Source organism: Monodelphis domestica, chromosome 2 (assembly GCF_027887165.1).
Source record: "Monodelphis domestica isolate mMonDom1 chromosome 2, mMonDom1.pri, whole genome shotgun sequence".
Lineage (NCBI taxonomy): Eukaryota > Metazoa > Chordata > Mammalia > Didelphimorphia > Didelphidae > Monodelphis > Monodelphis domestica.
Window position 1 is genome coordinate 234714790 of NC_077228.1, and position 288358 is coordinate 235003147.

General features: G+C 38.3%; 4 protein-coding genes across 6 annotated transcripts; 2 read left to right on the forward strand and 2 right to left on the reverse strand.

The window, feature by feature from the left end:
* Nucleotides 1-42545: 42545 nt before the first annotated feature.
* SLC26A11 (solute carrier family 26 member 11) lies at nt 42546-108227 on the reverse strand. Of its 2 annotated transcripts, none has more exons than XM_007482901.3 (17): nt 108081-108227; nt 105505-105734; nt 103604-103796; nt 100884-100969; nt 99309-99388; nt 98154-98296; nt 88469-88644; nt 86893-86965; nt 85716-85766; nt 82960-83020; nt 81074-81129; nt 73194-73334; nt 71051-71178; nt 52269-52371; nt 51480-51613; nt 46933-47005; nt 42546-45877 (listed from the first exon to the last, which is right to left on the reverse strand). In XM_007482901.3, the coding sequence occupies exons 2-17, from the start codon at nt 105685-105687 to the stop codon at nt 45855-45857; spliced, it is 1704 nt and encodes a 567-aa protein (XP_007482963.2). In that variant the 5' UTR covers nt 105688-105734; nt 108081-108227; the 3' UTR covers nt 42546-45854. The 2 variants fall into 2 exon arrangements, with proteins under 2 accessions (XP_007482963.2, XP_007482962.2); XM_007482900.3 differs by lacking the exon at nt 108081-108227 and adding an exon at nt 107035-107180.
* Nucleotides 107193-117747, forward strand: SGSH (N-sulfoglucosamine sulfohydrolase). 2 transcript variants are annotated; one of them, XM_001380183.4, is made up of 8 exons: nt 107193-107417; nt 109207-109367; nt 109955-110060; nt 111840-111990; nt 112867-113023; nt 113488-113569; nt 115288-115491; nt 116567-117747. In XM_001380183.4, exons 1-8 carry the CDS (start codon nt 107321-107323, stop codon nt 117124-117126), a joined length of 1518 nt encoding a protein of 505 aa, XP_001380220.1. In that variant the 5' UTR covers nt 107193-107320; the 3' UTR covers nt 117127-117747. The 2 variants fall into 2 exon arrangements, with proteins under 2 accessions (XP_001380220.1, XP_056673351.1); XM_056817373.1 differs by having other exon boundaries at nt 116845-117747.
* Nucleotides 117748-119323: 1576 nt separating this feature from the next.
* Nucleotides 119324-235209, reverse strand: CARD14 (caspase recruitment domain family member 14). The gene is made up of 21 exons (XM_056817372.1): nt 235110-235209; nt 190475-190694; nt 184564-184701; nt 164843-165168; nt 161703-161870; nt 160197-160316; nt 159593-159718; nt 158801-158950; nt 157344-157454; nt 156427-156563; nt 155726-155820; nt 152180-152243; nt 151717-151909; nt 149870-149996; nt 149170-149407; nt 142705-142768; nt 141597-141708; nt 141158-141331; nt 125206-125327; nt 124411-124526; nt 119324-122356 (listed from the first exon to the last, which is right to left on the reverse strand). The coding sequence occupies exons 2-21, from the start codon at nt 190683-190685 to the stop codon at nt 122149-122151; spliced, it is 3000 nt and encodes a 999-aa protein (XP_056673350.1). The 5' UTR covers nt 190686-190694; nt 235110-235209; the 3' UTR covers nt 119324-122148.
* An 11962-nt stretch (nt 235210-247171) lies between these two features.
* Nucleotides 247172-269506, forward strand: EIF4A3 (eukaryotic translation initiation factor 4A3). The gene is made up of 12 exons (XM_007482904.3): nt 247172-247581; nt 255533-255605; nt 256549-256615; nt 256982-257044; nt 260045-260177; nt 262587-262667; nt 264825-264966; nt 266408-266546; nt 267240-267355; nt 268737-268844; nt 268944-269071; nt 269243-269506. The coding sequence occupies exons 1-12, from the start codon at nt 247413-247415 to the stop codon at nt 269257-269259; spliced, it is 1236 nt and encodes a 411-aa protein (XP_007482966.1). The 5' UTR covers nt 247172-247412; the 3' UTR covers nt 269260-269506.
* The last annotated feature ends 18852 nt before the right edge of the window (nt 269507-288358 follow it).

Sequence of the window (288358 nt, forward strand, 5' to 3'; positions counted from 1 at the left end):
AAATAAGTTGAGATACTTAGCAATCTTAAATTTTCCAAAGGTTGTGATAGCAATTGTAACCAGTTCTGAAGTCCATCTATCCTCTATGTGACAATTTACAAAGGAAAAATAGAAAGGCTGTTTTTTTACATATGGGCTTATTCAATAATATTTGTTCAGCACAGTTATAGGGGTAAACAACAGAATATAACAGTAGTTAACTGTTATATATAACAAAATTAACCCAGTACATTAAAATGATTCAGTGTAACAGAATAATATTGAATGCAGTAATATATGAATTTAAAATCACAAAGTTATATCTTAAACAAAACAATCAGGAAAATGCAATCGAAATACAGAGATTTTTTTTTATGGAGTCTGAAATGCCTTAAAATATATAACCTTCAGTCTTTAAAGTTCCTTAGGTGTGTTTTTTAAAATTAATTATCCATGTAAATGTCTGTTGTCCAAAGGCAGAGTGGTAAGGGCTAGGCAATGGGGGTTAAGGGACCCATCCAGGGACCCACAGCTGGGGAATATCTGGGGCCAGATTTTAACCCAGGACCGCATGTCTTTAGGCCTGGCTCTCAGTTTGCTGAGCCACCCATTTACCCCTTCAAAGTTAGTTGAATCATCTCCCTGACACACAGGTGAAGTCAATAAAATTACTAGAACAATCAAAAGATATCCTTTTAAATACCCCATTGCTTTTAAGTTCCTGTTTGGAAAAGTCTGTTTCTTCTCTCTCCCTTTTCTCTCTCCCCTGCTATGATCCCTCCATCCCCCCCCTTCCCCCCCGTGGTCAATACACCCATCCACATGGAGGCTTAGCCTAAGGGAAAATTGGAAAATTACCTGTTCTTCTTTCCCTCTTGTCTCTCCTCTCCGCCCACGTGGCCAATACTGTTACCAGCTGGTAGAAATGAGTCCCGAGCGATCTGCTCCAAGGATCTGGGTGATGAGCCGGTTGGGTCGGAGGCCAGTTTTGGTGGACTGGGATCGGCTGGGCCAGCTGGGCGAGAGACCACTGGGGTGGGTCGGGGCAGGAACGCAGGACCGGGAGCCAGAGCAACAGGTGAAGACGGAGAGAGGTCAGGATCGGGGCTCCAGGCAGGAAGCGGTCGAGCCAGTGGGAGGGAAGAGCTCAAGAAGTCTCAATTGAATGGCTGCTGGCAGGAGCTGATCAAGATGGTTTTCTAAAAAAGCATCTTAGAGAAATGTGGCTTAAAAAAATTCTAGGCACTAGCTATTAAAGCTGAACTAAAGATCAGAAAAGAATCAGAAGATTGAGAGTCTTTTCTCCCATTAGGTTGCCAACTGTAAAGATTAAAATTTTAGGAGATACTGAGGCAGGTAGAAATTGGTTTCTCTCTGCAAGGAGTATTATATTTTTAGAGGTTTATTGAAGATTAAGGATTAAAGAATATACAAGTAAGAAAAGCACTGTGCAGTCGTGTGGCTCACAGATCTGTGTTGAGGCCTACTATTGCATTGAACCCTTTTCCCTAGATTAAAGAATGATTTTTGACTAATAGTTCTGTGTTTTTCTAAGTCAACATCTTCATCAATTTTTTACTGGGAATATCATATGCAGGATGTTTGAGTGTTTTTTTGGGGGGGAGGAAGGGTCTATTATGGCCAAATAAAGTGCATCAATAATCTAAACTATACTAAGAAGAATTTTTTTTTTCTAAAACCCTTACCTTCTATATTAGAATCAATACTGTGTATTGGTTTCTAGGCAGAGGAGTGTTGAGAGCTAGACATTGGGTGTCAAGTGACTTGCCCAGGGTCAACAACTAGGAGGTCTCTGAGGTAAGATTTGAATCTATGACCTCCTTGTTTCTAGGCCTATCTCTCAATCCACTGAGCTACCCAGCTGCCCCCTCCATTTTTTTAAAAGACCGACATCTGTCTCCTGTCAACTTGAAATCTGGAGACCCCAAATTTGTCCCTTCTCATGAGAATGCACCCCAAGGGAGTTACAGACTGCCAGTTTCAGATTGAAGAATAGACCTTAACTTGATAATCCCAGTTTAGGTGGGGCTAGCAGACTTAATCAAATGTTAAGTATCCTTTTGTTTTAGTAGTTTGTCCCATTGTACCCAAGTCTTCTCCCAGGAAGCCCAACCCTTGACTGGACCCTTCCCTTTTGTATCCATTGTAAAGCATCAGCCTCTCCCTGATAATCCTGTCTTTTACTTCTCATTTCCTTATAACCATGGTAATGTCAGTCAATCTTATTACCCTGTCTTTAGTTCTCCAAATAGCATATAAGTTCCCCAAATTCTATTGCTCTTCAGATGTAAAGATTAAAATTTAGGGAAACTGAGGCAGGTAGAAATTAGTTTTTTCTCTGCAAGGAGTATTATATTTTTATGAGGTTTATTAAAGGTCAAGGATTAAAGAAAATACTGGATAAGAAAACACGTGTCTAGGCCAGAGAGAGGCCTAGACACAACCTCACCTACATTATGAAAAGAGCCATGTCTGCTTGCAAACAAAATACAGGGAAGAAAAGAGAGCCCCGCCTATGGGGAAGACCCTTTAAATAAAATTTTGCTCTCGTCCCAGGTGAGAATTCAGTGAGATTAGAGGGCATTCTGGGAGCTAGCAAGGACTCCTGGGGAATGAAGTCCAGAGTTCAAATCTCAATTTTACACAGAGAAATCATCTAGCTTGATGCATTTTCCCAGGGATATATTCCCAGAGTCCCCAGGGTGTAGGCCCTGTAAAGTTCTTGGCACTGGTCTCTGTGATAGAGGCTGAATATTAGACCTAACCCTTTCCTGATTAAAGACTTGGTTTATCTGACTACTTTAGTAGTCAGAGATTTAAGAAATTTTTTAAAAGTTTGCTGGAAGAATAATGTTAGGTTCTCTCTAAAAATTTATCTTGGGGGAGCTGGGTGGCTCAGTGGATTGAGAGTCAGATCCAGAGATGAGAGGTCCTGGGTTCAAATGTGGCCTCAGACACTTCCTAGCTATGTGACCCTAGGCAAGTCACTTAATCCCTATTGCCTAGCCCTTACCACTCTTCTGCTTTGGAACCAATACATAGTATTGAGTCCAAGATGGAAGGTGAAAGTTTAAAAAAAAAAGATTTATCTTAACATACATGTGAATATGGTTTAACTCTAGCTATACCAACCCTCACAAGGAGGTCAGGCAATTTAGAGTATGTCCTTAAAGAGGTTTGGGAGAGAGGGGCCAAGGCTCTCTGAAAATGGCTCCAGCCCCAACTGATGGTATTCCCCTAAATGTAGGAGGTGATCCCCTGCACCCTAATTCTATTTAACCACTGACAGTCACATTAGCTTTTAAAAATGTATATTTACCTCAAAAGGTATAATAAACCACAGATAAAAAAAAAAAACCCAGTACCTAGAAGACATAATCCTCCTCTTCTCCCTGTACCACCTATCTTTGGAGAGGGAAAGTGGATGAGTTCATTAATTAACCCAATTCTCAGTACTCTTAGTTATCATCATTATTTTCAATTCATATATCATAGAATGTCAGAGCTGAAAGAGGCCTGAGAGGTCATCTCCTCTAACTCATAATATTATTACAAATAAGGAAATTAAGCTCCAGAGAAATTAACCTATTATAAGAATTATGAAATACATTCTTTATTCCTCATAGGAAGGGGGGAAAGCATTCTCTGCTTTTCTGTTAGTCTTCCCCTTTCTAAGGGAACTTAGAATATGCATGAGTTGATTATCTGCAAGCTGACATTTCAGGAACTGGCATTTCAGGAATCTTCCAGCTAGAAAAACAGCTTTCTCATAACAGCCCAAGAACAAAGAAAGCTGCTGTATGCTCTTGGCAAGCTTCATAAAATTTTCTCCTAGACCTTGTGAATTCACATGCTCCCTGCATCCTCACAGCAGTTAGCTGATTTTTCTTGTCTGATTACCTTTCTCTCCTTTGGGGGAGGGAAGGGTTTAATTGTTTATTCCTTTCTGAATTCTTAATTCTCATTCCCAGTAAAAGATGTCAGGATATCCCATCTCTCCATCTAGCAGCTAGGACCCTGAGGAAGAAGCAAAGGGAAGCATTATCTGGCATAAACGTAGCTATAGAGCTGGCCTATAGAAGGAACAGGCCATTGACGTGGGCACTGTACCTCAGAAACGCAGACGGACTATTATCAGGGAAACTCCCTCACTCCCTTCCATCTTCATGACTCTGAACCTGGAAGCACCCAATGACACCCCCCCCCCCCAGGGTCTTGAGATGACTATCTGTCCTTGAATATCCTCGAGACTTAAGATGGACAAAGAGATGAATTTTTATGCTTCCAGGCAGACCCCAGTCAGATGACCACCTCACTCCACCAAATGCCTGAGGGCTTACCACTCTAAGTATGCCCACCAGGGCATAGAATATGTTGTAAAAAGGTATAAAAACCTCAGAACTGATGTCATTGGGGGAGGGCTGGGGAACAGCCTTTCCTTTCATGCTGTCTTCCCAAGGAATTGCTCCCCATCTTGCTGTTCCACATTGCTATCCTCCTCTCAACATTACTTTCTAAATTAATAAATCTCTTTTTTGTTTTTAAGCTAAGTTTTGGAGTCTTGCATTCTTGCAAAAGGTATCCTTCCTGAACCCCAGGGGTATCCTTCCAGCCAATAACATTTTGATGCCCAACGTTTTTGGCTCTCCTGAAAGCTACTCCTATACTCCAGATTGTCCAGGAGGACACAGCTTCTCAGGTAGGAAGGAGCCTTTTCTTTGACTCCTTAAACTCCCATCTTTTGGGTGATATCTTTGTTGGAACTCTTTTATACTCTCTCCCATTGGCCCCAGATCAGTCTGGCCGCTGGAGTTTGGGGTCTATCTGTCGGCTTCCCCTTATACTGGAAGACATTTTGGTGTGTGGGAAGTCTTGCCACCTCAGTGTTTAACTGAGTGCTCACCTCAGTGTTAAAACTGAGTGCTCTTGGTCGGGCAACCTCTGTGGACACACAGTTGTTGACCCTTCAGTGTAGAATTGGCCATTCTGCATCTAAATGGGACAGAGACAGAGCATACCCTGAGATTCCCCTTTGGGGAGTATACTTAAAAATTGACACTAAACAGCTTAAAGAAAAAGCAATTAATTTCTTTTTGTAATGTTGATTGGCCACGTTCCATCCTTGAGGATCAAGAGACATGGCCTATCCATGGTACTCTAAATTATAACACCATCAGACAATTGGATTTGTTCTGCACAAGAGAAGGGAAATGGACAGCCATTCCCTACATTTCCGCTTTCACTAAACTCAGCCAGAATCCTGAGCTAAGATGATTATGTCAATTATGTCGCATGTGCCTTGCCACCTCTGTACTGACCCCTTCTGGGGAAAGTCCCCAACAGGATGTTCTGGATGACTTAGCTCTCCCAGGCAATTTAGCTTCTGTGAGGGGTAGGGAGATAACATCTCCTACACTGGCTGCAGAGCAGTCAAGGCCTTCCCCTCCCCCAAAACTAACTTCTACTACAGAATCCCCTCCAGATCCTCCTGGTTCCTTTCCCCAACCCTCAGCTCCAAAACCTCTGCCTTATTCTCGGGGTTCAGAGCCTGAGACCACTCCTCTCTCTACTCCCAACTGTAATATCCTTTTGTACCTGTCACTGCCTAAGGATAATGTTACCTCGCCCATTCCTCAACCAAGCCCACTCATAACCAGAGCGGACTGAGCTATGGTGACAGGGCTCCCCTCATCCCTATGAGAGAGGTACCCTCGACAGATGGGCTGGCTCAGGTACATGTTCCCTTTTCTATGGCTGATCTAGCCCAGATGAAGGAGAAATTGGGGCGCTACTCAGAGAACCAGACCAAATTTATTGAGGGTTTTAAATCCCTTACCCTGCAGTTTGACTTGTCCTGGGCAGATCTGCATATTATTATCTCCACCTGTTGCACCCCAGATGAGGAAAAATGGATCTGGGATTTGGCTGTAGAAATAGGTGATGAGAAGGCCCTAGCTGGCACATGGGCAGGAGTTCCTAGTGCCACCCCAGTCCCAGGGCAAGATCCTGAATGGGACTATATGAATGAAAGGGGCAGAATTAGGAGAGACCATATGATAGATTGTATCCTTGAGGCCCTGAAGAAAGGGATTAGAAAGCAAGTGAGTTATAATAAGCTCAAAGAAATCACTCAGGGAAAGGAAGAGAATCCAGCCCTCTTCCTGTCATGATTAGTGGAAACCATGAAGCAATATACCAACGTCCACCCAGACACTGATGAGGGGGCACTTATCTTAAGGCTCCACTTTATAGGGCAGTCTGCCCCAGACATCAGGCGAAAACTACAAAAGCTGGATCTGGGACCTCAGACTCCAATTAACCAATCAATGCATGCTGCTTTTAAGTTTTTTCACAACAGGGACCTAGTCGAGACAGGAGGACAGAGACGTGAGGAACTTCTCACGGCAGCCCCTACCTCTCTGACCTATGGGCAGAGGCCAAGGGGCTCTTGCTACACCTGCGGATGGAATGGGCACTGGTCAAAGGACTGTCCTTTGAAGGGAAGACTGCCCACGACTCCGTGTCCAGCCTGTGGCCAACAGGGACACTGGAAACGGCAATTCCCCACCAACCAGAGACCCCAGCAACCCTAGAGGCACATTCCTGACCTCCAGTCTCCTGAGGACTCAGAATAGGGCTGCCCTAGGGTTTGATCACTCCGTTTCCATCACCATGGCCGAACCCAGGGTTACTCTCAAAGTTGAAGGTAAGAAGAAATTACCTTCCTAATTGATACGGGAGCTACATATTCTGTTCTCCAAACTCACAATGGTCCTACATTCCATTCTCAGCATAAGGTAATTGGAGTTGGGGGAAAGACACTTAGCTGTAGAGAAATGGCACCACTAACTTGTGCCCATGAAGATAAATTATTCCAACATATATTCCTGGTTATTCCTTCCTCCCCATGTCCTCTACTGGGCAGGGACATTATGAAGAAATTAGGCTCACAATTTTCGCTTATCTCAGTTCTAAATTTTCCAAACAGTGCTTTGCATAAGCCTGCAACAATCTCTTCAGAAATCTGGGAGAAAGTGCCTTCCATTGTCTGGGATCAAGGCATACCTGGAAGAGCCCTTCAGGTGGATCCCATAATGATAAGCCTCAAGCCTTATTCCCTCTACCCACACAGGAAGCAATATCCCATTTCCCCAGAGGCCAGAGGAGGATTACAACCTCTCATAGATAAATTCCTAGCCTATGGCCTCTTAGAAGAGTGCTCTTCACCTTGCAATTCTCCCCTCCTGCCAGTGAAAAAGCCAAATGATAGCTGGTGTATGCTTCAAGATCTCAGGCATGTTAATGAAGCAATAATTTCTGTTCACCCCTTGTCCCAAATCCGTAAACAATCCTAACTAAGATACCAGGGAACTCTCAGTGGTTCTCTGTTATTGACTTGAAAGATGCCTTATTTTGCATATCCTTGCACCCAAAATGCAGATTCCTCTTTGCCTTTGAGTTGGTTTTTCCCTCAGACCCCCACCCCATAAGTCATGTGGTGCGTGTTCCCACAAGGATTAAGGGACAGCCCCCACTACTTTGGGGCTGCCCTCAACAAAGATCTCAGAGCCCTGAGACTCACGAGCAGCTCAATCTTGCACTATGTCAATGACATTTTAATATCTAGTCCATCTGAGGCTGCCTGTATCACAGACACCATTTCTACCCTAACTTTTCTAGGAGAAAGGGGTTACAAGGTTTCTGCTTCTAAAGCCCAACTTGTCTCCCAGTCTGTAACTTATTTGGGACACACCCTAACCCCAAATTCGCGATCCCTGATCACAGACAGGAAACAGGCCATACTGTCCATTCCTGTCCCCTCTACCAAAAGAGAGCTCCGAACTTTTCTGGGTATGGCAGGGTTTTGCCGTATTTGGATACCTAATTTCGGGATCGTTGCAAAACCTCTCTATTGAAGCCACTAAGGAGCCTGATTCAGAACCCCTAGATTGGAGGGGAGAACAGGAACTAGCCTTTTCACTTTAAAAAACCCAGATTTCTTCTGCCCCCGCCCTAGGGATTCCAGGCCTTGAAAAGCCGTTTTTCTTGTTTACTGATGAGAGAAAGCAGTTTGCCCTAGGTATTCTAGCACAGTACCTAGGACCTGACCTCTGTCCCATTGCTTACTTCTCCAAGCAACTCAACTCAGTTAGCAGAGGATGGCCACCATGCTTGAGGACAGTCTCTACCATGGTCCTCATGGCAGAAGAGGCACTTAAACTAACTCTGGGTCAACCCCTAGAAATCTTGACTCCCCATCGGGTTCTCAGCAATCTGGAAGCTAGAGGTCATAGATGGCTCTCTGGGGGCCATCTCACTAAGTACCAGGCTCTTTTACTGGACACACTCAGCCTTACCCTAAAGGTATGCAGGACATTGAATCCAGCTACCCTCCTCCCTCTTCCTGGAGACCCCACCTCCCATGACTGTGAGGAATTGATAGACCACACTTTCTCCAGCCGACCAGACCTCAAAGATTCTCCTCTCCCTGAGGCAGAGATCAGCTGGTATACAGATGGGTCCTCCTTTATGGAGAATGGGGTAAGGAAAGCGGGGTACTCTATAGTCTCTCAGACAGCCACCATTGAGGCAAAGGGACTCCCCCCAGGGACTTCAGCACAAAAAGCAGAGCTGATCGCCCTCACAAGAGCATTGCAGCTTGCTGAAGGGAAAAAGGCCAAATAGCTGTCATCCACTGCAGAGGACATCAGGGTCTAGATTCCAACATAGCCTGAGGGAATCATAAGGCAGACCTAGCCACCAAAGAGGCTGCAAGAGCCACTTCTTTGACTGCTCTGACCCTAACTGCACGACACCCCACAATACCAAAGGGCATTTCTCCCTCGTACACTAAGGAGGAAATTGCACAGGCAGAACTTCAGGGATTCACCCTTGAAGACAGTGGGTGGTGGCATTCTCCCTCTGGACTTCTGCTCCTCCTAATAACCTAATGTGGAAGCTGGTTATGGGATTACATAACTTCACACACTTGGGCAGGGAAGCACTAACCACTGATAAAGCCACTTTTCACAGGCAAAGGCATTTCCAAAACCATTTGGGAAATTTGCAGATCCTGTGCCCAAACCAACAGCACTGGAGCTCTTGGGCCACTTCCCCTCCTTAAGCATGTCCAAAGGAGAGGGGAATCACCTGGTGATTTTTGGCAGATAGATTTCACCCATTTTCCACCTTGCAAGTGGTACAAGATCCTTTTAGTCTTTGTAGACACCTTCACAGGCTGCCCTGAAGCATTTCCCTCCAGATCAGAGAAAGCACAAGATGTCACAAAGGCCTTACTCAATGAAATCATCCCTAGGTTTGGCCTTCCAAAAACCCTTCAGAGTAATAATGGTCCTGCTTTTATTTCACAGATCACTCAGATGGTTTCTAAGGCTTTGGGCATTACTTACCATTTACGCTCAGCCTGGCATCCCCAATCTTCAGGGAAAACAGAACGTATGAATCAGACCCTAAAAAGAGCTCTCACCAAACTCTGTGAGGACGCTAGAATTGATTGGATCCAAGCTCTCCCAGTTGCCCTAACCAGAATCAGATTTGCTCCCTGGGCAAAGTTAGGGCTGAGTCCATTTGAACTGCTCTATGGAAGACCCTTTCTAACCTCTGATGTTCTTTTAGATACAGAAATACACAGCCTTGTTTGGTTCTCTAAACAACTTGGCCCAATCCACCAGGTTCTGAGAGAATACGCTAATCAGATCCTCCCCAAATCCTCAACAGAGAATACAGAGGAATCTCTCCACCCAGTCCAAACAGGAGACTTGGTATATCTGAAGACATGGAGTGGATCAAACCACCTAACACCCCGATGGGAGGGCCCCCATAGGATTATTTTGTCCACTCCTAAAGCTATAAAATTAGAGGGGCAGAATACATGGACTCATGTCTCTCATATTAAACCCTTTATCCCTCCAGAAACAGGTGGTGAAGAGGAAACAGAAGCCACTTATTCCTGTGAGCCACTGGAAGATCTCAAATTCCTCTTCCACAGAAAGACCCAACCTAAGGACATTTTGGAATAAGTAGCTCCATCCCCTCCTCCTTGTTATCTTAAATCTCTCTTGCTCTAGCCATGACTATCTCTTTCCTTATATTCTTTGTCCTTTTTGGTATTTTAAATCGTGCATATCAAGTCAGCTGGAAAGATAATTCTCTGGTTCCACTTGGGGAAGCCATGGCCAAAGTGGGTCCCTCTAACTGTTGAGTTTGTATGAAGCACCCCCAAAGTGGAGAGAACCCCAGGCCTCTAGCCCGAGGTCTCAGTACCTTTGAGGCATATCCAAAACCTGAGGTTTTAAGGAAATATGCAACCACTCCAGTTTTAGCTACCCCCCCCATGGGATACCTTGAAGGATGCCCCCTGTTTTCTCACAGGGCAGCCTTTCATTTTTTATGAATATATCCAAGCCCAGCACACCGGGTTGACACTCATTAAGGATGGGTGGGCCAGCATAGAACCCTTCTAGTATAAGTGCATTGATAAGGGATGGGGTATTGACCCTTTTCCTTTTAACACAACTCATGCACTATGTAAGACTTGCTCTGAGGAGCCAGTCACCTTTGCTGAGGCAGGTGTAACGATGTTTTCCTCAACATGTACATACTGGTATCCTAATGTAACCATCCAAACTCCTGGGGAAGGCTTCAAGAAGTTCTCCTCCCTAACACCTCCTCTTCACCCCCCACACTCGTGGTCTGTGCTGAAAACTTTACATGAGACTGGCCTTAGACCTGGAAAGTTAGTCTCCTGCAATAGTTCCTCTGAATGGGGAATTAATGCTTCCCAAATGCTAAAATCTGGAGACAGATCTCTTTGTGCCCCCACAGGATATAGATTCATCTGTGGCTATCACATGGCACCTCTAGCCTCTCAGGCCAGTGCCCCATTTGATGTCCCAGGGTGGTCACCTAAAGAGTCTTTTGAGTCAGTAGTTCTAACTACATCCTGCCTTAGCCCCTACATCAACTATGGGGGATGTACTTTAGGGCTCCTGGACCCCCAAGTATATTTATACCAGAATCCCCTGACTCCTTCTCCCACTGAAGTACAGAGGGTAAAGAGGAGCTCTTGGGATAATTTCCTCTGGTGGGTGGAGAAGTTTGCATCACTGACAGTTCCCTGGGTAGGGTAGTTAAGCCAAGAGGCTATGCTTAGCAAACTGACCTTGGCTCTTGAAAGAATTTCCAATGTGACAGCTATGGGCTTTGATGATCTTCAGGAATCTTTGGATTCCCTAGCAAATGTGGTGATGGACAATAGAATTGCCTTAGACTATCTGCTGGCAGCAGAAGGCAGAGTTTGTATGGTTCAGAACACTTCCTGCTGTGTCTATATCAATAATTCCCACAAAGTGGAAATACAAGTTCAAGAGTTACATGAGGTGTCCACTTGGATGGCTGATGCCCGTAGAAAGCTGTTTCCTGGCTCATCCTATTGGAAATCCTAGCTATATGCCCTCTTTGCCCCTTTTATCCCTATCATCTTGATAATTGGGGGTATCTTGATATGTGGACCTTGTATTTGTAACCTTGTCACCTCTCTAGTTGTTTCTAGGGTGAAAGCATTCATGGGAGTCACAGAGATGCCATTGCAATCTCTGCAACTGTCCCAGCCTGACACTCTGGACATGGCCTATAGTCAATATCTCTCTCTCCTAAGGGATAGGCAGCGACATCTCTACGCCCATTCTCAGCACTGAAGAAGTTACAGAAGACAGACCACCGCCCTTTTTTCCCTTACATATTTAGGAGAGGAGGGAGATGACATGGGCACTGTACCCCAGAAATGCAGGAGGACTATTATCAGGGAAACTCCCTTGCTCCCTTCCATCTTCATGACTCTGAACCTGGAAACACTGATGACCCCCCCCCCCCAGGGTCTTGAGATGACTATCTACCCTTGAACATCCTGGAGACTTAAGATGGACAAAGAGATGAATCTTTATGCCTCCAGGCAGATCCCAGTCAGATGACCACCCCACCCCACCAAATGCCTGAGGGCTTACCACTCTAAGTCATGTCCCCACCAGGGCATAGAATCTGTTGTAAAAAGGCATAAAAACCTCAGAACTGATGTCATGGGGGGGGGGGCGGGACAGCCTTTCTTTTCATGCTGTCCTCCCGAGGAACTGCTCCCCATCTTGCTGTTCCACCTTGCTATCCTCCTGGCCACTCTCAACATTACTTTCTAAATTAATAAATCTCTTTTTTGTTTTTAAGCTAAGTTTTGGAGTCTTGCATTCTTGCAAAAGGTATCCTTCCCGAACCCCAAGGGTATCCTTCTCGCCCATAACAGCCATCACTTCAAAAGAATTTTTTACTACAGTATATGTTTCTTAGCATACAAATAATGTTGATTTTAAATCTTGTCCATGGAACATTCTTTTTTTTTTTCAACAAATACTTCCCAGGCATTCTCAATAACAGTCCTATTTTAAAGGCAGGAGATTTCAATCCTTTTGGAGGCTAGAGGGGGTGGGGTAGAAAATGATGCAGTGTTTTAATCATTTCATTTTGGTGATGTGGTTTAGTACCTGAGTTTTAAATCAGAAACAATAAATGCTAGCATAAATATCCTTTTTTAAAAAAGATTTTTATTTTTTTATAAAAATTAATCTGTTCTTCCCACTATCACCCCTTTTTCCACTGAGCAAATAAAAGTAATTTTTAAACAACTCAAAATCAATACATTGCTGCACAGACCAGCAAAACAAATTTCATATAAAAAATATATCACTGCATTTTTAGTTCATCACCTTTCCAATGTGAAAAAGGTGCGTAATATTGATGGAAAGGTTTGTAGATTTGTTATATCAGGGTTTAATGCACCACTGAGATTGTAGGCTGACAGGGCCTATGTAGATTCTTTGACCACAGTTAAAAAAATGATCAGATCATGATAGGTTTTATTATTATCCAAAGAAAAAATGTTATGGGGTTCAGATTGAGGGAGGCGGGAAAATGGCCAAACTTGAGAAAACAGGAAGGCCTAACAAGCTGACCTGTCAGAACCGTAAATATGCCAAATCCTAGCAGGAAGGCCTAATGAGCTGGTCAGCCTTGAGAAACTTGTCAGAACCATAAATATGCCAAACCGCCAGCTGCAGTAGGTACCAGATAAAGGCCAGGAAGACCCCAATAATATAGAATTGTCAAAGTTCCAAGAATAATAGGAAGCAGATAAGAACCATACATGTAGGCAAAATTCCAAGGGTGGTATGTTAAGGTGGTATGTTAAGGTATGATAAGGTGGCTAGAAAATCGTGCCTACAGAAAAGTATAAAAAGCCCAGCCTGTCAGAAGCAACTCAGAACTACTGATACGCGTATCAGTTCAATAAATGGCCTTTCTCTGCCTGTTTGTATTGTTCGTGGACTTCCATGGTGGTGGGTGAAATCCCGGACCTTAACAAGATGTGTACCTCTGGGGTTTGGGAAGGATACCTTTTGCAAGAATGTAAGACTCCAAAAACAGCTTAAAACAAAAAGAGAAATTTATTAATTTAGGAAAATAATGTTGAGAATGGCCAGGAGGATAACAAGGTGGAACAGCAAGATGGAAGGCTGCTCCCAGAACTCATCAATTCTGGGGATTTTATACTCTTGCAACAAATGCTGTGTTATGATGTGTGGATGTGACTCCAGAGTGGTCATCACTCAGTTATTCGGTGGGGTGGGGTGGTCATCTGACTGAGGTCTGCCTGGAGACATAGGGAATGACCCTTATAAAGATTCCTTAGTTTTAGGGAACAGACAGGTGTCTGAGATGTAGCCTGATAAGATCGAGGTGTAGCCTGGAGGTTCATCTCTCTGTCCATCTTAAATCTAAAGGAAGATAGAAGAAGGACAATCATGTCAGGGTCCTATAGGGGTCACTAGACGTTTTAGGCTAAGAGTCATGAGGATGGAAGGGAGCAAAGGAATTTCCCTGATAATAGTTCACCTGGGTTTCTGGGGTACAGTGCCCATGTCAGAAGGACAGGAGGATTTGAAACAAAGGTATCCCTACCTCTAAAAATACTGGGTACTCCTCCCCCTCCCATCTATGGGTTTTGCATAGAACTGTCTTTAACATCTTCCAGCTCCCTACTTCTATTCTCTCTGTCTAGGATCCCAAATATATCTCTCTGATCTAAGAAATTCTCCCAAATAATGTTTGGATAAGTTACCGTTCCTCAGAGTAGAAAGGGTTTGGACTCTTGATGAGTTCAGTCTCTTAGGCCTAGTCCCAAGAAGGCTGCAGGCCTTTTCCTCACAGATAGGTTTACTGGGCTGCCAGCAGTTCTTTCCACAGGCTTCAGGAAACCCAATCAGGACTCAGGAACTCAAGTAGATGATGAAATTAGGAGACAGTTGGTAGGATCTCACACCAGGAAATCAGCATCACAGGACAGGTCAGTTTGGCTCCCAAAGGGAAGAGGTCAGCAAACTCCCACTTGGCTCAGACAGAACCAGCCCAGGAAGTTGCCTCTCCCAGTACAGGAACCTATGGCTCTCTACTGTCTCCCTGTGTCAGTTCTTATCTCTTCCCCAAATTCTAGAATAGAGACTATAAAGTTCTGTGACTTGCCACAAAATCCCTCTTTGCAAACTCGTGCATTTACTCTCTTTTGCAAAGTCTTTCTTTCTCTCTCACAATTGGGAGGTGACTGGGGTGTCTCATCTGCATTCTTTTGGATTTGTGGTTGAATATCATATTGATCAGAGTTATAAAACCTTTCAAAGTTGTTTTTCTCTATGATGTTCTATATAAATTGTTCTACCAATTCTGCTCACTTCATTCTGCATCAATTCACAGAAATCTTCCTAGTTTCCTCTTAAACTATGCATTTTGTTATTTCTTATGGCAATAAAATTCCTTTATATTCAGATACCATTCCATGTTCAATCATTCCCTGATTGGAAGACATGCTCTAGTTTCCAGTTTGGGGCTACCATGAAAAGAGCTATCATAAATATTGTTTTCCTTTTTCTTTGATCTCTTTGAGTTACAAAAATAGTATGGAGATCAGTGGATGAAAGAGTATGCATGGCTTAATAGCTTCCCAGGAATAGTTCCAGGTTACTTTTGAAGTGGGGCACTTCATAAAGTGAGTCTAATCACCCAAAAATTCAATTATTGGAACTATTATTTATTGATTAAAAAAGACTCTACCAGCTGGGACAGACTTCCCTAATGGAAGCTGCATCAGACTGACATTACAGGATAGCTTATATAGGTTACAAGATAAAAAGTTATTTCCTTTCACATACAGGTTCTTATTTGACAATCAAACAAGCCTTATCACAAACACAGGTATGTGAGGTCAGTGGTGAGTGGACAATCCTCAGGTTATTCAGGAGTTGTTTACTTTCACATGTACTTAATTCACTTATCCCTAGTTAGTTAGTGTTACCTTGCATTCTATCCTGACCTCTTTGATATTCCTGATGTTCCTTTGTTTCCTGACCTTCCTAATTCTCATCCTTAGGTTAATTAGAGTCTAGTCTGCAGCCTGTATAAGCTGCTTGACCTCCTGAGGGGGATGGGTCTGTTTCCTAAAAAATGCAGGAAGGGATTGATCTGCTTTATCTACTTCAATTTTATTATCTTCTCTTATTGGGACTACTTCACATTCCAGAATGACTAAACTAACTCCACTAATAGTGCTTACCATGCCTATTTTCCCACAGCCTATCCATCATTCACCACTTTTCTCTTTTGTCATCTTTTCCATTCAGATAGGTATGAAACTGTGAATCTTAAAACTGCTCAGACTCTACCTTAAAAGATTTGGTTAAGGCTATTCCCTTATTGTAACAAATGGAGGTACTTAGTCAGGAATGTCTTGGGAATTTTAACATCACTCCTCCCATATTTAGGCATACTTTAGGGGAAGATAAAGTTGTAAATTTCCTTTCTGAACAATGAAAAGTCCCCAACTCATACTTATAGTGAAGCTAAACCCTTAAGCTAGGTCTATTTTTAGACCTAATACAAAAGGGTGCTAAGTACCTATAAAGGTTAAATTAATCACTAAAAGGTCAAACAACTTACAAAAGGCAAACTTAACAAAAGAGGTGTGAAGTTTTAGTCTACTCAGAGAAGGTGATAACAAAAGAAGATGTGAACTAAGAATGGCCAGTCCTGGGGAAACCTTCTACTGTGATTGGTAGATGTGAAAATTTAGGGGAGGTGACATAAGAGAAATTTCTCTTTAAAAGGAGCTGGCTCTCTGAACTTAGGGGGGAGTTCAGACTGGTTGGAGTTTGGAGTTAGTTGGAGGAGCTGGGTCTCTGAAACTCAGTTCAGGAAGTTCGCCATGGAGGTTGGAGTTTGGAGTTTTGTTTGTGACAAATCTTGTGGTGAGTGGATAAAAGACTGACTAGTCTCTCCTAAAGCTCAGGCCTAGGCCATTTGGCCTAGGCCTTTTCCTACTATCTCCTCTTACTCTGTCTCTCTCCCTTACTTAATTCCTTCATTTGTATTAATTAAAATCTCCATAAAACCCAGCTGACTTGGGCATTTTCATATTTGGGAATTTTTCCCATGGTGATCACTTATTTTTGATTTAATTCAAGACACTAAAATTATCTTTACAGTTTTGGCAATTCACAGTCTTGAAACTCACATTTTTGCAGCTACAAAAAGAACCCCAAAATTTCTTTAATGTTCATTTCTCTAATTATTATTGACTTGGAACATTTTTTCATAGAATTATCAATAGTCTGAGTTTCTTCCTTTGAAAACCATTTGTTCATATTGCAAAAATTAAATTATGTCTCTAATAATAAAAATATTATATTTTATGAGGTTTATTAAGGATCATTAAAAGTCAAGGAAATAAGAAGATACAAAATAAAAAACCACGTGCCCCTAGCTGAATAGCCCATTTAAAATCCCTTTACTTAGCTTACCACTATACTCACTACATCATTGCAAGGAAGGAGAAGCGTGCGTGGGAGACTTTACTGCCAGTTAAATACCAATTGTGATCTCGCCAATATGAACTCAGGAGAGATTATAGGGAATTGTGGGAAATACCAAGGACTTCTGGGGAATGAAGTCTAGGATTCAAAATCTCCATTTTTACATTCCTCCCTGAGGGCCAGGGAAGACTAGTCTCTCCAATGGGTCTTGTAAAGATACCAACTTTGAAATTATAATAATTTGAGGATAAAAGGAAAAGAGAACAAAACCAATAATTGCTAGGCGCATTGACAAAAAGCCAGTTAGGGGGAAGTCCCCTTTGGCATAAGAGTATGCATACAGAACAAATGCATTCAAACCCCACACAGCTCAAATCACCACAACTCATAGTTCGCTCTGGATGGTGCAGCTTGTGGTCTGCAGAGGCAACTTCATGGTGTCTTCTCCAAACAGTTCACTTTCTAGATTCGGAGAGATAGCATGTTTCTTAACCTAAAATTACTGTCAAAAGAAATTTAAACTTTGCAAATTTAAAATTATAGTAATTTATACATACCCCCCTGAAGAGGGCGATTAAAAAACACAGGGATCACTTAGGGATGCATGACTGAGGTATGAGGTATATGAATCAATTGGCAAGAAAAATAAAAAACATAAAAAAAATCAAAATTAAGAAAAGATAATTTCTGGATGAAATATAAACTAGCAAAAGTCTTATGTGTAAAAATTCTAAGTAAAGGAAAAATAAATCCATAACAGGTCCTTGAATCTGGACCCAATTAAAATGACATAATCAATCACCCAATCAGTAGCCAGGGCTACAGAAAGTTGCCACATTATGAAAGACAGAAAAGGGACTAGATTATAGGAGCCAGGTAGGAGCCAAATTTGAGATTTGTAAGAATGTGGAACAAGGAAGACCTTACTTTAACACATGTTAAACAGCCACAACCTAAACCCCCAAATATGTCCAAGTCCTCTTGTCATGGCTCAATGCAGTGAACCTTTCATGACCTCATGGGAATAGAGTTCCTCTTCCCAGGTGTTTGTGACATACCATTCCTGCTGAGTACACCAAAACAAAGAAATCTCAGTTCAAGGCTGCATAAACAGTTCCAAGAAATCCTGACAACGGGTTAACTCCCCTGTTCACAGTCTGGGGAGGATTGGGGAGGATAGATTGTTTCTCTCGAGAAGAGCTTAAAATCTTGTGTGCTGCAAAAAATAAACGTTCATTATCCTTTCTTTGATAACGTGCCAGTCTTTCTTTCTTGCGACTCCTTAGTCCCTTATTTTGACTCTGTAGATGTCCCTGGCAAGTCGCTCCCGGAACAGGGACACTCTCCGGTTCTTCCATGAACCCCCCCTCGGTTCTTTTTGGACAACCCCCGACTTCTGAAGTTCTTCCATGAACCCCTCCCAGTTTTTTTTGGTGAACTCCCTTGGTTCTCTTTGGAGAACCCCTAACTTGTCCAATTCTTTTGAGAACCCCCAACACAGTGTGCTGATCATGCAGAGTTTTGACGTTACAGAGATCCCCTTGGTGGTGAGTATATGAGATACTCTAAGGGTGAGAGGGAAATTAAGTTTCAGTTCTTCTCATTTGTATTTTAATAGGAATAGGTATTGGTATTTTGCTAGTATTATTTTTGTTGTTGTTGATGTTTCCCCCCGATAATTGCATTTGTTTGGTATAAATAAGATGGGTAATATCCCGGTATTCATCTCAGATGAAGATCAGGTTGCAGGAAAGCTACTGAGAATAGTCCTAGGGTTACATGGAGTTAAAGTAAAAAGGAGGCAGTTAAAAGATTTTGTCCAGTATGTCTGGAGATTAGCCCCATGGTTTCTGGATCAAAATAGAGTAACTTTAGAAGATTGGGAACAGACTGGATCCAAATTTAGTGGAAATGAAGAACCACAGCCTGAATTTGCATTAATTTACAATGTTGTTAAGTTATGTTTGGAGGATAAGGAGGCAGAAAAGAAAATTCTGTTGATAGGAGGGGATTTAAAAGTTCCTTGAGAAATCTAGTCAGCCTCATGAACAGCTCATCTCCAACCCCAATTGGGAGCAGATAGTAGTTTTGTCCAGATACTACAAGAGCATTTTGTTAGAAATCATAAGTCAAAAGACAGAAAATTTAGATAGATCAGCATGTAGAGTTCAGGGAAAGTTAGGGAACCAGAAAGTCAGCTCAGCCACTCAGATAGCTAATCTCAGTAACTTAGTTCATCACAGCTTCCTCAGTTAAAGGAGCAGTACACTGAAACTGTTTCAATGATTTTTCTCCCTGCAAATATTTCTTCTTAAGAATGGATCTTAAAACACTAATTTTTTTCCTTTCAAAGCACGCTTGTAGACTTCCAGGTAAACATGGTTGCAATCTAGACATGAATTGCTTCCTCTCCCCAGCACCTAATGAAATATTGACTACCTTAAAAAAGAACATAAAAACCATCTTCGGAAAAACGGAGGGACTCTACAGTAGGGCACAGCACTGAACTTACGTGTGGGTTGAGCATCTCCACACTATAAGAAGGAGAAAAAGCTCACACCCAACTGTGAACTGAGCTACCCTCTCCCACCTCACCTACAGAACCACAGTCGGGACCAGCGCATCCACCAGAAACAGCAAGTGAGTGAGGGATGTCCCTGGAGTGAGTGGGGGGGGCACACCAGGGTCCTTGGGAACTGACTAGGACTGCCAGGGATATACCCCTGAGAGCAGTTACAGAGGAGACCCCTGCACACTGGAGAGCACAGACTGTGGGTGCTCTAGCAAACTGTGGAGGCTGCAGAGACTCCAGAGTGTGCTTGAAGCAAAAGCTCCGCTTCGTAAATCCACAGAAAGCCTGCCCATATCACTCAGATTTCTGACTACAAAGGAAAGGGAAAACCACCAAAGGGGTGGCTCATTGTTCTCAAAACCAACCCTCCAAGAAGAACAGGAAGAATGTGACTCTTGAAAACTTTTATGGAGGGAAAACCCAGGCTACAGAGGGAAAAGAGGATGAAATTCAAACAAAATAAAAACCTTCCCAAAAAAATGGAAATTGTCCACAAGCTCTGGAAGAACTCAAATTGGAGCTTATCCAAAAGATGGAAACCTTCTAGCAAGAAAAATGGGGAAAAATTCAGAGAGAGGTCAACAGTCTGATAGACAAGAACTCCCAATTCGAGAAACAGCTGGAAGCCTCAAAAAGCAGGGCAGACCAAAGTGAAAAGGAAAACCAGTCTTTAAAGACCAGAATTAGGCAACTGGAAGAGAATGATTTTGCAAAACAGCAAGAATTAATAAAGCAAAGTCAAAAGATGAACATACTAGAAGAAAACAAATTAGAAGAAAAATATCTCACTAACAAGGTGACAGACCAGGAAAACAGAGGAAGGAGAGACAATTTGAGAATTATTGGTCTTCCTGAAGAACCAGAGATAAACAAAAATCTTGACACCACACTACAAGAAGTCATCGAAGAAAATTGCCATGAATTTCTTGAACAAGGGGGCAAAATCGAAATTTAAAGAGTTCATAGAACACCCTCTATACTAAATCCCCAAAAGATAACTCCCAGGAATGTAATTGCCAAATTTAAGAGCTTCCAAGCTAAGGAGAGAGTCTTACAAGAAGCCAAAAAGAGACAATTCAGATACAAAGGAGCACCAATCAGAATCACACAAGACCTGGCAGCTTCCACGCTAATAAAAGACCACAAGGCATGGAACACAATATTCAGAAAGGCAAGAGAACTGGGCCTTCAACCAAGAATCACATATCCATCAAAACTGACTATGTACTTCCAGGGGAAAGTATGGGCATTCAACAAAATAGAAGATGTTGAAGTATTTGTAAAAAAAAAAGACCAGAACTGAGTGGAAAGTTTGATATCCAAACACAAAGAGCAAGAGAAACATGAAAAGGTAAATATGAAAGAAAGGGAAAAGGAGAAAAAAATTTTTTTCTTTTATTCAAACTCTCTTCTATAAGGACTACATTTAGATCAAATTATATATATTAATATATAGGGGAAATGTCATGTTTAATTCTCTCAAAAATTGCAAAGCATGCTTGTCACAATGTTGTGTGTTTCTGTTTGTCATTGTCTTTGTCACAATCTCGTCTCTATATATTCTTAAATTTGACACTTACAAATAGAAAAAAAAGTTGGATAGCTGCAAGATTGAACTTCCCACTGTCAAAAATCCTCAGCAGAGGACACAAAAGCAAATACCTGTTCAATGATTTTTTCCTCTTTCTTCCTTTGGATGGGCCACCAAAGGAGTGAAAAAGAAAAATTCAGAGGAGAAATAGGGAGATTTTTACTCCATAATTAGAGGCTACTTTTCACTTAAGATTAATGGTTTGAACTTCCGGTCAAGATGGCGGCTTAGAGAAAGCTAAAGTTCAGATATCCGGAAAACCCTTCCCGACTGATCTCAAACTATAAGCTCCTAAGATGCCGAAATTCAAAACGATCAACAGCATAGACCCTGGGAATCCTCCTCCTGGACCTGGACCTGGATCAAAAGGTACGGCCCCCCTCAAAAGCCAGAACCCGAGATCATTCAGACCTAAGGGGTAGGAGCTCAGAGTCCAAGGCTCCGGGAAACCGTAGCCCCTCCCCCCTCAGAGAGCAGGGTCTTCTGAAACAACAGCAACCCTCAGGGCAGGCAAGACAGCCTCACCAGCTGGATCCTGCTATCCAAGTCTCAGTGAAAGTCACTGCCCTTGGAGCTCTGGGAAGCCGCAGCCCCTTCCCCCGCAGAGAGCAGGGTCCTCTGAAACAACAGCAACCCTCAGGGCTGACAAAACAGCCTCACGAACAGCTATTCTGAAGGCAACTTCCGGAAAGCAACCTGACCCAGTCCAGTCGAGGGGGCACCTTAGCAGCAGGGAAACAGAGAGAGCCGGGGGAGAGTGTGGCCCCCTGGTCCGACCCTTCCATTCCAGTTCCAGTGAAAGTCATTGCCTTAAGGCATACTCAGTTTAACCCAGGGAAAGCTCATAGAATGGACAATCTGCCCAGGACTAAAGCCTATGAACACCAGACAGAGATAAGAAAAGCTAATCCTCCCCATTCAGAGATGACAAACTCCACAGAAGCACAGAAGCCACAAAATCCCAAGAAAAATAAGAAGAAAGGGGCGACTTTGGACTCATTCTACGGAGCCAAAATACAAAATACAGAGGAGATAGAATACGATACACAAGAAAATGCTCCGAAACCTTCCAAAGGAAATGGAAACTCTCCACAAACACATGAAGAATTTGAATCAGAAATGACCAAAAAGATGGAAGCCTTCTGGGAGGAAAAGTGGGAAATAATGCAAAAGAAATTCACGCATCTACAAAACCGGTGTGACCAAACTGAAAAGGAAAACCAGGCTTTAAAGGTCAGAATCAGGCAACTGGAAGACAACGATCGTGTAAAAGAGCAAGAATTAATAAAGCAAAGCCAAAAAACCAAGAAATTAGAAGAGAACATAAAATATCTCACAGACAAGGTGACAGATCTGGAAAATAGAGGGAGAAGAGATAATTTAAGAATAATTGGACTTCCAGAAAAGCCAGAAATAAACACCAAACTCGACATCGTGATACAAGATATAATCAAAGAAAATTGCCCAGAGATTCTAGAACAAGGGGGTAATACAGCCAGTGACAGAGCTCACAGAACACCTTCTACACTAAACCCCCAAAAGACAACTCCCAGGAATGTAATTGCCAAATTCCAAAGCTCTCAAACAAAAGAAAAAATCCTACAGGAAGCCAGAAAAAGACAATTTAGATATAAAGGAATGCCAATCAAGGTCACACAAGACCTTGCAAGTTCTACTCTGAATGATCGTAAGGCATGGAACATGATCTTCAGAAAGGCAAGAGAGCTGGGTCTTCAACCAAAAATCAGCTACCCAGCAAAACTGACTATATACTTCCAAGGGAAAGTATGGGCATTCAACAAAATAGAAGACTTCCAACTTTTTGCAAAGAAAAGACCAGAGCTCTGTGGAAAGTTTGATACCGAAAAACTAAGAGCAAGGAATACCTGAAAAGGTAAATATTAAGGAAAGGGAAGAGGAGAAAAATCTTATCTTCTTCTTTTATTCAAACTCTCTTCTATAAGGACTACATTTATATCAATCTATGTATACTAACATGTGGGGAAAATGTAATGTATAAATAGGGGGTAAAGAAAGACCAAATAGAATAATCTTTCTCACACAAAGATTCACATGGGAAGGGGAGGGGAAGAAAACTCCTATAAGAAGGAGAGGAAGAGAGGGTTTTTTACTTAAACCTTGATCTCAGGGAAATCAACTCTGAGAGGGAAAAACATCCAGATCCATTGGGATCTTGAATTCTATCTTACCCAACAAGGGTGGGGAGAAGGGAAAACCAAGGGGGGGAGGGGGAGAGGGAAAACAAAAAGGGAGGGAAAGAGAGGGGGGAGGGAGAGGGAACAAAAAGGGAGGGACTAAAAAGGGAAACATCAAGGGAGGGGACAAGGGGGACTGATTCAAAGTAAATCACTGGACTAAAAGGTAGAGCCGAAGAAGAAAAGGTTAGAATTAGGGAAGGATATCAAAATGCCAGGGAGTCCACAAATGACAATCATAACTTTGAACGTGAATGGGATGAACTCACCCATAAAACGTAGACGAATAGCAGAATGGATTAGAATCCAAAACCCTACCATATGTTGTCTTCAAGAAACACACATGAGGAGGGTTGACACCCACAAGGTCAGAATTAAAGGATGGAGTAAGACCTTCTGGGCCTCAACTGACAGAAAGAAGGCAGGAGTGGTAATTATGATATCTGATAAAGCCAAACCAAAAATAGACCTGATCAAAAGGGATAGGGAAGGTAATTATATTTTGTTAAAAGGGACTTTAGACAATGAGGAAATATCATTAATCAACATGTATGCACCAAATAATATAGCACCCAAATTTCTAATGGAGAAACTAGGAGAATTGAAGGAAGAAATAGACAGTAAAACCATATTAGTGGGAGACTTGAACCAACCATTATCAAATTTAGATAAATCAAATCAAAAAATGAATAAGAAAGAGGTAAAAGAAGTGAATGAAATCTTAGAAAAATCAGAATTGATAGACATATGGAGAAAAATAAATAGGGACAAAAAGGAATTCACCTTATTCTCAGCACCACATGGCGCATTCACAAAAATTGACCATACATTAGGTCACAGAAACATAGCACACAAATGCAGAAAAGCAGAAATAATGAATACAGCCTTCTCAGATCACAAGGCAATAAAAATAATGATTAGTAATGGTACATGGAAAACCAAATCTAAAACCAATTGGAAATTAAACAATATGATACTCCAAAACCGTTTAGTTAAAGAAGAAATCATAGAAACAATTAATAATTTCATCGAGGAAGATGACAATGGCGAGACATCCTTTCAAACCTTTTGGGATGCAGCCAAAGCGGTAATCAGAGGTAAGTTCATATCCCTGAAGGCTTATATTAACAAACTAGGGAGAGCAGAGATCAATCAATTGGAAATGCAAATGAAAAAACTCGAAAGCAATCAAATTAAAACCCCCCAGCAGAAAACCAAACTAGAAATCCTAAAAATTAAGGGAGAAATTAATAAAATCGAAAGTGATAGAACTATTGATTTAATAAATAAGACAAGAAGCTGGTACTTTGAAAAAACAAACAAAACAGACATAGTACTGGTCAATCTAATTAAAAAAAGGAAGGAAGAAAAGCAAATTAACAGCATTAAAGATGAAAAGGGGGACAGCACCTCTGATGAAGAGGAAATTAAGGCAATCATTAGAAATTACTTTGCCCAATTATATGGCAATAAATACACCAACTTAGGGGATATGGATGAATATATACAAAAATACAAACTGCCTAGACTAACAGAAGAGGAAATAGAATTCTTAAATAATCCCATATTAGAAAATGAAATCCAACAAGCCATCAAAGAACTTTCTAAGAAAAAATCCCCAGGGCCTGATGGATTCACCAGTGAATTCTATCAAACATTCAGAGAACAGTTAATCCCAATACTATACAAACTATTTGACATAATAAACAAAGAGGGAGTTCTACCAAACTCCTTTTACGACACAAACATGGTACTGATTCCAAAACCAGGCAGGTCAAAAACAGAGAAAGAAAACTATAGACCAATCTCCCTAATGAATATAGATGCAAAAATCTTAAATAGGATACTAGCAAAAAGACTCCAGCAAGTGATCAGAAGGGTCATCCACCATGATTAAGTAGGATTTATACCAGGGATGCAGGGCTGGTTCAATATTAGGAAAACCATCCACATAATTGACCACATCAACAAGCAAACCAACAAGAACCACATGATTATCTCAATAGATGCAGAAAAAGCCTTTGATAAAATACAATACCCATTCCTATTAAAAACACTAGAAAGCATAGGAATAGAAGGGTCATTCCTAAAAATAATAAACAGTATATATCTAAAACCATCAGCTAATATCATCTGCAATGGGGATAAACTAGATGCATTCCCAATAAGATCAGGAGTGAAACAAGGATGCCCATTATCACCTCTATTATTTGTCATTGTACTAGAAACACTAGCAGTAGCAATTAGAGAAGAAAAAGAAATTGAAGGCATCAAAATAGGCAAGGAGGAGACCAAGTTATCACTCTTTGCAGATGACATGATGGTCTACTTAAAGAATCCTAGAGATTCAACCAAAAAGCTAATTGAAACAACAACTTTAACAAAGTTGCAGGATACAAAATAAACCCACATAAGTCATCAGCTTTTCTACATATCTCCAACACAGCTCAGCAGCAAAAACTAGAAAGAGAAATCCCATTCAAAATTACCTTAGACAAAATAAAATACCTAGGAATCTACCTCCCGAGACAAACACAGGAACTATATGAACACAACTACAAAACACTCTCCACACAACTAAAACTAGACTTGAGCAATTGGAAAAACATTAACTGCTCATGGATAGGATGAGCCAATATAATAAAAATGACCATCCTACCCAAACTTATTTATCTATTTAGTGCCATACCCATTGAACTACCAAAATACTTCTTCACTGATTTAGAAAAAACCATAACAAAGTTCATTTGGAAGAACAAAAGATCAAGGATATCCAGGGAAATAATGAAAAAAAAAACACAAATGATGGGGGCCTTGCAGTCCCTGACCTTAAACTATATTACAAAGCAGCAGTCATCAAAACAATTTGGTACTGGCTAAGAAACAGAAAGGAAGATCAGTGGAATAGACTGGGTTAAAGCGACCTCAGCAAGACAGTATACGATAAACCCAAAGATCCCAGCTTTTGGGACAAAAATCCACTATTTGATAAAAACTGTTGGGAAAATTGGAAGACAGTGTGGGAGAGACTAGGAATAGATCAACACCTCACACCCTACACCAAGATAAATTCAAAATGGGTGAGTGACTTAAACATAAAGAAGGAAACCATAAGTAAATTAGGTGAACACAGAATAGTATACATGTCAGACCTTTGGGAGGGGAAAGACTTTAAAACCAAGCAAGACATAGAAAGAATCACAAAATGTAAAATAAATAATTTTGACTTCATCAAATTAAAAAGCTTTTGCACAAACAAAACCAATGTAACTAAAATCAGAAGGGAAACAACAAACTGGGAAAAAATCTTCATAGAAACCTCTGACAAAGGTTTAATTACTCAAATTTATAAAGAGCTAAATCAACTGTACAAAAAATCAAGCCATTCTCCAATTGATAAATGGACAAGGGACATGGATAGGCAGTTCTCAGATAAAGAAATCAAAACTATAAATAAGCACATGAAGAAGTGTTTTAAATCTCTTATAATCAGAGAGATGCAAATAAAAACAACTCAGAAGTATCACCTCACACCTAGCAGATTGGCTAACATAACAGCAAAGGAAAGTAATGAATGCTGGAGGGGATGTGGCAAAGTAGGGACATTAATTTATTGCTGGTGGAGTTGTGAACTGATCCAACCATTCTGGAGGGCAATTTGGAACTATGCCCAAAGGGTGACAAAAGAATATCTACCCTTTGATCCAGCCATAGCACTGCTGGGTTTGTACCCCAAAGAGATAATGGACAAAAAGACTTGTACAAAAATATTCATAGCTGCGCTCTTTGTGGTGGCCAAAAACTGGAAAACGAGGGGATGCCCATCAATTGGGGAATGGCTGAGCAAATTGTGGTATATGTTGGTGATGGAATACTATTGTGCTAAAAGGAATAATAAAGTGGAGGAGTTCCATGGAGACTGGAACAACCTCCAGGAAGTGATGCAGAGTGAGAGGAGCAGAACCAGATGAAAATTGTACACAGAGACTAATACACTGTGGTATAATTGAACGTAATGGACTTCTCCATTAGTGGCGGTGTAATGTCCCTGAACAATTTGCAGGGATCTAGGAGAAAAAAAACACTATTCATAAGCAAAGGATAAACTATGGGAGTAGAAACACCGAGGAAAAGCAACTGCCTGAATACAGTGGTTGAGGGGACATGACAGAGGAGAGACTCTAAATGAACACTCTAATGCAAATATCAACGTAGCAATGGGTTCAAATCAAGAAAACATGTAATGCCCAGTGGATTTACGCATCAGCTATGGGGATGGGGGGGAGGAAAAGAAAATGATCTATGTCCTTAATGAATAATGCTTGGAAATGATCAAATAAAATATTAAAAAAAAAGATTAATGGTTTGATGTATGCAATTTGGAAGGATTGCTAATGATTTTGATATGGTACAAATATAATTTCATGTATTGTGGTAACTGTCAGTTAAATGTGAAATGTTAACCAGATTTTATTGAGTACAACAAAACTCATGGTTAGAAGTTTGTTTTGTTAGATCTTGCTATGCATAATGGTTTCAATGAATTTGAGAATTGTCTAAATGTGATAGATAGCCAGCCAGACACAGAGAGGGAATGTCTTATTCTATCAGGACAGAAATTGTACTGGCTACTTTATGAATGTAAAAGTCATCCAGAAAAAGTTGTTATGTTGTTGATAAGAACTTATTCTAGAATTTAAATTTGGGATTTTTTCAAATCAGATTTATTTTAATGCATGTGCTGTCAGAACTAGTAACAAGAAATGAAGTTTTTAAAGTGGTTAATCTATGCATGGGATTTAATAATACTAGTACTAAGAATTTAGTATTTTGCTAAAGAGAATTTCTCATGATGTTGTCTTTGACTAAGGTTCTATGAATTGTTTTTAAAAATGTGTACAATGTATAGGAAGTAATTTAAGGGTATATGATATGCAAACTGCAGCCTTGAAATCAAGAAGGGCTTGTCATCAGGATTAAATCCTATTCATTATAGAACCTTTCCTCTACTTACAATAATAGTAAAGAGGAGAAGCTAGAAGAAATAAGAGTAATGTATAGAGATACTAGTTGATACTATGAATTCTAGTGTGAAATAGATACAACAAATTATAAATTGGAATTTAATCAGGTATGTAGCAATATTTTGAGCTAAAAGAAAACTAAACTGGAGGTTCTATTCTACTTTAGACAGAAGTTTGAGAGGAGTACAGGTAAATGCTTCGAACTTCAGTTTGGTTACACACTGAAACATTGCTAAAGGACTTAATCAAAGTTATTTGGGAGTTGTGAAGTTCAAACTAAAATCCACTGAGAGTAAATTATTATGAAGGGGGTTTGATATATTCAAAATCTTAAATTGTAGTAAGTTCACTTGTTAAAGAAGAATGGAACAAGGTTAGCAAGTAATAAAACATAAATTGAGCCAGGAACCTTAGGATAAATTACTCAGAAGCTATTAACCCTTTCCTTGCACACAGGAAGGAGATAGAAGTGCTTATAATTGTTCCACTCTGATACTTAGGAACTGAAATACGGACCTCAAAGAGTTAACAACCACTGTGTGATAGAAGTTAAGAGGAGTATATTTTAATTGTAGAAATGGAGGTTTTAAGATGCTCAAACGAACAAACTTTGCCAGCCCTGTCTTACCAAGTAGCTTGTTTGAAGCTGTGGAATGTTAATGCAAACATTCCATGTCCAGAATGATAAGATTATTCAGCCAACAATATGTAGCTTCAGCCCTTCATTCTGTAAGACTATATTTTCCTGCTCTGTACATCATCCATTATATGGATAATATTCTTATTGTGGCTGAAGATGAATCCCAAATTAGAAAGTGCTATAGTCAATTGGAAATTACCTTGCAAAAATACCATTTAGTCATTGCCCAAGAAAAGATTCAAAAAACAAGTCCCGTACTCTATCTAGGGGCTCAGTTATATGCAACATCTGTTATGCCTCAAAAATACAATTAAGAAAGGACTGCTTTAATACCTTAAATAATAATCAGAAATTGTTAGGTGATACCAATTGGGTTAGGCAATATTCATTTCTTACTATAACTGAATTACAACCGTTATTCAACATACTGGAAGGGAATTGAGATTTAAATTCGCCTAGAATACTGACATCTGAAGCCTCTCTTGCTTTAGAGATAGTAGAAGACAAATTGAATCAGGCTCTACTTAATTGTTATCAGCCTCAATTAGCCTTGGAAGTGACTATTTTTGCAACTCCAATGTTACCAACAGCCTTAACTGAGAAACAAAGAGTCATTGAATGGTTACATCTAAAAAGCAAAACAGGAAAGGCTTTACAAAGTTATAACTGTCTTATGGCTCAGTTAATATGGAAAGGCAAGGATAATGTGGTTTCAGGTTTAGGATGGTATCCTCATGAAATCTGGGTACCCATTGCTAAAGATATACTACAGAAATATTTACAAAGTCATGACAAATGGTCTTTACTATTAGTATAGTAGTATAGTAGTAGTCTCTCGGAAGCCAAGAATGATGATTGTCTTTGTGCATTATTATCTATTGATGTATCCTCATGTGGCTTTGAAGTCCAAAGACTGAGGCGCAAAGTTTGTGGCATATGGGGCATGGAACACCAGTTTTTACGGGAAGTGCGGTTGTGGCCTGGTGTCAGCGTTCACGCGCAGTGGTGAGACGTCGATGTCGTTCATCTTCAAAGGTGGCAGCAGCATGGTTAATGTGGGTATGCCAGTGCTATTACCACCTATACTCTACAAGATTTATTTTCTTTTTTGTCACAACATCCTATTGTTTTCCTAGTATTCTAAGAGATCATCTGGTATCAGGACCTAATGTTTATGTTGATGCAAATGCTAATTACAAGGCAGGGGTATACAAGGAAGGTAGCTCGCCTGTCATTTTTACCACTCCTTTTTCTTCTATCCAACAAAATGAATTAACAGCTGTTTTACTAGCTTTTTGGTTATTTCAGGAGCCTTTCAACCTTATAATGGACTCTAAATATGTTTTTCAGTCTTTGCAAGGTATAGAACAAGCTGTCATCAGATCTACTCAAAGCAATGTACAAATGTTATTCTATAATTTACAAACTGTCCTACAACAAAGGACACATCCAGTATATGTCCTGCATGTTCGCAGTCATACCAATCTGCCTGGACCTATTTTTAAAGGAAATGATATCATAAATCAAGCTTTGATTGCTCAATGTTATCTAACTGATATGCAATTAGCTGATGAATCACATCCTAGATTTCACCCAAATAGTACTGCTTTACACAAAATGTTCCAACTCACAAAAGATCAAGCCAGGAGTATTGTTAAAAAGTGTCCTAATTGTGTTCCAAACTACCCCTCAATGCATATTGGTGTGAATCCTAGAGGCTTAAATAGTATAGATATATGACAAATGGATGTGACCCATGAACCGTCCTTTGGACGACTTAAATATATCCATGTCACTGTGGATACTTTTCAGGGTTTTTATGGGCTTCCTGCTTGACAGGAGAAAGAATTTCTCATGGTATTAATCACTGCTTAATGACTTTTCAGATGGCTGGTCCCCCCAGAACATTTAAAAAAGATAATGGACCTGCTTATACTTCCAAACAATTTTTTCTTTTTTGTCAAACTTGAGGTATTCAACACCTAACAGGTATCCCGTACAATCCACAAGGAAAAGCTATTGTGGAGCACAGTAATCAGATCTTAAAAACATTTCTTTTTAAACAAAAAGGGGGAGACAGCACCCCACACACACACAACTGGCAATAGCTGTATATACTATAAATAATTTGACCTTTATTTCCAATCCAGAGCTGAAAAATTTTTCTCTGCATTTTCTTATGAACAAAATTCAGGTACCACTACTCCCGTGCTCCCTGCCCCAGAACAAAAACTTGTCATGTGGAAAGATGATAATCAGTCTTGGCAAGGACCCCACCCAGTGGTCCTGCCAGGCCGAGGTTTTGTTTGTGTCTCCACAGGTAAAGACAGAGTATGACTCCCTTACCGCGAGTTCGAGAAATTGACCATAAAGAGAAGGGCAAGGAGAGGACACAGGAAGCCTCTCAAAGAGACTCGACAATGTCTCCGTAAGATACTGACTCTTATACTTCTATTCCAGAATTTAAGTACAGCTACTGGAATAAAGAGATGGGTTTTTTGGGAACAACCACCTTGGCTAGAGTATGTCGGCATGGGACACGCTATACCAGAAGTCATCTTATATACAAAAACTAACTCTGGTATTCCTGGCATTTACCATTTTGAGAGACAAGCTAAGGACAGCAATCAGGCCAACAATTTGTTTGTGCCTTTCAATTGGACTGGACTAGTTGAGGCACCCCCAGTGTGCCTTGCAGGAGACCATCCTGAATGCTTGTCCCTCAAATCTCTGCAGGCACATTATTATGGTCATCCTGACCCATCAGACTCTTTCTGGATAGGACCTTATCGTGTAGACAAAGGGGCAAAATATGAAGGTTACCGCCAACTGCAATATTTAGGTTGGCTAGGGGAATCTTGTGATAGTACTTGGGGACAAGAAAGACCTATTTGTCCTTATGTGATGGAATACAAACAAGGAGACACTGTTAATAGTTTCCGCCCTTGCTATCGTGCAGATCTAAGAGGGCGTCATGTATTCATTGGAGAAATACGACCTGGGTGTCTTGGCATAACGACACAAGGTGTATTGGAAAGAAACTGGATTCTTATAAATTTCATGATTGTTTTATAGGAGGATACAGCTTGCCTTTATGGGTGATGGCCCCCAGAGCTAATTGGTTACGTTCTGCTAATTTCACACAGATTTTGACTGATTATGGAAAGATAGTCCTGGCATTGGATAAAGTAAATATGTCTCATTATGTTAATATTACTAATAATGATAAAGTTCAAAAACCAGTAAATAGAAGTGTTAGACATTCAAGTTTGCCTAACAGGGGGATATGCTTTTTTAACTACAGTAAAAGATCATCCTGAAGCTGTGAAGCTTTGAACATTACTGCAATAACAAACAGATATTGGAATGTAACCTGTAGCAATTGTAGGGTTACTGTGTAGAACCACAAGTAGATGGACTGTTCTTAATCATCAAGAGACCAGGCATGGCCCTTTTTGCCACTGAACATAAATATTCATGGTATGGCAGTTCAGGGAATCAAATTCTTCATGTATTACAACAGAAAATAAGACCACGACGTAAACGATGTATTATTTGTATTGCATTAGGCATAGTAGCATTAGTTTCTGCATTGGCTCCTACTATAATAGGTTCTGTATCTTTGGCACAATCAGCATCTAACTTACATACTCTTGAGCATGATGTGAATTATTTGAAAGCATTGGCTGCTAATGTAACCTCAGCATTAGAAAGACAAAAAGAAATTGATATGCTTTTACAAAAGTATTATGATGTTACAGAAAAATATGATTGATCTAATGAATGAAGAATATTTGTCATTGAAAACATGCATGAAATATGATTATAGATATACTGAATTTTGCTTGCTACCCATAACAGTAAATAATGATACAAAAACATTGGAAAAAAATAAAATTACAATTACAGGGATTATGGAACCATGAAAACATCACCAAAGATATTAATGATTCGAGTATATTAATTCAGAATATTGATTCATCCTTACAAGAGGACCTTGAACCACAGCATATTGCAGATTCTTTGTATAATTGGATTGTAACTAGAAAAGGATTGTTTTCCTCCTTATTTCATGATATTACTCTTCTTGTAGTTGGTGCATTTGTGATTTTGTTTATCTGCTTATGCTATGTTTATTAAAAGCTTTTATGACTAGTTTTGCTGTATTGCAAAAAACTATCAATGGGATCCTGTTCCAAAGGGAATTGGATGGCATAAACAAAAAGGGGAAATTGTAGTGAACCTTTCATGACCTCATGAGATTAGAGTTCTTCTTCCCAGGTGTTTGTGACATACCATTCCTGCTGAGTACACCAAAACAAAGAAATCTCAGTTCAAGGCTGCATAAACAGTTCCAAGAAATCCTGACAACGGGTTAACTCCCCTGTTCACATTCTGGGGAGGATTGGGGAGGATAGATTGTTTCTCTCGAGAAGAGCTTAAAATCTTGTGTGCTACATACAATAAACGTTCATTATCCTTTCTTTGATAATGTGCCAGTCTTTCTTTCTTGCTACTCCTTAGAGTCCTCTATTTCCACTCATAGATGTCCCCAGCAAGTGGCTCCTGGAACAGGGACACCCTCTGATTCTTCCATGAACCCCCCTCGGTTCTTTTGGGAGAACCCCCGACTTCTCCGATTCTTCCATGAACCCCTCTCAGTTATTTTTGGTGAACTCCCTCGGTTCTCTTTGGAGAACCTCCGACTTGTCCAGTTCTTTTGAGAACCCCCAATGCTATTTGCTGATCATCATTCAGTGGTCATCAAAACAATTTGGTATGGGCTAAGAGACAGAAAGGAGTATCAATGGAATAGACTTGGGGTAAGGGACCTCAGCAAAACAGTCTATGACAAACCCAAAGACCCCAGCTTTTGGGACAAAAATCCACTATTTGATAAAAACTACTGGGAAAACTGGAAGACAGGGTGGGAGAGATTAGGTTTGGATCAACTCCTCACACCCTACACCAAGATAAACTCAGAATGGGTGAATGACTTGAACATAAAGAAGGAAACTATAAGTAAATTAGGTGAACACAGAATAGTATACATGTCAGACCTTTGGGAAGGGAAAGATTTTAAAACCAAGCAAGACTTAGAAAGAGTCACAAAATGTAAAATAAATGATTTTGACTATATCAAATTAAAAAGGTTTTGTACAAATAAAACCAATGTAACTAAAATTAGAAGGGAAGCAACAAATTGGGAAACAATCTTCATAACAAAAACCTCTGACAAAGGTCTAATTACTCAAACTTATAAAGAGTTAAACCAATTGTACAAAAAAATCAAGCCATTCTCTAATTGAAAAATGGGCAAGGGACATGAATAGGCAGTTTTCAGTTAAAGAAATCAAAACTATTAATAAGCACATGAAAAAGTGTTCTAAGTCTTTTATAATCAGAGAGATGCAAATCAAAACAACTCTGAGGTATCACCTCACACCTAGCAGATTGGCCAACATGACAGCAAAGGAAAGTAATGAATGCTGGAGGGGATGTGGCAAAGTTGGGACATTAATTCAAAACATAAATCAGTTGTGAACTGATCCAACCATTCTGGAGGGCAATTTGGAACTATGCCCAAAGGGCGATAAAAGACTGTCTGCCCTTTGATCCAGCCATAGCACTGCTGGGTTTGTACCCCAAAGAGATAATAAGGAAAAAGACTAGCACAAGAATATTCAGAGTTGCGCTCTTTGTGGTGGCAAAAAATTAGAAAATGAGGGGATGCCCTTCAATTGGGGAATGGCTGAACAAATTGTGGTATATGTTGGTGATGGAATACTATTGTGCTAAAAGGAATAATAAAGTGGAGGAATTCCATGGAGACTGGAACAACCTTCAGGAAGTGATTCAGATTGAAAGGAGCAGAACCAGGAGAACATTGTACACAGAGGCTGATACACTGTGGTACAATTGAATGTAATGGTCTTCTCCATTAGTGGCAATGCAATGTCCCTGAACAATCTGCAGGGATCTATGAGAAAAAACACTATCCTCAAGCAGAGGACAAACTGTGGGAGTAAAAACACCGAGGAAAAGCAACTGCTTGACTACAGGGGTGGAGGGGATATGATTGAGGAGAGACTGTAAATGAACACCCTAATGCAAATACCATTAACATGGAAATGAGTTCAAATCAAGGACACATATTATACCCAGTGGAATCGTGCATCAGCGAGGGAAGGGGTGGTGGGAGGTGGGGGGGGAGGGAGAAAAATAAAATGATCTCTGTTTCTAATGAATAATGTATGAAAATGATCAATAAAATAATGTTTAATAAATAAATAAATAAATGAAACACTGGAGTCTGAAAAGGCTTAAAAATTCACCTCCAGACTCTTTAAGGTTCCTTCCCCTCCCCAGTATCACCATTCATCTTGATTCCTTTGATCACACTTCTGGAGTTCCCCATACATGAACTGGGAATAGTGTGGACAAATACCATATTGGGTGTGTTGCTGAGATTGGGCACACCAAAATGACAAGAGGGTAAGAAGAGATGAATCTTCCCCTTGAATTGTATGATTTCTCAAGCTAATTGCAAGGACCAGTGCACCCAGGAACAGTAGGAAGAAAAACATCCTAAAACTAGGAGCTTTTTGAGATAGGTAATACACTGTTCTTTCATAGAATGGGCCATGCTTGCAATTCTTCCTGTCTATAGTTTAGGAGAGAAGCCTTCCTTCCCCTCCCCCCAGGGGTAACAACCCCAGGGAGCTGCTTGCTTCTCTGCCATGTGGATATGGAATTAAGAGGATAGAAGCATCTCCTAATTGTGAAAGAGAATTCTTTACTCTGTTGTCTATCTTGAGTTAATACTAACTTAAGTACCTCGCTAGATTGTGAAGACAGGATTAATTCTCCTTTGCCTACCTTTTTATTGAATCAACACAAGCTTGAACTAAGTGGAGGAGCTTGCAAACCACTTAGTGAATTTATACCTTACTTAGTGCTAGGTGAGAAGCAAGCAAGATACTTGGATAGCTCTACCCTTTTTTTTTTAAACTCAATCAGTCAGAAACTTGTAAATTCTTTTAAGAGTTCACACAAGAGTTCATACCCTCAGAAACTTCAATTAGGAAACTATGAACATTTTTTATAAGAAATTGACCTTCAGAAGGTGAGAAGTCAATTCCACAGACACTGTCCTCTGGGCAGTACTATCCAATTTGGAAACTGTGGTTAGTCCCTGTTAAGAGGGGAGGAGATGAGAAGTCACTATAAAAGCAAGCTCGAACTCCCTCAGAGCAGATGGTCTTTGAGAAGATAATCTGAAGAGATTGTCTGCTAGAGATAGTCTTCTGACTGGGGAGAGTCTTCAAGGGAGCTTCACTGGAGACTGAGCTTTGGATCCTGGGCTTGGAGCTCAGCTTCAACTTAGACTCTGACTTCTGGACTACCTCCTTGGGTGAGTGATAGACTGACTCCCTTCCTAGTTTCCTAAGAGCCTAGCTTCCATCTTGGAGGAGGCTTCATTACTCACTACTGGCCCTACTAGCTGCGGACTAATATGGGTATTTTCTCTAACCTCTTTCACATTTCTCTACATTATTGTTTCCTCTATTTTGGTAAATAAACTTCTGACTTGTAAAGGGTGAAATTATGGTTGAGACTGAAAAAAATCTAAATTTAAGTGGTCGCCAAGGGAAATCTCAAATAATAAAATACCCAAGTCAACTGCCAAATTTTATGGTGATTTAATTGATATAGTAGAGAAGATTTTAAGAAGGAGGAAGGAAGGGGCTAGTACTGGGCAGGAAGATAGGAGATCTAGAAAGCAAGGTTTTGAGTATGAAGGAGGGAAGAATCAGCCTGACCCCCAAAGAGGCTTAACTAAGATGCCCAAACCTGAAATCAGCTCCAGGACAAAACTCACCACCCAACACTCCAAGATGTAGGAACATTTAGCACCCTACCAGCCAGAGTCATCTCTCCAGGGAAAGAGCAGGGGCCAGGAAGTACCATGCCTTATATGGATGTTTTTACATCATTTTTCTGCATCTCATCGCAATGAGGACTTAGCTTGACTTAGGACAGCCCAGATGTCTGTCCTTTTTATGCCCATGTCTGTTGAAGGACATATCAGATAATTAAATCTTGGGTTTGATGCAGACCTTCAAAATCTTGTTAAACTGAGTGGGGTGAAGAATGTAGAGTTTCCAAGACCTGGTTCTGTTATTCCAAGTATCTCCATTGTTACTGATCAGGAAATAGCTAAATCACATCTTCTAAAGAATGGTCAGATTAGGGTGGAATAGTTTTGAAATTCACAATTCTCCCTTAGGCCCTAGGAAGACTAGTCTCTCTGATGGGTCTTGTAAACATACAAGCTATGAAATTACAATAGTTAGAGATAAGGGGGAAGTAGGAGAGAGAGAGAGAGAGAGAGAGAGAGAGAGAGAGAGAGAGAAGAAAACCAATGTTTTGCTGAGCACATTGACAAAAGCCAATTAGGGGGCAGTTCCCTTTGGCATAAGAATACACATTCAAAATAAATATTCAATCATCCTTCAGTTCAATCAACCACACCCCAAGGTTCATTCTTGATCTTGATGTAATGAAGGTTTTCTGGCATCTTTCTGTAACAGTTCATTCTCTGGATTTAGGAGTTAGCAAGCTTCTTCCTTGAAGATCTTTCTCGAACAAAAAATTTCAAAATCTTGGATTTTTATTAAAATATAATCCCCCCATGAAGTGGGTATTTAAAAAAATCCAGTTCAGCTCTGGATGCATTGTTGATTTATGTGGGTGTATGAGTCAGTTATTAAAAGAATTAAAAAACAATAAAAATAAAACAAACAATAAACAAAACAAAATATATAAAGGGAAAAATATGAAAGAAAGTTAAACTTTTGGGAGAAAGAAAAAATAAAATTCAAAATCAGAATCAAAATACCAAAATCTATGTATATAAAATGTTGAGTAAGCAAGAACAAATTCATAATGGGACCTTGTACAGTCAATTTAAAGTAATTTCTATCTCAAAAGTCTGTAGGACAGAATGCAGTAATATTTCACTTACCCACTTGCAGCCAAGACTACAGGAAGTTGCCAAAATATAAGAAAGAAAAGAAAAGTAGAATTCTACTTTGATAGGGAAGCGCCTGATTTTTGTCATTCTCAGGGATATAGGGAGCCAGCATGATAGTCAGATTTTGGTACTTGTATGACTACTTCACAAAGGGTGTAGATACAAGGAAGTCCTACAACTTAACGTATGTCAAGCATCGCAACCTCAAGTCCACATTAGTATTTCCTGTATGCTCTTTTGGCACTATTCAGGTTAAGTCCATGCTCCTTGTTTTTATCTCATTTCCTGGAATCAGACACAAACATCAATCAGAATCCCATAACAATTTATCAATAAATGGCAGGTTCCCACAGTTTAAAGCTTTAGGTTATGCATTGATATTATAGCAAGTATATATATGTTATATACTTGCTATAATATCATTGCATATATATTTTATATTTATATATTTTTATATTATATATATAAAACATATATTACTGCAGAAAAAATAATATTTAATTGTATATAACTTTAGTATAAGAAATGAGGAAAAGCGGAAAAATCAAATATTCTAATCAAAATAAAAGAAAAGCAATAATAAAAAAGAAGGGAAAAGGAAGAAAAAAATCAGGAATTCAATGTGTTCTTGAAAAACAGCATCCACTTGTCAATGGATTATTATCTTCAATGCATGTGATAAGATACAGCCAATCAGTCTCAACAGAAGATGCTCTCTTTGCATGTGAACAATGAATCCAAGATTCCTTCTTTCCAACCTTTATAGATGTTGGAGTAGTTAACAATATTTGGAATGGTCCTCCCCAGGAAAGCTGAGTTGCTCCAGTACACTGGAAGTTCTTAATATATACCTTGTCTCCTGGGTTAAGGTTGTGAAGTGAAAAGTCTAGTGGTCCAACTTGTACTGCAGTTCTGGATTCATGGAGTTCACGCAGTTTATGCTGTAATTCCTGTATATAGGAAGCAATAATAGTATCTCAGCCTAATAGTGATGTATATGCCGGGGAGAAAGACTTAGCCTGTATAGCCGGATGTCCAAAAAGCATCTCAAATGGTGAGATGTGTAGGTCTCCTCTAGGCCTGCTTCTAAGATAAAATAGGGCCAAAGGGAGAATTTCAGGCCATTTTAAATGGGTCTCAGTGCATAATTTTTCAGTCAGAGTTTTAAGTTCTTCATTCATCCTTTCAACTTGGCCTGAGCTCTGGGGATGATATGGAACATGGAATTTGGGAGTTATCCCCAAGGAAGAATATATTTGATTTAAGACAGAATCAGTAAAATGACTTCCTCTATCTGAATCAATACGTGCTGGCAGGCCAAAGTGAGGAATAATGTCTTTTAAAAGCACCTTAGCAACAAAAGCTATTCTGGCTTGGGTCACAGGAAATACTTCCGGCCATCTGGTCAGTTGATCTACTATGACTAGACAAAATTTATAATGTCCAGCCTTTGGTATTGTTATGAAATCTATCTGTAGGTGCTCAAAAGGTGTGTAAGCCAGAGGACGCCCACCAAAAGCTTTGCCACGAAAGGCATGTTGGTTATATGCCTGGCAGGTAGAGCAGGCTGAACACACTTTAGAGGCTATGGTAGTTATACTGGGGGCTATCCATACTCTCTTAACAGAGTCCATGATGCCCTGGCCATTTTTATGAACAGATTGGCAAATTTGGTGATAGAAACTTCTAGGGAGCATGGGTTTCCCTTCAGATGACACCCATACTCTACTGATCTGTTTTGCTTTAAATTTTTGTTTCCATTTTTCCACTTCTTTTTCATTATAGGAAAGTGACAAATTTAAATCATCAGTGGTTGTTAATGTTAAAATTAATTCAGGCCCTTCTATGACTGCTAGCTTTGCAGCAGTATCTGCTCAGTCATTTTCCATAGATACAGGGTCAGTGCCACCTGTATGGGCAGAGCAATGAACTACAGCTAGGGCTTTAGGCAGTTTGATAGCAGAAAGAACTTCATTAATAATTTCTGCATTAGCTATGGATTTTCCAGCTGAGGTTAAAAATCCTCTATGGAGCCATTGCATCCCAACTAAGTGACAAATGCCAAAAGCATATCTAGAATCCATATAAATTGTTGCCTTTTTACCCTTGGCAATTATTTTTTTTTTATTAAAACCCTTACCTTCTGTCTTGGAGTCAATACTGTGTATTGGCTCCAAGGCAGAAGAGTGGTAAGGGCTAGGCAATGGGGGTCAAGTGACTTGCCCAGGGTCACACAGCTGGGAAGTGTCTGAGGTCAGATTTGAACCTAGGACCTCCCGTCTCTAGGCCTGGCTCTCAATCCACTGAACCACCCAGCTGCCCCCTACCCTTGGCAATTATACAGGCATTTTTCAGAGCTATGAGTTCTGCACCTTGAGAGCTAATGTTAGAGGGTAGTGAAGCTGACCACTCAGTGGCAAATTCTGTGACTACAGCAGCTCCAGTGTAGCGTATGCCATCTCTCATAAAAGAAAAACCATCAGTAAATAAGATCAGATCTGAGTTGTTTAAGGGAATGTCCAAGAGATCATCTTGAGGCTTTTCTGCCATGAACACTAATGTTTTACAACTATGTAATGGTTCTCCTGAAGTTGGTAAATCTGGAAGCAAGGTGGCAGGGTTAAGGGTTGAACAGTATTTCAAGGTAATGTTTTCATTGTTTAACAAGGTTATTTCTTACCTTGTAATTTGCTGATCAGAAAATGCCTGTGTTCTATGTCTTAGCAACAATGCTTCTATCTCATGTGGGCACATAATTGTTAATGGGCATCCCAATACTAGATCAACAGTTTTTGTCACTAGTAAGACTGTAGCAGCTACTCCTCTTAAGTCATGGTGGTGCTCCTGATGCTACTGGGTCCAGTTGGGCAGAATAATAAGCAATTGGGCACAGAGAAGGCCCCAAAGTCTGAGTTAAAACACCTGAAGCTACCCCTCTTCCCTCATTTACATACAAAGTAAATGGCTTGTTGTAATCTGGGATGCCTAGAGCAGGGGCAGACAGGATAGCCTTTTTTAGATCTGATAGAGCTGACAGGTGTTCTGGCTCTAATTTTAGGGGCTCAGGGACCAAATCCCTTGTTAGTGCTATAAGGGGTTTAGTAATTTCCCCATAGGAATGAATCCATTGTCTACAAAACCCTGTTGATCCTAAAATTGCTCTCAACTGTTTCTTAGTGGTAGGAGGGCTTACATTTTGAATATTCTCAATTCATTTGGGAGAAATAAAGCCGATACCCGCAGTCAGGATGAACCCCAAATATTCTACTTTAGGGAGGCACCACTGAACCTTATCCTTCAAGATCTTATGCCCTCTTTTGTGCAATTCCAAGAGGTGTTTACTATCTTCCTGCCATGCTTCTGCATCTGTTGAAGCCAGTAGTAGATTATCTATGTATTTGATTAATTTGCTGTTTTTTAATTTTATATTATCTATATCTTGGCTCAAAATTTGAGCAAATAAGCTTGGGCTGTCTATGAAACCTTGTGGGAGATGACTCCTGCCAGGTAAAAGCAAAGCTATGCCTGAAGTTCTCATGAATGGGTATGGAAAAGAAGGCTGAGCATAAGTCTACTACTGTAAAGTATGTAACTGTGCTAGGAATAGAAGAAATAATAGTATTGATGTTGGAAACTACAGAGTGTCTCTTTATAACGTGATTGTTCACAGCCCTCAAATCCTGTAAGAATATATAGAGGTGTTTGCCATCAGGCCCTCTTTTTGGTTTTTTAACAGGCAGGATGGGTGTGTTGTATTTAGATTTACAAGGGATTATTATTCCCTGTGCAATTAATGAGTTAATTATTGGGGTAATTCCCTCAATTGCCTCTTTTGAGAGGGGATACTGAGGAATGGAAGGAGGTGGGCTAGATTTAGTTTTTATCTGCACCGGAACAGCCAACTTGAGTAAGTCTGAATTGGAAGAAGATGTAGCCCAAAGAGACTCTGGTATATCTTCAGGTATTACAAAGGTGACATGCTCTTTTTCCTCCTGACTCTGAGAGAATTACAGGGAGCAAATTTAAAGATTGCTCAAGGATTTCCAATGATAAGGAACCATCTGGGGAGCAAGTTATTGTGGCTCTGAGTTTGCATAGAATGTAGTCACTTGACTTCAGTAGGGGTTTATCTCCCACCTGAAGTGGATTGGATGTCTATTGTTTGGTGAAATAGGGCCTTCCCTCAGGGGGAAAACTCTCCACTGACAAGGTCAAAACCTGGGGTTTCTACCTTCCAACTAAATAAACTGGGGACTTCTAGATTTCCATGTTGACCATCCGAATCAGCCCATATTTAGAGCATTGTGTTGAGTCCAGAAAGGCACATGCTTAGAGGAGAGTTTACAGAATGGTGAAAGGCCACTGAATGAAGATTTGTTTTGAAGGAAGTAGAGACCTTTATCCAGGAGAAAACTTGGTGGTGGGGGTTGGGAGGAATGATATTAATTTTCTAATATTTGAAAGGCTGTCATTTGGAAAAGGGAATTAACTTTTTTGGCTTAGTTATGTTGACTGGAAAAAAAAACACATTACTATTAAATAGTCAGAAAAACCACTCTTTAATTAAGGAAAGGGGTACAGTGCTAAATTAAGACTCAATGCAGAGTTCTGAGGATCGACCTCTGGTTGCTCTGGTCACTGACCCCTGGGAATGCCCTAGATTGGACAATTCCAAGGAGCCATTAAAGTTGGGAAGCTTAAATACCTTTCTAGGAGAACTTAGGGACTAATGATGAGAGGAATAGTTGATTGACTTTACAATGGTAACAAAGGAAAATGAGGAGTCCCAAACAGGAATAACAGTGATGATGCCAAAGCTTTACAATGGACACAAAGGGCTGGGCCACCTTGTAAAGGATTTTGGCCTAAGGGGAGAAACCATTGGGACAAAAGAGATACTTAGCACCTGCTGGGATTAGTCATCCCCACTTAAACTACTTTATGGTCTATTGTTAGTCTAAAACTGTCCAAGTAGGTCATATATCCTAGTATTATAACAAACTTCACCTCCCTCCTCATTCAATGGAGTCCTTGGGAAAAATTACTTAATGGGGAAGAGAAAGCAAGCCGTGGGACACTGACTTCTTTTATCCCAGCCAGCTACTCACATCTCTTCCCTTTTCCTGTCTTCCCAGTTTCTGTGAGGCTTTGGGAGAATGACTTTAGAATAGGAATCTGCCTGACTGCCTGTTCACAAGCCCCTATGAATGTGCAATAAATTTTCAAGCCCCTTTGGAAGAATAAAACAAGTTTCTTCTTTTTCTCCTCTTCCTTTCTTTTACAGTGTGTGTGTGTGTGTGTGTGTGTGTGTGTGTGTGTGTGTGTGTGTGTGTGTGTGTGTGGTTTGAGGAAAAATTTCACATAATTATGAAGTCTGTGTCATATTGGTTGGCCCAAGCAATAAAAGTGAAAGAAAGGCCTGAAAGGTGATTTCATGCTTCCATACATTGTCTGCTTTATTTAAGACCCTTTGGGGAGAAATGGAAGATGCTTCTTCCACGGACTATTAACTGACTCAACAGGAAGGTATGTGGTAGGAATCTGATTTGGTCCATTTCTCCCCAGAAAGGAAAGTCTGGTTATCTAGATATCCCTATGAAACTTACTGCTTCCACACCCTTCTCCTCCCTTCACAGCTTTGTTTCAATAGTTTGAGCTTTGATAATAAAGCCATAGAATGTTTGAGTTGGAGGACTCTCAGTGATCACTGAATAGATGAGGGAGCCCAGAATTTTACATTGAATGATTGTGCAATCTCAAGGAGAAGCTGCCAAGATGGAACCTTAAAGTTTCTCATGCTTGACGTTCCTGTATTTCTGTACCTTCTATCTCCACCTCAATCTCAGCACCTGCTCCCTCGTCTCTTAAATCAGTTTCCCCTGTTCCCAGAGATAGGCATATGAGCTAGTGGAAAGAACACAGAATCTCAGAATGGAAAGGAACCTCACAGTTTATCTGATCTAACCTGTACTTTAATAAGAATCTTTTCTAGGACCTACCTGAACAATAGTCATCCAGTCTCCACTTGAACCCAATTACCTCTAAAGGTAGCTGAGGACACTTGGAAGACAGCTCTAAATGTAAGAAAGTTATTCCAACATCATTATTCAAACCTAAATTCATCTCTTTGCAATTTCTGTCCATTGTTCCTACTTGTCTGCCTTTTGTATCTGTCAAGTGGAATCTAGAAGCCCCCAAACTTGTAGCCTAGAAAAATTTAATGATCCCCAGTTTTCTTAGTTTAAAGATGAAAGCCCCAAGGTTGACTTTGTTGCAAGGTCACAGGAAATGAGAGTTCAGCAGTTTAACAGCCAAGTAAAAGCCTTCCACTCTCCACCCTCTCATGTTCACAGTATGACTTCAGATCCCCAAAGAGGCATCTCTCTTCTCTGTACTATTATTATTAGGCTTTGGTCATCTAAATCAAGAGCTTTCCTCACCAGTAAGTCCTCCCCAATCTAAGTACTTTTGTCAGGGTGAAGAAGACAATTGGGTTAAAACCTATAAGCAAGCACCAAATAAAAACAATAGCTGGAATTTATATGAGATTATATTTAAAGAGAGTTTTAGGGTTTACAAAATGCTTTATTAAAATTTTCTCATTTTTTTCCTCCCAACAACTCTGGGATGTAAGAGGGGCTATTATTATCCACATTTCACAGATGAGAAAACTGAGGTAGAATTAGTTAAGTGACTTTCTCAGTGTGATGTGGCTAGTGTCTGAGGCTGGATTGATCCAGAACTTCCTGCTTCCTGGTATAATGCTTTATTCCCTGTTGTTTCTCTAATGCAGAGAAGAGCTTCTGCAAGGGCAGGATGAGGGAGTAGGGGTATAAGAAATAGCAGCAATTTGCTGGTGAGAGTGGAATATACAAATCTGGGTGTGGAAGTGGGATTATGGGGATTAGGAACAGCCCTAGTAAGAGGGAAGGTGCTTAAATCCAAAGGATCTCGATATTCAATGGTGGGTTCCCCAATCCCCTAACATAGGTTAGGCTATAAAAGGCCACAAAGTCAGGATTTGGGTTAGGGCAAGGCTCAAGTTGTGCCTCCCTTGTGAAGTTTCCTGGGAGTCTCTACCTCTTATCACTGTGATTTTGTTCTCACCCAAAGGCATAAAATAACTCATTCAAGAAGGTTGGGGGCCTTTCAGAATTGACAGATACTGAAGACTGTGGGAGCCATCACACTTGGACTAGATGACTGTAGTGTTTCCATATAGGTAAGGGGAGCTACATTTATCAGCATGAAGTGTTTCACTATCCTTTTTATGTGAGGGGTAAGTAAACCTTCTTTGGTTAACTATGCTATGACCTGATAGAAGACTAAAGGGGTGATCAATGTGTTCTATTCTATTTCTAAAGCTGTGATTTATTATAGTTCTCATTATTTAAAAAAAAAAGAAGACTAAAGGGAAAGAAAAGAAAAAGTTCATTTTTTCATAGCAATTAATTATGGAAGGCTGCATGATACAGCTATAGAAACACTGGATTTCGATCAAAGGACCTGCATTCTAATCCCAGCTCTGATATTTATTATCCTAAGTCATATGGATGGATCAGTCACTTAACTTTTTCCTCACTTATAAGATGAGAGGGCTGGATCAGATGGTTGCTTCTTTCCAGGTCTAATTTCCATTTCTTCATAAAGTTACCTACTGGGATTTTCCTTGAGTACCCTGACCCAAAAAATGCATCACAAGAAAAGTTCACAGTTACAGGATATGCTGTCTATGTATACATATGGAAGCCTGGTCATCATCTCTTGCCATGGACGAAAGTCAATTGGTTGGTGTGAGCATGACAATTTTGGATTCTGGTGATCTTCACTGGCATTAGGCTTAGAAACTTCACTCTTCACTCAAGTATTTTTCTGAAAAGAAGACAACAGATTATAGAGATTTGGGAAGCATAGAGGAAAATAAAGAAACAGAGTTAGATAAGATGGCTCTCTTGGGGTCCTCAGGTTGAAAGGGATTTTGAAAGTTCAAACTCAGGGCAGCTAGGTGACTGGGTCTCTAGCCAGACCTAGAGACAGGAGGTCCTTCATTCAAATCTAGCTTTAGATACTCTGGGAAAGTCATTTCACCCCAATTGCCTAGCCCTTACTGCTCATCTAACTTGGAACAAACACTTAGTATTAATTTGAAGACAAAGTAATAGTTGACTTTTTTTTTAATTAAAAAAGGAAGTTCAAACTCCTTTGCCTGGCACTGAGGGGCTTCCATGATCTAGGAGCACTATTGGTTCAGAATAAAAGTCACTAGACTTTCATGACCCTGGGGGGAAGATATTAACTAGTAGGTGTAAGGTAAGAGTTACCTTCCCCTAATGGATTTTGTTCTGAACCAATTATACTCCTACATCATCAATATTTAGGGGGAGCTAATATAGATACAAATCTAGTCTACTATCCCTCTCTCAAAGAAAAACTGAGCAGCCAGACCCATTGCCTAGAATCGCAGTCTCCCTTAAGAGTAAAAGACAAGATTATAGAGATATCTATCAATGCTTCCTCTAAAACTACCTGTTTTTTTTTTTTAAAAACCCTTTACTTCCATCTTAAAATCTATAATACTGTGTATTGATTCCAAGCAGAAGAGCAACACAGGATAGGCAATAGGGGGTCAAGTGACTTACCCAGGAAGGTACTGGAAGAGGCCTTAAGTGGTGGGGAAACTATTTTTTCAAACTAATATTAAGTTCATCTTCCCTTTTTTCTTTTCTCTGAGGATCTCTGGCCCCTCCATACAACTGTCATTATTGCCTAATTCTTTCATTTCTTGGTCATCAAGTGGCAAACATGGCATTTACTGCATTCCACACAGGGCCCCTGTTTCCCATTTTGTAAAATGGAGAAAATAATTGTGTTTCACCAGGAGGCTGTAAGGTATTATTACTTCTACAGGAATACCTGATAACACTAACCTGCTTCTTCAAGGGTAGAGAAATGTTGGAACCCTTTTAGATCAGCAGATAGTAGGTCAAAAAGTACAGGTGCCTAAGGAAGGGAAAAAAGACAATAGTTGGGGAATGTAGTTAATTCATTCATCCATAAGGTAGGGGAGAGCCCTGGATTTAACTCCTATTTCTAGAAGGTAGTGAGGTATTGTGGATAAAGTATTAGACTAATATTCAGGATGAAAATTCTAGCTATGCAGCCATGGGGAAGTAGCATGATTTGACAAAGAGGGCTTCTGTTTCCTCAGGTATTAAATGGGAATAATAATACAATAGTACCAGTCTCAGAGGGTTGTAGTAAAGATCAGTTGGGACCAGATATGTAAAATGGCTATATAAATATTATTAAAACTTTAGTATGACCATGAAAAGTCACTTGACTTTCTCAGTGCCCCAATTCCTCATCTGTAAAATGGGGAGAAAACCCTTTGCTTCTTTCCTGCTTCACTATGATACTGGAAGATGAATAATATTTTAAAAGTCAATTAAGATGCCAAAATCCATGAAAAAAAAATTCTCTATTGTTAAAACTGAATTAAAACTCTGATCCTTAATTTCTATAGAGTTTTATTAATATTTACTTGAGTAAAAGAAGGTAGACAGAGAGAAAAAATCTATTTCTAACTAGCCACATGGGTGCTTCTCCACATGGCTCTCTCTTCTACCTTCCTTTGGCTGCCACATCCAAGGGAATAGAGAGACCACTTCCTGAAACATCCTCTTTTATATCTTCTCCTTTACCCCAGATCCTTTCCAGGTCATGTACCTAGGTCATTGTCTCGTGACCCACACTGAAGTGCACTCATGTAATGTAGTGCTAGTAGTTACCAGGACACAGGTAGGGCCCCAGTATCATCCTGGGAGGAGGGTTCCCTTCACACACTATCATGATATTACTATCAAGAAGTATTATTGTTTCTAAGAATAGTTACATAACTATTTGCTGGAAATATGTTCCAGGGGTTCTGAATACTAAGAGGATTGAAACCTCCAAATTAAATTATATAAACAATTAACATCTATCCATTTTAACTTTACCTTTCTCAAATTAATTTAATGCACTCTGCAAATACATTTTCTTCAGCCTTTGAACATCTGAGTAAAGTTGAATAGAACTCAATTATTCCCATCTTATAGTTAGGGAGATAGAGTCACAAAGAAGAATAGGACTGTACCTAAATCTTCACATTAAATCAATGGTAGCTATATCTAGAAAAAAAAAAAACCAGATTATTAATTCCCAAAGATATATTTAGGCAGCAAATAGCACAGTGGATAGAGTGTTAGACCTGGGGTCTATAAGAACTGAATTCAAATCTGCCCTCAGACACTTACTAGTTATGTGACCCTGAGCAAGTCATTTAAGTATCTGAATTTCCATTGTGGAGATAACAATAGTACCTAGTTCCCTGAATCATTGTGAAGATAAAATTTGTAAAGTGTTTTATAAACCTTAAAGCTTCATATAAATTTAGATATTATGATACTACGCCACTGCTGAATAGTAGAGCATCTCTTTAAGCACTGAATATACTTCTTAAAGATAAAGAATTTATAATTTTTCTCTTTCACATGAAGGTTTATACTCACTCATCTGTGGGATTATATAAATGATGTTTATATATGATAAAATGCTTTAAGATTTGCAAAGTGCTTTAATATATCATTTCATTGGATCCACTTAGTAGCTTTGTGAGGTGTTTATTATCCCCATTTTGCAGGTGAGGAAACTGAGGTTGAGAGAGGCTAAGGAACTTGTTCAGGAAGTATCTGAGACAGGAATTGAACTTGGGCTTTACTGACACTGAACCAGGTCCAGGCTAATTGAGACAAAGGTACTGACTAAACACAAGAAAAGATGCTCAAATTCCCTAAGAACAAGAAAATTGCAAATCAAGACAATCTTAAGATTTTATCTTATCCTCATTTTTTGTTGTTGTTCAGTCATTTTTCAGTTGTGCCCAACACTTTGTTGCCCCATCTGGGGTTTTCTTGGAAAAGATACTGGAGTGGTTTGCCATTTTCTTCTCCAGCTCATTTTATAGAGGAAACTAAGATTAAGTGACTTGCCCAGGGTCAACCAGATAGTAAGTGTCTGAGGTCAGATCTGAATTCAGGAAGATGGAGTCTTCCTTACCATAGTCCTCACTCTCTCTACTGCACCACCTAGCTGCCTTACGTGTCAAATAACACAAAAAAAATTCTTTTTAGAGTTCAAAGTTGGTGTAACTGAGGGAGAAAAAAATATTCTTAGATATTGTAACCATAAAAACATTTTTGGAGAATAATATGGCAACAAATGTCACAAAGCTGGTCTTACCTTTTGACAGATTCTATTAATAAAAGTTTATCTCAAAATAAAAGGAAAAAAGAATCATTCTCTCCAAGGTTAACAAGGATCTTTTCACCATAAATTGGTGGCCTTTTCTATCTTCATCCTACTTCATGGCTGACAGCTTCTGGACAATGCTCTATCTCAGTTGTCCTATTAGTCTGATTGCTTTTCCTCAGAAAGAGCAATGTGATTCAAAAGCCAAAAAAGTTCATGAAAACTTGGGCTATATTAGAACTAGTATGGCTTCCAGGAAGAAGGAAGTATTAATTCCAGGTACTTTGCCTTCATCAGACTTCATTTGTAGCATCATGATTATTTCTAGGCACCACAGTTTAAGAAGGACATTGGTAAAATGGAGAGATCAGTTGAAGGAATTTAGGTTATTTAACCTGGAAAAGAGAAGACTCAGAGAGAATGTAATAGCTATGTCCTAAAGTTACTTTTTCATATGTCATCTGGAGGAGGGACTAGACTTGATTTGTTTGACCCTAGAGAGCAGAAGCAAGAATAATAATTGGAAGCTGAAAAGAGGCCAATTTCAATTTCTTTTCAGAGAAAAATTCCTAACAATTTGTTGTGGTTTATCCTATGTTTTCAAAGACCAATGATATCATGTTGAGTGATATCTTGACTTGTGAGTGAATTAGATTTAAGTGAGGTAGAGTTGCACAAAATCTTCAGCCTCTCTCTCTCTTCCAGGGTCATCAAAATCCAGTAGCAAGATAAAAGTTAGGATGACTGGTAATGGCCCTGGACGTAGTGGATGACCTTGATATCTTTGATGCCTTACCAAGCTCTAAGCACTCCATAGCACCTGCTTCTATTGCCTTCATGGCCACTGGAACAAATTGTTCTCATCTGCCAATTCTGCCATGATATCTAAGGAATCTTTCAACTCTAATTCTATAAGCTTATATTGATCCTATTTATAACTGCCATATTTCTAATAATAAAAATAAGTGGTTTAAGTTTTGCAGAGCACTTATCTCATAGTACAACATATCATTTTAACTTCCTAGCAAACTTGAGAGGTAGATGTTATTATTATTCCCATTTAAAGCCATCTAAAAGTGGCTGGTAGAAATTTGACAATCTTTGGAGGTCCTCAAGCAGAGGCCTACCATTGGATATTTTACTGTGGAAATTCCTTTTGTCCACTGTTTTAACGAGATGGCTGCTTAATTCCCTTCCAAGTTTTATTTTCCTGGGATTCTTAGTCTTCTTTGCTGGATGTTTATTTATGTCCACATCCCTTAACCACAGGTGTGCTCTACAGGTCTGTCTCTTGTTACATCCACTTTTGGTGATTAACCCCTTGATTTCAATGATCATCTCTACACAGACAATTCCTTAGTTTAATCTGTCTCAGAATCTCTAGCCTTTTTCAAGGTCTACCTCCTAATGGAATCTTTTCTGACCTGCAACCCTCCAAATTTTTAGTACTTTTTTCTCTCGTAAAATTCTTATTTACTTACCAATGTATATGTGGTTTCCTCCCTATCCCCAAAAGAAAAAAAGCAAGAAACAAACATTCATTAAGCTCCTAATGTGTGCTAGGCTTTGTGCTAAATGCAGCTACAAAGAAAGGCAAAAGACAGTCACTACCATCAAGGAGGCTATAATTTAATGATGAAGATAACATGCAAACAACTATGAACAAATTAGCTATAAATGTGATCAATTGAGGATAGTCTTGGAAAGATTAAGGGGGATGGAATCACAAAATATAGTGGCATTTTACCAGAGACTTGAAAGGAAGTCAAAGAATTTAAGAGGAAAGGAGTTCTGAGCATGGAGGGCAGCCCGTGAAAATGTCCAGTGTCAGGAGATGGAGTATCTAGTATGAGGAATAGCAAAGGAGGGCAGTGTTAGTGGATTATGGAGTACCTAGAGAGTTAGAATATGAGCCTAGCTATCTTGACCATCAAATCCATAACTCTTTGCACTAGAGCTCTTCAATTCATTCATTTCTACCTTGTTCAGTGCCCAGAGTTTTATGTAAAGCACACTCTTTATTTTATTAATTCTATTAAAATTAATTAATATATCATTGCTTGGTTTTTGTCAATATTCATTCAGTTTATCATGAATTTTTTTAAGATTGTTGACTTGCTGATTATTTTTCATAAAGTCATTCCCTACTATGGAGTGGCTCCTCCCCTCCCCAAGAATAACATACCTGTAACTTGGCAAAAACCAAGGAGGCTCCATGATTTTGAAACTCTTCTAGCAATTCCCCAAGTCCTGTCATCACTGTATAATCAACATTACAGATATGGGTACAGTCCAGGATGGTACAACGTGGGGGTGATGCTGAAGGAAAAATCAAGAAAGAGTTTTGGTTAGAGTTAATTCATGTATTCATCCATTCATTCTTTCACTCAACAAACATGTTCCAAACCTCAGGAATGCCTGACCAATCTCTCCCCAACATGCTAAGTTGCACCTGGATTTATCATCTGACCCAGAAGAACTATATCCACATATCCTAAAAGTACTGGCAGATGTGTTTATTGAGTAGTGATATTTGAAAGATCACAAAAAATGGAGAAGTTCAATAGATTTAGAGAAAAGCAAATGTCCCAATTTTTAAATAAGGAAAGAGAAAAATGTTTGCAAACTACAGACTAGTTAGCTTGACTTCAATTCCTGGAAAAGTTCTAGAGAGGATCATTAAAGAGATAGTTGGCAAACATCTAGAAAATGGGATAAAATGGAATGAAACCACTTGGGAATCATTAGCAGAGACTTTGGAGTAGAAATTAATACATGAAAGTAAGATAAATTTGTATACTTTGGCATACAGTAGAAATTTCTGTGTCAGAGACCCAGATAAACTCCAAAGATAATTATTTAGGTAGATTCTCAAGATTCTCACATATATACTCCTTAAAGGAAGGAAGGTTCAGGTGGAAGGAAAAAACCAGAACATAGAGAACTGATTCTACTTCCATGTCTATAAGCTTACCTGAAAGAGCCTGATTATATACAGTCTTCCAGAGAGTTTCAACTGCTGGAAAGTGCAGACCACTAATGGGCCGAAGGACAAGCACTGGGCCTTTAGATATTTGCTGGTGGACAAGGAGAAGAAAGGTCAAAGGGTAAAGGGATGGAGAAAGATAAAATCTAGGGCTTCTTTTTTTTGCCTTGGGTTTTGATGAACACATCAAGCATACTTCTTATCCCATCATAGAACAATATGGGCAATAGTTCACATACATACATACATACACACACACACACACACACACACACACACTTTACTTTAAGTTATAAAAATTTCTTTACCTATATTATTCTTATTTGAGTCTCTTAACAGTCCTTTGAGACATGTGCTATATAATAAGTATCAAAAACAGGATTTTACCAACTTCAAATTCAATTTTACTACTATACCACACTGTCTTTCAGTCATAAAATGCTGGAGTTAGAATCTTAGAGATCAAGAACCTCAGAAGTCATCTAATCTAGCTCCTTCATTTTACAAATAAATATAAAGAGTGACATTATAAGTGAATTAAGAGAATATAGCATAGTTTACCTGTCAGATCTATGGACAAAGGAAGAATTTGTGGCCAAACAGGAGACAGAGAACATTACAAGTTGTAAAATGAATAATTTTGATTATATTAGATTAAAAATGTTTTGTATAAACAAAACCAATGCAAGATTAGAAGGGAAAAAACAATCGGGGAGGGGGGGAGTATAACAAATTTCTCTGATAAAGATCTCATTTATCAAATATATAACTAAGGATCCAAGTCATTCCCCAATTGATAAATGGCCAAAGAATATTATAGGAGTAAAAATAAATAAATATTCCTAGTACTGAAAAATATATAGGAATTTTTAATAATAAATTAAAAGAGAATAAAGGAAAAAAAGAAGTTCTTTCAGTCAAGTAAGCAGAGCAAAAGAGCCAGAGACTCACACCTGCAACACTTAAGCAAAAGCACAAGCTCTGGAAAAAAAAAAGCCTCCTCCCCACCCCCCACAGTGTGGGTCTCAGCCAAATTTATCTCCCAAGCATCCTTATGTAAAATGGAGATGTAACTTAAAAGGATGCTGGGAATGTAGCTCAAGTGTGGCACATTTCCCACCTGCACAATATGAATAGGCAGTTTTCAGATGAAGAAATCAAAGTCATCAATGATCATATTTAATAAAATGTTCTAAATCACTCTTAATTAGAGAAATGCAAATTACAACAACTATGCAGTACCAACTCACAACTATCAGATTGGCCAATGTGGCAGTAAAGAAACATGATAAATGTTGGAGATGTGGCAAAATTGGGACACTAATGCACTGCTGGTGAAGTTGCGAACTGATCCAACCACTTGGAGGACAATATGGAATTATGCTCAATGGGCTATAAAAGAATGAATACCCTTTGATCCATTAATACCACTATTAGGTCTGTGTCCTATGAAGATGGGATTAATTCTCTCCTGCCCATTTTTAGATTTAATCACCAAAAGTATATACACCCCACTTATCCTTAAGTATGGGGAGGTCTGTCACCCATGTGTGCTATAGTGGATGACGAATCAGAAACATACTGATTGCACCTCTGGGCATTCCCAAGCAAAGCTATAGCTTCATTTGATTCACGTAAAGTGGAAGGAAGGCACAGGAAGTGACAAAAGGAAGGGTCTTTAAAAGTGACAAGAACTTCCTGTGACTAACTCTTTCACCTTCAAACTTGGCCCTCTGGCTGGGAACCATGGACTGCTCTTTCATTTTCCCTTAGAACTACCATGTGGGTAACTGAAAAAGGCTGACTCCCTTTCCCGGCTTTTCTGGAGGTACCAGCCTCCAGAGAGGTCCCTTGTCTTGGAGGAGGCCTTGTGGCTAGAACCCTTGTTTAATTTACCTCTGGGCTCCTTTGCTGGGGTCTCTGAAGCCCTGCTTGGTTAGGACCGGGTTGGAGTAAATATCTACTCTCTCATTTCCTTACTTTCACTCTTTCCTTCTTTTATAAATAAGTTGCTATAAAGTCATTCTGACTTGAGTAATAATTTCTTGCGACCACATTCTTATAAAGTTAGTACAACCCTTTTATTTTTAACTCTTACAGTCCTGAAGAGATAAAAAAAATGAGAAAGGGTCCTGCTTGTTATGAATTTTAGATTTACTCCACCCTGCTTAGTCTTTAGAATTTTAGCAACCAGGAATGTATACACCCCCACTTAAGGATTAAGTGTGGAGGAGGAAGGTGTATGACCCACCTGTGCTAGCAAGTGACAAACCAGAAACAACTGGCTGACCCCCTGGGCCATCCAAAACCAAGTTTAAGCCACCATTGGTATGTGTAAGACACAGGAAGTAATGTAAAAAACTGCCTTTATATTTTACGTCACTTCCTGTGAGAGGGCATGGAACTCGACCATGGAGGAATTCGAGCATGAGACCTCAGACTGCTTCCCTTAGATGATCACATGGTGAGTGATAAGGCTGACTCCCCTTTCACACTGGTGAGTGTGGTTGCTAAGGAAGGAGAATCCTGCTGGCTGTGGTCATTCCCAAGAGAGCGGACTCTCTGGCTATGGTTCTATGGCAGAGAAGTGAGCAAATGCTTATAGCCACCAGAGAACTGCAAGAAGTAAAGTGTTGGCTTTCAGTGGTAGGATTGCCAGCCAGTCGGTACACTTGAGGCTTCTCACATACCAGGGTGTGAGCAAGGACACCTTGCCCTGGATTATAAAAATTGGAAGAACCAGGAAATAATAGCACAAAAAGTCTGAAACCTGAGACATCATCCCCCACACCTTGGGAAGAAAGCCCTATGCTAGCATAAAGCTAATAGTTAAGTCTAGTGGCGAATATTTTTTTTAAATGAGTAAACAAAATAGAAAGAACTTAATCAGAGATAGCTACTATGGGGATAGAGAACACTAGAGTTCAAATTTAGAAGATGGTGAAGTAAAAATGCCTACCTCTAAAAAAACATCAAGGAAAAATGTAAAATGATCACAAGCCGAAAAAGTTTTTGGAAGAGCTTTAAAAAGATTTAAAAAACTAAATGAGATGACAAAAAAGGATATACACCACCACAGAAGGAACAGATAGAATCTGAATGCAGAACTGAAAAATACCATTCTTCAACTTATTTCTTCCATGAATTATTCTCTAGTATTAACAATACGTGTCTTGTTTCACAATGTGTTGATCATGGAAATATGCATTATATCTAATATATATATTCTATGTTAGATATATCATATATCTAATATCTAATATATATTATGTGTATTATATACATATATAAATATGCATCATATATGTACAAGCAATATCATATTACATACTTTCTTGGGGAGGAAGTAAGGATAGAAGGGAGAGAAGATGGATTGCAAAATGTCAGAAAATGGATATTAAAAATTGTATCAACAAGTAATCTAGACAAAAAAAATCTTTTAAAAACTATCACCTCTCAAATCTGGCCTCAGTCACTTCCCAGCTGTGTGACCCTGGGCAAGTCACTTGACCCCTATTGCCTAGCCCTTACCACTCTTCTGCCTTGGAGCCAATACATAGTATTGACTCCAAGATGGAAGGTAAGGGTTTTAAAAAAAAAACAAAAAAAAAACTATCACCTCCTACCAAAAAGGTAAATAAGAGTAGGAGAAGGGGATTAGAAAAAAAATTAGAACAATGAATGAAAAAGACAACCAACTAGAAAAAGATATCAAAACTCACTTAGAATTGGGCAAAGGGAAGCTAGTGACATAAGACAATAAAAAATAACAAAAGAAAATCAAAAGAATGAAAAAATAGAAGAGAATATGAAAAAATATTATTACAAAATAACTGTCAAGGGGAGACAATATAAAGAATTGTCAGACTACCAGAAATTTATGATCAAAAAGAGTTTAGACTTTAAGAAATTATTAGGGAAAATTATTGAGGAAAATTGTCCAGAAGTTTTAGAACTAGATAATAAAATAGAAATTGAAAGAATACACTAATTATCACCTGAAAAAGACCCTAAGATGAAAACTACTGGAACATTATTGCAGGATAAGATAAGTCTTAGTAGCCTCAACGTCAAAAGGACAAAGGGCACAGAACACAATATTTCAAAGAGTAAAGGAAAAGGGTTTAAAAACAAGAATAACATACCCAGCAAAGCTGAATATATTAAGTGAAAACATGAACATTTAGTGAACTGAAGAACTTCTGGCTATTCTTGAGGAAAAGACTGAGTAGAAAATTTAGCCTACAAGAATCACAAGGTAAACAACATAGACAATGGATTTAAAAAGGTTTGGGCCTGTTTACTTCTTTTTTGCAATCCTCAAGAATGATACCACTATTTGAATAGTCTGAAAGAATATGTATATAGATAGAAAACTTGAAGTTGAGTTGAATATAATATAATGAGCCAAATAATAATAATAATAAAACCAGGCAGAAGGAGGTAAAATGGAACAATTTTCTCATACAAAAGAGGTGTGAGTAGAAGAAATATTACAATGAAAGGGAAGAGAGAGTGGAGGGCAAATAGTTTTAGGAACCTATTTTCATCAGATCTGAGTTAAAGATGTTAAGATCTGGGTTATGACTAGAAGAATATGTCTCCTTAACTTATAGAGAAATAAAAGGGTAAGGGAATAGGCTAAGGGAGAGACTCTTAAAAGTATATGTAGATTATGAAAAAAGATGGTAAAGTGATAAAACAAAGGGAGGGATTCAGAAAAGAGTTAACATCAAGAAATAGGAGGACAAGGTGAGAGGATAAGAGAGTATACTTAGAGGAGAGAGTAGGGACAAGAACCTATAAGAAAATGAGGAAAGGACAAGGGAGGGACTTTTAGAAGGGTGGATTGATTTAGAACTAAGATGGCAAGGGGAGAGGATAAGGGAGGGACTCTTAAAAAGGCTGCTGATCAGGGAGGTAGTAGTCAGGAGAAATTAAGACTTCTGAGGAGGGATAGGGCAAAAAGAGAGGGAGAGAAGGACAGTGAGGAAAAATAATGCAGGGAGACTAGTAATTATAACTTAAATATATAATATAGCTTATAAAGATATAAATATAAGTTAGTAATTATAACTTTGAATGTGAATGGGATGAATTCATCCATAAAATGGAAATAGCAGAATGGATCAAAACCCGAAATTTGATGATACATATATATATTTTTTTAATTTTAATATTATTTTATTTGGTCGTTTTCATACATTATTCACTGGAAACAAAGATCGTTTTCTTTTCCTCCCCTCCCCCCCCCCCCCCCCCCCCCCCCGCCTTTCCCTCTCCCATAGCCGACGCATGATTCCACTGGTTATCACATGTGTTCTTGACTCGAACCCATTTCCCTGTTGTTGGAGTTTGCATTATAGTGTTCATTTAGAGTCTCTCCTCAGTCTTATCTCCTCCAACCCTGTGGTCAAGCAGTTGCTTTTCAGCGGTGTTTTTACTCCCACAGTTTATCCTCTGCTTGTGGGTAGTATTTTTTTTTAGATCCCTGCAGATTGTTCAGGGAAATTGCATTGATACTTATGGAGAAGTCCATCACCTTCGATTGTACCACAATGTATCAGTCTCTGTGTATAATGTTTTCCTGGTTCTGCTCCTTTCGCTCTGCATCACTTCCTGGAGGTTGTTCCAGTTCACATGGAATTCCTCCACTTTATTATTCCTTTTAGCACAATAGTATTCCATCACCAACATATACCACAATTTGTTCAGCCATTCCCCAATTGAGGGGCATCCCCTCATTTTCCAATTTTTGGCCACCACAAAGAGCGCAGCTATGAATATTTTTGTACAAGTCTTTTTGTCCATTATCTCTTTGGGGTACAAGCCCAGCAGTGCTATGGCTGGATCAAAGGGCAGACAGTCTTTTATCGCCCTTTGGGCATAGTTCCAAATTGCCCTCCAGAATGGTTGGATCAATTCACAACTCCACCAGCAATGAATTAATGTCCCCACTTTGCCACATCCCCTCCAGCATTCATTACTTTGCATAGCTGTCATGTTAGCCAATCTGCTAGGTGTGAGATGATACCTCAGAGTTGTTTTGATTTGCATCTCTCTGATTATAAGAGATGTAGAGCACTTTTTCATGTGCTTATTAATAGTTTTGATTTCTTTGGCTGAGAATTGCCTGTTCATGTCCCTTGCCCATTTGTCAATTGGAGAATGGCTTGATTTTTTGTACAATTGATTTAGTTCTTTATAAATTTTAGTAATTAAACCCTTGTCAGAGGTTTTTATGAAGATTGTTTCCCAATTTGTTGCTACCCTTCTGATTTTGGTTACATTGGTTTTGTTTGTACAAAAACTTTTTAATTTGATGTAATCCAGATTATTTATTTTGCATTTTGTAATTCTTTCTAATTCTTGCTTGGTTTTGAAGTATTTCCCTTCCCAAAGGTCTGACATGTATACTATTCTGTGTTCGCCTAATTTTCTTATAGTTTCCTTCTTTATGTTCAAGTCATTCATCCATTTTGAATTTATCTTGGTGTAGGGTGTGAGGTGTTGATCTAAGCCTAATCTTTCCCACACTGTCCTCCAATTTTCCCAACAGTTTTTATGAAATAGTGGGTTTTTGTCCCAAAAGCTGGGATCTTTGGGTTTGTCATATACTGTCTTGCTGAGGTTGCTTGCCCCCAGTCTATTCCACTGATCCTCCTTTCTGTCTCTTAGCCAGTACCAAATTGTTTTGATGACCGCTGCTTTATAATATAGTCTGAGATCTGGGACTGCAAGACCCCCTTCCTTTGTATTTTTTTTCATTAATTCCCTGGGTATCCTTGATCTTTTGTTCTTCCAAATGAACTTTGTTATGTTTTTTTCTAAATCAGTAAAAAAAATTTTTGGGAGTTCCATGGGTATGGCACTGAATAGATAGATGAGTTTGGGTAGGATGGTCATTTTTATTATATTGGCTCGTCCTACCCATGAGCAGTTAATGTTCTTCCAATTGTTCAAGTCTAGTTTTAGTTGTGTGGAAAGTGTTTTGTAGTTGTGTTCATATAGATCCTGTGTTTGTCTCGGGAGATAGATTCCTAAGTATTTTATTTTGTCTTGGGTAATTTTGAATGGGATTTCTCTTTCTAGTTCTTGCTGCTGAGCTGTGTTGGAATTATATAGAAATGCTGATGACTTATGTGGGTTTATTTTGTATCCTGCAACTTTGCTAAAGTTGTTGATTATTTCAATTAGCTTTTTGGTTGAATCTCTAGGATTCTTTAAGTAGACCATCATGTCATCTGCAAAGAGTGATAATTTGGTCTCCTCCTTGCCTATTTTGATGCCTTCAATTTCTTTTTCTTCTCTAATTGCTACTGCTAGTGTTTCTAATACAATGTCAAATAATAGAGGTGATAATGGGCATCCTTGTTTCACTCCTGATCTTAATGGGAATGCATCTAGTTTATCCCCATTGCAGATGATATTAGCTGATGGTTTTAGATATATACTGTTTATTATTTTTAGGAATGACCCTTCTATTCCTATGCTTTCTAGTGTTTTTAGTAGGAATGGGTGTTGTATTTTATCAAAGGCTTTTTCTGCATCTATTGAGATAATCATGTGATTCTTGTTGGTTTGCTTGTTGATGTGGTCAATTATGTGGATAGTTTTCCTAATGTTGAACCAGCCCTGCATCCCTGGTATGAATCCTACTTGATCATGGTGGATGACCCTTCTAATCACTTGCTGGAGTCTTTTTGCTAGTATCCTATTTAAGATTTTTGCATCTATATTCATTAGGGAGATTGGCCTATAGTTTTCTTTCTCTGTTTTTGGCCTGCCTGGCTTTGGAATTAGTACCATGCTTGTGTCATAAAAGGAGTTTGGTAGGACTCCCTCTTTGCTTATTATGTCGAATAGTTTGTATAATATTGGGGTTAACTGTTCTCTGAATGTTTGATAGAATTCACTGGTGAATCCATCAGGCCCTGGGGATTTTTTCTTAGGCAGTTCTTTGATGGCTTGATGGATTTCAATTTCTGATATGGGATTATTTAAGAAAACTATTTCTTTTTCTGTTAGTCTAGGCAATTTATATTTTTGTAAATATTCATCCATATCACCTAGATTGGTAAATTTATTGCCATATAGTTGGGCAAAGTAGTTTTTAATGATTGCCTTAATTTCCTCTTCATTTGAGGTGAGATCCCCCTTTTCATCCTTGATGCTATTAATTTGCCTTTCTTCTTTCCTTTTTTTAATTAAATTAACCAGTACTTTGTCTATTTTGTCTGTTTTTTCAAAGTACCAGCTTCTAGTCTTGTTTATTAGCTCAATAGTTCTGTCACTTTCTATTTTATTAATTTCTCCCTTAATTTTTAGGATCTCTAGTATGGTTTTCTTCTGGGGGTTTTTAATTTGTTCATTCTCAAGTTTTTTGATTTGCATTTCCAATTCCTTGGTCTCTGTCCTCCCTAATTTGTTAATATATGCACTCAGGGATATGAATTTTCCTCTAAGTACTGCCTTGGCTGCATCCCATAAGGTTTGAAAGGATGTTTCGCCGTTGTCATTTTCTTCAACGAAATTGTTAATTGTTTCTATGATTTCTTCTCTAACTATCCGATTTTGGAGTATCATGTTATTTAATTTCCAATTAATTTTTGATTTGGGTCTCCATGTACCCTTGCCGATCAATATTTTAATTGCCTTGTGATCTGAAAAGGCTGCAGTTAATATTTCTGCTTTTCTGCATTTAAGTGCCATGTTTCTATGACCTAGTGTATGATCTATTTTTGTGAATGTGCCATGTGGTGCTGAAAAGAAGGTGTATTCTTTTTTGTCCCTATTTATTTTTCTCCATATGTCTATTAATTCTAATTTTTCTAAGATTTCATTCACCTCTTTTACCTCTTTCTTATTTATTTTTTGATTTGATTTATCTAAATTTGATAGTGGTTGGTTCAAGTCTCCCACTAATATGGTTTTACTGTCTAATTCCTCCTTCAATTCTCCTAGTTTCTCTATTAAAAATTTGGATGCTATACCATTTGGTGCATACATGTTGATTAGTGATATTTCCTCATTGTCTATATTTCCTTTTAGCAGAATATATTTACCTTCCCTGTCCCTTTTGATCAGGTCTATTTGTACTTTGGCTTTGTCAGATATCATGATTGCAACTCCTGCCTTCTTTCTATCGGTTGAGGCCCAAAAGGTCTTACTCCAACCTTTAATTCTAACCTTGTGAGTGTCAACCCGTCTCATATGTGTTTCTTGAAGACAACATATGGTAGGGTTTTGTGTTCTAATCCATTCTGCTATTTGTCTACGTTTTATGGGTGAGTTCATCCCATTCACGTTCAAAGTTATGATTGTTATTTGTGGATTCGCTGGCATTTTGATGTCTTCCCCTAGTTCTGACCTTTCTTCTTTAGCTTTCTCCTTTTGAACCAGTGATTTACTTTAGGTCAGTCCCCCTAGTCCCCTCCCTTGAGATGCTTCCCTTTCTAGCCCCTCCCTTTTTATGCTCCCTTCCCCTCCCCCCTCTCCTTCCCTCCCTTTTTGTACTCCCTCCCCCCTCCCCCTCCTTAATTTTCCTTTCTTTCTTGCCCTAATGGATAAGATAGAATTCAGGATCCCACTGGATCTAGCTGTTCTTCCCTCTCAGATTTGATTTCACTGAGAGTAAGGTTTAAGTACTTCCACTTCACGCTCTCTTCCTCTCCTTCTCATATGAGAGTTCTTCCCCTCCCCTTCCCATGTGTATCTTTATATGGGAAAGTTTATTCTATTGATTCCCCCCCTATTTCTTGAAGTTAATCTTAGTATTATCACGGTTCCCCCCTCCCTTTTCCTTTTTTTGCCCCAACTTTCCCCAAATCTTCTTGATTCCCCAATCTTTCCCTATGCATGTTTCTTCTAACTACTCTTATGATGATACAATTTATGAGAGTTACACAAAACATTTTCCCCACATATTAATATATATAATTAGATGTAAATGTAGTCCTTATAGAAGAGAGTTTGACTTAAAGAGAAAGATAAGATTTATCTCCTTTTCCCTTTCTTTCATATTTACCTTTTCATGTTTCTCTTGCTTTCTGTGCTTGGATATCGAACTTTCCACAGAGCTCTGGTCTTTTCTTAGCAAATGCTTGGAAATCTTCTATTTTGTTGAATGCCCATACTTTCCCCTGGAAGTATATAGTCAGTTTTGCTGGGTAGTTGATTCTTGGTTGGAGACCCAGCTCTCTTGCCTTTCTAAATATCGTGTTCCATGCTTTGCGGTCTCTTAGTGTGTTAGCCGCTAAATCGTGTGTGATCCTTATGGGAGCCCCCTTATATCTGAAGCTCTTCTTCTTGGCTTCTTGTAGGATTTTCTCCTTTACTTGGAAGCTCTTGAATTTGGCAATTACATTCCTAGGAGTTGTCTTTTGGGGATTTAGTATAGAAGGTGTTCTATGAATCCTTTCTATTTCTATTTTGCCCCCTTGCTCCAGAACGTGGGGGCAATTTTCTTTTATAATCTCCTCTAGAATAAAATCCAATTTGTTGTTTACCTCTAGTTTTTCTGGGAGACCGATGATACGGAGATTTTCTCGTCTTCCTCTGTTCTCCAGGTCCGTGACCTTCTCAGTGAGATATTTTATGTTTTCTTCCAATTCATTAATTGTTTGGGTTTGCTTTATTGATTCTTGCTGTTTTATCATCTCACTTTCTTCTAGGTGCTTGATTCTGGTCATTAGGGACTGGATTTGCTTTTCAGCCTTGTCTGCCCTTGTATTGGATGCTTCGAGTTCTTTTTCCAATTGAGCAGTCTTATCTGTCAGACAGCTGATCTCTTTCTCCCATTTTTCTTTCCAGAAGGTTTCCATCTTTTGGATAAGTTCCAGTTTGAGATCTTCCAGAGCTTGTTGATAGTTTCCATTTTGGGAGGCGTGTTCTGAATTTTTTTGGATTTCCTCCTGATTCTCCTCTTTTCCTTGGGTACTTCCACCATAAAAGTTTTCAATAGTCACTTTTTTCCCTTTCTTCCTGGAGGCTTGATTTTGGGCCATGTGAGCCATCCCTTTGGTGGTTTTATTTCCCTTTCCTTTTTGGTCTGGGGTCTGGGTTATAAGAGTGGTTTTTCTGTGAATTTAGGTTGCTTCAGACTAGTTCTTCCCAGCCTCCGAGCCCAGGTATTCAGCTGAGCCCAGGTATTCAGCTCCGCCCAGATAATCAGCGCGCCTTGTTCAGCGCAGCCCGCCCGAAGTCCGCTGGCTTCTCCAGTGAAAGCGCCCTGAGACGTTTTTTCCTGGCAGTCCCTAGATCCCAAGGACCCTGGAGTGCCCCCCCAGACAGAGACGCTCCTCACTCACTCGCTGTCCCGGTGAGCGCTCAGGTAGCTCACTCTGGTTTGGTGGGGGAGGTGGGGTGGGGGAAGGGCGGCTCAGTTCACTTTTCTGTGCAAGCTTTTCCTTCTTATTTTAGTGTGGAAATGTTCAAGCCCCACGTACCTTTGCCTCTGTGGGGTACTGGGGAGTCCTTCTGTTCCTCCAAAGGTGATTTTATGCTCCTTTGATGTAGTCTATTTCGTTCGGTGCTGGGGAGAGAAAGCGTGCCGCGTCTAGATTGCAGCCATGATTACCCGGAAGTCCATATATATTTTTTTTAAACCCTTACCTTCTGTCTTGGAGTCATTACTGTGTATTGGTTCCAAGGCAGAAGAGTGCTAAGGGCTAGGCAATGGGGGTTAAGTGACTTACCCAGGGTCACACAGCTGGGAAGTGTCTGAGGCCAGATTTGAACCTAGGATCTTACATCTCTAGGCCTGACTTTCAATCCACTGAGACACCCAGCTGCCCCCTGACAATATACTTTTTACAAGAAACATATTTAAAAACGAGAGATACACAGAGTAAAAATGAAGGGCTGGAGAAGAATATACTGTGATTTAGCTGATATAAAAAAATCAGTATTAGCAATAATGATCTCAAAGTTAAAACTAAAATAGATTTAACTAAAAGAGATTAAAAGGGAAATTATATTATCTTAAAAGGTACCATAAATAATGAAGCATTATCAAAATTAAACCTATATGCACTAAATGTTTTATCATCCAAATTTTTAAAGGAAAAGCTAAATGAGTTACAGGTACAAAAGCATCTCAAAACAATAATACTAGAGGACTTCAATCTTCCCCTTTCAGAACTAGATAAATCTAACCAAAAAATGAATAAGAAATCAAGAAGATGAATATAATCTTAGAGAAGCTAACTATGATTATCTGGAGAGAACTAAACAGGAATAAAAAAAGAGTATGATATTTTTCTCAGTGGTTCATGGGACCTTTAAAAAAATCAACCATATATTAGAGCATAAAAACTTTATCATTAAATGTAGAAAAGCAGAAATATTAAATTCATTCTTTTCAGAACATAATGCACAAAAAATTACATGTAATAAGGGACCATGGAAACACAAAGTAAAAATTAATTGATGATTAACCTCATCTTAAAGAACGAGTAGGTTAAAGAATGATTCATAGAAACAATAAATAATTTTCTTAAAGAGAAGGATAATGAGACAATCTATGAAAACCTATGAGAGCAAAAGCAGTAAGTAGAAGAAATTTCTCTCTCTAAAGACATATCAATAAAATAGAGAAAAAACAGATCAATAAATTGGAAATGCCATTTTTCTCCAACTAAACAACAAATTGGAAATTCCAAAAATTAAAGTCAAGATTAATAAAATTTAATGTAAGAAATCCATTGCATTAGAAAATAAAACTGGGAGATGGTTTATGAAAAAATCAACAACATAGATAAACCATTGGTTAATGTGATTTTAATGAAAACCAAATCATTAGCACTAAAAATGAAAAGGGGGCAGCTGGGTAGCTCAGTGGATTGAGAGCCAGTCCCAGATATGGGAGGTCTTGGGTTCAAATCTGACATCATACACTTCCCAGCTGTGTGACCCTGGGCAAGTCACTTAACCCCCATTGCCTAGCCCTTTCAGCTCTTCTGCCTTGGAACCAATACACAGTATTGACTCCAAGACAAAAGGTAAGGGTTTAAAAAAAAAAAGTGAAAGGTGTCAATATACCATCAATGAAGATGTAGTAGTTGTTTTGCCCTAATATATGCCAACAAATTTAACAATGTAAATGAAATGGATGAACACCAACAAAAATATAAATTGCCTAGGCTATCAGAGGAGGAAATAGAATATTTAAATAAACTTACTTTAGACAAAGGAACTAAACAGGCCATAAGTGAACTTCCTAAGAAAAAAGCACCAGATGGACTTACAAGTGAACTTCAGCAAACATTTAGAGATCAAATAATTTCAATATTAAATGAATTATTTGAAATAATAGGTAAAGGAGTTCTACCAAAACTCTTTTATGAAAAAAATATGAAGCTAATACCTGAACCAGGGAGAGCAAAAAGAGAGAAAGAAAATCATATACCAGAGCACAGGTTGAGAGAGAAACACACCTTTCCTTACATCATGCTCTTTGGAAGAACTGAAAGCAGATAGAGCCTCTGAAGGCAGCTTCACAAAGAACCTAAAGCTTGGACCAGTACTCCCTTCACCACAGTCAGAGAGCCCAACTTTAAAAGTTTTTTAAGTTAAAAGAAAAGAAAGAAGCTGGAAAGCAAGCAAACAACAGAAAAAGAAACTCAACCCTGAAAATTATTTTGGTGACAGGGAAGATCAAAACACAAATTCAGAAGATAACAAAGCCAATATTATTACATCCAAAGCCTTCAAGAAAAATATGAATTGCTCTCAAGTACAAAAAGAATTGATGGAAAAGCTCAAAAAAGATTATAAAAATCAAATAAGAGAGGGAAAAGAAAAATTAAGAAAAATATAGCCCAATTTCATTAATTAATATTGATGCAAAAATCCTAGCTAGAAGATTACAATATATCACAAATATACATTATGAATAAATGAGATTTATACCAGGAATGCAGGAATGGGTTAGTATAAGGAAAACTATCAGCATAATTGATTTTATCAATAACAAAAGTAGCAAAAACCATAAGATCATGTCACTAGATGTAGAAGCAGCTTTTGACAAAATACACCACTCATTTGTATGAAAACATTGGAAAGCATAGGTAAAAAATGGATTTTTTTCTTAAAATGATATGAAGCATTTACCTAACACCAGGAAATCTACAGGGTCCAAGATTAAAATGAAGACTTTTTTAAAGGAAGGAAAAAGAGAGGGTAGAAATTTGTTTGGAGGCTTTAATTGGGAAGAAAGGTTTTGTAAAAGTTGAAAGATTTATACAATTTGGAGAGAAACCAGAGTATGGGAAGAAAGGTTTTGGAAAGTGACCAAAATGAGAGGTTTTGGGAATAATGCATTGGATATCCCTATTCAGTGAAAATTTGGAAATTTTCTAGCATAACAATTTGGAATATCACTCACATTTTACAACTGTGTTCTCATATGACACAACAAGGAAGTTTCTCCTATAATAAGGGGATTGTTCATCACTGTCTCTTGTTGCATTATGTCAACATGGAATCTAGAAACTCTAAACTTGTAGCCTAGTAAGATTTGATGAACACCAAGTCTTAGAACTAGATTGTAAGCTGGAGACCCCAAAGCTTGTACTTGTTCCCTTTTCCCATGAGGATCCATCCTGAAGGGAATATCAGACTAGCAGTTTTAGACTGAATAATAGACCCTAAGGTAAAAGACAATCTCCATCAAGTGGAGCCAAGCCCAAGCCAAGTGACTTCTTGTCTCCAGAAGCCTCTCCCACTGTATCACACCCTCCTTTCAAGTATCTAACTCAGGACCTTCAGCTTACAAAACTGACTAGCAACCTATTTCACTAGAGTCATTTGGCTTGGGCTTGGCCCCACCTGATGGAGATTGTCTTCTACCTTAAGGTCCCTTATTCAGTCTGAAACTGCTAGCCTGATATTCCCCTCAGGGAGGATTCTCAGGGGAATAGGAAACAAGTACAAGCTTTGGAGTCTCCAAGTTACAATCTAGTCCTAAAACTTGGGGTTCATCAGATCTTACTAGGCTACAAGTTTGGGGTTTCTAGATTCCATGTTGACAATCACAACAAAGCTGTGCCTCTTGAGAGCTGGGAACTCTTTTCATGGCAAAGAATGATAGGGACAAGGAAAATCAGGGACAAAAAATGCAGGATGTCCAAAAAGTATTAGTGCAATTTTACATTTATAAAAGCTTATGCTTGCTAACTGTTCAGTATTTTCATTTCCAAGGCTAAAACTATACTGACTTTTAGGATACCCTATCTCTTGCTACTCTGGAGATGAAAATATTGGAAAATTTTCTGTTGAAAAGGGAACTTCAGTAACTCTAAGTAATAAAAGTAGTAAGTTTCCTAGGAGCAAAAGAAGATGTTACAGTTTCTTTCTTATTTTTTGAGCATTTTGAAAGCAGATAGCAGTGCTGATAATACAAAAAAAGTGTTTCTAATAGTTAACTGTTTGTTTAAACAGGGTTGGAATAAAATATTTAAGTTGGAACCATGAGAGTTCTCATGATAGAAGCAGAATGACAACCTTAAGAGTCAGGAAGAAATGGGTTAAGATCCTGCCTTTAACACTAAGCCATTCTCTGACATATGTGACAGATTAGTCATTTACCTGCATCAGTGAAGGCAGATTCCATACAATGTGTTTCACAAAACAGTGAAATCAAAGATCCATACTTTATCCCTCTTTTGCTTCCCCCCCTCACAAAATGAATGGCAAAGAGGTGACAATGCAAGTAGCCTTAAAGTCAGTAAAGACCTGTATTTAAATCCTACTTCAGATACCCTGGGCAAGTCATTTAACTTCTCTGTCACTCAATATCTTTATGTGTAAAGTGGGAATATTAATAATACTTTCCTGTCAGAGATGTATCAAATGAGATATTTGTAAGCACTCTGCAAACCTTAAAATACTTAGATAGCATGAATGGCACTCATACACAGGATTTTTATATGGAAGTGATTAGAATTTTAAGCTAGATTTTTTTAAAAAGGGAAATAATGAAGTAGAAGCAAATAGATAAGCAACAGGGCTTTTGCAAGGAATTAAATATTACCAAAGTCTACAAAAGGTCTATGATTCCTTCCTTGAGTGAAAACTGCATTGGTTCTGCTGTATTTTTAAAATCTGTTAATGTCCATTTTCGAGCCTGTTCTTAGTATAGCTCTAATATTAATCATGTCACTATTTAGATTTGCTGCTTTAATTTTTGGGGAAAATCCATCTGCAAATGTACACAATATTTGTCTACAACTGTACATTTGGAATAAAGTCACAACTTTAAAATTGAAGTTTCAGAAGCTCATAAAATAGTAATGAAATACTGGCTTTGGAAAGCATGGTCTGTAATGGCTTATCTGAATCTAAATCTATGATGTATATGTGCATTCAACAGTGGGCAATGAGATCTCCATATATAATTCTGGAAATATATTTGACAACCATTAAAATGGAAAAAATAGGAAATGTAAAATTATATATGGGTCCAAAATATTTACATGCAGGAATTTCTCACATTAAAGTAAACTTAATTCTTCTATTTTGCTCAAAATTTTCCTTCACCTTTTCTTTATCCTAGAAGGATTCTATTATCCCAAGCTTCCAAGATCATTATTTATGTACCTCATGGCAGATTTCAAGCCTTAAAGTGTCCCTTGGACAAATTAGTTTGGAAAATGCTGAGCTAAAAGCAGAAAGATAATCAATGTGAATTAACACTAATTCCTTTCACTCCTCATATCTACTGTGGTGGTGAGATGCATCAGCACCAAGAGTAGTGTAGGGTTCCTGATATAAATGAATCATGAAAATATTAAAGATGTATTCAAAAGCTGACTCTAATGAACAAAGTGTTCATGGATGAAACTTATGGATATATTTCTAATATTTCATAAGATTGATTTCTGAAAACTTAAATTGAATTGTGGCTCAAATTTTGTGGAACTCACATCTCAGCTACTGTATCCGGTCCTGAAGGCTAGCAGACTAGTTCTAAAGGTGCTTTGTAATGTCCAAGACTTACATTATTTTCATTCCTAAAATAAGCCTGGTGCCAGAATCCAGGATACCTGGAGTTCCATAGTGTTAATGATCTATTGTATTAACATCCCACTCTTTTGGCTTTGTCATTAACATGTTAAAACTTCTGATGTGTCTGACTGATATCCCACAATCCCCATTCCTACTTTCCTTAATAAAGGCTCAGTCACTCTGGAGAACCTCTGACCATCTGAGAAGCTGACTGGCTAACCTGATATCATCCCACTATGTCTTTTCTCTGTGATTCTTATGTCTCATCCTTTCTAGATAAGCTTAACCCTTTGCTTTTCAGCATCCAACTTCCGTTTACAAGTGATTCAAACCCATGCAAGAATATTTTGTATGAGCTGGACTCACAAGTAGTCACCATCACAAAGAGTTAAGATAAAATCACATAGAGCATATTTTCTCATAAAATGGGGATCTACAAACAATAAAGATGATTATGATGATAAAATGGAACACTATAATTATAATGACTAAGTTTGGCTCTAGAGAAGAGAAGAGAAAATTTCCATTTTTCTTTTCTTTGCAGAGGTGGGGCACTTTAAGTGTAAAATAATGATTTGGTTTGTGTTAGTTTTGCTAAATTTCTCTTTTCCCTCTCTATTCTTTTTCAGAAAGGATAGTTAGAAAGGGATATATTTGGAAATGAAAGTAATGTGAAAATAAAATATATTAATTAAATTTTTGAAAAGTAGCTTAGATAATTATTAGCCTTGTGACTCAATAGTTTCCTTGTTTCTAAAAAGAGTAATAGCATTCCTTCATAGGTTTATGAAGATCAAATAAGATAATCTACAGCATTCTGCCAACCATATACATGTGTGTATATATATTTTAATACATATACACATGCTTGCATATATAGCTTTATATGTAGATGTAGAGCATTGAAATAATGAGATTATCTTTTTGACCCATCTTCTTTCCAGGTAATTGATCTGGGCAACTGTCCATAACTGCCTAAACCATGATCCTTTGGTTTTTAACTTAGTTCAGAAATTCAGCTGTCTGGTAATGAGTTAAACACAGAAATCTAGAACTAGAAATCTAAACACAGAAATTCTATTAATTGCTGTTCTATCCTTGCATGAGGAAATCTATAATCCTTAAAAGATGCAGGTGACAACAGAATGGTTGGTATAGTATCCTTATACCACCAAGCTATCCTTCAAGAAGTCTGATTTGCTCTCTATATGTGCAGATTCAGCTGTACTCAAAACAATGTACATTTCTTAGTCACAGGTGGGAAGGAGGGTTTGTCACTAGCCTACATTTCCAATTTTCTTCCATCTGTGATTTTAGTCTTCCTATTTTCTGTACTTCACAAAACTATAAAACAGAGCTGTTCCGCCCTCATTGAAGGTTTTAGTTTTACTGGGAAAACTCAGATACTATTTAATGGTAAATTCATGTTTTACTAATAAATTGTACTCAGAACTTTGTGCCTAATGTGTGTGTGTGCAGACTTATATGTTCTAACTATTGTTATAAAAATGTTATTAATATAGATAATCCCTACAATCCCTGTCCTAAGGGACAATAGTCATAATCCATTTTAGCATATATTTTGGAGAGATTAAAAAATAAACAAAACCTACAAGGGCAAGGTTTCATGATCCATAGATTTTCTTCACAGATTTCTCCTTTCCCTATTACCAATACTTACTTTAATTATCTCTGGGGTAAGGGTAGATAGGGAAGAGAAGAATAGAGGGAAATTCATCCTATTTCTTGGTTAGGATTATTACCTGAATCTGGGGTCTGGCTACGTGGTAAAGGAGGAGCATTCCAGACACCAAGATCCCAGCCAATATGCCATACTGCACTTCCCAAAAACAAAACAAGAAAGTTACACACATCGGCACCAAATCCAGTCCTGGAATAGAGAGATGGAAATAGTTACTTGAGTGGATGCTGGGAGATTGGCACTGCTTAGCTCATTTGGTTTTAGCCTGCCCCACACCTAATGCCTGAATCAGTTTGGAGGACAATTATTTCTGCTCCTAGAACTAATCTACTCTCTTGGTAGTCATCAAAATGCCATTGTTGGCATCCCCCTGCCACCATATTAGTCATGTGAAAGAAAACAGATTTAAAAAAAAAACACATGAAAAATAGACAAAATTTTTAAAAGTATGCTTTGATCTGCATTTGGACTCCATCAACTCTTTCTCTGGAGGTGAATAGCTTTTTTTTTTTATCATAAGTCCTTTGGAATTGTCATGGGTCATAGGTAGGTCATTTAAAATTGATCATTGCACAATATTGTTATTACTATGTACAATGTTCTAGTTTTGTTCATTTCATTTTGCACCAATTTACATAAGAGTGGTAAGTAAGGGCTGGGACTTACCCGGGGTCATACTGCTAAGAAATATTTGAGGCCAAATTTGAATCCAGGACCTCCCATCTTTGGGCCTGACTCTCAATCCATTGAGCCACATAGACTTTTTCTGCTAACCTTCTAAGTTTTCTTCAAATGAAAAACTGTTTCAACTTGTCCTTTTGTGGGATGTCATTACAGAATTCATTGGGAGATGTTATATTAAAGTTGTTTGGAGGGAAATTTGGGGGAGTTCTGGTGAGTCTCTGCCTTTTCCCCACCATCATGGCTCTGCTTCTTCTCTGACTTGAATATTTGGATTTAAAATTCTATTGAAACAGCAGGAATCAACTTAAAACCAGGAACTTTGGATCTAAACTTCTGCCCTTTTCAGATGGAGAAAAGAAAGAGAAAGTAAATGGAGGAGAAGCAGCACTCTCTCAGCCAATTGGATTCTTGCACAAGGAAAGGAAATTAATTACGTTTCCCTTTTATGCTGGTAACTGTTGTCCTATATTTCTTTAGTAGAAAAACTGTACCAGATAAGAGGTTGCCATTTTATATACAATTCTAATTTTCTTTGTATATTGGAATATTCATATCTGTGGGCATTTACTAAGTTCATTTTTTTTTAAATGTGGGTATTGGATAGAGAGCTAGACTGGTGTGAAGATTAAAATTAACTCTCCCCTGATTGTGAAGATTAAAATTGTAACTCCTGCCTATTTTTAGACTTAATCAGCAAAAGTGTAAACACCCTACTTAAAAGTTGAGTAGGAAGATCTGCCCATTTTTAGTTTTAATCACCAAAGGTGTAAACACTCATTCACACTTGAGTGGGGGTGGTCTGCAATAGTGGGTGACAAATCAGAATTAAACTAACTGCCCCCGGGTAGTCTTAAAGCAAAGCTTCAACTATGATTGGTAGATGTAAAATTAGGGGAAGACACAGGAAAAGATGCAAAAGAAGCATCTTTAAAAAGAGTTGTCACTTCCTGTGAGGGACAGTTCTTCATTCTTAGGAAGTGGAGACTGGAGACAGTTCTTCATTCTTTTGGAGTGGAGGCTGGACCCGAGACCCTGTTCCTGGTGATGCTGTTCTAAAATCTCTTCCTTTGAACTGACACATGATGAGTGAAAAGCTGACTCTTAACCACTGTATTTTCTGAAAAAAACTAACCTCAGGAGAGACTTATCTCTTGAGAGAGACTTAGATATCTTACCTTATCCTCTCTTTGATTTTCTTACTTGACTCTTTCTACATTTTGTAAATAAATCTCTTTGGAATAAATTAAATTCCTGGTGACCTCACTCTTAAATCCAGTCCAATGGATACAGTCAGGATTGAGGGGGAGAAAATCCTTTCAGAGTCAGAAACCTAGGCTTTAGACTCTGGTTCAATGTTTGATGGTTAGGCAGTCATGTAACTTTTCAGATCCTAGGTTTCTCCATTTGTCCTATGGGACTTTCCTGGTTAACTAACTTACAGGAACAATAAATGACCCAGTAAAAACTCCAGTGTAATCTTGATCCCCAATCAATTTGGCAAAAAGAGTAGAAATACATACTTTTCACACGCCAGACTGTCCATAAGATTTTGGCATCAAATAGGGGGGCAACAGCTGTGATGATGACAGCTGCTAGAGCAGCCTTTGGAATATAGTAGAAAAGTGGAGTCAAGTAGGCAAGAGATAACATTACTAGTACTCCTAGGGAGATAAGAAAAAAGTAAACAACGATTATCATGAAAAAAAGGAGACAAAATTTATATGATTCTAAATCAACAGGCAAAGATTCTAGAGGTTCAGAACCAGGATCATAGAATTTAAGGGTTGGAAGGGGAAGCCTTAGTCCAACCCACATGCACCAAAGGAATTTTTTTTTTAAACCCTTACCTTCTATCTTAGAATCAATACTGTATATTAGTTCTAAGGCAGAAGAGTTGTAAGGGCTAAGTAATGGAGATCAAGTGACTTGCCCAGGGTCATACAGCTAGGACGTGTCTGAGGTCAAATTTGAACCCAGGACCTCCAATCTCTGGGCCTGGCTCTTAATCCACTGAGCCACCCAGCTGTTCCACCAAAGGAATTTCTACTTACCTAGCCTCTATGTAAGGTGGCCCATTCCATTTTTGGACCACACTAATAGGATATTTTTCTTGACATCAAGCCAAAAGTGGTGTCTTTACAACTTCCAGTGATTGCTCCTGCTTCTGCCCTCTGAGGGCAAATTAGACCAAGTTTATTTTTTCTTCACATAACAGTCTGTTACTCTCCATGATTTATATGAAGACATTAGTAACATCTTTTTCAAGTTAAGTTAGTGGACACTTTAAAACTGAGAGAGTTTGCTAATATATTCGAAACCAATATATTCTATCCTGGTAGGCTAGAAGCATTGATTGAATCTATACAGAAAGATTCCTCCACTTAGGTTTAAAAAAATCAACTGCACTAATACAAATAGGCAAGATATGGCTAGGCAACAATTCACGAGAAAAGGATCTGGGAGTTTCATTGTATTACAAATAGCATTCTGAAAAATATTGTTGCCAAGAGAGCCATAGTGATCTAAGGCTTCATTAATAGAAATGTCTAAAACAACAATGGTGATGGTATTCCTCCACTCATGCTTTGGGTTCTTAGATCAAGGGCTTGAAAGGACCTCAAGGGTCATCTAGACCCTAATTTAATTCTTATTAACTTGGGAATAAGTCACTAACTAGTACATCTAATGAGGCAGCTAGGTGGTACAATAGATATATAGAGTGCCAGCCTTAGATTAGGAAGACTCATTTTCTTCCATTCAAATCTGGTCTCAGACATTTACTAGCCATGTGACCCTGGGCAAATAACCCAGTTTGCTTCAATTTTCTCAACTGGAAAAGGAAATGGCAAACCACTCCAGTAGCTTTGTCATGAAAACTCCAAATAGGGTCCCAAAGAATTGGCTACAATGAAAAATGATTAAACAACACATCTAGTATACAATACATAACACTCAGAATATTATGTCCATTTCTGAGCACAAGAACGGACAGTGACAAACTAGAGAGTTGAAGAGGGTAGCAGCCAGAATGTTGAAGGGACTTACAGCCCATGTTGTATGAGAATCAGTTGCTTAACTAAGGATGCTTAGACTAGAGAAAAGAAAACCAGGGAAACACAAGATTTTTGTATTCAAATGGTTGAGTCTGCCATGTACAAAAAATATAATAAGAAAATTAATCAAGGGAATCTCTCTCCTTCCCCCTGGTCTATGAATCCAGCATATGTCCTCTGGAACTATGAGCACAAGACCTTGTTGTAGTTGGGCCAGTTGATACCAGAGGCTTCATTAGGAGCCAGTTTATTGCCTTTTCTCCTCATGACAGGGCATTGTGTCAAAGAATACAAGAGCTCTCCACTCAGAAGACTTAAAGCAAAAGACAAATTTTACTCTCACTCTCTTTGTTTCCCTTTTGGGTAGATTGGGACTTGGACAGATTTTACTTGAATTTTTTTTAATGGGGGAGATAATTTTCTTCCATTTTCATGTGCTTATCTGATGGGCTTGAGACAAGATATCAAATTCAGCAGCCCTATAAAATATTTCATGTTTTAATGTTTAAGATTCAATCAGCTGGTAGAAAATGACAGGATTTATGAGTTTCATGTTTGAGTTCCTATCTGTGAACATCTATTAGTCTTTTGAATTTTAAGCATTGGGTTTCACAGTGGAAGAAATAAATAGCTATCCTGTATCTATTTTATGCATTTAGTATCTTTCAAAATGGGGCACGGTGGAATTACATTTGGGAAGACCCTGTCCCTCCAGAGACCAGGTGCCATGCCATGCCCCCTGACCAAGTGACACCACCTGCCTCCCCTCTACCTTGCATGCGTGCGCGTGTGTGTCACACACACACACACACACACACACACACACACACACACACACCCTGTCTTTACCCCCCAGACAGGGGAAGGAGGAACTACTCCCATTTGAACTGCTGGGCAGGGAGACAGATGATGAGAGGTGCATGTAGAGAGGAGGAAGAGAGTGGCCCAAGTACTCAATTCTCCTCAAATCTGGCTCCTCTCCTGCCCCACCATGGAAATCACCTTCACCAAAGACTCAACAGCCCGCTCTCCCCCCCACCCCAGTACCTTACCCCAGACAGGGGAGGGAGGAAGCGCTCCCATTAGCTGCTGGGCAGAAGGTGGGGGAAGTGAGGAATGTCCTCAGGCCCAAGGAGAAAGGGAGGGAAACAGCTCCATTCCAGTCCTTCTGGCTTTCTAGTAACAAACTCTAGCAAGTGACCGAAGGTGTACCCATAGAGAGAGCTCTGCATGCCCTTTTTGGTATGTATTCCATAGGTTTATCATCATTGTCCTAAATATAAACCATAACTGAACTTTAAATGATTTTTTAAATTTAAAATTTTAAGCATTATTTCTAGGTATCTCACCCTCTCCCCTCCCTACACCACACAAGGTACCACCCAATAGGGGGGAAATATATATATATATATATATATATATATATATATATATATATATATATATATATATATATATATAAAATTATGTTTTTTGTGTTTCTATTTATCAGTTTTTTCTGTGGACATTCACAGGCAATTCTTCAAATATTAATTCTGTGGTTGTATATAATGTTCTCTTGGTTCTATTTATTTTGCTCTTCAGTATTTCATGTAGGTCTTTCCAAGCTTTAAAAAAATTAACCTGCTCATTGTTTCTTATGGCACACATATTCCATCACAACCACAATTTGTTCAGCCATTCTCCAACTGACACAAAGAGAGCTGCTATAAATATTTTGGAACATATAACTTCTTTTCATTTTTCCCTGATCTCCCTGGGAAATAGACTCAACAAATGGTATTGCTGGATATAAGGTTATACAGTTTTATACTCTGGGCATAATTTCAAATTCTTTTCCAAAGTGGTTTGATAAATTCGCAGTTTCACTAATAGTGTATTATTAAAGTCCCCATTTTCCACATCTTCTCCAACATTTGTTACTTTGCCCTTTTATTATTTTAGTTAATCAGATAGATGTGAGACATCTCACAATTGTTTTGATTTGCATTTCTCAATCAGAAGCAATTTAGAGCATTTTTAAATATACTGATATATGGCTTTGAGTTCCTGATCCAAAAACTGTCTGTTCATCTTTTGCTACTTAACAATTGGGAGATAGCTTTTATCCTTATAAATTTAACAAAGTTCTATATATATTTGAGATATGAGACCTTTATCCAAGAAACTGTATAAAAAATTTCACCCAATTTTCTGCTTTCTTTCTAATCTTGGCTTATATTAGTTTTATTTGTACAACCTCTTTTTAAAATTTTCATATAATCACAATTATCTATTTTGTATATTACAGTGCTCTTTATCTATTATTTATTTATAAATTCCTCTCCTCTTCATAAATCTGACAGGTAATACATTCCCTGTTCTAATTTGCTTATGATATTTTCCTTTATGTCTAGGTCATGTATATATTTTTATCTTATTTTGGCAAATGGTGTAAGATATTGATCTATGTATAATTTCTGCCAAACTGCTTTCCAATTGTCCCAGCAATTTTTACCAAAAAGTGAATTATTATCCCCCAAACTTGGAACTATACTTTTCTTAAATTTATTATTATTAAACAATAATCTTTTAGTATTGTTTGTTCTCGGTCTGTTTTATTCCACTGATCTACTTTTCTACCACATAGTTTTGATCATTTCTGTTTTATAATACAGTTTGAAATTTGGTAGACCTCCTTCCTTTGCAGTTTTTTCATTAATTCATTTGATATTCTTGACCTTTTGTTTTTCCAAATAAATTTTATTTTTTTCTAACTCAACAAAATATTTTCTTTTGGTAATTTAATTTGGATAGTATCAAATAAATAAATTAGTTTAGGTAAGATTGTCATTTTAATTATAATGGCTTTGTCTTCCATGAGCAATTAATATTTCTCCAATTATTTAAATCTGACTCTATTTGTGTAAAAAGTGTTTAATAATTATGTTCATTTAGTTCCTGGTTATGTTTTGGCATGTATACTCCCAGGTATTTTATTCTGTCTGTGGTTATTTTAAATAGAGTATCTCTTTCTATCTCTTCTTGTAAGTCTTTGATATATAAAAATGATGATGACTTATGTGGGTTTATTTTATATCCTGCTACTTAGCAAAATTATGGATAATTTCAACTAACTTTTTAGTTGAATTTCTAGGATTTTCCACAGGTTATCTATAAAAAAGATAGTTGTATCACTTCTTTCCCTTTCTATGCCTTCAATTTTTTTTCTTCTCTTATTACTATTGCTGGCATTTCTAATACAATATTAAATAATATTGGTGATAATGGGCATCCTTGTTTCACTCCTAATCTTATTGGGAAGGCTCCTAATTTATACTTTTACAAAAAATACTTGCTAATGATTTTAGGTAGTTGCTTCATGTCATTTAAAGAAAAAGTCCAGGGGGCAGCTGGGTAGTTCAGTGGATTGAGAGCCAGGCCTAGAGACAGGAGGTCCTAGGTTCAAATCTGGCCTCAGACGCTTCCTAGCTGTGTGACCTGTACAAGTCACTTGACCCCCATTGCCTAGCCCTTACCACTCTTCTGCCTTGGAGCCAATACACAGTATAGACTCCAAGACAGAAGGAAAAGATTTAAAAAAAAAAATACTGGAAAGCATAGATATAAATGGACTTTTTTTTTTAAACCCTTACCTTCCGTCTTGGAATCAATACTGTGTGTTGGTCCCAAGGCAGAAGAGTGGTAAGGGCTAGGCAATGGGGGTCAAGTGACTTACCCAGGGTCACACAACTGAGAAGTGGCTGAGGCCAAATTTGAACCCAGGACCTCCCGTCTCTAGGCCTGGCTCTCAATCCACTGAGCTACCCAGCTGCCCCCTTCTAGTATTTTTAAAAGGAATGAGTACTGTATTTTGTCTAAGGCTTTTTCTGCATCTATTGATATAATTAACTTCAAGTAATTTTTCCTGGAATTCTAAGATGGTAGTATAAAGAACCATAGGTAGCAAAAAAAAAAAAATGTAAATGCTTTCTCCAGACGAAATCTAATCCACCTAAGCCTAGAACCAAGACCCCTATGTGAAAGATAACAACCTAGGCCGCTAAGTCAATGGTTCTTTTCAGAACAATTAATATCTATACTCAAGTACTCAAATAGATACATGATCTCATAAATTCAGGAGAGTCCTACAATGATACCCTTCACAACGCATCCATTTCTGCCTATCTTGTGTGACTCCCATCCATATCCTCCTAAAAGTTAGCCACAAGAGGTCCATCCAATATGCTGAAGTCTTCTTTTTCTCTCAACATTATGAGGGTATGAGAGGAACATTCTGCCCATCTACCTGCCTTCCCTTATTCTTGCCACAGGACCAACCCCTATCTCATCCTTGTGTCCTACATTTCCTAGCTGGGTGGCATACTTTATTCATAATTATCTTCAGAGCACCTCCTGGAATAAAGACTGTAGTTTACTCATACCTTCTACATACCTTTCCATTGCCTCTGTGTAATATTCATCTCCATTTCATTGGAGGCAGTAGTATTTCAGATCTTGCTAACACGTAGCAACAATTGTAAAATGTTTGTATTGAAAAAATAGTTCTTTACTGTTATGAGAAGTTTGTAAAAGCCTATTTCACTTTCTTGAAAGTAATCCAGCTTTCTCTCTTCCCTTTTCAATCCTTGATCTACTTTACAATCCATCTATCCCTTCTGTCTGTGCATTTTAAAATGGCTCTGAACCCTGGGAGACTACATCTCCCAGGATTCTCTACCCTAACTTCCTCAGACACCTCCCACTTCCTTTGTGGGAGGTGTCTGAGAAGATATAAAGTAAGAGAGAAGCAAGGGTTTTAGCGCCTTTTCTGCAGAAGCACCTTTTTTTCTGGAGAAGAGCCTTTTTGCCCAGAGACCCTTTTACCCCCAGGTTGGAGATCAAAGTTTCTCTAACCCCCAAACCTTTACTTTCCTAACCTAAATAAACCCTTTCTAATTATCCTTAGAGTTTGGCTTGATTTGATTTAATTCCCTAGCCATAATTATAGCTAAGAAAAGAAAAGCTTGGTCAATTTCCTTATTGGGTCTACTGGAGAAAGGGGGGATCCCCCCCTTACCTTCCTTTCCCCACCTTTTCCGTCCATTTCCTTAACATTTGTCCCAGATATACATATTGTTAACGTGGAAATCTAGTATTGTTAACAATATTATTGTACAAACTGTATCAGGTATCTACTCAGACATATTTAAAATCTGGGCAACAGGCATTCCTCATCTGCTTGGTTTCTCTTAAGCAGCTGGGCAGGTGAAACACTTTTGAGTGATCACAGGTCTTTCCCAGGGAGCTCTGCAAAATCTTGGTAATCAACATTGTCCTCTGAAAGCAGAATTGTCTGAAGAACTTCATCATCTACAGGTAATCCCTCCTGGACTTAGACTTAGACCCTGCACTTCCCCATCACTGTGGCAAATACTTATTAGCAGTCATCACCTTGTTTTAAGCCTCACTGGATGGTTTGTTTGTTTGTTTTTGTTTTTTTATCAGAGATACAGAAAAGGATTATTTCTATTGGGGGATTGTTGAAGAAACAAAAGTCCAAGGTTAAGTGACTTGCCCTGGGTCACAGAGCAAGGAAGTGCCTGAAGCCAGATCTTCTTGATTTCAGGCCACCTAGTAGCTTCTAGAAGCAAATAAGTTTGAATGAACCTGATAAATGGATGAAAGACAGTTTTCCTTTTAAAAATGTAATCTATTGAAAGACCAGCCCTGGAACCTATTTTTTCCCTGACCCTCTTGCCCCTAGAGCCCCAGCAGTCAAGTTAATGAAGAACCAGTTACCATACCCTAGAATGTGCTAGGAACTGATAAGGACCCCAAGCCCAGGGGTTCCTATCACACACCCAGAACTGATAACCCTTAATCTTAAGGCTCTACCCCTACCCAGGACTCTTCTGCAATTCAAACCTACCCTACATAATCTTTCGCTCCCCTTTGTTCAGGGTCCCATCTGCCTTGGAGGCGGTGGGACCCAAGCTCCAGCGAGCTTGTAATAAAGCAGTACCTCTTGCTTTTACATTATCCTGTGTGCCTCCTAATTTGGGAAACCAGAACCAGGTAGAACACTATTATGTGAGATGGCTGTCTGGGAAGAGTGTGAAGAGATACAGAAGGAAATATCGGCAATATAAAAGCAAATGTTACCAGCAAAAATCTATTTTAAAAAATAACTTAAAAGAAATGTTCCTTAAGTGCCTCATTTTGTTCTGACCTTGATCCTGTACCAGCTTGAGTCTGGATTAACCTACAAGAAAAGTATTTCTTGGATTCTCTGCAAAATTTCCCCTTCCTTCAAATTACTCTTGCTTCTTAATGAAAAGAGTGTCCCTGCCAGAGGATTTCCTTACCTGTCACCAGTCCTCCCGCTGGAGTACATACCCCTGTCTGGGCATTCACTGCTGTCCTAGAAGGCAATCCAAACACTTAATAAATTACTACAGAATGTTGGAAGAGGGAGAGTGCTCAGAGATGGGGTATGGAATTCTGAATGAAGGTTATTGCTCCAGCCAGTTAAATGCTTGTTGACTTAAACTGAGCTAAGTGCTCAAGTTTTAATGAGAAGGATTCATTAGGATGCCAAGTATGGGGAGGCAGAGAAAAAAGCTAGAATCAGAACTATAGGAATAAATTAAGAAACACTTACTAAGGCATTATTAGTGAGCACCAAGGTGGCTCAGTAGACTGAGAGCCAGACCCAGAGATGGGAGGTCTTGGTGTTCAACTCTGGCTTCAGAAACTTCCTAGCTGTGTGACCCTGGGCACATCACTTAACCATCACTTAACTCCCACTACCTTACCACTCTTCTACCTTGGAATCAAGACACAGTATTGATTCTAAAATGGAAAGTAAGAGTTTTATTTATTTATTTATATTCCAACTGAAACATTTTATTAAATTAATTAATTTAGAATGTTTTCCCATGGTTACATGATTCATGTTCTTTCTCTCCTCTCCCAACCCCCCACCCCCCAGCCAATGAGCAGTTCCACTGGGTTTTACATGTGTCACACTGATCAACTATTTCCATTAGGGTGATCACTTAGAGTCTAGATAAGGGTTTTTTTTTAGGCAAAAAAATTATCATATTGTTCTGAGCACTGATGAAACAATATAAAAGAAAGTCCTTGACCTAAAGTTTTGTTATAAAGGGGAAAACAACTTTTAATACAGATAGGGCAACAAGAGGAGAAGGGAAAAGAGGGTAAAACCATATTGGTGAATCTATGGCACGCATGCCAGAGCAGGCTGGAAGGGGCTCTTCTCTTTCCCCTCTCCACACACACCTGAGGACATTTCTCCTAACACCCACCCCTCTACTCAGTAGCCCAATGAGAGTGCTCCCTCTCTCCCCTGTCTGGCATAAGGGGGCAGGTCATATGTGGTGTGAGATTTGCAGTTTAGTCACTCAGTCTCTAAAAGGTTCACCATTACTGGTCTAAAACTTTCTGGCACTAGGAAAATGATGAAAAGTCAATTAAAAAAAAAAGTTAACCTTGGAGTAACTCTTTTAGGCTATCAATAAGAGCAGAAACCAAACTGGAATCCTAGAGGAGCAGTAGGTCAGTATATCAAGGTAGAAGGATTAGAAATCAGGATACATAAATTCCAGAGTAAAGATAAAGTAAGGAAGGGAAGAAGCTTGAAAACCATTCTCTAGTCTATGAATCAATTTGAAAAATCAATTAAACACCTGCAACCTCCTGAAAACCAAAGGGGACATAAGAATATTTTTTATTTTGGAAAGCAAAATATGAATATCAAAAATCAAGCAGTGTATGATCTAAGTGTATGACAAATATGTATGACAATAAGAATGTGGTCACAAAGCAATGCAATTGGCCAGACGTATCTAGAAAATGAGGGTGAGAAAAATTCAGATGCAAGAAAGACTTCAGTGGGCTAGAGAGGTCTGAGAAGACTTTCTAAAGAAGTTGGAATTTAAAGTGTCTCTCAAATTCAGCTCCTACAACATGACCTTGACCACTTCTCTGTCCCTGCCATGCAGCATCTTTGAAAATATTAAAATCTAGGTCAAGGGTTTGGCACGTCTCAGTGTCAAGACTTTTACCTGTCTTGAGTTGAGAGGTAATTCCTTAGATTGGGGAGGTAAAAAGTAGATGATTGCCTGTCTTCAAGACCAAGGAAGCCATGGACTCCTCTGCTTGGTCTCTCAGAGACTGCAGGATCCACAACATTGAGGGCAAAAGGAAAAGTAGGGATTTGATTACTCACCGTCCAAAACTGCCTGTGACAGGATAGGAAGAAACGAAAGAGCCCAGTAAATTGGTGAGGCCTAGAAGAGAACAGGGGTAGGATTTGACTGGTAAGAGTAAAGAGCATCTCCAGAAGGAGAGTTTGGGTAGGGAACTAGATATGGCAGACTAGGATATAGAAGCAATGGCACCAGGGAAACTGTAATGGGATTTTCCATTAGCTCCTTTAAGGGAAAGACAAATTACTTCCTATCTGGGTCAGTTCCATAAAAACCATGGCCACAATTCACCAAATAAAATCTTTAATCTAGTTTTATTATATACTGTGTTATCTCAAGAAAATCACTTATCTTCTCTGTGCCTTAGTCTAAAATGTAATGAATAATAAAGACTGGTTGATATAAGCATGTAGGTGACAAATACAAATACATTGGAAATAAGCTGCATCTTCTAGTCTCATGTGGCTCTCTTTGTGTCCAAGAACATATAATTACAAGATGTCCAACCTGTAGATTCAGATACTTATTAAACAAGCACAGTACTGGGCACTGGGAGAAATATAACAATTAATAAAAGATTTAGGGCTAGAAAAGAACTGGGAGGTCATCTAATCCGAGACTCTCCTTTAACAGATGCATTCAGTGTCATGTCCATGGTCACTCAGTATCAAAGGCAAGCTTTGAACTCAAGTCTTCGTCAAACACTATCCATTATACTATATTGTTTGTCTCTAATAACTATTAGCTCCTTTAAGGGAAAGATAAACTTTTTGATAATAATATCTGATAAGGGATCATCACAAATAACACACTTAACAGTCACTCACTGTCAAGAGCACCTTGAAATTAATCCAATATCCTTGAAATAAATAAATCTACAAATGGTCCCTGGCCTCATAGCACTTATGGCAATTTTAATAAGTTCCATGTCCAAGATTAAGAATATATTACTTATGGAGGCAGCTAGGTGCTTCAATGGATGGAGAACCAGGCCTAGAGATGGGAGGTCCGGGGTTCAAACTTGGCTTCAGATACTTCCTAGCTGTGTGACTTCAGACACATCATTTAACCCCCATTGCCTATGCCTTACTGTTCTTTTGCCTTAGAACTAAAACATAGTATTTATTCTAAGACAAAAGATAAGAGTTTTAAAATGTGTGTGTGTGTGTGTGTGTGTGTGTGTGTGTGTGTGTGTGTAATTTATTCCTAGGAGGGAGTTTTTCTCTATGCAAAGAGACCTGTACAGACCTATATTTTGGGGCCTGATAAGCCACAGGCTCTAACTAACTGTGATATCCAGGTCTGACTTTTAATAACCCCAACCTGGTCCAATTTAGGATCCAATTTTCACAATACAAATACCTTTTAGCTGTCACAGCCATACATAGTCACATATACAACAGAATCCTTTTACATCTTGATTGGGAGATAGTCCAGCAAGAAACAAAGCTTCATACCCAAGGTATAGCTAGATCAGAAGGTTCAACTTAATCTGCCCCAAACTACACATAAGACTCCTCTGACCAAGAAGGAACTCAAGATTGAGAAACATGAGAATCAAAATGAAAGAAGCAAAGGTATGACTCAAGCCTTGATATCACAAGAACACATCACTAGAATCTACATATTAGGAAATTAATGATGAACACTTGAATTCACATAGATTGATTGTGTCAATTCAAAATGGTGGCATTTCCATTCAAAACAGTTAATGCTACAAATTTGCGTTTAAATTATAAAATGCTGATTGGTCTTTTTGTTCCAGTTCAGTGAGTAACCAATCCTCCATTCCAAATATTTCTACCTCTGGTTTTCTGAATCTCATAGTACCCGTTTGCCTGTGAAGATGGGATTAACTCTCCCTGCCCATTTTTAGATTTAATCACTAGAAGCGTATATACCCCACTTATCCTTAAGTGGGGGAGATCTGTGACCCATGTGTATGAAAGTGGGTAATGAATCAGAATCCACTGACTGCTTCCTGGGCAGTCCTAAGCAAAGCTAAAAGCTGTAATTGGTCCACATAGAAGTGGAAGGAAGGCACAGGAAGTGACAAAAGGAATGGTCTTTAAAAGTGGCAAGAACTTCCTGTGAAGTCTTTTGCCTTCAACTTGACCTTGGAGGAGCTCTGGCTGAGGACTGTTTTTATTAGGACTACCATGTGGGTGAGTGAGAGAGGCTAACTCCTTTTCCTGGCTTGTTCTGAAGACACTACCCTCTAATTTACTTCTGGGCCCTCTTTGCTGGGGCCAAAGAGCCCTACCTGGTTGGGACCTGCCTGGAGTAAACATCTACTCTCTCTGATTTTCTCACTTTCATTCTTTTCTCCTTTTGGAAATAAATTACCATAAAAGATAATTTTGAATTGAGTAATAATTCTTGGCGACCACACTGATAAATTTAGTCCGGCCCTGTTATTTTTACCACTTACTTTCTGGTCTTTACAGGCCTGGAGTCAGAAAAAATTAAGTTTTGAGTTCAAATCCAATCCAAGATACTTAGTAGCTGTGTGACTCTGGACAAGGCACTTAATCTTTGCCTCAGTTTCTTTAATTGTAAAATCAGGATACTAATGTCAATCTGCCAGGTTTGTGGAGAGAATCAAATGAGATACCATGTGTACAAGTGCTTGGCATAGTGTCTGGCATATGGCAAGCACTTAATTCTTGTCACCTTTGGTTATATAAGTCACATTCTTGATACACCCTAAGTTAGATTTCTTCAATTCAACAATTCAACAAGCCCAATTTATGGAAATATGTGGCTAGGGTCTTACCAATGGCCAGCAGCTCCTGGTTGGAGTCAATGTGGTAACTGTTTTGGGATGCTAAAGATAAAGGAGAGAAACAAATAATTATTCATGTGAATGAGATCTTGCAATCCCTTCTTAAGCAAAGTATCCAAGAGAAGGGGTAAAGGTAAGGCAAGGTCATTGGGGAAATTATAAGGACATGAATCCCAAACAGAGGGAGGTCTGGATCCAAGAAATGCTGAGGAAAATTCATTTTTAGCAAACAGACCTTACCTTAGTTTTTTTTTTTTAATTTTTATTTAATTAAGAACATTTTTCCCCATGGTTACATGATTCATGTTCTTTCCCTTCCCTCCTTCCACCCCCTTCCCATAGCCAATATGCAATTCAAATGGGTTTTACATGTGTCATTGATCAAGACCTATTTCCATATTATTGATATTTGCACTAAAGTGATCATTTAGAGCAGTGGTTCTCAACCTTTCTAATGCCGTGACCCCACAGTACAGTTCCTCATGTTGCAGTGACTCCAAACCAAAAAATTATTTTAGTGGCTACTTCAAAACTGTAATTTTGCTACAGTTATGATTCAGAATGTAAATACCTGATATGCATTATGTATTCTCATTGCTACAAATTGACAGGTTGAGAACCACTGCTTTAGATTCTATATCCCTAATCATATCCCCATTGACTCATGTGATCAAGTAGTTTTTCTTCTCTGTTTTTACTTCCATAGTTCTTTCTCTAGATGTGGATAGCATCCCTTCTCATAAGTCCCTCAGAATTGTCCTGGATCATTGCATTGCTGCTAATAGAAAAGTCCACTACATTCGATTGTGCCACAGTGTATCTGTCTCTATGTATAAGGCAGAGTTGTGAATTGGTCCAACCATTCTAAATGGCAATTTAAAACTATGCCCAAAGGGCACTAAAAGACTGCCTGCCCTCTGATCCTGCCATACCACTGCTGAGTTTATATTCCAAAGAGATAATAAGGAAAAAGACTTGGACAAAATATTCATAGCTGCACTCTTTGTGATGACAAAAAAAATTTGAATATGAGGGGATGCCCTCCAATTGGGGAATGGCTGAACAAATTGTGGTATCTGTTGGTGATGGAATATTACTGTGCTAAAAGGAATGATGAACTGGAGGAATTGCATGCGAACTGGAACTATCTCCAGGAACTGATGCTTACCAAAGGTTTTGGCAATAGTGATGCTTTCCAACAGGGCCATTAGAGGTACCACAGCAAGGCCAGCACCCATGTCCTGAGGGAAAATAAGGGAGGTGAGTATTCCTATACTCTGGGTCCTAAGGATTATAGCTTTGAGGATCCATTCCTTCCTAATATTCCATAAGGAAGGGCTGATTCAGGTATCTTAACAAGGTTTACTCTTGAGCTGTCTTCTGAGAAGAAACACATTTTAACTAAAGTATGATGAACTTAAGTTAAATATGAATGAAGAATTTTATGACATTAAAGTTGTGAGATACTGGGACAAGCAGAGTTAGAACACAGGAACTGGAGCTTTGAACAGGACACCAAAATATGGAGAGTGCAAAAAAGTTAAAAATGTCTTTTTTTTTAGTAATCTAGCATCAACTGAGCTGAGTACCTATTTGGCAAGAAAAATTACTTAAAACATGAAGCTAACAGATGGCATTGTTTATTAAACAATATTTATTAACACCTAAGTGTAAAAATTGATAGTAATTTGTAGGGGACCAAGGGCTAAATCCCCTCAAACTCTTCCTCCTATCTCCTGTAAGTTCACAGAGGACACAGGTGCAGAGAAAAGAGCAATGTGACCTTGAGAAAGATATGGAAGGCAGAGAGAAAACTCCCTCTCTGGCTCCAGAGGCCAGGCTCTAGTCAAAATTAATTTTGTTGACCATTTGCTTCCCTTAACAAGCCACCTTGGTAGAGAGTAGATAAATATGCATATTGTTTCTGGCTGAGGGGCTGGAACAGCAGAAGCCTGAGAGAGCAAGTAGAAGCCTAAAAGCCTGTTGAAGGAGAGCATGATAGAATAAATTCTGTGAGAAGCCTGCTGGTGACAGTTGTCATTTCTTTTAACCCTTTTGTGTTACACTGCTCCCATCCTTGAACAGGACTCCAGACAAGTCCAGGATAGTAACTGATTTTCCTGAATTTTATTTAGTTGCTTATGAAATTATTTTTTCATATTATGAATTAAAAAGTTGATTTGAGGGTCCATTTCTTTTGTTTTCCCTGTGTGTCCAAATCAAAGAATTCTGAAGGAATAACTAAGGGAGGGATATTGAATCTTTTTTCTCTGAAGTTCTTTAAAGAAGTGATACCTCTGGCAAGGCAGCACAGTGGACAGAACACCAGTCTATGAAGTCAGGGAGACCTGAGTTCAAATCTGGCCTCAGGTACTTCCTAGACTGTGACCCTGGGCAAATCACTTAATCCTAATTGCCTAATTCTTGGCACTCTTCTGTCTTAGAACTCATACTAAGACAGAAGGTAAAAGGTTTGTGTCTGTGTGTTTTAAAGTACTTAAAGACAAAAGAATTTAACTTTTTCAGCCTGGAAATCCTTCACTAATATCTTTTTGCCAAAAAGCAATTACTTATCTCTTCCTACTTGCTAACAATTCAGAAATTCCAGCTGGGACTTGGCCCTCATCACCAAACAACAGCATCAGAACCACCTCCACTCCCCCTCCCCTGGGTCCTTGCATCCATCATGGGGCAGCAGACACAGAAAGTCATGGTAGCCTGGGATGGTTATAGCTTCTACTCACCTGTACCATTTGGATAAAGGACACAGTCCCATTAGAGGTGGCCTCAGAGAAAGGAGGAAGCTGAAAGGGAGGGAGACCTTCTGCAGTTTTTCCAGTCAGAAGGAATGGCTGAGACCCCATCACCTGGAAGGAGTAGGCAATCAGGCCAGCAAATAGTATCACCAAGGCATTGCGGGCTAGAACAGAAGGAAATAACAGTTAAACCTTACTCCAGACAAAAAGGAGAATTAGCAGGTAGGGAGAGAAAAAAGATAGTTTTATTTTTCCTATTGTCAAATATACGAGCTTTCTGCTGCTTTCCCATGACTTGTCATACACATGGATGCATAACATATGCATATATATCACAATGAATTTCATGCATGCATCATGAATCCATGTGTTATACTCATATGTGAATCTGAGGTACAGTGGGGAAAAAATCTGGAATAACAGGCTAGAGACATGAATTCTAGCCTCAACTCTACTACTAACATCTTTGAATAAATTAATTGTCTTCTCTCTGGACTTCAGGTGTCTCATCTGTAAAATAAATGGGATGGATTAAACAATCTGTAAGGCTCCTTCCAACTCTAACATTGCAGGATACTATTTATGAATGCAGACAATGAAGGAAGTAGAAAACACCTGGAAATATCTTCCTAGTCTTTCTTAACCCCACTAATGTGTAAATCTTTTTACAAAAATAACCATCAGAAGCTTGGGATGCTGCAAGACTAAGAAAGTAAGGGGGACACAAGTGCTACTTCTTTGAGGGAAGATTTTCTTCCCTTTTTCTGGAATTGAGAACTAGCCTCTGAACCAAGAAGATTTGGCTTCAAGACTTGCATGTGACACATAGTGGTTGAGTAACTCTGGGCAAGTCACTTAGAACTTCAGTGTTCTAGGCAACTCTCTAAGACTCTAAGGTGTAAAGAAGGTGCATTGGGAGACCTCATTTCCTCCTATGGAAAGTTTCTTATACCAGTGAAAGAAATCACACATCTATTCCCAATCTCCATCCATCCTTAGGCCAGTTGTAATGGAAAATAAGTGGCTTCAATTCTAGGGGAGGAACAGCATTTAGAGTAGAAAATTGCCTCAAGTTTATAGTATATCATTAGTGGTTTAAAGCAGTGGTCTTCAAAGTGGGGACTATGATCTGCACACAAGGGATTTATGATCAACCAGAGTAGGAAGATGGGTTGCACCCCACTCTCTATGTGATAGTCAGGCAGGAATTTTGTTTTCATTACAACTTTTAACCTTATCCTCCAAAGCTCCCCAACTCCACCCTCTCCTGCTTTGCAAGCTCCTAATCAGTCCTCTTTTGTATTTCTGTTCACCTATGGAGCACCTCAAATAGTAGCTATATAGTAGCTCATGGAAAAATTTTTCCTCTGCCCCAGCATACCTACCCCAGCCTTAAAGTCATCCAGGGACAAGCAGGTACCCCTCAAAGGGCAGGTGCTGTACCCTGACCCCAATCTACCAGTTCTACCTCAACCCCTTTTTATTTTGGATGCATTAGAGTGAATTTCACAAGATTGTGACTTATATCCCCAATCCTTCTCCTTCTCCTAAGACTCTAAATTTCTCTATTTTTGTTGAGGGGACCACAATCTGTCTAGTTATCCAAGTTCACCAACTCAGTATCAACTTCAACCTCACACTTTCACTCATCCCACATCTCTAATCAGTTGCCAAATATTGTCATTTCTACTTCCACAACATGTCTTGCAATCAGACAGCCAGTAATTCTAGTTTGGACCTTTATCATGTCTCTCCTGAGCTACTGACATAGCTTTTTAATTTATCTCATTTCCCCATTGCTACTAAGGTGATTTTCCTAAAATACCTCTGACAATGTGACTCTCTTACATAATATATTTCACTACCTGCCTATTAAAGGCAAGTAGGTAGCTTAAGGGATGGAGTGCTGGACCTGAAGTCAGGGCAGATATGAGTTTAAATCCAGACTCAGACATTTAGTAATCGAGTGACCCTGGATAAGTCATTTAACTTCTGTCTGGGAGGCAGGTAGGTGGCTCAGTGGATGTAGTGCTGGGCCTGGAGTCAGAAAGACTTGAGTTCAACTCTGGCCTCTGTGAATCTTAAAACTGCTCAGACTGTACCTTAGAAGATTTGGTTAAGCTATTCCCCATTTTAAACAATGGAGGTACTTGATTAGGAATGTATTGGGAACCTTAAAATTACTCCACCCTACTCAGACAGTGCCTTAGGCGAAGATAAAGTTGCAAACTCCTGATTGAACAATGAAAAGTCCCCAACTTATACTTATAGTGAAGCAAAAACCTTAAGCTAGGTGGTCTATTTTTAGATCTAATACAAAAGGGTGCTAAGTACCTATAAAGGCTAAATTAGTCACTAAAAGGTCAAGCAACTTAAAAAAGGCAAGCTTAACAAGAGGTGTGAAATACTCAGAGGTTTTTTTCTAACCAGAGAAGGTGAGAACCAAAGAAGATGAGAACTAAGAATGGGCAGTCCCAGGGAAAAGTATCTACTGTGATTGGTAGATGTGAAAATTTAGGGGAGGTGACATAAGAGAAAAATCTCTTTAAAAGGAAGAGAAGGAACAAGTTCAGGGCAATTGAATTCAGTTAAAATTTTGAATTCAGTTTGAAGGCTAATTTCTGCTCGGAGTGGAAGAACCCAGCTTGAAGATGATCTTGTGGTGAGTGATAAAGACTGACGCGCTCTCCCTTAGGCTCAGGCCTAGGCCATTTGGCCTAGGCCCTTTCTACTATTTTCTCTTTCTCCCTCTCTCTCCCTCCTCTTAATTCCTTCATTTATATTAATTAAAATCTCCATAAAACCCAGCTGACTTGGGTATTTTCATTTTTGGGAATTTTCCCATGGCAACCATTTAATTTTAGATTTTAAATCAAGGCACTAAAATTATCTTTACAGTTTGGCCGAAACCTTTACAGTTTTGGCAATTCACAGTCTTGGCAAACCATATTTTCACGGTTACACCTCAGACACAAAACTTCCTCAGACAGCTATGTGATCCTGGGCAAGGTACTTAAACATCTGTTTGCCTTAATCCACTAGAGAAGAAAATTACAAACTTCCAATAAATTTGCCAAGAAAACCCCATGGACACTACTGAAGTTCTATGGATCACAGTATCTTTAAGAGTTGGGACATGATTGAATGACAAAAACAACAAGCTTCCTATTAATTCTGGGATCAAATCTTATTTAATTTTATCCTTTTAAAATACTATAGTTAAATTATATGAATTATATTACTAGATTACAATTAAAATGTTATCCTTTAAACATTTCATCTTGTGCTTTTCAATATTTTATAACTGGCAGTGTGTACTTAAGAAATTTTTATTGCTGGAGTGTGTGATCAGAAATTTGGGGGGATTACTAGTTTAGAGTCTCTCCTGATTGCTGTGAGAACCTCAATATGGAAAAAGAGACAATGGCTTCGGAATATGTATTGAAGACTGTTTGAGAGCAAGAATAACTATTAGTATTGGGAAGTCTCTCCCCACAGTGGGTTTGAGGTGTTGGTGTAATAGCAGAGAAAATAGACTAAGGGCATGTGAGTTTGAGAAACTGCAAAGTATTTTGCTGGGAGCCACCAGGCCATGATGCCTTGACAGAGTCATGCGTGGTAGATAAGAAGGCCACAAAGTGGCCCTTGGCAAGATGTGACTGCCCACTCAGTCCCCCTTGCATGACCTCTCTCATCAACTCCTTACCTATGGAATTGACATGATTATTATTCCCCAGTCTCAAAAGGAATAATGCAAGAGCAAAATACCTGTACCCTAATTCTCCAAAATATCACCAAAAGATCAGACCCTCAAACCCAATTCCAAAGACTACCATGGGTTAACTTTTACTTAGACACATAATCCCCAGTAAAACTGTAGCTATAGGCTAAGCCCAAAACTTTCCCACTAACAGAAACCTATTCTCATGAAGCCAACACACAAATCAATCATAAAGGCCCATACAATACATACAGGTACATTAAGTTTCAATATGCCTCAGTGACTCGACTTCACAAACCAGTAATTTGCCAGTGGGAAACTCCCTAGTAAACCCCAAGAAATGATCAGTCTAATTAAATTTTAATTGTGTTCCCAGTATCCCTCAACCTCAATGATATGATTGTTAAATTATCTTTTACGAACTTCTGATTAGTTATTCCATTTTATTAAAAGTAATAAGTAAATTTCCTTGATTGTTTGTAAGCTCAAAACTTCTCACAGGGTAATGAGAAAATTAAGCCACCTGTGACAAAATCATTTATCTTGTATGCTGTCTGTAATCACAATATAAGAATGTAAAATGTTAATCAAGTGATTTGTTAAAAGTTAATGTATAACTTTTCAAATTCTCTCTCTTTGAACATGTGTGTTGGATAATGTATCTGTGTGCCAAGAAAATGGGTATAAAAATAAACATCAGGCCTGGGGATGGCAGACCAGCTCTGAGATGCAAAGTGTGAATCTTAAAATTTCTCAGACTTGTGAATGTTAAAAATTATCAGACTCTACCTTAGAACATTTGGTTAAGACCATTCCCCATTTTAAACAATGAAGGTACTTGATCAGGAATGTGAGAACTCTAACATTACTCCACCCATACTTAAGCATACTTTAGGGGAAGATAAAGTTGTGAACTCCTTACTGAACAATGAAAAGTACTTAACCCATACTTAAAGTAAACCTAAAATCCTTAAGCTGGGTCTATTTTTAGATCTAATACAAAAAGGTGCTAAGTACCTATGAAGGTCAAATTAATCACTAAAAGGTCAGGCAATTTGCAAGGGACAAGCTTAACAAAAGAGGTGTGAAGTTTTAGTCTACTCAGGTGTGAATTACTCAAAGGTTTAGTCTACTCAGATGTGAATTAAGAATGGTCAGTCCTGTGAAAACGTCTACTGTGATTGGTCAATGTGAGAACTTAGGGGAGGTGACATAGGAGAAAATTCTCTTACAAAGGAGGCCAGAAGGCCTCTGAAGGGGATGCAGCCTTGGAAGCTGAAGTGGAGCTGAGGAGCTGAACTGGTGGGTCTCTCTGAACACTAGAGTCTTGCTTGTGGTGAGTGGATTAAAGATTGACTGATCTCTCTCTTAAGGCTTAAGCCTAGGCTGGCCTAGCCCTTTTCTCATTATTTCCTCTTACTCTCTCTCTCCCTTTCCTTAATTCCTTTATTTGTATTAATTAAAATCTTCATAAAACCCAACTGACGGGTATTTCATATTTGGGAATTTTTCCCATGGCGACCACTTTATTTTTGATTTAACACAAGACACTGTCTTGAAACCATATTCTCGTGGTCACAGTTTATGACAACCACTCTTTTAACTGTAACAAAAGCAGTCCCATGGCCATGATTAAGCTGTCTTCCCTTTGTTATTTTTTGACTGATTGTTCACCACATGTCAGGAACCCTTGGACCTAGACCATGACATTTTTGGTGCCAGAACAGGACCATTCCCGGCTAGGTAAGTCCCCTTCCCCGAAGCCCCATAAGTTTCCAATGGATCAGATTCTCCCCCTGGATGAGGTTCCGGGCCCCTCTGTGGATGGAGCAGGGTTTGGGGGGGGGGGGAGTAATCCAGGGCTTCCAATATAAGAGGAGCAGTTCAGGACAGGAAAAATTAGAAGAAAAGGGCCGCTATGGGACACAGTGAATTGAAAGAAAGTTGTTCACTGAAATAATTAAACACAGTTTTCAGAAAAGGGAAGTAAAAGAGAGAAAAGTAAGCAAGTCACAGCTAAGCTCTTAGAGTTTATTCAAAATTGCAGTCTGTGGTTCCCCAATGTATGGACGTTAGATTTAGACACAGAAGAAAAAAATAGCCTCGATTTAAAATCTTATAACATTCCTGTTTGGGCTAGACGGCCACCGACAATCCCCCCCACCTCTGGGAAGGAGGGGTGAATGGACAGGAATGAGGGGTCCCCCTCCTCCTTTACCTCCACAACCCCCAGATCCTTGGCTCTAGCAGAGACAAGCCCATTTTTCAATCCCTAGACACCTGCCTTTTCAAATGTTTACCCTTAAGGCTCCTGGAGCCAAAAACTTTTTTCACCTCTAACAGTTTTAAAGGGACAGTATCTTGGAAACAGCAAGATGGATTTTTTCATTTTTTCTTCCTTTTTCTTTCTTCCTCAAGATCTTGAGTAAACACCTTGAATCTTAAAAGCATGCTTCCCTTAGTATGTGTTTAATGTTTGTTATGTGTGACTCAATGTGTGTCTGCATCATAAGTTTTGTGTTCGTGTTTCCTTAATTGGCCATTTAGAAAAAATACTTCAAAGTTTTTGACTGATTGTTCACCACCTGTCGGGAACCCCTGGAGTCACGAGTGAGACTGGACCTTGCCCATGGCAGTATTTGGTTTGTGGTAGAGTGGAATGACAAAAAAAAACCATGCACTAGCATAATATCATTACTAGGCATATACCCTAAAAAGATTTAAAAAAAAAGGAAAAGAACCAATACAGAAGTACAAAAATATTTATAGCAACAAAGCACTGAGAACTAAAGAGATGCTCATAAACGGGGGAATGGCCGAACAAGTTGTGGTGTATGAATATGAGGAAATATTATTGTGTTATAAAAAATGATGAGCAGGATACTTTTAGAAAAACCTGGGAAGACTTAAATGAATTGGAGTAGAACCAAACATTATACATAGCAATAGTAATATCATAATATCACAAGTATAGTTAACTGTGAAAGACTTAGCTACTCTTATCAAGACAATGATCAAAGACAATTCCAAAAGACCCATGATGAAAAATAGCTTTACCTCCAGAAAGAGAAGTGAGAAGTCTGAGGGCAGATTAAAGCATATTTTTTTACTTTATTATTTTTATTGCTTTCTTTTTTTTACAACATGGGTAACAGGGAATATGTGTATGATTTCAAACGTATAATTGATAACATGCTTCTTGTCTTTTCAATAGATGGGGAAGGGAGGGAAAGAGGGAAAGAGACAATTTGGAATTCAAATTTTTTTAAAATCGATGTCAAAAATCCATAGGTTCAGGGGTGGCTAGGTGGTTTAGTGGACTGACAGCCAGGCATGAAGACAGAATGTCTTGGTTTCAAATATGGCCTCAGGTACTTCCTAGCTGTGTGACCCTAGGCAAGTCACTTAACCACCAATGTCTAGTTCTTACCACACTTCTTCCTTGGAACTCATACACAAAATTGATTATAAGACAGAAGATAAGGATTTTTAAATAAATAAGAAAAATAAGAAAAAAATAAATTAGTGGATATATCTAAATGTGAACTTTAGATTACTCCACCCTACTTAGTCTAACAAAAACAGGAATGTCTACACCCATACTTAAGGATTAAATATTTAGGAGGCTGGTCTATGATAGACATGTGCTAGCAAATGACAAATCAGAAACAACTGACAGACCCCTGGGCTGTCCTAAGTCAAGCTTAAGCTACCATTGGTACATGTGAGACAGAGGAAAGTGATATAAAAAGCATCTATATATTTCATGCCACTTCCTCTCTTGGGCCTCTTTGGTGTCGGAGAGGTGGCTGGTGGCAGCATGCTGAGCCTTTTGGCATCTTGGCGTGGCAGCAGCTATTGTCTGGGTTAGCTGTGAGTTTTCCTTAATACCATACTTGAAGAAGCCTAGTAACCAAGTTCAGGTGAGGCGTCTTCTCTGAGCTCTCTCGGAGTTAAGGCTGATTCTTACCTCCTTTACCTTCCAAACACCATCCTCTTAGAAAAAGCCTCTAATCTTCAAAGACCTCATGGCGGAGAACTTTGAACTCCCCCTGGCACAGGCCAGGCAGGAGAAATCCTATACCTTTCCCTCTTTCTTCTCCTTAATTCTTTCCCTCTATATTAATTAAACCACCATAAATTTCCAAGCTGACTTGGGTATTTTATTTGGGATATTCCCTGGTGACCAAAATTAATTTAGATTAGGTCACAACTCTAAAATTATCTTTACATAAATAAACAAATAAAGGAGCATTCACAGGGATAGTGCCAATTCTCCCTCTTCTCCCAAACCCACCCCCTATATGAAAATATATATAAATACAAAGAAAGTAATTATAAAAAGCTTTAAGATCAGATTTTATCTTAAACACTGTGACTATACTGTGGATTTCCAAGCTCCCTACTAGTATCTGTTTTGTAAAGAACTTTCCCTTGAGGGAAATCTTAGAATAGAAAGAGAAAGAGGATACTGGATAAAACAGGAAATAGAAATCCCAAAGCAAACAATGCTCACTAACATGATTTCAAAGAAATATGTCTTTGTGGAATTTGTCTTGACTACATATGTCCATCTGCCTTGGATTATAAACTCCAAGAAAGCAGGACCATTGTTACTCCTTTCCAAAAACAATTAGCCATGTCCCTTATCTCTTAGGGAGGAGAAACACCAACCCATAGCTGAGGTCCATTAGCAAGTCTGCATCATGGAAACTAGAGAATGAGGGTTTAGGGATCAGAAATTGGGAACAGACCATTGGGCCACTTACAAAAGCTGAATCATATTTTAAATGCACTAGGAGAGCCCACTATTTAAAATCAGCCTGTAATTAGTTCTTTGGGAATTACTTTTTAAATGATTCAATTACATATGGATTTGAAATTGCTAGATTTGCCCAAAATAAGAAGTAAAAACTGTCCAACTCTGATTGGGGATACTGTTCAACTTACTGAGAAATAACAGGGATCAAAAATCTAGAACTGGAAAGGACTTTCTCCAAATTGGGAAACTGGGGCCAAAAGGAAGGAAGCAATTTGTTTGAGATCATACAGCTAATCAAGGTCAGGGCTGAGATACAAACTCAGGCCTGGGACTTGAGCATTCTTTCTACTATACTACCCTGTAATTCATATTTTAGGGGAGGGACTGAATTAGGCCTCCAGGCTCTAAGATTCAGTGAGTCTATATAGCAAAACACTGGCAGAGATAACAACAGAGTAATTCCCAGATCATTTGGGAATGACTCTGAGCTACATCAGCCTTCCTGTGTCCTTTCCCTCCTTACCTCCACCCCACCTCTCCTCTCAGTACAGGATGGAACCCAATAGACTATCATCTTATCCCATGCACCCTTATGTGGAGTTCAATTGATTGACTTAGAGTGGTAACAGAATATAATGGAAAGAGCCCTAAACTTAAAACATAAAAAAAAACAAAACCCTTTTAAACATAAAAGACATGAGTTCAAGTCCTGCCTTTGCTCACTTATGTGACATTAATAACTTAATTTCTCTGAGTATGAATATTTATAAAAATGGAAATACTAATTATGCCACCTACTTCACAGGATTATGATGAGGAAAGAGTTTATAAACCACCTAGTACCATAGAAACACGTATTTTTATTTGTATGTCACTCACTAGAAAAAACCAAAAACCCTTCAACTCAGGAATTTACTGTCTTTTTCATCAGAAGAGTCTAGGCAGAATGAAACCAAGTTTTTACTTTTCTAGAGAGAGTATGTAACTAGTTAATTGACCTCATTATACATTCACCTTCCTGAGTTCTTTATTACTTCAGTGAATTTAGCTCCAGGCATTTGGCAAATCTTTTTGGCAAGATGATGGCTCAGTGCTTCTGGATGCAAAAGCCAGAGCTGTGGCTTTTTGGTAGGGGTTGTTTCCCCGCCACAGTCAGGTCCCTCAGTCCATCCTCCAGGGAGCTGGCTTACCTGTGGTGATGGACCAGACTATAATGTGGCTGAGTCGCACACAACGTGGCATCTGCTGGTGGAGGGGTGGCACCTGGTCCCTCATCGCCTTCAGCAGCAGTAGAAGCACTATGCAGACCAGCCCTAAGATGGTATCTCCTAACCTATGGGCAGAGAATTAAACTATATGAGCAATGTAGCATCCCATGTTTAGAGGAATTATATTCTCTGTGCTTGACTTGTACCTTCCCATATCTAAAGTGTGTCATTCTTCTTAGATGGAATTGGATTTTCTTCATCTTTATCAACCCTTGCCTCCCTCCTCCTTGGCTTTTTTCCAAACCTTTTCCAAAGTAAAGCAGAGGTATAGAGGAAAGAGCCCTGAAATGAGCATTAGGAGATCTGGATTCTAGTCCTACCTAAGCCATTATCTCTGGCTTGGTGACCTTTGACAACTTGGGTAACTTACCCTTCCTATATTTGAGTTTGTCTCTGAAATGAGAGAGGTTAGACTAGCTTATACCAAAGTCCCTTTCAGCTCCAACCGTCTATGACTCTGAGCTCACTGATTGACTTAGTCTACCTCTGATCATTCATCTCTTCCGGAGCGTACCTTCTCAGTGGGAGGAGTGCATTCTTTTTATATTATATACATCTTTACTTTTTGGCACACTGCTATGTTCTTCAGTTATTCTGCACATGCATTTTCACCCTCCTTGAGGGCAGGAACTACCTCTTACTCCTCTTTTATTGTCACCACCCTCCTGCAGCTCTCACTGCCCACCTACACCTCCAAGTGCCTAATATTGAGTAGTGATATTAGTGACCAACCATAGGTGCTGACTGAATTCTATATTGCCCCGAGTGAGGCTGGAACTGAACCTGGGGCAGGGTCCAAGATGGGAACTTCAATAGGAAACAATTAGCATGTTACAGTGAAATGATCAGATTTGTAGTTAAACCAAGAATCAAATCTTAGCTCTATCACTAACTGAATAGGTAATCTTAAACAAGTTACCTGGACCTCAGTTTCCTTATTTGTAAAGTGAAGAATTTGGACTAGATTGCCCCTGAGGTCCCGTTTCTTCTGGAGTTGAGGAACCTTCCTTCCACCTTCCTCCCTTTCCAATGAACTCCAACTGGGGCAAATAAAAATGAAGGAGGCTGGTGGCTTACCTGGTCTGTCCAACTTTGAGGAAGGTGTAATATACTTGAAAGAAAAACTGCTGAGGGATGTCATGTAGACCCAGGAGGTTCTGTGCAAAACCCAACAAATTAATCAACACTTATTAAGCACCTACTATATATATAAGTAACTACAAGGAAATTTCAAGGGTGAAGGGGTTTCTAGCAGCCAGAGGGAATCAGGAAAGGCCTCACAAAGGTGCTGGCATGAGAGCTGAGATGTGAAGGAAATGAGAGATTCTGTGTAAAGGTACACAGATGGAAGTTGGAAAGTCATTTCCAGGGAACAGCATATATAGACCAATTCGCATGGATTGTAGTCAATGAAAGTGACTATGTGCAGTAACTGGAAAGGTAGGTGGGATCCAGCTTGTGAAGGGCTTTATATTCCAAGCAGAGGGGTTTGTATTTTATCTCAAAGGTACTGGGGAGCAAGCATTAACAAGGGCAGAGATGAACAGATCCACATTTCCTTTCACTATGTCTGCTTCTTCTCACTCCACCCCTCACCCACCCCACCCCAGTAGCAGCTCCTTCCATGAAATTTTAGAAGTAAAGGGAGAAAGGGGGCACCTAGGTGGCTCACTGGATTGAGAATCAGGCCCAGAGATGGTAGTCCTGGGTTTAAATCTGACCTTAGACACTTCCTAGCTGTGTGACCGTGAGCAAGTCACTTAACCCCCATTGCCTTGCCCTTGCCACTCTTCTTCCTTAGCACCAATACAGAGTATTGATCTAAGATGGAAGGTAAGGGTTTAAAAAAAAAAAGAAGTAAAGGGAGAAGATTGGAGAGAGAACCAAAAACCCTGCTGGGTCTCTTGGGGCCAGAAAACAGCACAGAGAGACCTTAGCACTCATACTGGGTGCTAGTCTAACATATCAACTGTCTGAAAATCTCCAAGATAAATTATAAAACAAAGTGGCAAATTGGCTACATGCCCCCAAATGTTTTAAATATAGGTGTGCTGCAGAACCTCAGGACTGGAGGGGACCTTAAGAGGTCATCTCATTTTCTCTTATCTCCTTTCATAACCACTGGAAACCATTCCAGTTAAGTAGATACTTTTCTGCTCCTACAAATTTCAGAAAGTCCAACTTTCCTCAAAGGAAATTTTTCCCAAAGCTTATTACAGGTTATCTTTCTGAATTTTTCTTAACTCTAGCAAAAAAAGGGGGGGAGGGGGATGGGAGATTTTTAAAAGCTTTTCCGGAGCACCAACCATCCTTTCTGAGCAAGGAAATGGAAGAGAGGAAAATGACTAAATCTAAGGTTCTTATCCTATCCCTCCCTGTGACCTGCTGGCTTCCTCTGTAACAGAAAGGCTGGTAAGAAACCCTTCTTATCTATGTTTTTATTTATTGAAGCCAAGTAAGACAAAGTGCTTTCTTTGAGTCCCTAGGGGGAAAAAAAAAGACTTACTCTAAAGTTTAGTGTGTTACTGTTATTAGATCTTGGGATTTATTGCCCCTCAGATGCCTGGACTTCTTGTTCACCAGGTGCCCCACAGATACCCCTTGCTTACCAGATACCCCAGGCAGCAAGAACTTGAAGGATGCCATTCCTACCTTAATCTGGCCAAACCCAATGGTGACTGAAGCAGCAGATGTAAAGCCTTTAATAACAGGGTAGGAAATGAACTCCAACAGGAAATCTGGCCAACACAAAATAAAGTCATGGAGTGGCACCTTCTTAAATGAAGTAGTTTGTGGTTCCAAAAGAGATGTCAGTGCTGGGAGCCATCAGACCACGACGCCTTGACAGAGTCATGCATGGTAGCTAAGGAGGCCACAGAGCGGCCCTTGGCAAGATGTGACTGCCCACTCAGTTCCCCTTGCATGACCTCTCTCATCAATACTCCTTACCTATGGAATTGACATGATTATTATTCCCCCTAGTCTCAGAAGGTATAATGCAAGAGCAAAATACCTGTACCCTAATTCCCCAAAACATCACCAAAAGATCAGACCCTCAAACCCAATTCCAAAGACTACCATGGGTTAACTTTTACTTAGACACATAATCCCCAGTAAAACTGTAGCTACAGGCCAAGCCCAAAACTTTCCCACTCACAGAAACCTATTCTCATGGAGCCAACACACAAATCAATCATAAAGGTCCATACAAAACGTACAAGTACATTAAGCTTCAATATGACTCAGTGACTCGATTACAGAAATCAGTAACGCAGAAACTCCCTAGTGAACCCTGAGAAATGACCAGTCTAATATTAAATCTGAGTTGTGTTCTCAGTATTTCATCAAATCCAAGATTTAAATTTTGTTCGAGATAAATCTTCAGAGAAGAAGCTTGCTAACTAACTGAATCCAGAGAATGAACTGTTTGCAGAAAGATATCTAAACCTTTTCACTATAGGAAGATCCAGAATGGACCTTGGGGAGTGGTTGATTGAACATTTTTGAATGTACACTCTTATGCCAAAGGGGACTGCCCCCTAATTGGCTTTTGTCAATGCGCCCAGCAAAACATTGGTTTGCTGTCCTTCTCTCCCCTCTATTTCCCCATATTTACAACTATTACAATTTTCCTCTTAGTGGGTAAAAAAATTTTTTGTATACACTTATAGTTAGAAATTTTTGAGGTGCAGTATGCTTATGTTTAGTGATCAATTGGGGAGACTAGTCTCCCAATCATCATCAGGGGGGATTGTGAATTTTAAAAAGTCTCCATCTTGGTCTAGCACCCAAAATTGTGCACACCCACACTACACGGGCATGTGCTAGTCAATGACAAATCAGAAATAACTAACTGCCCACCTGGGCTGTCCTAAGCCAAGCTAGAGCCAACCATTGGATTTGTGAGACACAGGAAGTGAGGTAGGGAACAGCCTCTGGAATTAGCTCACTTCCTGTGGAGAGAGCTAGGGGGAGTTGGTGTTAGGAGCTTGGAGAGGGAGGAAGCCCGCAGACAGCTTTCCTTCAGATCGGTCACGTGAGTTAAGGACTGATTCTTTCCACCTGGGCCTTTGGGCCTAAAACTCCCTCTGCCTTGGTCAGAGGTTGAGTAGCCCCTTTCCCTTTTCTCTTCTCTCCTTCTCTCCCTCTCCTTTCTCTACTTCCAGTGTGATTAAACCTCCATAAACTCCATTCTGACTTGAGTGTTTCATTTTAGGAATTTCATAAGTAAATTCCTTGGCGGCCATTGTTCAATATTACATAAATCCTGTAGCCACAATTTTAGCCATTACAATATTATAACCTCTCCCAGAAACCTAAAATTTCTACATTTACAAACCTCAGTGATATGATTGTCAAATTGTCTTTAAGAAGTTCTGATTAATTATTCCATTTTATTAAAAGTAAAAAGTAATTGTCCTTGATTGTAAGCTCAAAACTCCTCACAGGTAATGAGAAAATTAAGCCACCTGTGACAAAATCATTTATCTTGTGTGGAACCTTTATGCTGTCTGTAATCACAATATAATACTATAGAATGATAATCAAGTGATTTATTAAAAGTTAATGTATCACTTTTCCAATTATCTCTCTTTGGACATGTGTGTTGGGTAATGTATCTGTGTGCCAAGAAAATGGGTATAAAAATAAACACCAGGCCTGGGGATGGCAGAGCAGCTATCAGATGCAAAGCAGCCCCATGGCCGTAATGATTAAGCTGTCTTCCATTTGTTATTTTTTTGACTGATCGTTCACCAACTGTCGGGACCCCCTGGAGTCTCGAGTGAGGCTGGACCTTGCCCATGGCATGTCAGAAAGTGGAGGTGTCGCAAGTAACAGGATTAGGGGCAACGGGTAGAGCTATGGAATTACCCCTGGATTGTTTGTACTTTTTTCAGGAAGAAGAGAGAGAAATAATTATTATAGTTGGCATTTATATAGCTAGTTATTAAAATAAATGCTAGCTGCATAGTACTTAAAAGGTTTACAAAACACCTTACAAGTATTTTCTCATTCTTTCCTCACAACAACCCTAAGAGGCAGATGCTATTATTATCTTAATTCTGCAGATGTAGATGCAGAAACTGAGGCAGAGAGAGATTAAATGACTTGCCCAGGGTCAAATGGCTTGTGAACTCAGGTCTTCTGACTCCAACATTCTATCCATTCTGTTGCCTAACTGCCTTTAAGAGGCAGAGATAGTATCCTGAGCTTCTGAACACCCGGCCCAATGACCTGGTTTGGGACAAGTTATCCACCCTTTGGAGAAGACAGAGGTGGGACCATGGAGTATAGAAGGCAGAGGCTGATGAGATGGGGCACCTTCCCAAATGGTTCCAGAGAATCCAGGAAAGAAGCTCTAGATGTCTTACCCAAGTGCAGGATCCCCATGGCTAACTGGATACAGCCAGAGAGGAAAGTGAGGAGCACAGCATAAGTAGGCTGGTGTAAGGCGTAGAAGGAAACCAGCAAGGACATGATGGCTGTGGGGCCCAAGGTCACATCCCGAGAAGTGCCCAGGAAAAAATACACGAAACATCCCATAAAGGAGGAGTAAAGGCCATACTGCTCAGAGAAACAGAGACAAGGATTATAAGAAGGATAAGAAAGTCACTGAGCTTAGACAAAACCATTAGTCAGTAACTAAAGCATGCATGCCTGGACATGTGTACAGTACACAGGGAATATGTGGTTTTGATGTTCAAGAGAAAAGACATTTATTAAATGCCTATTGTGTGTCATCCAATACACAGAGCCATTCATAAAGCACAATATGCAGACAGCTCTCTCAGATGTCCACAAGTAGATTATATAGAATGATAGGCAGGGGTAGGAGGCAGGGATTGGGGTAGGGGTGTTCTTCCTCACCAACATCCAGCAGGGTCCAAGGAGGCTAACAGTAGAGTAGAATAGATCAGAATTGGCATTGGATATGGAAGAGAGTGAGTCTATACGTAGATATGTTTGTGTATATCTCTACCATCTAAAGACTAATCTTTTAATATTTAAAATCAGTAGTTATCCATCCATCTATCTATCTATCTATCTATCTATCTATCTATCTATCTATCTATCTACCTACCATCCCATCTATCTATCTACCATTCTATCTATCTACCTATTTATCTATCTACCATTCTTATCTATTTACCATCTATCTATCTATCTATCTATCTGTCTGTCTGTCTGTCTATCTATCTATCTATTTATCTATCTATGTATCTATGTATCTATGTATCTATCTATCTGTCTGTCTGTCTGTCTGTCTATCTATCTATCTATCTATCTATCTGTCTGTCTGTCTGTCTATCTATCTATCTATCTATCTATCTATCTGTCTATCTATCTGTCTGTCTGTCTGTCTGTCTGTCTGTCTATCTATCTATCCATTTATCTATCTATCTATGTATCTATGTATCTATCTATCTATCTATGTATCTATGTATCTATCAATCTATCTATCTATCTATATCTGTCTACATACAGAGACAGAGAAGTCTTAGACTTGTAATTTCATTGGTATGGGAATCTCCAAGATGAGGAGATGCCCTTTACCAATACTAGTATTCATAGAGCAGCCTAAGACAATAAGAAGTTAAATGACTTGCCCAAGGACATCATTATTTATCAGAGATGGGTCTTATTGATTCAGAGGCTGTCTCTCTCTGTTTGTATTTAGGTAGACAGCTATCTTGCTGGCTAGCTGATTTCATATCTATCTATAGTTACATTCAGTCATTTTTCAGTTGTATCTAATTCTTCGTGACCCTTTGTAGGGTTTTTTTTGGCAAAGATGCTGGAGTGGTTTGCCATTTCTTTCTCTAGTTCATTATACAGATGAGGAAATTAAACAAACAGGGTGGAGTGACTTATGTATTTATGTGTGATTTATTTATTTAAAAACATTATTCTGAGACCTCACCAGATTTCTGAAGGGGTCTATGAAACAAAAGTCAAAATCCCTTGCCCAAGACACATGTACATGTATGTGTATTATGTATAGGAATTTGTTTCACACATGTGAACAAATGTATAGGCCAGCACCATATGTGTATGGATATGTGCATGCCTATACATGTGTGTGTACTTGTACATATTCATGTTATTGTGTATATGCAAGTATATCTATATATCTAGGGTTATTTCCATGTATTTCTGTCCCTGTTGCTGGATAAATATGGATGGAAGGTCACAGAAGAAACAAATTGTCGGTGAAGGGATCCCCAATACCTGGATGGAAGGGATTACTATTGCTTGAGCTCAGATATCTCACCTGAACAGGTAGCCCAGCCACTTCAGCATAGGCCAGAGCCTGGGGCACAACAGTCAGCCCCACAGTAAGCCCAGCAATGCTGTCCAGTTGCAACCACTTCAAGGAGTAGTGAGGAAGCCATTCCAGGATAGGAAGCCTTTTCTGCACCATTCCTAGGATATAGCGCCATGCCCTCTCTGTCATGCTGAAGCCTGTTGATCTGACCCCGGCTCCAAGGACAGTGGATGGCCCTGTATAGAACAGACAAATGGTCAGAGGAACCAGAGCTCAAGGGACCTCTCCTTCCAGTGGGGTCATTATTACCGGTGGTCCTGGAGTCCAAGCAGGCCTGCTTACTCTAACTCTTCTGCCATCAAAGTACTACTAAGTCTTGGTTTGCAATTTAAGGGGGGAACCAAAAAGGGCTCCCTAGCTAAAAATGATAAGCCTTCTGGAAAATCTGAGCTCTTAAATAGGTAGTGTTCTATGTTATACAGGTAAAAAGATCACACCTCTTTCCTCAGAAGCCAGTAATAGTTCATATGTGTTCGCATGTGTTTATATATATGGTTTCTTTCTCCATATATATATTTGCCCTAATATATGGGGGTCCTGACAAAAATTACCCGCATTTTTCTGGGTTGGGGAGAGGGGCAAAGGCCCAGAAGAAACACTGATTCTAGGCAAAATCTATGAAATCAACAAAGCTGTCTTCAACACTAAAAACTTTTTCTTTCTTTCGCTAGTGTTTCTGCAGTCCATATGACATAGTGCATTGCTCTAAAGTTAGGAAGATCTGGGGTCACTGGGAGTCAGCCCAGTTTCCTGATTTTCCTGGCTCTTCCACTATAATACCACATTATCTCATATATGTATGTGAGACCCTTGTATATATGTATGGATATACATATCAAATAAAGTAATATAATACATATATTTATTATATATTATTTGCATTATATATGTTATACACATATAATTATATGTATTATATGATACATATAAAGCATATATATATTATATATAACTATCTTTTATTTCATTTTTTAAACACTTGTATTTAAAAGGTAATAAACATTTAGGACTGTAGATATTTGAACTAATATGTTAAGTCCATCAATGGACTTTGTACTCGTGCCCATGCTTCTTTCCAGCAGTTCCAACCTGAGGATGGAAAGAATGGAGCCCAGGAACCCCCAGTTTCCAGCACTGTTGAGCAGTTTGGGAAGGTTCACTTCATTTGGCCATGGCAGGAGCTGTTACAGGCTGGCTTGAGTTGTCCCGTATGACCCTCAAAACAACTCCATGAGCAGGTCCTACGAGGTATTAGTATCCTTATTTATAAATGAATCAATCAGGCAAAATGTCTTTCAAGGCTTTTCTGTCTCCAAGCCCAAACTATCCATTGGCAAGGCTGAGAGTAGATACCACATTTCCCGTGGGTTGCCAGGATCCAAGTCCTCAAACCCTTTCTGTCCCGGCCCCACTTTCTCTGCCAAGTTCCCTGTCCCATTCCCGAAGGTTCAAGGATTGTCCAGGCCTGGGACTCACCTCGCGCCCCTCCCAAGCGGTCTCAGTTTCAGGGTACGGTTCGGAGGATTCGAGCTTGGGGGAACACGAAAGGGGGAGGGGGGTCTGGGAAGTGGTGGTGCAGGGATAAAAGAAGTACCAGGACAGGAGGGGACGAAGTCTGTCCCTGATCATGTGATCACGGGAGAAGGAGGAGGAGCCCAGGCTGCAGAAAATAATTCACTTCCATCGCCTGAGGCTTAAACATAGGGGGCTGGAGCTGGGAGGAGACGCTGGAGCTGCTTCTGGAGCGCCTGGGGTCTTCGCTATGTCCAGGCTGGAGTTCGCCTGTTGTGTTTTGCTCTTAGGTCTAGGGATGTGCCTGGGGCTGCGACAAAGCCTCCGGAATGTGTTGCTCATCCTGGGTGAGTAGCAGTCCGGCCGCCGACTTACTCGGCCTCTGTGCAAACCTGGTAACCCCAGGGATGCCTCGGGTATCTTTTTAACTACCTAGGCGGGGATTGGGCACACCTTCATCCCAGGGTCACCTCTTGTACTCGGCCTGCAACGAACCCCGGAAGTGTGCAATTCTAGCGACTACGCTGGGGCTAGACCGGACAGATTCCTGTGCAATCTCGCTGCCCGTGCCTCTTTCTCTCTTCCCCCTTTCCCTCCACACACACCAACTTTGCTCTTCTCCCCTCCCGCACAAAAGTCATTAATGGCTGCTTGGAATGAGGCAGCACTTGGCTCCATTTCCTCCATGCCTTGGGGCTCCCGCAAAGAACTTCCCCTAATGTCTCACTTTCCCTCCTCCCTGAGAGTCCTTATTCCTGGGCACAGGACCCTAGTATCACGGTTCAGAGCCCTATATTGCGCTGAATCTCTCCCAGGCTCCTTCATTTCCTTCCTTCTCACCCTTTTCCCTCTCTTCCACCCCCTCAGCCACTGTAACCAGCTCTCTGGCTCTTAAGCCCGGCACATGATGCCCAGGTTAGAGGGCGTCTCCTCACACATCGCCAGTGCCACTTGCCCTGGACCCAACTGAACACCAGTTAGAATCATGGTTGGCGCTCTTGCTTCCTTACCTTCCTCTCACGCCACTTGGATTCTGAGTTCTGATAGCAAGATTATGACATGGAGATAACCGAGTTGGGTGAGAGATCTGGGCAAACACCGAGTACGGAGGAATCTTCTGCTGGGCATGAATCTCCTCCCATTTCCTTTTTTTCTTGAGGGGGTGGGGGGAGTGAAGGGGGTGAATGTTGGGGGAAGGGGGACACATTTACACACACACACATACACACAAACACCCCTGCTTACACAGATACACACTTGCCTTTCCAGTGAAAATCTGAAATTCTACCAAAGATCTGCATTTCTCAGGAACTTCCTGTTTTGGTGGTCAGGGCTCTCTACTCTTGTGATACATCAAACCACAAAACAGCTGATTTCTGGGCCTGGCCTCTAGCCAGCTCTCATCCCTTTGGTTAAATCTGTGTTACCAATACATATTCAGGGCCTTCAGGCTGACTTCTCAGTGAATTTCCAAACAAACAGCTCTCCACTCTCCCACTCTCCACCCCCATAGACAAATCTGTCTTTTCAACAGTGTCTTTTATGAATCACACAGTCATCTATGTTCCCAATCCCAGTCATGGTTTCTTGCTTCTCAGAACCTGGGGAGAAGGGAGGATATAAACCATCATTCACACAGTCACAATCTAGGATAAATAGAAGACTATGGAAAAATGGCTTTGAGCTATTCCCTCTTCCCTCATTTTCACAATGGGTAGGAGAGCCACCTGTAGAGAAAAAAGCTTAGCCATTCTTCCAGAATACCTAGAACAGATTCCAGCCTCACTCCCTTTCCAGCTTCAGCAGCCCCACCTGGATATGACAATGGCTCATATTTTATATAGATTATATATAGATATATAGATAGAATGGATTAGCCAATTGGCTATGAAAGAGTTCATTTGAACTCTGGTACCTCCAGTAAGAGCTTCTGCATTGGACAGAGTCTCCCCATGCTCTCCCTAAATGAGTTTCTCCTCTACTACCCAGCACTGCACCCCAAAGCTCTAGTCCTAGACTTTCTCAGAGCTCCTTAACTAAACTTGGACAGGCAGCTAGAATGTGCCATCTTCCCTGAGCTCCATGGTGAATTCCCCAATTCATGGTATCTTCTCTATTTTCTTTTCTCATTGGTAGCGGATGATGGAGGCTTTGAGAGTGGTGCATACAACAACAGTGCAATCTCAACCCCACACCTGAATGCCTTGGCACAAAGGAGCCTGACCTTCCATAATGCCTTCACCTCAGTCAGTAGCTGCTCTCCCAGCCGTGCTAGCCTCCTGACTGGCTTGCCACAGGTAAGTAGAGTGATTGAGAAGAGAACTGTAGAAGGAAGCTGGGAGGATCCCTTGAGCAGGGGTACATTCTTGGGATTCTGGGCCCCTAGGCAGTTAGTTTCTGGGAGTGAATAGGCCATGGGTTCTCCTTTTCATCAAAAAAACACTAATTGTACAGTCTACCCCAGTAAGTCAATTCAGGGACTAAATTCTCTTGGAATTTCCCTGACCCAACTAACTTCTCTTATTTCTCCCTCACTAGAATTACTTAATTGTAAGTCACTTTCTTTATCATTATGAACAGAACACTGCCAGATTCCACATTTAAGTTAGTCACACTCTTCTGAATCTTGTGCCTTAATAATTACCATCTGGGGAGGCAGGGTTAAAGCGGCTTGAGAGGATATTGCTTCCATGCTAATACCACGGAAGTCTTTTGGAACAGGAAAATGAGATGGGGTAGGAAGGAGAGGTACAAACATAGAACCTTCAAATGCACTGTCAAGCTAAGTTCTAAATCGGGGATCTAGGAAGAGGGATGCTATAGTTGATCTTCGTTATGGAGAGAGCCTGTGGCTCTCTCAGGCTCACACTAGCTTTTCTTCCAGCATCAGAATGGAATGTATGGCTTACATCAGAATGACCATCATTTCAACTCCTTCGACAAAGTGCAAAGTCTGCCTCTTCTTCTCAGACAAGCTAACATCCGTACAGGTTAGGTGCTTGGGTGGGAATGGAGGAAGAAGCAGCTGCTGCTTCTAATAATTTCTGAGATGCCTCCCATTTTGCAGGAGAGATTGAGGACCAAAGGAGTTAAATCATTCTCCAAGGTCCCACAGATAATTGAATTTACCTCCCAAGTACCAAAGTCCAGACCTGCCTACTGAATGGACATTATTTGTTTGGACCTAGACCACCTGTGACTTGATTGGTTTACAAAATTCCTGGGAAAAAAGCTCCCTCTGGCCATGTAAATTGATACCTGTTTTGGAGCTTGTGGTCTTGGAGATTCATCTGGGACCCTGAGAGGTTTAGTGACTTGCCTGGAGGTGACAGAACCAGTATGCATCCAAGGCAGGATTTGAAACTATCTTATAGACTTTAAAGCTATCAGCTCTACCCACTCAACTGCCTCACAAAGGTAACAACTGTAGAATTTCAGTTTGGGAATCAACATGGGAGGAGATCTAGGCCTACTCATTTTTAAGTAAGACTCTCCTTTATTATATCCTTCACAAGTGATCATGCAGTTTCCACTTGAAGACCTCCTTGCTTCTGATTCAGAGTGTAAGCTGGAAAGGAATAGGACATGGGTGACATGGATACCCTCCTTACATGGACAATCTGGAAGGATCCAAACACTCAGAGGGTAGAATTACCTTACAATACTTACAATACCTTAGTAGAATTCACCTGTGTGAATTCCAGGGTTGGAGTGAGCCTCAGGATGAAAAGGTTTCTGGGTTGTGGTAGAGAAGGTCTAGAGTGAAACCTGGAAAGGAATGAATATGGCCTCTGAGGTCCTTTCTAGCTTTCAGTTCTATGATCCTATGGTTTTCTTGAACTTTTCCTCATATGACATGATTTCTCAGCTGTCCTAATCACATTCCTCTGGATGCCTTCCTGCTTATCAATATTCTTTCTAAAATATGATGTCCAGAAGTGAACTCAGTGTCCCAGATGTGGTTTAAATAGGGCATAGTGCAGGAGAATTGTCCCCTACTTCATCTGAGATTTTGATGTATCTAAAATTCCATTAGGTTTTTTGCAGATACTCTCCAATGTCTCTGAAGGCTCTCCCTCTGTGCATAGAGAAAATACAGCTTCTTGGCTGACTCGTGGCACAGCAGCAATAGTTAGAAGGAAGAAGAGAAGTCAAATGGATTATAGATTAAATTGAGAGGGATGGGATCAAGAACAGTGGACCCCACCACTGCAATAAGTTCACAAATGTGGAGTTGAGAGACCAAAGTATAAAATAGCAGTTTATTCTTTTGTGAAAGGGACATTTCCCTCTTTGCTTGAGGGATGTCTGAGGAATGTCCAAGTATTGAGTTCAAAGACCCAATTTATATGGTCTTCTAATCAAAGAAAGTCCCCTTCCTCCCTACCTCCCTCCCTTTATTCCTGCTAGACTGCTGTTATAACAGTAGAATCTTCTTTGACATCTTTAAAAGATAAGTGAATTAATTACCCCACCCCTCAAGGCCTTTGAAATTTGAAGTGGAAAGACCTAGAGTTTTGTTTGTTTTGTTTTTAGAGAAGGGGGAGTGTTCTAAAAGGAAGGGAAAATACTAACTTCTATCTAGGTTCTTGAATATATTGGGGTGAGACATTTCTTATGAGAAAGACAGATTATATCCCACTCAATATGGAAGGGACCTCTGATCTAGTCCAAGTTCCTCCCTTTATAGATGAGGAAACTGAGACATCCGAGCCTTTCTCTTTATTCTCTTTCTCCCAACTGTGGGCTTGGTGGGCTGTCTTTTCCAGGCATAATCGGGAAGAAGCACATTGGGCCAGAGCCAGTGTACCCATTTGACTTCGCTTACACAGAAGAGAATGGCTCCATCTTGCAAGTAGGAAGAAATATCACCCACATAAAACTGCTGGTCCGAAAATTCCTTGAGACCCAGGATGAGAGGTGGGAGCCTTTGTTCTTCCACAAACTCCCAGACTTTCATTCCAGAAATTTCACTGAGATTTATTCTTACATATCTGCCAACACCCAAACCCTGCTTGTGGTTTGGAGGAGGGAGAGGAGGAATGTGCAAGGATACACTATATTATCATGTCTTATTCAGGTATTTTTCTGTGTCTGGAAAGTTTATACTCTTCATTTATGCCCATTCAATTACTGTCCATCCTTCAGAGTCCAACTCAAATGCTACCTCTTCCCAAAAGCCTTTGGTGGTTTCCCCTATGTAGGTAACTACTTTCCTAACCTAAACCTTACATAGACCTTTGCTTTGTAACTCATTCATTAATGAGCATTTATTTCTCATTTTGTCCCTCTTCTCCTTATCCAATGTTTAGCACACACAGTAGGTACTTACTAAATGCTTGTTGACTTGACTAATGTCCTTACTTGTTTGTAATATGCTTGTTGGTATGTATGTCCTAATTCCCTCCTGAACTGTAAGCTGTAATCAACTGTACTGAACTGTAAACTGTAATCAATGATCTAAGTAGAAATTCATCTAAATTTTAAATTTAAATACTCCTCCAGCACTTGGTACAATACCTTGCACATATTTAGTGTTTGATAAATGTTGTATTATATTATGTAAGGTCCCAGTTAGAAATTGGGGTAAAGGGAGACCCTAGTACTGGAGGAAATCAAGAGAATATTGAGTAGAAGGGAATAGACAGTGCCGTGAGGGGTACCCAAACTGGCAAAACGTAGTGATTTGGGTTAGGGAGGCAGGAATATTGGCAAAGCTGGGTGGAACAATATCCTATTCTCTTGTGAGGAACCTTCTCCTGATCCTGATTTTGATTCTTTCCTTCTATTTCACAGGCCCTTCTTTCTCTATGTTGCTTTCCATGATCCCCACCGGTGTGGGCATTCTCAGCCAATGTATGGACCTTTCTGTGAGAAGTTTGGCAATGGAGAGAGTGGGATGGGGTGGATCCCTGACTGGGTGCCCCAAACTTACACCCCAGAAGATGTACAGGTAACACAGGATTTCCTCTATCTCAACTCCTCTTACCTCTTGGGACCCAGATTCTCCTTGTGAGACTTCAGTCCATACTACAAGCTAGTATATGTTTAGCTCAGAAGAGCTTCTCTACCAAAGGAATTTAGATCTAAGAGCTAAGTTGACTCTGGGTCTATATCCCTATTAATGATAATAAAAGGAATAAGGAAAAAGGGTAGTTTGTCTATAGAAGACAGCAAACCTTTCAGACCAATGTGCATAAGTAATAAACCATAGAATCCTAGTATTTTGCAATTGGAAGGAATCTCAGAGGTCAACTAGTTCAACCCATACACCGTAGCATCCCTATCAACCTAGGTTCTTTAGAAAAGTTCAATTGCAACCATTCCTCTTGCTCCTTTAGACTAGATCTAGTCTTCATCTCTTCCAACCCTCACCCCCATCCTATCTATGACTTTCCACTTAAATGTCTCCTCTAGGTCCCTTACTTCATCCCTGACACCCCAGTAGCCCGAGCTGACTTGGCTGCTCAGTATACCACCATTGGCCGAATGGACCAAGGTATGAGAAGGAACAAGGCCTGGGAATCTAACCAGGCTCTCTGCCATGTCCCAAACAGGGAAGGATCACCTCAAGGATCATCTAGGTCCAGACTTCTTCCCTGCCAGTGCAACTGTAGCCCAGCTCCGCCAGAGATTCAATCATCATCATGAATTATGTTCCTCATGTGTGTAGACTCCTACACTAGGCATTGCAGGGAGGACCAAGAAGGAAAAGCACATACACACACATACAAAACTTGACTGCCTGCCCCCAAAAGCTTCCATTTCATGGCAATATCAGAACCAGAACTATAAGATGAGAAATTTAAAAAGAGGAGGTAGACTTTCAGTTCATATTCTTCTAAGAAAGAAGGTGAGAGACAAGGTAAGAGCATGAGAATTAGATAGGAACTGGGGGAGATGTTCCACTCTTTAACTGGGTTCTTGAACTGAGTGGTGAGAGAGGGAAGAGGCCAAAGAAGATGAAACTTGAAAATTGGAGACTTGAAAAGGGACGTAGGAGTAGGGCAAGAGGCTTGCCAAGTAGGTCCCTTTAATACCAACAACATTGGCCCTTCAGAACAGGACATTTTGTCATGCCAAGGGAGAAGGCAACATGGAGATGGGAAGCAGACCCCCCTGACCACAACTCATCATTAGATGAGGGAAGGGAAACAGTAACCCAGCTCTTGCTGCATTCTTTCCTAATTCTTATCCCTTCCTTAATCCAGGTATTTTTCCCCCTGAAGATTTTATGTCCCCAAGCAGCCCAAACCTTCATGAGGGAGGAATCTGGGTAGAGACCAGGGTGTACCAGGAATGACTAAGGGACCATCCCTCTTTACTCAATGATTATACCAAGTAGGGAGACAGAACAACTTAACTGAAAGAATGATGACTTAGGAGCTGGATTGGACAATTGCCTCTTTTGTAAAAAGAGAGGGTCCTTAGGACCTAGTTATCAAGAATAATTAGTTTATGGAGGAAGTTATCCAATGACTAAGAGTCTTTTCTGTGTCACTAGGTCCAGGGGGAGTAATTGGTAGTACATTCTACAGGTGCAAAAAATTTCTTATTACAGCTATGGTTAGGGCAGATTCTCTGGTCCAGCCTTAGCAAAAATTGGCTCCTGGAACAGTGCAGTTTTTGGCTCTTTCCTTGTATTCCACTGCCAGAGGTAACTTCTAATTGATGAAACTTCCTAATGTCCCTTCCATATAAAGTTCAGAAGTACAGCTTTGAAAACTCCCCAAAACACACTGGGAAAGAGTCAAAGTGTGTTGGTGCTGGAAGCAGGGAATCTCTCAGTATCTATTTTGGTATCTCTTATATACAATATCCTGGGATGGAGGTGATAGAAGGAAGAAAGAGAGAGATATATTGTTTAGCCCCAAAGTTCAGTTTTTTGAGCACCTATTAAAAACAGGCATAATACGCAAGGTTATAGAGAATCCAATTATTCAGGGAGGTTGGCAAAATGCCAAGCAAGACCAGAGTGTTGAATCAAAGCCAGTAGTGTCAGTCATGGAAGACTTCATGAAAGGAGTACTTAAAGGAGTGAAAAGGTCTCGATTCAGAGAAGGGGGTAGAGAGGACACTTTAGGTGGAGGTAATGGTGTTTATTGTGGCTCACAAGTGGCAACAAAGAAACTGGGTGGGCACGGGGATTGGGTGAGAATTCTACAAGTGTAATGTTACTGCATTATTTATTCCATTCACTCTTAACTTTCCCTACAGGGATTGGACTGGTGCTGGAGGAATTGAAAGTAGCTGGCTTCCTGAATGACACCCTGGTGATCTTCACTTCAGACAATGGTATCCCTTTCCCTAGTGGCAGGACCAACTTGTACTGGTCAGGCACAGCAGAGCCCATGTTGGTGTCTTCTCCAGAGCACCGAAACCGCTGGGGTCAGGTCAGCAAAGCCTATGTCAGCCTCTTGGGTAAGTACATTTGTCTGTCTCTCCATCTGCCACCTTGTTTCAAAGGAATCTGAAGGCACACACTCATCTTTAAATAAACCTTGGAATGCTTCTTAATTTTATAAAAGTTGGGGAAACTGAGATTGATCAAAAAGTCTTGTAGTAAGTCATGATAGAGAAAAAATAAAATTCTGCTTGCCTGGTTCTGAGATCAATCCCTGCTTTTTTAGGCAGTGAAGGGCATGCCCTCTCCTCAAAGCTTCTCAGTAAGAGATGTTTTCTTCATCAGTGAAGCAATAAGCACTCATGAGGAGCCAACTATTGGAGCAGTTAAGTGGCTCAGTGGATAGAGAGCCAGGCCTAGAGAGGGAAGGTCCTGAGTCCAAAGCTGGCCTCAGACACTTCCTAGATTTGTGACCCTGCACAAGTCATTTAACCTCAATTGTTTAGCCCTTCTTCTGCCTTGGAACCAATATGTAGTATCAATCCCAAGAAAGAAGTAGGAATTAAAAAAAAAAGTCTAGGCAATGTGCTCAAAGTATAGGGATCCTCTCTGTTTTCTTCTTGGCTCATCTTTTTAAGTCTTTAAGAAAAATTAACATTACAACTGGACCAAAAAGATGGGCTTCAGATGTAGCATGGAGGATCTAGGTAAAGATAGGAGAGATAACTTCCTGACAATGAAAGGTATCGAGCACCTGCTCGATAGATAGATAGAGCAGGCCTGGTGCTCTAGCTCATCAGCCAAGTGGTACAGTAAATAGAGTGCCAGGTTTGGAGTCAGAAAGATTCATCTTCTTGAGTTCAAATCTGACTTCAGACATTTACTAGCTTTGTAATCCTGGCCAAGTCACTTAATTCCTATTTGCCTCAGTTCCTCAAATTTATAAAAATGAGGACACAAGGAGATGGCAGACACCTCCAGTATCTTTGCCAAGACAACCTCATAGACAGAGTCTATGGAGGCACATAGAGTAAGACACAACTAAATGACTGAACAACAACAACTGGGGTTGTAGTGAGAATCAATTCTAATTTGTGTTTTGCAACTATGAAAGTTTATGCAAATGTCAACTAATATCATTATAATTTTTAGACATCGTGCCCACCATCTTGGATTGGTTCTCTATACCATACCCCAGCTATAGCATCTTTGGTACCAAGACAGTCCACCTCACTGGTCACTCCCTCTTGCCTGTACTAATGTCAGAGCCACCCTGGACCACAGTCTTCAGTAGCCAGAGTCACCATGAAGTCACAATGTACTATCCCATGCGCTCTGTGCTCCATCAGAATTTCCATTTAGTGCACAACCTCAACTTCAAGATGCCCTTTCCTATCGATCAGGATTTTTATGTGTCCCCCACCTTCCAGGACCTGCTTAATCGCACTAGATCTGGCCAACAAACAAGCTGGTATAAGGACCTCCACCACTATTATTACCGAGATCGATGGGAACTTTATGACAGGAAACAAGACCCCTGGGAGATCCAGAACTTAGCCACTGACCCCAACTACAGGGAGGTGTTGGAGATGCTGAAGGTCCAGTTAACCAAGTGGCAGTGGGAAACCAATGACCCCTGGGTATGTGCTCCAGATGGTGTCTTGGAAGAGAAGCTCTCTCCTCAGTGTCAGCCTCTCCATAATGAACTATGAGGCCTTCTATGAAAAAAACTTCCATCTTTTCCAAACATGCCTGCTTTGCTGATAAATTGAGTGGGACCAAGGAATGTCATCTTTCTGTCTTAAGAAGAATAAACCCTGGTAAATCCTCATTCCGAGATCTCTGACATGCAAGCAAGGTTCATACTTCAATCTCTGCATGGACCATCTAGGATCTACTTGTCATCACAGAGATATGATTGAGGCACCATTGCCAATGGGTCTGACTTGTCCAAATGAGTTGTGGGATAGGAGGAGGATGTTAAGCAGAGGCCCTAGCATACAGCAGTTACTAGAAGCCATGGTGAAAGTCAACTTATAGGTCAAATTGATCCCATTTGATATATGATGTATAAAATTTGTAGGACCCTCATGATTCCAGAGCCTCTCTTAAAAGACATTTTGAGGGAATCTAGTAAATAAAAAAAGAAAAAGGGAATCGGGGTGCTATTATCCTTAGTACTTCTAAGAACTATCCACCCACAAGACTTCTCCAGCAGAATGATGGAGTATGAGAAGACTCGGGTATTTGTATCTGCCTGTAGGGATGGTTCATACAAAACTTTCTCAGAGTGAGAAAATGATATATGATTTCAATAAAATCTCTCAGCTATAGATGATCTGGACTTTTATTGTGAGTTGTGTGAGCATAAGCTTGACAGCATCTCCTATATTTTTCCTCATGGTCAAATTCATCATCCATAGCAGAGATTAATTTCAAGCTCCTTGTGTTTACCTATTAGACACTATTATCTTTTCAGCAAAGGTATTTGGTTCAACTGAACAAGTTTTATTAAACTCTATGTGCTAGACTGGTTCTAGGTGTCAAAAATATAAAGACAAAAGGGAAACAATCCCTGGCCTCTTGGAGCTTACATTCTACTGGGGACAAATAACATGTACATAAATAAGAAAATACAAACTATATACCAAGTCCCACCTTTTTGAGAAGTACTTAAAAACAAAGTACTGCCCTTCAAAAAAAGATGAAAATTGCCTTAACTCTGCATGATTTAATTTATTTGGATAAATATCAGGATTAGTTCTAGGACATGAGTTGATCTTAAGACCTATGCTCATTACCTAATCCACCCAAAAATATTCCTAGACAATTGTGGGGAAAATCTAGAATACTGGTCCTTAACCTTTTGGTGTTATGGACCCTTTTTTGCAGTCTGACAAAGCCTTGAGATCCCTTCTTATAATAATGTTTTTAAATACATAAAACAAAATACATAGGATTGAAAAGGGAACCAACTATTTGAAAATGTAGTTATTAGAATATATTGGTTTTTAAAGTTCATGGACAAAGGTTAATCCCTGACCTAGAACCATGACGAATTTATATCCATTTAATGTTCCACTGCTTCCTTTTCCCCTGAAGTTTAGTGGAAACCTGGACAGCATAGATCCAGAGATAGTTCTTTCTAGTTTAGCAAAATTTACAGAATTTCAGTCTCTGAAGTCCATTGTGACAATTATTAGCAGGTGCCTTCTTTCTATTTCCCTGGGAAGCAGGGTTGTAGTTCCTGACCATAGAGGTTCTGGGAGGTAGGAAAAAAGAGAAACCAAGTGCCTGAAGGTCCTTCCTCATTCCACATCCCCTACTTAGTAAGAAAAAACAAACAAACCCATAGATCATCAATGAAGCAATGGAAATCTTCATAGGATTTGGTTTAAAAATATATATATCCCCCTTTTTCACAAATAGGTCAGGGTAAATGAATGTGAAATCAAGCATATGTGTTCAAGTTTTATTGTTTCATTGGTCAGTTTTGCTTAATTGTTTTTTCTTCATTGCAAAGGAGGGTTCAATGTGAGGAAAGGGTGCACACTGGCAAAATACTATTGGTATTTGAAAAAAAATCAAGAAAAACCTATGTATACTGAGCTGTTAATAGATTTGGGTTCTAGTTATAGCTTTGCCAATAGTTATTTGTGTCAACTGAGTTTGTTCTTGGGAACCCCAAGATTGTCATGCCCCCCCCCCAGTCCCTTGAGAATTCACCTCGAGGGAAGTCCCACACTTATTTGGTTTCAGACTGAACAATAGACCTCAAAGTACTTGATGATTAGTCTTTTAATCTTAGATTTAGCCTTTTAGTCTTAGAAGTCACCCCCCCCCATTATGTTAGAAATCTGTTCCCAAGAAGACCAACATCTGTGCAGGGACCATCCTTTTACTTTCTTTTCTTTCTTAAATTTATTTATTTAATTTAGAATATTTTCCCATGGTTGCATGATTCATGTTCTTTCCCTCTCCTCCCCGCTCTGATCCCCTCCTCCCAGAGCCAACGATCAATTCCACTGGGTTTTATACATATCATTGTTCAAAACCCATTCCCATATAAAAGTACTACATTCAATTATACCACAGTGTATCAGTCTCTGTGTACAATGTTCTCCTGGTTTTGCTCCTTTTGCTCTGCATCAATTCCTGGAGGTCGTTCCAGTTCACATGGAATTCTTCCAGTTCATTATTCCTTTTAGTATAATAATAGTATTCCAGCACCAACAGATACCACAATTTGTTCAGCCATTCCCCAATCAAAGGGCATCCCCTCATTTTCCAATTTTTTGCCACCACAAAGAACATGGCTATATTTTTGTACATGTATTTTTCCTTATTATCTCTTTGAGGTACAAACCCAGCAGTGATATGATTGGATCAAAGGGCAGGCAGTCTTTTAAAGCCCTTTGGGCATAAATGAACCATCCTTTTCCACTTCCTGATACCCCAGCCTCTGGCTACAGTCTCTTTCCCAAGCTTGCTTACAACCTTCAATGTATGTTTGATATCCTGAGTTCCCCAAAAAGTATATAAGATCCCTATGTTTTATTGTTCTCTGGAGAATTATCTCGTGTGGTGATCCTCTCAGAGATACTGTTCCCAGAGTCCCAGAGCCCCAGAGCCCCCTTGGCTCTGTGGTTTTTAGGTGCTCGACTCTGTGTGGCAGCCCAATATTGAACACTATCTCTTTCCCGATTAAAGATTTCGTTTAGATGACTACTTTAGTAGTTATGTGTTTTTTAAGGTTGACATTTGTACAACCTTGGAAATGTCTCTTGTACTTTAGGGCTCATTACCCATCTCTGTAAAATTAACAAGTTAGACAAGATGTGTTTGGTTACTTCTGTCTCTAGGATTCACAGTAATAGGTGGAAGTGATGACAAGATCACACAGAAGTCTCCAATAGGTCTTATTAGCTCCCATGGATTTCTCCCCATATCTATGCAATAGATGGATGTTGTATATAAGACATTCTGTTTTGGGCAGTGGTTCTATGAGACCTTCCTTACAGTCTTATACACCATCTCTTCCAAACATTGATTGGTTCTTTCTACCAAGGATTCCCTATTATAGAATCATATCATAGATTTAGTACTGAATGGAGCCTCAAATCGCCTAAACTGATTTTGGAAATTTGGAAACAGGCCAAGAGAGTTTCGATAAGTTGCCAAGGACACATGGGTAGTAAATTTTAGAACTGAGATTTGAACCCAAGTTTTCTGACTCCAAATCTAATGTGCTTTCTATTATACTGTGCTGGCTCCCTTGGTGCTTTGTCATAGGACTCCCCCCTTTCTTTTTTAAAAAATACTTACCTTCTGTCTTAGAATTGATACTGAATTTTGGTTCCAAGGCAGAAGAATGGTAAGGGTTAGGCAACTGGGGTTAAGTGACTCGCCCAGGATTGTACAGCCAGGAAGTTTCTGAGGTCAGATTTAAATCCAGATTTCAACTCTAGGACTGGCTCTCAGTCCACTGAGCCACCTAGCTCCCCCTCACATCTCCTTTTAACATAAAAAGCATCCTCTTCCCTGTCAAGTGAAGGCAAAGTTAATTCAGAAGACAACAAATCTTAGGGACTAGAGACAGGGAACAATTCTCAAAACTCTAAGAAACCTAAGACTGCCATGGCCTTGAGGTAAGGTTAGGGCAAGAACCCTACATGTCCTAGAAAGATAGAATCCAAACTCTTAAGAAGAATTGGGAGTGGTGGTTTATACTCAAACACTGTTAGGGAAGAAACAAGCTGACCTCCATCAACTGATCATGGCATCATACAGTTAGGCCTGAAAGGGGCCTTAGAGATAATGGAGTCCCACCCCCACATTTTATACATGAGAAAAACAAACTAACTAAAACTAAAAAACAGAAAAGTGTACTGTAGTCAGCGTCACAATGACAGCCAAGATTTAGATTGTCTGACCAGTACTCTTTTTTGCTAGATCATGATGGTTAAACCTATTATTGCAAAATGAGACAATGCCAGAACTTCAGGGTTCCTGTTTCCAGAGTACTGGTCTTCTAGTGTTTCAGGCCAGATATCATAGATCCATGCCTAGAAACCATTTCTCATATTCTACATCACACAGAAATCTTATCTCCATTTAAACACTTTTTTTTGTAACTTGAATTATTTCTTTACCACCAGAGTCTGAGTAGGTCAGAGAATGGGGAAGTGCTATGTGCTCTCATTATGGGAAGGCATAGGGATTGCCCTAGCAGGCACCAGGACAGCTGGCTTCCTGCCACAACCAACTATTTAACATATTGAAAGGTAGAAAATAAAAAACTGGCTCTTCTAGCCAGTTTGATTATAGAAACCTCTCCAGAGAGATGTCTCAGAATCCTTCCTCTGAGAAAAGAAGATGGAAGAGTGATACTCAATGAGGAAATATCTGCTCTATAAAAATGTAGACAATACTAAAGTCTCAGTGAAACAGTGAAGTTGCCTTATGTTAGTTTTCATAAAGAAATATAGAATAAATTAGTTTGCATTGATAGTTCAATTACCCACCAAAGACAAAAGGTATAATAGCCTTAAGCCCCCTTGAGGCTCATTCCAGATCTCCATTTATTTCTCCTTCCTTGCATGATTTCTAACCCAGAATATTAATTTTAAGTGAGTTAAAAGGTTGAAAAACTTACAAAAAGTACTAATTGAAGTAGAGAATGAATATAAAGGGTCTTGCAGTTGAAACAGGGAAGAGGTCCATGTATGGGATGGTTATCGGGGACCTTGTTCTATCCAAACAAATTTCTTCTGCTCATCGGTGACAGCCAAGCGAGCATAGTTGGCAAGTGAATCTGCATCATTCCAGCCATCAGGGACCAGGCTGGCATATAAACAAGGTGCCCTCTCCAGATCAGCTTCCTCACATTTGGCTGCTTCCAGGATCTGTTCTTCTGTAGTTCCAAGCCGCTGCAGGGCTTTTCTATTTTAATGAAATAGAGAATAGGATGGACTCAGGCTCAGCCATGAGAAGAACTTTGGAATACTAAATGGGGTGGAGGATGTATCCTTTATTCCCCCTCCTCTTCCTTTTGGAATCATTTCATGTAAATGACATGTCAGTCGGTTGCTAAGTTATGGATATCATCTCAATACACATTTTGAGAGGCCCAAATCTAGAGGTTTCCATATATCAAGCTGGGATATTCTTCCTAAAGCATCTTGGGTAAGTGAGCCAATATTCCGAGATACTGGGGTCAATTGCTGCCCTTAACTCTCAGGAAAAACAAAAAGAAAAAAACAAAGGCATCACTCATTAAACTGTGTTGCTATAGGGAAATATATATAATAAAGGCTATTTAATTTTAAACTTTAATAGTAGTTATAGATAACCTACTTTGTGATAGGCATTATTCTAAACCCTAAACCCTAAATATATAAAAATATATATAAATTATATATAAATATAATCTTATCTGATCCTCACAGCAACCCTGGGAGGTAGGTGCTATTATGACCTCCCATTTTATAGCTGAGGAAACCGATGCAAAGATTAAATGGTTTTCCCAGAGTCACACAGTTAGTGAGGGTCTGGGGTCAGATTTGAAGTAAGGTTTCCTGACTCTTAAGTCTACTGCCCTATCTATAGCGCCACCTAGCCTTTTCTTTAGAACTATGGGATAGAAATTTGGGATAGATTGAACCTGGTATCCAAAAGACTTCTCCAGTGGAATTTTGAGGGAGGGATCAAGTTTCTTATTTTAAAATAGAGGTAAGTAACAAGAAATCTCCATACCCCCAGTACTATGAGCTAAAATAAAAGTTTCTGACGTTTGTTTTATTGTTGTATTGAGTTACCATAGGCTACCCAAGTTAATGAGGGATAGGGACCAGATCAATGATTTCACTGATATAGTGAACTCACATACGGGTAATTTCTCTCTACAAACCTGCACTTTTCTGCAACTTATCATCTTCAAGTATTGTCTATAAATACTAAAGAGAGATTAGACGACTTGACCTGGGCCACACAGATGGCATATTTCAGAAGACCCAGGTCTTTGTGCATAAAAAGGCAGCTTTTCTCCATTATGTCACACTGACAAATTTAGTGAAAATAACAACAAAAAATGTCTTAGGTATAGAGATGATGGGTCTAAGATAGATTACTCTTTCACGATTGTTCTCTGGGTCTGCAGTTTAACCAGAGGCATAACTAGAAAATTTTAGCATTTGGATCAAGTTTTATATAAAACTCCTAAGGGTTATTACTAAGACAGAAAGTAAGGGTTACATAAAAATGGAAGGAAGGAAGGAAGGAAGGAAGGAAGGAAGGAAGGAAGGAAGGAAGGAAGGAAGGAAGGAAGGAAGGAAGGAAGGAATGGAAGGAATGGAAGGAAGAAAGAGAAAAGAATGAATTCTGATCACATAAATGATAAATGCAGACTTGAGATTTAAACTCAGTTTTTTCATTTAAAATCAAGTGTTCTTTGTCTTAAACTATATTGCCTCCCACCTAGAGCAAGCAGCTTGAAACATATCCTTTAGTCAAAATTTTAAGAAAACTTGAATTGGGGGACAGGAAGAAAGATAACATATAAGGAAGACTCCATGGTGGGAGAAACTCCAGGACACAGGACACCATTAGGTTGCTACCGGGCAAGGAGGGACAAGCCAAAGGCTTGCTTCTTATCTTAACTAATTAGTCTTGCTAATTAGGTGCTAATTTAGTTGTCTTTACTATGCTGAAAGAGTATGAATGCTGTCTACATTCTCTAAATTTCAGTGCCCTGTAGCAAAGTTGTGATCTCCCAGTCCTAGTTGTAATTCTATCCAGAACTTCCTTTTTAGAAGAACTTCCCCCTTCCTATAGTGCAAGAATCTGTACTGATTGCATTTGTATGTGTATGTATATGAAGAGGAAGCAAAAGAAACCCAAGTCCTTGCATGTTCTCTTAAGCATCATTGGAATACATGCTATGAGAAGTCTGTGGAACTCCAGTTCTGGGTAGAGTTACTAGCCTGGGGTATACATACCTGAGTTTCTTGGCATTCTTCTCAGTGACAGGAATGTGGACAATGATCGGGAAGATCTCAATCCTATGTAGGGCTTGCAGACAGTCCAGCCTGATATCCAGTAGACAGTGAATATTCTGTAGGAAATGAGGAGAGGGTTTGGCATCAGGAAAAAAATGACTAGAACTCTCAGGACCATCCTGGACTCCTTAAAGGCTGTATTCTTTGTATTCTCAGTGCCTTACATAAGGACTTGCCTACAATAAGCCTTTAATCAACATTTATTAGATTTAATTGAATCAACTTGGTGAAGGGCAAATAACTGTTCCAGACTTTGGACCTATGGGAAAGGCCACAACAGGAAGAATTAGGAGAAATATTCAATTCCAAATGTAGGAGCAACTAGATGGCTCAGTGGATAGAGTTAGGTTTAGAAATCTGGCCTCAGACACTTCCTAGCTGGGTGGCCCTGGGCAAGTCACTTAACTCCAATTGCCTAATCCTTACCACTTTTCTGTTTTGGAACCAATACTCAATATAGATTCTAAAACAGAAGGTAAGAGATTTTTTTTAAAATTCCAAATGTAAAAGAGTTTTCACCTGTATAAAGTTATCACTTGTATGGCTTTCACTTGGCTACTTGTAATTCTATTTGCAGTGTAGGAATTAGTTCCAGAATAGCCAAGCTTTTCCAGAGAATTAGGTTTGAAAGCTAGGTTAGGTTTTGCAAAGACCTTTGTTCACTAACTCATCCAGAGTTGCCTTGGCCCTTACTCTCCATTCTCCCTCCTACTCTATAGGACAGTACGTCTTTACCTTCTGCATTAAGGACACTATTGCCTTATAGGTTACACAACTGTGGTGGCTGGGCTCCTCCTTCTCGTGGATTATATCTCCTTTCTGTCTCTGTGCTTCATACTCTTCTTGGCTCAGATACTCTGAGGAGGCAAAAAGGAATGAGAAAGACAGAGCCATATAAATGTAAGAATTTTGTTCAAAAGGGGTCCATATTATGGACCACATAAAAATGTAAATGAAGGAGTGCATCAGAGATCTTCCAAGGAGGGACAATACCCCAGTTTAGTTATGGACCTACAAAAGAATATTACACACTTAGTTTCAGAAAGAACCTTAAATAGCCTAGCATGATGAGGGCTTTGCCTCAGGGCTCAAGCATCCTACACTCAGTTGCCCCAATCAGTTTGTGATCCTCCTTTGGACCACTTTATTGTGCCTCTCTCCTTAGCCTTATCTATAGCTCCATCTGTACTCCAGCCCAGTGTTCTGTAGTGTACCAGTTATGCAAATGCAAAAATTCCTTTTGTAGCTGTGTTTAGCCCCCAGGAGAGTCTGCTTACAGAAAGCTCTCCAGTCTACAGAGATCTTTCTCCTCTTATGACACCTTTATAAATTGGACTCTGCTCAAAGACTCCCTGGGGCTTGACACCCCCACAGTGGTGAATGCTAAATTATCCACACAAATGGAGAACAAAAGTATAAATAATCCCAAATAACAAATAATGCAGAAATAATTTCCATTTGACTTGGAAATTATTTTGATCCTCTTTTGTTGGGGATAGGAAGAATGGGAAATATAGCTGTAGAGGTACAGCCACAATTACACTTATATTAATCCCTTGCTCTAGCCTGGAGAACTTTTTGGACCAGTCATCCAAAGTGTTAGTTATCCCTCTGAGTTTTGCATTATCTTCAAATTTGATAAGCAGCTATGCCTTTATCCAAGTCATTGATAAAAACATGAAACATCACAGAATTAAGAATAGATCTCTAAGGCACTCCAGTGGAGACCTCTTATCAAGTTGATATGGAACCATTAACAACAGCATGTCTCTGATCTATTGGTTTAATAACCCCATCCAAAAAGGAAATAAGGTTAGTCTGTTCTATTCATGATTCAGAATCAAAAGCAATGGCCATTTTATTATGCTATGGCAAATTTTAGTGGTCCTTCAGTCTTTCTCCACCATTAACAGGTTGGTAGAATGTGATATGATGCTAGTTAAAAAAAGACACAGTTTCCTGTTCTATCTCTTGCTTCAGTCCCCTATGTGGTAAGTAGAGCTCTGTTTCTAGGTTCCCTTTTTAAAAAAATTAAATTAATTAATTTAGAATATTTTTTTCATGGTTACATGATTCATGTTCTTTCCCTCTCCTCCCCACTCTGAGCCCCCACTCCCAGAACCAACAATCAATTCCACTGGGTTTTACACATATCATTGTTCAAAACCTTTCCCCATATTATTATTTGCAATAGAGTGATCATTTTAAGTCAACATCCCCAATCATATCCCCATTGAACCATATGATTAATCATATATTGTTGTTGTTGTTTTTTCCTGTATTTCTACTCCCACAGTTCTTTCTCTGGATGTAGATAGCATTCTTTCTCATAAGTCCCTCAAGAAGAGTTGGGGAAGGACTGGTCCTTTCTATTATAGCAGGATGGTTACTTGGGCAATGTAACTGCTTTGTAGGGGTTTCAATTAGTGGAGTTCATCTTTTGCCATTTGTTCTTTCCTGACATTAGGTAAATGAGCATCTTTTCTGAAGTGGATGTGTGTAGCCTTAGAGGCATGTTCATTAGATCCAGAGGACCTGTGTTTCATTGGGTTGGAATTGACTGGGAGTCCCAACAACTATTCCAATCCCATTGGAGAAAATAGCTACCAACAAGGGAAATGGTCTAGCTGTATTGTAACTGTGAAAATGTGGGTTTCAAGACTGTGAATTGCCAAAACTGTAAAGATAAATTTTAGTGTTTTGATTTAAATAAAAAATAAGTGATCACCATGGGAAAAATTCCCAAGTATGAAAATACCCAAGTCAGCTGGGTTTTATGGAGATTTTCATTAATACAAATGAAGGAATTAAGGAAAGGGAGAGAGAGAGAGAGAATAAGAGAAAATAGTATGAAGGGCCTAGGCCAAATGGCCTAGGCCTGAGCCTTAAGAGAGACTAGTCAGTCTTTAATCACTCACCACAAGATCTGTCCCAAGCAAAACTCCAGTCCTTCATTGAAATCCTCAACTCCTGAACTGAGTTCAGAGACCCAGCTCCTCCAAACGAACTCCAAAATCCAACCTCCACGGTGAACTCCCAAACTGAACTACGAACTCCAACTAGTCCGAACTCTAACTAAGTTCAGAGAGCCAACTCCTCCAAACTAACTCCAAACTCCCAACTAAGTTCAGAGAGCCAGCTCTTTTTAAAGAGAAATTTCTCTTATGTCACCTCCCCTAAATTTTCACATCTACCAATCACAGTAGACGTTTTCCCCAGGACTGACCATTCTTAGTTCACATCTTTTGTTATCACCTTCTCTGTTTAGATTATATCTTCGGAGTATTTCATATCTCTTTGCTAAGCTTGCCCTTTGTAAGTTGCTTGACCTTTTAGTGAATAATTTAACCTTTATAGGTACTTAGCACCCTTTTGTATTAGATCTAAAAATAGACCTAGTTAAGGTTCTAGCTTTACTATAAGTAGGAGTTAGGGACTTTTTCATTGTCCTATCAGGAGTTTACAACTTTATCTTCCCCTAAGGCACTGTCTGAGCAGGGTGGAGTAATTTTAAAGTTCCAAATACATTCCTGATCAAGTACCTCCATTGTTTAAAATGGGGAATAGCTTAACCAAATCTTCTAAGGTAGAGTCTGAGCAATTTTAAGATTCACAATATGTATCTAGAACTGTAGGAACAGTGCAGAACCATGATAAAATATAAAATGCCTAATAATGGAACAATAAATTGGACTGCTATGTTCTGATGAAGTTTAAGCATAAAGATTCCCAAGCTCTCAATTATTATAACAGAAGCTCTAAGTTTGTAAGTGTCCTCTGGCACTCACTCTCTGAATTCTGTTTTTAAATCATTCTATTAATGCATAGTGTAAATCTTTTATGCTTAGCATTTCTTTTGTGCATAGGAATAAATTACCAGTCCCATGCCTGATTTACATTGGTACAATAAGTCCCTTTTACTCTAATTCTCTTTTTAAGGAAACATTAAATGTGAGGCATAACCAAGTTATAACTAAAATTCTCTGAGAATGCTGGGGTGGGAGTTTAATAAGCCAAAGAGGGTGAGAAAAGGGAGATTAACCTCTCTTGTTAGGGAACAGTCTCTCACAGAACTGAATCCAAACTAACTGTATGCTTTTGTCCAGAGTAGAAGTTTCTCAAATTTAGGAAATTTTTTCTGTACATATTTTTATTAAAAAATTAAAACCCTTTGAAGGAGCCCCAAGCAGGGAGTTGCTTGGTCAGTACAGCACATATCACTATAGAACATCTGACCAACAGACCCCTGTCAGGGAACCTAAATGTGCCGACGCCCAAAACGTAGAGTCCAGGAGAAACTTGTACTGATGCCCAAAACATAGATTCCAGGAGAAACTTGTGGGCCACGTATGGTGGCTAGTGATATGCTGTCAGGCATTGGGTATAAAAGACTCTGCACTCACAACTGCAGGCGGAACTCTTGTGCTGAGCTTCCCCTGGCGCGGACCAGAATAAAGGACCCTTCTGCTTGATTGCATTGTCTGTGGGTTTTTCCTTGGTGGTGGGCGACGCACTGGACCCTAACATTTGGGGGCTTGTCCGTCTGCCTCGTCCCCACCTTGGAACCCCTGGACAAAAGGGCAAAAGGCACTGCCTTGGACCGGACCTTCGGGTGAGCAGCGTGGGGTGTGAGAGTGTGTGTGAGTGTGGTGACCGGATGCGTATGGGGGAGAAGAGGACCCTCAATGAGCATACGGCTTAGTGAATGACACGTGCCTGCAATTTAAACAGGACATTCTATGCCAAGCTCTGAGGCCCATCCCGTTCTGGGGTGAGGGGGCTTGCCCCCGCGGCATCGGTCCGACCCTCCCACCTGTTTCTGAGTGCAGACTTGGGAGTACCACAGTTCTGTGTTCTTTGCGAGAAGGCCAGTCGGGAAACTAAGGAAGTGTCTGTGATCAGCGGGGAGGGAAAGGATAAGGTCCAGGGCAGGTGCCGAGATCGGAACTTCCAGGTGGTTAGAGGCCCCTGAGGACAGAAGTCTGACTCTGTCATACGGAGTTAAAGTCTCCGTCAGGTCTGACTCTGTCGTACGGAGTTAAAGTCTCCGTCAGGTTGAGAGAGCCCTGAGCGCGGAGCTCCATGTCTCTGCTAGGTGGCCACTGCTCTCAACTGGTTTGAAGGGAAAGGGGTTTGAGTCCCCTTTTGGGAAGATATTTCACCCCTAGGAGAGCCTGGGGGACGCCCCATGATCTCTAGGTGATTTTTAGACACACTGAGGTTTTTTGCCACATAGAGGGATCAGGTGGCCAGCCGCTGGCTGCTTGCCCCTGACAGATAGCCAGAAACAGCCGAAGGGAGCTGGCCACTGATGAGTAATTGCGGGTATCAGGTTTCTTTCCTGAGTAAAACTAGCTGCTTTAGGCAGTTGTTAACCCTTTCCTTGCAACTTCTTGGTCTCAATAATAGAAAATCAGCCTGTTTGTCAAACAGCTTGCTCAAGGTTTTATGGTCCTTACAAGTACATGCCAAAAAAATGAGATCTTAAGATAAGCTCCTAGGATTGGTGAGTTTACATGTCCATGTCTCTGTTATTTGTCTTCTGGCTTTTGCTGTTTGTCTTGTGTGTCTTTCTATATTTGGATGCAGGTATGTGGATGTGTGGGAGAGGGTGTCCTATAGGGTTCTTTGAGCCTTTGTTGTGGCTGGATTAAAGGGAAAGAAAAAAATGGGGGGGGGGAGTTTGGGATGCAGGGTTATAAAGGAGAATAGATTTTGCATCCCTGCTCCCTCTGCCTGCGTTCCAACCAGGCAAGCTATGATAAAGTAACACTGTGACAGGCTTCAGGGCGGGAGAGAGTGCAATTACCCATTCAATGATTTTTTCTTCCTTCTCCCTTTGGATGGGCCCCCAAAGGAGCGGAAGAGAGAAAATTCTGAGCAGAAAAGGGAGATTCTTACTCCACAGTTAGAAACTTTCTCTTAAAATTAATTCTCAAACTGGTTGAATTGCTAATGATTTTGATACGGTACAAATGTAATGTATTGTAGTTACTGTTTGTCAAATGTGAAATGTTGCCAGATTTTTATTGAACAACAAAACTCCTGATTAGAAGTTTGCTTTGTTAAACCTTGCGATGCATAATGATTTCAGTGAATTTGAGAATTGTGTAAATGTGATTGATAGCAAGTCTGATGCAGAGAGGAAAGTTTATTCTGTATAGACAGAAAATTGTACTGACTACTTAATAGATGTAAAAGTCATTCAGAAAAACTTGTGTTGTTGAAAAGAACTTTTTCTAGAATTTGAATTTGGGAATCCTTCAAATCACATTTATTTTAATATATGTGCTGTCAGAAATAGCAGCAAGAAATTATATTACACACACAAGAAGTTTTTTTTTTCTTTCTTTTTCAAAGTGGTTAATCTGTGCATGGCATTAATGAGATAAATGCTAAGAATTGATGTTTTACAAAAGAGGAAATTTTTAAATAATGTTTTTAATCAAGGTTATATGAATTGTTTTTAAATGTGCAAAATGCAAAATGCATAGGAAGGAATTTGTAATCTAGATGCCAAATGCTGGAAATTAGTAATGCTGAGTGAATGCTAAATATGTATGCATTATATTATGAAGAGGATTAAGTTTTCCACCTAAATAGGTTAAGGGTATATAACATGCAACCTGTGTGCCCTTAACAAGACAAATTCAACCAGCCCTGTAATCGAGAGGGCTTTTCATGAGGATTAAATACAGTTTAGCTTCAGATATATCAAAGAGGTCAGGCTGGAATGCCAGGTAACATGAAGCTAAGTAGGGAAAAGTGATTAAGTACATGTGAAGGGAAATAACTTTATGTCTTATAACCTATCTATGTAAGTTAATAATTGAATTTTGGGGTGTCTGGATTCATTTTATGAAGTGCTCCACTTCAATAAGAGTAATGAATAGAGATACTAATTGATACTATGAATTCTAGTGTGAAATAGACACAACAAATTATAAATTGGAATAATGTTGATGGACTTAAATTAGGAATGTAGCAATGTTTTGAGCTAGAAAGAGACTAAACTGGAGGTTCTATTCTACTTTAGACAGGTTTGAGAGTACAGGTAAATGCTTTGCACCTCAGTTTGGCTACACTGAAACATTCATTGCGAAAGGACTTAATCAGAGTTATTTGGAAGTGTGGAGTTCAAATTGAAATCCACTGAGACTAAATTATTATGAAGGGGGTTTGATACATTCAAACTTTTACATTATTGTGAGCTCACTGGTTAAAGAAGGATGAGCCAAGGTTGCTAAGTAATAAAATCTAAGTCAAGGCCAGTAGCCTTGGGATAAAATTGCTCAGAAGCTATTAACCCCTTCCTTGCACCCAGGAAGGAGAAAGAAGTGCTTATAACATTATGAACTGACATAGGGGCTTCAAAGAGTTAACAGCCGCTGTGTGATAGAACTTAAAGATGAGTATATCTTAATTGTAGAAACGGAGGTTTTAAGGTGCTCCAGCAAGCAAATATTGCCAGCCCTGTCTGACCAAAAAAAAAAAAAGGCTTGTTTGCAGCTGTGGAATCTTACTACAAACATTCCAGGTCCAGAATGATAAAATGAGTTGAGTGATATGTAATTGATGAAGTTACCTCATACGAGTTCTGGGGATTGTTGGTTGATATTTTGATTACATTTTGATCTGTATAAGGATATATGTGACAAACAATAGCCAAAGAATAGGTAGGGTGTTAAAAATGGCACATATGTGAAAATGCTTGCTCAGAAATTTATGATTGTTATGTGAGTGGCTGCTAAAATGTGTTTAAGTATCGTTTGGATATTAAAAAAAAAACAAACCTCACTGTAAATCTGACTCAACCATATAGTTTGTTACCTCAGTCTACCAATTTGTATTATGAACTGAAATTTATAATGGTTGAGCTCTATGCTAAAGACTGTTCAATGATGTAATCTTTTTAAATCAGAATTCTTTGGGGTTACCGATTAGCAGTTGAAGTGATACCAGGGGGCTGGTTGTTTGACTTATGATAGTAAAAACATGTTAGAGAAAGTGGGGAGGTATGTTGGGTTTGAATTTGGAAGAAAGGGACTTTGATTTAAAGTCCATAAAGCTTTAGTATGTGAGTTTGTAAAGGAAGAATGGACGGTGTGTTCTGCTTTTAAGCAGAGGGTTTTGGAGGAACAGAAAGGGAGAGAGAAGGTGAAAGGGAACAGATGAATGTTCTGCTCTCATAATTGGCTCTTTAACTTAGGGATAATATATAAAGTAATGTATGTGGGAAAATCACACATGATTCTTTGGACAGTACCCTGAAGTGATTCCTGCATGACCTTCTCTTAGTCTTTCAGATGGCCTAGGTCCAGGAGATGATACAGCCCTGGTTTATAGGGAACTACTTAATTCAGCACTCATGTGACTACACCTGATGTGTAAATACATGAAAATAATTGAGTGATCAACCTTGTAGGGATGTTAAAGGCTTGTTTGGGGGTGTGGAGATTTGTTTCTGGATTGCTGATAAGCAAATTTCTCTGAGCTGTTAATGGGTGAGACTTGTCCTTTAAGGAAAAGAAGGCCTCTGGCATCCAGTGGCAAGTGCTCTAAGGAGAGAAAAAGTCCTAGGATGGCTATAGAGAAGGCAGCCCAAGGCTCACTTTGGACTGAATTTTCCTGACCATCCTCAAGTGGAACAACAATGGCAAGTGACAGCCTTGCTTGGTGTGTCTTTTGTGACTTGGAGATATTTCCCTTTCAGGGCCTTCTTCCTTCGTGACAATTCCCACGATCAGCACATAATGCAAATTGTGATATTAAAGTTTCCATTTCCTCAAACAACCCTAATAATTGGGAATTCTCAAATTGTTAGGAACATGCTTTGAGAAATAGATGGAGTTTATTCCTAGATGGCATGTATTTGTAGCCTTAATTTACCACAGTTGAGGTTTGGTTCTTGAGCTTGGAAAGATAGCTCACAGCCTTCTTGGTTTCCCCAGCCTCTGGGTAAGGAAATACATCTGTAAGATATTGTTACTCCAGTGTTTTTAGATGTTATAGTTAATGTGTATTTTGCAATAGGATATTCTTTAACAGAAATATCACATACCAGCTCTGCAAACAACTCAGGAAGGGATCTGTTCCTGTCAGAAGATGATTTCTGAGGATGAAGTCTGTTGGTTAAGATACCCAAATGCAAATATGTGATGTTCATTGCTATTGTATTAATGTCCTGTTCCTATCTGCTATTTGCCCCAGTACACTTCTATCTTAGGGGCTGACTTCCCCTTGTGACCGGTCTGCCAATCGAGAGGAGTGACAGGACACCCTTCAGATCTCCAGGCAGTTCTCCACCGACCTGGGACCCTGGAATCCACTGAGGATGTGCCCCTAAAGACACTGTCTGCAGCCTTCCCTCCCCCTCTTATTCCCCTCCCTCTCTCTCCTACACATAGGTAGGGACAGCTCTACGCCCAGGCTCAGCACTGAAAAAACTACAGAAGATCTGGACCTCCGCCCTTTTTCCCTTAGACATTTGGAGAGGGGAGGGGATGGGATGGCAGGGGGCACTGAACCAGGTGGGGCCTGAGATTCTGGTCCTCTGGGAGGCTGTGTGGTTTCCCTATGGATGGCTGGGCTGGCCAGATGGCAGGACTCACTAGAAGCAGTGGGGAGACAGCTAGCAAAAGGAATACATGACCCTCTCGCTTCCATGACTTCACTTTCTCCCCTGCCTCTTGGTTTCCCCCTTCCTTGTCACAGAGTATCCCTCAATCGGGAGATACCTTACCCCACCCAAAGGAGCGCACTGGCTGTGCCCCCGTTCTGGCCTACAGCCCTGTGTCTCCCCTAACTCCCTCACTGCCCGCTGCACCCCCTCACAATAGTACCCCGAGTGACCTACTATGCCAAGCAGGACCTCCTCTTCCTTACAGAGAGGGCCTCTGTGCAGCCTTGGGTGAGGAATGCTGCTTCTATGTTAACCACTCAGGGATTATTAGGGACTCCCTGAGCAAGCTACGAGAAGGTCTAGAAGCTTTGACAGAAGGAGAGGGAAACTGCCAGCCCCTGGTACGCCCACCTTTTCAATTCTTCTCCCTAGTCATGTTCCTTATAGGACCCCCTCATAATCTTAACCCTACTCTTGACATTTGGCCCCTGCGTTTTTAACCGCCTTGTTTGGTTCATGAAAGGCCGGCTGGATGCCATCCAGGGTTTGGCTCTCCGACAAAAGTACCGACCCCTAGCGAGCCCCGGACTGAGAGCCACAAGCTGCCTCAGTGGGCAGGCCTTCCCTCTGCCCCCTAAGAGAAAAAGAAGTTGGGAATGAAGGAGCCCCAAGCAGGGAGCTGCTTGGTCAGTACAGCACATATCACTATAGAAATCTGACCAACAGACCCCTGTCAGGGAACCTAAATGTGCCGACACCCAAAACGTAGAGTCCAGGAGAAACTTGTACTGACTCCCAAAACATAGATTCCAGGAGAAACTTGTGGGCCGTGTATGGTGGCTAGTGATATGCTGTCAGGCTTCGGGTATAAAAGACTCTGCACTCACAACTGCAGGCGGAACTCTTGTGCTGAGCTTCCCCTGGTGCGTACCAGAATAAAGGACCCTCCTGCTTGATTGCATTGTCTGGGGGTTTTTCCTTGGTGGTGGTCGACGCACTGGACCCTAACACCTTATCTTCCGTCTTAGAATCAAAACTGGGTATTGGTTCTAAGGCAGAAGAGTGGTAAGGGCTAGGCAATGGGGGTCAAGTGACTTGCCCAGGGTCACACAGCTAGTAAGTGACTGAGGCCAGATTTGAACCTAGGAGCTTGGCTCTCAATCTACTGAGCCACCCAACTGCCCCCTGTACTTATATTTTAAAAATCTTAATATGATAAAAAAAAATATCTACCTAAAACCAAAAGTGAGCATCATATGCAATGGTAAAAAAAAAAGTAGAAGCTTTCCCAATAAATACAGAAGAAAATAATGGCTGCCTTCTATTCTCATTATTTGATACAGAACAAAAGAAAAAAATAACAATATAAAGATTAACAAAGAGGAGGCAATACTATTCCTATTTGCTGATAACAAAATGGTTTACTTAGAAAATTTGAGCAAATTAACAAAGATACAAATTGATAAAATTAGTAGCTTTAGCAAAATTGTAGGCTACATAATAAACCCACAAAAATATAAAGGACTTGGAGCAATTAGGTGATTCAGTAGATTGTAAGCCATGCCTAGAGACAGGAGCTCCTGTTTTCAAATCTGTCCTTAAACCCTTTTTAGCTGCATGGTCCCAGGCAAGTCACTGAACACCAACTGCCATTAATTCTAAGACAGAAGGTAAGGGTTTAAAATACATATCTATATGATATACATTATATACATGTAAAGGACTGCTGTAAAATTATTCAAAATAACTGCAAAATGCCTAAAATCTTTGGGGAATTAATATGTTCATTACTTATATAAATTATATTACAAAATACTCCCTAAAGTTGTTAAAGAACAACTTAAATAGCAGAAAGAATGGTCAGTGATTACGAGTAGGCCATGCCAATAAAATAAAAATGACAATGCTACCAACATTAATTAATTTATTTAATACTACTATTTTCTTCTCTTACTTCACTGTGCATCAGTTCACGTGACTCCTATGCTTCTCTGTATTCATCACACCCAATATTTTTTATAGCACAACACATTCCATTACATTCATGTACCATCATTTGTTTAGTCATTCTTTGCAATCACAAAAAGTGCTTATATAAATATTTTTCTATTTCCATGGAAACTTCCTCTGACTCAGAGGGTATGGGCATTTTAGTTACTTTATCTGCATTATTCCAAACTGAAGCAAAGATATTTGTTGACAAAGAGGAAATATGGTGTCACATTTGCTTTTGATGTAGTATTGGCACACAACAAAAGTGTTCTTGTGGTTTGTCTATTTTAGTGGTCAGTAATATCTACACTGAAACATCATTCATTTAAATGTATTTTGCCTTCTTGGGTTATCAGTCTATGGAGGGCCAGTCATTTCGCTGTCCTCTGTGTCAAACTGTTATTTTGAGTATGGCCAGCATGCAACTCTATGCTTTTTCTTCTGTTTCTTAAATTCATAGTCCCATCTGCATCCCAGTGGCTGGGGCTCTAACTTAATCAGAGTGACCAGAGCCAATGACATTCCAGGATTGCTGCCAAGCTTTCACAGCTATCAAAGTGGTCTTAAGGTACACAAAATCTTCATAGTACATCATCCTGGTTTCTTTCATATCTTTTCCTACCAACCACTGGTGGGAAAAGGAGTTAAAACAAAAAAACTTCCTTGTAGTTAATTTCCACTTCTAGACTCTCCATATACTACTGTCACAATCCCTCATCTTCTCCCATCATTTCTATCCTTCCAATAAGGAACTTTAACAAACTTGTTGATGTTTCTTCAACTATCCTAGGCTGGCTCCCACCCCTATTTCCTCAGTCTGCTCATTTCACATGCCTTACTCCTCCACTCCCACCTCACAAAAATAGTGACACTGTGATTTTGTCAGCACTCAGAAGTGTTCTACTTCCTTTATCAAGAATTCTGAAATTCTCTTACGAGATCACAATCTCCTTCTCTCCCTATTCCTTACTTTTCCCTAAACTGTTTTTTGTCCTCAGTATGACCTTCATTACCTATGTCCCTCATTATTTTCCTGTGATGAGCCTCTTTTCCTCCATTTGCCTCCCTGTTCTGATCTGTTCCATATACCAAGCCCTCCTCCTACTAGCCCATCATGTGTGAGGCTTACAACTCAAAGAAAAGAGAGATGCAGTGATTCAAAGTGTTAAATTCCCCTTTGACATGTTCCCCTCTTCCTTCCCGGCTTGCCATATATGGTACTTATTAATTAAAAGAGGGAGAGATAGAGAATGCAAAGAGTCAAATCCTCTTTTTCCATGTTCCCCTCCCCTCTAGATTCTTGAAAAAGGTCAGGCAAGGGGTACAACTTCAGAGAAGGGCACATTTGAGATAAGGAGGCTGAGGTAACCAAGGTCTTTGCTCTAGATGCCCGTCTGTTAACTGTTAGAAGAAAATAACGAATTCTCAGAATCATAAGAAGGTAACATTTCCCAGAAGCTGTTTTTTGTTATTGTTTAGTTTCTTATGCTAGGTAGGTTTGAGTTTCCATGGGCCAAAACTATATCTTGAGTAGTAGAGTGGGTGGATTAAATCATGAAGTGCTGAACTTCCAGGAATGAGTGCTTTCATTTCCCATTCACATATCTTGCCCCTCTTTCCTCCGTGAAACCCCATGGAAGAGGACATGATGGTCCTGATACTTTCCCAACCATCATTTTTGTTTTGGACATATTACTCCCTTCTTAAATTTAATACTTTAAAAAGAATTTAAGACCAAACAAGAGAATATTACAAGATGTAAGATGAATAATTTCAATTATATTAAATTAAAAAGGATACAAACAAAACCAATGCAACCAAAAATAGAAAGGAAGCAACAAACTGGGAAAAAATTGTTAAAACAAAATTCTCTGATAAAGGTCTAATTTCTCAAATTTATAAGGAACTAAGTCAAATGGACTGCTGGGGGCCATCAGACCATGACGCCTTGACAGAGTCACGTGTGGTAGCTGGGGAGACAACAGAGTGGTCCTTGGAAAGATGTGACTGCCCACTCTATCCCCTTTACATGACCTTTCATCAATGCCCCTTACCTATGAATTGACATGATTATTACTCCCCCTAGTCTCAAAAGAAATAATGCAAGAGCAAAACACCTGTACCCTAATTCTCCAAAACATCACCAAAAGATCAGACCCTCAAACCCAATCCCAAAAAGAAAAAAAAATTCCCCCCAAAAAAGTGGGTTAACTTTTACTTAGGTGCATAATTCCCAGCAAAACCACAGCTACAGGCCAAGCCCAAAACTTTCTCATGAAGCCAACACACAAATCATGGGACTGCTTTGCAATCATGGGATTGTGTTGCAATCATAGAGGCCCATACAATACGTACAGGTACAGTACAGGTACACTAAGCTTCAATATGCCTCAGTGACTCAATTATACAAATCAGTAACTCAAACTCCCCAGTAAGCCACCTGTGATGAAATCATTTATCTTGTATTCTGTCTGTAATCACAATACAAAAATATAGGATGTTAATCAAGTGATTTGTTAAAAATTAATGTATCACTTTTCCAATTATCTCTCTTTGAGCATGTGTGTTAGGTAATGTAATCTGTCTGCCAAGAAAATGGGTATAAAAATAAATTTCAGGTCTGGGAATGTTGAAGCAGCTATTAGATGCAAAGCAGTCCCATGGCCGTAATGATTAAGCTATCTTCCATTTGTTATTTATTTTGACTGATCATTCACCACATGTCGGGAACCCTGGAGTCATGAGTGGGGCTGGACCCTGACCATGGCATTCTGGCGCCAGAACAGGACCTTTCCTGGCTAAGTAAGTCCCCTTCCCATAACCCTAAAGCTTTCAAACAGATCAGATTCTCCCCCCGGAAGAGGTCCTGGGCCCCCCTGTGAATGGAGCAGGGTTTGGAGGGGAGTAATCCAGGACACCCAATATAAGAGGAGCAGGTTCCCAAGAGGAGTGGTTTCAGAACAGGTAAAGTTAGGAGAAGAAAAGGGCCGCCATGGGACACAGTGAATTAAAAGAAAGCAAGCTATTCACTGAAATAATTAAACACAGTTTTCAGAAAAGGGGAGTAAAGGAGAGAAAAGTAAGCAAGTCACAGCTGACTAAGTTCTTGGAGTTTATTCAAAATTGCAGTCTGTGGTTCCCAGTGTAAGGGTTGGACCCTGACTGCAGCAATAGACAAGAAATCAAGCCATTCCCCAATTGACAAATGGTCAAGGGACATGAATAGACAGTTTTCAGATGAAGAAATCAAAACTATCAATAATTACATGAAAAAGTGTTTTAAATCCCTCCTGATTAGAGAAATGCAAATCAAAACAGCTCTGAAGTACCACCTGACACCTAGCTGTTTGGCCAATATGATAGTAAAGGAAATAATAAATGTTAGAGGGGATATGGCAAACATTGGGACACTAATGCATTGCCAGTAGAGTTGTGAATTGATCCTACCATTCTGGAAGACAATTTGGAATTATATGCAAAGGGTTTTAAAAGAATGCATGCCCTTTGATCCAGCAATTCCACTACTAGGTTTGTACCCCAAAGTGATAATATAAAAGGGTTGTACAAAAATATTCATAGCCATGCTCTTTGTGTGGCAAAAATTGGAAAATGAGGAGGTGTCCCTCAATTGGGGAATGGCTGAACAAATTGTGGTATATGATGATGATGGAATACTATTATGTATTAAGAATGTTGAATTGCTTGATTTCTATATGAACTGGAAAGACCTCCATGAACTGATGCAGAATGATTCCCTCCCATTGTCTACTATCATCTCTTCCTTTGATTTTCAATCTTTTCTTATCTACTATTTCCTTCTTTGTAGTCTACAAATACTATCAGGTCTTCATCTTAAAAAAAAAAACCCTCATGGGGATGTCCTTCAATTGGGGAATGGCTGAACAAATTGTGGTATATGTTGGTGATGGAATACTATTGTGCTCAAAGGAATAATGAAGTGGAGGAATTCCATGGGAACTGGAACAACCTCCAGGAATTGATGCAGAGTGAGAGGAGCAGAACCAGGAGAACAATGTACACAGAGACTGATACACTGTGGCACAATCAAATGTAATGGACTTCTCCACTAGTGGTAATGTAATGTCCCTGAACAATTTGGAGGGATCTATGAGAAAAAACACTATCCACATGCAGAGGAAAAACTGTGGGAGTAAAAACACTGAAGAAAAATAACTGCTTGAATACATGGGTCGAAAGGATATGGTTGAGGATGTAGACTCTAAATGAACATCCTAGTGCAAATACCAACAACATGGAAATAGGTTCGGATCAAGGACACATGTAATACCCAGTGGAATTGCGTGTCAGCTGTGGGAGGGGTGGGGGGAGGGGAGGGAGGAATAGAAAATGATTTTTGCATCTAAGGAATAATGTTTGAAATTGACCAAATAAAAAAATAATGTTAAAAAAAAAACCCTCATAGGTTCCTCATTCATTATTGTCCTTTATTTCTTCTTCCTTTTTTAGTTAAATTTCTTGAAAAAATACATTATGATTTCATACCATCATCTTACTTGCTATTTCTTACACATAACACTCCATCTCCTATTATCTATGCCTATCACATGCTCTAACACACACTCTCTCCCCAATATCTGGAATGCTTTCTTTAAGGATCAGCTGAAAGGCTACCTCTGCAGGAGGTTTTTCCTCCTGTGCTTATAACTTTTCTCTAACCCTTTTATCTATTTTGTACATATCCTGTATAAAACTACATGTGTGTGTTTGTCTCCCTTATTAGAATGCAAACTCCTTGAAAGCAAAAACAATTTTATTTTTGTCTTTGTATTCCTACTGCCTAGTACAGTGCTTGGCACATAGCAAGTGCTTAATAAAGACTTGTTGAGTAAATGATTAATTGGCAGGCATCTGTCTAATCCTATTCAGAAGTGAGATTTCTGCAATTTGACATGCATTCACCAGCCACTCATAACCTGTATTTTTTTTTGAATTGCAACTTTTTTTCCCATTTGAATTAGTTTATTTAGTCAATTTAGAACATTATTCCTTGCTGCCTGGCTAAGAAGGCAGATACCAAGAAGAGGGACATACCTGATGGGCATTTCTCAAAGTCCTTGAGGAGGCTCAGTTTCTCACTCAGGATCCTCCCAATCACCATAGGCACAAAAAGCACAGGTCGAGGCTTATCTGGTTTGTAGGGTTTTACTAGTGTGTAAGGCACCAGTGTAAAACAACTTTCTGCCCAGAAACACAGCATAGATGATTCTGTGGAGGGAAAAAATAGTGGGTAAAATTGGGCCACCAAGACTCCATTACCCCTGTGAGAAGATTTTCTCATTGTAATCCTCTTTTAAATTGTCTTTAGTTAAGTTTATTAATTCTGTTTTTTGTAATCCTCTTTAAAACATAGAACTGATCAGAGGGGTAATGGTGCCTTCATGGTAATACTTACCTCTGGTAATGGTCCCTTCTTTACCCTGGAGACACATTCCCTCAACCTTCCTTTACCATCAATGAGCCCCAGTCACACCTTCCAACTTGCTGGACTCAGCCTGGCTCCCATCCAAGGAAGACCATAGTGGGTTGGCCTTGGTGTTGTCCATGCTGATGATACGCACTAATTTCTGTTGCCCCCCAGATGACTGCAAAATCAATGGGTGGGAGAAAAAGAGAAAGAAGAGACTGGAATTTAAAAGTTCCAGAGAGTGTGAGGAGGGGCCCCAAGGTTCTTTCTCAAGCAAATTTTCTAGAAGGGTAAAGGCTAATCACAGCACCACTGAGCAGATCTATATAACCCTTCCTCTCTATCCCACAAGTCACCTGAAAATCTCCATGCCTGTATTATGGGGCAAGGTATAAGGGTAGAAAAACCAGGGGCTAGTTACATGAAAAGGGCTTCAAAGAGAGATGACAGGAGGGAATCCTCTCAGGTTGGCTACTTCTAATGCAATCCAATAATCATTTATCAAGTGCCTTCTAGATACAAGGCATTGTGAGCTGTTAGTGAAGCAAAAACAAAACAAAAACCAATCTTTTCTCTGAAGGACCTTATGTATAGAGTTAGAGAGAGAGAAAAAAAACCCAAAAGAAATAAAAATAGGATGGAGGAATAGCTAGGGAATAGTAAATGGAGGTCAAACAAAACCAAGAAATGATAGCATTAAAGATTATGTTATATGTAGACGCATAAAGAGAGCTAAGTCAATGAATAATGAATATATCTATGTAGGTGGTCACTTTCAGGGCCTGGGAACAGCAGACAAGCCCCAGAACTCTGGACCTGGAAAATAACAGCTTTGAAAAGATTACAGAAAGGGCAGGGGGGGTCAAAGTTTACATAATTCATTCAGAATGGCAATTTATCCTTTTCACAGAGAGGCTAGTTATAGAAAGCACCAAACTCCACCCTAGCAATATTCCTAGAGGAAAAGTATTGCAGGTTTTTGCCTCCACCACTTTAGAGGAGATTAGCAAAGACAGCAGGAAAGAATGACTGGGGGAAAATAGAAAAAGGCCCCAAAGGAAGGGATGTCCTTCGTGTCCATAATCCCTACCTAAGGATTTTTTTTTTTTTTGTGACCTAGGAATAGGAAAAGTTAAAGTTGGTTTAAATGTTCTTGACCCTAAAACTTTTTCACCTTTCGGATGACTTTTCTCTGGTGAGTCATGTCCTGGATGATGGTGATAAGCTGCTGCTGAGCCCTGCCACAAAAAAAGGAAGACAGTGAATTGGTGAACTCATTCATCAGAAAATCTGGTATTCGTACAACTACTCTCAAACCAGACCTAAAAAAAAAAAAGAAAGAAAAGTAAAAAAAGTAAAAAAAGAAGCTTTTGAGGGAAGAAGACTGCAACCCAAGAAGAGGGGGATTGTCCAGAGCAAAAAAAATAATATACCCCTTTGTAGAAGGTGTTACATTCCATGTAATGGATGTGGGAATGTAGAGGAAGTGGACCTATAGGGTCCATCCCAGAGATTATATATAGGAGCTCACCTAGCAACTTTCACGGACATGTATGGTTTAAAGGATTGTACTTTGCAATGATGCCCAATTCTCTTATTGTCCACTAAGTAAGAAAAGCCTCTGATTCAGTGGCTCTTTAATAAGGCATGATCCTGACCTCAGTTCTCTCTTCCAATCTTAATGAGTAAATCTGTAATTTCTGTAGAAATGTGTAGAAATTTTGTAGGAAATCTAAAAATTTGACTTTCTTTCTGGAAGGGTGGGAGCAGGGCTGGGACCCTGATCTTACTCTTGAAGCATGGCAACTACTCCCATGTGGCAGCTGTATTGGTAGTTCAACCAAGTGAGCTTGAACCTGGATCTCTGGCTGCCTTTTCTGCTTTATCTTTTTATCTCTTTTTTCTTTCCTGAGCTGAAATAGGTGACTGAATAGTGATCCTGAGATGGATATTTCCAACACTGGAGTCAGCCTAGTGAATTCAAGAAATTAGAATTCCAGAGTCCTTCAGACTTATCCGGCAACAGGTGAGTATTCTGCTACTCCAAGACTTTTGGAGAAAGTGATCACCAGTAGGAAGATGAGCCCAGTGCCTGGTCAGGATAGAGCTGAGGTGAAATGTAAAATCATTATTTAGCCATGCTACAAACTACTTCATGTCTTGGTAGTTTTAAATAACTTCCTCAGGGTTGTAAAGAACCAGACATGAGACAAAAGAACACTGCTCCACTCTCTCCTTCACTAAGGAGCCCTTGGATAATTTTGTCTCATCTCTGGCTTAAGTTTGGCTCTTGTCTTGGGGTTCCCCAAAGTGGGGAATGGAAAAGTACTCATTATGCAATATTTATCAGGTATAGGACAGTTATTTCCTCTCTACATAAAAGAAACATTTATTATACACAAGCATGCATTGACATTAGAAAAAAAATTCAATAGGCAATAGAAGTACAACTATTGCTATCCTCTCCAGGGAGGTTATTTAAAATGATCAGAATGTAAAATAATTTGTAGAACTATTAAATCATCAATTCAGATTTCACATGAGGTTTTTCACTGTCTGAATTATAGATTCATGTCTTCTAGCAAACCAGACCAAGTACTGGAGCCATCCTCCTACTGGTGATCATATTTTCTAAAAAGCACTGGAATACTGAACATGCTGCCACACTGCTCTGACTAAGGCACCCAGGAACTCCAACTTCTTGAACTCTAATGTTGGACATGTCTGTTTTAAAACCACTATTTGGTTACATATTTCATATTGGAAATTTAAAATATTCCTACATCTATCTCTATAGATTGTGGGATTGGGATATATGTTTAGATAGGAGTATAAAATAACTCATTTTACATCAGAAAAATAATCCTGGAGAAAACCAGGATGCATCGAATGTGGAAAAACTCAACACTCACAGTGTTGAAATGAGCCTGGGAAAGAAACAAAGCAAAAAAGAAAGCTGGAGCTGAGCCCCTGGTCTAACTACCACCTGGAACATTGTCCCATTGCAGGAATAGGGGAAGGGCTCCAGCCTTGTTTCCAGACTTCCAGAATTAGGCTCAGATAGTACTGATTCTCCTAGCAGATTAGAAGGGGGAAAGTGATCGAGGTCAGGTCATATCTAGTTTAAAGTCCATTGAGTCAGTGGTTCTTCAATAATGGAATAGTTCATAATCTAAAAACACCAAGCCCTTTTTAAAATCTTGCTTTCCATCTTAGAATCAATGTTGTATATTGTTTCTAAGGCAGAAAAAGGGTAAGGGTTAGGCAGAGTCACATAGCTAGGAAGTATCTGAGGCCAGAGTTGAACCCAGGACCTTCCATCTCTAGGCCTGGCTCTGAATCCACTGAGCCACCTAGTTGTCCCCAGCACCAAGTCCTTTAAACCATATAAGCCCCATGAAATTTTCAGGGGAGCTTTTGCAACTAATCTATTAGGATAGCCCCTATAGGCCCACCCCCATTCATGGTACTTTGGGTACTTTGGGTACAACCCTTGCTATAAATCTCATCAACACTATTAAAAATCTCATGGTCTACTGCTTCAGAATATTGTTGGATTTTGTTCTGAAATTGGCATGTAGCCCTGTAATGTTTGACCTTTTTACTTGAACATGTTAAACATAGTGATCCAAAGTAATTTTAGATTAAAAATGCATTTTAACAGGATCATCTAATGTTCAGCCATGATTCTATTATGATCTTTTTTATCATGCAAAACACACTTCCATATATAGGTCATTGTTATAAGAGTGTACTCTTGCAAAACCAAAACTTCAAAATAAAACCATAAATACACTGATGTGAAAGATAGTATGCTTTGATCCACATCCATCTTCTTTCTATGGAGGTGGATAGCATTCCCTGTCATACGTTCTTCAGAATTGTCCCAGATCATTGTACTGCTCAGGGTAGTCAAGTTTTCACAGTTGATCATCATAAAATATTACTGTTACTGTGTACAATGTTCTCTCAGTTCTGTTCATTTTACTCTGTAGATCATGCAGATATTTTTCCAGCTTTTTCTGAAATCATCTTGCTTATCCTTTCTTGTAGCATAAGAGTATTCTATCACCAACATATATGAAAATTTGTTCAGCCATTCCTCAAATGACGGACAGCCCTTCAATTTCCAATTCTTTGCTACCACAGAAAAAAGAGCTGCTATAAATATTTTTGTACAATTAGGTCTTTTCCCCTTTTTTATTATCTCTTTGGGATATAAACCTAGTAATGGTATTACATAATCAAAAGTTATGCTCAATTTTATGGCTCTTTGGGCATAGTTCCAAATTGCCCCCAAGAATGGTTGGATCAGTTCACAACTCCGTCAACAATGTGTTAATGTCTCCATTTTGCTATATCTCCTCCAACACTGATCACTTTCCATCACTGTCATATTGGCCAATCTGATAGGTATGAAGTGGTACCTCAAAGTTGTTTTAAAGTGAGTTTATCTATTCCAGAGTGATTTAGAACATTTTTTTCATATGATTATTGATAGCTTTGATTTCTTCATCTGAAAATTGTTTGTTCATATCCTTTGCCTATTTGTCAATTGGGGAATGGTTTATATTCTTATAAATTTGATTTATTTCTCCTTAGATTTGAGACATTACACCTTTATCAGAGAAATTTGTTTTAAAAATCTTTTACCAGTTTGTTATTTCCCTTCTAATTTTTGCTATATTGGGTTTTTTTGTAAAAAAGCTTTTTAATTTAATATAATCAAAATTATTCATTTTACATCTTATAATGCTACCTTTCGTTTGGTCACAAATTCTTTCCTTCTCCATAGATCTGCCAGGTAAACTTCTCTATGCTTACCTAATTTACTCTTACTAAATCATATAGTCATTTTGACCTTCTCTTGGTGTAGAGTGTGAGATATTGGTCTATACCTAGTTTCTGCCATACTATTTACCAATTTTCCCAGTAGTTTCTGTTAATAGTAAGTTCTTATCCCCAAAATTGAGTCTTTGGATTTATCAAACACTAGGTTGCTAAGGACATTTATCCCTGTATATTGTATATTTAATCTATTCTATTGAACTATTTCTTAGCCAGAACTGGACTGTTTTGATGATTACTGCTTTATAATACAGTTTGAAATCTGGTACCGCTAGGCCACCTCCCTTCACTTTTTTTTTTCACTAAGTCCCTTAATATTCTTGGCCTTTTGTTCTTCCAGATCAATTTTGTTATTATTTTTTCTAATTCTATAAAATAATTATTTGGTAGTTTGATTGGTATGGCACTGAATAAGTAAATTAATTTAGGTAGAATTGTCATTTTTATTATATTAGCTTGGCCTACCAATGAACAATTAATATTCTTCTAGTTGTTTAAATTTGACTTTATTTGTGTGAAAAGTGTTTTGTAATTGTGTTCATATGATTCCTGTGTTTGTCTTTGCAAGTAGATTCCTAGGTATTTTATATTGTTGAGTTATTTTAAATAAATTTCTCTTCCTATGGCTGCTGAACTTTGTTGGTAATATATGGAAATGCTTGTGATTTATGTGGATTTATTTTGTATCCTGCAACTTTACTAAAGTTATTAATTATCTCAGATAGTGTTTTAATTGATTCTCTAAGTATAGCTCTGTTATCATCTGTAAAGAGTGATAGTTTAGGGGGCAGCTGGTTATCTCAGTGGATTGAGAGCCAGACCCAGAGATGAGAGGTCCTAGGTTCAAATCTAGCCTCAGACATTTCCTAGCTTTGTGACCCTGGACAAGTCACTTAACCCCCATTGCCTAGCCCTTACCACTCTTCTGCCTTGGAGCCAATACATAGTATTGACTCCAAGATGTAAGGTAAGGGTTTTTAAAAAAATAAAATAAAATAAAAAAATTTAAAAAGAGTGATAGTTTCCTCATTGCATACTTTAATTCCTTCCATTTCTTTTTCTTTTCTTATTGCTAAAGGTGGCATTTCTAGTATAATATTAGTTGTGATAAATGGGCATCATTGCTTCACCTCTAATCTTAATGAGAGGTCTTCTAACCCCATTGCAGATGATACTTATTGATGGCTTTAGGTAGATACTACTTATCATTTTAAGGAATGGCTCATTTATTCCTATGCGTTCTAGTGTTTTTAATAGGAACAAGGTGTTCTATTTTGTCAAAGGCTTTTTCTGCATCTATTGAAATCATCATGTGATTTCTGTTAGTTTGATTATTAGTCAATTAATTATTGGTCAATTATGTTGTTAGTTTTCCTAATATAAACCAGCCCAATATTCTTGGTATAAATCCCACCTGGACATAGTGAATGATCCTTGTGATATATTGCTGTAGTCTCCTTGCTAATATTTTACTTAAAAATTTTGCATCTATATTCATTAGTGAAATTGACCTATAGTTTTCTTTCTCTGTTTTTGTTCCTCCTTACTTAGGTAACAGTTCCATATCATATCATAAAAAGAAATTGATAGGATTCTTTCCCTGCCTATTTCCCCAAATAGTTTATATAGAATTGAGATGAATAGTTCTTTAAATGTTTGATAGAATCTATTTGTGAATTCATCTGGCCCTGGGGATTTTTTCATTGATGTTTTGTTCAATTTCTTTTTCTTAATTGGGATTATTTAAGTATTCTATTTCCTCTTAGCCCTAGGGATTTTTTTCTTAGGGAGTTCATTGATGTTTTGTTCAATTTCTTTTTCTTAATTGGGATTATTTAAATATTTTATTTCCTCTTTCATTAATCTGGGCAATTTACATTTTTGTAAATATTCCTCCATTTCACTTAGATGATCAGATTTATTGGCACAAAATTGTAGAAAACAGCTCCTAATGATTGCTTTAATTTTTGTTGTGAGTTTATTGGTTGTGAGTTTAACCTTTTCATTTTTGATACTGATTATTTGATTTTCTTCTTTCCTTTTTTTAATCAAATTAACCATTGCTCTATTTTGTTCCCCCCCCAAAACCAAGTCCTAGTCTTATTTATTAGTTCAATGGTTCTCTTACTTTTAATTTTATTCATTTCTTCTTCAATTTTTAGAATTTCCAATTTACTCTTTAACTGGGGATTTTAAATTTGTTCTTTTCTAGTTTTTTTAATGATAGATCTTAATATGCGAAGAGCTCTTAAGAAAGTCAACAACAAACATTAAATGTCACCTGTATTTCTAGTAGTATAGTAGGTGGTAGGGTAAATACAAAGCTTATATCTTCCCTAACTGTATAGAACTACAGAATATAGAAGCTTATAATACATATACATATAATTATGTTGTACAATAACATAAGGGTATTACAAAAATGCCCCCCAAAAGTACCCTCTAAGGCTAAGGGAGAAGATTATTATTAACAGGTAACAGGTCTAATAAGAAATTCTTTATAGAGGCACTCTTCATTAGCCTATGGTCTAGATCATGACAGGGAGTTGTACTAGACAAAAGGAAACCTTATATCATCATAAAGTGATATAAGGTTTGTTCCTTGGATACCATAGCACATTCTGAGTAAGTTTATGTAGAATTAAGCCCAATAACTACTCTTCAAGGATGTACCATAGCCCCAATATCATTAGCAATATTTTGAGCTGATGTTTAGTATATGGTCGGTACTTAGTCAATTTTTGTTGAATGAATGAATGAGTAGCATATATATTTGGCATAAGCAACTCACCGTGAGTAGTTGGGGATGGTGCCATGCTCTGTGTCCTTCTTGCTGTACAAATTGACTCGATGAGCATGCCAACAACTTTGGCCTTGGTACATGGTGTCAGTGACATGTAAGATGTCATTACACTGCACTTGTAGCTCCCCATCTGCCTTTCCTTCCATGGACAAGTTGACCCGGATATAGAATGAATCTCCTGAGGTGGTCACTTTGTTTTCTATGTCCTGGACCAACCTCTTGTAACCTGGCAATAATGGGAAGAGGAGAACAATGAAAATGCAGAAAAGCAATGACTGGGAGCTAGCTATGCCAGGGTAGGATGCTTTAGAAAAAGATACTGATCCTTAGCACTAATCTTAATATCAATAGTAGTGTTAGGTCTGGAAGGGACTATGAGACCATGGAGTTAAAACCCTTCATTTTAGCAACAATAAAACTGAGGTATAGGAGAAATTAAGTGACTCGCCCAATCACATATTTAGAAAATATCAGAGGCACATTTCGAACCAAAGTCTTCTGACTCTAGAACTAGAGTCCCTTCTACTATCTGGGCATGCTCTAAATTCTGTTCCTGGCTCTGATGTTCAGTGGGGAGTAGTGGGTATGCAATGACCAAAGGAACAGAATCTAATGGAGAATCATAGGGTGGGGAAGAGGAATATGGTAAAATTTTGGAAGGGAAATAAGGATTAAAAGGAATATGTACCCTCCATGTTGACCTTCACGGATAGAGAGCAGAAGCCATTCACCCTCTTGAGAAGCCCTATTGCCTGCTCAAGGGTTGTGTCCTCCAGGATAGCCTTGAATGTAACTTCCTTTGAATCATAATCCACCTGTAGATAAAGCCAGCAACACTTGACCTAAGATGATAACTCGAGTCTTCAAGAAATTGTAATTAAGTATATACTTAAGTGCCTTCTATGTGTGAGGTTTTATGCTATTAACCATGGCCAGATAAAACACAAAAGGTGTTTTGTAGTTGTTGTCTTCTAAAGGTCCTTTAACTTTGACTTCCACCAACTCCATGATCTAAGGATAACTCAGAAATGATGTAAAGGGGAACATTATGCCTATTAAGAAAAGGTAGCCTTGGTGTTCAGCTGTTCATATGTATTGGCCATAGTAGACCTCAAACATAAACCCTTTGTTATGTTCTTCATAGGGTAAGAGATATCAGGGACCTAAGACTTCTCACTACAATAATTCCAGAGTCTCTAACACAATCATGTCCAAGAGGACAGTGAAGAGCTCAAACATTATTTTCAATAACATTGTTGCTGTTGACTTTGCAACTCAGAGTCACCATCCCTCAAACTCATAGGTATTCTATAAACCCAGAAACTTTGGCAGTTCACAGTATAACCCACACATCAGTTTTCAAGAGAAAAACAGGCATGCCAGAGAAAGATGCTAAAGAACAATATACCCTCTATGCCATATTGTTCTGTCAATGAAAGGTTTTGTCAGTCATTAGGCTCATCTCTTTCTTTTCTTTCCTGATAACTAGCCCTCAATTTCAGTATAATGGACCATCCTTTAACAAACACCAGTCCAGAGATCTCTATTTCCTTTTATCTATTGCTCACAAAGTAGTAGAAAAGCTGATGCCCTTCTAAGAACCGCTGACAACAGCTATGATCTTCTACAGTGCCCTGTAATAATAAAGCAGTAATAGAGGAAGAGTAAAATAGAAGCAACAGAGATGAATCTCGTGTCTATCTGAGATTTCAGGATAAAGGACCAAGAACTTATAGCAGTATATCCTGGACCCTATGAAAAAGTCTTTGCTCTCATAACAGTCCAATGTGTCATATGAATCCTAAGAGGGATGAGAAATAACTTTCTATTCTTCACTTAGCTGCCCCAGCATAAAACTCCCTATTCTTTCTTAAAGGACGAAGTCCTACTTCTTCCCTGTTTTCAAGTTTTCAATTTCAATTTGAAGTTTTCAACAACAACCAGATCCATACAGTATCTCCAGAGATCTTGTGGACAATAAGGCACACAGACCCAAGGAAGAAGAGTGTGAGGACCAGAGGATGCAATAAACTGGTCATGGACCCAGGATGACAGTTCAAGAGGCAGAAGAAAGAACTCTTCTAATTGATTTCTGGACAGTTTACTGTTTCTTATTGTCTCTTAAGTCCACCTGTCCCATGTTTAATTTTCATAATAACTCAATACCCACAGAAGACCTGACAGAGCTTTCAGAGAAAGATTTTTATGTTCCCAGAAGAAACAAAGATGAAGATGAAATGATCCATAGATATTATTATTCAAAAGAGGCTCCCGAGATTGAACCTGATTCATCTGCCAGAGGTCAGGGGTCTCACAGTAGTTTTGTACATTGTATATATTCTCTCTATAAATCTATATATGTCTGTATGCCTATCTATTTAGATAGACAAATAGATTGAGAGATCCAAAACCAAATAAAAGGAAATTGAATATTATGTAATATTTTGGGTTATCTACATGCAGTATTATTTCCCCTGCATCCATCAGAAAATCAAGTTATTCATACAGCTGGGGCCAGATGGCAGACATACATACCATTATGATCTGGGTGCCAGAACGCAAAGCCATTTCATCTGCTGCAGAGCCAGGGGTGACCCGGTGAATAAAGATGCCTGTGTGGTTTCCACCAATGATGCTGATTTGATCCAAGAAGGAGTCCCCTTGAAACGCCAGTCCTGTTACCTGACTTAGGATCTTCCTAGCAGGGCGGCGACGCTTTAGGACATTGCTGAATGAGAAAAAAAAATTAAAACAAAAAAAATTTTCCTTCTCTACAAGTCCTTCTTAAAAGCAAATCAAGAAGATAAGTTGGTTCCTTCAAGGTCCTCCATGAATGATTTATCAAATGGCTTGAAATATAGGTAATATCCCTGCCCCATTCCGCACTTGAAAAGTCCATCACCTCACCTACCCTGCAGAGACAGAGAATACATTAGAAGCTCTTCCCTTTATCCTGCCTCCTCAACTCCATAACAATATAAAGGTCCTAGATGCTCACCTTTCTGGAGAGCAGGGACTTGGAAAAAATGCCTTTTGGATATTCTCTGTTCCAGGGAGACCTGCTAAGAAATATAGAACAAGTGAATGAAGACCAGATTAGGACGAGATGGAGCCAATCCTACCTGAAAAAGGATCATAGGATCCTAAAACTAAAGGTGGAAGGGTCAGATGGCATCCAACCAGACACTCCACCACCACAACATTCTTTCCTTTTCTGGAAGTTCACTCAAACTAACTTACACCATAGGATGCCAAACCACCAGGAAGACTGTCCAATGGCATAGAATAACTCTCATCTATACCATCTTAGAGAATGTAAATAGTGCAGGTCATTACTCCACCCCCTAAGCCATTGGACAATGTTGTTAGGAAGTCTAGAGAAATGAATTCTACTCCCAGTCATGCCACTAACTAGCTTTGTTACTTCGATAAAATCACTAACCCTATTTAGACCTCTGTTTCCTTCTCTGTAAAATGGGTTTGATGATATTTAAGGAAACCTCTAGCTTTAAATTTTAGTGTTCTATGGCTTTTTTACAAAGCTTCTAAGTGTCCTTAAAAGATCAGTTTCTCTGGTCAATGAGGCTTAACAATTTGATGGTATATTAGCACCACCTTGTGGCTATGAGGATGAATCCCTGATAGGCGGATGACGGGGAAGAACACTGGAAATGTGATATAGCCTCTCCAACTCACAGCAATTATACCTTGGCTGGCTTTAAGGCAGTGGTGTGCTCATAAATATCCAACTACTAGCTCTTCTTCCCACCTCCAAATACAATCAAGAAACATATACAAAGGACAGCTGGGTGGCTCAGTGGATAGAGAGCCAGACCTAGAGATAGGAGGTACTGGTTCAAATCTGGTCTGAGATACTTCCTAGCTATGTGACCCCTAGGCAAGTCATTTGGCCCCAATTGCTTAGCCTTTACAGGTCTTCTTTCTTGGAACCCAAACTTAGTATTGATTCTAAGAAAGTAAGAGTTAAAAAAAAAGGAAATATGTGTGTAGAACATATTTTTTAAATCCAATTTGCATTATTAACAATTTCTTCATCAATTTTCTTAGTATAAGACAATCAAATAAATAAATCAAGTTCTGATTAGTAGCACTTGCTGATTTCTAAGGTGTAAACAGGATGGCTAGGTGGTAGTAAATAGAATGCAAGACCTGAAGTCAGGAAGACTCCATTTCCTGAGTTCAAATGTAGTAGACACTAACTAGTTTTGTGACATTGAGTAAGCAATTTAATTTTTTTTTTGGACTCAGTTTTCTCATCTGTAAAATGAGCTGGAGAAGGAAATAGTAAACAACTCCAGTATCTTTGCCAAGAAAAACCCAAATCATGAATGTTATGGGTGTGGAAGGATACCCTTGGGTTCGGGAAGGATACCTTTTGCAAGCATGCAATGACTCCAAAACTTAGCTTAAAAACAAAAAGAGATTTATTAATTTAGAAAGTAATGTTGAGGGTGGCCAGAGGATAGCAAGGTAGAACAGCAAGATGGGGAGTAGTTCCCTGGGAGGACAGCATGAAAGGAAAGGCTGTTCCCCCAAGAGGACAGCATGGATGGAGAGACTGTCCCCCAGACGACATCAGTTCTGGAGATTTTATACATTCTTCACAACAATAAGTCACTCAGGCATGAGGTGGGGTGATCATACTGGGGTCTGCCTGGGGACATAAAGATTCCTTAGTTTAGGGGACAAGCAGATGTTCGATAGGATCGAGGTGTGATCTGAAGGTGCATCTTTCTGACCATCTAGAGGACGATCAGAGGGAGATATTCATCTCAGGACCCTAAGTGGGGTCACTGGGTGTTTTTAGGTTCAGAGTTAGAAAAACAACAAGGGAGTTTCCTTGACAATAGTTTGCCTGGGTTTCTGGGGTACAGTGCCCATGTCAATGAAGACCATGAAGGCCTGGATACGATTGAACAACCATAATAGATATAAATGCTCATACTGAAAATTTAACAATTGATTCTCTGTCATTACTAGGACTTGACTTTTGCATACCACTGTCCTTAGATCTTTAGAGGGGATTGTCATGCTATCTTTAAATCATAAGAGTGGTGTAAAGGGACCTGGGAAGGATTACAGGAAGGGACATCAGAAGGGACCCCAAAAGCCAATATAGTCCAACACTGCCATTTTGCAAATGAGAAACCTGAGGTTCAGAGTGACTAAATGTCTTGCCCAAGGTCACATAAGGTAGTCAAGTTGGGATTTTGAACCCATATCTGATGCTGCCAAGTTCAATCATCCAAGTAAAGTATTCTCTCAAATGCTCTTAATGAGATAATATGTATAAACAACAATATAAATGTAAGCAGTTATTATGATAGCTTGACCAAGAATCTCAAATTTCCCATGTTCTACAGAGGACTCAACTCTATTGCCCTCCTCTAAAGAGTGGAAGGATAAGCTTCTCAGACCCAGAGAGAAGAGAAGACACCAGTAGCACAAAATGTTAGAGATAGAAGGAATCTTAGAAATCAAGTAGTCAAACCCCTTCATTTTACAGATGAGGAAGTTGTGGGTCAGAAATGGGAAGTAACTAGCCTGAGTTATATGTTGAGTAACTGGCAGGGTCAAGATTTAAATCAAGGTTATTTGACTCCAATTTTTTCCTACTACACCAAGAAAGAGACAGACAGACAGGGAGTTACAGAGACAGGCACAGGTAGAGAGTCACAAAGAGAGAGACAGAGAAGATAGAATTTGTGCTATCTGTACAAGGAAGGAAGGAAGGGTAGGAGGGAGAAAGGGACAGAAGAAGGAAGGAAGAATGAAGATAGAAAAAAGGAGGTAAGGAAGGAAAGAGACAAAGAAAGACTGAAAAATAAAGAAAGGAAAGAAGAGAGAAAGAAACAGAGAGAAAGGAAGAAAGAGGAGAGGAAAGAAGGAAAAAGGAAAGGAGGAAGGAAGGAAGAGAAAAGAACAGTAACAGGATCATGCTACATGAAAATATATTTTAACATAGGGTGACATGCCAGAAATATTGCAATGGAAAGAGTGTTGGCTTTGGAGTCTAGAGACCTGAATTAAAATCCTAATTTTGCCACTGTCACCAATGTGAATGGGCAAATCACTTAGTCTCTCTGATCTTTGATCCCTTTATCTAGTTGGACTAGATGACATCTAAAGTCAATAGTAGGTTGAAATCTATACTCTTATCATCTAATTTAAACTCTTCTGGGCTAGAGATGGGGAGGGTAGCACGAGGACCATATTCCTGAAGGTCTCTTCCAATTATTCTTCTAATGCAAAAATGGTCTGGCATGATGGGAATTACCTAATTTACTGAGAGAGACAAAAATGTTATACCTATGGAAGCTAGGTGGCTCAGTGGATTGAGAGCCAGGCCTAGAGATGGGAGGTCCTGGGTTCAAATCTGGCATCAGATACTTCCTAGCTGTGGACCCTGGGCAAGTCACTTAACCCCCATTGCCTAGCCACTCTTCTGCCTTGGAACCAATGAAGTATTGATTCTAAGACAGAAGGTAAGGGTTTAGGGGGGAAAAAAGAATGTTATATTTACCTCCTTTACCTCCCATTTCATAGGTCAGTTCTATGTCATCTAACTTCTCTGCTGAAGAGACACCAGAGTCTCTATTAAGAATCTCCTGGGAGCTGCTACAGAAAAAAGGAAGAGGGATCTTAGAGCACTTCTCACCACCACAGAGAGGCTTATTATTATCATTATTATTAACTTACATAGCATGAAAAGTTTTCAAAATACAGAGATCTAATAGAAGTAGCAAAAATCATGTACAAACAGAATGAATTACTTATCATCCCTGTTATCCTGTCTTTTACTGTAGTAAGAAAAGACTGAGTCTATAGAAGTCTATAGAAGATAAGTTCATGTCCCAATACTTTTATTTAGTTATATTTGTTTAAAAGATATTATTTTATCCTCCTCATAACAGTTCAAAGAACATGACTTGGTCCAGGACCATTTCTAGCTGAAGTCCATTGAAAAAAATGAGAAAAATGAGATAATGTTACATTTGAATAGTACTTTACCACTTAAAAAAGCTATAAATTTTATTTTGTAAAATTTTATTCACAATAACCCTGTGAGGTTATTAGTTCCCCTCTATAAATTTCTCTGGAGTTTTGTATTGTCCTGGCACTGTTGTGATGCCTATACAGGTCTAGATCTATCACACCTACAACCTGTTATAACAAACCCAAAGAGGACATTTTATGGTGACCCCAGTTCATCTTCAATCTCACCTTATAGAAATGGAGTCTTCCAGGAAGTCTTCAGTGACTCGCTTGCAGAGTGATTGTTTACAAGGAGGCACAGGGCTACTAGAACAGAAGCTTCCCATTGGCTCCTGGTTTGAGGTAGTACTCAGATCTGGCCAGTGCTGTCCAGATAAGCATCATAGATGGTAAAAATCAATGAACTTGCTGCATATGTCAAGAAATATTTTCCTATTGCACATGTAGTCAGATTATAGTTATGTACCAAATGATACTGCTAGTTATGCAGGTACTCATCCATGCTCAAGTACCAACTACATTGGAAATCAAATTTGAACCTGAATTTGTGAATATCTCATATACTCATGTATTTTGCACATAGACACATACATGCACTCAAGAAACATACCTATATAACTACTTTCCCTCAAGTTATAACTCCCTGTTTCTCAAGCAGCACCATGGAGAGTAACCTAAGTTCTCTTTCTCCCTTTTTCTTCCCCTCCCCACTAGACCAAGGTCAGGTGGAAGGATGGCTAAAGGGTGGTTCTTTGAAAGATATTAACTTTAGTAGCACAGTCTCATGTGCCCCTCAGCACTGCCTCTCCTGAAACTTTCCGTAGTCATTGCCTCATGGTAGGACCTCATGGCAATGCTTGCTCTAACTCCTATTTCTCAGAATTTCTGAACACCATTATAACCCAAGAGTTGGATTACCATGGAAAGTAGCTGTTGTTTGCCAGCGATACAGGAGGAGAAATCATTATGACATGACATCCTGTAAACTTCCCTGGTGCCTGTTATTCCAGGGATTTCCCTAAACTGTTCCGTGAAAGTTGTGCTGTTCTCCAAATGAAGTTAGACATGGATGGACTTTAATGCCTTCTAACTAGAAGCAAACTCAGTCCCTGAAAAATCAGAAGAATAAGAGATAATTTTGATACCTCTGTGGAACTTAGGAGGCTGAAATCCCTGTCCTCCTGAGGGTTGATAGCATACATCCTTGTGAGTCTCTGTTTCCCCTTCTTTGAGGGTTCCCCAGCATCCTCTTTAATCTGCCAAAGAATGGATTGGAGAAGCTCATTGATTTCATAAAGGTGTTTATCTTGGATGCTTTTGTTCAGCCAAATTACCCCAAGTTATTTCTCTCTCAGCACCTTCCTAGAAACACCAGTTCTTTCTTCTTATATCCACAGTCCTCATGGGACACAGTCAGTGAGGCTCTGTCACACATCTCCATCCCTAGAATAACCAGGGACACCAAAAACAACTAGATTGTTAGATTTTAGGTCCTTGTTGGGGGAGAGGACAGAATCTAAAACTAGGCCTTGTGTTTTCTGTAACCTGGCTCTTCTACATCATGTGATATTATAATTACAAAAGACACCCTAACACTAATGCATTGCTGGTGGAGTTGTGAAGTGATCCAATCATTCTGGAAGACAATTTGGAATTATTTAAAAGAATGCCTACCCTTTGATCCAACAATACCACTACTAGGTTTGTATCTCAAAGAGATAAAATAAAACAGGAAAGGGTCTGTTTATACAAAAATATTTATAGTTGTCAAACTTTTTGTGGTGGCAAAAAATTGGAAAATGAGGGGATGTCCCTCAATTGGGGAATGGCTGAATCAATTGTGGTATATAGTGATGATGGAATACTATTATGCTCTAAGGAATAGTGGATTTTTTGATTTCTTTAAGTGGAAGGGCCTACATGAACCAATGCAGAGTGAAATGAGCAGAACCAGGAGCACATTATACACAGTAACTGAAACACTGTGGGGCAATCAAAAGTAATAGACTTTGCTACTAATAGCAATGCAATGATCCAAGACAATCCTGAGGGACTTATGAGAAAGAATGCTATCCACATTTAGAGAAAGAACTGTGGGAGTAGAAACACAGAAGAAAAACAGATGATTTATCACTTGTTTATATGAGTATATGATTTGGTGGTTTGGTTTTAAAAGATTCCTCTATTATAAAAATGAATAATATGAAAATGGGTTGTCAGTGATAATACTTATATAACCCAGTAGAATTGCTTGTCAGCTCCAGGAGAGAGAAGGGAAGAGGAGAAGGAGAGAATCATGGAACCATGGAAAATTATTTAAAAAATAAAATCATATTAAAAAACTAAAGATACCCTTGATACAGACTAACGTAGTAAATTGTTTATCTGTATATAATTTGCATGTAATTCATATGGTGTTAATTATAGATAAAAATGGGAGTCACTGTCCAAATTGGAAAAATTAATTGTTGGACACATATGTCCTCAGATTTGGTTCTTTCTCATTCTCATTCTTCCAGGCCAGGATGAGTACAGTGACTTCCCTTCATCTCAGTACTCCAATCTTCTTCCTATTCCTCACCATAGGTACCTCCTCCCTTACCTCACTCATTGGTTCTGCCTGCATCTTTTGGAGCTGTTTCCGTAGTTCACAGACCTCATCTGTTAGCTCAAACACTTTTCTTCGGAGGGAGTCTTTTTCTGTCAAACTGTGAGCAATGTCCATCTGGGCCAGATCCCTGGCTTTGTATGCCTGTGGGAACCATGAAATTACACACCACCCAGAAGTGGCAACCTTCAGCTCTGGGAGGGGGGTAGGGGCAGGCACAGAAAAGACCACCAAAACTTGGATCAGCCTCATAGGAATCAATAATTAGTAGCCAAGGCTACCCAGTTTTCTTTTTCAGATATTCTGGAATTTAATTTTTTGCACCATCACTTGCATTTTGGATTCAACAACTTTTATATCTAAGCATGAACAATAAAACATTTCAATGCTACATACTTTAGTTTCAATCAAATCACTTGAAATATGGAACAGATTCTCAACAAAGTATTAAGGACAAAGGGAAGATGAGTTAGGGTATAATTATGGTTGATAGGAAAAGGAGCTGGAAAAGATCCTCTTCCTTGCTGAGAGTAACTGTTCTATGCCTCCTTGGTGACTGGTTTCCTTGATTAGTTTCCCCAAATCAGTAGTAAGCTGGAGCTAAGATTAGAGAGGCAAGTTTTAGAACTGAAAAAGATAGTCTCTCTACCTCTATGTCCCCCATGGAGAAAAACAGTAAGACAACCACATTTTTCTCTAATCCAGCCAAGTCCTAGAAATGAAACCAACTGAGGTGAAAATTGACAGATTCCAACACAAGCATCTTCTTTCATTCCTAGGGAATACCTGGTCTCGCTCTTTCTGCAGTTCCACCACCTGGCATTGCAGGGCATTGGTCTTCTCCTTGTAGATTTCAAAATCCACCTTGATTTTTTGGAACTGAAAGAAGGTCTTCTCTTTTTCTTCCAAGTACTGAGCCAGAGTAAGAACAGACTAGTTATTGACATCAGCAGGGATCTGAGTTGGGACAGGTTGGGGACAGCTTTAGATAGAGGAGGTTAAGTAAAAATGAAAATTTATACAGCATTATTATTTAAATTTTAAAATATCAAAGTTGTTAATGGCTTTCCCTTTGCTTACATTTACAGAGTAGTTAATTTATATGCATATTTGCATCATGTTTATCTAATGACTCAAAAATGCAAAACTTTTCATGTCCTACCCCCAATTACTCCCTAGCCTTTCTTATTAAGAAGGAAATTTACCTTCCTTGTTAAAGTTACTGAATAAAAGTAAGCAAACTCAACCCAACAAAGAATTGATTGGCTTCCATGTAGTTATAAACAGCTTGACTTCCCAGAAGGTCCAGCTTCCATACTTGCCAATGTGAACAAGTCTTCTGGGAGGGCAAAAGTGACAGAAGGTAAAGGGAACTCAGTTAGTTAGTTACCTGCTTACGCTCTTTCTCAGCAGTGACTGCTCTTTCCCTCAGGGAATGGATGCGATCCACCAGCTCCTGCTTGCTATCCAGGGCCTCGTCCAAATTCTGTTCCAAGATGTCCTTCTCTGCCTGAACACTGAGAGGTCAGCATGGAGTCCCTCAGCCTAATGACCCTCAACCTTACCCAAAGCTTACTTCCCTGGGGAGCAGGGAATATTGCTTACCGTGAAGAACTAAGAATGTCATTATCTCATTCAGGTCAGAAAAAGAAATAATGTTTCTTTTATAACCCAAATTTAAAAATGAAACAAGCAACAATAAAGTTTTATTGGGGGGGGGGGCAAGGAATGATGTGAGTTCAAATCTCACCTGTGACAATTATAAGCCTTGTAGCCATGGAGAAGTCATTTAGCCTTTTTGAGCCTTCATTACTTTCTAATATTATAAATTTGATTATACATATAGGCATATATACACATATATGTATATATATGCCTGCATGTCAGGTCATGTCAAAGGTCAGACATATATATCTATATCTATATCTATATCTATATCTATATCTATATCTATATCTATATCTATATCTATATATATATATATATATATATATATATATATATATATATATATATATATATATATATATATGGCAGGTAGGTGGTTCAGTGGATAAAGTGCCAGGAGTCAGGAAAAGCTGAGCTTAAATTTGGCCTCAGATTCATACTAGCTGTATGACCCTGGGCAAGCAACTTAATGCTATTTGCCTCTGTTTCATGATTTGTAAAATAACCTAGAAAAAGAAATAGCAAACCACTCTCATCTCTCAGCCAAGAAAACCCCAAATGGGGTCATGAAGAGTTGGACACAACTGAAATGTTTGAATAACTTCTATACATATATACATGTGTGTGTGTGTGTGTGTGTGTGTGTGTGTGTGGTGTACCTCAGAAAGTATTATTAATCTAGAACTGGAAGGAAATTTAGAGACTTTCTAGTCCAACTACATTTTACAGATGAGGAAACAGATCCAGGGCTATTAAGTGATTTGTATAGATAGTAAGTTCAAGGGGCAACATTTAAACCTAGCTCCTCTGATTCCAGAGCTAGTGTTCTTTCCAATGCATTTTGCTTTCTCTTGTGAAGGTAGGTTGCAATTTGCCTCAGCTGAGCAAATCTCCATATCAGTGAAATCACAACACACACACACACACACACACACACACACACACACACACACACACACACACACAGAACTAACAAAACCACTCAGGTTCAAATTTTCGTAGTTCAAGGGAAACAAATCAAGACCAGGATGCCGGAATCTATTGAATCTGCCATTTTCGTATGAACAAGTAAAGAATAGCAGTTTCAACCTTCTCCATCATGTGCTACATAGGGACATTACACAAAATATCCCCATATGCCAAGTGCTCTATGCCCCAGTATGTGCCATACTAGGCTAATCATGATAATATTTGACCAGCCCAACCCTGATGGTTGGGATCTACTCACCTGGCTAAAGGTCAGAGAATTAAGCTTCTCAGTGTCCTCCTTGAGCTGACTGAGTTCATCCTCTTCTGGTTCCAGGTCATTCCTACTTTTCAAAGACCTTTCTCTAGACTCATGCTCACAAGAGGAAGACATTTGGACCCGATGCAGCTCCTGCTTCATTAGATACAACTGTCCAGGACAGAGAAGTACTTAGTCTCCATGAGAAGGCAATTGGTTATAGACAATCACAATGGCCTATTCTGAATAACTGGGACCCTTTCACTCAACCTTGAAAAAAAATAGCTTTTTAATTGTACCAAAAATCACTTGTATTGTTTATTCTTTTTTAATAATGATAGTTTTAAAATTCAGTAGTCCTCCCATCATAGACATCTCAAAAGAGATGTCAATTAGTAAATAATCTCATTCTCCCTCGACAAGGGCAAAATATTGTTAGCTTTGTTTTGTGGGTGAAACACAAAAAATATGCTATTGGATTTGAGATTAATGTCAATAAAATCCATAAGACCTGGAGAACAACTAAATTCATTCTACACACATACATTGTTGCCAGTGTTGTTACAATAAATGTCATATGTCACCTTGTGCAAGGAATTATGAAGTCATGAAAATGTCAAGAAATTACTTGAGGGGGCAGCTGGGTGGTTCAGTGGATTGAGAGTCAGGCCTAGGGATGGGAGGTCCTGGGTTCAAATCTGACCTCAGACATTTCCCAGTTGTGTGACCCTGGGCAAGTTACTTAACCCCCATTGCTTAGCCCTTACTGCTTTTCTGCCTTGGAGCCAATACATAGAATATTCAATTATCAGAAGTGACTGTCAAATTAATATATTATTATTATTATGATCCTCTTTCAAGTAATTTCTTTTTTTTTTTAAACCCTTACCTTCCATCTTGGAATCATTCAATGGAGTCATTCAATCATGTCTGACTCTTTATGAACTCATGAAGCATACTATCTATAGGATTTTCTTGGCAAAGACACTGGAGTACTTTACCATTTCCTTCTCCAGTATATTAAGGCAAAGGAGGCTAAGTGATTTGCTCCGGGTCACACAGATAGTGTCTGAAGCTGGATTTGAACTGATAATATGCTTACTGAACTGATAATATGAATAATGTTATTCAAACATATTGGAAAAAAGTACCAATCACATATAAGTTATATGTAAATGTTATAGCTTGAGAAACAGCATAGAAAGCTGACCCCAGAATTAAGGAGACTTAAATTCAAGTTCTTTTTCTGACAAATACTGGCTGCTTGACCTTGGTGGAAGCGAGAAACTCAGTGGTCTCAGGTAAATCTCTAGAACTCAAAATTGCAGAGCAAGTGCAAATCTGCATTTGGTAGACATGGTTTCCATATTGTGAAATATTTATACCAATTTATTCTTAGTTGATGGGGAGAGAGAGAGGAAGGAGGAGGGGGGAGGAAGAAAGAGAGAGAGAGAGAGAGAGAGAGAGAGAGAGAGAGAGAGAGAGAGAGAGAGAGAGTTTTACTTCCCCTTGTTCATAAAAAGTTTTAAAAAAGAGTTTGTGGCTCTTCTAAATACAGTATTGCACTGGTTGAGCTGGAAAATCATATTGAAAATTATCTCATTAAGAATATGCTGTTCTCCTTCCTCAAGCTAGGGAAGGTCCCAAAGGAAGTTCTGAATTGAAACTGAACAAAGCACCTCTGCCATTCACAATGGAGGAGGTACAACTGAGAGAGAAAAGAAAATTGTTCTAGTGCAGCAAGAGGCAGGGTGTTGTACATTCAAGGGCAGAGTCCATGAGTTCGCTCTTGGGACCAAGACAAGAGACTCTACCTTATACTCTTCTCTTACAACAACAAGTCTGTCCTCCCTGGGGTATCTCCAGTAAATATTCCTAATCTGGCAGCCTAAATCATGCTTGGAAGCTGAGAGACTTTAAACCATAATCTCAGCTTTAATGTGATCCTAACTAAATCATTTCCCCTCTTGTATACCCCGATTATCTCCCTGTGGAAGCTATATTCATCCATTTGTCTATATATTAACCTGTATTTTCTGTACTTTGAGTGGGGAGAAAGCAGGAATAATCGAATGGAAATTTACACCACTTAATTTGTAGAGGCCAGCTTGGTATGCTGACCTGGCATACTTTTAAAATCGGGGTTGGGCGACTTCTCAGCATACTGAGCACATTCCTGCTATGTAGTTTCCAACAAATGAAATTTCTGAGCAACAGGGATTCCATGACAGTGTTTCCAAGAATATGGGATAAGAGTAGATCACAATTTTTAGTGTCTTGGAGGGGTCACTAAACATTAAAAGGTCTTTGTATTGACTGCTGCAGAAACTTATAGAGGTGATTAACTTGTGAACTAGAAAAATGAGAAAAGAATCAGTGTATATTGTTGACAGGAGGAATCCCTTTAGGGCACAGATTCTTAAAGTCACACCACACTTCAAGGCTTCCCATTGTCACAAAACAGGAAAATGACAGGTAACTTTTCTGATACCTAGTAAAGAGAAGATCAAACAGCTCTATATTAAGATAGAACTTGTCTAATTCCATGTTAGTCATATTGGGTGGGTGGGGTGACAAAATAAGTAAAGTAAAAAAAAAAGCTTTAATTTGCATTCAGAATCCATCAGTTGCCCTTCATTTTTCACCATGAGTCTTTTGGAAATGTCATATAGAATAAGGTTCTTGAAACTAAAAACTGGGTCTTCCTTACTCTATCCTTAAGCAAAAGTCCTGCATTCAGATATTCAAAAAGACTGGATGACAGACTTGGAATGAGAAGTCCTCGAGCAGATTGACTTTGTAAGTAAATGTGTGATTCTGACTATATTTTGAACCTTTTATCAAGTCTTTCCTCATCATCCATTATTTTGTATTATCCATTCCTTTTCTCCTCCCCATTTGCCCAGAAAATTGAAAGCTGATTATATCTCTGGCTAGCATTTAATTTTCTGGGCTCTGCTGATGGCTTGTCTCTATGGTAAGAGACTTGATTTCCTTGGTAAATATGCCCAGGAAGATGGCTTGTGAACATATCCTTAGCTGATGGAGGTCCCGGAAGAAAGAACAATAAAATAACATTTTGTAAAAGCAAACCAACCAACAAACCACAAGACAATAGCTAGTGTGAATTCCAGACTCCTCACCTCCTCCTGCAGGCTCTGGCAGCGGGTGATGGCTAGGTCCTTGTCCTGTAGAGCACTGGTGTAACGCATGGACAAGTTGTACATGTCATCCTTCAGCTTCAGCACCTGATGGAAATGGGCACTGACTTCCCTCTTCATGCGGTTATGCTCAGCTTCCATGTCCCCTAAACTCTTATTCTGGACCTCCAGCTTATGTAGTTGTTCTTTGAGCTTTTGGCATTGCTGCTGCAGCACATGGCTTCTTAGCTTTTCCTGTGACAGCTCCTGCTGTAGGCTCTTGATGGCACTAGCTAGGCACTCAGTCAATGTGGAAGTATCAATGAGGCCTGAGGGGAAGAGTTGTTGAGTGGGCAGGAGTCCTTCCTATGGACTTTGGGATTCCACTGCAATTCCTTTTATTATTTGATTCATGCCTACTTCCTTTTTCAACCTAATCTCTGGCTGCTCCCCTATATAAACTCAGGATTTCGATTCAACTCTTCAATTACTTGTCTTTTCTCTGATCCACCATCCATCCTACCACCCTCCATGTCAGTTGCTATTCTTGCCTGTGTTCACTGTGTTATGTGATCACTGGACCCACTGCCATCTTGTTATCTATAATGTTTTCTTTCCTGAGCTCAAATGTGGCTTCAGATACATCCTAGATGTTTGACCCTGGGTAAGTCACTTAGCTCCAGCTGCCTAGCCCTTACTGCTCTTCTGCCTTGGAACCAATATTTATTATTGATTCCAACCAAATTAAAAACTAACTAACTAAATAAATGCTTATATACCTATTGATGAAAGACCTACTAGTTACCTGAAATCCAAGTTAAAAGTAATCTTTCTCATCTAATATTTCTTACAAGGAATTATGCAGGAGAAACAGTACAAAAGATGAAAGAAAGAAAATAATTTTAAAAAATTTAATGCAGAGTATAAAAGATAACAGATGACTTAGTTCTGTGCTGATATTCTGGTGCTCTTAAGAGAACTAGGCAGGGACAGCTAAGTTGCTCAGTGTATAGAATGCCAGACCTGGAGATGGGAGGTCCTGAGTTCAAATATGACCTCAGCTACTTACTAGCTGTGTGACCCTAGGCAAGTCATCTAACCTCAACTGACTAGCCCTTACTGTCTTGGAATTAATACTTACTATTGAGTCTAAGACAGAAGGTAAGGATTAAAAAAAAAAAGAAAATAACTTGAGGAAGGCCTCCAATACGTCAGATAGACTATTTTCAGTGATCCAGAAGAAAACAGACAAGTACAATGGAGATGGGCAAGTTTAAATATGATCATGAAGACCCATTTTATTGTCTTCCCAGATTCTATAGGGGATTGGAATGTGGGCAGGCTCAAACAGAAAGATCCTCTATCTTTCTTTTATTTCTAGGAGTGATTCAATCTTGAAACAAGCCTCCATTTCATCACAGAATGAATAGACACAATTCCTTATATCTGGATTTACTTCAACCCCAGTCCAATTCTCAAAACCCACCACAGAGAACAACAAAGTTGCTCTTTTCCACATTCCAGGCCAATTACAAATTATCAAGCTTCCATTCTCTCCTTGAAAGATAGACTGCTTTGTTCTGTTTCCAAGGCCAGCTGTAAGAAGTTTATAATCCTGCCTAACTGCCCACCATTTTTCTTTTTTATTTTACACTTAGAAACATGAGTAGGAAATGGCTTGTAATCAGAGCCCACTAGACCAACAGGGGATGCTGAAACTGTCAGTCCACACATGCCTTCTCCTACCACTGCTCAATAACGATTAAGTTTCTATATCTGATCTATTCTCTAAATTTGGAAAGTTGTGGGGATTTTTTCCACAATGGATGGGGTCAATTATTTGAGAAAATCTAAAGTACAGCCTAAGTGTGAAGTCTTAAGCTCAGCACTTCTCTGAAGCATCTAGTTCCTTCTATTTGTTTCTGTGTGTGTGTGTGTTTTAAGAGGTGAGTGAGAAAGAACCCTTATTCCTGATTCTGGTCAGGGCTGTTTCTATTTTGGATGGCCTACTTCCCAGAGGCAGAATCCTATTCTGGTTTGTGAATCCTTACTAGAACCCTGTTTCTGTCTCTATTCTGTCTCCAGGTCATTTCCTTGAAATGGAATATGGGAGAGAATTTTTTTTTAAACCCTTACTTTCTGTCTTGGAGTCAATACTGACTCCAAAGCAGAAGAGTGGTAAGGGCTAGGCAATGGGGGTTAAGTGACTTGTCCAGGGTCACACAGCTTGGAAGTGTCTGAGGCCACATTTGAACCCAGGACCTCCCATCTCTAGGCCTGGCTCTCAATCCACTGAGCTACCCAATTGCCCTGGAGAATTTATTTTAAATTACCTGCATTCAAAACAATGTGCCAGGTTTAGAAGTGCAGATTGTTATGGAAGAGATGGCCTATGTTATCTGCCTATTCTTGCCAGTGTGAAGATCTCTTTTAAGGGGATCTGCAGAAGGGCTTTATGCTTCTGTAGATTCAACCCTGGGGTTGGCAGGCTGCCTGCTATGAAAGCATCCTATTCTAATGTTAATGACTCAGAAGACATCCATTCTAAAGATGGACATATCTCTCTGGGTCAATATACCCTTCTTCTTCTGATGTGTTTTGTGAGTCATCTAGCAGAACTCTGACTCCCACCTTCCCAGAGCCTTTCTAGGCTGACTCTTTCTTCATCAAAGTGGGCTGTGAGCTAAGAGCAAGTGAATCCTAATTTCCACCTTAGCAGGACCTTCCTACTTTAATAGTTACTGCCACAGGTTGAGCTGTAAGTTGAAAGCAGATATCCTGAATGAGACTTCCCTCATTTTCCTAAAGATCTGTGATGGGGACAGACCTTAGTTTAAGAAAGTTTCCTCTAAGGCATCTCTACTATCTTGATGATTGATAATTCTCTCAAGATTTTAAGGTTTTTGGACAAATACTATGATAGGAGTAACCCGAGGGAGGAATGTTTGATTTTAACACTTTATAAAAGGAAATATAAATGCTTACAAACTGCAGTGCTAAATTAAAACAAAAAAAAAATGGGAAGTTCTCTTTTCATGGCACACTTGGGCTTCCAAAGACACCTATATTTTTTCCTTCAGTCTTGTTTGTTTTTGAATGTGAAAGGGTATAAATGTTTATTTTTGTCGTTTTTATCTATGAAGTAGGAGCAATGGATAGAATGCTGGGCCTGGAGTTAGGAAGACCCAAATTCAAACTCTACCTCAGAAATTCACTAGCTATGTGATGCTGGGCAAATCACTTAACCCCAGCCTGACTCTCTTTCCTCCTCTACCTCGAAGAGTTGTCAGAAGGATACAATGAAATAATATTTGCAAAGCACTTGTCAATGTGGAAATCTAGAAATCCCCAGTTTATTTAGTTGGGAGGTAGAAACCCCAGGTTTTGATGTCACAGGAGGGAAGATCCCACTTCACCAGAAAATAGACATCCACTTCAGGTGGGAGATAGACCCTATCCGAAGTCAAGTAGCTCTCCAGAAGCCTTTCCCAGTATATCACACCCTCCTTCCAAGGATGGAACCTTCAGCTACCTATTGCGCCAAAGCTGAAGTGGATGTCTATTGTCTGGCAAAGTGGGACCTTCCCTCCGGGGGAAACTCTCCTGTGACATGGTCAAACCTGGGGTTTCTACCCCCCCCAACTAAATAAACTGGGGATTTCTAGATTTCCACATTGACACACTTAAAAAACCTAAAGTGTTATAAAAATGTCTGTTTCTATGCGGCACGATTGGTTCAATAAGGACAAACAGTTAAATTCAGTTTGAGTTAGTTTGATAATGAAAAATAACTTTTCGGTAGGGAGCTTTTATGATTCTAAACTGTCAGGTATTTGAGTCCAATTTTGAGAAATTTAATCTACTCTTTTCATGATGATATGGTTAGTCAGAGTAAAAAGAAGAGATAATGGGAAATAAATAAGGAAAAATCTTTCTCTCATTCCTGAGATTTACTGAATTGAAAAATAAGATGAGGCCAAATTCACAATGCCACAAGGGAAAAAAAAACCAAACAGGCATGAGCTTTTGAGTATTGTCAACATGGAATTTAGGAATCCCAAACTTGTGGCCTAGTGAGGCCTGATGAACCCCAAGTTTCAGGACTAGCTTATAGGCTGGAGACCCCAAAGCTTGTACTTGTTCCCTTTTCCCCATGGGAATCTACCCTGAAGGGAATCCTAAACTAGCAGTTTAAACTGAGTGGGAGACCCTCAGGGAAATGACAATCCTAGTTGGGTGAGACTAAGCATATGCTAAGAACCCTCTTTGTTTTAGTCTCCCCCATTATATCAGAGACACTTTCCTAAGAAGATCCACACCTGGACAGGAACCATCCTTTAGTATCCATGGTAAGTAGCCCCTTCTCTTACAGACTAGCCTCTAGCTATGATTCCTTTCCCAAGCTTGATTGTATCCTGTCAGTGTAGTTTGAACACTCCCATTTTCTTTGTAGCTATAGTGATGTCACTCATCACTATAGCTACACCCTGCCTCTGGACTCCCCAAATGGTATTTAGGTTCCCCAAATCCTTTTGTTCACTGGAGTCCATCTTGAGCGGTGGCACTCCCAGGGGTCAGTGACCAGGGCTGCCAGAGTTCAATCCTCAGACTCTGCAGTCACACGTGGCGAGCAGCTCTGTTGTCGAGGCCTACTAGAGCTGAACCCCTGAGAGATTTTGACTATTTAATAATTCTGTGTTTTTTCCAGTTAACAGTATGTATTTGCAAATTATAATGAAAACACAAATTAAATGAAATTTCTGTGGTTTTGCTAAAAATTATTAAATTGGGAGTTAAGTAATTTAAATATTTTCAACCAGCATGCTAAGAGCTGATACTTAAACAATAAAAGGATATCTTACTATTCACTTTTATTGTTTTACTGCCCCCTAAAATTTATTATTAGAAGTTATATGGGCACTGTACCCCCAGAAACCCAGGCAAACTATTATCAGGGAAACTCCCTTGCTCCCTTACATCCTTGTGACCCTGAGCCTAAAAACACCCAATGACCCCTCTAGGGTCCTGAGATAACTATCTTCCTTTGATCTCCTCTAGATTTAAGATGGACAGAAAGATGCATCTCCAGGCCACACCTCAATCCTATCAGACATCTGTTTGTTCCCTAAAACTAAGGAATCTTTATGTCCCCAGGCAGATCCCAGTATGATCACCCCACCTCATGCCTGAGTGACTAACACTCTGTTGTAAAAAGTATAAAATCCCCAGAACTGATGTCGTCTGGGGGACAGTCTCTCCATCCATGCTGTCCTCTTGGGGGAACAGTCTTTCCATTCATGCTGTCCTCCCAAGGAACTGCTCCCCATCTTGCTGTTCCACCTTGCTATCCTCCTGGCCATTCTCAACATTGCTTTCTAAATTAATAAATTTCTCTTTTTGTTTTTAAGCTAAGTTTTGGAGTCTTGCATTCTTGCAAAAGATATCCTTCCCAAACCCCAGGAGTACACATCTGCACCCCCATAACAGAAACTTCTTAAATTACTTCTTTACCTTGCTACATATCTAATCATATTGACTTATGTAAAATGCACAGTCTAGCTTGAAAATTTCTTCAATTTTCAGGCATGCAAAATCCTATATTTCACAACCATTATTATACTGGGAACTCTGCTCTGAACCAATATCCTCCAATACTAAAATATTAATAAAACTTCCAAGTTTTATTATTAAATATAAATATAAAATATTAATAAAACTTCCATTTTTGCTGAAGCCCATAAACATTAGTGTGTAATATGATATTTCTAGTATTATTTTGATTTTAGTATCCAATCTTAATAAAAACACAAGAGAGGCTGGGAAGTCAACAATCTTAATTTTTTATCTGTAGGAAATTATTTAAGAAAACCTTAAGAAAGAAAGCTTTAGAAGCTTTCATGAATCTGAAACTGAGAAATAAATTGAAATCATGAATATCACTATGTTCTTATGGAAATTCATGATGCTCTAAATATGGTTATTGAAAAAGTGGTTTTTTATTCTAAAGTTTTAGATTATCAAAGACTATCTGAATCTTTTAAGTTTTCTTGTCTAGAAGTGGAGGCAAAGAGAGAATGGTCTTGTACTCTTTGGATCTGAGTCCATCTTGGACTTTGTTTCTGATTAAGTATAAATTTAGCAAACATATTCTCAATTTGTGTTTTTTCCTCTCTTCCTAATTTCTCAAAACTTTGATATGTTTTCATCATGACCTTATCTTATCATAGCAATGAAAAAAAGGAATCAAGATGTCACAAAAACTATCTGAGAACTGTATATTTGGTTCTACCTCTGCTTTTACATAGCATTATTACTTTATACTTAATAGATTTGTATGGAAAAGAAAGCTGAAACTGAGGAACTATCGTTTAGAATGTTGCCAGAAGGGGGAGTGGCAGGTGGATCAGGAGAAGAGACTTGTTGGAGTGAGAGAGGAAAAGAGAGGACTTTGCCTTCTGAACTCTGGAGAGTGAGGAGCTAGGACCCAACCTCAAGATCTCTACCTATGGAGACAACACCTTGCCTCCATTTCCCTTGCCCTGAAGAGAGAAGATTCCTGATATCTTTAGATCATCAGCTAAAGAAATAAAAGAATAATAACTGCAGCTGAAGGCTTGAAATTCACGGGGTCACCCTGTGAATCTTAAAACTACTCAGACTCTACTTTAGAAGATTTGATTAAGCTATTCCCCATTTTTAACAAAGAAGATACTTGAACAGGAATGTATTGGGAACTTTTAAAATTACTCCACCCTACTCAGACAGTGCCTTAGGGGAAGATAAAGTTGGAAACTCCTGATTGAACAATGAAAAGTCCCTAACTCATCTTATAGTAAAGCTAGAACCTTAAGCTAGGTGTTCTATTTTTTAGATCTAATACAAAAAGGTGCTAAGTACATATAAAGGTTAAATTAGTACCTAAAAGGTCAAGCAACTTACAAGAGGCAAGCTTAACAAAAGAGGTGTGAAGTACTGAGAGGATTTAATCTAACCAGAGAAGGTGAGAACCAAAGAAGATGAGAACCAAGAATGCGCAGTCCTGGGAAAAAGTATCTACTGTGATTGGTAGACATGAAAATTTAGGGGAGGTAACATAAGAGAAAATTTCTTTAAAAGGAAGGGGTAAAAGGTAATTTAGTTAGTTGGAATTCGGAGTTGAAGTGAAGACATTTTGAATGGAGTACACAATTGAATTCAGTGTGGAGTTAGACTCTGAACTCAGTTCAGGAGATTCAGTGGAGGACTGGAGCTTGCTTGGAGATGATCTTGTGGTGAGTGATAAAGACTGACTCGCTCTCCCTTAGGCTTTTCTACTGCTTGGCTATTCTTTCTCTCTCTCTCTCTCTCTCTCTCTCTCTCTCTCTCTCTCTCTCTCTCTCTCTCCTTCCCTTAATTCATTCATTTATATTAATTAAAATCTCCATAAATCCCCAGCTGACTTGGGTATTTTTCATATTTGGGAATTTCCCATGGTGACCACTTATTTAGATTTTAAGTCAAAACACTAAAAATTATCTTTACCAGTTTGGCCAAAACCCTTTACAGTTTTGGGCATTTACAGTTTTTAACATTTACAACCCTGAAGATCCTTCCCATTCCAAGAAAGACACTTGACACCGGTTTAGTTTAGGATAGTGACAGTGATTAGAGAGGAAGGAGAAAGAGAAACTGAGGCTGAGCCATTTGGCTCAGCTAAAGAAGGAAAAGACAACCTGTAGGGTCTTCTATTCCCACAAATCTATCCACCCCCCTCCTTCTTTATTACTTGAACTATTAAACAACTTTATATTGAAGAAACTTGCAGTAGATTCAAATTATAGAAGAAGAAAGAAGAGAGTGGTTGGTTGGGCTAGTCATTTAGCCTTGGCTAATCAACAAAGGGTCAACAAGGACAGTCAACCTACCTGACTAGAGAGACTTCTTGGGCTCAGGCACCAGCCAAGTCCTGAGGGCAAGTGAATTCCATAATTGCCCTGAAGTCTGCTTAAAAGATGCAGCCCCTATTTATTTCCTTGCCATAACATCAGCTCAGGGGTACCTCTCTCTTGGGTTTGAAGGGTGGGGGAAAGAATGAAAATTTCACAGATCATCTCTCAGCCCAGTGATTATCTCTTCTTTTACCTCATCAACCCTTCTTATTCTTTCTGTCCCTTTACCTCCTCCATTCCTTGTTACAACCCTTATATATTCCCCTTTACACTTGCCTTGCTTATATATATATATATATATATATATATATATATATATATATAAGTATTTTGGAGTCAGAGTATTCTTTCTTCATTGAGATTTTTTCTAGGGCAAATTGACCTCTCCTTCCCTTATGGCTTATAACATCAATAAAAGTGTTTTGTTTTGTTTTTAATTCTAACATGTAATCTGAATTTAGGACTGTAGGTATTTTTTTTATTTATTTAAACCATAAAATAGATATAGGCCTCTCTGGACAATTTTCCTCTATTCAAAAGATATTTAAGGCCTTTGCTCCCTTCCCCCTAGATAGAAAGACAGTAATTTATAGCACTTATTAAGAATTAATTTGGGGGCAGCTAGGTGGCTCAGTGGATAGAAATCAAGATAAGTTCTGGTTTCAAATCTGACCTCAGATACTTCCTAGCTATGTGACAAGTCACTTAACCCCAATTGCCTGGCCCTTAATACTCTTCTGCCTTGGAATTGATGTTTATTTAAAAAATAAAAATAAATTGATTTGAAACATAATTAATTTATTCTCAAATTCATTCAAATTGTCTGGGTAGATAGATGAAACAGTGGATAGTGTAAATCTTGAAATCTCTCAGACTTGTGAATGTCAAAAATTTCCCCATCGGGGAATTCTTAATTGGAACAAATTCCCTACTGAGAAACATTCCCCATTTTGATGTGAGAACTCGCCAGGATCAGAAATGGGAGGACCTCTACTCCAACCGTACTTAAGACTGCTTTAGGGGAGAAAACTCCTTGCTATGGAAGGACCCCTACTCTACCCGTACTTAAGACTGCTTTAGGAGAGAAAACTCCTTGCTAAACAATGAAAGTACTTGGACCCATGCTTATAATAAGGCAAGGAGTTCTTTGAGCCAGGCCTGTTTTTAGAATTGATACAATGGGATGCTAGGTACCTAAAAGGGTCTGGCAAGTTTTCTCTTGATAAGATTATTTGACGCAGCTGTGTTTTCTCTCATTCAGACTTACTGAGGAGATTGGTCGACACAGCAGCATATTTTCTGATTCAGACTTACTGAGGAGATTGGTCGACTTAGCAGGAATTTAGATGGGCAGTCCTCTGGAAAGCGTCTACAGTGATTGGTAGATGTAGGGACTTAGGGGAGGTGACATGGGAGAAAAACCCCTATATAAGAAAAAGCAGAATCTCTTGAGGAGATATCCTTTTGGAGGATCTCTGATGAGGATCGCTTGGGAAGAATCTCTTGAGAGAGGCTCTGGAGAAGGGAAGCTCTTGGAGGACAATCTCTAAGGAGGTCTCACTGGAGCTCTCTCTGGTGAAGTCAGCTGAGATGGAGCTGGCCTGGTGTCACTAGAATCCTTGTTTAGGCAGACCTTGTGGTGAGTATTAAAAGACTGACTGACTGATTCTCTCAAGACTCAGGTCTAGGCCATATTGGCTTGAGGCCCTTCATAATTATTCCTTTCCGACTCTCTCTTTCTTTGATTACTCATTGTATTGTTAATTAAAATCTCTATAAAACCCAATTGACTTGGTTATTTGAATAATTGGGAATATTTCCCTGGCGACCACCTTATATTTGATTTAAAAACCAAAACACTGTAGTGAAACATATTTTCTGCAGTCAAATTTACTCACCCTCTCTTATATCTATCACAATTTATATCTTCTACCATTTTAACTCACTACAGTTTATGGGTTTCACTATTTTAAATCTCACAATAGAGCATTGGAAGTGTAGCCCCCAGTAGTGACTGAATCCCAGAATGCAAGGCAGAGGCCATGGGCAGCCATTAACTTAAAAGCAATTAAGACAATGTAAACCTTAAAATTTCTTAGACTTGTGAATGTTGGAAATTTCACCATTGGAATGTGAACCCCATTGGCAAGGGAGGTTCCTCCTCCTCCCTTCTTAAGATTACTTTAGGACAGAAACCTTTTGCTGAACAATGGAAAGGGCTTTGACCTATGCTTAAGCATAGAACAGGAAGTTCTTTGAGTCATGATTGATTTTAGAATTGATACAATAGAGATACTTGGAATGACAGAACCAGGTCTTGGAAATTACAATCTCCACCCTACTCAGTCCTAACAGGATTTAGGAAGGGCTGCAGCATAGATCAAAATTTAATTATTTGAGAATATGACCTTCAACAGACATGTGCAAAGCCACAGACCTCTGGGTGGTCCTGGGTTAAGCTAGAGCCACCATTGGCACAGGGAAGACATGGACAGTGATTGGTAGATGTGAGAACTGAGGGGAGGGAACTTGGATGGTTTCCTTAAAGATAGCGGGGTCTGAGGACTAGGGGGAGGTTGGTTGGAGAGTTTTTGATCTGAGAGGTGGTGCTCTGAGAAGGGTGCTCTGAAGGAAGCTGGAGGTGGAGGCCCCTGAGACTGTTTCTCCATTTTGGTCATGTGAGTGATAGGGACTGATCTCTTTTCTTTGCCTCAGCTATCTAAGGGCTTGAGCCTTTTGGCCCAGCCTAAACAGAAGGGGTATTTAAGCCCTATTCCCTTCTCTCCCCTTTCTCTCTCCCTCTCTCTATCTCTAATACCTTTCTTCCTCCTGTTTGTAATTAAACTCCATAAAAGGTTGACTGCTGACTTGAGTTTTCATTAAGGAATTACATAGCTGAATTCCTTGGCGACCTTAAATTAATATATATCAGTCCTTTAAAGTGATTTCCTTGTCACAACAAGTAGCCTTTCCTCTTAGCTTGAACCCAACCCATTCTCCTCTTCAAGTTACCAGATGTCCTGCCAAGAAACCACTAGGGCAAGAATTTCATTAGGAGGCTAGCTACAGAGACACCCACTGAATTACTAAACCCAGCTGAGTAATCATACATTGACACTGATCCATTGCATATAGAAAATTTATCTGGAATCACAAACGTAACCTATGTTCATTAGCCTTACCTTGTGAATTATTACCTATCATTATTTCCATATGAAGATTACCTAATTCTTATACCTACGTCATTTACTCTATAAATTGTGGACCCCAACCTAATAAACTTTGCCACCGCTTTGAGAAGCTTTCTGAGTAGTTCTTAGTTGGAACAGGCTTTCATGTAATCCCAATCCCCATGCTTCTTGCCCCGGTTTGAAGACCCACGAGGCCATTCCCTGAGCTGGTGTTTGGCAAGGAAGATTTTTCAAATCTAGTGTCAGATTCTTACTAGACTTGACTCTGAGAAATCACCTAACCTCTCTGTGACACCATTTCCTCATCTGTAAAATGAGGATAATGATAGCATCTATCCCTCAGGGTTGATGTGAGGATAAAATTAGACATTTGTAAAGTGCTTTGCATACCTAAAAATACTATATACATGCTAGCTATTATTATTATTACTAATAATATAATTATATTATTAGGTAGTGCCACCTTTGAGAGTACAAAGATATTTCATTAGATCTAGGAATACTTACTAAAACGTAAATAAGTTGTTTATATATAAATGATTAATTTGGTGATTTGTTGCCTAGAATCTGAAAGCTCCTGTCACCACCCATTTATGCAAATGTGTTTCTGTTAATGCACACATCTATAAAGACTTTATTACTTTTAAAAACTACCCCCATTGACAAATCTAATAGACTTTTTGCAGCTTACTGATAGATCCTGTCAGAGAGATAATGTTAAGTCACTCTGTCCTCCGTCAAATATCTTTACTCTTCAAATTGCTAAGTCTGATTGCTCACCCAAGCCATATGCTTGTTTCATCTATATTTTATTAGGAAGTTTCTTCAACAAAGATCTGACTTACAGAAATATTTAAAACAAAGCTGTTCTATGAGTACTAAATTATATTTATTGCTTTGATTTTTTTTTAGAATATATAATTCATGAATTGTGGTATAAATTTCATGCCAGGCACTGACTCATAGCCTGAGAAATGTAGGGGGAAAAGAGATTAAGGAGTAAAACTAAAAATTAATAAATAATAGTTCCTGATAAAACAAGGGTTAGAGAAGATCACAGAAAATAAAGTGGATAATTTTTATCACATAACATTAAAATAATTTTGCATGAACAAAACTAATATAGCTAAAAGTAAAAGAGAAGCATGTTGCAGAAAGTATCTCCAATAAAGGTATCATTTCTAAGATATGTAGAAAAATAATTCAAATTTATAAGAAACATGAATTTATAAGAAACAAGCAGTTTTCATTTTCAGAGGAAGGATCCAACTCATCAATAGTCATATGAAATGTCCCAAATCACTACAGATTAGAGAAATGCAAATTAAAGGAACAGTGAGGTTCCACCTCCAAGTCATCACATTTGCAAAGTTGAAAAATAAGGAGAGTAACAAATGTTCTGATGGCTGAAGGAAAATAGGCACATTATTGTACTACTGGTGAAACTATGAACAGCCATTCTGTACAGTACACTGGAACTGTGCCCCCAAACCCATTAAACTGTGCATACTGTTTAATCTAGGATTGTCATTGCTAGGTCTATACTCCAAAAAGATAAAGAAAAAAGATGCATGCATATAAAAATATTTATAGAATTCTTTTTGTGGTGCCAAAGAATTGGAAACTAAGAGAGCTTTTGGAGAATGGTTAAACAAATTATGGAATGTGAATGAGATGGAATACTATTATGCTATAAGAAATGAAGGCAACAGATTAAGAGAAAGTTGGAAAGAAGTATGAAGTAATGCAGGATGAATTAAGCAGAACCTTGAAAATAACATAGATGATAATTACAATATTGTGAAGGAAAGCAAATGTAAAATATTTAAGAACTCTAAGGCAACATTCAATCATTATTCCTGATAATTCATGCTCTTTACCTCTTGGCAAAAAAGTGATTGAAAATTCAAAATGAGGAAGTTTTAAATTACTAATGCCTGTATTTGTTTTCCTTGACTATTTTTTATTTGTTATTAAGGATGGCTTTGAGGGGTAGGGAAAGGGTTAGATGGGAATGAGGATTGGTTGGGGAATAGAGGTACTGATATGAAAAAAGAAAAAACAAAGTAATTTTTAAAAATAGAAGAGATGCAGGAGATGCAGGTAAGCAACACTGTGTTGCAAATACCATATTAATTTGGACATGTTCTTTTAAAAAATATGTATATAATAGACATTTATAGTGACATATACAATATTCTTTTCTGTTTTTTGTATATAGAAGTGCTTATATTTGTTGGTGTTTGTCAAATTCATAATAAATATGAATTTAAAAAAGAACAATAAGTTATTTTCTGGGTTTTGATGAGCTCTATCATCTTTATAAAATCTCATAATGTCATTATTTCAACTTTATGCCTGCTAATATTTCTCATTGATCTTTTGTTTTAAATATATTATGAGTGGAATATTCTATCTACCTATGTATGGATACATATATATGAGAAATATGTATGCAAGGAGGCTCTAATAGACTGGAAGGAAAGAAGCTGGCATTTTGAACCATTTTATAAGGATTTAGTTAGTATAAAAAAATGGATGTTTTTATTGCAACATTTAGTGTTACATCATTATGTGTTTGCTTTAGCTAAAAAATAAGCCCAATATCTTGTGCTATTAACATTATCACAGTAACTAACAACTCAGTTTCTATTAACAATACAACTTGATGTGTGAGATGGAATATTTTGGAACTATAGATAATTTAGAATCTAAATTTCACTCTGAAACTGGAACAAGTATTTATCTAATATATTGACAATCCACCAAACAAAGAAAAATACCAACAGCAATCTATAAGAGTACAAGTATTTACATATCTGGATGTTAACACAATTCTAGGTAGGTGTAACTTATTAGGAATCTTGGGGTGATCATTTCACAAAGACGGCGAAATTCCCTAACCCATTTCCCCATAGTTCTGCTTGTCTTTGAATGGAACATTTCCCATCTGTTAGCTCATGGGCCTGGTTATTGAACCTCTTATATAATGTGGAGCTATAACACATCAAATGGTTATTCCAGAAAGATTTATGACTTTTACCCTGGATTAAACAGAGCTGAAGGGGAAGGGAAAAACTCTTATAATTGAATTTAATTCCTCTTCATTCAGTATATTCCTTTATTATAGGAAATACTCCCAAAGCCTAATGATTAATTTCTATTTGACTATGTATGGCTAAATCTATAATGATGAAAATGCAAGAGCAGACTAACTTTCTTAAAAGAATTAGCCTTTTAAGCTAATATAGCATTTACTGTGTCAAGCACTGTACCACCTAACTGCCTCAGTTTTCTATTTAGTAACCTCAAGATGCTATTGGCAGGTATGAAGTCCATTAAGAAAAACAGCAGGTGGATCTTAGTTCATGAACCAGCTCAGAGGACTTACGGACATGTACATATCCAAGGGTTCCTTTTATTCTATTCTTCTCCTCAGAACCATAGTTTACTTAGCTATTCCATGAGCAAAGGGGTAATGATTGTGATTGAAACAGAAGATATTAATTGCCTCAAATTTCCTTTCAAAATTCAACATTATTGCTTGAACTGTCCCTGTATGTCAGGGAAATACATAACATATGGGAAAATATGAAAGTGACAGGAACTGCTAATCTTCCACTATAGAAATATTTTTTAAAATGATATTCTTTTGAATATTCACTTATAATTTTTTGATTCAAGATGGACTGAAGCTTTCCTTTGAAAGAAAACTATACTGTTAAACTTACTAAAATATTTAAAAAGGAATTTATTTTTTATGTCTCTATCAACAGTGACAGAGACATTCATTGTATAGGACAAATTTCAAAGGAAATTTTCAAGGCTTTGAAGTCCTAACAGCATTTTCATTGCCTACTGTATCCTGAGTCTACAAGGAGCAAAATGACAAAATGGAATTCTTAAAAATAAGATAGCAAAGGTGTGATTTGTGCTAATGCTGGGTTTAAGTGACCAGATGATCTTTCTATCACTCTAATGTGTATCAAAAAATCTGCAAACAGAAAGCAGAGCCTCAGATGCATCTGTTGTGAATGGCGCTTTGACCTCCAGTCACCCCATTCCAAACAGATCTCCAATAAACAGATGAGACCATGAAGAACCATGGTCAGGCACTCATAAAATATATTAAGTCTATTCACTAACAGTTATCAAAAATTTTTCCTGAACCATACATGATACTACCTGGTCCAGGAGACCGGGTCTACATGAAGGACTATCAATGAAAAAATGCACTATATCCTTGCTGGACCTCAGGATCTACTAATCACCAATAATATTATCATCTAAGACCAAAAGACATGTACCTTAGAAATGGATCTACACACCATACTACAAAGCAATCAGACACCTCTGTCTTCTGTTCTACATCACTGTACTCCATTGAGACCAAGGGAAAACAATCCCAAAATGGGCATATTTGCCTCCTTTAGGAGCCTTCTATCCTCTAACTCACATAACAACCAAAGACAAAAGCCATATTCCATTCTCTGATTTAGACATTTCATCCTAGGTCTGCAACTTCATCCACGTGATAATCTCTACATTTTTTTCCTTATCCTGCAAGCCTCCAATGTTCTCCAGAGAGCAGTATCTCAGTGCTTTGGAGTACAACATGTGGATTCATATTTTAAGAACATAACCAGAACTCTTTGCTACCTCAAGCCTGTCAATACCATCCAGTTACTCCCCTATCTCCTGCTTTCTATATGCTAATTCTATGTTTACAGAGCTATCCAGGATGCATGTCTGAGTAAAGTGTTAATGTTTCAAAGTAGGGAGTATGGAGGCTCAAAAAGAGACCCCCTTTCCCTATCTATTGACATGAAGGACTTTCTCTTGAAATTTGCCTCTGTTTCAATTTAAAAAAAAAAAAAACTGAGCAGAGATATTTCTCAGTATTTGATTTTCTTTATTCCAATCCACTTGAATGGTCATGATAAAAAAAAAAATTAGTGGCTCTGATCCTTGCCCTTGAGACCAATAACAAATGAGCCTCTGTTCTTTCCTTGAAAGAAAAAAAAGTGCTCTATGCTGCTTCCAATGGCAGTTGCAAATACATACTAGTAGAAAGTGGCTTGTGTATTGGCAGACAATAAACTGTCAATCAACTGAAGCTTCTCCCTGGCTTGAAATAATAATATTATGAAATAATATTGAAATAATTGAAATAATAATAAATCTGATATGTATCCTGAACTTAGCAAATTGTAGAACTTTTTCCATGACAAATATTTCTTACAGCATTTTGTCCATTCTCTGCCTTTACTTCTTTTACATCTTGAAACATATTTGAGTATGTATATGTCTTACGTTAAGTATAATATTGGATATTTCTTGAAGGAGGGGACAGTATTGATTTTCATCTTTGTTTCTCCAAGCTTAGCATAGTATGTTACATACTACAGGTGCTTAATAAATATGCGTTAATTTTATAAATGTCAAGAAAATTCAGAAGAGACAGCCTACACCCTGTAACTGTGAAGTTTAATTAAATAATTATAATCCCTTATTTGTAGATTATTCATGCTATGGATCATTTATTGACATGGCACTGTATCCCCAAAAACATGGGTAAACTATTATCAGGGAAATTTCTTTGCTCCTAAGGAATCCTCGTGACTCCTAGCCTAAAACATCCAATGGCCCCTATAAGACCCTGACATGATTGTCTTCCTTTGATCCTCCTTTAGATTTAAGATGGACAGAGAGATGTACCTCCATCACCTCGATTCTATCACACTACATCTCAGACATCTGTCTGTTCCCTAAAACTAAAGAATCTTTTATGAGGGTCATTCCCTATGTCTCCAGGCAGACCCCAGTCAGATAACCAAACCCCTGGCTGAATGCCCGAGGGTTTACCACTCTTGGCCATGTCCACACCATGACACAGCATCTGTTGTAAAGAGTATAAAATCCCCAGAACTGATGTCATCTGGGGGACACCTTTTCCATTCATGCTGTCCTCCCAAGGAACAGTCTTCCATCTTGCTGTTCCACCTATACTATCCTCCTGGCCATTCTCAACATTTCTCTCTAAATTAATAAATTTATCTTTTTATTTTTAAGCTAAGTTTTGGAGTCTTGAATTCTTGCAAAAGGTATCCTTCCCGAATCTCAGGGGTGCACCTCTTCACCCCCACAACATTATGACAAAATGTCAGTCTCAAGTTGGTTTTCTCCTGACAAACACCACATTTTCAGGTCATTGTCACCTGTCATCAATAGGTGCCCATTTAGAGAATGCAAGTTCATTGTAATATAAATATATTATATTAATGTTATGAGGAAGCATATTTTATTATTGTGTTAAATTGTGTTTTATGATTGTGCAATAGTATATAAGTAAATGCAAACTCATTTTATGAGTATATGAGTATGCTCATATATGAGTATAAATCTAATATATGCATTACATATTATGTGCATATATATACATACACATATTTTGCAAAGTAAAATATATAGGATTTTTGTACTATCTACTATTTATAATTATCTAGGCCTTGCTCCTCTTTATTAGCAACAGATAATTGAGAGAGAACATCTAAATGGCTCAACTGTTTTGCTAGCTAAAGGACACAAAAATTAGTAAAACTTCTTTTTTATTAACTACATTTAAATTAAACTTGACTTAGGTGAGCAAAAGAATCAAGGAGCTATTTGCAAAATTATAAGATCTTGTTTGTAATCTCTTTTTCCATTTTCAGGAGGATCACCAACCCCACAACCCCCATCCTTAAATATTGTCCCTTCCTGAATGCCTGAGACCTCTTGTTGTGTGAACCTTAAAAATTCTCAGACCCTACTTCATAAGATTTGGTTAAGACCATTCCCCATTTTAAACAATGAAGGAACTCAGATCAGGAATGTGAGACCTCTACTTAGATCAGGAATGTGAGACCTCTACTCTACCCCTACTTAAGCCTGCTTTAGGGTAAGAAACTCCTTGCTGAACAATGAAAAATACTTAAACCCATATTTATAGTAAGGCAAAAGTTCTTAAGCTGTGCCTGTTTTTAGATCTAATACAAAAGGGTGCTAAGTACCTATAAAGGTCAGGCAACTTGTGAATTTGTAAATTCAAAGAGGTGGGAAACTTACTCAGAGGTTTTTCAGATGTGAACTTAACCAAAAGTTCAAGCCTTCTTAGGTGTGAATTAAGAATGGTCTGTCCTTTGGAAAACATCTACTGTGATTGGTAGATATGAGAACTTAGGGGAGGTGACATAGGAGAAAATTCACTTTAAAAGGAGATGAAAAGCTGACTCTCGGGTCAGTCTCAGAAGAGAAGTCTCAGAGATTCTCTCTCTGGAGATGGCAGCTGGCCAAAGCTGAACTGGTGTCTCTCTGAACACTAGAATCCTTGCTTGGAAAAATCTTGTGGTGAGTGGATAAAAGACTGACTGATCTTTCTCTTAGGGCTTGGGCCTGGGTTGGCCAGGGCCGGCCTGGGCCAGCCTATATTTTTCTCATTATTTCCTTTTTCTCTCTCTCTCCCTTTCTTTAATTCCTCATTTGTATGAATTAAAATCTCTATAAAACCCAGCTGACTTGGGTATATTTAATAATTGGGAATTTTCCCCTGGTGACCACCTTATATTTGATTTAAAACAAGACATGGTCTTGAAACATATTTTCTGCGGTCACAATTTAAGGCAACCACTCTTTTATCTGCCACAGTTTATAACTCCCACTATTTTAATCATCACAGTTGTCTCTCCCCTCCTCACAACAGCTGTGGAGTGGGGAGGTTTGCTAACCAACTCAAAAGCAAGGATTGAGTTCTTTTTCTTTCTATGTCTCTGGTGCTCAGAGTAAGTATGCAAAAGATAATGTTACCCAACTTGCCTCAACAAAGATTTTCTCCCATGCTCTTATCATAAGGGTAATTTGCCAGAAAGTTGTCTTCCTTTACTCCTAGAATATTTATTATAGAAGGGGCAAAATTATTAATGTAGGTTCAAATTCCTTGTTTTAAAGAAAAACAAAATTGACATATGATGGAAATAATGATCATAATAATAATCTAATGTTTATATTGAGACTTAAGGTTTGCAAAACACTTTACAAATATTTTACATTTGACCCTTACAACAGTCCTTGAAGGTGGGTTCTCTTTTTATCTCCATTTTACAGTTGATACATTTGAGGCAGACAGAGGTTAAGTGGCTTGTTTAGCATCACATAGTACCCGAAGCTGCATTTGACTCAGGTCTTCTGGACTTCAAGTTCATCACACTCTCTACTTCACTGCCTACTAGCCTTTCAACCTTCAATTTGGAGTCAGACAACATGTGTTTGAATCCCAACTCTGCAATTTACTACCTGGGTGACCTTGAACAAGTCATTTAACTTCTCTGGTCCTCAGTTTCCTCCTATATAAATTTTGTAAATTGGAATAGATGATCTCTGAGGTTCCTTCCAGCTCTAATTCTATGATCCTGCCTATGATACTTGGGTTGGTTTACTAATAGAATAGGTCTTGCAGAGAAGGTATTTTCCTATTGTCATGCTTTGGAAAAAAGGATATAACTTGCATCTAATAGATTCTTAGGAAGTTCCCCTTAAGTATGATCTTTGAGAAAGCCCCATATCTTACCACGGAAACTGCCAGAGTCAACAGAAGGTTCTAGTCCAGTGACCAGGGTGTAAATGTCAGGATTATGAAACTTTAAGCTTTCCACAAAGGCGATGGCACCAGTTTTTCCTCGTGTCTTCAGCACATCAAGCAAGTATCCTAATGAAACAGGAAGACAATTTCATAGCTAGGAGCATAGACTAGTCTCACTACAGAATAAATAAAATAAGAAAACTTATTTTTCCATGAGGGTGGAGGGTCTTGAGGTGAAAACTGCAATCTAAGGGTCACTGGAAGGGGATCATACTGTCCTTTCATTACTCCTGTGTAAGAAAGGGCCAGATAGAAGCACCAGATAGAAACAGAAAATTAGTACAATAGTCACTGATATTACACATTTGCATTTGGGTATCTTAGCCACCAGACTTCTTCAGAAATCATCTTCTGACAGGAATAGATCCTTTTAGGAAATTGGATTCCTGAGTTGTCTGCAGAGTTGGTATGTGATGTTTCTGTTAAAGAATATCCTTTTGCAAACATTTGCATTTATATGTCATCTATAAACACTTGAGTAACAATATTTTACAGATGAATTTCTTTACCCCAAATTCTGGGGGAAATTCAAAAAAGCTTTGAGCTATACTTCCAAGCTCAAGATCCAAACTTCAACTGTGGTAAATTAAGGCTACAAATACAAGCCATCTATTAATAAACTTCACCTACTTCTCAAAGTATGTTCCCTAACAATTTGAGAATTTTCAGTTATTAACCTAATAGGCTGTTTGAAGAAATGTAAACTTTAATTTTACAATTTGCATCATGTGCTGATTATGGGAATTTGTCACAAAGTAAAAGGCCGACAGGGAAAATATTTCCTCATGCCCCAAGGGACACATAGTGAGGGCTTCATGTACAGGCCAAAGCTATCATTGGATCATGCCATCATTGTATTACTCAAGGACTAACAGCCTAGATGGTCAGAAAAGGTCCATTCCTAGGTGAGCCCAGAACATGCCTCTGTAATCATTCCAGGACATTCTCTGTCCTTGGTGTACTTTGTCACCATTAGATCCCAGAAGCCTTCTTTTTCCTTAAAAGACTAGACTCACCCATTACAGCTCAGAGAAATTCTGCTTACCAGCAGTACAGAAACAAATTTCCATACCCTCAAACAAGCCTTTTATATACCTACAAGGCTGATCACTCAATCATTCTTATGTATTTTGGCAAAAATTTACATATCACACTTTAGTCACAAAAACCTGAAATAAAGAACATGAGTGCTGAATTGTGTAGCTCCCTAGTAATATAGATCAGAGCTGTATCATCTCTTAGACCTAGGCCATCTGAAAGACTAAGACAAGGCCATACGGGAATCACGTCAGGGTAACTGTCCAGAGAAATTATAGAATCATATGTGATTTTCCCACAATACATACATTAATTTTAGAAATTACCCCTAGGTCAGGGATGCATTTATAAGAGTAGAGCATCTATCTGATCTCTTTCACCTCCCTAGTCATCTTTAAGTTCTATCACACAGTGGTTGTCAACTCTGTGAGGTCCCTATTTCAGCCCCTAAGTATCAGTGTGGAACAATCATAAGTACTTCTTTCTCCTTCCTGTGCAAGGAAGGGGTAATAGCTTGTGAGCAATTTATCCTAAGGCGGCTTGGCTCGATTTAGGTTTTAACCTTGTCCCATCCTTCTTTAACCAGTGATCTTACTATAATTTAAAATTTTGAATATATCAAACCCCCTTCATAATAATTTACTCTCAGTGGATTATAGTTTGAACTCCATAACTTCCAAATAACTTTGATTAAGTCCTTTAGCAACATTTCAGTGTGTAACCAAACTGAAGTGCAAAGCATTTACCTGTACTCCTCTCAAACCTCTGTCTAAAGTAGAATAGAACCTCCAGTTTAGTTTTCTTTTAGATCAAAACATTACCACATACCTGATTAAATTCCATCAACATTATTCTAATTTATAATTTGTTGTATCTATTTCACACTAGAATTAATAGTATCAAATAGTAACTCTATCCATTACTCTTATTTCTTCTGGCTTCTCCTCTTTACCATTATTGTAAGTAGAAGAAAGGTACTGTACTGAATTGTATTTAATCCTGATGACAAGTCCTTCTTGATTTCAATGCTGGTCAAACTTGTCTTGTTAAGGACACACAGTTTGCATATCATATGCCCTTAAACTTTTTAGATGGAAAACTTAATTCTTTCTATAGTACAAAATGTACACATAATTTGTACCTGAATATATGTTCATCTCTAGATCCCAGAGATGGTCCAGGTCAGTAACCCCTTTGATCACAAATTCCTTCCTATACATTGTGCACGCACACACACACACACACACACACACACACACACACACATATTTATTTAAAACAATTCATATAGCCTTAGTCAAAGACAACACCATTTAGAAATTCCCTCTTTTGCAAAATACTTGTGTTATTAAATCCCATGCACAGATTAACCACTTTAAAAACTTGATGTGTGTCATGTGATTTCTTGTTGCTAGTTCTGACAGCACATACATTAACATAACCTCTGATTTGAAAAATCCCAAGTTTAAATTCTAGAATAAGTTCTTTTCAACAACATAACAACTTTTTCTGGAAGACTTTTACAAAAATGGCCAGTATAATTTCTGTCCTCATAGAATAAAACATTCCCTCTCTGTGTCAGGCTTGCTATCAATCACATTTAGACAATTCTCAAATTCACTAAAGCCATTGTGCATTGCAAGATCTAACAAAACAAAACTTCTAACAAGAAAATCTGGGTAACATTTCACATTTAACTGACAGTTACCACAATACACGAAATTACATTTGAACCATATCAAAATCATTAGCAATCCTCCCAAGTTGTATGTAGACAGAACTGATCAGTGAACTGATAGCTTCCAGGCACTGTTATTCTTATCTCTGCCTGGATTTCTTGGCAGACCCTTGCCTTAAAATCCAAGCAAAGAGTAAGGGGCTTCTATCCATATTATGCCCTCTTTCTTCTAAGATATGTCCAATTGCTACCTGGTGTTAGAATTTAGGGTATCAAAAAGCCAATTTCCTCATTTTTTCCCTTGATGGTGCTCAATTATTTAACATGAGAGAAAACAGGTAAAACAAACAAACAAAAGAACCCCGGAATCATACAGGGAGGGCCATTGTGGAAGAAGGGGGGTTGTTCTCAGGGTTAAGGGAAATGGACCTGCCTCATCCACTCTTCCTCTGATATGCAGGAGGGGGTTAGGTGGCGGAGGCATTGGAGGCACCTCTGGCTGCACAGCCACAGCCTTGGTAGCATCGGGAGGAAGGAGACCCAGAGATGGTCTAGGTCGGTAACCCCTTTGATCTCCACAGAAAGATTGTGAGCCCTGGCTTTAAAGTCAGGCCAATGAACTAAAACTAGCAGGGGAGTAGAGGGAACCTGGCCCATTTTTAGGGCTCCAAAGACACAGATAACAAAAAGAACAAGACAGACAAAGAGACAGGCAGCAAGTTCTCCGGAGAAACAGGAAGAGATGAGGGTCTCTTAATTTTCTGATAGCCAATTGCGTTGGTTTGATCTACGAGAAAACAGGTAAGTCAAGTTTGCCGGTCTGGGTTAACCCAGAAATCTAGTTTCTGAATCTCACAGCTGGGCTCCAAGCCCCAGCCCTAGGGGATTTTTAACCCCCTGTGTTCCAAGCAAAAAGTTTCAAACAAGAATTTCTGACCCCCCCTTATTTCGGGCAGAAATCCTCCAGGCAAAAACAAGGATTTTCTGCCCCCCCCTGATATTTCAGGCAGAATCCTCTGGGCAAAAACAAGGATTTTCTGGCCCCCCCTGATATTTAAGGCAGAAATCCTCCAGGTGCCACAGACAAAAATTCCTGGCAGTAACACAAATTCACCCAATCACTTCACAGCCTTTCTGGCCTGGCCCCTCATGGGACACAGCCAGTCCACACTCACACACAGGTAGGACAGGAGACTTTAGCCTTGGGACTTGGCATAGGTCATCACTATATAATCCGCAGAGCATGGAATCTCCCGATTACTAAACTGCATGCCCTTAAGAGTCGGCCAGCCCCAAATGATTGAGGAGAGACGCTAAATGAGCACCCTAATGCAAATACCAACAACAAGGAAATGGGCTTGGAGCAAGGACATATGTGATACCCAGTGGAATCCTGCGTTGGCTAGGGGAGGAGTGGTGGGAGGAGGGGGGGGAGGAAAAGAAAATGATCTCTGTTTCCAATGAATAATGTATAAAAATGATCAAATAAAATAATGTTAAAAAAAAAAAGAGTCGGCCAGCCCCTCATAAAAGGCCATTTGCACATTCAGTCACACATCACCCACACATTCTCTGACCCTTTCACACTCCGAACCAGTACCTCTATTTGTGCACGGTCCAGTCAGGAACTCCCGGGACGAGCCCCCATATGTTAGACCTGGTTCTGGTTTCCCAAATTAGGAGGCACACAGGATAATGTAAAAGCAAGAGGTACTTCTTTATTACAAGCTTGAGCTTGGGTCCAACAGCCTCCTAGGCAGATGGAACCCTGAATGAGCTTGGGTCCCACCACCTCCAAGGCAGATAGGGCCCTGAACGAAGGGGAGAGAAGGATTATATAGGGTAGGTTTGAGTTGCAGAAGAGGACATCTTATCAGAACAGTTGGGTAGGGTTAGGTCCTTGCAGTCAAGTGTTGACTCCTGGTGCCTAGTTCTATTTATATCCTCAGAAAAGTTGGGAGGCCCTAGGTGGGGTTAGGTCATGGATCAAAAAGTCTTGTGGGTTGAGTCCTTATCAGTCCCTAGCACATTCCAGGGTATGATCACTGGCTCTTCAGTAACTTGACTGCAGGGCCTCTAGGGGGTCAGGGAAGGGGTATACAGGGTGTGGTGACTTGCCTGCAGGGGGTCTAGGGGCGAGGGGATCAGGGAAGGGCATAGGAGCTGGTTCTTCAAGATAAAGTGATTTTCCCAAATTCATAAAGGTAATGTGTAGCAGAGCTAAAAATCAAACCCAGAACCTCTGATTCCAAGTCAAATCCTTTTTTCTTTACCTTATATTCTTTTCAAATCCCCATTTCTTTTTCACTAATGGGAGAGCTCTAGGTCAGATTTTAGGACCTCCTAACCCTCTAGAGATGAGCCTCCAGTCTAGATGAAATAGGTTTACAACATTTTCTCATTTGCTCTGCTATTTTTTTGATCTTCATTTCAAACTATAAGGAGTCCGTGGAAATTTTTTCAGATTTGCAGATGACCCTCAGCATCAGGCCTGGATCCAATCACTGTAGATTCTATTACTTAAGCTTATTCAGCATATATTTGGTCTTTCTGCAAAATTGTGCTAATAAACATGCAAATATATGTTAAATTATGCTAAAAGCTGTATCTTCAGATTTTATGGGGAGGAAAATATGGTAATAGTCACGTTAAACCCACACAAGGCCTTGCAAGAAAGAATATAGACACTCCATTTACAAGACTCCTAAATGTCCCTATCAAAAATAAATAATGCCCACTCCCTAATGAATCATCATCTGTTTATGCCATTGACCCAGGTGTGTAGAGGCTAAAATACCTCCAAGATATTTGGGCATTTGTCTAGAAGACTATATTTTTTCAGGCAGAAATGGGCAGCTTTTCTGTTTGTGGTCTTAACCACCTTGAATCTAATGCAAAATATGCTACCAATTCCTGGAAGCCATGTCCCCAGAATTCTTGTGCTCAAAGATTTCCATCCCTTCCCCATCATCATGTCCAGATGCTCCAATTATGAACCTGGGATGATAATAATTCCATGGACTGATCTGAACTGTAGAGCCCAATGCTAGGCCACAAAAAACACAATAAATCCTTATGGACTTGACTTGACTTGTAAGAGTTAACTCATTCCCAGATTCTCACCTACTCTCATGGCATTGTTAGTGAACTTGGGGCTGTGCAGAACTTCTTCCTCATCCAGTTGATCCAGCACCTTGGCTTGTCGCAGGTAAGGAGTCAGTCGATTGGGGTAGACATTGTGGACAATCTTATGTCGGTGGTTCTCCATTATTTCCCATAAGTTCTCCTCATCCAAGGTTGTCAGCTCATAGTGTGTGGGGCATAGCTCTGCCATTGTGGGAAGCTAAAAAAAAAAAAAAAAAAGCAAAAATTGGAGAACAAGAGGAAGTGGTAAAAATAGGAGATCAATATCAACCAAACAACATTAAGGAAGCAAATTTGTTGTACAACTAGAGTTTATGCCATTCAAATTAACTTTTTGAATTTCTGTAATAGAAAAAGAAAGGACTGCTGCAGTGGGACCAGGAGCATAGTAGTGTAATCAAGAATCATTTATGATTTTTATATAGCCAATGGAGAGAAAAACAAAAACAATTGTTTTTGCCCTCAAGAGCTTCTAGTCTTTCAAAGGAGATAACATGTACATGAATAAGTATAGATTAAAAAAAAACAATAAAGTAAATAAAAGTTAATCTTTTCCGGGATAGGTAGGCTTTAAGGAGGATACATTCACTGACATAGGTTTTGAAAGGAAACTAGGGATTTTAGGAAGCAAAGAGGAGGAGATAGTGGGATTCAGGTATGGAGAACAAAATATAAAAAGGAGTTCGAATGTCATGTGTGTGGAAAAGCAAGAAGTCCTCTTTGGTTTGTGCCTGATGAAGAGTAATGTGCAATAAAGATGGGTTTCTGTGTTCATCACACTGTGTCATTGGTTTTGATAAAGAGAGTAAGCTGATTTCATATGGTTGAAGGAATGTGCTAGAGGTATTTATTAGCATAGAGAATTGAATGACTGAGGGAGAGAGGTTGAGTAATTTCCTTTTCTAGATGTCATTCACATCAAATGCAATGAAGCTTTTATTATTCTTTTTTAAATTTACCATTTTGGATGTCTTTTTTGTTGTTATATTAACTGATTAAAACCACTCTTATCAAAAGCAATGCAATTTTATTCTTTTCAAAATTCAACATACAAAGGGATCTTTTAATTGAAGCAGTTGCATTTCATAAATGATAATAAAACCAAAGCTAAAATAATATCAAAGTAATTTGAAAATTTCTTCCAATGGTATACTTTTAAATTAAGCAAGAAAGATAAATGACAATCATTTCTAGCCAGGAATATATGTGTCTATGTCATTGGGCATTTGCAGTTCCGTTCTATGCAATCCACATAGGGGCGGGGATGTCTGGGTGTGGGAAGTGCATATTTCATTGTTTAGAAGCTCTAATCTCTTCCTTTAATTTTTTCTAATTCTTAAACTATTTGTTTATAAGTCTAAGTTTATACTTATAAGTATAAGTCTTAGCTAAAGTTCCACATTTAGACTTACCCAAGTCTCCTTAAGCTTAGTGCCTTCTCTATGAACTACCCCCAATTTATCTTGCATATATATTGTATTTGTACATAATTATCTACATGTGTTCTCCACATGTGAGATCCATCAGAACAGGAACTGTCTCTTGCTTTACTTTGTCTCCCTCTTTACTTACCCGGGCACACAGCAGATGCTTAATAAATGCTATTTGATTTACTGAAGTATTTAACTTGAAAGGGTTGAAATATTACAGATAAAGTCATCTAACTTTGACTTTGAGATATATGGTTCTTAAGAACTGATTCTCTGAGCTCCAGAGTAGAATTCCAACCTTTCCCTTTTTTTCATTCTGAAGTTGCTTTTTCTTTTAAATTTGGTCAATTTCAAACATTATTCCTTGGTAACAAAAATAATTTTCTATTCCTCTCTCCTGTAATCCTTAATATTTCTCAGACTTGTGAATGTTAAAAGATTCTCAGACTCTACCTTAGAACATTTGGTTAAGACCATTCCCCATTTTAAATAATGAAGGTACTTGATCTAAAATGTGAGAACTCTACTTAGATCAGAAATGGGAAAACCTCTACTCCACCCTACTTAAGACTGCTTTAGGGGAAAAAACTCCTTGCTGAACAATGAAAAGTACTTAAACCTGTACTTAAGCCATGCCTATTTTTAGAACTAATACAAAAGGTTGCTAAGTACCCATAAAGGTCAAGCAACTTGTGAATTTACAAGGAACAAAGAACTGGGAAACTTACTCAGAGCTTTCCTGGTGTGAATTACTCAAAAATTTACAGCTTCTTAGGTGTAAACTAAGAATGGTCTGTCCTTTGAAAACTGTGTACTGTGATTGGTAGATATAAGGACTTAGGGGAGGTGACATAGGAGAAAATGCCCTTTAAATAGGAGCTCAGATAGGAGCTCAAGGGTCTCATTCTGAAACATTCAGATTGGAGATTTGAGTTGGTGAAAGCAGCTGAGATGATGCTGGCCTGGTGTCACTAGAATCCTTGCTTGGATAGATCTTGTGGTGAGTGGTTAAGATATAAGGACTGACTGATCTTTTCTTTTAGGGCTTAGGCCTGGGTTGGCCAGGGATGCCTGGGCCTGCCTATTCTTTTCTCATTTATTTCCTTTCTCTCTCTCTCTCTCTTTCTTTGATTCCTCATTGTATTATTAATTAAATTCTCTATAAAACCCAGTTGACTTGGGTATATTCATAATTGGGAATATTTCCCTGGCGACCACCTTATATTTGGTTTAAAACAAGACACTAGTGAAAACATATTTTCTGCGGTCACAATTTACTCACCCACTCTTATATCTACTACAATTTATATCTTCCACTATTTAAATCACTACAGTTTATAACCTCAACCATTTTAAATGTTACAATTTACCACACCCAACTCTTTTAAATATTACACTCCCTCCCCAACCCCTCCCATATCCGAAGTGCAATTCCACTGGGTATTGCATGTGTCCTTGTTCAGAACTCATTTCCATGTTGTTGGTATTTGCACTAGAATGTTCATTTAGAGTCTATATCCCCAATCATATCCCCTTCTACCCATGTCATTGAGCAATTGCTTTTCTTTGGTGTTTTCACTCCCACACTTTTTCCTCTGAATGTGGATAGTGTTTTTTCTCCTGTACCCCTCCAGGTTGTTCAGGATCAATGCATTACCACTAATGGAGGAGTCCATTACATTCCATTGTACCACAGTGTATCAGTCTCTGTGTATAATGTTCTTCTGGTTCTGCTCCTTTTGCTCTGCATCACTTCCTGGAGGTTGTTCCAGTCTCCATGGAATTCCTCCACTTTATTATTCCTTTGAGCACAATAGTATCCCATCACCAACATATACCACAATTTGTTCAGCCATTCCCCAATTGAGGGGCATCCCCTCATTTTCCAATTTTTTGCCACCACAAAGAGTGCAGGTATGAATATTTTTGTCCATGTCTTTTTCCTTATTATCTCTTTGGGGTACGAACCCAGCAGTGCTATGGCTGGATCAAAGGGCAGACAGTCTTTTATTGCCCTTTGGGCATAATTCCAAATTGCCCTCAAGAATGGTTGGATCAATTTACAACTCCACCAGCAATGAATTAATGTCCCAATTTTACCACATCCCCTCCAGCATTCATTACTTTCCATAGCTGTCATGTTAGCCAATCTGCTAGGTGTGAGGTGATACCTCAGCATTGTTTTGATTTGCATCTCTCTGATTATAAGAGATTTAGAACACTTTTTCATGTGCTTATTAATGGTTTTGATTTCTTTGACTGAGAATTGCCTGTTATGTCCCTTGACCATTTATTAATTGGAGAATGACTTGATTTTTTGTACAACTGATTTAGTTCTTTGTAAATTTGAGTAATTAAACAGAGGTTTTTGTTATGAAGATTGTTTCCCAGTTTATTTCCCTTCTGATTTTGTTTACATTGGTTTTGTTTGTACAAAAACTTTTTAATTTGATGTAATCGAAATTGTTGATTTTACATTTTGTGGCTCTTTCTAAGTCTTGCTTGGTTTTAAAATCTTTCCCTTCCCAAAGATCTGACATGTATACTATTCTGTGTTCATCTAATTTACTTATAGTTTCCTTCTTTATGTTCAAGTCATTCACCCATTCTGAGTTTATCTTGGTGTAGGGTGTGAGGTGTTGATCCAAACCTAATCTTTCCCACACTGTCTTCCAATTTTCCCAGCACTTTTTGTTGAGTAGTGGATTTTTGTCCCAGAATCTGGGGTCTTTGGGTTTTTTATAGACTGTTTTGCTGAGGTCCCTTACCCCAAGTCTATTCCATTGATACTCCTTTCTGTCTCTTAGCCAGTACCAAATTGTTTTGATGACCAGTGCTTTATAGTATAGTTTGACATCTGGTACTGCAGGGCCACCTTCCTTTGCATTTTTTTTTCATTATTTCCCTGGATATCCTTGATCTTTTGTTGTTCCAAATGAACTTTGTTATGGTTTTTTCTAATTCAGTAAAGAAATTTTTTGAAAGTTCGATGGGTATGGCATTAAATAAATAGATAAGTTTGGGTAGGATGGTCATTTTTATTATGTTAGCTCGTCCTACCCATGAGCAGTTAATGTTTTTCCAATTGCTCAGATCGAATTTTAATTGTGTGGAAAGTGTTTTGTAGTTGTGTTCATATAGTTTGTGTCTTTGTCTCGGGAGATAGTTTCCTAAGTATTTTATATTGTCTAGGGTGATTTTGAACGGAATTTCTCATTCTAATTCCTGCTGCTGTGATGTGTTGGATATATAGAGAAATGCTGATGACTTATGTGGGTTTATTTAGTATCCTGCAACGTTGCTAAATTTGTTGATTATCTGACTAGCTTTTTAGTTGATTCTCTAGTATTCTTTAAGTAGACCATCATATCGTCTGCAAAGAGTGATAGCTTGGTCTCCTTGTTGCCAATTTTAATACCTTCAATTTCTTTTTCTTCTCTAATTGCTACTGCTAGTGTTTCTAGTACAATTTTAAATAAGAGAGGTGATAATGGGCATATTTGTTTCACTCCTGATCTCATTGGGAATGTTTATCCCAATTGCAGATGATGTTGGCTGATGGTTTTAAATAGATACTGTTTATTATTTTTAGGAAAGACCCTTCTATTCCTATACTTTCTAGTGTTTTCAATAGGAATGGATGCTGTATTTTGTCAAAGGCTTTTTTGCGTCTATTGAGGTAATCATGTGGTTTTTGTTGGTTTGCTTGTTGATATGGTAAATTATGTGGATGGTTTTCCTAATATTGAACCATCCTTGTATTCCTGGTATAAATCCTACCTGATCATAGTGAATAACCCTCCTGATCACTTTCTTGAGTCTCTTTGCTAATATCCTATTTAAGATTTTTGCATCTATGTTCATTAAGGAGATTGGTCTGTAGTTTTTCTTTCTCCATTTTTGACCTGCCTGGCTTTGGAATCAGTACCATATTTGTGTCATAAAAGGAATTTGGTAGAACCCCCTCTTTGCTTATTATGTCGAATAGTTTGTATAGTATTGGGATTAGCTGTTCTTTGAATGTATAATAGAATTCACTTGTGAATCCATCAGGCCCTGGGGATTTTTTTCTTGGGGAGTTCTTTGATAGCTTGTTCAATTTCTTTTTCCAATATGGGATTATTTAAGAATTCTATTTCTTCTTCTGTTAATCTAGGCAATTTATATTTTTGTAAATATTCATCCATATCACCTAGATTGGCATATTTATTGCCATATAGTTGGGCAAAATAGTTTTTAATGATTGCCTTAATTTCCTCTTCATTGGAGGTGAGGTTCCCCTTCTCGTCTATGATACTGTTATTTTGGTTTTCTTGTTTCCTTTTTTTAATTAGATTGACCAGTACTTTGTCTATTTTGTTTGTTTTTTCGAAATACCAGCTTCTAGTCATTTATTAGTTCAGTGGTTCTGTCACTTTTGATTTTATTGATTTATCCCTTAATTTTTAGGATCTCTAATTTGGTTTTCTTCTGGGGGGTTTTAATTTGTTCGCTTTCAAGTTTTTTGATTTGCATGTCCAATTCATTAACATCTGCCCTCCCTAATTTGTGAATATATGAACTCAAGGATATACATTTTCCCATGAATACTGCTTTGGCCACATCCCATAAGGTATGAAAGGATGTCTCATCATTGTCATTTTCCTCAATGAAATTATTGTTTCTATGATTTGTTCTCTAACTAACTGATTTTGGAGAATCATATTATTTAATTTCCAATTAATTTTTGATTTGGCTCTCCATATACCCTTTCTGATCAATATTTTTATTGTTTTATGATCTGAAAATGTTGCATGTATTATTTCTGCTTTTCTGCATTTGAGTGCCATGTTTCAGTGAACTAGTGTATGATCTATTGTTGTGAATGTGCCATGTGGTGCTGAGAAGAAGGTGTATTCCTTTTTGTCCTTATTTATTTTTCTCCATATGTCTATTAACTATAATTTTTCTAAGGGTTCATTCACCTCTTTTACCTCTTTCTTATTTATTTTTGGTTTGATTTATCTAAATTTGATAGTGGTTGGTTCAAGTCTCCCACTAATATGGTTTTACTGTCTATTTCCTCCTTCAATTCTCCTAGTTTCTCCATTAAGAATTTGGATGCTATGCCATTTGGTGCATACATGTTGATTACTTATATTTCCTCATTGTCTATACTCCCTTTTAACAGAATATATTTAACTTCCCTATCCCTTTTGATCAGGTCTATTTTTGCTTTTGCTTTGTCAGATATCATGATTGCAACTCCTGCCTTCTTTCTATCAGTTTAGGCCCAATAGGTCTTGCTCCAACCTTTAATACTGAGCTTGTGAATATCTACCCACCTCAGGTGTGTTTCCTTTGGATTCTAATCCATGCTCCTATTTGTCTACATTTTATGGGTGAGTTCATCCCATTTACATTCAAAGTTATGATTGTCACTTTTGAATTCCCTAGCATTTTGATATCCTCTCCTAGTTCTGTCCTTTCTTCTTTTGCTATAACCTTTTAAACCAGTGGTTTACTTTTAATCAATCCCCTTAATTCCCTCCCTTGATATGCTTCCCTTTCTGGTCCCTCCCTTTTTGTTCCCTTCTTGTTGTTTTTTTTTAGGGTCTGTTAAGTTCCCTCTCCCCTCTCCTACCCTCCCTTTTTGTACTCCCTCCCCTTACCCCCCTTAGTTTACCCTTCTCCCTTACCCTGTAGGATTAGATAGAATTCAGGATTCCAATGGATCTAGATGCTCTTCCCTCTCAGAGTTGATTTCACTGAGAGTTAGGTTTAAGTATTACCTATTAGCACTCTCTTCCTCTCTTTCTTATAAGAGTATTCTTCCCCTCCCCTTCCCATGTGTATCTTTGTGTGAAAAAGATTATTATATTTATTTTATTTCTATTTCTTCAAGTACTCTTGGTACCATCATCGATTCCCCCACACACACTTTTTCTTTTTTCTTTTTGCACATATCATCTTCTAGCTCTTAATGCTCCAATCTTTCCCCTATGAGTCATTATTCTAATTACTATAATTATGAATACAATTTTTGAGCTTTACAAATAACATTTTCCCCATATGTTAATATATATAATTTGATCTAATTGTAGCTCTTATAAGAGTTTAAATAAAGAAAAAAAACATTTTTCTCCTTTTCTCTTTCTTTCATATTTACCTTTTCATGTTTCTCTTGCTCTTTGTGTTTGGATATCAAATTTTCCCCCTGAGTTATTGTGTTTTCTTTACAAATACTTGGAAATCTTCTATTTTGTTGACTGCCCATACTTTCCCCTGAAAGTATATAGTCAGTTTTGATGGATAGATGATTCTTGGTTGAAGACCCAGTTCTCTTGCCTTTCTGAATATCATGTTCCAGGCCTTGCGATCCTTCAGTGTGGAAGCTGCCAGGTCTTGTGTGATCCTGATTGGTGCTCCTTGGTATTTGAATTGTCTCTTTTTGGCTTCTTGTAGGATTTTCTCTTTAGCTTGAAAGCTTTGGAATTTGGCAATTACATTCCTAGGAGTTTTCTTTTGGAGATTTAGTGTAGAGGGTGTTCTATGAATTCTTTCAATGTCTATTTTGCCCCCTTGTTCTAGAATATCAGGGCAGTTTTCTTGGATGATTTCTTGTATTATGATGTCAAGATTTCTGTTTATTTCTGGCTTTTCAGGTAGACCAGTGATTCTCAGATTGTCTCTCCTTACTCTGTTTACCTGATCTATCACCTTATCAGTGAGATATTTTGTGTTTTCTTCTAATATGTTCATCTTTTGACTTTGCTTTATTAATTCTTGCTGTTTTGCAAGATCATTGTCTTCCAGTTGCCTAATTCTGGTCTTTAAAGACTGGTTTTCCTTTTCAGTTTTGTCTATCCTGCTTTTTGAGGCTTCCAGCTGTTTCTCCAATTGGGAGTTCTTGTCCCTCAGATTGTTGTATTCTCTTTGCATTATTTCCCATTTTTCATGCCAGAAAGCTTCCATCTTTTTGATAACCTCCAATTTAAATTCTTCAAGAGCTTGTGGACAATTTCCATTTCTTTTAGAAGGTTTTGAAGCATTTATTTGGGTTTCTTCTGCTATTTCCTCTGTAGTCTGTATTTTTCCTCCATAAAAAATTATCCAAAATCAAGCCCTTCTTCTTGCTTTTCTTGGTGTTGGGAAGTTGTTCCTGGCACTGTTTGCTATCTCTATGGTTTTTCCTTCCCTTTCCAGTCAGAAATCTGAGTGAGGAGGGTTGGCTCTCTATGTATGGATCTAATGAGCAAGGCTTTTGTCTGGGGCAAACTCTTGATTTTCCACAGCTGCGCTACTTTCCCAGAGGCACCCAAGGTTTGTGCTCCCCTGCCTGCCAGCGTTTCGGGTGTTACTGCTCTCAGGGGGTAAGTCCTTGGTGGTCTTAGTCAGCTCCCAAGACCTATAGGTGCCCCCTTGCTCACTCCAGGGGTGCCATTCTCACACTCGTTGATTATGATGCGCTGGTTCTGAGCACCCAAGATCTGAGTTCCCTTGCCCGCCTGCCAGGGTTTCGGGTGTTACTGCTCTCAGGGGTAAGTCTTTGATGGTCTTAGTCAGCTCCCAAGACCTAGAGCTGCCCCTTGCTCACTCCAGGGGTGCCCCTCACTCACTCGTTGATTCTGGGGCAACTGACTTTAACTCTGGCTCTGTAGGTATGGTGGGGGAGGGTAGATCAACTCAAGTTTGGGTGGGAACTTTTTTGCTCCCTTTGTAAACCTCAAAATTTCTCAGACTTATGAATGTTAGGGGTTTCCCCCATTGGGAATCTTCTACTTAAAAAAATTCTCTAGCAGATAGTGAGAATTCTACTTGAATGTGAGGGCTCCTTGCCTTGGGAATATCCCTACTCCACCCTACTTAGGACTGCTTTAGGACAGAGAGCTCCTTGAGAATAATGAAAGTGCTTTGATCCATGCTTATGGAAGGGACAGGAAGTTCTTTGAGTCATGACTATTTTAGAATTGATACAATGGGATACTAAGTACCTATAAAGGTGGGGCAACTTGTAAACTACTTAAACCTAAAAGGGTGATAACTTATTCAGAGGTTTTTTCTTAATGAAATTTGTCAACACAGCAGCATTTTTTTTCTGACTTACTAAAGAGATTAAAAGTACTCAGCTGTGAATTCAAAATGGGGGGTCCTTTAGAAACATCTACAGTGATTGGTAGATGTAAGGACTTAGGGGAGGTGACAGAGAAGATTTTGCCCTTAAAAATAAGAGCTCAGGATAAGCAAAGAGGGAGTTCTACCAAACTCCTTTTACGACACAAACATGGTACTGATTCCAAAACCAGGCAGGTCAAAAACAGAGAAAGAAAACTATAGACCAATCTCCCTAATGAATATAGATGCAAAAATCTTAAATAGGATACTAGCAAAAAGACTCCAGCAAGTGATCAGAAAGATCATCCACCATGATCAAGTAGGATTTATACCAAGGATGCAGGGCTGGTTCAATATTAGGAAAACCATCCACATAATTGACCACATCAACAAGCAAACCAACAAGAACCACATGATTATCTCAATAGATGCAGAAAAAGCATTTGATAAAATACAACACCCATTCCTATTAAAAACACTAGAAAGCATAGGAATAGAAGGGTCATTCCTAAAAATAATAAACAGTATATATCTAAAACCATCAGCTAATATCATCTGCAATGGGGATAAACTAGATGCATTCCCAATAAGATCAAGAGTGAAACAAGGATGCCCATTATCACCTCTATTATTTAAAATTGTACTAGAAACACTAGCAGTAGCAATTAGAGAGGAAAAAGAAATTGAAGGCATCAAAATAGGCAAGGAGGAGACCAAGTTATCACTCTTTGCAGATGACATGATGGTCTACTTAAAGAATCCTAGAGATTCAACCAAAAAGCTAATTGAAATAATCAACAACTTTAGCAAAGTTGCAGGATACAAAATAAACCCACATAAATCATCAGCTTTTCTATATATCTCCAACACAGCTCAGCAGCAAAAACTAGAAAGAGAAATCCCATTCAAAATCACCTTAGACAAAATAAAATACCTAGGAATCTACCTCCCGAGACAAACACAGAAACTATATGAACACAACTACAAAACACTCTCCACACAACTAAAACTAGACTTGAGCAATTGGAAAAACATTAACTGCTCATGGATAGGATGAGCCAATATAATAAAAATGACCATCCTACCCAAACTTATTTATCTATTTAGTGCCATACCCATTGAACTACCAAAATACTTCTTCACTGATTTAGAAAAAACCATAACAAAATTCATTTGGAAGAACAAAAGATCAAGGATATCCAGGGAAATAATGAAAAAAACACATATGATGGGGGCCTTGCAGTCCCAGACCTTAAACTATATTACAAAGCAGCAGTCATCAAAACAATTTGGTACTGGCTAAGAGACAGAAAGGAGGATCAGTGGAATAGACTGGGGAAAAGCGACCTCAGCAAGACAGTATACGATAAACCCAAAGATCCCAGCTTTTGGGACAAAAATCCAGTATTCGATAAAAACTGCTGGGAAAACTGGAAGACAGTGTGGGAGAGATTAATTTTGGATCAACACCTCACACCCTACACCAAGATAAATTCAAAATGGGTGAATGACTTAAACATAAAGAAGGAAACCATAAGTAAATTGGGTAAACACAGAATAGTATACATGTCAGACCTTTGGGAGGGCAAAGACTTTAAAACCAAGCAAGACATAGAAATAATCACAAAATGTAAAATAAATAATTTTGACTACATCAAATTAAAAAACTTTTGCACAAACAAAACCAATGTAACTAAAATCAGAAGGGAAACAACAAACTGGGAAAAAATCTTCATAGAAACCTCTGACAAAGGTTTAATTACTCAAATTTATAAAGAGCTAAATCAACTGTACAAAAAATCAAGCCATTCTCCAATTGATAAATGGGCAAGGGACATGGATAGGCAGTTCTCAGATAAAGAAATCAAAACTATTAATAAGCACATGAAAAAGTGTTCTAAATCTCTTATAATCAGAGAGATGCAAATCAAAACAATGCTGAGGTATCACCTCACACCTAGTAGATTGGCTAACATAACAGCAAAGGAAAGTAATGAATGTTGGAGGGGATGTGGCAAAGTTGGGACATTAATTCATTGCTGGTGGAGTTGTGAACTGATCCAACCATTCTGGAGGGCAATTTGGAACTATGCCCAAAGGGCGACAAAAGAATATCTACCCTTTGATCCAGCCATAGCACTGCTGGGTCTATACCCCAAAGAGATAATGGACAAAAAGACTTGTACAAAAATATTCATAGCTGCGCTCTTTGTGGTGGCCAAAAACTGGAAAACGAGGGGATGCCCATCAATTGGGGAATGGCTGAGCAAATTGTGGTATATGTTGGTGATGGAATACTATTGTGCTAAAAGGAATAATAAAGTGGAGGAGTTCCATGTGTAAAGATTAAAATTTAGGGGAGATGGGGAGACTGAGGCATCTGAGGCAGGTAGAAATTAGTTTCTCTCTGCAAGGAGTATTATATTTTTTAGAGGTTTATTAAAGTTAAGGATTAAAAGAAAATACAGGATAAGAAAAAACACGTGTCTAGGCCAGAGGCCTAGACCTCACCTACATTATGGAAAGAGCCGTGTCTGCTCCAAAACGGAAGTCCAAAAAAAAGCCAAGACCCCTTCAAAAGCCTTTGAATCCACTTAAATATCTTCTCGATCTCGGCCCAGGTGAGATTACAAGGCATTCTGGGGAAGTGGAGCAAAGGCTCGTGGGGATTGTAGTCCTGTATTCGAGTCTATTTTTTACACATGGAGACTGGAACAACCTCCAGGAAGTGATGCAGAGCGAGAGGAGCAGAACCAGGAGAACATTGTACACAAAGACTAATACTGTGGTATAATCGAACGTAATGGACTTCTCCATTAGTTGCGGTGTAATGTCCCTGAACAATTTGCAGGGATCTAGGAGAAAAAAAACACCATTCATAAGCAGAGGATAAACTGTGGGAGTAGAAACACCGAGGAAAAGCAACTGCCTGAATACAGCGGTTGAGGGGACATGACAGAGGAGAGACTCTAAATGAACACTCCAATGCAAATATTATCAACATAGCAATGGGTTCAAATCAAGAAAACATGTAATGCCCAGTGGATTTACGCGTTGGCTATGGAGGGGCGGAGGGGGGAGGAAAAGAAAATGATCTATGTCTTTAATGAATAATGCTTGGAAATGATCAAATAAAATATTAAAAAAAAATAAGAGCTCAGGGAAGAGCTAAGAGGTCATTCTGAAACATTCAGATTGGAGAGACTCATTCTGAAGAGACTGATTCTGAAACATTCAGATGGAGGAGGGAGCTGGTGAAAGCAGCTGAGATGCTGCTGGCCTGGTGTCATTAGAAATCCTTACTTAGACAGATCTTATGGTGAGTTATTAAAAAAAACTGACTGATTTCTCTTTTAAGACTCAGGTCTAGGCCATATTGGCTTGAGGCCCTTCATACTTATTCCTTTCTTAGTCTCTCTCTTTTTCTTTGATTACTCATTGTATTGTTAATTAAAATCTCTATAAAACCCAATTGACTTGGGTATTTGAATAATTGGGAATATTTCCCTGGTGACCATCTTATATTTGATTTTAAACCCAAGACACTGTAGTGAAACATATTTCTGCGGTCAAATTTACTCACCCTCTCTTATATCTATCACAATTTATATCTTCCACTATTTTAATCACTACAGTTTAAGACCTCAACCATTTTAAATCTCACACCTTATAGTGTGGAAATGCCTGAATCCCATGTACCTTCAATGCTGCTCCCTACTGTAGAGTCCCTTCGTTCTTATGAGGATGGTTTTTGGGGGGTCTTTTGAGGTTGTCTATATTGTTTGGTCTGAGGAGGGGAAGCGAGCCGTGTCTAATCTGCCACCATGCTTACCTGGAAGTCCTGACGTTGCTTTTTGTATGTGATCAATGGGCTGGTTGCCACTTTATGTGTTTCAAGACTCAAGAGGTTAAATCTTCCTGGACCTTGGATTTTCTATTGTCAAGACCCAATTTGTTCGCTTGAATTCTTTCCATTTGTCCAGAAGAGGGCACTTGAAATAACTGCTCAAGAAAACACTGCTCAATAAGCAGGTGTGGCAGGTGCAGAAAAGTGATAACACAATACTTATTATAGTCCTATAGGTATTTATTCTTCTTGAAAGGAAAAACTATATATTAAAAATATAAAAAATATAAATATAAAATGTGTGAAATATCACAAATTTTATGCATATGTGAATTCATGGAGCAGAAAAATACCCATTGCCTATACCTGTGTAATTTTATTTTTGCTTTTCTTTCTTTCTCGGAATTACTTTTTTTCTAGAGATTTTCTAGCCAGCAGATGATCAGTTTTCAGATTATCTGTTTGTCATTTTCTTTTCTTATTAACTTCCTGCTCTCCTCCCAAGTTTCTTTTAAAAGGCTGAGGTAAGAGAATAAAGATTAGCCCTTTATATTTGATACAACAGTTGAAAATATTATTGTTCTATTGGAAAGGCACTTTGGACAAATTCTCCTCTATTTAGAACTGGACAGGTAGCTGTATATTATTCTTCATATTAAAAGCCTTGTCAAAATATTATACCCAAAGGTTTTTCTCTCACTTACTAGCCAAAGGATTACACATGATTTCTAGCTTGCAGAAGGAAACATCAAGGTTTTCTCTTACTCGTTATAACTAATGAACACTTTAAGAGACCTTCAAGATATCTTTCTCATTTAAACTAAAACTATCCACCTTTTCCAAGGAAGGTTTTCATTTCTGTGAAAGCATGGGTTCCACAGAAATACTTCTACATCTTCATTTTTGTTCTTTGTTGTTGACTAAGGTTTAGTGACAAAAAAAATTAGAAAATATGTCAAAATAAGCTGGGATTGCTTTTTGGTTTTTGTAAAAATATTTTTCCTTAGGGAAATATAATACTTTTTTTTTTTAAATATATTTTATTTGATCATTTCCAAGCATTATTCGTTAAAGACATAGATCATTTTCTTTTCCTCCCCCCCCCCCCATAGCCGACGCGTAAGTCCACTGGGCATTAGATGTTTTCTTGATTTGAACCCATTGCTTTGTTGATAATATTTGCATTAGAGTGTTCATTTAGAGTCTATCCTCTGTCATGTCCCCTCAACCTCTGTATTCAGGCAGTTGCTTTTTCTCGGTGTTTCCACTCCCATAGTTTATCCTTTGCTTATGAATGGTGTTTTTTTCTCCTGGGTCCCTGCAAGTTGTTCAGGGACATTACCCCACCACCAATGGAGAAGTCCATTACGTTCGATGATACCACAGTGTGTTTGTCTCTGTGTACAATGTTCTCCTGGTTCTGCTCCTCTCGCTCTGCATCACTTCCTGGAGGTTGTTCCAGTCTCCATGGAACTTCTCCACTTTATTATTCCTTTTAGCACAATAGTACTCCATCACCAACATATACCACAGTTTGTTCAGCCATTCCCCAATTGATGGGCATCCCCTCGTTTTCCAGTTTTGGGCCACCACAAAGAGCGCGGCTATGAATATTTTTGTACAAGTCTTTGTGTCCATTATCTCTTTGGGGTACAGACCCAGCAGTGCTATGGCTGGGTCAAAGGGTAGATATTCTTTTAGCACCCTTTGGGCAGAAATATAATACTTTTATCAGAAATTTGTTAATAATTTTCATTTTCCATTCCTTTCTTCTTTCCTCCCTTCTTTTCTTTCTTTTATCTTTTCCCCATAGAGTTGAGGGGGAATAGGGAAGAGGGATAATATCTCTCTGCGACAACTGAATCAATCAATAAAAATAGTTTAAGTGCCAACTATGTGCCAGGCATTATAATAAGTGCTAAGGAAACAATGATCATCCCTGCTCTCAAGGAGTTCACAGTTTAGTGGGAGGAAATTCAGGATCATAAACTGACTGGACTAGAGCAACCATGCCAAGTTTTGTTTTTTAAATATTAATTATATTTGGCTGTACTAACTATATGATTTCTCATGTCTTATTTTTGTCTGTTTTTTCTTAATGACCCTTATTAGTTATAGTTTCCTTCTCACTTACAATTCAATCTTCCTTTCATTCCCCATTTTGCTGATGTATCCCTCAAAGAAGAAAAGATAGTGCAAAGTAGCTGAGGTAGAGTGAGGACCAGATAATGAGTATATGGCAAATGGAGTTAAAAAAGTTACTGAAGATAAACTGAGATATTTGTAAAGTGTGTCAACATGGGAATCTAGGATTCCCAAATTTGTGGCCTAGTGAGATCTGATTAACCCCAAGTTTCAGGACTAGCTTATAGGTTGGAGATCCCAAAGCTTATCCTTATTCCCTTTTTCCATGGGAAGCTACCCTGAAGTGAATCCCAAGCTGACAGTTTCAGACTGAGTGGGATACCCTCAGGGGATTGACAATCCTAGTTGGATGAGACTAAGCATACACTAAGGATCCTTTAGTATCCATTGTAAGTAGCCACTTCTCTTATACCCTAGCCTCTAGCTATGATTCCTTTCCCAAGTTTGATTGTATCCTGTCAGTGTAGTTTGAACACTTCCATTTTCTTTGTAGCTATAGTGATATCAATCATCTTTCCCTATCCCTGGATTTCCCAAATGGCATAGAGGTTCCCCAAATTCTTTTGTTCCTTGGAGTCTTCATCTAGTGTTTTGGCACTCCAAGTTGTGGCGCTGAACTCTGAGTAAAGGGCCAAATTGGATTTATTCCTATCCTGATTAAAGACTTGTTTTTTTTCTGACTATTTAATAGTTCTGTGTTATTTCCAAGTTAACAAGTGTATTAATAATAATTATTACAAATATCTCAGTTTATCTTCAAAAAGTTAACAGGGTGTTGGTGTTATTATTATCCCCATGCTACAGATGAGGAAACCAAGGTTAAATAACTTGCCCAGAGTCAAACAGCTAGTAAGTGTCTGAGGCCAGATTTGGATTCATCTTCCTGACAGTAGGTCCATTCACTGGGCTACCAAACTATCTTTAACTATCTACTCATCACCTTCTGAGTGATATGGAACAAGGTAATGAACACAGTAAAATTCCATAAGATCCTGAAGCCAGCTACCTGCAAAGCACAGTAGGAGCACTTCACTACACTTCAGAGTTCACAGTCAGGAACCAGACTATGTTCTGATAAGTCACCTCTGGTGACTTTATCCTTAGAAGAGTACTAAGATTAAAAAAAAAAGTACCTAGAACAGCACAGAAATATGATGCTACCATTGCAGGAAGACAAGCTCTTATTTCCTAAGAATAATAAATATTTTAACTCCTAATTTGGGTGTTTAACATAAATACAAAAACCCCAAATTGGCTAGGAGGTCCACTACAAAAAAAAAATGTGACCAGAAATTGATTGCTTCAGGCTTTTGTTCATCAAAATATACATCATACAAGTATCAGAGCAAAGTGTAGTGAATATACTGAAAATCATAAGGTTCAGGGACCTGAGTACAAGTGGCTCCCAAAATTCAAACTTTGCTCATTTGTTCATTAAATGATGACAATTGAATATAAAGTCATTGAATAAAATTGCAAAGAATGATTTCTCCCAATTCTCTTGCATCCACTGGATGGCATCATTCTTATTGAATTGCTTTTCAAAGTTATGCGAAGTCAGCCTTGACATTCATTGAAACTGCTTTTCTGAGTCTGTATATTTTATATAAAAACACATAAACCTTCTGCAAAAAGCATTTCCTCCCCTTTCTAGTACTCTCTCTGGTCCTTCCTGTACCATAGTTTTTCTCCTTCCCTGTTCAGCCTTTCTCATTCTATCTCTCTCAGCTGTGTCCTTGATTTACCATTGTTTTTATTTTCCTTCCTCCTATTTTCCTTCTGAGTCTGACTTATGCTTTCTAAAATAGGATAGATTTCTTCTGCCTAGACTGGGCAGGGATTTACCCTGAGGCAAAGGGGCCTAGTAACTTCCCTTTAAAGAAAGAATTGGCAAGGTATCTCTATATATTCTCTTCTTTATGCTCTTCAAGATCTCTTAAAAATTTTAAAATTATTTAATTGTCTAACATAAAAATATATAATCTACCTTTAAATATCTATACATATATGATCTATGGGGTAAGTTATCTGCTTTAAAATTTTAAATCTTTTTCCAAAAAATATAAAGTATTTTATTTTTATAATTAAAATGGTGAATTAAGTTTTTTGATCAAATATATGACATTTAGAATAATTATTCAATTATACAGTGTTAATAGTAACTAAAACCAACCACATTTTGGCCTTTTTAGTAAGTTGTCTTGTAATATATATATATATGTATATATATATATATATATGTAATATGTATATATATGAAAAGCAAAATCATTATTGTTATTGGTCTAAATTAGTGAAATCATTAAGAAAAAATAGTAACAGGGCAACTAGGTGACTCAGTGGATAGAGTCAGGCCTGAAGATGGGGATCCTGAGTTGAAATATGGCCTCCAATACTTCTTAGCTATGTGACCTGGGTAAGTGCCTAGCCTTTACTGCTCTCCTGTGTGAATTTTAAAACTACTCCACCCTACTCAGTGGTACTTTAGAAGATAAAGTTGTAATCTACTGATTGAACAATGAAGGTACTTAGTTCTCACCTTATACTTTAAGCTAAGTCTATTTTTAGTATCCTAATACAAAAAGATGTTAAGTAACTATAAATGTTAAATTAATCAAAAAAAAGGTCAAGTAACTAACAAAAGGTGAACTTAACAAAAAAGTGTTAAGTAACTCAAAAATCTAATCAAAGAAGGTGAGAACTAAAAATATGGGCAGTCCTGGAGAAAGCCTTTGATGTGATTGGTAGATGTGAAAATTTAGAGGAGGAGACACAAAAGTGGAAGGCCTATATATTTAGCTCCCTTGCTATCTCCAAGAAGTTCTTGATTGAGAACACCCTCTTTCCCTGAGAGGTGGATCTGGCTGATCACTTCCTGTGAGCAGCCTGGGCGCCATTTCAATCCTGGAACTCAGCCTGGAGTAGCTCACTCAGTTTCTTGAGACGGGTCTCTGGTGAGTGATAAGACTGACGTCCTTTTCCCCTGGGCTCAGGGAGGCCCCTTTGGCCAAGGCCTTTAACTCCTACCTGGCTCAGCCTGAGCCAGAGCAGTTTAAATTAACTTTTTCCTCTCCCTCTCTCTTCTCCTTAATTCCTTCTCTCTACATTAATTAAAATCACCATAATTTCCAGCTGACTTGGGCGTTTTATTTGGGATTTTCCCTGGTGACCAATTAATTTATATTTTAAGTCAAAACGCTAAAAGTATCCTTTACACCTGCCTTGGAACCAATACTTAGTATTTATTCTAAAACAGAAGGTAAGGGTTTTAAGAAAGTAGTAAAAAAAATACATTTTAAATGACAATTTCCATTTTCCAACAGTTAATTTTTAGCAAAAATCAAGTCAACAAACATTTATTAAACTCCTTCTCTGTGTCAAGCACTATACTAATCACTGGATATACAAAGAAAGGCAAAAAATAATTCCTATTCTCAATGAAGGCATGATCTAACGTAAAGAACAAGCAAACAATTACGTACAAATGATGTGTGTATGTATATATGATATGTACATATATACACACATATATAAAATGTATATACATAAATTTATATGTGCATCTTTGTGTGTATACATGGAAATAGATGGGTATATACAATAAACCTACACACATACATAAATGTATATAACTATACACACTATATGTGTATGTCTATACACATATATTCATATGGTTGTAGATAAACTCCGAGGAAAGCCATCAACATTAAGAAGGAGCAGGAAAGGCTTCTTACAGAAGGTGGGATTTTTGCTGAGACTTGGAAAAAAAACTAGGGAAGCCAGGAGGCAGAGACAAAGAGCAAGAGACTTTCAGACATGGGGATCAGCCAGTGAAAATGCAGAGTTGAGAGGAATATCTTGTAAAAGGAGCAGTAAATAGGCCAATGTTACTGGATCACAGAATATATGGAGGGAAATTAGGCTGGAAAGATAGAAAGGGGTCAGGTTATGCAAAGCTTTTAAAGCAAAACAGGATTTTTATATTTTATCCTGGAAGTAAAGGGGAGCCACTAAAATGTATTGAGAATGGACCATAATGGGGAGAGATTTGGGGCAGAGAGACCATTATGAAGTTTATTGCAATAGTCCAGGCATGAGAGCTTAAGGACCAGGATGGTAATTGTCAGAGGAGAGAAGGGGGTTGAGATGTTGTCAAGGAAGAAGGAAAAGGACATGGCAACTGGATATAAGGGTGGGGGAATAGGGCTGGAGGGAGAAGAACGACCCAGCTTATGAATTTAGGAGACTCAGAGGACAGTAATGCTCTCAACAGTAAGAGGGGAAGTTAGGAAGAAGGGAGGGCTTGGGTATAAAAATAGTGAGTTCAGTTTGGGACATGTTGACTTTCAGATGTCTATGAAACATCCAATTTGAGATATGCAATAGCTAAATGCCAGGAGAGAAATTAGGCCTAATTAAATAAATCTGAGGATCATCTGAATAGAAATGATAATCAAATCTGTGGAAGCTGATGAGATCACTAAGGAAAATTTAAAGTTTCTTAAAACTTAAAACTGCACTAAAGACTCTTGGGAAACTCTGTATAAAAGGAAAAGAGAAAAGGGCCCAAGAAAGGCCCTTAGGGGCAACTATGGTTAGTAGATTCTACCCTGATGAAGATCTAGTAAAGAAGACAGAGTAGAAGAAAACATTATAGAGAAGAGAATATTAATGAGAGTACCAAAGGCTGTACAGAAGTTGGGAAGGATGAGATTGGGAAAATGCCTTTTCAGTTTGGCACTGTGAAGATCACTAATAATGCTGGAGAGAATAAAAACAAATATGGAATAATTCTTTTTTTTTAAAGTTCTCTTTTCAAAATAGATGTTAGATTTCAATTCCTTCTAAAGATGTTTTCAACAGTTTGCTATTCACTTCTGTAGCCTAAGCTTTCTTTTTTACTATTAAAGTCTTCATACAAGTTAGAGAGGTATTTGCTACTTTTTCAGTTTTAGAGTAAGGATAGATAATTTACATCTCTGATGGTGTGCAAAAAAAAAAAGATTCATACAATGATTGTAAGGAAACCATTTAAAGTCACAATAATAACATTATTGAAAGGCATGCTTTGTCACTCTTATTTTTATTTTATTTTATTTTTTAAACCCCTACTTTCCATCTTGGAGTCAATATCCACGGCAGAAGAGTTGTAAGGGCTAGGCAATGGGGGTTAAGTGATTTGCCCAGGGTCACTCAGCTGGGAATTTGTCACTATAAATGGATTAAAAATATCCAGGGCCCTGTTTAAATAATTTTTACACTTGCCTAGAGTATAAGGTAGAATCCATTGCCTCATCTGTAAAATGGGGATAATAATGGCATGTACCTCTCAGGCTTATTATAAGGATCAAATAGATTTGGAAAGTAGTAAGCATGTTAGCCATTCTTATTAGTTATCCAGTTCAGCAGGAGCCTCAGCATAGGCCAAAAAAAAAAAAATCTTTAAAACCAGGTCCCAGGTTTCTTCTCAAGGACTAAAAATATTCCAGTAACAGAACAAATTGTTACAGAAACAAGCATATTCACATCAACATTCCATCACACATCCAACATTCCAAATCCAGAAGACCTTTAAAGCTGGATCTTCTAACTTATGAGAAATCTTATTTAAGGTTTTTATCTCCTCTTTTGAAGTGTTTCTGTAACAATATACCCCAAAACATTTAATAAACATTACATTTTTTCCATAAGGATTTAGTCTTTCATTTGGAAAATATGATGAAAGATTGGCATTTACAAGAACGCAAAAAAGTTCTTAATGGAGTTGCAAATGCACAAGCAGCAAAAATCTAACCCCATTGTTAGACGTCTGCCTATTCCAAGTACTCTTTTTTTAAAAGTATTTTATTTTCCCAATTACATGTAATAACCCTTTCCTTCCATCTTAGAATCAATATTGTGTATTGTTTCAAAGGGGTAGGCAATGAAGGTCAAGTGACTTGTCCAGGGTTACACAGCTAGGAAGTGTCTGAGGTTACATTTGAGCTCAGGACCTCCTGTCACTAGGCCTGGCTCTCAATCCACTGAGTCACCTAGCTGAATCATGTAATAATTTTTAACATAAATTTCCTGAAATTATAATATCCAAATTATCTTCCTCCTTCCTTTCACTCCCCTTTCCTGGAGATGGTAAGCAATTTGATCTTGGTTTTCATGAACTGTCATGCAAGACATACTTCCATATTGGTCATTTCAACCACTCTTTTATGATAATATGCATTGTTACTTTGACCTGCTTTTATTGAGCCCTTTCTGGTTAGCTGTGAGACACCCTTCATTCTAACAATAAAGTCTCTGTCAATGAAAATGAGCTAATAGTTCATTTCAGACCAATATAAGAGTCAGATTTTCCAAGACCTTGTCTCATCTCATTAACTAAGGTGTTCATGTGAGTCATGTTGATACCAGAAAAGATAAACTACAGGTGCTAAACTATAGGCAAGGTAGCACAATCTCCAGTTCTAAGTTCCCACACATCTTTACCATCACTTTGGAATGGGAACCAACAATATCAATTTTATTCACTTTCAACATAGTCCTTCCCCTTACCCAGAAAGTCATCCTTTGTAACAAAAAATTAGACAAAAAGAAAAAAAGTTTAGCAAAACTAACCAAGGTAGCAACTGAGTCTGACTATGCACCATATTCCATACCCAGAGATATTGCCACTACAAAGGAGAGAGGGAGGTGAGCTTTCACAATTCTTCTCTAGGGCTTGGTAATTATAATTACACTTGTGAAAATTTTGATCCAGTAACTTTTCTAGCTTCATTTACCATATGCAGAAACATTTCTCCACTAACCAGTTAATATGAATTCAAGGAGTATGCATTGAATTTTAAAATTAATTCAATATTCTCCCAGGAAAGTTAACATGCTCCAAATAATTGTGCATTTTAAAAACAACAATGACTTCCAGTGCTTCCATTGTTCTCATTTAGTTTTTTTTAGATTTATAAATTTAAAGAAATGAATTGAGGATTATTTGTTTAAGATTTTTTTTAAGGAAAAAAAATCCAAGCTATCAACAGCCATATGAAACAATATGCCAAATCACTAATATTTAGAGAAATGCAAAATAAAGCAACTTGGAAGTTTCGCTTCATGCTTTGGCAAAGAGGAAAAGAAAAAATATTGGAAAGGCTTCAGGAAAATAGGCAAATTAATGAATTGTTGAATCTGTGAATTAGTACAACAGACATTCTAGAGGGCAATTTGGAACTATGTCCCAAAAGTCACTAAACTGTACATATCCTTTGTTCTAGTGATATTACTACTGAACCTATACCCCAAAGTAATAAAAAAGAGGAAAAGGATCTTAAAGGTTCAAAAATATTTATAGTAGTCCTTTTTGTAGTAGCAAAGAATTAATATTTAAGGGAGTACCCATCAACTGAAGAATGCCTAAGCAAATCATGTAAGAGTTAAATCAAGTAAGAGTTAAAATTAGTTTTGGTCAAATTAAGAATTATAAAAAGTTGTGGTCGCTGTTTTATAAAAATTAACTCAAGTCACAGAGCTATTAGTAGCTTTAGACAGCAAAGTAGAGATAGTAAAGAGAGGGAATGTAGAAAGGAGGTAGAAAATGTTGCCTAGCTAAATACCCTATAATTGCCAATCTGTGGGAATCCAGCTCAACTCTGACAAAGGCTCCCTTAGGTCCCAGTCTCCAACCAGAAGAGTGCGAGAGTCTCAGCCTTCAGGTTCCAATATCCAGGTGGAGAGTCTCTTCAGTCCAAAGTCACAAACCCAGAATGCCTCTTTCAGCAAGAGCTACCAGTGTAGAAGTCCTATGCATAATCTCCAATGCAGAGACAGCAAAGAAGCAGAATTCCTCCAACATAGAAGTGCCTGTTCAGCTCTCCAGTCTCACCTTTTATAACCCTTTTCCTCATCACTTCCTGTCTCTCTAGTTTCTACTTCCTTTCACTGTGGGCTGGTCTACCACATCTCAAGAACCAATCATACTTTCTTAATTTGCCTGGCACTTCCTGAGGGGTCAGTGCTTGTGGGATCCACTTCTGGTCTTTGAGGTTGTGAACTTCCTTTTCTAGTAAAATTTTCTTCAAGGGTTTCATTAAGTGTGAAAGGAGGGGCACTCCAAGTTCTTGATTGATTAAGTTAAAATAAACAAAGGAGGATAATTTATACAGGATATTAATATAATGGAATATTATTGTATCATAAGAAATGAAGAAAGAGATAGTTTTAGATAAAAAACTGAGATATTTATGAACTGAAGCAGATTTAAGTAAGCAGAACCAGAAAATTTGTATATAACACTATTGTAAAGGCAAAACAATTTTGAAAAATTTAAGAACTCTGATCAACATGATAACCAACTATGATTCCAAAGGATCAGTGACAAAGCATGCTACTCACTTCCTATCAGAGAGGTGATAGACTTAGAGTGCAAAATGAGATGTATTTTTAGATATAGTCAATACAGAAATTTGTTTTGCTTTACTATATTTGTGACAAAAATTTTGTTGTTTGTTCCCCCAGGATATAGGAATAAGAGGAAAAGAAGGTTGATTTTTGTTCTTTGAAAAAAAAGGATTAATCTCTAAAAAACAGAATTGCCTATTAATATTCTATGACCATTTATCTATTAGGGAGTAGCTTCCATTTTTATATATTCATATCAATTAACTAGATATCTTAGAAATTAAACCTTTTTAGAGAAACTTGATGCAAAGGTTTTTTTTCTCTCTCCAGTTAATTTTTTCACTTCTAACTGCATTAATTTTATTAGTGGAAAACCTTTTTCAATTTTAAGAATTCACAATTATCTATTTTATCTTTCATGGTCACTTCCGTCTCTTGTTCAGTGATGAATTCTCCCCCATCCACAGTTTTAAAACATATCTCTTTTCCTTCTCTAATTTGTTTATAATATGATCTTTTCCATTGAGGTCATGCATTCATTCGAAGCTCATTGTGGTATGTAGTATAAAATGTTATTTAAATCTATTTTTAGCCAAGCTATTTTCTAGGTTAGCTAGTAATTTTGTCATATAAGGAGTTCTAACCTAATTTGTTTGTATCCTTATATTTTTGTTACTATATCCAATTGTTTCTGGGTCATGTGTACCTAACTTATTCCACTAATCAATTTTTCTATTTTTTAACCTGTAATTAATTATCTGGATAATTACAGTTGTGTAGAATAATTTGAGACCCAGTATGGCTAGTTCCTTTTCCTGAATATTTTTTTTATGACTATTTCCCTTGACATTCTTGATCAAATTTTGTTCCTCTAGATGAATTCTGTCATTATTTTGTAAAGTTCTTTGGTAATCCATTGGTAGTTTGATTGGTGTTATAATCAATCTATAAATTAATTAGGAAGTATTGTTACTTTTGTATTATATTAGAACAGTTCAGTCATTAACAATGAATATACCTCCAATTTTCTAGGTCTTTCTTGACTTCTATAGAGTGTTTTATAATTATTTTAATATTATTTCTGTGTTTGTATTGGTAAATGGTAAAATGGTAAATATATATTGATAAAATACATATATTTTATAAATTCTATGGTTATTTTTGAATGAAATGTATTTTTCTATTTCTTCTTTATGTGCTCTGTTGCTAATATACAGAAAAACTGATGGTTTGGGGATAATTAAATATTATGCTACTTAGAAGTTTTTTAAATTAATTTTTAATTGAATCTTGAGGGTTCTCTAATGTAAGAGAGAATTTGCAAGGCATGCATGCAAGAGAGAATTTACATGCATGCAAGACAGAAAGCTGAGGACAGAAGAGCTGTCAGTCAAGTGACAGTTTCTTTGGAATGTTCCTGGGAGAAGCAGCTGGAGCCAAGCCAGCAGCTAAGCCAGGCTGGACTTTTTCTGAGTTAGGTTGAGAGACTTCTGAGCTAGGCTGATGGGCTTTTGGAGCTGGGAGAGAGGTTGTGAACTAAACTTTTGACTGCTTGTGGCTGATGGTGAAGATCCTGAAGCTTTTGCTGACTGACTGCTATTTACCTGGCTGGTTAGAAGAAAAGAAGACATATAGTTGTCCTCATACTTCCCTGACAGACTTTGTGTCACAGTTGTGACAGAACTGCCATTTCCCCAATATCCTCAAAACCAAGGCTCCTTGTATAGACTAGGGAAAACCCCATCCCTCTTACCTCATCCTCTATTCTTATCCCGTCTTCCCCAATAAACCTCCTTACTTGAGAAAGGAAGAGAAGAGAGTATTTCCTCTGAAACCTCATAGTTCACTCTGGGAAAGAGGGGGGAGGGGCAAAAGCTGACAGGCTTTTGAAGAGGGAGGTAAAGGGTAGAGAGTAGGTAAAACCTTGATCCATTAGTTATCCAGTATTGATCAATAGACATCCCCAGGAAGTATTTCTCTATTACAGATTATCTCTGTATTACACTAATTAAACCATCAAATTATCTGAAAAGTGATTATTTTGTTTCTTCTTTGCCTTTGATAATTATGTTCTTTTTTCTTGTCTTATTGCTAAAGTTAGCATTTCTAGAATAATATTAAACATGAATACTAATAATGATTACCAAAAAGACTGGTAATGATTGCTTTACTTCAAATCTTATTGTAAAGACCTCTAGTATTTATCCATTACAAATATATTACTTATACTATAAATATACTTTATATGAATACTAGTTATAATATTAAGGAAATTTTCAATTATTCCTATTATTTACTAATTTAATAGGTATTGCATTTTATTTTTAAAAACCTCTTTCTGTAACTGCTGATATAATTTTATGATTTTTCACAGTATTATAGGAACTTAGATTTAGAGTCAGAAGGTACTTAGAAAACAATTTAGTCCATTCCTCTTACTTTATAGACAAATCAATAGAAGTCAACAGAAACTAAGAGTAGCCAGAGCAAGGCTACTGGGAGCTGTGCCCTTAGGGCACCTACATACATTTTGACAGCTGGCGTTTTAAGTGAAGGTTAGGTGAGTCTGTTTTGATAAATGCATTATGGAGTGATCTCTTCTCACCTAGGAACAACTGTAGTTATTTTGTACCAGTTTCCTGTTCTCTTATTATACAGTGGGAGAAATGCCTTTTAATTGGCTTCTGGGTAGGAATAGAGCATGCAAAAGACTTATGTATCAGAGATGATTAATATATCAGGAGGTTTTTTAAATCATTTTTTTCTTTATTGTTTTTTATTAGAAGGAATAGCTCTCTAAATATATAAAATATATGATAAAATATATGAACATATATTTTAAATGAAAGCAAAATATCTCAATAAAAAACTTAAAAGATAGAAAAAACAAAAAATTATACATACTCAGTATGTATCTTGTATTTACTTATTTATGTATATATTGTTTCCCTCCTAAAGAAGGGACTCTTTCACTTTTCTTAGAATACTAAACTCTCAGCACATTGACTAGTACATAGTGAGTCCTTAATAAATGCCTATTTAAAAATAAAGATTCATGGGGCAGCTAAGTAGCTCAATTGGTCAAGAGCCAGGCCTGCAGATAGGAGGTTCTGGGTGCAAATGTGGCCTCAGATACTTCCTGGATATGTGATCCTAAGCAAGTCACTTAACCACATTTGCTTAGCTCTTAGAATAAGGGTTTTTAAAAAATAAGATAAAAGAATTCAGAAGAAGAAGAAAAAAAAGGAAAGTTCGGAATTCAGAGGTTTTAGGCCTAGAATAGTCTTTAGTCATCATCTGAACCCCAACATCTGAAAAGGAAAACAGGCCAGAGAAGTCAAATAATTTGCCCAAGTTCAGGCAGGTAGCAAGAAACAAACACGGAGTCCAGATTCTCTAATTACAACATCCTTTCCACTAGTTCCACTACAACATCCACTTCCACTTCCTGAAGAAGCTAGTGCTACACCCTATTAAAACAATTAGCTTAATGATCCAGGACAATTCTGAGGGACTTATGAGAAAAGATGCTATCTGTATCCAGAGAAAGAACTGTGGGAGTAGAAACACAGAAGAAAAATAACTGCTTGATCACATGGGTTGATGGGGATAGGATTGGGGATGCAGACTCTAAACGATCACTCTAGTGCAAACATCAATAATATAGAAATAGGTCTTGATCAATGACACATGTAAAACCCAGTGGAACTGAGTATTGGCTACATGAGGGGGGTGGGAGGAGGGAAGAGAAAGAACATGAATCATGTAACCGTGGAAAATTTTTCTTAATCAATTAAATAAAATTTAAAAAATAAAAAATAAAATAATTAGCTTGTTTTAAGTCCAGGGGTAATGTTATGGCCTGAAAGTCCATATGGTTCCCTCCTTTAGAGTTTTAAGAAGTTTATTTTAATTAGGCAAAGAGTTATAAACTTAATCACAATTGCTCTTGGTCCTTAGATTAGGAAAATTCCTAACATTTAGGGGAAAATTTGGCTCTCTTCCTTAGTTTACATTTATTTTTATCTTTAGTTAATGCCTGTCTCCTTTGTGAGTCAAAATTCAGTTTACTTGAAACAGGTTGATGATGAATCCACAGATTACAGTTTCTGCTTATAGACAGGTAACAGGAGGGGAACTTGGGGAAAGAGTAGACCTTTTCTTGAGACTACTTTCATTCTTTGAAATGGTATGTACACTGGTGGCATCTGCTCTAGTCTTCTGAACTGAGATGCCTATATGGCCAATAGCTTTCCTCAGTTTCTTCCTTTTCTGTCACAATTAGGTCCTACCTTCTCTTTCTACTCTCATTGGTTGCTCCTAGGTTGCCAAGTTCTTTTTGGTTCAGCCCTGTAGGACCTTGCTCCTTTTTCTTTGCTTTTAGATCTTCTATCTAATTCTGACAAAACTCCTTCCTTTTAGATAAGTTCTTTTAAACCCTTACTTTTCATCTCAGAATCAATACCATGTATTGGTTTCAAAGCAGAAGAAGAGCAAGGGTTGGGTAATGGGGGTTAAGTGACTTGTTCACAGACACACAGTTGGGAAGTATCGGAGGCCAGAGATGAACCCAGGACCTCCAGGCTCTAGGTCTGGCTCTCAATCCATTGAGCTACCCAGCTGCCCCCTACAAAAGTTCTTTAGGAACTTACCAACTCTCTCATACCATGGCTTTGATTGATTCAAGAAGTACAGTCCTTGTTAAAAATTCCTACTTAAATTTTACTTTGTTTTAAGAGGGGTGGGATAATCAATGAAGCCCCATTATTGGCCAGGCATAGATTAATAATAAATTAGGAAAGTTGGAATAATAGTGAGAAATCAGAAGTTAAGGAAGTGTACTGCCAAAGCTTTGGCTTACTATAGGTTTGTGGCTTAGAGACCTCAGAAAACCATACTAAAGAAATCATTCCACTTAGTGGAAAGTATGTTAGTGAGGGAAAAGATCCCACATGAGTAGGAAGGAATTTTTTGTCTTGGGTGATAATGGAGTCTGAGGGAAGTTTGGTTTGAACCTGAAGTAAAAATAGCATGGAATTAAGAAAATTCTCTTTGAAAATAGTATGGCAGGAAAGAACATAAGCCATGATGGGGCTAGAATTGATCAGATATAAGGACCTAGAACCAAGAACAAATTCCATTTGATCTCTGGAATTTCTTGATCTTATATAAATCTTCAGAAGCTATAAATCAAAAAGAAGATAGCATCTTATCAAAAGATAACTCCCTTTGCTGAGGGTAAGCTCATTTTGTAAAATATTTTGATAACTTTTTCAATGTAATTGATTTCCTTTGTAATCCTCAGTATTTTATTTTATGTATTTTAAAGTATTATTATGAGTAGTCCATAGGTTCCACCAGATTTCTAAAGGAGTTCATAATACTAAAAAGGTTCAGAATCCCTGCTCTAAGACATAGTTGTAAACAATATATTGTTTCTTTTGGTAATGAAATTACAGTTTGGGAGATTTTTTTAGAAAACAAATCTCAAAAACAGATTTCTTAAACTGAAAAAACCTAGAAGTATTGATTATATTTGATTACATGATTACATTTTCTTTATATGCTTGTTTATCTGATAATTTCTTACCCAGTGAATGATGAGTTATAAGCTAAATAAACCTGAAGTATTATGTTTTAATATTTTTTTAAACAACCAACAAGACTTTAAGTGGTGTCAGCTGAACATGAAATTAAAAACATCACATCAGAGCCTGGCATTTGAAATTACCACAATACTGTGGCCATGTTGTTCTATGTGGCCATGTTCTAGAGCTATTTTCTTTTCTAAACCCTTACCTTCTGTCTTAGAATGAATACTAAATATTGGTTCCAAAGCAGCAGAGAGGTCAGGACTAGACAATGGGGATTAAGTGACTTGCTTAGGGACACAAAGCCAAGAAGTATCTGAGACCAAATTTGAACCCAGAACCTACTGTCTCCAGACCTGTCTCTCTATCCATTGAGCCATATAGCAATGGATATATAGCTGCCCCTTCTTCTACAACTTTTTTTTTTTTTTAAACCCTTACCTTCCGTCTTGGAGTCAATACTGTGTATTGGCTCCAAGTCAGAAGAGTGGTAAGGGCTAGGCAATGGGGGTCAAGTGACTTGCCCAGGGTCACACAGCTGGGAAGTATCTGAGGCCAGATTTGAACCTAGGACCTCCTGTCTCTAGGGCTAGCTCTCAATCCACTGAGCTACCCAGCTGCCCCCTTCTACAACTTTTAAAGTGCTTCCAAAGTATACATTATTATTTTCTTTTGGATTTCCTGGATAAAGGCCATTTATTCACTCATCCATGTTCATTAAGCTACTAGATAAAACAATCTTGTTTGCTTTGAACTTCATACATTCTCAGGAGGAAGTCAGGCCTCTAGGAAGAATGTCCAGGGGCCCAGACAATTGCTATTTCCTCTTCAACTAGGAAAGAGCAAATTCCATTTGATCTCTGGAATTACCTGGTCTCATGTAAGCCTTCAAAACATGTGCCAAAAAAGAAGCTAGCATCTTATCAAAAGATAAGTAAAGTCAGAGCTGGAAAGTTGTGGAGACATCATAAATTTTTTAAAAATCTGTTTATCACCCTTGAACCAGTTTTTCATGCACTGGCTGGACATTTTGGGGAAGATGGAAATAACTAATTAATTTAAATGGGAAAATTCAAACCAACATGACCATCCATACAGTTTTATTTCTCTAGAGATCAGTGGAGTAGGCATGGAGTTCTTGATGCTATTTCTGAATTATACTTATTTTTGGAGAATACTTTTTAGAGAATTCTTCCAAGGATTCCAAGAGTTCTAATACTGAATCGAACACTGACTTACTCAAGTGGGGCCGTGGCTAAGTGACTTCTTACCCTGTCTTATTTTTCTCACTTGTACAAGGATAAGAGGCAGTATCATCTAGTAAACAGTAGGACAATTTTTCAATCAGGAAAATCTGGGTCCCAATCCTACCTCTGATAGGTTCTACCTCAGGCATTTCTCAAGACAGGAGTTTTTATTCTGGATTTGTGAACTCACTTTATAAAATGGTTTGGTAACTTTCTTTCAATGTAATTGGTTTCATTCATAATGATCTTTATTTTATATATTTCAAAATATTATTCTGAAAAGTGGTTCAGAGGTTCCACCAAACTTATAAAGGAGTTTGTGACACTAAAAAGATTCAGAATTCCTGCTCTAAGACATAATTATAGACACTATATTGTTTTATATGGTAATGAAATTACAGTTTGGGAGTTTTTAAAGAAAATAACAACAGGGGGTACAGCCTTTCCACCCATGCTGTCCCCATGGGGGAAAAGCCTTTCTCTTCTTGCTATCCTCCCAAGGAACTGCTCCCTATCTTGCTGTTCCGCCTTGCCTCCTGACCATTCTCAACATTACTCCCCAAACTAATAAATTTCTCTTTTTGTTTTTAAGCTAAGTTTTGGAATTGGAAAAAAATTGGCACTAAACAGCTTAAAGAAAAAGCAACTAATTTCTTTTTGTAATGTTGACTGGCCACGTTATATCCTTAGTAAGCAAGAGGCATGGCCTATACATGGCATCCTTTTATCAGAATGAGGTCAAGCCAGATAGGGACTAGCCAACCCAATTAAGACAAAGGGAGAAGCATGCTTGCAGGCCTTTCCTGTTGGGAAGGGATCAAGTCTAAGCAGCCTGAGAGAAAATTCAGTTGGATTTTTTTGTTTGTTTGTTTGTTTTCTCTCATGTTAAATAGATGAGCACCATTAAAAAAAATGACTTTTTGTTACCCTAAATTCTGACACCAGGTGGCAATTGAACATACTGTATAGACCGAAGCTCCTTACATTTCAAATTTATTCCCTCACCAGGCTCCCAGTTCTCCAAAGTCTACTCTTTACTTGGATTTTAAGGCAAGGGCCCACCGAGAAATCCAGGCAAAGATGGGGAAAAGGAAACTGGGAAGCTTATAAATTCACTGATCAGATCTACCTTTTCCTCTGCTGCAGAGAGCCAGAGGGTTGATTCTGAACAGAGAGACAACTGGTGAGAAAGCCCTATTTTGGGGATTTTTAAATGTCTTACACTTTTAAAACTAAGGTTTTTTTCAACTTGTAGAACATCCTATTAATTATCTTCTGTTTTGAGGTAAACAGGGAGAGATAAAAAGACCTGATAAATCTCCTTTCCCTGTCTCCTAGCCAGAAGGAAGTAATGTGTAAATCTATTAGATGTATTTATTGGTATTTTATTTCAAAATTGTGATCATGTATTTATATGGATTTTTAAAATAATTTTAATTTTGTCAGACAGTGAAATTTGTTTGTATAGAAAAGCCATGGATCGGTTTTGTAAAATAGGTTTTAGCAGTATTTAAACTTACCAAAAATGGGTTTTTGTTTAAAATTATCAAATGGTTTTTATCTCAATGGTTTTCATCCCAGTGTATTAAAGTTGGACAAACTTTATTATTACATTTAACTTCTTAGTCTTGAAAATAGATAATCAACCTGCTTGTCAAAAGGCTCGCTTTAAGGTTTGCAGTCCTTAAAAGGTTTCAAATCTCTAAATTTAAAATAGGTCCTGTAATACTAAATGCTTTATGAAATTTTTTAAATGCTATGTGAGTTGCTGTTGAAATATGTATTTTAAGTATTGTTTGGATGTAAACAAGCTCGTTGTAAACCTGACTCTACCATAGATTTTGTTCAATACTCAGTGGTTACCTCAGTTTACCAATTTATACTATGAACTGAAATTTATAACTGATGAGTACTATGCTAAAGATACAGTATTTCAATGATCCTTTAAATCAGAATTCTTTTGGTTACTGATTAGCAATTGAAGTGATACCAATGGAATGTTTGGTTGACTTATGATGGTAAAAGCAAGCCAGAGAAAATAGAGAAGGTATGTTGGTTTTGAATTCAGAAGAAAGAGGGACTTAGATCTAAAGTCCATAAAGCTTGAGTATGCAGATTTGTGAAGAAAGAATGGAAGTTGTGTTCTGCTTTTTAAGCAGAGGGTTTTGAAGGAAGACAGAGACAGAGACAGAGACAGAGAGAGATAAAGAGAGGGAAGGTGAAAGAGAACAGATAGATATTCTGCTCTCATAATTGGATCTTTAACTTAGGGATAATTTCTAGAATTGATATATGTAGTTTTGGAAAATCACAAATAATTCTGGAATTTCTCTGAAAATTCCTTAGAGATATTCCTGACTGATCTTGTCTTAGTTCCTTCACATGGCCTAAGGCCAGGATATGATCTAGCCCTGATTTGTATTTACTGTAGAGCTAACAAATTCAACATTCTTGTTCAGGTTTTATGACTAAATTGTGATAAATTAATTATGGCCAAAATATGTAAGAATAATTGCTATAATGTAGACTCATAGGCTTTAAGGAATCCTTAGAGAAGGCAAATGGTCAGAAAAACTTGTTTGAGGGTATGGAAATTTGTTTCTGGTCTGCTGATAAGCAGACTTTCTCTGAGTTGTAATGGGTGAGACTTGTCCTTTAAAGAAAAAGACTTCTGGGATCTAATGGTGACAAAGTGCACAAAGGAGAGAGAAAGTCCTAGGATAGTTAGAGAAGGCAGCCCAAGGCTCACTTTGGACTGGACTTAACTGACCATCTAGGCTGCTAATCCTTGAGTGAAATAATAATGGCAGTGACAGCCTTGCTTGGTATACAAAGCCACTCACTGTGTCCTTTGTGACTTGGAGATATTTTCCCTTTCTGGGCCTTCTTCCTTCATGATACATGAATTCCCATAATCAGCACATAATACAAATTGGAAAATTAAAGTTTCCATTTCCCCAAACAACCTATTAGGTTAATAATTGAACATTCTCAAACTGTTAGGGAACATACTTTGAGAAGTAGGTGAAGTTTATTAATTGATGGCTTGTATTTGCAGCCTTAATTGAAGTTTGGATCTTGAGCTGAAAAAGCTCTCCTGAATTTTCCCCAGAATCTGGAGTAAAGAAATTCATCTGTAAAATATTGTTACTCAAGTGTTTATAGATGTTATAGTTAATGTGTACTTTGCAAAAGGATATTCTTTAACAGAAACATCACATACCAACTCTGCAAACAACTCAGGAATCCAATTTCCTAAAGGGATCTATTCCAGTCAGAAGATGATTTCTGAAGAAGTCTGTTGGCTAAGATACCCAAATGCAAATGTGTAATGCCAATTGCTAATGTACTGTATTGTATTATTTTCTGTTTCTATCTGGTGTTCTAGTGTTTGCCTTAGTCCTGGTTTCTACACTTCTATCTTAAGCGCTGACTCTCCCCCTGTGACCTGTCTGCCCATCAGGGGAAGCAGTCGCTGGACATATCCTTCACATCTCCAAGCAGATTCCCAGCTACCTAGGACCCAAGCATTCACTGAGGACATGTCCCTAAGACCCTGCACCCACAGCCTTTCCTTCCCTATTATCTTCAACCCCTTTTACTTTAGCTCTTAACTACCTGATCATAACTTTCTTTCCTTAAATTTTGGGTCTTATCCTATGTTGTAAATCATGCATACCCAGACAGCTGGACATATAATTCTCTGATTCAGCTTGGGGAAGCGTTAACCAAAGTGGGTCCCTCTAACTCTTGGATCTGTATGAAGCACCCCCAAAGTAGAGAGAACCCCAGGCTTCTAGCCCAAGGTCTCAATGCTTCTGAGGTATATCCAAGACTTGAGGCCTTAAGGAGATTAGCAACCACTCCAGTTTTGGCTACTCCCCTGTGGGATATGTGGACCTTGTATTTGTAACCTTGTCATCTCTCTAGTTGCTTCTAGGGTAAAAGCACTCATGGGAGTCACCCAGATGCCAGATGCCACCATAACCTTGGCAACCATCCCAGCCTGAAGCTCTGGACATGGCCTACGGTCAATACCTCTCTCTCCTAACATAGGCAGGGAAAACTCTATGCCCATTCTAAGCTCTGAAGAAGTTACAGAATACTGAGACCACCATCCCTTTTCCCTTACATATTAGGAGAGGGGAGAGATGACATGGGCACTGTACCCCCCGAAACCCAGGGGAGCTATTATCAGGGAAACTCCCTTGCTTTGCCTCCTCCTGACTCTTAACCTAGAAACACCCAATGATCCCCCTAGGGTCCTGAGATGTTTATCCTCTTTTGTCATCTGGATTTAAGATGGACAAAGAGATGAATCTTTATGCCTCCAGGCGGATCCCAGTCAGATGACCACCTCACCCCACCAAATGCCTACATTAGAGCCTACATGTAGATCAAAGCTATTTTTCACATTAGTTTATTTATGTTTTTATTTTAAGGTTTTGGTTTTATATGACCAATATGAAGTATATTTTGCATAATAATACATGCATAACTCAGATCAAATTGCTTACCATTGTAAAAATAGACTCGAATCCAGGACTCCAATCCCCAGAATCCTTTGCTCCACTTCCCCAGAATGCTTTGTAATCACACTGAATTCTCGCCTGGGTGAGAACACAGATGATTATTTAAAGGACTTCTCCACCTACTGAGGGGCCTTTTGGACTTCCATTTTGGAGCAGACACTTCTCTTCCATGATGTGAGATTATCTTGTCTAGGCCTCTCTGGCCTAGGCACATGTTTTCTTATCCTGTATTTTCTTTAATCCTTAATCTTTAATAAACCTCATAAAAATATAATACTCCTTGCAGAGAGAAACTAATTTCTACCTGCCTCAGTCTCCCCTAAATTTTCATCTTTACACCATCCCTAGGAAGGTGGAGAAAAGTAAAGGAGGGTGACAATTTGGAAAACTTATTTCTGAAAACGTATGTTAAAATTGTTATTACATGTAATTGGGAAAATAAAATACCTTTTAAAAATAAAGTATATACATCTCACTACAATTGAATCAGAAGGGTAATTATTGTCCAAATGCCCAGACGACCTTAAGAAAAAAAAAAAGTCTGTTTAATTTAAGTGAGTCAAAAGTTAGAGATAAAGATACTGGAGCAGAAGCCAGACATAGGGAAGAACATAGTTCTTTACTTCTTGGAGGAAAAAGAGAACAATGTATTTTTTCTTTTAGCCTACCATTTGTCATGGTATTTAATAGCAGAGATACTCGCTCCAATGGAAATAACCCATATAGTAGCTGGAGAATTAGGTAGAAAGAGTTTTAGGCACAGTTGAGGGAGAAGAGACTCATACCCCAGGCAAAGAATGGCAATCACACCAGGCAGGAAATAACTTCAAGTCATTATCAAGTGAGTGATCCCTGGTAGCAAAGAAGAGAGTTGACCTTGGCCTTAAGAAACAGTTAGCTCTGGTAACAAGAAGCTTTGTAAGAATTTTTATGCAGAAAGAAAGAACACTGAGACCCTAAAGTTGAACTGTCAGTTGCTCTGGCTCCTTGTGTTCTTCAGATGAGTCTCACTAATATTGTACTTAGTTTATGCCTACAATCCCAAAGGGCACTGTATAGGTGATAAAGTCAGATTTATGGCAAAGAATGCTTTGTAGCTACTGCTAATACTATGCTACCTTAGTAAAGGCCTTTCATAAGACCCAGTTGTGTCTATTAGCTAACTGCTAATAAGAAGCAAACTGTAGAGGGATAATGTGTTATTACCAAGGTAATAGACACCCATTCCTCAAATAGGATGTTGCAAATTCATTTACTACAAATTTAGGGACACATAGGTGATGCAGTAGATAGAATGCTTGGCTTGGAGTAAGAAAGACTTGACTTCATTGTCAGTCTCAGACACTTACTACTTGTGTCTCTGGGCAAGTCACTTAACTTCTGTTTGTCTTGGTTTCCTCATCTGAAAAATGGGGACGATAAGAGCACCTGCCTCTCAGGGTTATTGTGAGGACCAAATAAGATATTTGGAAAGCACTTAGCTTTAGTAAGAGCTAATTAATATAATATAATATAATATAATATAATATAATATAATATAATATAATATAATATAATATAATGTAATGTAATGTAATGTAACATAATATAACATAACATAATACAATACAATATAATATATTTTATCTTAAGGTCACCTGGGCATTTGGACAATAATTGCCCTTTTGACTCAATTGTAGTGAGATGTATATACTTTATTTTTTAAAGGTATTTTCTTTTCCCAATTACATGTAATGACAATTTTTAACATACACTTTCAGAAACTATAAGGTCCAAATTATCTCTCTCCTTCACTTCTCTCCCCCTTCCTGGGGATGGTAAGCAATTTGATCTGAGTTATACATGTATTATTAGTCAAAACATACTTTCATATTCCATATATTATATTATAAATATTAAGTATTACTATTGTTCTTATCTAGCTTAGAGAATTTGTGTGAGAAAAGTATCTTGAAAGCTCTGTTTATAATTGTGAGCAGTCCCTGCTTTGCTCTTGTTACTATTGTTGAGTTTCTGCCTTGCTTAAAGGAGGAGAAATGAGCTAGATGATTTTACAGTGTCCAGGGATTCTATTTTCACAAGGCATTTTAAGCAATTCAAAGTAAAGGGACACTAGGGCAGTGGTTTTCATTATACCATTACAGGCTAATCTAGAATCATAGACTATCAGAGTTAGATAACTTTAGATGTTGGAATAGTATTGCCAGAGACTTGCCACATAAGGTGTGCTAAATTTTCTTAAGAGCCTGACCCCACCAAGGGTAGGCTCATTATTGTTTAAGGTTTGATGATACATGATACCATGTATCAATCATTTGTACTACTTTTCTTCCCTCTCTAAAAAATACTATTTATTTGTCATGTAGGATGGCTCTCAGGGAGAGAAAGGGGGAGGAACAATGGGATACAGAAAATAGTAATAAAAACTTATTTTTATAAAGGTATTAAAACCCCTCTCAAGACTCTAGGTGGCTCAGTGATTGAGAGCCAAGCCAAGAGATGGGAGGTCCTGGGTCCAAATCTTGCCTCAGCCACTTTCTTGGTCCTGGGCAAGTTACAACCTTCTATTGCCTAGCCGCTTTTCTGCCGTGGAACCAATACATAGTATTGATTCTAAGATGGAAGGTAAGGATTTTTTTTTAAAAAAAAGACTTATTGACCCTGGGGACCAAAGTTTGAGCCATTTACAAGGTTTCTGGGTCACTCAAAGGTAAAAGAGGTTGTCCCATAAAGATATAATGCCCCTCATACTAAAGAATGTCTCCCTTGCCTTGGGAATTCAAACCCTGCCCTGCTGTCTAAATGTTTCTATATGGAGACAAAGGAGACTATGGAAACCAGTACTATATCCTTGCCAAATATCCCTCTATGCTACTGCTCAGAAAAATCTTAATTTCTAGAGGGGCTACCAGTGTTACATTTTACTCTAATCTAGAACCTGAACTACCAGACCAATCTGATTTAGGTTGGACTTATAGCAGAGATCATGCAATTAATATAATCTATCATCCAATTCTGGAATCCTCTCTGGCCTGCATACCACCTGAGATTCAACAATGCTGCTTAATGGCCTAAGTATACTTGAAAAGCACATGGTTTCCAATCACCAGTGTAATTGATCTGATAAAGGGGTAATGCACTCAAGGTGCAAAATGAACACGAATGTGAAGATTTTGTTTTACTTGACTTTTTTCTTTCAATTTGGAGAAGAGGGGAAAGTGCAAAGAAGAGGGGAGCTAGTGAGAGGCTTCCAGAATTGGAAAAGAAAAAGAGATTTACTTGAGGGTTTTTTTTTCTGTTAAATTGCACAAAATGGAAGAGAAGGAAAGCTAAAAAGAAACATAGACAAGCAGGGCAGCTTTGAAAGCTACATGTCAAATTTATTATGTGTATCAAAGGAAAGTAAGCTTTTTTTGTTGTTTAATCATTTTCAGCCAAGTCCAACTTTGTGACTTTATTTATAGTTTCCTAAGCAAAGATACAGCAGCTATACTTAGGAAAAATCCATGGTTTCATGACAACCTCTTTCTATGTTTTATTTTGCATATGGGAAATATTCATTTTATTTGGTGTTTCTTTAAGTTTAGAAAAGAAAAACACATTGTTTCTAGTAACCCTTGAGCTAACAAAGGTTTTGACTATTGTGGCTCTAGGCTCTCATCCAATTCCATTATATGTTCCCCAAATTTTCTAACCCCCAGCCTAGGCTTGCTTGACAATCCTCTAATCTTCCTGGCATATTACAGCTGTGCTCTCTCCTGGCCTTGCACAACTGAATCTCAGCCAAAGTCCCTGGATTGAACCCTCCTCTCTTCTTGTATCTATAAGATGGACCTTGACAAAGATTGAAGACAACATGCCATACCTCTCTCCCAATAAGTTTAGCTACAAAAAGCAATCAAATTGAGTATTATTACATTAATTCTAATATTTATATTAATATTGTTAATTAATGTTGACATTTATATTAATGTTGATAAGCTGACTTTTATTTTCTACTTTTGTTTCTGGTCTGAATTAATCATCTCCAATTTAATTAATCATCCCTTCACTGGCCTGTCATCATTATACTAATTAATTATGGTTATTTGGTGGGGAGGGAAGATAAGCAGAAGACCAAAAAGGTAATCCATAGCCCCTTCTGTTCCCCTATGAGATCTACTGATCTACTAACCAATTAATTTTGCTTGAAAAACACTACATCAGAAAAAGCAATATTGTTTTGAGGCAACACAAATATGACCTCATTCCAATAAACTCCAGTGGCTCCCTATTTCTTTCAGGATCAAATATAAAGTCCTCTTTGAGATTTAAAGATTTTCACAACCTATACCCTTCCTTCCTTTCCAATCTTCTTATTCTTTATTCCCTTCTCCATATCTAGCCTATTACACTGATCTACTGTGCTCTTCTGGACACTCCATCTCCCATCTTAGTACCATGGAACTCACTATTTTGGAATACACATGCTCCTCACCTTCACCTATTATATTTCTTGGATTTCATCAAATCCTACCTTCTGCAGAAGCCTTCCCATTCACCCCGATTGCTAGTATCTTTCCCTCTGAGAATACCTTTCATTCACTTTGTATATATCTTGTATGTATGTAACTATTTGCATAGAGTCCTCCCTATTATAGTATGAGTTCCATTAGGAAAAGGTTGGTTTCTATGTTCAGTGATTGGCACAATGCCTGGCACATAGTAAGAACTTAATAGATGTTTCTTGCCTGATTGTGACTGATCTATGCAACCTTGGGCAAGTCACAATTTCTCCAAACCTTAGTTTTTTATCTATCAAGATGATATCTAAGTTCCCTTGTAGTTCTAAATCCTATACTTAGGAGACAGGAAAAGAGATAAATAAATTATATGGAAAACATTCCCTCTTTCTCACCCCCATGTAGTTTGTCCAAGGCTGAATCATTGAGGGGCACTCACCAGGCAAAAGTTCAGATTGGTCTAAGCAGAGGCTCCTTGCAGAGGGATGTAGTTCAATGTCCCTTCAGCTAGAATAGCAGAGGCGGCTCCCTTCCCAGTGAAGGTATAGAAGATTCCAGACAGGGGCTGCTGACTCCTTTCTTAATAAGCTGCTCAATGCAGGATGGTGGTAGGTAAACAAATGCTAGAGCACCAGGTGAGTTGCTGGACTCTTCAGTGGTACCATTGTGAATTGACATAGCTAATTCAGATCTTGGGACTTTATTCCAGTTTCAAAGTCCAGTAGCCACAGAACTTTAAGGGACAGAGAGAGAGAGGGAAAAAAATTCTAACCAGGAAATAAGTTGAAAAATCTTTGGACTCATTCAAATTTCTTTGGCTGTAATGACTATAGACTATACAACATGTCATGACGAACTTTCTTTAAAAGCTTTTGGGAAAGAACCAAAACTGTAAATTTATGTGGTACAATTGAAAATTGAAGGGTACAATAGTTTTCTGGCATCTTGGTGTCACTTATTTGAGTTTCAGCATCAAAAAAATTTTTCACCTAGAGGTGATCTAAGCTCTTTTCCAGCTTCTAAATTCTATTAATATACAACTATTAATCTAAGAAATTTAACCATAGAGCCAGCAATATGGCACATAAGACCCATGCCAGTGCCTGATACAATAGTGAAAGAAAGGAAGAAACAGGAAAATGTTAAGAATTTGATGTTTTTGAAGTCTGAAATCTACTTATGGCAATCTGTTTGCATCAGGAGCTGATTACTGGTATCACTTCTGACTGCATAAATGGGAGATGGGGAGTGTATTAGGATGGAAAGAGGTTGCAATCTCTTTCCTTTGGAAAATAATATGTGAACTTTGCTGTGGCCAGAAAATTTATCTAACAGTGGGTCACTTAGCTTAGCTGGGTCCTTAGCCACAGTCCACTATGTTTGATTATAAAAGCTATATTATAATACATAATGACTTCTTTGATGTTCTGATTTTCTTCCTTCTTCTGTCTGTTATCTTTGTTAGTTCTGATCTTTTTCTGACTCTGCCACTCCAAAATTTGACTTGAAGCATTATTTTAAATTTGTTTGGAGGTCCATGCCTGTACTTCATCATCTTGGCTCTGCCTAGCCTCTGGAATAGATTATTGCAACAGTTTCCTACTTGGTCTCTCTACCTTTGGTCTCTCTCCACTGCTGCCAAAGTAATGTGAAGATGGGATTAACTCTCCCCTATTTATTCTTTAGATTTTAGCCACCAGGAATATATACACCCCTACTTAATCCTTAAATTGGGGGGGGGGGAGAGTCTATGTGCTAGTGAGTGACAAGTCAAAAACAATCTACTCCAGGTCTGAGGGAAGTTCCAAGAAAATTTCTTCTCTTTCATTAGTTTCCCCTGGTGGTGCCTGTCTACCAATAGATACTATTAAATATTATCTACTGTGCCTGTCTACCAATAGATACTATTAAATATTATCTACTGCTCTAAGCATTTCTAGTAATCAGAATTTTGCCTCAACCATAAAGAGGGTTAACTAGTGATAGATATAACTAATTATAGCAATTATGCTACCTAAAGCATAAGTCTAAAGACTTAGAGTGATTGTTAATATACTTCTAACTTTTAATCTTAAATTAAATTTGCTTATCAATAATATGGAAATAGGTCTTGATCAATGATACTTGTAAAACCCAGTGGAATTGCTTGTAGGCTCTGGCGGGGCGGGGGGGGGGGGGTAGAGAGGGAAAGAACATGAATCATGTAACCATGGAAAAATTTTCGTAATCAATTAAATAAAAGAAAAAAAAGGAAAAGGAAAAAAATAATTAATTAAAATTGCTTCTACAGAAGAGTAGGTAGCCACAGAACTTAGATGCCTAGACTTAAAAAACATGATAATTATTATAGTAGTGCATATCACTCCCCTACTTAATTGTAAGCTGTCCCTGGATTTAAAAAAAAAAAAAGATTTTTCTACTAGCAGCAGTGCAATGACCCAGGACAATCCAGAGGAACTTATTATGAGAAAGAACGCTATCCACATCCAGAGAAAGAACTGTGGAAACAGAAATGCAGAAGAAAAACATATGATTGATCATGTAGTTCGATATGGTTATGATTAGGGTTTTGATGTTAAAAGATTACTCTACTGCAGATATGAATAACGTAGAAATAGGTTTTGAACAATGATAGACATATAAGCCAGTGGAACTGCTTGCCAGCTTTGGTGGGGGGGAGAGGAAAGAGCAGAGATGGGGGTAGGTAGGGATCATGAATCATGTAACCATGGAAAAGTGTTCTAAATTTTTAAAAAATTAAAAAAAAAAACCCTTTCCAGGTTCAAGACCTTGGTGTCACTCTTAACTCCTCACTATCACTGCCTCCATCCAATATATTGCCAAAATTGTCAATTCTACTTTGCAACATTTCTCATATATTCCCCACATCTCTACTCCGACACTTCATGTCTCAATATATTGCAGTCTCCTGAGGATTGATCTCTTTGCTTAGTCTAACTCTTCCCCTATTTCAGTTTATTTGGTTTCCCTAAAAGGAAAGTCTATGTTACCCCACTACTCAATAAACTCCAGTGCCTCCCTATTACAATACTCCAAAATCAAATATAAAACCTTTTGTTTGTCTTTTAAAATTCTCTTTAATCTGGCCCCTTCTTGCTGCCTTTCCAATATTCTTATACCGTACTCTCCTCCAGTGACTATGAAATCCAGTGGCCTTTTTCCTATAAGGCACTACATCTCCTAACTCCAGGCATTTTTTACCTGGGAGAAATAGATGAAGTTCCCTCCTTCCTTATTTCTACTTCCTGGCTTCTCTAGCTTTCTTCAGCTGTCATCTGAAATTCCACCTTTTGCAAGAAGTCTTTTTTATAATTTCAGTGAAAACTGGGAAAATGTGGAGGAACCAACACAGGTAACAGAGCCAGAAGAAAAATCTATAAAATAACAACAATATTGTAAAGAAAAACAACTTTGAAAAACTTGGAAACTTTGATCAATAAAATGACAAGCCATAATTCCAGAGGACTCATGATTAAACATGCTCCTCACTTCCTGACGGAGAGGTGATAGATTCAGAATGAAGGCTGATATATATTTTTGTGAACATGAACGATGCAGGAATTTCTTTTGCTCCACCTTACATGTTTTAACAGAGGTTTTGTTTTTCTTGATTTCTCAATTGGGGTGGGGTGGGGGAGGTGGTAGGGGTGGGGCAAAGGAGAAGTGGGAAAGAGAGAAGGTGGATTTAAAAAAACCCTTATTTTCTGTGTTAGAATGGATACTAAGTATCTGTTCTAAGGCAGAAGTTGTAAGGGCCAGGCAATTGGGGTTAAATGACTTGCCCAGGGTCACATAGCTAGGAAGTATCTAAGGCTAGATTTGAACCTAGGATCTCCTGTCTTGACTTGGTTCTCTATCCACTGAGTCACCTAGCTGTTCCTGGATTTAAAAAAAAAAAAAGACTATTAAATTTAAAAAAGTGTTTCTCCTGGTTTCCCTCAAAGCTAGCATCTTCTCTCAGAGATTATCTCTAATTTATCTTGTATATGTCATCTGTATATGTTCTTTACGTGTTAGATTAGTTTGTGAGCTACTTGGAGGGAAGGAACTACTGTTTTTGATTTGTTGTTTTGTTTTATTTTATTTTTTACCCCAATGTTTAGCACAATGCCTAGTACACAATAGGAGTTTAATACTTGCTGACTTGAATTGGATCTTGAAAAAATTTCCCTCTCCTGGAAGTTACTGAGAAACTATAAATCAAGTACCTTTAATATGCCAACATTTTCTTTTTGGAGATAGTAAGACAAAAATCAAATTCTTGGCACTTAAATTCTATTCATATATGGCATATACTCACATAAACTTGTACAAAATATATACCAAAAAATCCAAGATAATTTTGCATTGAATCAAGGAAGGTAATAGCAACTAGGAGGATCATTTGAGTAGAGATTTGAAGGAAACTAGGAGTTCTAAGAGGCAGATGAAAGGAGGGAATATACTCCCGGCAAGAGGGAAAAAACTACAAAGGCATGAAGAAGTAACAAAGTTTTGATCTTCATATCAAGGTATTTTTTCACTCATAGAAAGCTAAGACTTTTTTTGAGTAATTCACTCTAACCTGCCTCATAACACCCTCTTAGCAAACCCAGCACCATGATGTTCCCTCTACTTATACACACATAAAGACAAAATAGGATAAGGAGGTTGTCCCCTTTCCCAGAATGCAAACCAGTCATTCCTCTTAGAGGACAATTTCTCACTTAAGAGATCCTGCTATCTCACAGTCCCTGAGAAATACCATTCCACTACCCTTACCTGCATTCTCCCTCTAACCCCAACCATTCCCCTATGACCCTCAGATGCTCTACCTGTTGTCAGAGGCACAGATTCTGGACATTTGTTTTCCTCCTTGCGCTGAAGAAAGGAACATGAATGAGACCCAAGATGACAGTGTTGCCCAGACAGCTGTGGAAAAGCAGGTTTGACAGGCATATCAACTTTGCTTCCAGGGAAGCCGGGCAGAGGCTTTCCTGAAAGAATCCCAAAACACTGCTCAGGATGACTTGTCATCACATGGGCCATGGGAGTTTTTTGGGGGGCTGCTATCTCAAATTGAGGATAATCTTATGAAGGGAACTGTGAGAAAAGGTGGCATTCTGATATGAATGAGACTGGAATAAGTTCTAAGGTCCTTTTGAGTTCAAAATCAAGCATGGGAATAAACAATTGAATGAGCTAAAAATAAATCAGGCAGTTAGGAGTTAAATGATAATATATAAACATTGGTGTTTTCCCAACCTAGTCTAAGAGAATAAGAGTTTTAAATCAGCTTCCTCTTTCACAGTAAGACCAAGAAGTATCAGTGAGAAAATTAAGTTGATTCCAGCTCCCATAAGGCAATGGACCAAAAAAATTAAACAATTCTAAATATCCAGAAATCTTTGACCTATCCAAGAGTCCACTTTCTTCAGCTGCCCTGGGCCTGAGGCCAGAATGTCAAATAAGCAAGGCAAGACAAGGATGGAATGAATACATCAGAGCTGAAGTGCATCTGCCAAGAGCAGGGGAAGCCTGAGAACCAGATGAACAGATGGTAGACCTTGGAATCAATATACCTTGGCTACTACGGATATCATCATACCCATGTGATGACTTTGTTCCTAAAATCAATAAAAGTGGGGAGTTAGGGGAAAATAGACCAAGAGGTCACATATAATTGAGGGGTTATGTCAGTATGAAGTGAAGAGTCAGGATTCTCTACTAGTTTTGAAAATTTGGGAAAGGCTTAATTAATATACTGAGGGGAGGGTAGTTCTACTATTCTCAGTGAGGGGGAGAAGTGGGAATTTTCTCTGATTACAATTGGCCAATAAAGTCACATGGAATTCAATTCAACAAAGATTTATTGAACACTTATTGAGTGCCAGGTACTGTTGTGAAAGGGAATTCTTTATTCTCTTTATCTATGTTGAGTTAATCAACCAAAAGCTTAAAAACATCCCTACTTAACACTAAGTAAAGGAATTCACAGTCACTTACTTGGAGAGCTCCACCCTTTTAACTCAGTTAGAGACTTGTGAATCCTTTGATAAGAGTTGATACCTTCAGAGGATGAGAGGTGTGAATCCCACAGACACTGCCCTCTGGGCAGTGCTAGACAATTTGGAAACTATGATTGGCCCCTGTGAAGAGGGGCAGAGACAAGAAGTCCTCATGAAAGCAAACCCCTTACTTCCTCAGAGGGATTGTCTTTGAGAAGGTAGTCTGAAGAGATTGTCTTGTGGAGATAGTCTTCTGAGTGGGGAGAGTCATCAAGGGAGCTTTGTTGGAGACTGAGGCTTGGATCATAGCCTTGAACTCAGCTTCAACTTAGATCTGACTCCTGGACTACTTCATTAGGTGAGTGAAAGGCTGATTCCTTTCCTAGTTTCCTAAGAGACTAGCTTCCATCTTAGAGGAGGCCTTGTGGTTACTCATTTACCAATCTTCCTGGTTGAGAGCTAATTAATCTCTGTCTGGATTAAGCAGACCTGGAGTAAATATTTAAATTGATAGGAGAGATAACCTCTCTAACGTCTTTACATTTCTCTACTTATTGTTTCCTCTCCATTTTGTAAATATTTGTAAATAAATTTCTCACTCAAGATATAATATTGGCAACTACATAATTTCATAAAATTATTGTCCAACCATTAAATTTAACTCTTACACTATGCTAAGCAATGGGAATACAAAGACAGAAACAAAGTCCCTGCTCTCAAGGAGCATATGTTACAGTATTCACAACCCATTCCCCAAGATTGGATGGTAGAGACTGACTAAATATGGGTAATTTTCTCTTTGGCTTGCTATCCTCACTTGCAATTACTATATAAAAATCTCCAAATAAACAAGTTGTAGAATTTATATCTAGGTATAGATGTGGGTAACAAGGTTCCTAGGTCCTATACAAGCATTTAAGAGAGTAAATGTAAATTGAGTTTGGGACAGCTTTTATTTCATCTCATAGAAAATGATAATAGTAGACAAATCTTGCCAACCTTTTCCTGGGAACACAAAATGGGTTCTTAGCCACTGATCTGGAAGACTGAGAAAGGTTTCTCAGGGCAACAGAGTTAGCATGACAGCTATGACATGTAATAAGGATCTATTGATAAAGATATGTAAGAGGGCCATAGAAGTTATTGCCACTCTCCATTTTTGGCCCATATTGAAGCTTTTTCTTTACAAGTTAAAAAAAAAATTTTTTTGCTGTTTGCCATCTTTTCTTTTTATATCGCCTTCAATTCTAAATGAAACCATTCCCTTCTCCCCTACCCAGAGGACCATTCTTTGTTTTTTTAGAATTTATTGATTTCCTTTTTTCTATCACCACAATTTCCTCTAGTAAACTTCCCCTTCCCCTCCAAAAAGGCCATTCCATAAAACAAATATTTCTTTAAAGAAAAAAATGAGGGAAATTAGCATAACTGATCAATACATTGGAAAAAAGTCTGAAAATGTGTGCAGTGTATAAATTTACCCCATCCTTTACAAAGGGGTGTGACAGTTGTCTTCTCATCTTTCTCTCTTCATTTGAGCTATGCTTGATTTTTGTTTTTGTCTTTCTGGTAATAATTTGGAAACATTGATTTTTTAAATGTTTTATGCAGATCTTACCATTTAAATTTATAATCATCATGTATATTGTTTATTTGATTCTGTTAACTATGTATCCAGTTATGCAGATTTTTCTATGCTTCTCTATATCATATGTCATTCTTAGAGTACAGCAATATTATATATTACTTTCATGTATCACAATTTGTTAAACCCTTTTCTAGTTGTAGCTATCGACTTAGTTTCTAATTCTTTGCTATCACAAATTTTGGCATATATGGGAACTTTCTTTTTATCAATAGCCTCTGTGAGGCTCTAAGCTTAGAGTGAAAATGTTGTCAAAGGTTATGGAGATTTTTAAACACTTTATTTCTATGTTTTTATTTCATATATTCCAAATTACTTTCCAAAATGATTGTGTTGATTCACAGCTCTACCAACCACCTACTGGTGTGTCTCTTCCCACAACCCCTCAATATAGTCATTATTGATAATTTGCAGGATACTATAAAAGATGTGCATTTCTCTTACCATCAATCCTTGTTAAAAAATAAAAAATAGAAAAAATGTAGTTTGGTAAAACTAATCAACACATTAACCAAATCTGACAGCATATGAAATATTCTACAACCATTGTGCCCCACTATGCAAAGATGGAAGATCCATTTTCTTTTCATTTTTTTGGAGACAGGCTTGGTAATTATAATTGCACGGTACTCAGTTTCAGGGTTTTCTGGGGAGTAGTGGGGTAATTTTCATTTATATTGTTCTAGTCGTGAATATTTTTCAGGTTCTGTTTATTTCATTCTGAATTAGTTCAAATGTCTTCTCTGAATTCTTTGTATTCACAAACTCTTATTGCACAGCAGTATTTCATTAAATTTGGGTACCACACGTGTTTTTAGCTATACCCCAATTTTTTATTGGCATTTACTTTGTTTTCAGTTCATTGTGAAGTTTTGCTTCAACGGTGATTCAAAGACACTGCATTTAGTGTTTTAAGTATTAAGATATGATTGGGGAAGGGGAGCACATAGCAGGTGGCTCAGCAGATAAAGAGCCAGGACTGGAGATGGTAGGTCCTGGGTTCATATTTGACCGCAAACACTTCCTAACTGTGTGACCCTGGGCAAATCACTTAATCCCAATTGCCTTACCACTCCTTTGCCTTGAAACAGATACTTAGTATCAATTCTAAGACAGAAGGTGAGGTTTAAGAGGAAAAAATGATGTGGAAGGGAATGTGGAGAAGAGGGAGAAATTATTTTAAAAATAGTTATTAAAACAAAACACAATTCTGGCACTAATAATTCCTTACCACACCTAACAGTCTGGAATTTAAGAAGGCACATTACAATGTACAAAGGAAGCAAAAGCAGTAAAGTGGGGAAAAGGCCTTTCCCCTAAGTAAAGGGCCACTCCACTCTGTTAAAAGACTGCTAAGCCTTAAAAAAAATAGAAACAGGCAATGGGATGGGGCACTAGACAGGAAATGGCACTTCAGGGTAAGCACCTCTGATTAGGGATACTCCCATTTAGAACTTTAACTTTTCAGGTGAGTGACTTGACAGTAAACTAAACCCAGGAAAATCTGTGCCACACCCAACCCTGTTGATATTCCTGAGTCTCTAATAAGCTTGTAGCTTTCTCTGACCCAGCTCTAAAAGTCAAAATAGCTACTAGCTAGTTCCCAGAAAAGGAAGACACTACCATGTCCCAAATTCCATCATCATCATCATTTACAGATATGTAGTATTTCAGAGGTCATATGAATTTTCACAGATATAGATGATGTTTTTATGGACAATACTTGAAAATGAAAACCTCACTTACTGAGAGGAGGGGGTATTCTCTGAATTACATTTTCCAGAGGGCTGTGCTTGAGTCCATTGAATGACAACATCACTTAGTGGTAAGGATCTCTTAGGTTGAAATATTGTAGAAAGTGAAGGCTGTGCAAAGATGAATTCTTACACAAACATAATCCTATCCATTTTTTATAATGAATCTTATAGGCAGGCAAGCAAAGTATTATTATCCTCACTTTGTATATGTAGGGAGAGGGCTCTCTACTGTGAATCTTAAAAACTGCTCAGACTCTACCATAGAAGATTTGGTTAGGCTATTCCCCATTTAAACAATGGAGGTACTTGATCAGTAATGTATGGGGAATTAGGAATACTTTAGGGGAAGATAAAGTTGTAAAACTCCTTACTGAACAATGAAAAGTCCCTAACTCATACTTATAGTGAGGCCAAAACTTTAAGCTAGGTCTATTTTTAGATCTAATACTAATACTAATACTAATGCTAAGTAACTATAAAGGTTAAATTAATCACTAAAAGGTCAAGCAACTTACAAAGGGCAAGCTTAAGAAGAGATGTGAAGTTTTAGTCTACTCAGAGAAGGTGATAACAAAGAAGATGTGAATTAAGAATGGTCAGTCCTGTGGAAAACGTCTACTGTGATTGGTAGATGTAAAAATTTAGGGGAGGTGACATAGGAGAAAATTCTCTTTAAAAGGAGGTCAGGAGCTCAGAGCTGGGACCTCTGAACTTAGTTGAGTTTGGAAGCTGACTTGGAGGGTCTCTCTGAACACTAGAGCTTGCTTGGAACCATCTTGTGGTGAGTGATTGAGGACTGACTAGTCTCTCTTAAAGCTCAGGCCTAGGCCCTTTTCCTACTATTTCCTCTGCCTCTCTCTCTCTCCCTTTCCTTAATTCCTTCATTTGTATTAATTAAAATATCCATAAAACCCAGCTGACCTGGGTATTCATATTTAGGAAATTTCCCCATGGCAACCACTTATTTTTTATTTAATTCAAGACACTAAAATTATCTTTACAGTTTTGGCAACTCACAGTCTTGAAAACCCTATTTTTCACAGTTGCACTACACATGTAATGAGGCACCACATGTGGTAAGGTCACTGTCCTTATGTAGCTGGAATGAAGGTAGAATAGGTATCTCCAGCTTTTTCTTCCCCACCTTTTTCCAAAAACTTTAATTTCTTCCAGGAAGGGAAGCAGGAGGCTGAGACTAGAGGCTTTGCTCTCAAGAAAGAGAAGATACCAGGCTAGAAACATATCTGTTCCCTTAAGTATAGTTCATCATTAGGATATGATTGAATTCAAGCTAACTTCCGATCACTTTGTCATTTCAGGGCGAAGAATGTCCACAAGCTCTATTCAAGGCTAGATCTCTTCCCCACCAAGCCCAGCTCCACAATGAACACACACACACAGCAAATTTTTTTAAAATGACCCAAATCGTAGGCAAACATCAATCAGAAAATATGCATAGAAAAATATATTCCAGATAATAAAAAAATCTCTCCCATTTGGATCAAGTTAATTCAGCTTAAGAGTCCTAGATCTTACCCAAGGGGAAGTTCACCAAAGTCCCTGGAGTAGCAAGCTGGGGATAAGGGAATGATAGAGACTGCCAGCTCTTCTCATGACTTCTCAGAATCTTTTACCTCAGCAACCTGAAGTAAAATTGGACTCCTTCCATCTTCCCTCTTGAAACTGGAAGCCAGACTTCATACTTATGACTTGATACTTGAAGACTCGAAGCCTGATGAATTCCCAAAGGGTACTCACTCTGAAGAGTCCTGAAGGGGGACTATTTGAGAATTGAAGTTCTCTATTACCAACCCCATCTACCCCTCATGCAAGGCAGAGACTTCATTTCCACCAAGAAGAAAGAATTCCTTCCAATGGGCTCTGGGACAGGGGTTACATATAGATGAGAACTTAAGGTTAAAGTGGCTGGTCCAAAGTTAACTGGTGAATAGCAGAGAAAAACTAGAAAACAGTTCTTTTGACTTCTAGCCTCCTGCTCTTTCTACCATGCCACAACAGAATGTTAGGTATGTTATAATAAGTGCCCAATAATTTCTTGCTGATTGATGTCATCCTTTATTCTTCCCTCTTCTACCTTATGCCCCTCTCTCACTCCAACCCCATATTTAAGTACAAGTCTAGTTCGTTCTTTCTCCACAAATGTCTGGCATTTATATCCTTTCTATTCTCTTTCTATTCCCAGTGTTACCACCACAGTTCAAGTACTTATCAAAGTAAGAGTTTGTTATAATAATTTATTTTTCATAAGTAAACTTTCAATAATTTCCCTCTAATTAATTGATTAGCTAGAATATTACACTCTAGTTCATTAGATATTAAAAATTTAATGAAATTGAGAAACTTTTCCTAATAGTTACTCTTATTCATGTACAATTAGATAAATAACAAAGTTGCTAAATATAGTCAATTGTTCTAATTTATTAAGTAATAAAAGCTCCAATAATTATACAAATATATATAAACTTTTATATTTTGACTATCATCCAAATCACAATCCAAGTCACCTTAAACATTCAATGTAACAGTAGCTGATTCTTCTCTACTTGTCTGGAAATCCAATACTAATGAATTCAGTTCACTCTAGATAGTGATTAACATCTCTTAAGCAACTTAATATTTCTCCTCAAGATTTATCCTATTTTTCTTTATCTTCTCCTCAGTAATTATAGAAAGCTTTCCCAAAATACCAAAGATTCTTCATGTAATTCTCTTTACAAAGTTTAAAATACCTTGATTAAAATAGCATCAACAAGGAAGTTTTTCTTTACTCCTTTCCTTTCTGTTTTATGTACAGATTTTTCATATGTCCTTATGGATCATAGATAAAGACACATCTTTGTGACTAAAAGCACACCACAATAAGCCATTTCCTCAATTGATTCTTTTAAAAAATGGCACAAATTGCTTTTTTGCAACATTCCATTTGAATTCTTAAACCTATTATAATAGTATCTGTTGCCTCTGTGAGATAGTTAAAACAGGGTTCCACAATGTGGACATGATGAAATATGACATATAAAAAAAAAGTAATTCTAGGCTATAAGGGGCAATACACAAGCTATTAATACCTTAACATGTATAAGTTTATCAGATCCTCTCCAAATAACAGTTGAGAGCAATTTCTTATAGAAAGAAATACATAGTACATTTTTATAGAGAGAGGAAGAAGAGAGAAGTCCAACACTGGAAGTCCAGTATGAGGAGGGAAGGTAAGATGCTACCTGGAGAGCTCTGCTCTGAGGCCATCAGGAGGTTACAGGCCTTCTGAGGAAGAAGGGAAAGGGAAATGAGAAAGCACCAGGATTTTTTTCTCTTTATACTTCATAATTCTGTTCTTCATTTTATTCCTTACCTCCTCTCTTTTAGAAAAGAGTAACAAGTGTGACTGACAGGTGGGCCCTACCAGTACTGAGCTGATTTTTCAAAATGAGAGCTAGAATACCAGATTAATTGATGAGAGATCTTTATTTTTGTGAGCTATAAATCATTATTGTTCTTTTGTCAGTAATGGGTCTATTGCATCCCTTTCATGTCTTGTCATATGAAGACCACTCTTAGCAAAGTTAAGAATTTTGTTGCTGAACCCATGCTACAAACATTATTAAAATTCTTGAAGACCTTCTGCAATTTGGGTTAGCAAAGGGAACATCCACATCCATATTACTGGATCTTTTAATCATTAAAATATTTTTATAAGGCAAGGTGCTACAGACACCATTTCAATGGGAATAATATCACAATACATTTCTTCTGAAAACAATGTCTGTTTTTGTTATTGCTATTATTATCTGGGGGGCTCTTCTCACAAAAGAGTTATAACTCTGGATTCATTTAAGTGTAGTTCAGTACTGATGGAGTCCAACTATAAAGAGAATAGTCAGGTTTTCCTTGCAGCCTGGCTATATGCCCCTACCCTGGAACTCTGTAACAATACATAGATATGGCTCACGTCTAGGGCCTCCCTTAATAGGATCCTCTCAAGAAAATTATCACTGTACAAAATAATAGGCAGCTATAGAATGGTTATTTCTTCTACCACAAAAGATATGCTTAAAACACATAAGACTCATAAGTATAAAACAAACTAAACTGTCACTAAACTGTCCATACCCATACAATACCACTAGTGGGTCTATACATCCAAAAAGTTCAAAGAAAGAGCAAAAGAACTAAAATGTTACAAGATAATTACAGCAATTCTTTTTATTATAGCAAAGATCTGTAAACTAACGAGGAGTCCATCAATTAGTGAAAGTAAGAAGTTAAGATTTATCTGAAGTGATACAGAGTGAAGAGAGCAAAACCAGGAGAACAATTCATACACTGCAAAGACAACCAGATTTTAAAGCTCTAAGAATTCTGATCAATGCAATGCACAACTATGATTTCATAAGAATTTAATGATGAAGCATACTACCCACCTCCTGATAGAGATATCTAACATTTTTTAAACTGGTGATATGTACAAAGAAAGGGAAAAGGTTGATTCTACTCTAAAGGAGCTTACAACCTAGTGGAAAATACAGTATGGAATGTCTGACATGGCTTATGTGAGAATTTGCTTTGACTATGCACATTGGTTATGAAAAGTTAGGTTGGTTTGTTTTTCTTTTGGGGAGGAGAGGATTTGGGAGGAAAATGGACAGGGAAGAGGAAGGAGGAGAAGAAAGAAGAAGAGAGGAGAAAAAGGAAGGAGAAGAGGAAGATATATATGTAGAAGTATATATATATATGAAGAAAAAGGAGGAGGAAGAAAAGGAAGATCTATATGTAGAAGTACTTTAGCTAATGAGTTAATAAAAAAAAATAAAGTATTGATAAGACAAATACAGAAGTGTAACAGTTCTTATCCTCAAAGAGCTTACAGGGAGATTTTATATATATGCATGCACATATATTACATTTTGTGCAAGAGTAAGAATAGTGATAGAATATCAAGTGTAGCAAGTAGGTTGATTTGTCAGGAGCACAATCAAAAGCAATGTATTAAGAACTTACTATATCTCTGTGCTGTGTTGAAGATATAAAGAATGGTTAAAAAAAAAAAGCATTGCCCTTGAACTGCCCAGTTATGATCCCAAAGATGAAATGATAACAATGTAACACACAGAAGGGAGTTTTATTAACCAAACTGCAGTTTGGGGCTCAGCCCTAAAAACTGACTGGCCCTGAGTCTGGGGCTTGCAGGCTTTTTATACACTTTTGTGGTAGAGGGAGTACACAGGAATTCCTGGGCTAGGGGACCAGGAACTCCTGGGGCTGGAGTCCTTATCAGTTCCTAGCACATTCCAGGATGTGGTCACTTGGTTCTTCAGTAACTTGACTGTAGGGTTCTAGGGGGTCAGGGAAAGGGTATACAGGGTGTGGTGACTTGTCTGCAGGGGGTCTAGGGACAAGGGGGCCAGGGAAGGGCATAGGAGTGTCTCTTCATTCCCCACTTCTTCTGCTGTACATGAGGAATCTTCCTCATACTGCCTCTCTTTGGTATAGTGAAAATATCTGCCACCAGACTTTCCAGGGGATGTTGATTAACAATGCGTTTTCCTTGTTGCTATGAATTCTAGAGACCCTCTTGCAAGTCAGAAAAATGTAAGCCCTCCCCATTGCTTCTAATATAGACCAATAATAGTTAACTAAGCCCAAGCAGAAGTCAAGTGACTCTTTGGCGCAGTAGGCAGCATGTCAGTATTGAAAGCTGAAGGAAGGAGGGTGTGATCTACTGGGAGAGGCTTCTGGAGAACAGAAGAGTCACTCACTTTGGGTTTAGTCCCCATCTGAAGTGGATGGTTAAGCCTGAGATTCCTCTGGGGTGGATTCTCACCGGAAAAGGGTCAAACCTGAGGCTTTCCCCTTTAAGCTAGGTAAACTGGGTTTCATTTAATCTTTCTAGGCTACAAGTTTGGGGGCTTCTAGATTCCATGTTGACAGAATGTAATGACATTCTTCCCTTATTTTGGTTTTGTGAGGATTCTTTCACAATAGAACAATCTGGAAATGTTTCACATGATCATATGTGTATAACCCAAGATTAACTTGCTTACCCTCTCAGGCTGGGGAAAGGTGAGGGAAGGAGACAATTTGGATTGTTGACTTGAAAAAAACCACAATACTATTAGTCAAAAAAACCCACTCTTTAATTAAGGAAAGGGGTTCAATGTGATAGTAGGCCTCTACACAGAGCTATGAGCCACATGCCTACACAGAGTCTGAGTATCGCTCAGGACACTGACCCTTGGGAAAGCCAACTGGCTAGATTGACAAGTCCAAGGAGCCATTAAAGTTGGCAAGCTTAAAATACCTTTCTAGGTGAAACATGGGGGCTGAGGATGAGAGGGATTAGCTATTACCACCCAAACTACCTTAAGGTCTATTGTTAGTCTGACACCAGTGAAATAGGACTTTCCCTCAGGAAGGAACTCTCAAGTGACAAGGTCAAACCTGAGGCTTTCACCTTTAAGCTAAGTAAACTAGGGACCATTTAATTTTTCTAGGTGTTAACTTGGAAATAACACAGAACTATTAAATAGTCAGAAAAACCAAGTCTTTAATCAGGATAGGGATAAATCCAGTATTTAATTCTTTACTCAGAGTCTGGCGCCCCAACTTTTTCAGGGTATAAACCCTGAACTTGGGACATTATACCTGGAAGTGCAACTGTGCTAGATGACTCCAAGGAACAAAAGAATTTGGAGAACCTATATACCATTTGGAGAATCCAGGGGCAGGGAAAGTGATTGACATCACTATAGCTACAAAGAAAATGGGAGTGTTCTTGCTACACTGACAGGATACAATCAAGCTTGGGAAAGGAATCATAGCTAGAGGCTAAGGTGTAAGGAAAGGGGCTGCTTACAATGAATACTAAAGGATGGTTCCAGCTCAGGTGTGGATTTTCTTGGGAAAGGGTCTCTGATACAATAGGGGAGACTACCTAAAACAAAGAGGGTCCTTAGCATATGCCCAGTCCCACCCAACTAAGACTGTCATTCCTGAGGGTCCCCTACTCAGCCTGAAACAGCTAGCCTGGGATTCCCTTTAGAGTAGATTCCCAAGGGAACAGGGAACAAGTACAAACTTTGGGGCCTCCAATCTATAAGCTAGTCCTGAAACTTGGGGTTCATCAGATCCCACTAGGCCACAAGTTTGGGATTCCTAGATTCCATGTTGACATAGGCTACAAGTTTGGGGGCTTCTAGATTCTACATTGACAGGATCTTATAATTTCATAAAACATCCATCAAAAATTATTACAAATGATTGGGAAAATAAACTATTAAATTAAAAAAACAAAATTATTCTTCCCCAACCTTCATATTTTCTCTCAAACTCAGCTTTAGGCTGGTTACAGGGGAAGCTTTCCAGAGTCTTGACGATACTACTAATGTAGCTCAAGACCTAGGTCTACACAGACCCGTCCATTTGCCCGCCCACTTCTAGAGAAAGCCCGGCTCCTTCCTCCGTCACGTGACTTGGAGAGGAAAAAACGAATTGTTGGAGCCAACCTCGCGAGCCTCCTGGGCGCGCGTTCCCGTACGTACGAGCGTCCGCACGTTCTGACGCACACCCGCCCACTCCTGACCTTTCTTACGGCGAAGACTAATGACGGCGCAGCCTATAAGCTCTTTCTCTGAGCGTCTCTCCAGGACAGCGGTACGTGCGCGCGCGTAGTTTCCCCCCCTCATCCCCTTTTCCGGCTTCCCAGGCAGTATGGCTGCCACAGCCACGATGGCTACTTCGGGTTCTGCGCGGAAGAGACTGCTGAAAGAGGAAGACATGACCAAAGTGGAATTCGAGACCAGTGAAGAAGTGGACGTGACACCCACTTTTGACACGATGGGTTTGCGGGAGGATTTGCTGCGAGGCATCTACGCCTACGGTAAGCAGGGCGCGGGAGCCGGCTCTGGCCAGCACGCGACTGGTAGGGAAAGGGGCACGAGCCGGGGGCGGGGGAAGAAGGCTGGAGTGTGTTAAGGACTAGCAGAAACGAAGCCAATTTCAGTTAGGTCGAGTGTGTTGGAAAGCCTGCGAAAAACGGCTCCGAAGCAGCTCCAAGCCCCGCCCCGCGGTGACGTCATGGGCAGGCCTGACTGCAAGCTTCTCTAGCTGAGTCCTCGAGCCATCTACTTCCGAGCACTGTACTGATCCCATGGAGGGAAAGGGAGGGAGACCAACGAGGAGCATGCTCCCCAAACCCCCTTCATCAGAATAGCAGAATTGGAAAAAGCATCTAATTTAATCCTCCCATTTTCAGATAAGTCAAACTGAGAGTCTTATGACCAGTTATTGACTCTTAACAGCTTTGATCTCCCTAAACTAATGCACCTTTCCCTCCATGCTAGAATCATACTTTGTATCTGTCTCTTTAGGAGACGATTGATCTAGTCCAACTGCCTTCATTTTGCAGATGAGAAAATGAGGCTTTCACAAAAGTTTTATGTAACACGGAGAACGATTTTGATGGAAGAGCAAAAACTAGTCTACATTAGCTAGAATGCCAAAAATTATAGATCATTTCTACTTCTCAACTCGGTAAACTACTTTTAAATTATCCTGAGGTTAGGGTGTTGTGGAGGGGCAGAGATTAGATCACTTAAAAAAAAAACAACCAAAACCCACCCCCCCTTACTTTCTGTCTAGAACCAGTACTAAGTATTCGTTCCAGGGTAGAAGAGTTGGGGATAAGTACCATATACCTGTGTGTTTGGTCCCTCATCTTCCTCACCTCTACCTCTTGGGTTCCCTAGCTCCCTTGAGAGCTCATCTCAAACACCACCTCCTACAGGAGATTTCTCCTGACCTAATTCAGTTGCTAGTGCCTAACCTCTCTCCCAAGACTTTGTGCAATATGTATGTTTTATATATACTTGTTTGTATATGGACACATTGTTTTCACATAATAGAATGGAAGCTTCTTGAGGTCTGGAACAACTTTGTTTTTTGTTCCCATGGATTTAATTGTCCTTTCTATGCTGTTTCTATGACTCAAATCTACCTATCATGCCTGCCCAAAACTCTTTGCTGACTTCCAGTCTCACATCTCTTAACTGCTTTTAAGACATTTCAAACTAGATGTCCAGTAGACATTTTAAATTCAACATGTCAAAATGGAACTGGTTATCTTTCTAAACTCTCCCTTCCTACTTCACTGTAGGAAGGCAGGGCAAAGCCATTGAACTCCTCAGTCTCCACTCCCACCCCAAAACTAATCTATTGCTGATGCTTGCCAGTTCCAGTTAAGCAATTGCAGCATCTCTGGAATACACCCTCTTCCAACACTGCCACCATTCTAGTGCAGACCCTCATTACCTCATGACTGACCTATTATAATATCTTATTAATGAGTCTGCCTGCCTCAAGTCTCTCCCTGCTTTAGTCCATCCCACATTCAGCCATTAAAATGATTTTTAAAATGGACAAGTGCAGGTCTGATCCATCCCCCTCAGAATGCTCTGTCCATTTTACTGCAGGGCCCTGTGCTAGATGCCCAAAGGGAGGGGTTTGCATGGAAAAAGGTCTTTACCTTAATGGGGCTTAGTCTAGTGGTTAGACATGATTCATACAAATGACATATAAACTAACATCTATTAAGCACTTAAAATGTACTTTTGTACATTCAGCTAGGCCCTGGGGGAGACACAGTCATAAATTTAAAGTTGGAAGGGACCTCAAAAAATTAATAGTCCACTTAACAATTGAATGTGACTCCTCTACAACATATCCAACTAGCATTTACCTTTGCCCGAAGACTTGTAGAAAGGGGGTTTTCTTTAGCCTCTTGCATATTTCTGCTCCTACTAGCATTCTGAATTCATCAACTTTAATCTCCTCCCTCCCCCCCCCCAGCCTTCTCCTCCTCTTCAGACACTATTATCCTCTTAGTTATTTTTGATACTACCTTCTCTCTTGCTGCTCCTGCCCAGACTGTTCAAACTGTTGTGAACAGCCTGATATGTAGTAGGCAATTAATCAATGCTTGTTGACTAGTACACAGATCATATGCTCAAAAATCTTTCATGGCTCTTCATTGCTTCCTCAACCTGTTGTTCAAAGCATTGTGGAATAAAAGACCTCCTTCATTTGACTACAATTCACCTTTTTGACTTACCTAGCACTGTTCCTTTAACAAACGTGAATATTGGTGTTTCAGCCAAACTGAATCACAGAATTTGAGACAAGGAACCTCACTACCTATCTAATTTAACTCATGCCCAAAAGAATCCCTACTAATAACATGTGACAAATGGTCATTGCGTTCCCACTTGGAAATCTCCAATGAAGAGTAACACCAACTTTCAGTGCCCTTTTAACTTTTCAATGACTAATATTTAGGAAGTTTTCCATGACATCAAATGTAAAATCAGCGCTTTGTAAATCCTACCTATTGTTCCTGGTTCTGCTCTGGGGCCAAACTGAACAAGTCCAGTCTCTCCTACACATGACAATCCTTCAGATACTTGAAGACAATTATCATTACCTCCCAACTCCTCTCATCTAATAAAAATAATTGCTAGCATATTTATAGCCCTTTAAGGTACTTTATATTAACTCATTTGATGCTCACAACATGAAAGATATGTGATTGTCTCCATTTTATAGATGTAAAAACTGAGCCCTCGAATAACTGGTCCTGGGTTACAGAGCCTCGTAGTTAATATAGGATTTGAACTCGGGTCTTTTTTATTCTCACCACTTTGTTGCCTAATTATCTGATTTTTATGGCATAGACTCTAAGCCCCTTACCATTTAAACTTGTTTATGGTCAAGTATTGGTATAATACAGGTTACTGTGATACAAAATATTTCATATGAAGTTCATTAGAATTACAAAATGTTGTTGTGTGAGGTCTGGGGGAAAAGATTACTTGCAATAAAGACTTCATGGATTTAGCATTTGGGTTGGGCTTTAAATGATGAGTTCTTAAGAATTCAGGTAACTGTGTTTGGTGGGGAGATTGAGGTAGTACAAGTAAGAAGAAAGCATGAGCAAAGGTGTTAAAGGCATGATTTCTCAGAGCATGCTTAAGGGGTTAGGGATATAGTTCATTATGGTTTGAGCATAGAATGGAGGCTGTGACACTGTAACATTGAACTCGGAGATAAAATCTTAGTTTTGCCACTTAATACCTTTGTGACCTTGATCAAGTTTCTAAACCTTTTTGGGTCCATTTCCTTAGCTGAAAATGTAAAAGTTGGACCAAATGACCTTTAAGGTCCCTTCCAGTCCTAGGTCTATGATTAATGCCTTTCTGGTCCTCCCAAATACCTGTGATGCACTTCCTCTTTACATTTACTTCATCCACCCCTCTCTTAAGCATTTTTTTCTTCCTTATCTGAATACTTTCTCCATCCCAAACCATGCTCTATTAACTTTCTCATATATTTTTATATGTATTTGTCTCATCTAATAGAGTGTAGGCTCCTTGCAAGCAAAAATTGTTTCCCAACCTCATCACCTGGCAAATAGTAGATGCCTAATAAATATTGGTTGATTAGAAAAATAAAGTAGCAGCATATTGTAAGGGCCATTAAAGTCAGAATTTTAACAGGAGCCACCAAGAGACTTGAAGAGTCAATGTGATTAGTCACTGTTCACAGCAAAGATTATTCTGGCAGCGGTATGAAGGATGGATTGGATTAGTAAAATATTGGAAGCAGCAAATCTGTAGGTGACCTGTTCTCAGGAACAAGAGAGGTATAAGCAGAGTAGCGCCATGGGAAAAGAGGATTTGGAAGGCTCAGTAGGTAGGAATTCAGCAAGTAGAGAGAAATGATGGAATTCTGGGTATAAGGAACAACGTGAACAAAGAAAAGACTCAAGTGAGAAAGCACAGGGTGTACTTGGATATTGACAAAAATGATTAGTTTTTGCTAGAATATTGAGATTGGAAAGCAATAGGATCAGATATGTTTGGGAAAGTTAGGTGACACCAGATTGTGGAGAGGACATTGAATGCCAAACTTTAAAGAATTTGAACTTTATACAAAAAAAAAGACAGATGGGGAAAAGGGGGCTTTATGATCGTAAGGTCTTTTGTAATATAGTGATAGCAGTGAGTTTAGTGGTAGTAGAGAGATTAAAGTGGAAGTAAGAAAAATTGTGGCAATAGAATTAGTAGGGTCTTGGTAACTGGTAGCTCTTTGCTGGTATCTGTAATAACACTAAAATTTTAAATATGGGAAAACTTGAGTAAATGATGGTATTACTGATAGATTTAGTAAAGTGAGAAGGAACAGGACAATTAGGATAAAGTTGGGGGAAAAAAGGTTTCAAATATATTGAAATCTAAATGGCATTAAAGAAAAGGGAACTCTGGGATTTGGTGCCTTCTACTGTCCAAGGCCAACTAACTCCGTTACCTTATACTGTGAATAACAGGATGCTTATGCATCACTGAGTTGCCCTAAAGTAGGATGGATTGCCATACAGTATTGAGTTTCTACTGGTGGTTTTCAAGAGCAGTAAGGGCTAGGCAATGGGATTAAGTGACTTGCCCAGGGTCATATAACTGGAAATATCTTAGGTTAGATTTTAACCTAGGACCTCCTGTCTCTGAGCACAGCTCTCAATCCACTGAGCCACCCAGCTGCTCCCTACCTATTTTATTTTGATAGACAGCTATATGTGACATACTGATTTCCTCTTCACTCAACAAGAATTTGTTGACTTTATTTTTCCCCAGGGTTACATGATTCTTGTTGTCTCCTTCTCCTCTTCCCTTCCTGCTCCTGGAGCTGACAAGCAATTCAACTGGGATATATATGCCTATAATCACTCAAAACCTATTTCCATATTATTCATTTTTGTATTTGTAAAAGTAATCTTTTAAAACTAAAACTCCAAATCACATACCCATATAAACAAGTGATAAATCATGTTTTCTTCTAGATTTCTACTCCCACAGTTCTTGTTCTAGATGTGGATAACATTGCATTGCTTTTAGTAGCAATGTCAATTACATTTGATCATCCCACACTGTTTCAGTTACTATGTATAATGTTCTCCTGTTTCTTCTTATTTCACTCTGCATCAGTTCATGGAGGTCTCATTCCTTATACCACAATACTATTGTTCAATCATTCCCCAATCAAGGGACATCCCCTCCTTTTCCAATTTTTTGCCACCATAAAAAGTACGGCTATAAATATTTTTGTACAAACAGATCCTTACCCAATTTTTTAATCTCTTCGGGATACAATCCCTGCTATGGTATGGCTGGGTCAGATGGCAGGAAGTCTTTTAAAGCCCTGTGGGCATAATTCCAAATTGCCTTTCAGAATGGTTGGATCAGTTCACAACTCCACCAGCAGTGCATTAGTGTCCCAATTTTGCCACATGCCCACCAACATTTATTATTTTCCTTTACTGTCATATTGGCCACTCTGCTAGGTATAAGGTGGTACTTCAGAGTTGTTTTGGTTTGCATTTTTCAAACCAGGAGGGAATGAGAACATTTTTTCATATGATTATTAATAGTTTTGATTTCTTCATCTGAAAACTGCATATTCATATCCTTGATCATTTGTCAATTGGGGAATGCTTTGATTTTTTTAAAATAAATTTGATTTAGTTTTTTGTATATTTGAGAAATCAAACCTTTGTCAGAGAAGTTTGTTATAAAATTTTTTCCTGGTTTGTTGCTTCCCTTCTAATTTTGGTTGCATTGTTTTTTTTTTTGTACGAAACCTTTTTAATTTAATGTAATAAGAATTATTCATTTTACATATTTTCTTGGTTGGTCTTAAAAGGAATTTGTTGGCTCTTATGGAAACTACAGAAATGTTCTTACATGATTACTAACTCAGAGAAGAGAAACCTAAGTCATACAATATAATTGACATGCAATTATTTAATGATTAAGTGATTAAATGAACAATAGATTTTTTTTTTTAAAGAAACCCTTACCTTCCTTCTGGGAATCAATACTATGGATTGGTTCCAAGGCAGAAGAGTGGTAAGGGCTAGGCAGTGGGGGTTAAGTAACTTGCCCAGTCACACAGCTGGGAAGTGTCCGAGGTCAGATTTGAACCTAGGACCTCCCGATTCTAGGCCTGGTTCTCAATCCACTGAGCTACCCAGCTGCCCCCTGAACAATAGATTTTAAAGAATATATCTAGCTTGCTAATGCAATACAGAAGAAAGATTAATTAAAGCTGAAGTGGTGATAGAAGGCTTTGAATGTAGAATTAGAATAGGTAGAGGAGGATACATTTCAAGGAAGGAATCAACAGCTAAGAATTTTGCTGCTGAAAATTTCATCTGAAGTTTCAGATACTTGACACCTGATTCTTCAGCAGTGTAAACACAGCCTTATACTTGGAAGAACAATCAGTGAATAGGCCTTTCAGCAAAAACAGAGAAAATTGTCATTGAAATCTATTTGTTTTGCTCCCAGAAAAGAGGTCAACTACTGTAGACCAGTCTTTAATAGCCTTAGTTTTTCTGTGTAATGGCTAGAGAAAATGTCTCAGAGTGATAAAAGTATAGAACTCTCTTTGCTTGGAGTTTCATCCACCAAGAAAATCACAGATTCAGACCGGGAAAAGTTTTCTATAAAAGATTAGAATTTTTAAATCTTAGTTTTCCTCTGGCAACTATGAAGTTTCCCCCCCTGGTTTGTAGCTAACAATAGATTTGGATACTAATGATAGAACAAGTAGAAATTAGCCCATTGAATAGAAACAAGTGGCAACAAAGGAGATACTAAAAAGATATACCAACTAAGGGGGGGAAACCATCTGGAAACATGTCCCTGTACTCCTTCACAATCATCACAGCATTACAGAATAATGTTCGGGATAATGACTTTGAACCATCAAGAAAACAATTAAAAGCTACTTCGTATACTCTGTTCACTAAGATAGAGAAGTAACTCACACATTTTAGAAAAATTTTTATCAAAAAACAGTAAAATTAATATGTAGTGGAAGTTACGGTTTTTCCAGTAGCAATATATGGCTATGAGAATTGGACTGTAAGTAAACCTGAGGGCTTTGGAATCTACACTTTCTAATTGTGATGCTGGAGAAGACTTTAGCAGCAAGAAGATCAAATCAGTCTATACTTAAATTCAAACTATTCACTGGACAGTCAAATACTGAAACCGAAGCTTTAATACTTTGGTAGCATAATCTCATTGGGAAAGAGCTTGATTTTGAAGAAAATTGAAGGCAAAATGAGAAGAGGCTGGCAGAGGATGAGATAGTCAAGGAAACAACAAACATTAAGTTGGACAGACTTCAAAAGACAGTGGAGAAAAGAAGAGCCTGGCATGCTATGATCCATAGGATCACAAAGAGTTGATATAAATGAAAGTAACATTTAAAGATAAACATAACCTTCATTTATTTAGAAAAAACACTCTTCCTGAATGGTTTATTGCTCAATAATGGCAGATAACTGAAATTATTCTTGAATTAAATGACAGCAAAATCAAGAATTGGCACGTAGAGATCTTAATAAGTAAGTGGCCATATGCAAGAAATATAAATGTGTGAAGAATCAAGATTACACACTAGTAATTACACACTTAGTACTCACATACTAAGTTTCTGTTCATTTTAAATATGTGGCCATAGCATCTTCTCTTGGTAGAGGGCAAAATGTCTCATGTGTTGTCAGTATTGGTTGCTTCTTTATAACTTTTATTTATTATTACACAACAAATGATTTGGAGTAGTTGGAGTTGGGGAGAAGAAAGAGGTATTTCCTGAAATTATTGTAATATAAAAATTTTGCTTTTCAAGAAAATTTGCCTTGGAAAAGAGAAAAAAACCTTTGGGGGGGGGGAGGCAAAATCTGAAGCATTTTAAAATATTTTATTTTCTAGGTTTTGAGAAACCATCAGCTATCCAACAGCGTGCTATCAAACAAATTATTAAGGGAAGAGATGTCATTGCACAGTAAGCTATTTTATTTTGGTTAATAAAATAAATTAGAAACATTCTAGGAAGAAAGAATTATTAATTTTAAGGAGATTTGCTCATTTTAAACAAAATTTTAACCACCTTTCTCTCTTTTTTTAATTAAAAGGCTTATTTTACTTTTGTACTTGCTCTCTGTCTGGTATAGGACTTTTTGGTCTTACATATGACTTTTTTCCACAAAGCTCATTTAAGTTTCACTTGGCACTTGAAATGGTAGTTGCAACTATTTCATTTCTAAAATCTTTAATTTTTACTTTCCTGATTTAACAAAGGACTCTTAGAGTTTATATTATTTGGAGAGGATTTTTATCCATACATTGAAAATACAAAATTTATTTTAGAACTGAAACCATTCAGCATTTGTGTACAAGTAATATTTGTCTCATGGTACCTTATTTTGCAAATACTATTATTGTCTATGTGGTTAAAAAGCACCTGTTTCTTTGATAACCCTTTTAGAAGAGAGTCTCACAAGTCTGAAATAACAAACTTGAAGAAGCACTGTCAAAGGGAAGGGAAGGGGGTAGCTAGCCTTTGGAAAATAGAATAGACTGTGTAACATACTATAATATTTTTTAACTTTTTTATAGCTTTGGGTTATTACTTCTTCAAAGTTAGACACTTAAAAAGATACCCAAGGCGATTTGCTTTTAATAATTATGTAGGATAGCCATTATCTGATGTTGATAATGTGTGTGTTAAATATGTCAGTGAGAATTCCTTTAGGGTTTGGATTAGTCTAAATAGTCATTGAGGTCCTTTCTAATTTTAAGATGGAGTGATTCTTTAAATATAGATATAAAGAAATTGTGGGAATTTGAAGTCTTTTTTGTTGCTTTTAGTTATTGGAATATCGTTTAAATAATTGGAGATTTTCTTATACTCAAAAAGCAATTTTAAAGTTTTTCCATTTTTATAGGTCTCAATCTGGTACAGGCAAAACAGCAACATTTAGCATTTCAGTTCTCCAGTGTTTGGATATTCAGGTAAAGATCCTTACCTTCTGAATCCATACTATTATTTTCTAATGTGTAACAAAACATTTTAAGTCTTAGAAATTAATTGCTATTTTTTTCCCTTTAATGAATTTATAATTTTCTAATAAAAGAACAAGAAGCTTTTTTAGTGTTGTTTTTTTCTTAACCCTCACCTTCCATCTTAGAATCAATATCAGAATTAAAATGTTAGTGATGTGTATCTACTATTCATATTTGTAAAATTTGTTTCCTTTGGAAATAAAAAATATAAAACAAGAAGTCATATTACTATAATACTGACATCTGAGTTTTAATATATACTAGAACCTGCTCTGAAGGTGCCAAGGGTTTTATGTTTTTTAAATGATTCAACAGGTGCGAGAAACCCAGGCTTTGATCTTGGCTCCAACCAGGGAATTAGCTGTTCAAATTCAAAAGGTAAGAACATCTAGAAAAAATGATAAATCAGCAGTTACTGTTTTTGTGATTCTAATTAGAAATATAGCTACTGGAGAGTTATCTTTTTTTGCTTTGTTTTGTTTTCTTAAAACCTTACCTTTTGTCTTAGAATTGATAACCAAGGGTCATTTCCAAGGCAGAAGAGCAGTTAGGGCTAGATAGTTGGGGTTAAGTGACTTGACCCAGGGTCACAAAGATAGGAAATTTCTGAAGTCAAATTTGAACCCAGAACCTCCTATCTCTAGGCCTGGCTCTCACTGAGCCACTTAACTGCCCCAAGAGTTTATTTTCTAATTGTATTTTTTCTTTCCCCTAAAAAATAACATGTGGCCTTCTAATTCTTATTAGTTGCTATAAATTTTTACATATTTATTAATAGGTTTGTGATTTTATGTTACTAGTCTGTAAAATGCTTTGGTCTTTTTTTCCCCTTAAAAAAGGTGATGGAGAAAAAGTCAAATGATTATAAACTAAAAATGTGTTATATTTATTTCTCAAAATAATGGTGTGCACCCACTTTGCATAGCACTAAGCTATTTATAGTTTTTAAATCTGACTTTAAAAAGCAAATGAGAATTGTGCTTTTTGTGGATGTAATTTGCTAAATCTTCTTGGAGAATGAGATGCTATTGAACTAGAGAAAGGCAAATAAAACTTTCAAAATAGGGAAGAGTGTAGCCTACAAGCTGTAGGACAATGTGCTTGATTTCAATTCCTGAAAAAAATTCTAGAATGTATTAAAGCAATCATTAGTGAATATGAAAGGTTTGTGCCAGACTAGCCTCACTTTTTTTTCAAAAATATTTTTCCATGTTTACAATGATTCATTTTCTTTCCCTCCCATCTTCCCTCCCTGCTCCCAGAGCCAACAAATAATTCCACTGGGTTATACAAATGTTATCACTTGGTACCTGTTTCCATATTATTCATTTTTGCAATAGAGCAATCTGTTAAAATCAAAACCCAAAATCATATATCCATATAACCAAGTGATAAGTCATGTTTTTCTTCTGCATTTCTACTCCCACAGTTCTTTCTCTTGATGTTAAGAGCATTCTTTTTTCATAAGTCCCTCAGGAATGTCCTGGATAATTGTATTGCTACTAGTAGTAAAGTCTATTATATTAGATGGTTCCACAATGTTTCACTTTCTGTGTACAGTGTTCTCTTGGCTCTGCTCATTTACTCTGCATCAGTTCTTTGCAACCTTATTTCTTTTTGACAGATCTGTTAGACTAGAGGTTGGAGAGGATATATGTATAGTTTACCTAAAATTAAGCAAATTTGACAGACTTCTGCTAATCTTATAGACAAGAGAGATGTGAGCCAAGGTAGTACATCCAGGTTAATTTGGGGTGATTGAATGACTGCCTGTAGAGAATAGCAATTAATGATTTATTGTCATCCTAGACATGTCTTTAGTCGTCTTCAGTGAAGTGCCCCATGGATCTATATTTTAGTCCTATACTAGTTGCCATTTTTAATTCATGACTTAGGTAAAAGCATAGGTAGCTTGCTTATTGAAAGTGTAGATTATCACTAAAGAAGAAAGTATAGCTAATATATTGGATGACAAGAATCAAGATAATAAGTCTTTACATTCTAGCCTGAATGTAATAAGATGAAATTTAATTGGGATAAGTGTCTTAAATTCGAGTTAAACAAATTGAATTCACAAATGAAAGATAGAAAAGATATGGCTAGATAATAGTTCTTCTAGGAAAAGACTGATAATGGTAGACTTGTCAAAAGTGATATAGAGTCTAGGACTAGGAAATTTATGGTTCTACTCTTCTCAGGTCAGACAAAATTTGGAAATATTTTCATTTCATTTCTGGGTTTTTTGTTTGTTTTAAACTCTGTTCTGAGTCAATTCTGAGACAGAAGAGTGGCAAGAGCTAGGCAGTTGGGGTTAAAACTCACAGTCACACAGTTAGGAAGTATCTGAGTTAAGATTTGAGCCGAGGTTCTTCTAACACCAGGCCTGCCACTCTATCTACAATCTTACCCAGCTACCCCTGGGTGTCATATTTTAGGAAGCAGATTAATATAAAAAGAATGTCTAGAGGGCACTAACAGGGCCATAAGATCATAAGATGATTGATTTAGAGATGGAACAGACAATAGGAAATCATCTAGTCCAACCATCTAATTAATAGGTAAGGAAAGAGTAGCCTAAGGAATATTAAGTAATTTGCCTAAGGCATAAAAGCAAGGATTTGACTCCAGGCTCACTGTCTTCAAATTGAACATCTTTTATACTTTAATGCTATTTGAAGGTGATTGAAGGAAATCAGGATGCTTAGCTTGCAGAGGAAATTACTTGGGGAGGGAGAGTCATTCTTTTGGCCCCAGAGGACAAAACGTTGAGCACCAGGTGGAAGTTTAAAGCACTAGGGTTAAGTTTGATATAGAAGGGGAAAACATTGCCTATAGGATTACTCAAAAGTAATGAGAGGCAGTGGATTCTTCCTTCCTGGAAATATTAAAAGGTTGGATAACCATTTACAAGAAATGTTGTAGAGGGAATTCTTGTTAGATATGAAGATTAAACTAGGTTGCCTGTGAGATTTTGTAAGGAAGGCTGCATCATAAAGATTAAGTAGCCAACTTTGTAGTCAGTCAGCCTGTATTTTAAGTGCTTTGTGCCAAACACTGTGGTAGATGCTTAAGATATAAAGAAAGGCCAAAAAAAGGTCTCTGCTCTCAAGTAATTCACAGTCTAAAGGGGAATAATTTTAAGACAGTATGGTATACTGGAAAGACTGCTGAACTTGAAGTTATGGCAACTTGGGCCAGTCTCCTAATCTCTCTGGTCCTGTTTCCTCTAGTAAAATGAAGGAAAGACTCCTTCCAGCTCTAAAGAATAGAAACAATCCTTTTTTAAAATTCAGTCAACTTAAAAGTCTCTTGTAGATTGTTTGGTAGTATAAAGCAGTAAGTTTATTTGATTCTCCCCTTTTCCCTCCCCATATTCAGGGTCTTCTTGCTCTTGGTGACTACATGAATGTTCAATGTCATGCCTGTATTGGAGGGACAAATGTTGGTGAAGATATCAGGAAACTGGATTATGGGCAACATGTCGTTGCTGGTACACCAGGTCGTGTTTTTGGTAAGCATGTCACGCTATGCCAACTTTATTCCATGTTTTTAGGAAAAAATCTTTTAATCCCTACCATCCTTAAGTCCCAGCCTGTTTTCATCCTTCCTATCACAGCCAAACCACCAAGTAAAGCTTTCTACTTTCGTTGCCTCTCTTCCTTCTCACTCATATCACAACTCTTTGAAAACTCAGGCTTTCTCTTTTAGGAGAAAACTGAAGCTGCTCTCTAAAGTTACTAATGCTCTCATTTTATAATAAAAAATTTAGTAATATTTTGGTTTTGTATCACTGTTATTTATACTTCCTAGCCAACTCAGAGAGGAAAAAAAAGATGCTCAGTATTACATATCATTATTCCTCTTTCATCTCTTCCTCAGAGCCAGGTTTGGTCATTATAATTATACATTGTTAAATTTACCAGGTATTTCTCCCTTCTATTTACATCTTTGCAATCACTGGGAAGTGTTCCCTTTTCTGCTTACTTTATTTTGCATTATTTTATATTTTCCTATGCCAATCTAAATTCTTTAATTATTTTTTACAATGCAAAAATTGGATACATTTATTGTAAAAACAAACATTACCAATGTGTTTAGACATTTCCCTGTTGAAGGGCATATACTTTGTTTAAAGTGCTACCACAGAAAATGACAATAGAAATATTTTGATATTTATGAGGCATTTCTGTCTTTGAACTCTTTGGGACATGTGACTACCAGTGGAATCTGGAGTCAAAGAATACAAACATTTTAGTCAGAAGTAGCAGAAACAGATCACATTATTAATAGACATAAGTGTTGGGCAAACTCTTCATCGCCTTTGAAAAAGGTTGGGAGAGGAGAAAGTATAACAGGACAGGTTGGATGGAAATATACAATTAATAATTGTAACTTTGAACATGAATGAAATGTACCTGGCCATAAAATAGAAGAGGAAAGCAGAATGGATTAGAAAAGAGAATGCAACAGTAGATTGGTAGGGGAAGCACAATTGAAATATAGGGTTAAAATGAAGGTTGGAGCAGAATCTTTTTATGCTTCAGCTGCACTAAATGAGTAGCAATCATGGGTTCAGGCAAGGCTATGCTAAAAATGGTGTGATAAAAAGGATAAATAGTAACTATATTATCCTTAATGATACTATAAATAATAATAAATTTATATAATTTTGAATTTATTGAAACAGCATAGCATCTAAATACTTAAAGGGAAAAGTAGTGAATTCCTCGGGGGGAATAGATAGTAAAACTAATTTTATATATACATTCATACAGAGAGAGAGAGAGAAAGAGGGACCATAATGTATATCTTTCAGACTTTAGATAAACCTAACAAAATAAAATAGACATCAGAGGGTTAATAGAGGTTTGTTTGTTTAATTGAGAGGATGGAGTTTTGCTGGTTACTAAATGGGTTAGAAAAAGAGAGATGCTCAATCTGTGGCAGCTATTGGATGGGAATAGAAAGTAGTTTACATGTTTCTAAGCTATACATGGCATCTTTTAAAAAATTAACTGTGTTGTCATACATAAAAGCCTCACAAAGGAGAACTACAGACACTAAACTCATCCTTTATTGACCACAGTGCAATAAAAGTTACATTCATACTTTATTCTCTTTATCCACTGAGAAGTGGTCCTTGATTTTTATCAGTGAAATTGGATACAAATATTTTTAAATTCTTTTTCTCAGTTGAGAGCTTCTTTGACCTTATTGTACTGATTTGTTTGTGCAAAAGCTTCTTGATAAATCTGTTTTATCTTTTATGATAGGACCTCCTGGCTTTCTATCCACTGAGCCACCCAGCTCCCCCTACTATAATAGCTTCTTAGTTGGCTGTCTTGTCTCCTCATGTTTCTCCCTTTATATGACTACCAGATTGATATTTGTTTATCATTTATAGCCCGTTACAACCCGACTTTGACTTAACTTTCAGCCTTATTTCAAGTTGCTTTCCTTTAAGCATTGTACAGTCCAGCTAAACTGACCTTTTTCCTATTCCACAATTATGACAACTCCATATCCTGTCTCCATGCCTTTGTATAGACAGTGCCCCACCTGCCTGGCATATACTCATTTCTCACCTACACCTCTTAGATCCTCTAGTTTCCTTCAAAGATCATCTCAAACATTGTCTTCTATGAGAATCTTTTTCTGCTTCTCTTTAACTTCAGTGTTCCCCTTAAAAATTTTACCTCAGATATATAGAGTATATGTTGTCAGTGCCTCTTGCAGTGCTTCTCACATAGTATGCCCTTAATAAAATACTTATTAATTGATTAATGACATTCCATAGTTGGAACTTAAATGGTTTCAATTCATTGTTTAATCTACTAACTTATGTTTATATCTGGTTTAACGTGGAATAACAAAGATAGAAGTATTTCTCAGTATTGTCTTTTATATACTGATTTGGTAGATATGATTCGTCGCAGAAGTTTAAGAACTCGTGCTATCAAGATGTTGGTTTTGGATGAAGCTGATGAAATGCTTAATAAAGGTATGGCATGGTTAAAAGTGAGTAGTGCTTTTTGTACCCTCCCAAATTTGTAAATGTATTTAATTACTTCCATCTTGAAAAATAGTTTGGGGCAATCAGGAACATAAACCTTTGAGTTATGTTCATCTTTATGTGAAAAGGTTGAGGTTATGAGACCATACATTGCCAGAAGTATATAGTCCTAGCTGATCAGATTTAGTATTGCTAGTTGTGTTAACACAGTTGACTAAAGCATAGATGAGACCAAAGTTTTTAGAGCAATCCTAATTTCAACTAGTTTAATTTTTTTCCCCATACTAACTAATGCCAGCTAGACATTGCGTAAATACTTAATATTGTTCAGAAAAGAGATCTTGGAGTATAAGTGGTGGAAGAACAACTTAACGCGTTCTTATCCATTAGTGCTATCTTCCTATGTGAAGGACTACATATTCTTTTTATTTTCTTTATCATGGTAGGATATAGGAAAATCCATATTTAGGTATTTTTATGTATATTTTCTCTTTGCAAATTCATCTATTAGTCCCAATAACAGTGCTTCTTTAATTATGATTTTGTTCTATTCAAACTAATTAAAAGTGAGCAAGAGAAAGAAAGGATAATTGAAAAGTTTTAGAAGTCTGAAAGGAGATGGGATCAGAATCATAGGAAGGATTAGCCTCACTAAAGAAGAAAGATACTTCCTTGTCTGAGGCATCCTCTGTGAGGAAATGTCAATATGAGAGTGAAAGCAATAGAGCTGTGGGTTTTAGGTCTGTAGAAAAACATTAAATGCATCATAATGGGGGGAATGTACCAGAGAATTAACTAGAAACAAAAGAATTAAGTGCCAGTGAGAGCCCAAACTGAGGTTAAATAGCATAAATTTGTAGTGGAGCCAGTCATTCAGCCCCATGACTCATTATTTCTATTGTCCTAGACTTGGAGCACCTAGAACATTCAGGGTCATGGAAGAGCTAACTTTGTTACTTATAGTAGACTTTCAGGCAACCTTGTTTCTGAGAATTAGATCTAGGATAAATAAATGATAGGGTGTGTTTGGTGAAGATTCTTCTGTATGTGTGGTTGAGGGAATTTTTCATTTTGTGTATTAGATAGGGTCAGGTGGAGGGGGAAGAGAACTGGTGTTCTTGTCTAAGCACTACCACTGAGCATCTCTGTTACCTTGAAAATTACTCTCCTAGGTATTAGGTATATGGGAGAGAATGTTAGGTAAGAATTTAGGGATTTGGGGTTCAAATTTCATATCTACCATTTATTTCCTGTGTCCACTAAGAGAATCATAACCACTATAGAAACTGAGTGGCTTCTATGGTCCCTTCCAGTTCAAAATATATGATTCTGCAATTTTAATTATAGCATCTCATAGCCAGGAGGACCCATTTAACAGGTGAGAAAAGTTTGGCCCCAAAAGTTTATGTGAATCACTTGTGGTCATATTATCAAAGTAAAGACTATAACCTGAGTCTAAATGCTCTTCCTTAACTCCAGACTGCCATGAAATATTTGGCCTAGATAATCTCTTACATTCCTTCTATGAATCCTAGAAAATTAACAAAAATGTAAAGCTATAAAAATTGGTTTTGGGTTTGTAACTTGAAGAGACTGCAGAAGTTACTTGATTTATGCCAACTGCTTTCTATGCTTACTTATTCATATTATCTTAGGCAAGTCACTTAACTCTCCTTGGCTATGTTTCTTCATTTGTAAATTAAGGGATTGGTCTAAACATCCTCTGAGTCTCTTCCAGCTCTAAATGTATGCACCTACCTTTCATGAAGCTCAATAACAAATATGATGCCTATTTTCATATATTAGTTTGTCCCATTCATATTATAAAACTAGTGTATGTTCATTTTGCTTAATGTTAAATGTATTACTCATGGTCATCTGCTCACAAAGGTTTTGGTCCACATCTGAAATTTTATGAGTTTAGGGAACTTCTAGGGTGCATACTCCCTCAACCCGTACAGATCAGTTATCTGGAACTTAAAATCTTAGAGAGTTCTTTAGATTAGCATTAGAAGGGAAGTGACTTGTCCATGGGTCACACATAGCCAGGATGCAACAGATACAGAACATAAAACCATTATGCTCAAAACATATTGGGAAAATAGAAGGATTATAGTTCCTAAATGATTAAATTCTTCTCAATAGGATTCAAGGAACAGATTTATGATGTGTACAGATATCTGCCTCCTGCTACCCAGGTAGTTTTGATCAGTGCCACATTGCCTCATGAGATCTTAGAAATGACCAATAAATTCATGACTGATCCAATTCGCATCCTGGTTAAACGGTAAGTGACCTTGAAATTAATTTTCCTTTTTTAGTAAAGTGTCTAACTCATTCATGTTTTAGACCATTTGTTAGAATTATTAATGGTTAGCTGTAATATTTGTTTTTTGAAAAACTAAAGTTGGGAGAACTCTCTTGGTTATTCATCTAACCTAATTCTACTGTTAAATAGTTGATATTCCATGTTTACATATTGTAGTAACAAGTACACAATAGTAAAGGTTGTGTTGTGTTGAAATATGCTTTGCTAGAAAGTTTTTAAGTTAAGTGGCATTTCCGGGGAAGGTCAGTTATTAAGGTGCTGTGACAAGGAAATCACTTTAAAAGACTGATATATATTAATTTAAGGTCGCCAAGGAATTCAGCTATGTAATTCCTAAATGAAAACTCAAGTCAGCCATCAGTCTTTTATAGAGTTTAATTACAAACAGGAGGAAGAAAGGAATTAGAGAGAGAGGGAGAGAGAGAGAGAAAGAGAGAGAAGGGGGGGAGAAGGGAATAGGGCTTAAATACCCCCTCTGTTTAGGCTGGGCCAAAAGGCCCAAGCCCTTAGATAGCTGGGGCAAAGAAAGGAGATCAGTCCCTATTACTCACGTTACCAAAATGGAGAAACAGTCTCAGAGGCCCCCACCTCCAGCTTCCTTCAAAGCAAGCTTCTCAGAGAACCTCTCCAACCACTCAGAGCCAAAACTCTCCAACCACCCTTCAGTCCTCAGACCCCTCTATCTTTAAGGAAACCATCCAAGTTCCCTCCCCTCAGTTCTCACATCTACCAATCACTGTCCATCATTTTCCCTGTGCCAATGGTGGCTCTAGCTTAACCCAGGACCACCCAGAGGTCTGTGGCTTTGCACATGTCTGTTGGAGGTCATATTCTCAAATAATTAAATCTTGATCTTTTGCTACAGCCCTTCCTAAATCCTGTTACCCTGAGTAGGGTAGAGATTGGAATAATTAAATTTTGATCTATGCTGCAGCCCTTCCTAAATCCTGTTAGGACTGAGTAGGGTGGAGATTGCAATTTCCAAGACTTGGTTCTGTCATTCCAAGTATCTCCATTGTATCAATTCTAAAATTAATCATGACTCAAAGAAATTCCTGTTCTATGCTTAAGCATAGGTCAAAGTCGTCCTTTCCATTGTTCAGCAAAAGGTTTCTGTCCTAAAGTAATCTTAAGAAGGGAGGAGGAGGAACCTCCCATGCCAATGGGGTTCACATTCCAATAGCCAAGACCCACTATCAATAGGAAATTTTTCAAGTATGAAATTTCCCAATGGTGAAATTTCCAACATTTATAAGTCTAAGAAATTTTAAGGTTTACAGTGCCCAATTATCCCAAATTGAATTGGTGTTATATTTATTGGGAAGAGACTTTGCGAAGGCTAAAGTTCCTCAGAATATGACCAAGAGTTTTATGTAATTTTTTTTAACTCTTTCTTAAGTGATGAATTGACTCTGGAAGGAATCAAACAGTTTTTTGTGGCAGTGGAAAGAGAAGAATGGAAATTTGACACTTTGTGTGACCTTTATGATACTTTGACTATCACTCAAGCAGTCATCTTTTGTAATACCAAGAGGAAGGTATGGTAATCATTTTTTGCCTAATTGGGAACAGATTCCATTATTAAGAATACAATGTTTGAGATGTTTGGGGGCATAAGAAACTCATTGCTTCTTAATTTGCATTATAAGACACTTCCAACTTCATCCGTCTCCAAAAACTCATTTCATTTTCTCTAATATTGAGGTACTTAGCCTAAATGCAATGCTGTGATGCTAGCATTTTCTAAAGAAGAATCCACTAACTTACTATTGTGTCTGGGGGGGAATGGACTCCTACCTCCTCTTCTTGGTAAGAGTTGGGCAGTTTTGATTTCTTTGGGTTTTAAAATTAGCTCATTAAAATTTTTTTGCATAGTATATTGAAAGTTTTCAAAAAAACATTTTGATGACATAAAATATATTCTAATTTATTTTAAAATAAGGAAAATGGCAATATTTTTATTTTTCTGTAAAAATAAAGCAAAATTGTGTGGGTTTTATTTGAACTTCTCAAGTCTTAAAACAGTAATGTTCCAAATGGCAGCAAATGTTCACATGGGCAAAATTATATTTTCTAAAACCTTGAAATTGAATACAGTTTTATGAAGAATGGTTTCTTATCTACCATTCTTTTCCTGACTCTGTTGTCAAACTAATTCTGAATTTAAATCTGGGTTTGGTTAAACCATATGTTTATGAACTTAACCTTGATTCTGGTTATTTTGTTTATAGGTAGACTGGCTGACTGAGAAAATGAGAGAAGCCAACTTCACTGTTTCATCAATGCATGGAGACATGCCCCAAAAAGAAAGAGAGTCTATCATGAAAGAGTTTAGATCTGGTGCAAGGTTAGCATAATTCAGTACCAGGGCAACTTTAAAGAGGGATTAGGGTAGAATATGATGTGATTGCTTATGTAGTGTGATTTGAGGCATCCCCTGAGAAGCTCTCATTGTTGCAGAATACTACCAACATAATACAGTTCCTGAAATGTTCACTTTGTCTTTTGAGCTAAATCATTGATGTATTTAGGAATTCTCTTAAGATACCATCCTGCAGCAAAAAGGGCTAAATATATAAACTTATTCATGCTAGATTATTCAGTAAACTTGTAAGTGCATACCACATGGAAGACCCTATTCTAGGACATTGGAGATGGCAAACATTGGCAGAGTATGGTTGTGAAATATAGAAAGAAAATCTACAAGACAAATCAGTCAGAGACTAGCAAGATAATATACAGGTCCCTATAGGAAACATGTATATAGTAATTTAGGGGTGAGGATAGGCCCAGAGCATGGAGCCTAGGGAAAGCTTTGTAGTAAAAATTCTTTGGGCAACTAGAGGATGCCATGAGACCAATTTGACACTTTAGTATGGAGCAGGGATATAAAAAGAAGGTAGAAAAATGTCAGACTTCATAATTTGACCTGGATTCAAATTCAGTGTCAGATACTTAGCTTTGTGATCCTGGGCAAGTCAATTAACCCCTTTGCCTTACCTTCCTTATCTGCAAAATAAGGATAATAATAACATCTACCTTCCAGGTGGTTGTGAGAGGATCAAATGAGGTGTGTTTGTAAGGCACTTCATAAACCTTAAAGCATGAAATAAATGCTGTGATAGTGTTAATTATTAAGAAGACTTATTATGCTTAAGACCAGCTCAATTTTTCTTTTTTCCTTTATTACTTAGATTCCCTGTTATTATTTCTATACTTGTTTAGGAAATTATTTTTCTCTTTTCCTTTAAACTAAACTTCTGCCTTAGACAGCAGAAAAATAAAGGGATAATATGAGTTTTGATTTCAAGGAAACTAGAAGACAGCATATATGTCCAACTGATTAGTTAATTTTATATATCTATAGATGATAAACTAAAAGGTGCAAAATAAAATCCTGTTTTTCCATTGTTTGGTAAAGCAGTGGCTCAAGAAATGAAAGGAATCTGGTATTGAATAGTGAAACTCAAAGGGAACCTCGTATCTTTAAAAAGAGGAATAGTCAAATAGAGTTTTAGAATGGCTTTTTCCCTAATTCTTATAAAAGTTGACTTTAGTGTACTTGTCTCCAAAACAAGGTTAGCATTACAGCAGTGCTGGGTTAGTTATTTTTTTAAAGCTGTTTGTCAAGTCCTTTTAAGAGTAGTACAAATCAAGTAAGATTTATGTTTTTATACAATTAAGGCTAATGTTTTATACACCTAAATTTATACACTTTATTTTTCCAGCCGAGTACTTATTTCAACAGACGTCTGGGCCAGAGGATTAGATGTTCCTCAAGTCTCTCTTATCATTAACTATGACTTGCCCAATAACAGAGAATTATACATACACAGGTATTTGAATGTGTTTTTTTTATTATTTTTATTTTCTCATTGATGCATTTACCTAGTAACTAAACAACTAAATCTTTTGTGGGGTTTTTTCTCTTATAGAATTGGGAGATCAGGTCGATATGGCCGAAAGGGTGTTGCGATTAATTTTGTAAAGAATGATGATATCCGAATTCTCAGAGATATTGAACAGTACTACTCAACTCAAATTGATGAAATGCCCATGAATGGTAGGTGTATCAAGAAGTCAGCCTCAATGTAAATTTCTATAGAAATAAACCTTATGGTGTTGGATATTTTTAGAAAAATGCATTACTGGTGTCTAACAAAAATTTTTGTTAACTTTTTAGTTTTTTTTATAGCTTTATTTCACTTTCACTTGTACCTCATTTTTATTTTAGTTGCCGATCTTATCTGATGAAAAACTGAAGACCAGTTGGAGACTATTTCATACTACATTTGGAAGTTGGAAAGCTTATTGTATGCTGTTTAAGTACAACTTTTATTTAATAAGAGGGTTTATTTGTGTTAAACTCTCTTCACCCAGCTCCTGCCCCACAAGCTGCTCTTTGTGGGATTTCTGCCATCTCCTATTACCTGGCGTGTAAATTATGCATTGCTACAAGTCCTGTTTTTCAATAAAAATTGAGAAATTTTCACATAAACTTCAATTGACTTTACATCTTTTTAAGGTTGTATACTACCTTTATAATACATTTTCTCTACTACAATAATGTACCTTTTCCTTTGATTGCTTCTCTCTCTTTTTTTTTGCTTGATATAGTAATAAAAAGAACATGGAGCTACGACCCAGAGGACCTGGTCTATCCATTGTAGTCCATGTAATTTCAGGAGGCAAGTTTTAACTTTTAGACCTGAGTTTTCACAGCTATAAAATAAAAATGATAATGATGGTCCTGTGTTCTCAGGGCTCTCTCTCCTTTAAAGGCGTCTAATCTCTGGTGTGCCCTACAACTCTAGCCCTGGGTCCTGTCATTACTTGGAGGGTTCTCTGCTGAGGAGTCTTCATTTCTCCAGTCAGACAAGGAACTACCCTGATGACTAGTCGGATATAAAGTCCTTAAGGTCTTAATCACTTTTGTCTTTATCCTGGTGTCTTGTTTGGATACTTGGACCAGACTAAGTTTTTCATTAGTATAGAACATTGGTGGCAAACCTTTTAGAGACCAAGTGCCCAAATTGTACCCTCAGGCCACATGTACCCTAGATAGGGGAGGGAGGAAGTGCTCCCATTGAGTTACTGGGCAGAGGGGCAGGAGAAATGTCCTCAGGCACAATGGAGAGAGGGAAAGGTGCAGCTCCCTTATAGCACATGTGTGTCAAAGGTTCACCAACACAATTATTGGGGACTCTGAGGAAGCATAACTCCTACTAGGAAATGATCTACTCTATAATCTTGGTGTGTTATCTGGGACACTGGATGGTTAAGTAATTATGTGTCAGAACTTGAATCTTCTTAATAGCAAATAATCCAATAGAGCTAAAACATAATGTGAAATAATTCTGGAGAAGTAGCTTTGAGCAAGATTGTGAAACATTTTAACAAGTCAAAGGAGGAAGTTTATATTTTATCCTAAAGAAGGGAGAGAGCCATGGGAGCTTCTTAAGAGTTTAGTTACTTGATCAGACATGTGCTTTAAGGGATATCAGTAGGGAGTTTTGGGGAGTCTGGATTAAAGAGCAGAAAAGTAGAGAATAATAGAAGTTATAACAGTCCAAGAAAAAGATGATGAATGAAGGATGTAAAAATTAAAATTAGATCTCAATAATAAAAATATATTTTAAAGATTTGTTAGTGATCATTAGAAATCAAGGAATAAAGAGGATACAAAATAAAGACCACATGCCAATGGCTTATTAGCCCATTTCAAAATCCCCACTCACCACTGTCACCATGCTAACAGGAAGCCAAAGAGGCAGGAGGAGGCCTGCCCACTCAATTTATTCCCTGTTGTGATAGGGAAAGGATGTTGTGAAACCCACTGAGTAATGCATACATCAGTGATTGACAGGAGCATGTGACTGAATCACATGGGAGCCTAAGGCTGGAGATCTGGGGAAAGGTTCTAAGTCCCAATTGTCTGGGCACTTCTCTCCTGGAAGTACCTTGGTTGGAGGTTTGAAAAAGGTTTCTGGCTTCTAATAACAACTGAAGAGAGGAATCTGTACTGACTGCTGGCAGCTTGAATATGAGATTGAGAACACACTTCACCACTGGACCTGTTGGGACTGTTATCAACTGAAGATCCTGGTCCATTTGATTGGACTCCATTTGTGAGACTTGGTTATTGGGGAAAATTGCTGTTTAGCTTAGAATATTATAGGTTTAGATAACTTGTAACCCCTTTTTCTTCCCAACCAATAAATCAGAATTTTTATGTTTCTCATTTATTCCTCACCAAAATCCTATTATAACACAGTCTATAGGAAGTACGTAATGATAGGAAGTCGGGCTCCCAGGAAATGTAGTTCTTTTTTAGGGTAACACATTTTCAATTTTACAAGGAACAGAACTTTTTTTTTTAATGGTCTTCAGGGACAGCCAAGATAGAGCTCAGGGGTTAAAGAGCCAGGCCTGGAGACTGGAGGTTCTAGGTTGAAATTGACTCAGATACTTCTTAGCTATATGAACTTCTCTTCAGTTGCCTAGGCTTTACAGCTCGTCTGCCTTGGAAGCAATATGTAAAATAGAAAGGATTTTTTTTTTTAATCACTTTCATTATTGGGGATCTCTCATTCTAATAGGGAAGACATGTAATATGGAGGGAGGGTGGGGGCAGTCTGAAAGTTAGATGGAAAAACCAGTGGTCTTTTGAGTGCAACAGCAAAGCAGATGCTAATGCATCTTTAGTGTCATTTCTATGAAAAAAATGAATATTTGACAGTGTCAAGGACTTAGTGAAAACTTTCTTGTCCGGTTCTTAAGTAGCAGTGGCTTCTGAGAAGGGGACATTGTAACACCTACAGAAACAGTTGAGAGGTCCAGATCTACAAGGGTTACTCACCTGGATGGTAGTGTTGAGGACCATCTTGAGAGTACCATTGGTGGTCTGGGTTGTCACAGGGTGGTAGTGTTGCTATTCCCAGGACTTAATTGCCCATCAGAAGGGCAGGGATGTTAGAACTCTTCAAGGTTTGCTCCCCTGGGTGATGGCAACAGGAACCCATCTGAGAACACAAGATGAAGGCCTAAATACTAGGGGTTGGGAATGGAGGCAAGAGAAAGGGTGTGATGGGTACAATCTATGAATCTTGGCAAGTAATTAGATATGAGGACTGGGGAATATAAGAGTTGAGGATGATTCCAGGGGCATAGATGTGGGGAATTAGAAAAGTAGGGTGGGGCAGGAATTTGACAGGAAAGAATTCTGTTTTGAATATGTTGAGGGTTTTTTTAAACCCTTACCTCCTATCTTGGAATCAATACTATGCATTGGTTCCAAGGCCAAAGAGTGATAAGGGCTAGGCAATTGGGGTTAAGTGACTTGCCCAGGGTCACACAGCTAGGTAGTGTTTGAGGCCAGATTTGAACCTAGGACCTCCCATCTCTAGGCTTGGCTCTCAATCCACTGAGCTACCCAGCTGCCCCCGAATATGTTGATTTTTGAGTTGCCTATGGAACATCCATTTGGAAGATGTCTCAAAAGCAGTTGATAATATGCTATTATCTACTTCAGGTGGGAGACAGATCCCATCTGGGGTTAAGTAGCTCTTTTGTCTCCAGAAGTTTCTCTCAGTATATCACACCCTCCTTACCAGACCTTCAGCTTGCAGAGACTGATGCGCTACCTACTGCGCCAAAGCTGAAGTGGATGTCTATTGTCTGGTGAAGAGGGACCTTCCCTTAGGGGGAAACCTCTCCTGAGACAAGGTGTCCATGGCAGAAAAGCCTCGAGATAATCTCTTGGACACTCCCTTAGAAAATGCAGATCTGATCTTATTTACCGATGATTCCTCTTTTATGAGAGATGGCATAGTTACACTGGAGCTGCCGTAGTCTCAGAATTTGCCACTGAGTGGTCAGTTTCATTACCCTCTAACATTAGCGCTCAAGGAGCAGAACTCATAGCTCTGAAGCACACTTGCATAATTGCCAAGGATAAAAAGGCAACAATTTATACAGATTCTAGATATGCTTTTGGCATTTGTCACTCAGTCGGAATGCTATGGCTCCAGAGAGGATTTTTAACTTCAGCTAGAAAATCTATAGCTAATGCAGAAATTATTAATGAAGTTCTTTCTGCTCTCCAGCTGCCTGAAGCCCTAGCTGTAGTTCATTGCTCTGCCCATACAGGTAGTACTGACCCTATATTTAGAGGAAATGATCGAGCAGATGCCGCTGCAAAGCTAGCAGCCAAAGAAGGACCTGAATTAATGTTAACATTAACAACCACTGATGATTTAAATTTATCACTTTCCTATAATGAAAAGGAAGTGGAGAAATGTAAACAAAAATTCAAAGCAAAACAGATTAATGGAGTATGGGTGTCATCTGAAGCTTCCTAGAAGTTTCTATCACCAAATTTGCCAATCTATTCATAAAAATGGTCATTTTGGCACCCAGGGCATCGTGGACTCTGTTAAGAGAGTATAGATAGCCCCTGATATAACTACTATAGCCTCTAAAGTATGTTCAGCCTGCTCTACCTGCCAAGCATATAACCAACATGCATTTCGTGGCAAAGCCTTGGGTGGACGTCCTCTGGCTTACACATCTTTTGAACATCTACAGATAGATTTCATAATAATGCCAAAGGCTGGACGTTATAAATTTTGTCTAGTCATAGTGGATCAACTAACCAGATGGCCGGAAGCATTTCCTGCAACCCGAGCCACAGCGGATTTTGTTGCTAAGATACTTTTAAAAGAAATTATTCCTTGCTTTGGACTGCCAGCACGTATTGATTCAGATAGAGGAAGTCATTTTACTGATTCTGTCCTAAACCAGATATATTCTTGCTTGGGAATAACTCCCAAATCCATGTTCCATATCATCCCCAGAGCTCAGGCCAAGTGGAGAGGATGAACAAAGAACTTAAAACTATGATTGGAAAATTATGCACTGAGACCCATTTAAAATGGCCTGAAATTCTCCCTCTGGCCCTATTTTATCTCAGAAGCAGGCCTAGAGGAGACCTACACATCTCACCATTTGAGATGCTTTTTGGACATCCTTCTATACAGGCTAAACCTTTTCCCCCTGCATATACATCACTATTAGGGGGAGATACTACTATTGCTTCCTATATACAGGAATTACAGCACAAACTGCGTGAACTTCATGAATACGGAGCTACAGTACAAGCCAGGCCACTAGATTTTTTTCTTCATGACCTGAACCCAGGAGACAAAGTGTATATTAAGAATTTCAAGCGTACTGGAGCAACTCAGCCTTCCTGGGAAGGACCATTCCAAATATTGTTAACTACTCCAACATCTATAAAGGTTGGAGAAAAGAACTCTTGGATTCATTGCTCTGTTGAGACTGATTGACTGTACCCTATCATATATATTGGAGATAATAATCCATAGACAAGTGGATACTGTTTTTTTGAGGAATTACTGATATTTTCCTTACTTTTTTATTGCTTTCCTTTTCTTTTGATAAGAATATTTGATTTTTCTTTATTTTTCTCATTTCTTGTACTAAAGGTACATACGATTAATATTATTTTTTCTGCAGTAATAGAAGTTTAGTATATTATATATATGTGTGTATACATACATACATACATATATATATGTATATATATATACATATATATATATACTTGCTATACTATCACTGCATACCCAAAAGCTTTAAAATATGGGAAACTGCATTTATTGATAAAATGTTATGGGACTGTGATTGATGTTTATGTATGATTCTAGGAAATGGGATAAAAACAAGGAGCACAGACTTAAACTGAAAAGTGCCAAAAAGACCACACAGGAAATACTAATGTGAGACTCGAGGTTGCGACACTTGACATATGTTAAGTTGTAGGACTTCCTTGTATCCACACTTTTTGTGTACAAAGTTTGACTATCATGCTGGCTCCCTATATCCCTGAGAATGACAAAAATCAGGGTTTCACTATCAAAATAGAATTCTCATTCTTTTCCTTCTTATATTATGGCAACTTACTGTAGTCTTGGCTGCAAATGGGTAAATGAAATATTATTGTATTCTGTCCTACAGACTTGTGGGACAGAAATTACTTTAAATTGGACCTATACAAGGGCCTATTTTGAATTTTTTTTTTCCTTATGTTTTTGGTTGTGTTTTTCTCTTCTTTTGATAATTGACTCATACACCCCCATAACTCAACATTGCATCCTGAGCTGAACTGGATGTTTTTTAACACCTACTTCAGGGGGTATTGTATTTTAATTTAAAATCCAAGATTTTTTATTTTATTGTTTGAGATTGTATTTTTTTAAATTTTATAATATTTTACTTGATCATTTCCAAGCATTAATCGTTAAAGACAATGATCATTTTCTTTTCCTCCCCCCCACCCCCCATAGCCGACGCGTGATTCCACTGGGTATCACATGTGTTCTTGATTCGAACCCATTGCCATATTGTTAATATTTGCATTAGAGTTTCATTTAGAGTCTCTCCTCTGTCATGTCCCCTCAACCACTGTAGTCAGGCAGTTGCTTTTCCTCGGTGTTTCTACTCCCACAGTTTATCCTCTGCTTATGAATAATGTTTTTTCTCCTAGATCCCTGCAGATTGTTCAGGGACATTACATCGCCCCTAATGGAAAAGTCCATTACATTTGATTATACCACAGTGTATTAGTCTCTGTGTACAATGTTCTCCGGGTTCTGCTCCTTTCGCTCTGCATCACTTCCTGGAGGTTGTTCCAGTCTCCATGGAACTCCTCCACTTTATTATTCCTTTTAGCACAATAGTATTCCATCACCAACATATACCACAGTTTGCTTAGCCATTCCCCAATTGATGGGCATCCCCTTGTTTTCCAATTTTTGGCCACCACAAAGAGCGCAGCTATGAATATTTTTGTACAAGTCTTTTTGTCCATTATCTCTTTGGGGTACAGACCCAGCAGTGCTATGGCTGGATCAAAGGGTAGACATTCTTTTGTCGCCCTTTGGGCATAGTTCCAAATTGCCCTCCAGAATGGTTGGATCAGTTCACAACTCCACCCGCAATGAATTAATGTCCCTACTTTGCCACATCCCTTCCAGCATTCATTACTTTCCTTTGCTATCATGTTAGCCAATCTGCTAGGTGTGAGGTGATACCTCAGAGTTGTTTTGATTTGTATCTCTCTGATTATAAGAGATTTAGAACACTTCTTCATGTGCTTATTATAGTTTTGATTTCTTTATCTGAGAACTGCCTATCCATGTCCCTTGCCCATTTATCAATTGGAGAATGGCTTGATTTTTTGTACAATTGATTTAGCTCTTTATAAATTAGGGTAATTAAACCTTTGTCAGAGGTTTCTATGAAGATTTTTTCCCAATTTGTTGTTTCCCTTCTGATTTTAGTTACATTGGTTTTGTTTGTACAAAAGCTTTTAAATTTGATGTAGTCAAAATTATTTATTTTACTTTTTGTGATTCTTTCAGTGTCTTGCTTGGTTTTAAAGTCTTTCCCCTCCCAAAAGTCTGACATGTATACTATTCTGTGTTTACCCAATTTACTTATGGTTTCCTTCTTTATGTTTAAGTCATTCACCCATTTTGAATTTATCTTGGTGTAGGGTGTGAGGTGTTGCTCTATTCCTAATCTCTCCCACACTGTCTTCCAATTTTCCCAGCAGTTTTTATCAAAAGTGGATTTTTGTCCCAAAAGCTGGGATCTTTGGGTTTATCGTATACTGTCTTGCTGAGGTCGTTTTCCCCCAGTCTATTCCACTGATCTTCCTTTCTGTCTCTTAGCCAGTACCAAATTGTTTTGATGACTGCTGCTTTGTAATATAGTTTAAGGTCTGGGACTGCAAGGCCCCCATCATATGTGTTTTTTTTCCATTATTTCCCTGGATATCCTTGATCTTTTGTTATTCCAGATGAATTTTGTTATGGTTTTTTCTAAATCAGTAAAGAAATATTTTGGGAGTTCAATGGGTAGGGCACTAAATAGATAAATAAGTTTGGGTAGGATGGTCATTTTTATTATATTGGCTCATCCTATCCATGAGCAGTTAATGTTTTTCCAATTGCTCAAGTCTAGTTTTAGTTGTGTGGAGAGTGTTTTGTAGTTGTGTTCATATAGTTCCTGTGTTTGTCTCGGGAGGTAGATTCCTAGGTATTTTATTTTGTCTAAGGTGATTTTGAATGGGATTTCTCTTTCTAGTTTTTGCTGCTGAGCTGTGTTGGAGATATATAGAAATGCTGATGACTTATGTGGGTTTATTTTGTATCCTGCAACTTTGCTAAAGTTGTTGATTATTTCGATTAGCTTTTTGGTTGAATCTCTAGGATTCTTTAAGTAGACCATCATGTCATCTGCAAAGAGTGATAACTTGGTCTCCTCCTTGCCTATTTTGATGCCTTCAATTTCTTTTTTCTTCTCTAATTGCTACAGCTAGTGTTTCTAGTACAATGTCAAATAATAGAGGTGATAATGGGCATCCTTGTTTCACTCCTGATCTTATTGGGAATGCATCTAGTTTATCCCCATTGCAGATGATATTAGCTGATGGTTTTAGATATATACTGTTTATTATTTTTAGGAACAACCCTTCTATTCCTATGTTTTCTAGTGTTTTTAATAGGAATGGATGTTGTATTTTATCAAAGGCTTTTTCTGCGTCTATTGAGATAATCATGTGGTTCTTGTTGGTTTGCTTGTTGATGTGGTCAATTATGTGGATGGTTTTCCTAATATTGAACCAGCCCTGCATCCCTGGTATAAATCCTACTTAATCATGGTGGATGATCCTTCTGATCACTTGCTGGAGTCTTTTTGCTAGTATCCTATTTAAGATTTTTGCATCTATATTCATTAGGGAGATTGGTCTATAGTTTTCTTTCTCTGTTTTTGACCTGCCTGGTTTTGGAATCAGTACCATGTTGGTGTCGTAAAAGGAGTTTGGTAGAACTCCCTCTTTGCTTATTATGTCAAATAGTTTGTATAGTATTGGGATTAACTGTTCTCTGAATGTTTGATAGAATTCACAGGTGAATCCATCAGGCCCTGGGGATTTTTTCTTAGGAAGTTCTTTGATGGCTTGTTGGATTTCATTTTCTGATATGGGATTATTTAAGAATTCTATTTCTTCTTCTGTTAGTCTAGGCAGTTTGTATTTTTGTATATATTCATCCATTTCTCCTAAATTGGTGTATTTATTGCCATATAATTGGGCAAAGTAATTTTTAATGATTGCCTTAATTTCCTCTTCATCTGAGGTGCTGTCCCCTTTTCATCTTTGATGCTGTTAATTTGCTTTTCTTCCTTCCTTTTTTTAATTAGATTGACCAGTACTTTGTCTATTTTATTTGTTTTTTCAAAGTACCAGCTTCTAGTCTTATTTATTAAATCAATAGTTCTATCAGTTTCGATTTTTTAATTTCTCCCTTAATTTTTATGATTTCTAGTTTGGTTTTCTGCTGGGGGTTTTTAATTTGATCACTTTTGAGTTTTTTTATTTGCATTTCCAATTGATTGATCTCTGCTCTCCCTAGTTTGTTAATATATGCACTCAGAGATATGAATTTATCTCTGATTACTCCTTTAGCTGCATCCCAAAAGGTTTGAAAGGATGTCTTGCCATTGTCATTTTCCTCGATGAAATTTTTGTTTCTATGATTTCTTCTTTAACTAAATGATTTTGGAGTATCATATTGTTTAATTTCCAGTTAGTTTTTTATTTGGTTTTCCATGTACCCTTATTGCTCATTATTTTTATTGCCTTGTGATCTGAGAAGGCTGCATTTATTATTTCTGCTTTTCTGCATTTGTGTGCTATGTTTCTGTGACCTAATGTATGGTCAATTTTTGTGAATGTGCCATGTGGTGCTGAGAAGAAGGTGTATTCCTTTTTTATCCCTATTTATTTTTCTCCATATGTCTATTAATTCTAATTTTTCTAAGATTTCATTCACTTCTTTTACCTCTTTCTTATTTATTTTTTTATTTGATTTATATAAATTTGATAATGGTTGGTTTAAGTCTCCCACTAATATGGTTTTACTGTCTATTTCTTCCTTCAATTCTCCTAGTTTCTCCATTAGAAATTTGGGTGCTATATTATTTGGTGCATACATGTTGATTAGTGATATTTCCTCATTATCTAAAGTCCCTTTTAACAAAATATAATTACCTTCCCTATCCCTTTTGATCAGGTCTATTTTTGCTTTGGCTTTATCAGATATCATGATTACCACTCTTGCCTTCTTTCTGTCAGTTGAGGCCCAGAAGGTCTTACTCCATCCTTTAATTCTGACCTTGTGGATATCAATCTGCCTCATCTGTGTTACTTAAAGACAACATATGGTAGGGTTTTTGATTCTAATCCATTCTGCTATTCGTCTAAATTTTATGGGTGAGTTCATCTCATTCATGTTCAAAGTTATGACTGTCATTTGTGGATTCCCTGGCATTATGATATCCTTCCCTAATTCTAACCTTTTCTTCTTCAGCTCTACCTTTTAGTCTAGTGATTTACTTTAAATCAGTCCCCCTTGTCCCCTCCCTTGATATGTTTCCCTTTTTAGTCCCTCCCCTTTTGTTCCCTCCCCCTCTCTCTCCCTCCCCTTTTGTTTTCCCTCTCCCCCTCCCCCCCCCTTGGTTTTCCCTTCTCCCTACCCTTATTGGGTAAAATAGAATTCACGATCCCAATGGATCTGGATGTTCTTCCCTCTCAGAGTTGATTTCCCTGAGAGTAAGGTTTAAGTAAAAACTCTCTTCTCTCCTTCTTATAGGAGTTTTCTTCCCCTCCCCTTCCCGTGTGAATCTTTGTGTGAGAAAGATTATTCTATTTGGTCTTTCTTTTCCCCCTATTTACACATTACATTTTCCCCACATGTTAGTATACATAGATTGATATAAATGTAGTCCTTATAGAAGAGAGTTTGAGTAAAAGAAGAAGATAACATTTTTCTCCTTTTCCCTTTCCTTCATATTTACCTTTTCAGGTATTCCATGCTCTTTGATTTTCGGTGTTGAACTTTCCACAGAGCTCTGGTCTTTTCTTTGCAAAAACTTGGAAATCTTCTATTATGTTGAATGCCCATACTTTTGCTTGGAAGTATATAGTTAGTTTTGCTGGATAGCTGATTCTTGGTTGAATACCCAGTTCTCTTGCTTTTCTGAAGATCATGTTCCATGCCTTACGATCATTCAGAGTAGAACTTGCAAGGTCTTGTGTGACCCTGATTGGCATTCCTTTATATCTAAATTGTCTTTTTCTGGCTTCTTGTAGGATTTTTTCTTTTATTTGAGAGCTTTGGAATTTGGCAATTACATTCCTGGGAGTTGTCTTTTGGGGGTTTAGTGTAGAGGGTGTTCTGTGAGCTCTGTCAGTGGCTGTATTGCCCCCTTGTTCTAGAATCTCTGGGCAATTTTCTTTAATTATATCTTGTATTACGATGTCGAGTTTGGTGTTTATTTCTGGCTTTTCTGGGAGTCCAATTATTCTTAAATTATCTCTTCTCCCTCTATTTTCCAAATCTGTCACCTTGTCAGTGAGATATTTTATGTTCTCTTCTAATTTCTTGGTCTTTTGCTTTTGCTTTATTCGTTCTTGTTTTAAGACCTGGTTTTCCTTTTCAGTTTGGTCAAACTGGTTTTGTAGATGCGTGAATTTCTTTTGCATTTTTTCCCATTTTTCCTCCCAGAAAGCTTCCATCTTTTTGATCATTTCTGATTCAGATTCTTCATGGGTTTGTGGAGAGTTTCTTTTCCTTTGGAAGGTTTCGGAGCATTTGCTTGTGTTTCCTCTTCTGTCTCCTCTGTGTTTTGTATTTTTGCTTCATAAAAATGTGTCCAAAGTTGCCCCCTTCTTCTTGTTTTTTTTTTTTTTTTGGAATTTGGGGGCTTTTGTGCTTCTGTGGAGTTTGCCATCTCTATCTGAGTGGGGAGGATTAGCTTTTCTTATCTCTGTCTGGCGTTCAGAGGTTTTAGCCCCAGGCACATTGTCCTTTCTATGAAGTTGTTGTTCTGTCTTCCCAAGAAAGCCAGGAATTGCTGGTGTGTCCCTGTTACTGCTCTAAGAGGTGGGTGCTATTTTTATCCCTTGGTATGTACAGGGTATTGAGGGAAGACTCGGACCTCTGCTCTGAGGGCTTGCCCAGCCTTTTTCAGAGCTAATTTCCTCCTTTGTGGTCCATCTGCCAGCTAACTTACCCGTGGCTCCAAGAAGCCACACCCTGGCAAACCTAGGCCATCTAAACCAGGTGAAGGATAACTGACAGGCCTCAAACCAATTCATGAAACACCATTCTGCTATCTGCTTCTGACTCCATTCACATTCACAATTATGATTACTGAGTATTTCCCTCTATCCCATTCATGAGGTAGATGTCATTCTCCTTTCTCTCTCTCTCTCTCTCTCTCTCATCCTGCCTCAAAAGTCCATTTTGCTTCTAAGCTACTGCCTCTCTTAACTTGTCCACCTTTTTATCATTCATCCACCCTTTCTCTTATGCCATTCTCCTCATTCTCCTTTTATTTCCCTATTAGACAAGTTATATTTGTATATATAACAGCATCTGTGTGTGTGCCTGAAAGAAGATTCATTCACACTTGCTGCTTTACCAACTTTGCCTGAAAGGAAGATTACCCGAAGACCTTGCTTGTTTGGGCTCTAAGATTTTACCTCAGAGCCAGACTCAGCTTTGAGTGAGCTCAGCCATCTTGGGCTCATTCTTAGCAATTTTGGAGACAACTCCGGATACAAATAATCAAACCAACAACTGAGTATCTAGACAGGTAGATTGGTTAGCTTTTGATGGGAATATTAGCTAATGACAGGCAATAACAGCAAGTGTAACAGCAAGTACTGATGAGTCCATCTTGTGATGGGAGTAGTTTTGGGGGTGGAGTATTAGTTTTCTAGTACTAGGGCATCTCTGTGTTTTGATCCTCATATTCTACCTTTGATTTATAAATAAATATAGGTAATTTTTCTATAAGATAGTCTCCAAGACTTTGTGTGTGCTGGTCCAGTGAAAGAAGGCTCACTGTCTTCCCTTCACAAAAGGGAACTGGGATACTCTGTAGACAGCAGAGTATCCAAACTAATTCCCTACCTCAAATATCATCATCTATCCACATTATTTCTTCAGTATGTATGTGTATATATACATACATATATACATAGATATATTCCTTCTTTGAACTAGTTATAATGAAAGTGAAGTTCAAGTATTACTTGCCACCCCACCCCATTTTCCACCCATTGTAAAAACTCTTCTTTGTCTGCCTCTATGAGAAATCCTTCCTCAATCTATCTGTCCCTTGCTTTTTCCCAATACATCTCTTTTTCTGCCCCCTCTTTTTTAAAAATAGTTATTAACATTTTAAGAAAGAGGTCAGCATTCGCCCCTCTGATATCACCTCCATTCTGTGAGGGATACAGGTTAAAACAGAGCAGGTCTGAGGTTTCAGCCAGGAAACTGATGGGAGTGGAGCCACAAATATACCACCCACCTAGGTATGTCTTAAGGGCTTACTTGTAAATGTGAAGAGTGATGTTTATGGGGCACTAAGGAAAGTCCCCTTATAGAAAACCCATGCTACATGAAATTCTACCAATTATGGGTTCTTTGCAGTTTGGAGTGAAAGGGGTTTTAGTTTTTCCCACTCTGGTGTAAATTACTTTCTTCAAATTACTTCCCTAAAGGAGGTTTTGGAGAGATATTTTCTAATTCACAAGGAAAATTCTTCAGGATGTATTTTATTTTTCTCATCCTTAATTCATAGAAATAGGATGAATTATATTAATATTCTAATCTTTTCTTTAAAAAACAATTTTTAACTTATGTCTAGTAATAATTCTAAGACAGAAGAGCAAGGACTAGGCAAATGGAGTTAAGTGACTTGACAGAGTCACACAGCTAGGAAGTTTCTGAGTCCAAATTTGAAGCCAGGTCCTCTTGACTTTAGGCATTCTATTCACTGTACCACCTAGTTGCCCTTTACTCATACTTAAGTGATGAAGCAGGATAGTAGAGATAAGCATAAAAGGTATCATTTTTGTATTGATTCAATCCTAACCTCATTCTTCCTAAAAAATTGATGAGCTGCTCCCATCATCCTAGTACAGCTGCCACTCATTAAGGTCATTAAGTTCATTAAGCCTCCCATCTTCCCTACCATTATTCTGCCCTCTGGCATGTAGGTGGAGGGGAAGTAGGAAAGGCCCAAGTTTCCTGATCTGTAAAATGAGTGGTTTGGTTTAGGTGTCCTCTCAGATCCCTTCCAAGTCTATGTTCAGCCAAATTCTGGAATCCTAGACTCCAAGATCTTATCCCTACTCCTGGGAACCAAACAAAGTAAATTCAGTGAGGCTGTATAGTACCAAGGAAAGAGTGCTGAAAGTTGGGGAGCCAGAAGACCTAAATTCAGAACCTACCTCTGCTACATATTATCTCATGCCTCAGTTTCTTCAATTATGATTCTCTGACTTACCCATAGACTAATAGAATTATTGCTTGATGCAACATTTGAGAAACTCCTATTCTGCCTTCTCCACATGCCACCTGCAACAGGGAAATTTTAGGGATATTTTATAAGGAGACTTCCCTCTAAAGCAATATGTGTGGGGAAAGAATTTTGTTCTCTCATGATTGCTCTTCATAAGCAGCTCCCTCTCTGTTGGTGGTGCTGGGAGGAAGGAGACCTCAAATAGCAATGGAGAAGAATGAGAAAGAAATGCTTCTTTTCAAAAAGAAATTAATTAAAAGGAAATATTTCTCTGTCTACTAAGAAAAAATGAAGTCTGAAGGAGAAAATTGAAAAGAATAAGTTTAAATATAATCAGGCAGGATGGAGGTTTATGACAACTATAAGAACTAAAGCAATATAAAATTAGATTCGAGGGAAGCAAGATGGCAGAAAGTAGAAAGAAATACAGCCTACCTTTCCCCTACACATTCTCCTCCTCAAATTTTGATCTAAAAAAAGGAAAAAAAAAGGTCATAGGGAAAGGGTTTGGCAGGAGCTCAGAGCATTTGGAACATTCTAGTGCTCAGGGACTGCAGGAGGGTACCAGAGCAGGAAGCACACTGGCAAGAAATCCCAGGAGATCCTTGAATTGGCATATAGTGCAGAAATGGGTGCCTTCTAGCAATTCTGTTGCTCAATACCAAATTCCAGATCCTAGATCCAGGGTAATGCAGAGAGGAGCAGTCATGATCATGGACCCTATCTACGTGCGGAGTAAAGAACACGTTCTGAAGCAAACAGCAGCTCTGTGGCTCTGATTCCAGGAATAAAGGAAGGGCTCAGTCCTAGCCTCAAACCCAGGATGAAGCCTGAAGTGGAATAACCTGGTCAGAATTCCCAGATGAAAGGGGATCAAACAAGTCTACTGAAACTTCCAACCAAGAACAAACTGACAGAGATCTTGCTCATATCCAAGCCCAGGTCAGGAATTGGTAGAACACAGATGGAGACTAAAAGGGGGTATAAGTGCAGCAATCAGATTTTGCCCTGGAACAAAACACTGAAAGCTTGCAGATCTCCAGCCAGAGCTATCCCTGAGATCTTAGCATAACTTTATCCTCAGAACTCCAAGCAAATTGTAGAAGAACCCAAGAGGACAGAAAATCAGGTCAGATACTCTTTCCCAAAGTGTGTGGAACTCAGCTCTAACATAAAATCCAAAGTCAGGAAGTTGTCCAGAAGAGGCTGTCCAACAACAACAAACTTCAAACAAAAAACAATATGGTGATAGGAAGGTTCAAGATCAAAACCTGGAAAAAGAGAAGGACTCAAAAACAACTACAAAATCTCAAAGAAAAAATTAAGCCAAAGTGTAAGTCCAATCAGAATTCTTGAAAGCAAGTTTAAAAAAGAGCTAAAAAATGATAATAAAAAAAAACCCAAATAAACAAGAAGGCCTGGAGACAGGAAGTCATGAATTCAAATCTAGCTACAGACACTTCCTTAATTGTGCAATCCTGGGCAAGTCACTTAACCCCAGTTGTCTGTAAAAACTGTAAAGCTTTTCTGTCTTGGAACCAATATTTAATATGGATTCTAAGAAGGTAAGGATTTTTTAAAAATGAGAGCTATAGAAAGAAAAATAGGAAAAGAAATAAGAACTAAGTAAGAAAGAAGTGGAAAGGAAGTTCATAGCTTGGCACAAGAGGCACAAAACTTCATTAGATTGTGACTTCCTTGAGAGCAGACTGCTTTTTGCCTCTTTTTATACCCCTTCTGTCTTCAAACCTATATACAGTTTTGATTTTTTTTTTTAACAAAACCCTTACCTTCCATCCAAGGCAGAAGAGTGGTAAGGGCTAGGCAATGTGGGTTAAGTGCCTTGCCCAGGGTCACATAGCTGGGAAGTATCTGAGGCCAGATTTGAACCTAGGACCTCCTGGCTCCAGGCCTGGCTCTCAAATCCACTGAGCCACCCAGCTGCCCCCTACAGTATTCATTTTAAGATAGGAGATAAGGGTTTTTTTAAAAAAAGAAATATTAAAACAAAGTCAAAAGTTGAAAAAATTAGGGTCAGACATTTTTTAGGAACCACTAACAGAGTAGCAGAAGGCTTAGGATGATATCCCAAAATGCAAAGGTTTATAACCAAGAACAACTTACCCAGCAAAACTAAATGAATCTTATAGGGGTAGAAAATGGACTTTTCATGAAATTGAGGACTTTCTGATGAAAATTCCTAATAAAAGATCAGAACTACATAGAAAATTTGAAATAAAACAGAAGAGTCCACAATATTAAAAAAGTAAACATAAGTGAAAAATGATAAGGGACTAAACAATGTTAAATTATGAATTTTTACATGTCGAGATGATACATGTAGGAGAACTCTATCATCATCAGGGGTCATTGAGGGAGTCTAATTAGATAAATAGGGCATGGAAGAGATTCTGTTATGTTTTGATGATCTTAGAAGAATGGAAAGTAAAGGAAAGAGGAATTCACTATAGAGCGAGGAGAAAGGAAGAATGGAGAAAATTGATGGGGTACACAACTAGAAGTTTATACAGCAAGAGGAGGAGAGGAGGAAACACTTGAACCTATTGACTATGTACCAAGCTCTGTGCTCAGCACTCACAATATAAAGAAAGTAAAAAAAAAAAAGCGGTCCTGTCTTCAAGGAACTCGAAATTTAAAGAGGGAGATAATATGTGAATAACTGTAAGGATAGAGATATGTAGAGTAGGTGGAAGGCACTAGAGGGATCTGAGAAAGGTGCTCTGCAGGATGGAATTTGAACTGATTTTTGAGCTTTACTCAAATGATGCAAAATCCCAGCTTTGTCAGAAGATAGTTATGAGAGCAAATAGTTCAAAGCCAGTTTATAAAGTATGTGAACTGAGTCAATTTACAAATTTATTGGTGAATATGGAGCCACGTGATTTGCCTTCAATCTACAATAACAGAGATAGATGTAGAGTGAGGCAATCCCTATTTGCCATCAGTATTTCCTTTGTAGAGAGCTGATTAAATCTGCTGTTGAATGAAATACTCCAAAAAGTGCCTGATGGAGACAATAGAGAGGCTTTTTATGACTGGTTTCAGAAATGGACAGAGGAAAGAGTTCTTCAATGGAATTTTTTTACTCAGTCCTTTATGATTATATAGCTAGAAGGTCTAATGCAATCCCTTCATTTTACAGATGAGGAAACTGAGGTCCAGAAACATAATTTACCCAAATTCATACATGTCCAAACAGAGAAATAAATTTCTTCTGGGTCTGGTCCTCTTCCCAATATATTCTGCTGGAAAATATCCTCTACCCTATACATCTACCCTACTCTCTATCAGCTAGGTATGATAAATATTATTAACTATTTTTTTGTATATGAAGAAACTAAGGCTTCAAAAATAAAGAGATATAGACCTGGATGGGACCTTAGAAATCATCTAGTTCAGTAGTTCTCAAACTTTATGTTCTAGGACCCTTTTCCACTCTTAAAAAAGTAGTGAAGACATCCCCAAAGAGGTATGTGGGTTATATCTGTTGGTATTTATCATATTGGAAATTTAACCTGGTAAAAAATTTAAATACTTATCACTTCATTAAAAATAACAATAATAAACCGATTTTCTAAAACAAAATGTATTGAGGAGAGTGGCATTGTTTTACTTTTTTTGCAAGTCTCTTTAATGTCTGGCTTAATAGAAGACAACTGGATTCTCATATTTGCGTTCTGCATTCAATTTTTTGCAATGAGTGAAGTATGTAGAGAAAATCAGTTAGACAAGAAAGGAATATTTTATTTTATTTTAATTTGTTCTTAAATTTATTTATATTTTTCCATGGGTATGTGATTCATGATCTTTCTCAACTCTCTTCCCTTCCCCCTCCTGGCGCTGACAAGCAGTTCCACTGGGTTATACATGTATCATTGTTCAAAACCTATTTCCATATTATTTATGGAGTGATCTTTTAATGCCAAAATCTCAATCATATCCCCATTGAACCAAATGATCATATGTTTTTCTTCTGCGTTTCTGTCCCCACAGTTCTTTCTCTGAATGTGGATAGCGTTCTTTCTCATAAGGCCCTCCAGATTGCCCTGGATCATTGCATTGTTGCTAGTAGAAAGGTCTATTACATTCAATTGTGCCACAGTGTATCAGTCTCTGTGTACAATGTTCTCCTGGTTCTTCTCCTTTTGCTCTGCATCAATTCCAGCAGGTCATTCCAGTTCACAAGGAATTCCTCCAGTTCATTATTCCTTTTAGCACAATAGTATTCCATCACCATCAGATACCACAATTTGTTCAGCCATTCCCCAATCAAAGGGCATCCCCTCATTTTTCAATTTTTTGCCACTAAAAAAAGTGCAGCTATATTGTTGTACAGGTCTTTTTCCTTATAATCTCTTTGGGGTACAAACCCAGCAATGGTATGGCTGGATCAAAGGGCAGGCATTCTTTTAAAGCCCTTTGCATATAATTCCAAATTGCCTTCCAGAATGGTTGGATCAATTCACAACTCCACCAGCAATGCATTAGCATCCCAATTTTGCCGCATCCCTAGGAGGAGTATTTTATTTATTTTTTAATTTTATTTAATTAGATGATTTAGAATATTTTTCCATGGTTACAAGACTCATGTTCTTTCCCTTCCCTCCCCCACCCCCTTCCTATATCTGACGCACAATCCTAGGAGGAATATTTTAAAAGAAAATAGTGTATTATTATTATTATTATTAATATAATTTGATCTTAAGAATCCTTCCCCAAAAAAGCAGGTGGGGCAAGGAATATCTTGTTCATGGAACTCTGAGGAGATCAATGTCACTGGATCAAAGATTGCGTGTCAGAGAGTAGGATGTAAGAAGACTGAAAGGGTAAGATTATGAAGGATTTTGAATTCCAAACAACATTT

Bases quoted from the DNA above. Each gene is read 5' to 3' on its own strand.
- SLC26A11 (XM_007482901.3), bottom strand. From the start codon at position 105,687: ATGACAGAGAGGGCATGGCGCTATATCCTAGGAATGGTGCAGAAAAGG. The intron at 81,130-82,959 runs GTGAGTAATCAA...ATTGCCTTCTAG, and splicing joins GTCACAGGCAGTTTTGGACG to GACAGCAGTGAATGCCCAGA. The intron at 71,179-73,193 runs GTATGTATTTCT...TCTCTATTCCAG, and splicing joins GACAGTCTGGCGTGTGAAAA to GACTGGATTTGGTGCCGATG.
- SGSH (XM_001380183.4), top strand. From the start codon at position 107,321: ATGTCCAGGCTGGAGTTCGCCTGTTGTGTTTTGCTCTTAGGTCTAGGG. The intron at 107,418-109,206 runs GTGAGTAGCAGT...TCTCATTGGTAG, and splicing joins GAATGTGTTGCTCATCCTGG to CGGATGATGGAGGCTTTGAG. The intron at 109,368-109,954 runs GTAAGTAGAGTG...CTTTTCTTCCAG, and splicing joins TCCTGACTGGCTTGCCACAG to CATCAGAATGGAATGTATGG.
- CARD14 (XM_056817372.1), bottom strand. From the start codon at position 190,685: ATGGCAGAGCTATGCCCCACACACTATGAGCTGACAACCTTGGATGAG. The intron at 165,169-184,563 runs GTAAGATATGGG...TCTTCCCCTCAG, and splicing joins TGACTCTGGCAGTTTCCGTG to GCCTCATTGATACTTCCACA. The intron at 141,709-142,704 runs GTGAAAAAGTTT...TTGATTTTGCAG, and splicing joins AGAGAAAAGTCATCCGAAAG to TCATCTGGGGGGCAACAGAA.
- EIF4A3 (XM_007482904.3), top strand. From the start codon at position 247,413: ATGGCTGCCACAGCCACGATGGCTACTTCGGGTTCTGCGCGGAAGAGA. The intron at 266,547-267,239 runs GTATGGTAATCA...TTTTGTTTATAG, and splicing joins TTTGTAATACCAAGAGGAAG to GTAGACTGGCTGACTGAGAA. The intron at 268,845-268,943 runs GTATTTGAATGT...TTTCTCTTATAG, and splicing joins AGAGAATTATACATACACAG to AATTGGGAGATCAGGTCGAT.